General features: G+C 39.3%; 1 protein-coding gene and 1 long non-coding RNA gene across 7 annotated transcripts in view; both read right to left on the bottom strand.

Annotated features, from left to right (window-relative positions):
- Nucleotides 1–13,463, bottom strand: part of LOC130150430 (uncharacterized) — a 117,772-nt gene extending 104,309 nt beyond the window's left edge. Inside the window, exon 1 of the long non-coding RNA XR_008822230.1 lies at nucleotides 13,406–13,463. This is a non-coding gene — a long non-coding RNA (uncharacterized LOC130150430). The remainder of the gene's footprint in view (nucleotides 1–13,405) is intronic.
- A 63,361-nt stretch (nucleotides 13,464–76,824) lies between these two features.
- SEMA3D (semaphorin 3D) lies at nucleotides 76,825–224,545 on the bottom strand. 6 transcript variants are annotated; one of them, XM_056339936.1, is made up of 19 exons: nucleotides 224,472–224,490; nucleotides 223,911–224,033; nucleotides 179,402–179,593; nucleotides 161,425–161,585; nucleotides 148,462–148,524; nucleotides 146,621–146,740; nucleotides 141,678–141,771; nucleotides 138,138–138,266; nucleotides 131,839–131,981; nucleotides 117,978–118,092; nucleotides 117,438–117,507; nucleotides 115,967–116,111; nucleotides 103,291–103,513; nucleotides 100,216–100,304; nucleotides 98,666–98,707; nucleotides 97,263–97,420; nucleotides 95,096–95,160; nucleotides 92,699–92,838; nucleotides 76,825–81,529 (listed from the first exon to the last, which is right to left on the bottom strand). In XM_056339936.1, the coding sequence occupies exons 3-19, from the start codon at nucleotides 179,514–179,516 to the stop codon at nucleotides 81,116–81,118; spliced, it is 2,286 nt and encodes a 761-aa protein (XP_056195911.1). In that variant the 5' UTR covers nucleotides 179,517–179,593; nucleotides 223,911–224,033; nucleotides 224,472–224,490; the 3' UTR covers nucleotides 76,825–81,115. The 6 variants fall into 6 exon arrangements, with proteins under 6 accessions (XP_056195911.1, XP_056195914.1, XP_056195917.1 ...); XM_056339939.1 differs by lacking the exon at nucleotides 223,911–224,033 and having other exon boundaries at nucleotides 224,472–224,545; XM_056339942.1 differs by lacking the exons at nucleotides 223,911–224,033; nucleotides 224,472–224,490 and adding an exon at nucleotides 223,430–223,447.
- Nucleotides 224,546–288,358: the final 63,813 nt, after the last annotated feature.

Here is a 288,358-nt window from a genome sequence, read left to right as displayed (position 1 = left end):
TACTGACATTGTGAATCAAATATACTTTAGCAATTAGGAGTTGCTGTGGTAATAAATAAAGCACTACATGTGGAGCTGCAGATTACCAAATCGCACTAGACAACAGGATGATCAACCTTTTAAAGAGCAATATACCATGCACAGGCGGAAAAAGATGCGTTATTGTCAGGGGTTTTGGTTCTTACTGACATGCGTTAGAAGTCACATACAGAGAATGCATCTTTCAAAACTTTCAGGATTTACAGGATTATAGAACATAATCTGAAATAAAAATGTAATGTCTAATATAGAGGAACTACAGGCTTTTGTCTCCGTGTATAACGAACCATTGATCTCAGAGCAAAAATTAACTGGTACAGTACAAGAAATAATGAGTCAATTACGTCTGAGAGTGCAGAGCAAAGTCCCAGCCTCCAACATATTTACAGTTCATTTAAATTTTATAGGCTAGCTTCATGAAGTTGATAACAATTATGAGAAAATTCTACTGGGAGAAAGTAATTAAATATGACTGATAATTGGGAATTCCTTAACTGCCAAAAATGTCAAAATTTCTGCTGAGGACGAAAGCTATGCTAGCTAGAGCAGACATAGAAGGAAACTGAAAGCATCAGTTAATTAACTTATAATTATGATAGAAAAGAGGAGGAGCTGATAGTTGTAAATATATAGAAAAAGATAGGAAATAGAAAAGATTTATAAGGGAAGCAAAGAGAAATCTACAGTCTGTATATCTACATGATTGACAGTTTTTAAAATATGTTTTTCAAACTATTATACATATTTGGAGTATATCAAGTGGTTGGATGATAAGCTTCATATTTTCAGTGTAGGTAACTTAGACTTCCACATCTTGAAAATTGATAAGTAGTATTACAGACTTGAAAGCTTAAAACATGCTAAATATATTTTCAAAAAATTAAAAATTACTGTAATAAGGTAGTGCTTCTCATGTTGGCCCATATATTTTATTTCTTGAATAGATGCTATTTAACCTTTTTAATCAATCACTTGAGGAAAGACAATGTAAACATATTATTATAAAACTTACTATTGATATAAAGATCAAGAGAATCAGTAGTAGCAAAAAGACTGTGTCACAGATGCAGGATGAACTCAGTTTCTCGGTAAACATACTGTGGGAAAATTGTGTGTGTTTCAACATTGCCAAGTAGAAAGAACATAATTATGAACAAGGAATGTAAGTCATTCTTCAGGACTGGGAATTCTAAGGAATGAGAGAAATATTGAGTGACTTAGAGGTCAGCATGGCTAATTACTTGAACATGAGTTTTAATTGCGGAATACAAAAGTCCTTGAAAGTTTTAGTAAGAAAATGCAAAGTATGAGTGAAAAGTTTATATTACATGTGTACTGGCACTGAAGCCATCAGTGCTAGATCATTGTATCTAATTATGTGTTCAAAGAAAGAGGATGGAAAATAATAAAAGGATTGGAAAAGTCCAGGAAAATGATTAAGGGACCGGAGAACATCTCTTACAGGGGAAAAAAAGAAGAAAAAAAGAAAGAAAAAAAAAAAGAAAAAGAAAAAGAAAAATTGAAGGTTAAGAAATGACATGATCAGTGATTAAACATTCTTTCCTGATGAAATCTAATAACAGAGAACTTCTCAACCAGAAAACATAAGGACAATAATCCCTTGTTATTACTCTTCCCAAACATTACCAGCATTTCTGTGGGATGATTCTGATTCCCATGGATACCCATTTTAATTCCTCAAAATCCTTTCCTGAAGGTAATTTCTGATCTCCATATGATTCTAATTCTGTTTCAGAATAAGAAATAGCTGGGCAATTTATGCCGTAATTATCTGTTGAAAACTTCATCCTGGGGTCTGATAATGAAAATTTTGAGTAGTTAAAATCAGCCTGCCTTCTAAGCATCTAAGAATGCCTCATGCACAATCCTGACCTGAGGTGTCACCTTCCAAACTACTTACAAACTTTCTGTACTTTTAATACACGTGACCTCACAGAGTTTCTCAAAAATGGAGGAGTGCTTTAATCTTCATTTTATAACTCAGCACGAGAAAAATTGGGCCTTTGTGGTCTATCCAGAGTCACAAATAAAACAGTGGTTAGTAGTTAGAATACAAAACAGATCTTTTGACTTCTAACTTGTGTTCAAGCTACCATTAGACTTCCCTGCTAATAATGTATATTGATTAACAGTTACTTCATTATATCCACATTATAGTATCTACAGACTCTGACTTCCTATTCAGAACTCTGGTCTTCAACTTGCAATTTATTTAGTCAAATAAACCAGAAATAATTAAAATGAAATTAACATGTAAACACTGTGGGCTATTCAGACATTAAGCTTTAGGCAACATGAGAACCTCAGCATAAAATAACCAGTTCTCCTCTAAAATGTAGAGGAGAGATAGGTGATATCTGAGTGGGATTTTGATGTTCCTGGTCCCAAGCTTAGAGACAACCCTCTAGGCACTAGGCATACAGTGCATATGGAAAAGTTTCCATGTGCTGCAGTTTATGTCCTAATCTAAACAGTACAATATAAACTAGGGCATGCGTTATTTCACGGATGACACAGTTTTCAAGTTACGACAGTTTAGTAGCATCCCAGGCTCTTGGTTCCCACACATTCCTCTACTTTTTCATTTTCCAGAGCTGTCATCAAAAGCAGCTTCAGACTGCTGGAGGACACCGAGAGAAAAGAAAAAGAAAAAAAAAAAAAAAAAAAAAAGATATGTAATAATTTAGATAATAAATTGTGATGGATCCGTGTTATGACACTATCTGTTACTATGATGATAGGTCAGGGTTGTAGTCAGGCAGTTTAGAGCAGTTAATTTAAGAAAACAAAATAGTTCCCAGCAGATTGCTAAAGGCCATTACAAGCAATAGAGAAAATCTTTCCTCATCCTCTCCAGTGCTCAGTCTCTGCCTTCTGCCATGATGAATCATAATGATATACATTTTTTTCAAATTAATTTCTCCAAACCCAGAATATTTCCTTGAGAACAATCTATCTACCTACCCTGATGAAAATTAAATTGATGTCAAGGTCCCCTTGTTTTAGAATTGTTTGGTCCTTTGGTTGCTGTCTTTGAATTGGTTTGATCTAGTCAGCAAAATGTATTTTCAATAAGTCACATTTGCTGAGCAAATGAACATATGCTTTACCACCTCCTGCTTAACTGAAATAATTTAAGATCCATGCTTCAAGCCTGGACACTTGATTTTCCTCTTTTCCTATATGCTGAATTGTCGTTAGTCCTTTTATGAATTATTAACTATTGCATGCAGTAGCGAACTTTTATTTTTTATTTAGCATTTTTCTGCATTACCATTGAAGAGTTTCATTTAGTGTGAAATATGCATATGTGATTTTGTTTTCCTTCCAGAACTGCAATTATCAGTATGGATGGGAACAGAAGGAAAAGTACACTACAGCAAAATGGAAACAAGGTGCTAAAACACTAATTCAGAGATGTGCTTTTCACACAAAGCCTTTTCATAGCTCATTTGTTGTCAAATTCACCAAGAAAAAATACTTGAAAGTTACAGATGCTTTGAAGAAACATGTGGAAATAAATTTACAACTGATTTAAAAAAATAAAAAGCAGATTCTGCTCTAGGCTGAATCTGTTAATGTCATACCAGTTCCAAACTGAGAAAGACTTGGTGATACAACCTTTACTGCTGAAAACCTAGTTACATACCAAGGGGCGCACACAGATTTGTTTGCTACATGCTGCATCTGTGCTTATACATATTAGTTTCTGGACTGAATTTAGTTCATCTTCCAGTGACAAAATGACATCAGCCTGTATTTAGAAAATATCACTGTGTTAATTCAGATTATTCAGGTATGTACTTTTAATTAGGGGAAAAAAACCCATAAAAGTACATAGGGAATACAATCCATTCTAGGTCAGGATTATTATAAATAGTTCAATATACATGAAAAGTGTGTTCTCTTCCTGGTCCAGGTCAATAAAAAAAAAAAAAAAATCACCTATCTCTTAATCCAGAACTCTGATGGGTTAATCTATGGTTATGCTACATGTCACCATGCATTGTTATGTTTGTTAAAATATTACTGACACCCTCTGCAGTTCAGAAAATTTGGATTCCTTTAAACTGTCATCTGTAGATAGATTTATTCTTAAGTTTATCTTCTGTAACTTAAATTTAACAGATTTTCTGTTCCAGCCATCAACATCCAAGACTTCACTGTGTTCTTTCTTGGTTTTGCAGAGATTAAAAGGATTTTAGTGGTAAATTGAGAAAGATAATGTCTCTTTCTACCCTGTACTATGCACTTTTAAAGATGTTTTTTTCTTGTTGCCACAAAAATCTGTTCAAAGTACAGCATCTTGTTTCAAAGAACATAAATAACTCGAAGCAAGTTAATGGTCCCTCACTTTGATCAGGCATATCCCCTCCTGTACAAGTAGCACAATGAAACCAGTCAAATAATGCATGTAAGTAACAGGCCTTTTGTGTTATTAAAAGATAGATCAGCTTTGTGCCTACACTCTTTTGTAATAATGAGGAGACAAACACTGCTGCATCTGAACCCAGTTTTCATTTTATTTCTGTAGGAGGAATGATGCTAGAAAAAAAAATACTGTATAATTATCCTCGCTAATGTCTGCAGCACAAAGCAGACCATGCTTCTGATTATAAGATATACCAAGGAAGGGGTTTATTTGCCTTTTTTGCAGGAATGACTATACACTGGACCAGTCACCATTATGCCCACATCCTGGGCAAAATTCAGCTGGCTCCACCATTTGCAGTAGCAAACAACAGCATCCATAGTGACTGTCTGACAATTTTCACAATCTGGAGATTGTCCCAGATTTGCAGGATTTTACTTCATGTGATTAGTCCAAATGAATCAATCCAATTAATCAGATTTCCTCAGCTGAATCCTATTCAAGACATCGAGTGAAATCTATGTTTTATAAACTATAAAATATTTCTGTAGTCTTATATAAAATTCAAAAAAATTATTTGTGGCATACTTTTTCTGTAAATAACATGAAAGTTGCTATTTAATCTGAATACAATTACTCACTGAGGTGCTGCATTGCAGGTGAGGGAAGACCGAATAAACAAAATCTATATTTTTATGGGTCTAACTGCTTCACAGGTTTTTATTAATGCTAATAAGTATTACCAAATCTAAAGAAATAGAAATGACAAAAATATTATTAAATATATTGCTGTGTGATGGGACTCCAAACTGAGAGATAGAGTTGCTCCCCCTTTCCCTGAAGAACAAATACAAAGGCATACCCTCCAATCTCTTAAGAGTTAACTTGTTTACAATGATTGCATAGGAGCAAAGTAGCTTGGTAATTAGGGAAAAATAAACTGTGCAGGAGGAGTTTGCCAAAACAAAGACACTCATTCATTTCTGGCAGGATGCAATTTCTGCTTTGCTTCTTCCAGTCCAGCCACATTCAGTGATTTGTGGGTTGGCCAAACCATCAAATCCCATTCTTCCCGCAGGGTCACAAGGAAATTCCTCCTTTCCATCACCACTGAAGCTTGACTATGCAGCTCTTCCCTTCTGCATGCATGACTCTGCTCAAGACCCTCTTTCCTCTGCCCTCCACTTGCAAGCTCTTCATTTTCTGGTTCATGCCTTCACCTGCCTTGTGCCCTCCGACTTTGACAGTATGTACAGGACTTTCCTGCAGGGCTCAGGAAGGTTTCTATGCTGATCTTGGATGATGTTTGAGGATAATAAACAATTTTTTTCTCCTTCCAGGGCACTCCCAGAGGGCAACACTTGAGACCAAAGGTAACTGTCCTTCCTACTTTCTACTAATAAGATTTTCAAAGGATCACACACCAAACAGCATTTACACAACCAAATGAAAAGAGATATATTAAGTAACTTGGCTTGTCACGCCATTGGAAGTCAAATTTGAAAGGAGATTATTTTTGTGCAGCTGTAAATTACATTTCCCTCCTTAATGTTCTGAATGTTCAGTTGGTTACAAGGTCGATCTTACTTTTCTTTTTTTCCCTAAACTCTTACTAATTTCCAAAGCCAGAGAGAGTTCGAAATGTAATTCAATCTGTACAACACAGGCTATAGTTTCTAAAAGATTGCAAAACCAGAGCGAACACAACAACATTTATGGCTATTTGGGAAATAATCTATAGTAAACATCTTCTTATATTAATCACCCATATAAATTACTACAACAAAATTAACTCGGAAAATAACAGCATCAGAAACCAGGATTCAGATGCTCAGAATTTAGTCACCTGCCACTATAATTCTTCAAAATGTTCATGGTTGGCCTTACAATGGTGATAAGGTCAGCATATAGAAGTGCTGCTATTTCCTTGTGAAGTGACTGGGAGTAAACAACACACTGGGCAATGGTGAGGTGGAGATAGAAACTTTCTTATTTTATCATAAATCCAATTTTGTTAATAGTGAAGATAGATTTGCAAAGAGTAAATCTCATCTCTACCACTGCTTCTCCTTTTCCTACTTCAGAAACTGAGCATTATATACAGGTGTTCTGTTTTGTTCTTTGTCAAGTGACTTATTCTATTACTCCTGTGCTTCCATAGCTGCCTAGTATCTGAGAAAAACACTATTTTCAATGTTTTCACAACACTTTCCCCATAGCAGAAATATACAGCCAGGTTTCCTTCAGCTGGGGCAACCAGAAGGGTTAGCACATCCAAAGTGTTAGGGAAGTTCCAACCCAGGGAAGTCATCTTCTTGGTTACGGTGCCTCCCTTGCCAGGTGAGTAAAAGCAGTGTTCCTGCTGTGGCCAGCTTGCACTTAAACCAAGCACTTCAGTGTCCATCAGCGTTAGTCTACAAACTTCTATGAACTCCGTGAGAGCTAAACTAACCTGCAGTTGAAGCCAACATAAGATTCAGGGAGAATATTCCCATTGCTTGTGCCAGCTTTGTTTTCTGGTAGAGTGACATCTGCCTTTGGGCAGGTCAGCCTATGAATATAATTCACATAATCTTTTAAAACAAAACAACTCCCCTCAACAAACAAAACAAAACAAAAACAACAGAAAAAACCCAACAAAAAATATGTATAATAAAAAGCATTTCCACAAGCTATGTGGTAACAGCTTTCTCCTGACAAAGCTTTTCACCAGACAGAATATCGTCTACTGAAACCACAGAATCATTAAACTACTAAGTTTGTCATGATTTTTTGAGTTATATTTACAGTAGTTGTTCTTCCATCTCCCCCTCACAGCCTTTAAATCAACTAAGAACTGTTTTCTGTTCAAAGCAGTAGAGAGGTCATGAAAGCTGAAGATGTTACTTGTGGTGGAAAGAATCAGTTCATGAATTTAAAAGGCAAATACATGACAAGCTAAAACAAAAAAATAAGTTCACTATTTTACTTCATGGCACACTATCTCAGCTCCTCTCTGCCATAAACTATGACCAGTGTAAATAATGAACATTAATGAGAATACGGCCAAGTACGGACTAAGAAACTTTGTGTTCTGGCTCCATTACTGACCATAAGAGGGTCCCAAGGTGCTATCAGAAGATAAATTTTAAATTGCTAAAATAAGTTGAGACTCCCACTGCACACAAAAAGAAGCTCTGTTCATATATAATTATAGGATTACGACCTATTTTCCTACTCAAGATCTGATCTGTAGGTTTGCTAAGCAGCCTCAGCTTATATGCAGTTCCTGAGAGGGCTTATTCTCATTCTAAATAATTTCTTTATATAAGTATATTTTTAAAAAAGCATTGCATTAAAATCAGGAATTATTACTATTCCACTATTTACTGTCTTTTCAAGTAATCCAGTTTGCATCATAAAATATCCTTTCAATGGCCAGTGCTTGAATAAATATAAACATCCTAAAATTCCATCATTCTGTTTTGTTATATTTTTATTACCTGTTTGACATTTGCAACATCACTTTTTTTGCAACTGCCCGTGATTATTCTATTTCAACTGTTCCAATCTGCTATTTTACACAGTTTGCAATTTACATAATTTTTGGATTTTATATTTTACACCTATCAACCTCAGTCCCTAAAACTATGTAATTTATAGAAGAAATTTTTAACACATTCTTTGGGATCAATGTTTTCATAACCTCTTTGTACATAACAATTCCTTTTACAAACACCTGAAAGCCATCTGTGTTATTATTTGCCAGGTAAGATGATCTTCTTTTTCTTTTTTCACATCACTTTGTTTTGGTGAGGAGGGTTTTTTTTGTTTGTTTGTTTTCTTGACTTTTGGCCTTTTAAAATCTTTTTTGTTTTGCTTTGTTATTTATAGATTCTTTTGCAGACAGTAAGCATAGTGTCTTTTTCAGACTAGTCAAACAAGGAGTCATTAACCTAAACCCATATTCAAAAATATGAAAATTATATTGTGGTGAGAAAGGATGAAGAAATACTAAAATAGTACAAGAACATAGCTTTAAAATAGTACAAGAACATAGCTTTAAAATATTTTCACATGTAATCATGTACCTGCTGATGTTATAATAAATAAGAATAGACCCCTAGTGATAACTACAAATTAATTTCAAAGAAATTATAGAATCAATTAAATATGCTGCTTTCTCCACACTTGGAAGATAAATCACTTAAAATATGTGATACGAAGACAGAATGAACTGACATACATGAAAAAATTAATTCAGCTGTCTTCATCTTGATTTCCCTTTCAGTTTTTCCTTATTTTCCCATTTGTTTTCCCTGTGGTATTCATTCTTGTATTGGTGGCAAATATTACCAGCTGCCTATCATCAAAATTACTAAACTCATTATCTTCTGAGCGTATTCTTTTGTGCCAACATAGCAATAGGGCAGATAATCCTACATACTATCCTTGTAACTATATATGGCTTGAATGAACTCTAATTACTCTGCAAGTAGAAATGAAAAAAATTCTACATTTGTTAGTTATTACTGCTTGGTTTCCCCAAATACTTTCTATTAATAAAAGTAAGCTACTAGTGACTGAGATAATGAAAAATACTAGTAGATGGCAAGTCTTCAGATGTAAACCTTTATTTGTTTTTTCAGTGTCATTTACTGAGTGAAAGTACACATTAACATTAAATTTTACTAATTTAAACCACTATAAAACACTGCACATTAAAATCTGTTACATAATGAAATTCTGTGATGAGTTATAGCATTCAAAAGGCTAATTTCTTGTCTTTTACCAGCTTTTCCATTGCATGCCTGACCAGAAGGAGATGTTAGAAGAATATTTAAAACGAAATGAAAACAAAACAAAAAACACCAAAAACCCACAAAAAAGATAAACCACAAAAATAAAAAGTAGATCACAGAAGTCAGAAAAGGAAAACAAACTATTTCAAACGTAGCTTTCTTCTTGTGAACCCTTGCTTAGCCCTAGATGCGGTTAAGGGAGAGTTTGCCTGTATTAATACTACTATGCCTGTTCCTAAAGATGGTGTCTCCATGGACATTAGCAACTTTGATGGACTGTTGATTTGTCATACTTAACCCAGGGAAACCAGAGAGAACAAAACACAATGCAGGAGATCTCTGCTCTGCTTTCTGCTCATGAACCACATAAAAATTTTTGCTTGTGCCCATAAAAGGCAGAACATCCTCCAAATGTGGGCTCCTCCAAATGTGGGCTCCTCCAGCAGAAGCTGTTTCCCTGCAGAATGTAGGTCACTGTGTATACATTGGGGTAGAAGATAATTGTGGGGAACTGCAGCAGGATTGGACTTTACTAGAATCTCCTACACATTCAGAATGTACAACTGAAGCCAAAGCCTATAAACTGTTAGACATTTTGTGTGTGATTAACCACCACTTTGTTTATGCTAGCTGTAATTAGACCACATAACAAGACATCATCACACAAGCAGGCTGTATTGTAACTAAACATTACTTTTTAGGAGTTTTGCAAACCCATGGTAATTTTGGAGTGACTCTACCAGAATATATTGAAGAAATACTGAGAGTATGTGTATATTTTGTTTATTGGTATTCTCCTGCAGAGTTATTTCCATATGATTTTCCTTTTGTGCAATAAACAAAATTGCTTCATCCCTGAAATAGCTCTGTTATGGAAGTGTAAGTGTCAAATGTCTTTCTATTTCTCAGGTCAATGTTAAAATATTTGCCATTACAGCCAAGCTTTAGTTTGCACAAAACCAGCAAACTAAACCTTTCATTCCTTAAGTGCTTTTCTTTATCTGTGAAAAACTAAAAAATGTCCTTTTAACTGGCACTGGTGGCCTTGGGGAGTGTTTTACAGTACATTTTTACAAATGCTTAGTTCAGGTTTATTGGCCTCACAGCAGAGATTACAGAAGACCACACAATTGGAATGATCATTTCTCCTAGCATTAGCAGAATACATTTTGAATGGCAGCAGCAAATCTTAGGGGAACCTGGACTAATGAATGATGCTTCATGGAAAATGTTTCAAGATTTAAGAGGGAGCATTGAGGGGAATCTTCAAAATCCAGAAGTCACAGTGAAAGCGAGTCAAATTGGGTTTCTAATTCCCTGTGTTTTGATGTTGGTGGGGGTTTTTCTTCCATTTAGGCCCCTATCTCCCAGTCTTCAATAGTTTATAAGCACATTTTATAGAGTAAAACCAAAAAGCATGATCTAAAGCTCATGGGTAGAAAATTACTCATGTAGATGCAGCAGAACAGACGTTTCTGCATGAGAGAGACTTTCCTTGCCATAGCAGTCTGGCATGTCATACTGTTTGGGAAAATGTGTTTCAGCAAAGGACACATCCACAACAAATAAGTTTTATGGAATCCTAAAAGCTCCTTTGGCATTACAGAGAAGGTTGTTGTCTTCTCTTGAATTGACATGTATATATGAAGTGATTTGATCCCTCCTTCTTTATTCTATGAAAGATAAATATGAATAACTGCTATTCCTCGGGTTTGAAAGCTCATCTTTTTTTATTTATCTTTTGGCTGCTCGCTTCATAATCACATCATAAAGAATCATCAAACTAGACTTAGAAAAATTATTATATCATCTCTTCAATCCTCTTTCAAAGTTAGCATATTTTACAATTCTCCCACAGAGGCTAGCACAGACAACTGTCTTTTGCAGAAATTATGTGAAAATATAGGAACATGGGTCAATCTCATCCATATTCATTGACTTTCTAGGGACATCTTTCACAAGGAATGAATTTGGAGGCATAAACAGTAGTTAAAAATAAATGCTTAAAAGCTAGCCCCTTATACTGTTTTCATTACATGTCTGAATAATGCAAAAATGGGGAATGAAAATGCAAAACATATTGCCATGATCTCTAAGTAGCACTGTTTATTAATAAAGTAGTTAAAACAGTTTTCAAATAAACTGTCAGCCAGCCAAAGACAACTTCTGTGAAATATAAAAAATTATACCATATTTTAAGTAAACAAAAAATTACTTTATGAGTGTGTTCTGCATAATATCACACAAGCAGATTTAATGAAAATCAAAAGCTAAATAAGTGAAATCACTGAATTATGTGAGCTTGTCACTCTGGAAGTCTTAGGCACAAAAAAAAAAAAGTAAATTAAGTCTGGAAACCAAAGACTTTATCAACCCAACATTCAACACCACAGAGACTGGATAAATTCCTGCTTCTTGTGTCCTGAAGATTCAGAAAAACCTCTGAAAAAACTGGATATTTGGTGAATTAAAGAGCTTTTTCAATATTTAGAATAAACTAACATTAGTATAAACACAGCTCTTTAACTAGTAGATCACAAACTTTCCTACTGTAATCATCTACAAATAGCCTATAGTCTCTGAATAATATCACTAGCTTGCACAAGTCAGTTTAGCCAGTTTGAAGATTTGGGGTAAAGACATATTATACACTAAATAGTGTATGAAATTGTTCTTCCAGCCACTTCACATTGCAGTAATTAATTTTTTGTATAAAAGTAATTTCATGATGATTGCAATTTGAACACACTGAACTCTCAGAATCCCTTTTCAAATAAGAACACATAATCTTTACAGAAGAAAATGTAACCAGTTTTTATGTCAAATTGTTTCTTGCTCTTGGCTGAGACTGGGGAGATGATACGAGGTTGTATTTTAATTTAGCTTGTATTTACTTCCTTTTGAGGATTAGGAATTGGGATTATGACAGTCATATAGTCTGGATGATAACTTTGAGTATTGAGAGTTATTGATTAAAATATAAAACCAGAAACCTATGAGTTCAACGTCAGTGACTTTATCAATCCTCTTAGTCATAAGAATTTAGGAACCATTTTAAAACCACAGGACATGATTCTTATAAACTTAAAAAAACCCAATTGTACATTTTGTATAGAAAAATAAACTCAGTGTGTGACTTTAGAATGATATGAAAACTCCATTTCTGTTTTAGAAAATGTAGAGGTTTTTATTTCCTTAAAATACTAATGTCATGCAATATTCATCCAGGTTTTATATTGATATTTGATAATAGATCCAGCTGGCAAAGAAATACTTGCAGGAAAAAATAATAATAATAAAAAAAACCCCAAAACCTCAAAAAATGCTGACAGCTGAAATGAAAATATATCTATTTTTTGATGCTGGTCGTGTCCTAAAATATAACATCACAAGAATTAATATGACACAGTAAGATTTAATTATATGTTTCATATAATTGGCAGCAGTTGAAGAAATAAGAGTTTGCAAACTTCTTTGATTTAGTGTATGGTTGGGTCTGATCAGCTTTAGTTTATCAGAAAAATATGGCCAAATGACAGCTAGTGTAATTCCCTTAACTTTAGGACTAATGAGTCATTAATGAATTTGAAAGACAGAACAGGAAAAAAAAAAAATGTTTTCCAATCTAGGACTTTCCTTTTACTTTAAAAACTTGATTTACGAAACAAATAAATACGGAATTATTTTGGTTCCCGGTTACACAGAGCTAATAAGCTTTCTGTTTATAAACCAAACCACCCATGAAAAAAAAATATTCATATTTTTCTAAACAAACAGTGAAATTCTTCATTTCAAAAATGTAGGTTTTCCCTAGCATTGGAAGGCATAGGTAAGCAAAGTTCTGGAGTGCTTCCCTTAAACTCAGGAATTATAGCCTGATCTTTTTCCCCATGCAAAATATTAACCTTTGCCAAGTACATAAGTCAATAATTAAAACCAGGTCTAAATCCTTTATCAATCAAGATTTCAAAGATGTTGTAACAGACAGATGCTATTTCAAGCTAAGATGAAAGAAAGCTTTACATTAGTATGATGACAATTTATGAAGTATATGGCTCTACAACCATAGTTAAACAGAGGGAAGATTTAAAAATTGTGCTTTGTTTGAAAAAGGAGAACTAGCTCCCTGCTTGCAATTAGTAGGTGAAAAGCCAGGAGAAGAATTTCACTGATAGATACTTTGAAAAAGTACCTTACATATGTAGCTGATAGGTTGAAAGTGAATCAAAGCATCTCCAGAGAGAATGAGCAGGGGCTGTACTTGAAAAATGATCATGAGACCTCAAGGGAATGAATCTCTTCCAAGTGCTATTTCAAACGAAGCTGGCCAATAGGCAACAGAAGCCAGAAATATAGGGGGTGTGTGTGTGGTTTTTTTGTTGTGTTTTTTGGTTGTTTTTTTTTTTACCGTGGGCTGTATGACCTTCTAATTTAAACCACAAATAAGATGAAGAGTGCCCTTCAGCTCCAGAAAGCAGTATAAATAAACTATAGTGAACATAGCTCAGCAGGTCATTTTATGTTCTTTGAAGTGAATAAATGCCTCTTTTTTAATTCTTATTACTTATGCATATAAATACTAACACTATAGTCAAAGTCAATCCAGCCAAGCCATGGTCATTTAGTTATTGTATCCTCTGATACTTGAACTGGGGTTCTTATTGCTCTCCAGTTTCTGTGCTGATGTATTGCACACTTAACATATAGTTTAAATAAAATATGTCTGTAAAAGCAGATTTCAAAATGGTAATGCAAATTTGTTAAACTGCCATTATAATTTACCTTTCAAAAGGAGAAATTAGAGTCTCATTTTTAATTCATTCATTTGCTTAAAAAAAAGTGTGGTTTATTTCAAATTACGAGATAACAATGACTTTGACCAAGTTTTCTGAAAAATTCTTGAGCAATGTTTAAAAGTACTGTCCTAAACTGTCCTTTCCTGATGATACCATAAACAAATCATTGTATGTTTCTCTTCTTTCTGCCAACTTCTCTGTTAATGATTGATGATGATGATTATTATTCAGTCGTTTAGTTTTTAAGCATAGACAAAATATTTATTAAGATTTTTTAAATTATTTTATACATTTTTAATTCCAGAAAGATTTTATATAAACATGATTACTACATATGATTTTTTCTGAGTATTCAACCCTAATGAATAGTGTTTTGTAGGGAGTGGGAACATTTTTAATATTTACATTCCTAGAGGAACTTTCCTTTTCACCTAAATATGATAACAATTTGCATGTATATCAAAGCTGTTATATACAGGTTGACATTGTTCGGCACTCAGATAAAGTAAGCTATTTATCACATTGTTGAGCTCTTCAGTCAGTCACTCAGCAAATTTCTTTGGCTTGCTTTTCCCAGGACAATTATTCTAGATATATTGCTTTCATGGGAGATGTTAACCAAAAGCACTGCGTTCTTTGAGCCTTTCCCTAAAAGTCTCTCGGCAAATAAGAAATATGAAACACATTATTTAGATTTCACCAAACCTAAACCAGCACAAGAAGGGGCAACTTGAGCATTCACTAGAAAGTTAAGTTAAGAAAAGGTAAACCACCCAGGAGGGAAGATTTTGTAAGATCTTTTATGATAATAAATAAGAAACTACTCGCCCATCAAAGGCAATCCATTCCCCTTGCCGATGTAATAAAGGATAAGCATAATATAGTTGGCACATAAAAACTCATAAATTTTTAGGGTTGCTGAATTAAAGCTTTCTAATCCTCTCTAGAGCTGCTGTCTACTTGCCCATGAACCTGTTATTGAAAGGAGATCCAGAGGGACCACCCATCCAGAACCCATATCACCAAGCAGGGAAGTGCCAAGTTTAATCCTATGGGGAGCTTTTTACCCCCACTGCATATCCAATGCTTCCACCAGGCTACAGGGTTGAGTGACAAGAGATTTAATGCTTTGTAATGAGAGGCTAATTTTTCAGGAATTATACTTGGGGGCAATGGGTCTCTGTAGCGAGCTGTGTCAATGAAAATGCCACAATGGTGATATCACATCCAGGTTGCTAAGATTACCACCTACTGATGTCCCAACGGTGGAGACTAAAGAATGAACTTCATAGATTTAGCTATGAGTTCATGTTACAGAATGCAACCATATGTTGGCACTTAGGTCGTAGAAGCAAAATTCCCGGCAGTGGAAGGAATTGATAAGACAGTGTGGGAGAGAGACAGTCACATACATATATAACAATATCATTCCTACATTTACATAAAAATCAGAAGGTAAGATTTGTTGGATTTTTCAGAGCAAAATAACTTTTCACTTAAATATGTTGAAAAATATTAGCTAAAGTAACAGATATTTATTATTAATTTATTATTCCATAAAATAATTTAATAAGGGTAAGCAGAGGCTGGAGAATAAATGGTAATTGACTTTAATTTTTTTAGCACATTAGATTAGTTTGTTTAGATGAAACTCATAGAAAACTTTTTGTGATTAAAAATGTGTTGATGGTAAGTTAAATGCATGAGTACTCTGATTGCCTCGGGGTGGGAAGAATGACTCTATTCTCACACACAAAAATACTTGACCCAGGGAATACATTCAAAAATTGGGGTCAAATGTGCACCAGCTGAGTTAATTTATAAAAGCCTCGTTTGTCACAAAAAAGAAAAAGAAAAAAAAAAAAAAACCAAACCAAAAACCAAGAAAATGATGGGAAAAAAACCCCAAACTGATGAGATCCTAGATTTTTACAATAGCTTCAGGTGTAAACAATAGCTGCTAAAGCGAGACGTTCTACTATATCTAAGTAACACAACTCAGAAAATGGATAATAAAAATGTACTTTAAATCTCCTCAAGTTCAGTTGAATACTCCAATCTGAAATTCATTACTGAAAACATTTTCAAGCTTTTGTTTCAGTCAACTCTCCCATAAGTTTTCTATGAACAGTTCTCTTACTTGGTGCTTAAGTTTAGAAAAGTGATCTAAAAAAGGTTGATAAAGGTTAATTAACAGAATGATGTTGGCAACAGGGCAAATACATTGAAGAAAAAGAATGAATTAGTTTAGAACGTATCTTTGAAAGGCTTTTATTTTTTAAAGAAAGAAAAAACAGAGCAGAAATGATCACAGAATACTGAAAAGGAGGAGAGAATGGATAGTCACAGTGGTCTTTTCTGTTCTGTAAGGTTAGTGAGTCCTAATTCAAAATGGAAATAGCAGTCATTATTACCTTTACTTTATGTAAAAATTATTAATTATGACTCACTTTGGTTTGTTTACATATGTGCTTTAAGACATGCTTCATGGAGGGGATTGAGAGTCTGTTTTTACACCTGACTACATTTTATGTATCTTTTATTTCCCCTTCTGGGCCTGATGGATGAAGAAATGGCTGGCTTAATATAAATAAATAAAAGTGCTGATATTATGAGATGTGAGTTCATAACCTGCCATAATGGTTAAGGGAATAATATCTTTCAAAGATTACATGGATACTGAGAATCCAGCATCTTCCGGTGACTATTGCATGCTTTGGTAGTGGAAGTTATGCTAAATATTTAGCTAAATTCTTTGTTGGTCTACTTTGTAACTTTTTCCCAACAATGTAATGGAGTCTACCCAGACAGTAATACCTCCATATCTTTCCCCATGCCATGCCACCTACAGCGAAGGAAATTTTAATTAAAACAAGACAAATATCTTCATTGCTCCTAAATAATGTGATAAAATCTTACAAGCATTAATAAGACCTTTTTCTTGTGGAAAGAGAGTGGGAACAGAATCTGATTCTTTCTTCTATATTTTCTTACCTGGTACATAATCCAGCTGGGGAGGAGCATCCTAATAATGTAACTGAGAAGCACAAAATCAGGGCATCTAACACATCTGAGACACCTTTAATCTAGCAAATCCACGTAAAAAATCTCATTCAGCAGTATAGGGTTCAGCACACAAGTAAATTCATGCAGTAGATTTATGATTTGGGTCTGGCCATATGGTAAACTGCATTTTTACAGCAGTAGTACAGGAGTTACTGACATGTTACAGCTAGATTATAGTTATGCTGAAAACAACTATAAATGTTTCAATCTTTTATCTAAATTTTAAGATGGATATAGGCTATTACTTTGAATTTCAATATACTTTTCTCATTTCTTGACCCCAATTAAGTTTAACTTTTTCCCTATTGGTGGGTGAAAATAGCAATGACTGAAACACAAGAAAATGCATTTCAAATTAGATGTGGATAGTGTTGCTTTCACACTGACATAATAGAAGAAAATATACTCAATAGGACTTGAATTTTATGAAGACACTTGTCCTCTAACTCATGTCTGCTCCATATTTGACACATTTCTCCTCTTTCTCAAGATATTTATGATTTACAATGCAGAACAGCTCCCTTTGGATTAGTATTCTTCCAGGTCCATCAAGCACGAGAAGCCAAATTTAATGCGTTACTTCCAGACAAAATCTATTCAACATTTACGTGGTATGAAGGATAAGAGGAAAGGAAACATCATCACTGTCATTGTACTAGCAATTGACTTGATAACCTAGACAGCAGAGGCGAATGATACTGAGCTTCATCAAGCTATTGAATCACACCAGTGTCAGTATTCTGATCAGCAAAAATTAAACATCAGCAGCAAAAATGTGTAAGTTTTGGGACACTGAAGGCAACAATTACAATTGTAACAGAACATTAAATTAAAAAAAAAATATCACCATCTTCACGCTGCATTCTGAATACCAGAAACAGGAATAATTATTCTGTGCATATGATTGTGATAAAACTTCATCACAGATATGTTGGAAGAATAGATCTTTATGGAAGAAGTCCATTAAAACCCAGGGAGAATGCAGAGGTCATTGACATCATTACTTACTTTGCTATGAATTATGATATTAAGAACTTGGTAAGAACACTAATCTTTTAACTTTACTCTGGAATGTCTCTCTACTAAATGTTCCAAAAGAAGTTAGAAGGTTACTAATACTTTTGAATGTGTCCACGTTGTGCTTGCTGACCCTGTTAGACTAGTCTACTCTCTACTCTGTTTGGAAAGGTTTCTCAGAGTTCATGGAAGTCTTGGTTCCTCAGGGTCCTCTCCAAGGATATCCAAAGTCATTGAGCTAAAGGGGAATGCAAGAATATGTGCAGCAACGCTTCTATCATTACCATTACCAAGGTATTTTTCACCCATGAATATAGTGTGAAACTGAAACACAATTTATTTTCTTATGAAGTACTATTTTGATTTACTATATGTTTAGATTTAATATATGTTGACATGAGACTTTATTTGTATCTGTTCTGAATTTAAGTTATTGGCAATGCCAGTTTACTGCAAAATGTAAAAAAGCAGTGACAATAAAATGATGAATAATTCAGCTTTGTAAAGTCAGGATGAAGAAATGTGACTTTGGAGTTAGAAATTAAATTTTAATTGTTTTAGAATAGCTCATAAGACACACCAGATTTATTCTTCCTTGCGCTTTCATAAAAAAGCAAGCTTACATCCAGTTCTACAAACCTTTTTTGTATATTAATTTAGTATTATCCTCTGAAAGAAACACAGAACTGAAGAGAAAAATCTGTGAACCTTATTGCTTGTATATAAAAAGCTCCCTTTTTAGAAAGTAATACAGATGATTGTTGCATCTGAATAACACTTGTATTAATTTATTAAGCTATCAAATCTTGTAGAGACCTACTGCTGCAGTGAAGTCTGACTTTTTTTAAAAAAATTTAACATCAGTAACTTCACTGTTGATGTTCTCTTATGTAAAATTACGTTGTGTTTAAGCAAGCAAGGTACCCCTTAAATCTTTCCTTGCAACAAAAGTGAAGAGAAGCAGAATAAGACAAACAATTATCAGAACTTATTTTAAGGTTAGAAGGTAGCTTTTTGAAGTCTGGTGAGATATAGAGTAAAGCCCAGTCTTACTGAGAACTTTTGTATTTGGTTTCAGACAGGGAAGAATTTAATACCATATCTTTCACAGATGTCTATAGGTGTCACAAATAATGAGAAGAGAGAATAAAAACACTGCATAAAATATTAATTAAAAATTCATATTTTGTGAAAGAAACACCAAAAGGTTGTTGGTTAAATTCCTTTGAAGTGTTCATATCTGAGCTCTGGAGGAGTGCCTAAAAAAATATTATTTTGATCTATAAATGCATATCATGTGAAATTCATGTCCTTGTTTTTTACATAAAGCAGAAAATATGCAAACTGGTATGAAATCTAAACACCCTCTTCTTCCGTGATAGGATAAAGTATCAAACAAAACAGGTCTGATTTATAATCTGCAAGAAAATAATTTGGAATTCTAGATCTGAGGCAAACACGGAAGAAACCATTCAGATTTGACTAAACCTAACTTTGAGATTTTACATTCAAATATGAAAACTGGAAAATTAAGATGGCATTTCAAAAATTTGGAGGAAAAGCAAAGAAAACCATTTCAAACCCTGTAAGAACCATGAGATGTCTTACAGATCTATAGCCAAGCCATTGATTATAAGTAGAACAAAAGTACTATATGTAGTTAAGATATATTTCATCAAAAATGAAGGAACTTGAGCTTTGGAAAACCTCCAGGGAATTAACTAAATAACAAGTTTACAAACTTTTATGATACGTGGACCCATGAACGTTTTTCAAAGAGAAGTGTAAGCGCCTTTCTTTTAGGAGTTTCATGTACATAGACTGCTGTACAATGTTTAAGAATTTGTTTTCCCTAATCTCCTTTTGCAGAACCCTGAAATGCAGTCCACTTATTCTAAGGCTAAAATTACATTGATCAATTAAATGGTACTAAGAAACTTTTCCAGGCACTAGGAAGCTTCACCATTCATACTGTTAAATTTTCACAGCCTCTGTCATGGACTAACTAGCACTTTCCCAAATATTTCCTGGGCATAGCTCAGAAGATAAAAAAATAATGCATTGCTTCTAATTGGCAATTTATAGTCAAGTACCTTGAGATAATGAGATATTTTCGTAGTATGGCTGGAAGTCATTCCATGCAGTCTGGACTCAGGACCAGAGAATATTTTCACATTTAATATGCTGATATAAAGACATCTTCAGGGTCTTAAGATTAATAGCTTCAACTGTAAAAGTGATATCATCACAAACAACTAATGCAAAAGTTAAACTATCGGACTGCTCCACATTTGTGGAACTATTTTCAAAAATTAAAAACAAATATACAGAACAGTATTGAATGAGAGAATGAAGTTGCATACAACATGGAATCACAACATAAAAATTCGATTCTTCTAGTTCTTAATAAATTCTAAAGGAATATATTTTGGAGAAACATATTTTCCATGCAATAAATTTTATGCAGGCTTAATATAAAAACATTTTTTCCTATGCTCCAAATTTTATTATGGATCTATTAATAAACTTTGTGTTTACAGTCACTCTTAAGAACTTGAATGGGTCTAAGTAGTTTGCAAGAACTTGCGTACAATAAGAATTTCTAAGCAGACTGAGAAATTCCATGTGGATGCTTTTAAAAATCAAAGAATTCATACCTGACATTCGGGATCCAATAAAAACTGAAAAAGATACTGGGTAGAAGGATAGTCCCCAAAAATATTACTATCAATTAAAAACATTGAGAAAGTTAAAACCAGTTAAGAGTTCTGATCAGTGACTGAAGGGTCATCCTATGTCCATCAAAATACCACAGAAAGTTCATAGAAAATATGGAAACTATTGAATGACCCTTCCCTTTTTAGTCTCCCAGCTTGTGGTCATCAGAAATTTAGATTATTGTTCACAGGGTTAAGTTCTGATTATAATTATATTAGTTGAGACTGCTTCTGACAAGACAGAGGCCTGCAGTTAACTGGCAGCTGTAGTATCTCCTGGGTTTGTAGAGGCAGCTAATGCCTGCTCTGACAGGAATTCGTGTCCACTGCCTGGGGCTGGCAGCTTTTAGAAAGCTGCAGAGAGTTGTAGGCATAACAACTTGATTATATTATTTTTATTTTTTAATTTGGTTTGGTTTGTTTTTTATTTTTATTTAGAAATATCTGGGTGAATGAGTATGGTTATGTGTGCAAGCCTGTAAAGAACAAAACATACAAAAAACTATCTTACTATACAGTCATCTGCATTTCTTGCTACGAGAAAATAGGCTGAATTTCCCACTTTTACTTTCTGCACTCTAGATCATTAATATCAATTTGAAGAATTTGAAGAAGGAGCTTCCTACAGTCCTTTCATACAAAGTCTCTACTTTAGGAGGAATATTTTCACATTAGAATATTTAATAAAATGTATGACATTACCAGCTAATGATCTATAACTTTTACTGTAGTGCAAATGCCAGGAGGCACCATGTCTAAATACAAATAAGAATAAAATCTTGACTTTTATTCTGCAGTGAAATAATAAAATGAAACTTCCAATGATTACAAATTCAAATTAACCAGGCATTAGCACAGGTGGCTTCCACAGGTCTATTTACAGTTTAAAATTTACAATGAGAGTTTATCATGCTTGTATATGGTTGGACCCAATGATGACAGTTGGACTTGATGATCTTAAAGGTCCTTTCCAACCTAAATGGTTCTATGATTCTACACCTCGATTCTTCAATCCTAAATTTAAATTATTTGCATGTTTGAATGAAACAACACTGTGACCCCTCATAGTGAGATCAGGCCACACACTGGGTTTGTTTTTTAGTGGAAACTATTCTCTCAGATGCAATGATCTGGAATAGGGAAAAGCAGCAAGGTAAGGTTTCTGATTATCATAAGAATGTGATTGTGTTCTTTAACACTGAGCAGTTGGTATGATGTCATTAATCTAGATTCATCATCATTAATTGACTGTGGGCAATTCATAATGTGTTATATAAATAAGAACCATTAATGACTTGAACACAGATCCTTAAAAACACTTAAGCAAGTTAAATCCCTCAGGTTGTAGAGGGTGTTAATATTGCTTTTTATAGTGTTGCATAAGTAACTGTAAAGTTTGGATTATAAATAGCAACCCAAATTTAATTTGCTTTTACTACAAAGGCACAGCTTCCATTCACTCAATTAGAGCTGTCCATATGTAGCAGTATCAGTGGCTTGTATCTGCAACAGCAAATCAATTATCTGTTTTGATGAACCTTGGATTGTTCCATCCTTAGATAAATGGCAGGCATGGAGCTAGTATCTGTGAATCAAAATTGGTGTAATCTCTGAAAAAAACAGAATTACAGCAGTGGAGTCCACATAGGCTTTGTGGGAGGTATGGGGGAATGAACAAGAGTTCAGAATCATACAACCAGAAATTAAACTGAGGCCTTTCATTCTTGTGAAATGATACTATAGTACTTCCTCAACAGGAATGAAACAAATTGATTTCCAAATACAGCAAAGTGGTTGTACATGAATGCATGCTCTGTACTACAATAGTGCACATTTGCCAGCTAATCAGAACTGCGTCTTTGATCTTGATATTCTCTCTCTAATGCGGAAAATAATGAATCTGTCATACAAACCTGAGCAGACCAGTTAAGCCTCAAGCTTATTCCATATGTTTGTTGCATATACCAGGGGGAGTTGTGATAAGTAGCTTTTCAGCATTACAGCCAGATTCCATTTCACCTCAGCTAGGTTTCTTTTGTGTTAAAATGAGAAAATCCACATCTATTTGCCCCAGTTGTCTCTAATTTTATCCAAATCTGTTTTACTCTCATCAGCTCTCTTCAATCAGTGCTCCCAAAGGCCAGTGCATATCAACACCGTAAGAGCAGTGTCTTGCAAGGTCTACAATTATCCAATGACTTGATACGGCAGGCTAATCGCATTAAATTGTGGCTGTATCCTTTCAACTGGATTCCCCAGCTCCAAATAATCAACATCAGAGAGTAAGGTTCTCAGTTTTAATTCTCTCTGGACAGTCAGATGCAGGCAGAGTCCTGTGTCATTCTCACAGCACAGCATTTAGCATAAATCAATGTTTGAAAACCATCATATTTTTAAACCAATTATTTTGGTTCTTGGGCTCCTCACCAAAACAATACACTTCTTTCAGCCTTAAATTGTAAGCTAATTACCATGATGATTTGCCTAGGACATAAAATGTCCATTAGAAAAAGGCTACATTAGCCAGAGCTAAGTTTGCCAGCAAATCCTTAAGGGATGCAAAAGAGAAACAGGATTCATTCAGCACCTGAGAAGCTGTTTCCAATTATTACATATCCATCCCTAATTGATATTTTATTCCCTAAAACAGTTTTTAGTGTCTACTATTGTTAACCTTTCAAAAGTTCCAATTACTATATAAAAGGAGGTAGCGAAAGGAAGTAGAATGAAAATATCCCAAGTACTGCAAGTGTATAACTTAGATGTTTTTCATACAAAATTGAATCACAAGAAATTTGAAAATTTCACCAGAAAAGTCTGGGAACTTTGATATCCAATTTAAAGCACACATTTTTTTTTCCAGAAAACATGAAACAAATACATGGTAGATTAAGTTTCTTTCCATTTCTTTAGTAGTCCCAAGCCATCTGCTTCTGAAAATCATGCCTCATATTCAGAACAGTCTCTAAGTGTATGGGGTTAGTATTACTAATATTATGGATAAATGAGTTAAAGTATGTATAAAAACAGAAAGTTTAACTTCATTTAGTCAGACTCTAATGTACTAGAAATTCTACAGCATTATACAGTAGCAGCATGGTCATCATTTTTAAATAAAAATTTTAAGAAATAAAAGATGAACTCTAGAACTAAGGTGGTGATGGTTGTGACATTAAATTAGATTTCTAAAACACTGCCACATGTGCAAAAAAACTTTTCAGAGTCCTGTCATAGAAAGCTCCCAGTGCCACACTACAGCAGATTGGGGATACTCAGAATGATTAGCCAAATATCATCAGTAAGAAGTTTAATGCTGTCATTTCAGTGTTCACCAGACTCCTGAGAAGAGTGGACATAGCTTATGCCTTCCAAGGTGTAAGTTATCTTCAGAAAATAATATATTTAAATCATTTAAGAAAAAGACCTCTTTCTTTCCCCAAACCAACTTCAGTTACTTAAAAGCACTGTAATAGGACTGAAAATTCTGTGGAACTGCTCAGATACCTGAGCTCACCTATGCATTTCCCAAGCAGTTCAAACAAATCACTGTGCACAAAGTAAACCCATTCTGTGTCAAGAGCATCGAGCTCAAAACAAAGTACAGCAGCAATGTCATTTCTCTCAATTAGACATGGACTAAAAGGTCATGATAGTTTTGTTTCCCTTGCAAAGCGAGGCTCAATCACTTCTGTAGAAAATGGGCATACTCAGCTTCCTTTAGGCTGAATCTACCTCTGATGGAGGAATTTACTTTCCTTTTACGATAACGGTGCTCTGCAGGCTTATAGGTTTAGTTGTCTGGGTATATTAGCTGGGTACCTCTACTTAATGATTAATCATTATATTAAAAAAAAAAGAGGAAAAAAAATAGAAGGCAGAAGGTGAAGGGAAATAAGCCTTAAACAGGGCCTGGAAGAAAACAAAGGAAAAAGAACGGATCTTATAATATCTTTATTCTCTTCAGAGGACAACCGTCTTGATGTGGTGTTTTTTATACAAGTGTTGGTGATTTTTTAACCTTTTTTAAATACATAAGAAATCACTAGAACTTAGATTGGAACAGTAGAGTATATATACTGAAAAAAGTCTCAGTGGAATGAGAAATAAAGCGGTAGTACGAATCACTTGGCATTCTTTAGCAGCACCTTAGTTTGTATCAGAGTAGAAAGGCCCTGTACAGTTTAGTTTAAAGTGGAGGTGATTCACTGTAGCAAAAGACACTTTCACATCACCGAAGCACATATACGTCTCCTAGAACAATAATGTCTTGATGTCAGCTGAGGCAGTTGAATGGTATGATGACATTAAATAATGAGGTAATACATTTAAAATATTTGTCATTCCCTTTTAGTAACTACATTTCTACCCGGAAAACCTTGCTCACTAAGTAGCTCTGTCATTAATCTTACTGTGAAAATGGAGATAAGGAAAATAAAAAACACACACCTGCATTCTGGAATTAAGCTGTCTTTAAAAAAAAGAAGGGGAAGGCAGACAGCAGCTATAGAGCAGGAGGCCTTCCCTTCAATTACTTAATAAATTCAAGGGAAATGCCAAGAGGATGGCAGGCCTCACAACTGAGGAGGGAGAGATAAAACAAGAACACCAAGAAATAAAGACATTAGGTGACCATCCAGGTAGAGGTATGTTAACATTTTGAGAGGAGGAAGGAAGCATTAAGAATCATTCCACCCACGAGCATTTTATCCTGAAATTGCAGGTTTGGTGTTAAAGGAATTTAAAACATCCATTATCCTTTCACAGGAAGAATAGGTCATGAATCATAACTGCTAGGGAAGCAGTGGAAGAAAAAACAATTCTAGCATATTTTTAAAGCTCGTTTTAAGATTTATGTTACAGTTTAGATCATACAGTATCTTTGCATGTTGCAAATGAAATTAAGACTAGATTCTTCTTATTCAGGTTGATTAATAACTCCTTGTTGAAATCTATAGTGCTATTAAGAATTTTCATTTATGCTTTGAGAGTCAGGCCCATGGAGGTGTTATAAACAATAAGTAAATTTGCTGTGTTAACTCAAGAGGTGACCACAGAAACAGTCCTTACTATACAATTTCTTTTAACATAGCAACGTTGGGAAAGTATACATAAAATTCACTATTAAAGGAAACTTTTCAAAGTATTTGTTCTTTAAAAGGGAAAATAAGTCTCTAATGGCTCACTGCAATGAAAAAATAGGCACAAAAATAAATGGTTGACCAAATTCTTCCATCTGCCACACTGAGCCCACACAACTGGTTCTAGTGGGGGGTTTGTGCTGCAAGAGGCAGTGTTTAATGCATTACATTAATGAATGATAAAAATTTCCTTCCTTTTTCCCTCTTACTCTGCTCTTGCATTACTAGGTTTTCTAGTTGTGCCTTTTCAATTAATTTTTCAGTCTTTGCAAATGCTAATGTTAGCTGAGAAAGCAAGCTCTGCACCACCCCCACTACACTGTGCACAAAGAACATAGATTTGTAACATCTCAGCAAATAAGGATTCAGTATTTGGCTCAAGCTACAGAGCATATTTTGTTTCTAGTTCTCAACGTGCTGAATTTGCTACCTTGACTAGTGAACATCAAACACATGGGGATTAAGCACTGTGAATCAGGCACAGAGGGGAGCGAGGGCTACCAGCCAGTGGATTATATGAACAGAGCTGTAGCTGCCCTAAAGTCTTCAAAAGAGATTTTAAATTCAACCCCAGTCATGTGTTATCCCAGTACAGAAGAGTGAATTTCACCCTCAGGGATCTTATACTAGTTCATATAGTAGTCTTATTGTGGAAAATTCACTTCAGCCTCAATTTACAGTATTCCCCCTCTCTCTTCTTCTCTCCACTTCCTATCCTCAGGCCAACAAAAGGAAATCTGGTTTATATTTCTCAGCACAGCATTTTTTTTCACCTCTGACACACACCGAACAATCTCTATAACCAAGCGCTGTGTTACCACCAGCGCCACGCTTCTCACCTACCAGTCTAATCACTCATGGTCCGTAGGGCCTTCTGCCCAGCTCACAGTCCAGTCAGTGACACCTCACTTGACAAATGCTTAGCAAGGCATTTTATTCAGGGAAAGGAGAAAACGCACAAAATCTTATTCCTGACTTAACTGGAAGCGTATCTTCCCAAAATTATAAGGAACACTTCCCTAACATGGATGATTCCTATTATACATCTGTGGATAGCCAAGTGTCAGAAATCAAAGACAGAACAATTTTCCTGTAAATGTGTTTCAGAATCATCCTTGTTTCAGCAGCAAAACCTTTTGAGTATAACAGCAGAGTTAAACATACGCAAATGGAAAATAACTTTGAGCTATGTTTCTATGACTAATCAGTGACTGGATATGAAAGAAAACTAAAAAACTGTGATAAACCCTACACAAACGCCATTCTCAAAGATGTCTTAGTCTGCAGAGATGTCTTATTTGAGAAGTCTTGTGTTTGGATCCTAATGGAAATTACCTTTTCATATTGAAAGCGGTGCTCAACAGCCCCTTGCTATGTGTTTGGATACCACAAAAAGCAAAAACACATTCAAAAAACTCCACATGATTCTGTAGAACCACAAACATGTGACTTAATAGACATTCATATGACTAGCAATTCAAGATAGACCTGATTTTTTTTCATTCATTATAAAAACCACTTCCATCCTTGGTTTAACACAGACCCAACTCCCGGCTAACCTCAGTACAACCATTCCCAATTTTGCTTATTTTATATTACATTTTCAGGCACGCGGAGGCTCAAGTCCCATAAACATTTGTGCTCATGCTTAGCATTCTGCAAATGGATTTGCAAATGGCCTCTCTGCGACCATTCCTATAGTTAAAAACTGTGCATGGTAATACAGTTGGATTAAATATCATTGTTCTAAACACTATATACAGACAACTCCTCCTCAAGGGCATGTAAGCTAAATAGACTAAACAGACAAAGTCTTGCAGGGGAAGCAGAGGCATAGCAGCCTGTATTTAACTTATTGCTACACTTCCATATATGAAACCTTGACTTGTTTTTGTAAGCATTTTTAAGCACTGGTCTAAAGCAATCTGACTACTGTCAGCAAAGTCTGTTTGAAAGAAGAATCAAGCAATTTGCCCAGGTTACTAATGCAGCTTCCTGGTACAGCTGGGAATAGGACTGAACTCTCTGGAGCTCTATTTATTATTGTGATTCAGACTTTGACTAATTTCTGTTCAGGTGATAAGTACTGAGATCTTAAGTAAATGTGTTCTCGTAAAAGCAAAGTCTTTTTTTAAATCTGGATCTGGGATCTTCTGTTCTTAATGATATTAATCTTGCCGCAGTCCCTCCAAGTCCAGAGCATCTTTCTGTAATATCAGACTGCCATTTTCATCTCTCAGATGCTGACTACACATATAGGTGAACCATCACTTTTTCTGTATGTGGTAGGTTAGCTTTGGCTAACAGTCAAACTACCACCCAGCTGCTCACTCACTTTTCCCCCCTCAGCAGAAGCGGGGAGAAAATCTGAAGAATGGGGAAAAGAAAGCACATGGGTTAAGGTAAAGACAGGGAGATCACTTACCAGTTACTACCATGAGCAAAACAGGCTTTATTTGGAGAAAATTAATTTTATTGTCCATTAAAATAGACTTTGATAAGACAATTACTAAACCAACACCTTTCTTTCCCCCTTTCCCACGCTTCCTTCACTCTTGCCTCCTCTACCTTCCTCTGAACAGCACCAGGTAATAGAGAACAGGGCATTATGGTCAGTGCATAATGGTTTCCTCTCTGCTGCTCCTTCCTCCTCGCACATTTCCTCTGCTTCTCCACGGGTTTCAGGAAACATCTAGCTGCTGTAGCATGGTCTTCTTCATGGGCCACAGTGTGTCACAGCACTCTCCAAACTATCAAGCTGCAACAAGGTCTTTCACCATCTCATACCAGCATACTTTTCACACAGTCCCTCCACTGCCTTCTCCTCACCTCATCCAGAGCCCACTCTCTCCTCTCTTGCTTCCTCCTCTCTCCGCTTCTTCCTCGGCTGCTCTCTCTTCATTGGCTCTCAACCACTTAACCAGCCACACCTGCACCTTATCTAATCAGCCAACCCACCGCTCCTGAAGCTAACCCACAGCTGTATATTATCAATGATAATTAACTCAGCTTCATTCCCCTACAACATTGGACACCTGCAGTGGTGTCACCTGCCTTCTCTGACCTTGGTTCCTTCTCCTGTTTCTCACTATTTTTCCTTCTTTCTCCTCTGCCTGGGTGGCATTTTTCACCCTTTCTTAAGTACATTTTCCCCAGGGTGCCATCTACTCAGCCAAGGGGCCCAGCCGTGCCCTGCAGGGGGTTGGCTGCGGCCAGTGGGAGCCGACTGAGTCCAGCCCAGGGCACTGACTGCTCCTCGCAGGAACCACACCTCCAACCCTGTTTATGTTATCTTTGGGACACCTTGAATTTACTACAAATTAATAGAACAGTAAAAATAAATGTTTTCTTCCAGGTAACTGACCATTTGTTTATGCTGCACAGTCAACAAATTATGCTGAGATTGATCAGATAGGTTGAGAAATCAATATTTGATAGCCACGTTTGCATTCTAATCTTCATTTTATAAATGCATTCAGAAGAACTCCCCCTCCCCCCAAAAACATAACTACAACCCACAACCAACCCAAAAAAAAGAAACACAAAACCACAAACCAAAACCAGCTTCAAATGAGTGGAAATGTTGAGGACTTTCCCCTATCTAAATAGATATTTCCATACTCTCTAACCGAAAACTTGCTGGTAATGTTTTCAGCAACTAGAAGTTGCTGTTGTACATTAGATGAAGACTGACCAGATGTAGTTTATAAATTATTTTAAGAAGCTAAGATGGGAATGATAAAGAGTATCTTTCAATGATTGAATGTGATTTAGTTTTCTTTCAAATGTATTTAAAATTGTTAACAATGCAGTCTTAAAATGAGAGCAATCTGATCTTACATGTGCTGAACTTAATGAGATAATGAGTTCAATAAATACAAGTTGCAATAATGAATTGTTGACAAATGATCAGATCATAAATTTGATGCAACTGAAAAAACATCATGACAAAGCTGAAAACAGATAAAAAGTTTCATTTAATTGTATACGTCAATTCACAGATAGTTGAATTCATATTTCACTCAGTAAATGAGCTTGATCTGGTTTGATTTCATACTTCATGTAAGAAATGTGTTGATTTTTCAGAACAATTCAAATACTATCAAACAACTTCACCAAAACTAGATACAGTTTATTTGTATGAATAACAGTGTGACTTGATTCAGGGGTTATTTGCATGCATCTTCTGGGATATGTATTAGGAAAGGAGCTGATGTACTTTCTTCAAACCCTAGCTCGCTCTTCAGGGTTATTTTTGTTCTCATTTGTTTTGGTTTGGTTGTTTTTTTTATAATGGTGGTATTTATGTGTCCTGAGATATAGCAGTGGAAAGAATGTTTACCTTTATAGGTAGACTTGAATAGATCACAGAAAATTCCCGAGTATTCAATCTGCTAGGCTAGAGTCTAGATTAGAGTTATGTCAGTTGTATATTTAAAGTTATCAAAAATAAAGAAGCACTGAAATTAATTGAAATGTACTATAAATGCTACCTTAAACAGTGCCCTGAACACTGTTCATGTCAGGGAAGCAGAATTATGCCTATAAGAAAAATGTGGTAAATTATGTATTTTCCCAAAGCGTTCCCTGAAATAAAACTTTATTCCTTGGTTTTCATGAATAAGTATCTCCAAAAAGAGAATTTCAATGTTTATCCATTGGATCCAGCACTCAGACCCAGAAATACCATGCTTTTTAATTAATTATTGCTGGGATTTTATATTACACAGTTAGCAGGGAGTTGGAAGGGGAAGGAAAAGAGCAGAGATAAATCTGTGGGCAGAGGCAGGTGTACAGGACTGCTTTTTCCCATGTCAGTGACCTCTTAGCTGTTCTTCTGACATCACAAATCCCGTAGCCTTTCCTGCGGACTACTCCACCCAGAACGGGCTCCTGCAGAACATCCCCATTCAGAACAGCCTTTAAACGTCAGCACATTTTCCAAGGCTTTGGTCAGGAGGCCATCGACTCACTGCCTTGGCGCTGGATAAGTACGCTAACCACCAGGCTGTTACAGGGTAAAGTGGCGGGTTGATAATGTGTTTTAAAATAAACATCCTGGCCTGCACTTTTCAAAACTTAATTGCAATTCCCTTCCCTCAAGAGAAATTAATCTACTCCCATTTCCTATATCCTATTGGGCTGCATGACCAAGGGGGAAGGAATCCAAGCACATGCACTGTGTCGCCGTGGTTGCTTCTGAGGCTGGATTGCTGCTGATGTTTCTCTTCCCAAATGGTCTTCAAAAAGCAGCTCTGCAAAGACTGCACAGCCAGGTGGCACATCTCTGTGAATCTGAGACTCAGCTGCTGCAGCTAACGGTGTTTGTTTGGCCCAAATCCCCAAGGGTGCTTGACCTAAAAAAGCAACTGTTTTAAATGACAATAGCAGGATGAGTCCTTCTGTGGATTTAGGACCCCAGTTTTTCAAAGCGTTTCAGCTTACTAAACACTGATACATGACAGCTGAAACTTTTTTCGATTCTAGTCTTAATATCTTACTAACAGGATTAACTTTTGTCAATATGTATTGATTTTACTTTCAATTAAAGTGTAAATTATGTGGTAAATAACACTTTCATTTGGGGACCACAGAAACATGGTAAATACTGTCATCACTCTAACAGTACTTTCAGTAGGTTTCTAACATCTTTTATATAGCAAAAATTTATTTTCTCAATAACTAGTGTTATTTTTAGACAGCAGAGCACCTGTAAGTCCATGCAGGCTCCAACTTTTCACTTTTTTCATTCTGCAGTATTAAAGGAGACATCTTTCAGCATGTCTTATGTACTCAGGAAGAAAGTAGGGCTAGTTCTCCAACAGAGGGAAAGAACTGGCAAATAACCACAGCCATGTCAGCAGATTCACGCCCTGACTTTCCAGGCTGCTACAACAACTAAAAATAACATATCCATTTCACCCATGCTCTATCATGAAGGTTCAGAAGGTGAGAGGAAAATCTTGCTATGTATAAACAGTCATCTACAGTATATTTGACAAAGAAATTTTATTGTCTTAAAATGGCTTGGCTTCTACCACCCACAGTGTAGAAATACAACATTGGAGCTTGTAAACCAGCTTCTATCCTGTTCTAATGATAGTTTAACAACCAGAAGAACTATAATGTTTAAATATAGAATTATTTCTGTTTACACATGTAACTACCCCTGGTGTTACAGGGACTTTGGCAGTTTACATAATATCCTCTGAACAATAGATATGTGCAGCCTGCACTGGGTGAAATGATACAGCCATCCTTTAAAGGATTAAAAGTTGTAGCTTTTTTGTTGATTTTTTTTTTATATTGCAGCTAAGCCTGTCTTTGATATGCAATGCCTGTGTTGGCAGCCTCTTGATGCTGACAGCATCTAGATTCAGTTCAGGAGCTCCAGCTTAAATTTGCCACTCTGTCCAGACTCATAGGCACCAAACACTACGCTGATGTCCCTGCCAGTAAATAAAACAGGGTACAATGGGCAGCCTGCTGAGCATCGGGATATTTAAATAAGAAATGTTAAGGTGACTCATGCATATGAAATCCTTTCTGCCTCTTGCAAATTTAAGTCCTAAATGCAAATGCATCTATATGATACAAGTACTCAGAGGTGGGAATCCCTTCTGGCCTTTAGGTACCTCGTGTTTGAAATGAGTTAGCTCCTTTAAATGCAACTGGCTAATAACACTCACATTTGGCTAATACTTAGCAACTTTCCTTAAAAATGAGAAGTGGGGTTTTTTTAATTTGCATTGCACATAAAACTTAAAGACTGAGATTTGAATTCACTCATTTTCCCCAACATTCAAAGCTGAATTTGGGGGTTAGTTTGAACCTTTCAAGCAGGCTCATCAAACAGTTGATCCAAGAATGTTTTTCAAGTAAAATTGTGCTCAGCAATTTGACCTTCATAGAATTATCTTCTACTGTATTTACAGCACTGACTGTATATTAACCATATTGTCCTCAGCTCACAGTAGGGTTTTTAGTTTGTATTTTTGCTGGTTTATAATCCCCATACTTTATATTAATGCAGATCCTTCACAGATGTATCCAGAAAGTACAACCAGACTATCCCATTGCTAAACTGTGATAAAAAAAACAACAACCAAAACCAAAACCACAAAAAATCTGCCTTTTATCACTTTCTAACTTTTGAGAAAACCTGTATTAGATGAGTCAATTTCATGATTTCCTTGTACAAGGATGAACTGCTATGCTTGAAATTTGGTCCAAGGTCATGTGAAGCCCAGCCAAATCTCACTGCCTGGAAGGTCAGAGGGCAGGTACATCCTGCTCAACAGAGACCTCAAGACTTCTGGTTATCATTCGTGCTAGAACTAAAAATTTGACACCTTTTTTGACTCAGACCCCAGTGACTACAGTAGAAGTACAGGGAAGTAAAGCCTTTGAGTGTCAGCTGTGCTCTCTGTAATCACATTTTCTAAAACCCTTATGATTTTTCCTTGCAACAACATGGGGACACAGGGTACAAGTTGAAAACCACTATGCTAAAATGCATCTTTCAGGCAAAAGGAAACAAACCAAAACACCAAGAAAACAACCTAAAAAATCTGCTTTCATTTTACAGTTATTAAAAAAAACTGAAATCCAGATGATATTGCCTGACTTCATATTTCATAAGAACTGCTTCATAGAGATTAAAAAGAAAAAAAAAAATCCTTTTTCTCTCAATGATTTGTGTTTTCTTTGGATTGCTAAAAAAAGTCAATTTACTGCCACTGCTATCAAATCAAAGGTGACAAAATTGTCTTTAGAAATGAATCAATCTTCCAAAGTTGGAGGCCTGATCAGGAGCTATGCTGTTACTAGGTAGCACAGATAAAATGTATTTGGCCTATGTGTGCTCTTGGTTTATATCAGCACATATATCCTCCAGCCCTAAACACAGCTGTGAAAGAGTGAGTGAAGGAAGCAGACTCTGTGGTAGTGGGAGCCTTTCTCCATTTTATAACCTGAAGCACATGTTTGCATTGAACAATGCTAACAGGCACCCACAACTCCATCAGCCACTTCTTTTTCCCCACTCTTGTTAACGTTTTTAGGGGTAGTGTGAGAGACACTGCTACTAAAGAAGCAACAAAGAAAAAAAAAAAGAAGAAAAAACAATGAAAAACTTTTCAGAAACTCATTAAGAAAACAAAGGCTAGATTTACATCTGTTATGCCCTAGTAAAGATTATTACCACAGGCCAAATGTGGAGACACTTTAAATTGTGATTTTGAAGGGTGGTGACAATTTTGTATCTCTTTGTTTATCACTCATACATCTGGTTTATATCTGGGCATGGTTATAATTTGTTAGCATCTTGAAGTATTTTTCTTTTCTTTATTATACTTGAGTACACGGTGTCTAGATAGATGTCCTAGCAGTTAATTGACGTAACGGAAAGGATTGCAAATATTAACATAAGACAAAACAATATATAAACTAATCTGAAGAATGTAAGAAAGTTGTCAAAGATTGTTAAAATACAGGGTGAATACAGTGACAAACAGACTATAAGACATACAAAATCCTTTCAAAAAAATTGATATAAGAATAACTTGATACAGAAACTATATAATTAATCTATACAGAAATTATGTAATTAATAACTAAAGAGCTCAACTGAACTGCAGCAATGGAGGTACATCTATAACTTTTTTCTTGTAAAGAATACTTTATAGATACACAGCATGGCTGCTCAAGAATGGCAAACAATGTGTTACAGTAAAGACTAATTTAGGGGGTACACTAAAGAAATGAAAACTAAATCTAGTGATCTATGAACGTAATGCAAACTGGTATGACAATAGAAACTCAACAATGAAAATAGTGTTGTGGTACATAGTAGATGTGATGTGATCTAGTAATTAAGATCTTGAAACTAAGAAATCAGCAAAAAACAGTCATTGAGTTTGCAACTATGAGGTGTGATGTCTAAACCTTTGGCTAAAAACTTTGGGGTGTAGAATATCTCTTAGTGTGCCTATTGCACCTCTTAGCACCCCAGTTAGAACCAGCAATACCTTTCAGCCTTTTTAAGGTAAAAAAAGGTTTTAAGCTTTTTTTCTGCAATCCAAAAGCTCAGAAAAATACATGTACTTTTTTTTTTATCCTTATATGCATTCAACATTTCTGCTGTTAAGACCACCCAGGAACGAGTATTGTTTATGATGGTATCTCATGGGCTTTAAATCCAATGGATCTAAAACACCAAACTTGGGGGGAGGGAGTGAAATTTAGTATTGATAAACCAGATAATATCCAGATTTTAAATTATTTTAAAAGTAGGGAAAATATGTTATAACAACTGCATAGCAAAGCCAAATCTGAGTAAGCCTTTTTTTCTTTTTGCTAGAACAAAATCTTGTGTAACTAAATATATTTTGTTATAGATAGTTCATATCTATTTATTCCATGCAAATTAATTTATCAAGCATAATAACCAAAATGATTTAATAAAAGTTTGTCCTGATTTGGGGAGAATATAGTGATTATAATGAACTAATTTTTGAGTAAATATGTCCTCCCATGTTGTCATGCAAGTTAGAACAAGGTCATACAGCTGGTCAAAAGAGAGACATAATAGATTCCTTTCTTTTCTTTTCTTTTCTTTTCTTTTTTCTTTTTTTTTTTTTAATTTTAAGTAACCATGCAAGGATTTAAAGTAAAAGTTGGAAATCTTTAGCTTTCTGTTAAGTAAGAAAATATATCCAAGCCCACTGGCTTCTCATTAATCTGCCCTAAATTCCTCTTTCTCCCACACTTAGAAACTTGAATGTATTTTCAAATAATGCCCTCTGAAGAATTTATTGCTGTTTTGTCTATTCTTATTTCTAGACTGGTATATAACACACACAATCTTAAAACACAGTAAATTTTGGAAAGAGTATAGAACTCTTTCCCTTTATCAGAAAGCTGTCTGCATGTTGGTGGCTTTTTCTTTTCCTCCCTTTCACTCACTGATACCATATTGCCAGAAATGATGTCATGCTATTCATATCATATCTCACAATAACACTTTTCTAGAGTAACCCTTAATCTCCTAAATCCAGTGTACAGTGGCTGTCCAAACAGAATAGATCTCTCTCTGTTTTTTTAATAAAAGCCAGGTGATAAATTAAGTGCTTCTGATAAATGAGAGCACCACAGTTCTGTGGATCTAATCCTCCCATAGAGAGAAATATTTGACCAAGCATAATGTGTTTCTTATGAGGAAGGTATCTTTCACAAAGGAAACAAATCATGGAATTTCTGTAACATTCCTTGCATAAATATTCTTATAAATATATTGCACATGGAAATAATAATAAAAAGCCAGCTACTTTCATCACTCTTTTTGGCCCAGGAAACAATAAATAGGTAGGAATCCTAGCCAAAGTTTTCAAAGCTCGATGTCTAAATGTAGTCCTATAAATTGTATCTATGTGAATGCAATTTTTAGAGGTACTGAGAACCCACAGTTCTCACTGATTCCCACGTGGATATAGGTACTTATTTCTAGACACTCAACTTTGAAAAATTTTTGGCATGTAATTTAGCTATATAAACTCAGGATTTGCCCCAATAAAAACATGAACGAGATTTACCATTGCTTCTCCTGATATTTACTGTCTTTATCTAGCTACTTATATGGTCCCATCAGCATAGGTTTTGAGCACCTCCCAAGATTTAAAAATTAAAACCAATAAATCTCTCTCTCTTATTTCCTGTCTTTCCAGTCTACAGAACACAGTTTGATTAATCTATTTGACTTTGATTTTTTTTTTTTTCTGAGCTTGAGTAAAGGCTCAGGAAAAAAAAAATAAAAAAATAAAAGGATGCTTTTTTCTGAAGAATAATTTAGAGATACCCGAAGTAGGTTTTAAACAAGTGAGGCTGGGATGTGGTCAGGTTGTAATGCACCTCTGAGAAGCAAAGCTCATACCTTCGCGTTGCAGCCTGCTGTGGCCATGCTGTCTCATGCACGAATTGGCTCCTTTACAGCTACCTTGGGCTAATCCCACTCTCCAGTGTGGCCTGTAGAATAGACATGCCATAAATTAAACAGGGGAATTTCACTGGTTTGTTACAAATGTGATGAGGCCTGCAGCCATGCTTTCTCAGGGGATGAGCTGCACACACATATCTTCTCCCCCAGACTGCTCATGCCTGGGCCAGCTCCACTCAGCTGGTGAGTCACGTCCACCCACTCCTGGCTGGCCAGCTCCACTTCCCACCTCACCTTGCCAGCAGTGCTGTGCTGGAATAGCTAGAAATTATTCCTGTGCTGGAATAGCTAGAAATTATTCCAGAGGGATGAAGGACACAAGCCCCAAAGAAGTGGTGTAGAGCTAAGCAGAATGCTTTGATGTAAAGCAGCACCTCTTGCCACAGCATGTCCCCTCCTTCATCAGGGAGGTTTTGTGCATCCCTCTGGACACTCCCCCAGTCTCTTCTTGCCCCTGTTCCTCAAGAGATTATAGTCTCTAATTTGGAGTAAGACTAAAAATAGTCTTAGGTACAAATTTATTATTATAACAAAATTACCATTATAATTATTATTGCAATGATAATATTTTTATATAATATATAATATAATATAAATAATATATTTATCATAATGAATGCATTGCCTATGAAAATCATAATAAATAGGAAAAAAACCCAATTATTAATTTACACATCTACACCAAAAACATCATGAGGGAGTCCCTAAATACCCTCCTGTGCTCAGCATGGTCAGAGAAGAAAAGCACGGCGGCGTGTTCAGGATGGCACATTGCTAAGCAGGGCCCTGCTGTTCTGCTTCAAACAAATAGTGGCTTTGTTGGTTTATGAAACATCATTCCTTCATTCCTGGGAATGGAGAATTGCATTAGTCAAGTCTGGGAGGGAAGGATTTCTGCATCAACGGAGGCAGGTGTGTGATCTGGTAGAAAAGACAGTACTCTGGCCCACGCAGATGGAAACTGCCTTTTTCGGGTATTCGGTAGCACTACCAGGAAGGATCCACATTAATGAATCCAGTTAATAAATTCATCATGAGGCAGCTTTCCTGATTTCTCCCAAGTGCTCTTTTGCTCTTTTCTCCCTTGACCAGCTGTCCAGCCTGCCTTCATTCCTTCCTTTTCCTCCCTCTTTTAAAAAACACTTTATTGCTTCATTGGGCTTCAAGGAAGGAAAAGAAGGTGCAGTTTCTGTCTGACACATTGCTGAGTGAATTGTGGATCGCTAGGGACACTGGCTGTTGGTATGTTGGTCCATATTGCATCACAAGGTTTGTAGAGATGTTGAACAGTGCACAGAACGTTAATGATTTCTCCAGGAAAGAGAAAATCTGCAGGGGAGATTGAAGGTGGAGAAATGTTGGCCATGGAACACATCAGGCACTGCCAAAGGGAAAACAAACCAGGTCAAGTTTTGGCCATTCAGTTTGCTCATCTCTGACTGTCAGGCAGAAATTACTGGAGTGCTTAAGGGAAAGAAAAATTATGTTTCTCTGTGTGAATGCACTGGAACCTGGCTATGCTCAAAATAACAAACCTACACTCCTTAGACATTGATACAAAACAATAATAAAAAGGATGCATAACTTAAAATTTAATAGCACATACCTATTTATGTAGCTATGGTTTGCAAAATTTTCTCCAATCGTTCAGCAGATACCTTTTATACTGTTTTTCACTAGTCATAATATGAAGACAATCTACTATATTTAACTTGTCCTTGAACTTATTTTACACCAACTTTTAGTAACACGGATAATTTTAGCTGCAATATTTAAGTAAGAAAGGTACCAAAAGGGACTTTGCAATGTATCACGGACGTGTACTCTGTCTTTCTAGCAAAGCTAAAGCAAAATATAAACAGGGGGTAGAAAAAAAAAAAAAAAGAAGAGGACGGGACATTTTATTTTAACGTTGAAAAACTGTATCTGGAGACTGCATCACCACAGCCATTAAGCATGGACATGCCACTGTATTCACTTTCTCTTCTGTGAGAGTACCAGGACAGGAGAGCTTGCCTGGACCTCAGCAGCCAGCCGGTGCTCCCACACCAGGCTGCTGAGTCTGATACTGGGGCGGGTGTTTGTGCAGCCACCAACATGGGCAAGAATGAGCTGTTAAAAGAAATACAGCAAAAACAGTAATATTTTCCTAATTTTCCTAATATTGCACATGAAGCATGAGACAGAGTCAATAATTTGTATCTCAGTCAATCCATCTATTTTTCTAGGTGTATTTTCCCACTCCCCACCCCCCCTTAAAATTCAATAATCTTCTAAAATATGCTTTTTACAGGAAAATCAACATGTTTTCAATGGATCACATAGACTACTATGTCAGGTAAGTATTTGATAGATACTATATAATGTAATGCTTTGTGTTCCGTATTTTGTTGGTTTAAGCTGTTTACATATTGCCTTCTGTAGGCACTAGGACTTATTTCACATAGCTTCCCACAAACTATTTCTCTCTTTTCCTATATTTATTTATTTAGCAGGCCTAGAAATGTAAAATATTTTCCTATCCATGAGACTGAGGCTAGGGCTGGGCAATATTTCATCACAATAGCAGATCATGAAAAATAATGGTTGTGGCAATGTTTGGAAATGGCAGATATGAAAGTCAAATCGTTATTTACAGGATCAGAGAGGTGCCCATAGACAATGATCACAGATCTAGAATGTAAATTAAATAGATATGAAGTGAGTTTCTCAGGTACAATGCCCTAAAGTTAGGAAAGAAGAAAACCAGGCTTTTGCCTTCACATTGAAATACTTTCAAATATAATTGTGGGCGGTCGAGATACCAGTTTAAAATATTTCTCCATTTTATATGTAGTCAGACACTTCCTTGAACCATACATTATGCCAGAGCATGCTTTTGAAAATCTTGATGATCTAACTGGCAGAGGATCCACAGTACATTATTTCTGTATCTTCAAACACCTATACTATTTCAACAAGCTAGAGGAGACAATTAGAATAAATATTTTACTAAAAATGTTCTAAACTAAGTAGCTGCCTCTGCACTAGTCTATTTATGGCTTGCTAATGAACATTAACATTGTGCTGAAGATATTCAACAGATGGGTCACAAGGAAGTTCTGTGCATAATTTACATTAGCATTCTTAAGTTGTTCACAGCAAAGCAGGGATTTCAGAAAATTCAAGGTTTTTGTAGTTTCTTTGTCACACAGGGGGAAATAGTCTTGCCAGTTCTCATGATTTTACTTCATTTCTCATGGTAATTGTTAGTCGTGAAAATAGCTGCTCCTAAAACTGAGAGGTGTGCAAGAATCTCATTTTGCAATTATAAGGAAATGGAGGAAGAGGAGTAAAAGGCAATTTTCTCTCCTTACTAATCAGAAGCAAACATCAAAGGCTCAAAAACTAGACAACATAATTATCAATACCTTGAAAATTTACTTTAAAAGTCTTTATTGCTAAAAGGATGTACAGATGCTGAAAACCTAAGAACATGTCATGCTTACAGTGAGGACAATGAAGATTTTAGAGGTCTGCAGTATTCGAAATAGCAGCCTCATGTCTTTAGGAAGCCTGAGCACATGGCAAGCATAGAAGACCACACGAAGTCTGTAATTATTGTCTTGTCTGGCAACTCTGACTAATTTTTTTTAATGGCCAGCTATCAGACATTGCTGGGGAAATATCCAGCACATGGGTATTTTGTGGATCTGACTGGAAAGAACAAAAAACCATGAAAGCAGAAAAATAATAAACCAACCACAACCTTAAGTCAAGAAGCCTCTAATTGGAACAGTGACTCACTGCAATTAGCAGCCTTTTCCTTAGATGCATTCATGGCCTACAGGCAAGAAGGCTGATTCCCTGTTTGCTGAATTTCCACACAGCATATACAGTATAAGGTTAAAGAAAAAACTTTCTCTAGATACCCACTACATTCCCTAAGCGTAGACAACCCTGATTTCTTCTTAAAATAGATTTCTGAAATAAATCAGATTAATTAGTCCCCAAAAGTGTGTGTTTCTCTCCTCTCACATCACCGTGACCCCAAGACAGGTGTCTGAGGAGGAAATGTAGTCACCAGCAGTAGACGAGACCATTCCTGCCCTGGGCATCAGGGGTCCGTTTACTGAAACATCCCTGTGCAGGCTACGGTACCCTGTTCCTTGGTGGTAAGGCTGCTTCTGGCACTTGAGTTAGCGCTGTTAAAGCCAGCATTCCTAACTATTTGTCCCGCCTTGATCTACACTGTCTGCATCATGGATTCTCTTGATCATTCCCTTCAGTAACAAAGTAGACAAAGAGCCTTGACCCGTCAGGAGCTGGTGTAATTCCGAAGCAGGATACAGCATCTAAATTCTAAAGGAATCAGGGACTGAGTGGTTTCTCATGCAGCTCTACACCTTGGAAAGTCAGGTCATTTTTAATGAGATTTCAGTGTTTTCAAATAGCTGATTCATATCAAACACATATCATTTCCATGTTTGTATTAGTCCTTTCAAAGACAATTGTGGAATAGGGCTGGAGGATAAGTTTCTTGCCATCTAAAATGGCTGTTGACACAGAATAACTCAAGAACATACTTTTGGCCTCTATTTTATAGCTTAAATCTGTGATTCATTTTGACAGTCCAAGTAATCTTTTTATGATCTTATTTTTTTTTTTTCCTTTATGTGACTGATCATCTTCTCACTTGTTTTTATCAAAAGTCCAAAAAGTATGTTCTTTCTTTGGTTTTGGCAGTTTGGCCACCTTCTCCAGTTGCCTGAGAAAAAAAGAAGAAAAAGCCTAACAGTACAAGGAACTGACAGATGGTTACAGTTTCCTGACAAATTATTTATTTGAATTCTCAAACACTCAGCTCTTACTTATGACTTTTTCACTTAAGTTTTAAGAGTCCATTTATCAACAAGAATGATCACATATTGACCATACCAGTACTCAAAAGCAAATGCATTCATTTGTTCACTACACAGCAATGAGTTAGTGACAAGTGAATTGGTTCAGACAAAACACCCAGATCAAGGCTTCAGTCCAGCATTTGAACTATTATAAAAAGCTTGTTTACATATTTTCTTTCTGCCTTTTTCTCAACCTTGCTTGTGGGCCCCCACTCAGTATCACATGCCCTCATGTGGATCTCTGATTTCTCCCTTTCAGAAAATTGATCTTAAAAAATCTTTGAAAATACGAAGTTGCTGTCCTTTATATTTACACATACCAAGAAAGATCAACTTTTATCAAACATATATAGATGATCAGAAATGATCAAGAGAGCGGAGCCCCTCTCCTGTGAGGCCAGGCTGGGAGAGTTGAGGTGGTTCAGCCTGGAGCAGAGAAGGCTCCAGGGAGACCTTGGAGCAGCTCCCAGTACCTAAAGTGGCCGACAAGAAAGCTGGGGAGGGACGTTTTACAGGGGCCTGCAGCGACAGGACAAGGGGGAATGGCTTTAACCTGAAAGAGAGGAGATTTGGATTGGATACTGGGAAGAAATTCTTTACTGTGAGGGCGGTGAGGCGCTGGCAGAGGCTGCCCGGAGCAGCTGTGGGTGCCCCATCCCTGGGGGTTCTCAAGGCCAGGCTGGACGGGGCTTGGAGCAACCTGAGCTGGTGAGGAGTGTCCCTGCCCATGGCAGGGTGGTGGAACTAGGTGATCTTTAAGGTCCCTTCCCACCCAAGCCATTCTATGATTGTATGAGATACGGTATTCTCAATAGGAAACTCTTTTGGAATGAAATTATTTTCCATTTATTGAGAAATTTTGCTACTTAGATTTGAGAAAAAAAAAGCTCTTGAATACTGGCTGAAAAGTTTGCAAACTTTTTTTTTTTTTTACAAAAAGAATTGGCTTTTCATACAAAAAGTAAGTTTTTACTCTTTAAAACAGTTTGAAATTTTCTGCTGCCTCCCATATCTCTCTGTTAAGTGGCATCTCTTCAGTACGCATAACAAGCAGTCCTAGCTGTCCCCCTCCTGGCCCTGGTACCCATAGTGAGTCAATATCTCAATCAATAGCTAAATGTTTTGATTAAAAATGGTAAAAGCTGAACCCTAAAGTAGCTACAGAGTAGTTTTTTCTTGTTGCTGATGCTGCAATTTAATGTAATCAAACCTCTCAGCTTCTTGGTGTGAATATTTCTTTTAGAAGTAAAATTGTATCATTACATGTCATCCCTCTCAAAAGGGACCATTTCTCTGTGTAATGCAATTTATGGGATATATAGTATGCATATATATGTACATATATATGTATATGCACATTTATCTGCACTGGTCTCTTAATTTTAAGTGAAATATAGTTTACCAGTAAAAATCCACTTTAAAAACATCACATAACAGAAGCACAGATTTGCCTGACTTCCATTACACTGAAGTTTTGCTTCTTCTTTTACATGTATTTCAGTGTATAATGTGAAAGTATATCCAAACTTATTCAGACTTTTAGCTTGTGTTTTATCTCATTAGACAGTGATTACACATACATAAAATTCTTATGCTACAAAAGTGAAAACTTTACCATCTTTCAATGGCAACATTTGGGACTCCGAGATGGAAGCAATCTCTTCTAAATGTGATACCAAATTAGTGAATTTGTGTGCATGTGTGTGAAGGAAAGAAAGATCTTCACTGACTCCACGACAGGCACTGTGGAATGGAGGCAACCTGGTGTGTAGACCATGTCACTGCATACTATTTGATTAATTCACAAAGCATGTTATTTGAAGCAGGCATGTGGGAAGTTCCAAGTTTCTTATTTGCTTGTCCTAGGCTACTGTCTCCCCTAGGATGTGAGCTATGGTCTTTTTTTCCCCTGAAGCCTCCGTGAAATCTGCAGTAGCATGAAACAGATGAAAGAGATCTTAGACTGAGGGGCAAAAAAAAGTGTTTCTCACTCAACTCTGAACACAGTATGCTCATTCTGAGTGTGAAGGTATACTAAAAATTAGGTTCTTCATAAGAAAATTTATCTCACACAATTATGGCCTTAGCAGTGAAAATGAAAGGCTTGTTACCAACACCCAGATCCTCTCAGCCTAGTAACAAGAATATCCTCTATTGATTCGAGTAACCGGCATTTCAGTGACACCGCACTCTGGTTGCAGAATCAATATTTAGAACATGATGAATGGGTGCAAAACTAAGAAAACACACCAATCAGCCCTGCATCTGAAGGCCTTCTCTAATGGAAAAAATAACTAAGTGATGTAAACAGAAAGGGCAAACCAAGTGACAACCTGCAAGACCACCCATCTGGGCTCAGCAGCTTGTGTCAGGGTTATCTGACTGCTTCCTTTGTGCCGGTTCACACAGTGACTATTGCTCTAAGTTTTGTTGACAGTGACTACAGATTAATTAGATCAGTGCTTTTTTAAAATGTAAACATTCCCAAGTTAGAAGACTTAGTTCTCAGTGAGTTTTCTAGAAAAAAAAAAAAACACGTGTCTTCATAAATTGCTTAACTGTTGCGTTTCTACAACACAACTTTCCTTTGGAGTTTTCAGTAGTAGAATACGTGTGAGAGCTTCTGAAGTTGTGCAATGACAGCTATTTACACTATATTTCCATAGTACACTTTTAGAAAATTACTTTTAAAGGAGTTTTACAGCTTTTTTCTGAGAATTGCAAAAGATGTCCAATGACAATTCAAAAAAGAAAATGAAGCATGTTACATGTAGCCACTGTAGAAGAGGAACATTACACAACAAGAGAAAATAAACATGTTAAAATATTGAATTGAACATGAAAAAATGTTAGTAATGCTCTTTATAATATATTGGGCTTTGAAATAGTATGATCAGAAGATTTTGATCATTTCTTTTTATTGTAAGCCATCAAAAATTCAACCATATGAGTCAGACTCTTCTTCACAATAAATGGTACTACACTCCACTAATAGCCCTCATGATTTCAATGGCCTACTTTTTGCAGAAAAAAAGGACTCTGCATGCATCACAAGCCCTAAATAATGCAAAGAGCGCTTGCATCTCCTGCTTTTAGATATTTGTTCTCTTCCCTAATTTCAAGTGCTGGTTGCCAGTTACTAATGCACACCTGAGCTTTCTATAGCAGATCTATCTGTTCCCAGCTAAACGCCTTGTTCCTCCCTTGAAACTGTTGAATTATTACCCTGACTTCTCTCCTCTGGAGTGCAAGCAAAGTGCTAGGGGAAAGTGACTGAAAGCTCCAACAACCTATTTAATTATTAAAAACCAGAATAATAGGGGGCTTGGGCCAGATAACTGCCCTTCTTTTTTCCACTTTGGGAAACTTTTTCCTGGTTTTACAAGCTCCCAGACTGTACTGTTACTGAGTATAGAGTGATGACCAATAAATAGTTTTACTGATCACTGGTTGAGGACTAAGCTGTACAATTATTCCTGCCTCTCCTGAGACAGCCACACAAGGGAAGGATCAGCAATACACTAGGAGCCAAAGTAACGCCCTTCTCCTTTTGAGAATGATATCCATCTCCGACAGCAAATATAAAAGCAGTTGAAACAAGATTTCATGGGCCTCAATTCCCACAGCTTTTTCTGGGCATCAGATTTGATCACCATTGTAAAACATTCTATGTGAGTAGCTTGGACATTGTAAAAAAAAAAGAAAAAAGAAAAAAAAAAAGAGAGAGAGAAAAAAAACATCCCAAACCCTTCAAACCCTTTAGTTCTGTGTAATTTAGAAAGTAGAATGAATCAGTTCTGTGGAAGACATTTTGATGTGAACCAGACAGCTTTTAAATCAGTTTTCCACTAAATAAAGAAAGGATCCTATTCCTCTTTGTTGAGCTATTGTACAAATCTTTTACCCTCATCTACCTATTGTGACTCCATTTTTTCTATTACTGGAAAAGAATAGTGGCTGCTATTTGAACCTGGTTTAAAACCTGAAATCATTGTAGGGCTACAGGAAGAAGAGAGCTGCTATATTACAAATTAGTTTCTGGTAATATGACACTGAAACAATTAAAATACTATTAAAATTTTTTTTCAAATCCAATATTTCTGTTTGGGTTTTTTCCCTTAATAGAAATTATGCTCTCCCAAAGCAATTTTGGAAGGGGAAAAAAGGCTGGAGATTCTTCACTGATCTTTGAATTGTTCTTTCTTTTCAGAGTACATAACACCACTGAAGTTTAAGCCCACAAACTCCATATGTGCTTTTATTCCTGGGCCAAACACACAGATAATTTTTTATTATTAACAACATGTATGCACAATGGATGGCTACCAGATAGTCAAGACTGATGTCACTGACAGATGTTTGCATAAAAATTCAACTAAGGTAACCTCACCAAATTAAACAAAATGTTAAAGTTTACAAGGCATCACAAGCCATAGGCATTTCAGAACATATTCCTGTTGTATGTATCTAAAGCTCACACATAACTCTGAGCATGTTCCCTGGTGCTGAATTGCATGCATTTAGTATCTCTGGAAACGGAGAATGTTCTGGAAAAGAAGCGGGAGGGAATAGAGGCTTTCATAGGACAGGCATAAGCAATTACAGAACAATTTCATTTAATTTGCTGCTGAACAAAGAACTTACAGATACTCCAGGCAAATGGGCTCAGCTCAAACAGCTCAGCTGTGTTTAATACTTTCCCAAGTGTTATGTAGGGTTTCTATCATGATGATACCAACCATTATCTTCCACTAACTATGTATTTTTTACATCAAGGTTATCTTTCACCTGGGCTAAGATTTGGATTTACTGAAACAGTAAACAAGAGGTTAAAGATAAAAGCTTTCCAGTCCTTAAATTAGTACTATTACCACTTCACATCCACTCGGGCATCAGAGATTTCTCTCTAAAGCTGCCAGTGTTATTCTGTTCTGCTGACCCTTAAGTAGCTGAAATTTGGGCTTACTCCAGTGTGTGGTTTAGGGGTTCCCCTCTCACTTGCAGAGCTTGCATGTCGTATTTTTTTGCTGTAGAACTCCCTTAGCAACCCACACTTCTCTCTTTGCCAGGCTTTCTCTTGTGGATTGTGGGGGTTTGAAAACGCATGATGTCCAAAAGCTTGGGGGTCAGAGCTGGCAAACTGTAGCTTATTGTTGGGAATTACTTTTTTCTGGAGCTCCAAAAGGAGAGAAGTTTGCCTTTTAAATTCCAGAAGTTCTGCTGAGTCTTGTAGGGAGAAGTGTAATATCTCTATATTTTGGAAAATATAAACATTTCTTTTCCTTTTCTCTTCATGTAAGCCAAGCGTTATTATCTGACAAGGTCTTTTAGGAAATGTCTTGAGGCAAAAGGAACGTTTTGCTGCTTTGAGCATTTTGCGAGGTACTATTATTATATGATTCTACCAGACAATTTAAATTCTGTCCTTAGTTAAAATAATATTTAGGCTACCTCTAGACACTTTGCAGGACTTTGAGAGTCCTACAAATATTCTTGCTAAGATGTCATCCTTCAAGTGCAGTGAACCAACATTATAGTTGCCATAGAAAGAACTGACTGTCTAGGATGTTCCTAATGCTTGGCAGTATCTGTTTTTACACACTTGAATACATACCTAAATCTACACAACAAGGTCTTTTCATATTCTCTATCTTACTAGATACCCATGTGTTTCCAAGTTCTCCTGAAACTCTGGAGAAAGAGTAACAGACAGTTCTCTTGAGAAGTGATTAGCAGTCATCAGTATACCAGTAGCTAAGGTGATCTCTCAGCAAAAGCTTGAGTTTTATTAAAAAAGAAAACAAACTCTGACACAAAAGTCTGTGTCTATACTCCAAAACAACTTTTTAGAGTGCACAAAGGGTTTTACTGGCCCATTCCTCTGCGTAAACACAAAATAGAGCAGAAAAAATGGTGTACTCTAACTGGTATGGAGCTGGGATGCAGCTGGCACACAGCTAGGCATAGGAACTGGGAACTGCTCCAGCATCTGGTGATATTAAGCAGAATATAATCATGTCTGCTCTGCATTTTTACTGCTTAAGGAAATATAAAAATGGGTTTAAGGCTGTTACAGTTTTGAGATTATCAAGACCAAAAAAATTCTTTAAATTTATCACACTCCTGTATAACAGCAAAACATTTTTTCTCTACTTGTGTGTATCTAATGGCTCAGTAGCCGACATTCAGTGAAACAATATGCTATATACATCCATGCATCTCTAAATAGCTGAAGTCCCCGTGTGAGAACCATAGCAACCAACATCTGCAAAAGTGATCATACTTAGAAATGTTATAACTTAATACAGGCGATGTGGTCAAGAGGTTATTTAAGCCTTCCTTGCTATTCAGAGTTCTATTATTGTCTTTTGTAAGCAGTTCATAATAAGGAAGCCTGGTTTTCTGAAAGCCATCAAACAGTGACTTTTTAACCTGTTCTATGAATACTAGGACACAAAAAACAATAAAAGCTTCCTCCAAATATGAGCTAAACCATTCAGGTTAAATCCTGGCACAACTGAAGCCAGTAGCAAAATTCCTGCTGACTTCTGTGTATATAGATCATACGCAAACCTCCATTTTTGAACATTTCTCAATATTCCTTGTATTTAGCCTTACAGCCTCCTGGTGAGGCAGCAAACTGTTGCAAATTTATAGATGGCAAAGCCAGTCATGAAGGTTAGGATTCATTTAACCAGTTCCACTTATTGAAAGTTAGGCATTTAGTCTAAATTGATCACTTAAGCTCCTCTAGTCAACAGAAAGAGATTTTTCCTTCTAGGGGAAATCTTGAATTAAAAAAAAAAAAAAAAAGAAGTGGGTGGAATCCTCAATCAAAACCCCACAAACAAAAAGAAAAAGTCTAGTTTAAGTAGGAAGAACCCACAAACAAAAAGAAAAAGTCTAGTTTAAGTAGGAAGAATATCCTGAAGGAAGCTCCTCTAGGATAGCACAGCTACCTTGGGAGGAGGTCACTTTCTTCCTGGAGTTGCCTGGTAATGAGAAGAGATCCAAATGACCAGTTTTCAGAAATTAAAGTCAGTTTTAAAATCTGAATCTGCAAAGCAACTTAGGGATCATTACAGGTACTGGGGCAAGGCTTAACTTCAGCTGACTCCATCTGCCAGCACAATGCTTCACTTCTGTTTGCCAACAGTGCGGCCTGTGGTTATGGCTTTGGTTAGAGGGCTGAGCTCTGTGCACAGCGCTCCTCAAGGTGGAGTGCAGAAGCCACCTGAGATCACCAACCAAGACATAAGAGATATTTAGAAAGAGACCTCCGGATCCCTACTCCTTCTAAGGAGGTTTATATTCTATGTTCCTGGTAAAGTTCATGATAACATTCAGCTAGAGGTCACAGTTTGGATTTGCCTCCTGGGGCTGGACTCCCAAGCTGTCAGTTCCTGAAAGCACAATGTAAGCACTTCTACACACTATCTCCCTCTCCAGAGCCCTCAGGGAGGAATCAGGAAACATGGGTTCAAAGCTCATCTCCTCATAAAAAGGATTCATTTCAAATCCACACCTCTCGCTCCCCCAGGGGAGAACTGGCTGTGAGCCGTTTCAGGTGGAAATGTTTACTTTGTTCCACTTAGAAAACGATTCATGATCCAGTGAGCAAGAGTGATCAGGACATTCACTGGGTAAAGTGGAGACAGGGACTTTGGTCCCTGCTCCCTGACTTATAGGTAGCCCAGCTCCAGAAGCAGAAATGAGAAAGAGAGTTTCCCCATCTCAGATACTAGCTTACTAAACTTTCCCTACAATACTGTTCCACATCTAAGGTACTGTTAGAGTTTCTGGAGTGGACCACAGCTCTGAGAGACACAAAATAAACAACTATATACCTTAGAAAATACCCTGAAATATGAAAAATATAATTTGCTTCCTTATAAAGTGTTTTCATGGAAAAATAATTTGCTGAATCTCTCTCCTCTGCCCATAAACCCTTCCAACAGTGTTAACACAATTTGGATGCTCCAACACAGACAGTAACAACTGTTTCTTCCTGGATTACGTGTGCTTGCTAACCACTGGCTGCAGGCAGATGTCTTCACCCCATCAACAAATCAGTGAAAATTAGCCTGGAGGTTTATTTTCCGAGGTGATTGATAACCACAAACACCTGTATTTAAACCAATTGACACCTTAGGAATTATGTGAGGTAATGAAGAGGCAACAAATCTCATCCTTGCTGCTGAGCTCCTTGACAATTTAATTCTGTTTGACTGTGTGATATTTAAGCACAAGAGTAGGGTGATCATGTGAAGAAGAGGGTCACCTTGTGTCAGTTTTTTTGTCTGTGAGGGATACACACCAAAGTTATGGCTTTCTTTTCACCTGTACAGGTATGGTAGCTTCCTAATATTACATTTCACTTGAAAAATAAGAAGGGAAAATCTAAACAATCACACATAACAGGTTATGTAGTCTTCTGTAAAAGTATACAGTGGCCAGGTGCAATTCATGGATGTGAATTCAGGGACATTTTTTTAATGGGGGCATATGGCATTTCAACTATTGATACAAATCTTAGAATGAGTGACCTATTACTCATGTCACATCTTTCAGTGAGTCATAAATTAGATTCCTATCTTCCTTTTTTTCTATCATATATACATGTTAGATATACAAAAGATAATGTAAAACATTTTTTTAAAAATATGACAATATTGACAGCCAGCTGACTTTGTTGTATTTCTGTTGTTTAATAGCAGGGAAAACGTAGCAGATAAACAATCTCTAACATAAAAGTATCTAACTCTTGCTTACAGGACAGTTTTGAAATGATGAAGCTTCTTTCAGTACAATTTAGTACTGAAACAGCATTAGGAATGCAAGGCCTATCAAATTTAATAATTGGAAAACCTATGTGTTATTATGATCCATGATTATCAGTGCAAAAGACAAATACATGACCATCATAATACAAAGACTAGGCACTAGGATACAGTACAAACAATAAGGTTATTTGTCACTGGAATAATTTTCCTAGGATTATGGTGAAGTTACCAGGACTTCAGATATAAGGTATGAAAAGCACAAAATATGTGCTTGGGTTGAACATAGTGAGCTTTTCAGGAGAATTAGTAGCTAAAATGATGTAGCATGTGCCACATGAAGTGTAGAAACACATGATCATAGCTCCTCTTTCTGCTCATAGATCCAGGAGCCACTGGACAACCATCCTTGACTTCTCTGAGATGCTGCTGCTGCCTTCACTATTTGGTGCAAATGGGTACATATTCTCTACTCTTTTTATTATTATAATTTGATGGGGTTTCTAATTTGATACCTTAATATGAAGAACTGGCCAGGGATTTTACCAAATTCATTGCCACGCAAACATTTAAGTAGACACTAAAGTAAGAAATAAAAAATCCACTGCCTGTTGCTACTGATTTGGTTTAGAGTTGACTCAATCACCCTTTGTATAATTCATTAAGTACATTAGAATACTAAGTCACTGTAATACTCTCCTGATTAGGATATTTTTTCAGTCTCTCCCTCCTTTATGTTTACAGTGTCTGGTATTCCAATCAGTGACATTTAAACATGACTAATTTCAACTTAGAGGTGCAATCAGTGATTTTGCACAAGCAATCACCCCAGTATGTTAAAGAGGCTGACTCTCTTTCAGGAAATCATTTTCTTCTCCAGCGTTTTCTGGGAAGCAATCTGGTTTGAAGGTAAGCAGTATTTTGAACAAGACCCAGTAGTCTTGGCCTCTGGTATTTAACTGGAGTGTTATAAAAACAGGTGCTAATATCAAGCACATTATGTACTCACTCCCCAGCAGTTGTTAAGGTGATAGATAAAGTGGCTGAAAGCACCTCTTGGCAGATGAAATTTCCTGAAATGTCCTTGTATTCCACACCAGCTGTGTAAAAGCAAGGTCAACAGCCATGCCCTGTGGGCTGAGAGGAGCGATTCAGTTATGAATTTTCTCAGCTACAAAGCTTGGAGGCCAAAGCAGGAATGTGAGGTAGCGGGTGAAATCCTAGCCCTGGCATAGTCCAAGGGAATGCTGCTAATAGCTTTAGGAAAGATCAGGCTTTCATTCAGTGTGTTTTAGTAGTTAAAGTCAGGTAAGGGATTCCCGAACAGATAGGAGCTAAGTGAACTGTTTTGTTGGTTATAGGGCAGAAGCATTTCCACTAAGAACCATTTGAAGCCTCACTGCTGGAAAACTGCTGTTTGCCTTTCTTCACAAGCTTATATATTTTCTAAACCACAAAAACGCATCAACCAAACCATGATTCCACTAAAAATTATCCTGATTTCACCCACAAGACAATAATGACTTCAAAATTTCTGCATGGTCCAATTTTAGCATTGGGCTTTGCTTTCTGCAGCTTGTGGGGGTGGGCAAGGGAGGGATCATGCTGAGAGCAAAGAGCACCCAGCAGCTCATGGGAGGATCATGGAGCAAACAAGCGCTCAGATTGCAAGGCCAGTGCCAGGCTGCCTCCCATTCCAGATGAAGGGTGATACAAGGTCACGCCTCTGACTCCAGGCTGTTGCTCCTGGTGCAGGCTGCACCGCGAGTAGGGAGCACCACACTGGTCCCTGCCCTCAGCCACTGGCTGCTCAGGGATGTGCAAAGGTGGCTAGATCAGTCCGGCTTTGTCCTACTGCAAATGTTAGCACAGAGTTGTCTCACCAGTTACACCATTATAAACCATGGCTGGAGCAGGGGTCTTGCATTTTTGTCAAACACAGCCCCCGCTGGTGGAGCTTGTTCAGCAGTGCAGCTTTTCTGCCCCTCCTTCTAGCTTTTGATCGATACTTGTGTCTAAAAAATGGAGCATGTACTTCAGAAGAGTTCCTCATATTCATAACATCAATTCAACTTACGTATATAAGAACCATAATGCTGTTTCAAGGGACACCTATGCTAAGCAAACTAATAAATGAAAGTGCAGCAGACTGGTCCTTTCCAGCACATGGTTGCCAAGGAGCTATTTCCTACAGCTGCCTCCTAGCCAGAGTATTCATTCAACATCTGAGCCATGACTGAAATTCTTTAACTATCTGAAGAATGAGAGGTGGGACAGAGACATTCAAAGCTAGAAGGTATTAACTTACAGGACTGGGGGATTGCTAGAATATTCAGGACACCAAAGCTATCTCACACGAGCTCTAAATAAGAGAGCTCACTGGAACTTTTACAGAGTCTATTTTTACTGAGCGGAAAGCTACAGTACTGCTCCATGGAAGAACAGAGATTCAAGCTGAGTGTTCAGGGCCCTGACCCTGTGGCTTGCTATCGTCAGAGGCTCTTCCATTACATGATCACATAACAAATCCGCACCCTTATTCCTGTTAAATAATTTGCAACTGTTTGAGAGCTGCTCCCCTCTGCAGCCGAGCCCCAGGGCAGCAGACCACAGGTGTGCACCCTCTGAGCAGCTGGAGCCAGTGCTGCACTGCTGGCTGCACCACCAGGGCACGCTCCTCAGTGCTGGGCAGCACGGGTCCTGCCTATGTAGTTGGACGCCTTGGTTTGAGGATGTTTAGGCAGGGGGTGTTATTATGGCCTGTGAAGCAGATGTGCATCTGAGACTAACAGATGATCAAATGGAGAAGTTAAGAAAGGGGTAAGAGATGAAACACTTGCAATATCGCTGGTGTTGATGTGGGCTCAGCGGGAGTCCCAGGTGTAACCGTTGTTTAAAGGACATTATGTGATTTGTGAGGGTCATCAAGAAAAACTATGTCTCAGTCTTTCTCTGTAGTTGCTTCTCACCTTTGCTGTTGTCTTTCCCTGCACTACCCCTGTATTTACAAAAGAATTTTGTAAATATCCTAGTCAGTTATAACATCTCTTTTCCACAGGGTTTTAAAGCATAAAGCCACTTAGTTTGTACGTTTATTTCTAAATAATCTAATAGAAAGTCTGAATAGCCACTGTAACATTTTTGGTGCACTCTCCCTCTTTTTCTTCCTTTTCCTCCTTTTTAACTTATTTCATAAATGAAAAGACAGAGCAGCCCATACTGAACCCTCATTCAGATTGAATAAATAACCAAAGAAACAAATAGGTGAATAGGTGAACAGGTAAATAGACAAAATCAAACTACCTGATAAACACCTCAGGAAAGCAAATGAGTTAAAATACCACTTCATTACACTAAACCTGAGTTTCAGAAGTCCTTTTCTGATGTTAATTTAAGGTCAATCAGTGCTTAATAGAGAGCTAACAGCAATAGTAGTAGTAGCAATGCATAACAAGAGCAAATTAGAAAGGAAGAAAAATATGACTTTGGTGTGGGGCCAATGGAAGAAAACTGGGCACTATAAGTAGATTGTCAGATTTTTCAGGTGGTATAAACTCTCCTGATTTCATGGGGTTTGGCTCCAACATTTTATTATCCCTGCTTTTGCCTTTGATTTACAACTGGATCTGCAGTAAACTTCATCTTATTTTTTCTCTGCCTCTGGTCCCTGAATATATCTAGCTGCTGAAACACAGCTAGTCCAGACAGAAGGTGTGTATACTTAAAACTTTACAATGCACAGAAAATTTCGAAAAGCAATTGCCTACAATAATGTTTTATAATATTTATAAGAGTCAATACCTCATGTTAAACATCAAACATCTTCTCCAGAAGTGACTGAGCTTTATTTTGGGGTGATTGGGGTTTTTTTTAATTTCTTTTTCTCTCTTTTTTTTTTTTTGATTAAACCTACTATATGATTAGAGTAGACATATCGTATCAAGGTATATTACAGGAAGAGTATTTAAAAAATACTTAAGTTGTAGGTCTGAGCACTCAGCCTCATACTGGGTAGCCTATCTTAAAGGACTGAGACTGAGACAGAAAAATGAATAAATGTGATTCCTTTTAATTTAAAGCTACCACCTTGCAAACTTAGAATCACAGGGTAACAATAGACTCTTAACTGAATTAATTTAAAAGACACATTTAAATATCTAACTTTGAGACTCAAACCAGGAACTTTCTTTTAGCTGAGTCAGCAGATTCAGCAGTAAACTATTCTCAGTTGGAAGTCAGCATCTGAAGACCTTACAGACCCATTAATCCACACCTACTAATTCACCAGACTGAAGAATATAATTCAGTAACTTCCAACTGACTCAGCAGTCCCCAGCAACTTGTGAGCTATTTGATTTTCATCCTTCATGAAGAAAGGAAAAAAAAAAAAAAGAAAAAAAAATGAAAGAAAGAAAAAGAAAGAAAAAATTATAAAACCATGAAGACATTTAGCTACAATGTCTGATTTCAAAGATGGCCACAATATCTAGGCTCTCTGCTTTCTCTCCTGGACTGTATTTAATTTAATAGAGCTGACATGTTTGAAGTATCAAGTGTACCCTGCACAAAATTTAATATCTAATTACAGAAAGTGACTGAAAGCCATAGTGAAGATGACACCAGCTGACAGTCATTGCAGCTTCTTGGATTTGACAAAACATTTTTTCATTGTTCAAGTACTAAATATACATCCAGAAAACCTGATGCTTCCTTCCCCTTTGGACTGGGCCGTAAATTAGTCTTGTCCTCCAATAGCTGTGCTTATGCAGTGTTTTGCAATTAATGTGTGTAAATAATAAGGTGTAAAAAAGCATCTCAGACATAAATCAAACATGTGCCACATGTGCCCTCTGGATCATGTGAGATTTTGCCCAGACTTGAAGAATCAGGAATGCCTCTTGCCAAACAATCTGCATTTTCAAGATAAGACCAACTACAAATGGCATAACTGGGTGCCACGGAGAGTATGATTTACCTTCACACGGGAATACTCTAGTATGTAACACATAATCTGTAACTTAGTCCCATTCAAGAAAATGCACAGCCATTTCAGAAGTCTTGTTGTAAATTACTGTTAGAATGTAAAGACAAATTCTGAGTCAGTAGAATATGGAGACATTCAGACCAAGTCTTTCAATTTTGACACTTGGCTATGAGGAAAGGACATGGGAAATTATGGCCAAACCTGCCTCTTTTGCCTTAGCAGTTGCGTTAGCCTCGTGCTGATTGCTCCTGAAAATCTTGTCTCCTTTAACATGCAGCTTTGTGGTAATTCCTTTTCATGGCATGGGACCATATACACATTTTACATGTCAATTAAAACCCAATTGTAGAGCTTGAGGGCAAATCTATCATCTTTTCACACTTTCCTTATTTCTAGTGATGGCATGGGGTGTTGTACATGGGTTGAAAAAAAATGGATTACAACATATAGGGTGGAAGTTTTAAACAACTATATTTTCACATGCCACTCGAAGAACAATAGTCGGGGGTGGGGGGTGGGCGGGGGGAGGGAACCAACAAAACCAAACCCACACAGAAAAACCTGCAATTAACTGAAAGGCTTTACACTTTGGCATTGTTTCTTCATCAGTGGAATTTGAACTAATACTTCAGCAGCTCAGAAAAATGCAGAATACTTTTAGCTTCAAACCCCACTGGATATCAGCAACATTGGTACTTTATGAAACAGCTAAGCAAGGAGAATCAAGTCCTGCTTGTGTTACCAGGAATGACTATTCAGATTTATGATTGATTAGTCAAGTATCAAGGGATCTGTATTTTAATAAGAACATCCATTGCAATAGCAATATAAATTCATACTTTTTCCCCATAGCTTAACTGTCCAAGAATGCAATGATCAGTCACAGAAGACCTAGGCATTATTTTTTTTTGAAAGGAGCAGTTTTCCAGCAAAAACATTTCTGAAAAGAGCTTAAAAATTTCAGAGGAACATGACATTTTTATAAACAATTGTTTTTGAGGAAGTCATCAGAATGCTTGCTTTATCTTGGTAAATAACCTTTAACATACAATCTGCCTTAAAATATTTTAATAAGTACAAAACAGAAATATTTCGGAACATTTTATTTGACATAAAGTTTCAAAGAGTTTGATATTCTGTAGCAATTCAGAATGAAAACAAATGTCAAAATGTCAGAATTTACCATGGGTTGGAAAATTGTTTGAAAGCCCACTCTTCGGACAAGTATTACAGTAAATTGTAACAATGAAAACTGACGTGCAGTTTGGGAATGCATCCTTCCACATAAACGAATGAGCAGCCTTTCAAAAGATGGGTTAGGACTTGGGAACCACTTAATAACGGAATTGAATGGAACAAGATTTCAATCATCCTTCCACTCCTTTGAAAAATCTTAACCACAAAGAACAAAGGAAGGAAGACTTTTGAGCAGGTTGCACCCTTAACTGTAACAGATTGCTGAATTTTTGGCCCTAGAATGATGAGAAAAAATTAACATTGTACGTCCTGATTCCACCTGATAAGTTGAACATCTTCAGTGACATTTAACCTTTATTCTTCTTTTAAGTAGTGGAAACATGCATTAGTAAACTTTGCAGTGTCACAGTGTTAGTCAGAAGAACATTATTCAGAGTTTCAGCTCAAAATCTTTGGACATGAATCCTGGCATTGGTACTCAGACAAAAAGGTGTTTTAGAGCAGCTGTAATTTTTTTTAAATATAAGTGAAAAACGAAAAACTTAGATTATAAGGGCTTTTTCCTCCATGCTCTTAATTTCTTCTTTTTGGCTCTTTTGGCTGGTTGGTTGGTTTGGTTTGGTTTTGTTCTTTGCCTACTTGTATTTTGACTTTGGTTAATTATTTTTTTTTTTAATCAAAATAGTATAGGGAGTTTGCTTAAAACTACAGACTTGCTCTGTCTGGCAGTCAGATGTAGCAGCATTTAGATAAATACGTTTTCTGGATCTTGAATATTGAAGTCTTGAATAGTTACAATGTGAATTCAATCCATAAGCCTCGGGATATAAATTGATCACCAGATGGGGTAAGGAAGAAATATCCCCTATGGTATAATACCACGTGCACTGAGTGGGTTTAACGCCTTCCTCTAAAGTATCCAGAATTGAGACAAGATGCTGGATGAGATGGATTATTGATCTATTCTGTTAAAACAGCTCCTTTGCTAGTATATTCCACCCTTAACCTGATGACTCCTTCCATGCAATGGGTTCCAGCCGCTCCAGCTTGGGTGTCTTACACAACACAACGAGCCACGAAAAGGAATCAGGGGGCTTCCCTGCTTAGTTCATGGCAAAGGGGAAGCTGTTCTTTTATACCAGTAGGAACTTTATTTGCAAAGCACCTAAGTCCTCCTACTAGTGTAACAGAAGCAGCAAGTGTTCAAGTCCTTCTGCAAATGCTTCCCTTGGTTTACAGTGTGCGTTAAATACGCTGTAAAGTTGGCAGGGGGATGGGGGATGGGGGGCGGGGTGTAAAGCAAAAATACAGGACAAAGTTAAAGAAAAAGCAGAAACAGAAAACTTTCAAATACTCAAGGATGAGCTCCAAATGGGTGTCATATGGACATCTAAGAAATCAGAAAGGAGATTTTCTCAAGCATCTAAAAATTCAAATCCCAAATTACAATTGTTAAAAAGTATGAGGACAAGGTTGATGGCATGGCCAATATTCCTTGTGGTAGTCTCGCTATTTAACTTTCCAACTGCTGTCTCTATACTCACATTTTCTCCCCTCTTAATCCCCTGGCATTCAATGCATTAGATACTGAATTATCCTAAGCATGTATTTTGCTCCCATTGCATTTAAAGGGAATTTTTTATTTTGCCTCCAATGGGATTACAGTTTGGAGGGACAATGAATTTGTGACTTTCTCCAGAGGATGGCAAAAGATTCAACTTCTGAAATCTCCAGCTGATTACACGGGTTGCCTATACATGTACACATACACATGCCTATGTGTTGTAAGGTTGGGGAAGGGAATCAGAGTAACTGAAGATATAATCAACCACATGAGGAAAGCTTTCTTACTCCAGCCTCAAAAATTTATCCTGTCCTGCAGAAGCAGTCTGAGATTACTCAGATCCCTCCCCTCTCTCCTAAGAACTCTGTGAAATGGGGGATAATTTCGTAAGTCTTATGTAAAATTTCATCATTGAACAAGAGCGGATCAGTATCAGACTTGAAGCTTAGTACTCTTATCAGTTTTAACCTGGGCTAGATTTGCTATTTCATTACCCCTAACCCTCAAGCAATGGCACACCTTTTTGACTATTTTCTTTGAATGCAAAGTCATCATGAAGACTGGTATCAGACACAGGTAAATTGTACTGCATGAACTGAGTTCATTGCCTCCTTTCTGTTTGATTTCTCCCAGTAGTCCCGACAGACAAATATGTTAGCATCTGCTGAGGAATGTGTGATAGCAGTTTTTCGCATTAAGTAGATGTAGCAAGCTCGCATCTTTTGTGGGTATCAAAGGAATGTGGATATTTAGAAGACTTACAAGAGATGACTATTTGATCAGATTGTCAAATTGACAACTGAGATTCTGAGGTTTGTCAGGAGCCAGCATCCTAAGCACGGATCTGTAAACCTAGGGACTTCATCCAAGCTTCTGATTGACTTGGCACTAATGGGTCCACTGATAAGAAGCAGGACTGCACCAATAGACACCTTATGTCAGGTGGATAGCAATCCAGCCCAAAGATACGCTGGAGCTCTGCAGCTGAGCATCCTTTACAACAGGAGGCATCGGGTGTCACGTTTTGCTGTTCTGTGCTGGAACAGTAACTAAGACATTGCTTCTGCTCTGACAGGTTGGTGCTTGAGCAATTTTGCATTTCCTGTTCACCAGCACATCCAGTTTTCAATGAACTAGGACATTGCTCTTTATTTCACTACAAATCTTATTAGCTGAGGAGAGGAAAAGTAAGAAAGAGAAGTCTACCCACCAATTTCCAATGAATTTGTTCAAGTAACAGTTGTGGGAAAGGTTTTCCAGATAAGACAGCTCCCCTAGTTTTTCAAGGAGACCTCATATTCCTATTCACATCATTTTTCGCTCTGAATCCCTAAACACAACAAATAATCATGCTTTAGTAAGCACCTTCTTGGCTTATTTGAAGAATCCTTCTGTGACGGCATTAAATCCTGACCTTTGACTTTTCCTGTCTGATGCCAAAATGATTATTTCTGCTGATTCTCAGTTTGACATCAGGGAGCAATTGGTTAAGCCTCTGATCCTTCACCTTGTTATCTGTCATTCTTATATATCTCTGTCATGTTTCTGTACTTCAGATTTATAAAGAAAGATTTCATATTCTAATAACTATAGAAAAACATGACTGAATTTCAACTAATGTTAGCTCACCCACAAAGTAAAAAACCCAACCAAACAATATTTGTGGGGTTTTTTTCTTGCTTTTTCTTTTCCCATGTGCCCACAGAAACTCTGATGAATGACAAGCAGACAGCTCAGTCCATAGAAACCAAACAGGCAGCTGCAGACAAATTTGAACCCTGCAGAGTTCAGGTCACCTCTGCAGAACAAATTCTGTTAATTATGATTATGCTATTGCTGATCACATCTAGATTCAGATAGAAAAAAAAACTGAACAAAGAAATTTTTTTGGATTAAAGCATGTTGCAGATTTATGCTGTCGCAGATAACAAAAAAAGAAAGGACATTAACAATTAAAACATTTTTTTAAATTAAAGCATTGGTTTCAAAGGAAAACTTTTGTTTTTCAAGTCAATAAGATATTTGATTTCAGATACATATATATTAATAAAAGTGAGGTGAATGTATATGTTAGGTGTACCTTGGAAATGAAACATTATTTTTGAAACAATTACTTTTACTTTGAAGGCAACATATCTTTTTCAATCTTCAGTACTTAAAATGCTGACAAACTTTCTTCTAAAACAAAGTTAAAAAACCCCAAAACAACCCAACGCACACTCAAAAACTCTAAGCTTCCTACAAGGGAAAAAAAGGTTTTGTACTTGATAAGTTTTAGACTTTCAGTGTTAGAGTTACCATTACTAGCAGCACGAGTAACATTACAAACAACTGGTAATTTTGGCTGCTAAAAAAAATGCAGATCGGTAGGAACATGGTTCCTATGTGGGCAAAATTCTGTGCTAGCCCCCACCCAAACAAAGAGGAGACCTAGATCAAGGACTCTGGCCCCCATAGCGGAGCAAATACAGTTTCTGCGGTCATGCTGCTAGACCTAATCAGCTTCTGTTCTCCTGATGCACCATTTGGGTCATCACGGAGCTCCACCAGCTCTAGCAACCCTATTACATGCTCCAGTGATGGGTGATCCATGCTCCAGTGATCTTACATACCAGTGAGATGGAAATCTCACATGAAAAGCTGATGTTAGGAATGCTTTGGCATTTGTGTGCAATGGAAGTTAATAAGCTGAAGAGCTCAAACACACATCAAAGTCAAGAAGCTAATGCCTAGCATCAGCGATAACAATGGCAGTGTTCTGGGTGGTTTGCATTTGTGGCGCTGTGTTCTAAGGCAGATCCATTGTGACAATTTCCTAAAGCATTCATTCAGAAGAGCATAGATTGTCGGGAATGTGATGTCTTAATTTAAACTGTTGGCTCAAATCACATTAGATGTCATCTGTTATTTAGTCGGAGCACTGAGTTAGTTTATGTCATTGCTTATTTCCTCCAAGTGCAGGTCACATCATTAGCTGAGATCAGTGCTGGAGCTCCATTTTACATTATCACTTTGTCTTCTTCAGAAAATGGATTAATTCCTTTGGTTTCATATCAGTGTTTTCTCCAGCATTACAGATGCTTCCAGAACCTGCCTTGCTCTATCTATTCTTTCAGGTAGGCAGACATTTTATTCCAAATTTGTATATGGTTACTGTGGTTAGTCCTACAGGCTACAAGAGTAACAATTTCCCTACCATCATGCCCATACTAACAGATATAAGTAGAATGTATTGTTTTTAATATTCCATCCAACCTGCCCTCCACAGGGCTGCCCAAGCACCATATTGCCATTAGCAGCAGCCAGGACATCTCTGCTGTGCCACTTGACTGGTCAGAGACCAAACCCCTTCTCTTACAAGTAGATGCTGGTGCTGGTTTCCCTATTTCTCTAGTCCATCTTTTATTACCTTATCTTCTTCAGCTGCCTGCTGCCCTTGACTTTCTCCATTCTGGACTGTACGTTGCCCTTTCTCATTTGGTTTAGCCATTTGTGGCTGGCCCTGGCCCTGGTGTTCTCTGGCACACAAACTGAATTTTGTTTCCAATGTACCAGTTCAGCACTTTGCGGATCCTACTTGCACGGTAGCTTCTGGCCAAAGTCTGTTCCCACTGAGGTCAGCTGGCAGCTAGCCACAGGCTTCAGTGGGAAGAGTATCAAACTGTTATTTTAAGTGCAAATTCAGTCCCAAATCTGCAATTTGAAGGATGACATTATTTCTCAGCCTCGCTCAGTTTGATCTGTTGATATTTTAGCCAGTTTAACATCTTAGATCATGTTCTTGGCATGTTGCTCTGAAGCTGCACACTCCCCCATCTTTTGTTACCATCACGATTATATTCTCCATGGGTTCTTACAGTGCTCTCATCACTGTTGTATCTGAGGCCCTTCCAATTATTCATTAAGTGACTAACATCTGTCACGTGTAATTCATTCCTGGTCTCCCAGGAGGAGCTCAGTGGAGACTTTTGCCATGGCTTCCTCTTCACCACATCAAACACAAGCCCTACCCATCAACTAAAAATTAGAGCTGGTAAGAACATTCTGTCTAAAAAATCCCTCTCCAGCCATAATGAATGTTTCCAAGGTCAAGACATTGCACTGTTCCCTGTGTAGGGGTATGTTTTTGCTCTGGGATGTATTCAGCTACAGATGTCTGGGCTACCTAACTCTGCAGGAGGGCATCTACATTCCAGATGTGGATCCTCATTCACATCATACCTACATTCACACCCGCATTAAGTGCCAAGATCATTTCACAAATGTAGCTTGAGGGGGTGTAGCGTAAAATACTCAAACAGACGTGCTGCAGGTACGGCTTGCCACACACTGTCAGGCAACATCCTAGTCCTCCCAAGTCCATGCACAGAAGTTTCTGTCCCCTCATGGTCTCCATACACCCCTCACTTCTGCCTATTGACACAGCACAGAGCTGGCTCTGCAAAGTGGAGGAGTCGCTTGTCCATGCAATGCCTCAAGTTGTATATTGCCCAAAGACTGGGAAGTGAAAGAAAGAAGTGAGAAATACCATGGTTTAAAACAGCAAACAATACAAAAAATCAGGGTACTAGTTAAATTAAGGAAAAATTGTAGCAAACTACACTAGCATGTTCTTACCTATCAGGAAAATATTCATTCACTAAAATTTACCTTAGACTCACTGAATACCCCAAAATACAATTGATTCCAATGGGGTGGGAAATATTCATGGTTAGGGCTACATGGTGGATTGGAATTGCTTCTCATGATACTGTTCACAACTTTTTATTCCTCAGAAGAAAAAAACCCAAAACTTCACAAAGGCTGGAAAACTTAAAATTGTATTAAAATAGCATTTTGGAAATGAAATCTCCAGGATCTTGTCTCAGAGGATGATTTCAAGCATTAGTCTGGACTGAGTGTGCATATGGTGCATTAATGTAGGATATGAAATATTCAGATATCCAAATTGTCTTTCCAGCTTTGTAGATATGCAAAATTAGCCTCTCACAAGCAATTTAAACCTAGGTCTCACCCCCACTTAGTGTCATTATCCATTAATGCATAAGACCACTACTCACAAAGAAAAAAGACTTAAACAGCTTCTTTCATTTCTCTTTCCACCCAAAATCACACTTTGTGAAACTAAAACTGAAATAGTTTGAAACTGAGTAACAGAGCTTTTCTGTCCTAATGAAACATCACAATTTAACAACAAAAAACTAACAAAAAGTGTTATCCATCTTTTTGGGAACAATTGGCACAACGACCTAACAGTTGGGGTTTTTTGGGGGGGTTGTGTGTGTGTGTTTGCATTTTTTTACCACCATATAAAAAGCGAAGACATGTGAAAGTAAAAACTATTCTTTCCAAACAGTTCTTCGTTTAACATGTGAATCCTGACTGTGGCAAATAAAATAATTTTGAATAATTTAGTCTGTGCAAGAGAACAGCAGACAGTGCATGATGCCATTTGTCCTGCTGGCACTCAGAGGTGCTATATTCGTCTAAAAGGAGATGGATAACAGTGCTAATGTAAAATATTCTGATCCCAGACAGTCACCAGGATTGATTTACCAGTAATAAGATTCTTTAAAAAAAAAACAACCCACAAACCAAACAAAAATCACTTGAAGTTGGAGCAGTGGTTTTGCAGGCCTCTCTTTTAGAAACTACGAGCTGAAATTCTCACCGATTCACTAAACAACATGTCATTAAGAAAACATCTGATTTTTGGAATGCCACAGGAAAATCTTGTCAACAACACTGGCAAGTGAAGTGGAATAGCTATGTTGGAAGTAAAATAGTCCGTTTTGTTTAGTATAAACCATACTGGACCCTCTGAAGGAAAACATTCTTTTCTTTAGAAGTCTTTATGTAAAATCTGGACAAGTTTAGGAGTGATATTTATATAAAACTTTCATATGTTTCTTTTCATTAAAACAGTTGTAACCTTTATCTGTCCCCACTGTTTATGCTTTTAATGGGTCCCCTGAATAAAGCACTCAGATATTATAAATAATCACTTCTGCAATTAGCCTTCCAACTTTCAGAGAAGTTATTGGATGAATCAGGAATGCAATATGACCAGTTAGGTTATTATGGAATTGTTAATGGGCAAATAAATTCTGAGGCAACATGGGAATGAAAGCCTCTCCTCTTTCAGAAATGGGCTTTATTTTTACTTTTTGCTAAAGTAAATTGTTTTAATGATTCATACCACAATAGTCAAATGTCTGCAGGAAAGTATTGCCTTTGAGGGTTATCTAAATAGTTATTCAACTTAGTATAAGTTCACAGTGGAAGATGGAATCTACATTAATAACATGAAATATGGAAACAAACCTATAAAAAAATTGTGAGTGAGATTAATTATCCTCAAATAAGAAGCTTTCCCTTGTTAGAAAAATCAGCCTGAAAAGCCATACACATATCAGTAAAGGAAAGATTTAGCTGTTTATAATGGCACTTCAATATAATGAACATTAAATTTGACTCCTTTTGGAAAGCAGAATTTTCCATTTCTCCTCTACTACCTTTCTGAATCTTGTTCTAGTATATCTAGTATATCCAGTAAATCCAGGGCACCTATGCATGTAAAACCCACCTTAATTAAAAATTATTTTTGTTGTTCTTCTAGTTCCTTTTTTTTTCTCGGTCTGTTTCTTAATATTTTCTTTTGCATTGTCAGTATAGCCACAGTGCTGACTTTTGGTAAAGATGCCAACAGAGAGGAAGATATTAAAAAAAAAAAAAAAAAAAGCCATTTTAAGCTTTATTTTTTAAATTTTTTTTATATTTAACTCGAAGGAGATTTTTTATTTTCATAGGAATTGCCATGCTAGAACAGATTAGCCACTCATCCTGACGTAACACTTTGTCTCCAGAAGTTGTGGTGCCTAAAGGAAATCAACAGAAATGCACTTCATTCTTCCATGCTGTCCTATAGGAAACAAACAACAAAAAGAACAAAAATCAGCATCTTTCCTTCAAGAGTAGTAGGAGTTAGTAAAATTGTTCTATATATTGGATAAATATGGGCCTAAATACTAAATTACTCAGTGTTACTGATGGGCATTTGAAGAGAGTGCATACTAAAGTCTTGTCTTTTTCTATTTATAATATATGTTGATACATGCTCATTCCAGACTTCCAGCTATATAAGCTGAGAAAATTGTACTGTTGACAGTCACATCTTTTACCAAGTAAGAACAGAAATTCTATGCCACAAATCCATATTCAAGGGTTATACACACCTAAATCTCTCTGTACCATATGCTTAGACTGAAATCTTGATCTAAGACAGTGACAGTTGGATATATCTTTGTTGGTCTTACCTTTGCAGAGGTTAAATGCACAAATGAAACCAGTCTGTGTGGATTTAACTAGATTTTTTAAATGATATGAACAGGGTGGCAAAATGCACTCACAGAAAATACAAGCATCTTTCCTCTGGTGACCCGGGTTTGATGTGATTCAGCACAGAAGCATAGAAAATGTTAAAGGTCTAGGTTATGTTTTTGAAAGAAGACTCCATAGAAAATATGCACACAAATTACTATAATGAAGCACAGTTGGCAAAAATGATAAGAATGATAAGAAAAAAAGAGTGAGCATATTTTAGTCTGAAATAGTCTTTCACTATCACATACCATCTGTTTCTACAAAGCATTGGAATGATGCTTAGCAGTGTTTTCCTAGCTGGAAATAAGAAAAAGGAAAGTATTTCTGTCAATTCCTCATGATCATGCTAGCAATTGTTTAATGCCATGGTTCTGAAAATTTTTCTTTGAAGTCAGACTCTTTGGAATTGCAGTTATTAATTTATCTCAAATAAACTGAATTCACAGTTTATGGCAAGATCTTAATGTAAATCAACAAATAATTCCATGGGATTCTTATTCTTCCACTCCAAAGCAAATGGAAATAAATATTCCATGTTCAATACTAATTCATTGCTTCTAGAAAAAAAAACCAGACACACACACACATGAAAAAGGTATTTCAGAGCAAGTTTCACTTTGATGGGCAAAGAACAGTTTGGGTTTTGTTTGCTTTTCATAATTTTCTTCCCCAACTCATCCCAGCCAACACAGAGGTTGTTTGATATTTAGACTTGATATTTAAAAACACTGAAACAATGAGACATGCCATGTTTAAAAAGTCTTCTGTAGAAGAAGTTGCAAAATTAAATGAGTGATTTAGCTACACTTTTTAAATGCTTGGTAGATAATACAGTTAACTGTAGGTTTAAGTTTAGCTGAAACTTGCCCTAGATATTTCAAATGCTGCTATAGAACAGCAGCTGCTTCATTTTAATCAATTATTTTCCGACGCAGAAGCTGCTTAGTGAGGAATAATGTCGTACGATGACTTACACCCCATTTCTTCAGTGCTGCTTACATCACCTCCTAACTAATCATGGAGAGGTCAGCAGATTTCAACAAGACAACTTGCTTAATAGAGTCCTACTGAGCACAGGTCAGACAGCAAACTGGGGTTCTAAAATTATGCAGTGAAAGTGTGTCTTCGGTCAAGTCACATGGAATAGATGTGCAGCTCCGGGGCTTTTTTTTTTTTTTTTCCCATTTTCAAACCAAATGAATTTATGACCATGCCTGCGTAGTGCATTATGTGTTAAATGAACGCATGAAGCAGCAATCTTTCGGCAGCACAAATAATTTTGTACTTTGCTGACACATACTGCGTGGAGGTTGAAGAGTGCTCTCTTTGCCAAGGCAAGGAGACAGGGACTGCAAGTCTATTATATCTCACTAGCTCTCTTAATCACTTCAAACAATTTGGAAGGAATTTTGAATAATAAAAGGACATGTCTCCAGCCCTTTATCCTCAACACACAGTTTAGGCAATTTTGGTTTGGAGTTTGGGAGATCACAAGTTGTGTAGGCTTATTAGGGAACCACAGGTAGCAGCGCTTGGCCGTTCTCAGCAGATCTGTGCCGCTTGTGAATGAATAATATTCACTGGCACCTCATGAGTGTGTTCAGCAGGAGAAAGTTGTCAAGTGACTAAACTTTCAATAGTATTTTGGCCAGGCAGAGTGCATAAATTTATACTGATAGCAGCCAATAGAATTAAAGCTGGAGATCGGCTTATCGAAGACTCCCCAGGGTGCCCAAACACCTTATTAAAATTTGGGAGTTTAGGTTATTTACAAGGTTGGAAAACTGGTTGAGAAGAGGGACAGAGGGCTAATGGTTGTGGAAGGAGATCCATTTATGGGGCTAACTTTCAGATAACTTATGAATCGCCACATGATCAGGAAACTTTCCCGCTTGCAGTTTGAGTGCTGGCTGTTTATTATATCACCTATACCCACAAGAGTGCAAAAGACTAGGTTTTTGGTGGTGACTTCATATTCTTGTCAGAGTCTTCAAATAACATTTTCTTTTCCAGATCATGTTATATACAGGCCTCTTGGAATTTGAAAATAGACCAACCTGCCTACAGAGAAATAACTTACCCTTTTTAGGGACATTCAAATTCGTTTAGCCTGTGACCAGCTTCCATGTAGTTGCCAAGTCATGGATTTAGCCTTTAGTGTGCCAGATTTCATAACTGTGATTCTTAAAACTCTGCGATACGCTCATTTCAAGGTTTAGCAAAGCTGTCTCTACCACACAGCTGTGATCTGAAGCACATGGGTCAGACCAATGCAGCACTGAAATGGGGCACAAATTCAAATAAGCTCTTAGGAAAATAAATAAAGGAGGATGTGAGTTTTGTGCATACCTTGGAAATTTCAAATAGATTAGACTGAGTTCACTGAAGCTAGAATTTAGTCAGTCTTCTAGAGGCATATCAGCCTGGCCTAAATTAACTACAAATGATTTAAGGGAATGACCAAGGGTTGGGATTGCACTCCATCACATTTCTGGTACTTTCAGATATATCATTTATGGTAAGCAAGTGGGAATGATGGCTGTTATCCTGCAATCAGTGAGCAGATGGATCCCATATTTCAATAGGAAGTAAAGCTACAAATGGCACAGGCAGATAATGATGGCTTTTGCCAATAGCCTTTGATAGATTATCTTTTCTAATAAAATAAGATCCTTGTGTATGGTCTATAAAACACCATTTCAGAAAATACTTTGAAAGTTTTTTTTATTTATTTTTTCTTTAAATGTTGTGCTCCTGCAACATTATCTACAAAGACATAGGGACAAATATGCAACATCTGTGTATCTTATTTCTTTTTTCCAATAGACACTCAGCACGTTCACAGATGTATTTTTCCCAAAATAATACAAACCAGAAAAGACATTACCATTTCCATTAGTTCATTATCAAGAGAAGAGAAAAATCGCTATTACTTTCACTTCAACATAAGATTTTTTATGCATTCTGCCATCTCTGAAACAAAGATGGTTAAGACACCCACTACAATATAGTCCCAGTCACTCAGATAGTTTAGAACTCACCTTGTCCTAATATGTTTTAGGATATGTCATTAAAAGTTATGCATACATCTCTCATTGTTCCAAAAGAGCTATGATCAAGCTTCCATATTTTGGATTTGTCTCTCCTATAGGGATCATATATCAAATCACTGGCAAAGGTGGCGTGGATGCTAAAATGTTGGTGACTTCTTCTAGACTAAGATTTCCTTAAATCTTCTCAACTTTCTAAAGACATGTATTGGTGTTAAAATGTTTCTTGAAGAGTTCCTGTTATTGTTATTATTTATATATATGCCTCAGCCAAAGTTCAGATTTGTGATTAAACGTGTGTATTATGCAAACAAAAAAGATTCATCTTTGAAAAAACACGGTGTATGACAAAACGTAATATAGTAGAAGACACACAGCAGTCTTCCACCTATACTTTCCAGGTCTTTGAGTTCCTGTCATTTCATTTAGCCAACTGGTTGCACATTGCATAAAACAAGCTTCCCATATTATGCCTGAAATTTTGGCAGTTTCTTGGTATTATGTTTTCCTCTTTCAAATAACTTTTATGCATAAATGTAATCCTACATTCTGTTATTAATAAAAAAGGTCTCCTTATAGTCTAAACAAAAGCAGAACATATAATGCAAACAACAAAAGCTGGAAAATAAAACCCAGAAGATTTAGTATCATGTATGGAGAAAAAGGACAAGAGCACTCACGATGAAAAAGGTTCTTTTAATAGGAACAGAATGGAATTGCATCAGTGCGTAAAATAGCATGTGCTTCCTACCACTTATATTCCAGAACGTTTTCATTTATCATAGAGGACTTTCATATGCTGCTTTAGTGACATCGAAAAGGACCAGCGAGAGAAGCTGAAGTATGCAGCAAGTGAATTGTGAATTCCTGAGATAAAGGCACCTCTACCAAATGGAGTTTAGATTGTATTAAGTGAAACAAAGTATTGTTACCCTCTTCACCATGTTTTAAATCCTATAGTCAGGAATGCGCTTTGAAGCATGCTTCACGTGAGAATATGCCATCCCCTCAGGAATGAGAAAGAAAAAATATAGCAGGAGATAAAAATACTTACCAGCTGGAAGGGAAAGAGACAAAGGAAACAACATACAGATTCAGAAGGGTTGATTGGTGCCTATTCATGTTCTTCTACAGTTAAAGGTGCAACATTCCTGTTTTGTGCAGCATACTTTACTCATAGTCCATTCTATCCAAAATGAGAATATAATTATGATTTTCTGACCTAGCAGCATAGTCCATTCTATCCAAAATGAGAATATAATTATGATTTTCTGACCTAGCAGCATATTCTCATTCTCTACTGCTGTTGTCTTCTGTGTAGGCAAGAGGTATGTCAGCAGAGACTCAGACTCTCTCCTTCTGAAACTGCCTTAACGCTGGGTAAAAAGATTCTCATGCGTTTGGTTTCTGTCCATAACTCCATCCAGGCAGAAAAATCTGAACATTCTGAAAACTGGAAAATGCTGTAATTTCTTCCCTGTTTAAAACCTCGGGTTTCAATCTAAATGAAGCAATCCTCTTTATCTTTATTTAGTGGCATCCTGCAGATGACACTGCAACATTCAACTGAAGTTTAAATACATTCAGAATTTTTCTTTGCAGTAAATGACAGATACAAGCAGAAAAAGGTGAATTCCGTAGCTAGGTTGCTAGCCACATTTAGAGTTCACTTATTTTTCTGCACTACAAATTTTAAATTTGTGATTTAAGGCTAAATCCTTAATAAGACCCACTGCTGCTCTGCATCACAGCTCCTGAGCTTTAGCTGCTTAGTCTCCAGAATTACAGGTTTTGGTTTGGATTTTATGACTGGACTGCCAAAACAAAGAAAAAGGTGTTGGAAAAGTGGAGGTGGGGGTGGGGGGGGTAGGGGGGCTGGGGGAATGGACCAGGGAGGGACACAGCTGATGGTTAGATTACCAGCAATGACTGGCAATTCTACTTGTTGCCTAGAAAAGCAGCTGGTAAGTTTTCTTGCACCATGCCATGTTGAGTTTGCTCTCAGTGCCCCACTGACTCACAGATCCACAAATGCTCATGTATGCTGCAGTCTCACAGCCTGTTTGGGTCACTTCCACCACCGCTGTTTCAGGCCCAGCAGATTTTCTGAGCACACGTCTCTAATACATGAGAGTCGCTGCCTTACACAGGTACACACAGGGAGAATCAGAACGATGGGCACAGAATGTGCAATTTTACGTTATCAAGGCCAGATCGGTCTCCCATGTAACTGGGAGCAGTGGTACCTTTTTCATATAATAGCCAGTAATAGATACACCTTCCTCTTTGGCATTAGCTGAAGTAGCTCTCACACAGCACAGCCCATGCATACCCTAGGTATACCATGCACACCCTACCTTCCCTACACTAAAAATGTGTTGGAAGACATAAATCAGAACACACTCTGAACATTGACTTGTATCCAATTAGGAGATGGGGAATTACAGTCTTTCATCCACTGAAGGAGAATTATCAGTGTTTCCTGGAACTTTCTTATTACTTATCTGGATACTTGCTGTTCAAAAAGCTTTGGCCCACTGCTGTCCTTTGGGAACAGAGCAAAGCTTACCTTAGCGGCTGACATCCAAGGGCTTTCCCTTAAGGGGAACAACAATTTTAGACTGGGACCTGAATTTACAGGTCTTCCCTGTAATGCAGCATTACCCAAAATGTATATTACTTCAATTCCATAACAAAGTTCTGTGTTCCCTTGAATAGTAAACCTTAATGACACTGACTCTCATGTGAGTATATTTCAAAAGCCTCCTAGGTGCCCAAGCTGTCAACTTCCAAAGCTAAAACAACAGTTTCAGTGCTGCACATGCCAACACCTGGGCTTGACTTGAAATCACTTAAAGTAATCCTAGCCACGGAGAGAAGCAAGTCTAGTACGTGTTAGCAGAGACAGTCCAAACACTGAGTGTCTGTGGATGTTTTCTTTGAAAGGGAAAAAAAACAACATCCAAGTTTTCCTGGGAGAAAGTCATGGAGCCCACCTACCTGTAAGAGAGAAGCAGAAAAGGAGCAGCTTGCTCTTTTACTGCTGACTTTCATTCCTACCCATGGAAATGTATCTAACACTGGCAGACATAACTGTAACGTAATGTAATTGTGACACTGGAAGACATAAAAAATGATAGCCGTTAGCACTTTTATTGTAAGGCAAAGAATCAAAGTTTGGCCCAAGATATCAACATGTGTAATTTCCTGTCTTAACAACACTTCACTTTCATCTAGCAATTCTTAAAAATGCCTGCTACCTTTTTTCTGTTATATATTCAGTTGCAAATTGTTATAAAGTATTTGAAGCAAAAGCAGGGAGGCAGCTAATGTGTATTAGCATTTCATAAATTGTCCTGTTTAAGCTGGTGTATATTTTTGCCTGATATTTGATAAACATTCCTGCAGAAATGTGCTTGGGAACTGCAGGCCCTGTCATTCTGCACCAGTATCTGGTTATTACTCTACATGGTAACTGCATGGCTGCAGAGGTGCTACATATACAAACCCCTACATATCCTCTACGCTGTGTTTTACTTTGCAGAAATATAAATTATTATGAACAGGCTGTTAGCTCCCAGTTGCTTGTTTTCACAGTACATGTGGACTCTGTGTGTGAACACATCCCAGAACACTTCCCACCATTTGAATCATGAAGGGCCGGATTTTACCTCATACCTCTTACTTTAAGCACAGACTTCCTCAGCTAACAGCCCTCCTGGATTCCAAGGGCCTGGAAAGAGGCACCACACACAGAAAAGAGCGGAGCAGAGGTTGCTCAGGTGGCCAATCAATTCTGGAAATGTTTCTGAGCAACTGCAGATGAGCTTGTGTGCTTCTTCCCTAGACTCATCACTAATTGTCTTGAAGTTTGACCCTGTTTAAATTCTAACAGAAAAAAATGACAGATTTCAACTTAATTAGCTTTTGTTTCTCTGAGTACACAGGAAACAGTGCTGCATTTAAGCTCTTACTGAGTAAGCAGTGGCAGGAAGAAACTGAAGGATTTTTCTTTTTCTTTTTCTTTCTTTCTTTCTTTCTTTCTTTCTTTCTTTCTTTCTTTCTTTCTTCCTTTCTTCCTTTCCTTTCTTTCTTCCTTTCCTTTCTTTCTTTCTTTCTGTCTCTCTCTCTGTCTCTGACACCCATCTCTGCTAATGAACCTGGATAACCAGCCAGCCTGTGCAGATCACCTCTTCTGCAAGAGCTGAAAGCTCTTTACCAGCTGGATGCAGGACCAGTTCTGGAACACGCTGGCAGAAATCCCACTTACTTCAATGGGACCAAGATTGATCCTACATGAGACATTATCAAATGCAGCCACCTGTGGGGAGGGAGTGGGGGAACACAGCAGCTGTTTAGCAGTGCATGGTAACACAGAAACAAGAGTTCAGGCTCGGAAATGAAGAATACCATATCCAATTGCAACTGCAGGTGGAATGTAGGTGAGCAGAAAGCAATTGCCGCAGTTGGGATTTGGCGTCAGCTTTCTGGCCGGCAGTATCCTGGGATCTTTCCCAGCAAAGGGTCAGAAGCATCATGGTCTAATGGACACAGCATGGGACTGGGAATCAAGAATCCTTGAGTGCACCAGTGCGGATGTCCTTGGAAATAGCATGCTGACCATTTGTTAACAAAATAGCCTCCTTGACCTTTAATAAATCCCCTGCAACACAGAGTTCTGAGCTGAAGGCTAGAGGAGGAGGTAAACCAGTCAGCCTATTTATTTTCCTGCTTAAAGATTTTTATTTGTTTCAATATTTTTTTCCAGAAATTTCCCTCTCCTCATAACTGTGGACAGAAGCAACAATACCTGATTTTAAAAAAAAATAAAATGAGCAACCCTTCCTTCTCCTCCGATTTCATCCTGAAAACACTCTGAAGGGCGGGAGACATCTGCAGTCCCTTAGAGCCAAAGGTGCTCCTGAAGCAGTCCAGGATGGATGGGCCATTAATTTGGCTTGAGGGTAATTGTAAAACACAATGTCAGTGCAGTCTTTAAGGACAATGGTAGTTGCTAATCATCTAGAAATGCACGCATTAAAAAGCTATCATTGAATTTAAATGAATAAGCATAGAGCTGCCTATTGTGTATTGCTTTGCATGTATTAATCTAAATCACTGTGAGGCCCGTGGCTTCTCTAAGCTGTGACTGTAAACTCACTCTGTTGGTGTTAGGCACGTCCTCAGTGGAGGGGTGAAGCTCAGATAGTCCTTACTCAGCTAAGACTTCCGAAATAAGACACTTTAGATTACTGAACCTTGCATTAATATCCCTGCCATTTTGGTAACGTGCTGCAGCCTTGGTTTCTCTGAAACCTCATATTTTATTCTGTAGTTGGACATGGTTTTAAAAAAGAAGCATAACCTCAGAATTTTCTGTATATTATAATACAAATTAAATATGCATTTGTTTGTTACCTTTGCATATAAGATCAAAATATTGCTGTAAACCAGCAGGCATGGCAAATGCATAGCTTATACTTCAGTTATATCAGTTCAAAGAGCTGCACCATTTACAAATAGATACTCTTCTCAAAATGTTTCAGCCTTATTACTCTATAAATATTTATACTACAGACTGAAAAATCAACCTCACTTGCAAAGTTGACCCAAGTACCACTCATGCCTTGCAACTTAAAAAAGAAGGTATACGGCATGCAGTTCCTGTACTGAGCTCCTGAAGGAGTGATGAATTTCATCTTAGGACAAAATGTAGTCTTTACTGCTCAAATGTGAGGTATTAATCATAATCCTTGCAGTCATTCTGTTTAGTGTGACTTTTCAGTTTGGAATTTGGAATTTTGAAATTATAGGCTCCTGTATATCCTGAGACATCCCGAGATAGTCACTGGGGGAGAGGAGGATTGAGATGCATGCATCACCAAAAATCAAAAAGTTACGTAAATGTTTAGAGATAATCTATTTTCATTTGTATATTTTAGATTCATATGCTTTGCATCCAGCTTTTACAGCCAAGATATGTTCGCAAGCAGTCTTAAAATGTGATTATTACAATACATTTCTACAGAAAACATCCTTGAATGAAGTCACATAAAGTCTCCAAAAGAGGACATGAACAACCTCCAATGCTGCTTTTTCTTTGTCTTTTTTGAAAACACATGGGAATATAAAGTATTTTCCACTGCCACTTACAGCTTTCCCATTTTTTCTGATATTTTTGCAAAGAGAGATCTAAAAGTGCAGATTTTAAAAGTATTTAAGAAAATAACATTTTCTTAGCAAAAAACATTTTTAATAAACATATTTTAAAATTAAAATTACAGCATTTTTAAAAATAAAGCATTTCAAAATATAGAAATAAATTTAGATAGTGGAAACCTGTGGAATTCTGTTCACATATTTTTATTTCCGTATTTCTGGCAAGCATAGATATCAGACCTAATAACAGATTAGATTTTCTGGATCTGTTTATATTGACAGTATTTCAGAAATTTAAAAATATACCTTCTGTAAATCTACCCTCAACTTTAGCCTGGGCCAGAGAAATGGCACCAAGCCTTTATACTCTCAGCACAGTCATTTAAGCCACAAGACTTTGCCCCTTATAAATGTACTGTGTTGTTTCCATACCAAAATATCTGCCCAAGCCTTCTGTTCCTCTTTCTGCTTCATCATATGTTGCACCACTAGAAAGCATCTGGCTTTGGGCATGGTTCCTTGTAGCAGGAGAAATAACGCAAAAAAAACCTAAGTAGAACACAAAAAGCAAACCACACACATGAAACAAGAAAAAAATAAAAAACCAAACAAAAACAAAACATCAAAACAACACCACCACCCCCAAAAAACACCCAAGCCAAAACCAAAAATAATTCCACTCCACCCCAAAAACAAAACCAAAACCAGAAACCCGGCCAAAGCACTTACACACTGAAAGACAAAGGGAACAGAATATGCAACATCACCAAAGCTGAGATGTGTCTGGGCTCCTTACAAGTATCGCAACCATCTATGGCTGGGCAGATGATTGCATTGGTTTGTACTGTTTGAAACTATTAACCAGCAGTCTATATCAATCAAAAAAATCACCTGGAAATGGTCTTCTGGTGGTTGGGGTTTTTTTAACATCACATGGAAAATCTTATGCTTTAAAGCACAAAAGACTGATTTTAAATTTGAGAACTATCCACAGCAACCACATAAGCAAAAAAAAGAAAGGAGAGCTCTGAGTAACGGTCCCAAAATTTCCTTTCTAAATGAAAACCCCATCTAGTGTCCAATTTATCTCACAGTGTTTGGTTTGCACCTGCAACTGAATGCAAAAGCTAATGCATAGAAAAGTCATCATCTGACGGCAGACTGTGATACTATGACTTTGTAGGGAAGTTTATATGTTGAGGAAACACCAAATCCTGAGTGTTCCTCCATATAAAAGTGGGGTTACCTGGCAGACCAGAGCGTCTCAAAGGCAGGAGACAAGGGGCTTAACCGGTGGAAGAAAAGAACAAGCAAGTAAAACCCTAGTCTTGCTACAGCTGTCAGACCAGATGTTTCAGCCACACATTGGCAAGTGATAAACTTAAGAGCGCAATTTGTTATGTATCGTTACCAGACCAAAGAAGGAAAACAAGTACTGATGTTTCTGACAGATTTCAGGATAACGGCTATTTTGATACACAGAAATAAAATCTGCCTTGTAGAACTTATAATTAAACTCTTTTCCCCTGCCTTCTTTTTTGTTACTGTAATGAACTTACTTTACAAACCTCCGAATCTTGATTACAACTGCAAAGAATGTCACACTTCAGCTAATGACAGAAGCCTAGTTCAGGGTAATCATAGCAACGCCATAGTAAAATATTACAATAGAGACCATTTAAAGTTTATAAAATGTAACAGAATATATTAGAGAGACATGTGGGCTTAATTTTCCATTCATGCAGATGTAATTCTTTAGACCTCCGCGTATCATCTACAACTATGTGCAAGAAGAACCAGGCCAATACTCTCTACAGAACAACACATAACTTTGGGTGTTTGACTACCAGCCTATAAATAGACTATTGTCTCCTTAGGCCACAATTGAGTTGCAGAAGGATTTTAATCTCTGCTGTCAGTGGAAGCTGAGCTGCACCTTCATTCTTGAAATCACATTCGTTTTTTGCAAATTAACCTGTTACAAAATGAAGAGAAAATAAGACATTTGTATGTGCAATCCTATACACATATGCTCATATGACAAAACATTAGTAAACTCATTTTCCATTAGTCGTTATTAAATCTTGAGACAGACATTATTATGAGACATGGGCTTATTACATGAATAATGAGTAATAATAACAAATAATTATTCATTATCTGAATTGTTAAATGCAGATCAATATCCATAAAGGTTAGACTAAAAGGTTCACAGCACTTGAACTGTAGGGATCTTCTGATTTCAAAAGCACATGAACCAGAGGAAATCTGTTGCATTCAGCCTAATTACTTTGTTATGAGTGACATAAGAACCAGGTCCAAAATCTATGCATGAACTAGAAGGTATTCAGGCTCTTAGATACCTCAAGCAATGTAAGTTTAATGGCTTGGAGAGGAGAGTATTTGCTTATGGCTTGAACACGCATTCACACCTGTTGTTGGAACAGTTTCCAGTAATGGAACTAGTTTATCAGAATAAGTGTTAATACTTTATTCCTTTTTCTGCTAATCCCATTTTCTGTTTTATTTTAACTGACTGCAAGATCGCTACAAAATTTAGGGCTCTGTTGGGTTTTAAAGCTTATGTCAGTTTTCAGCATTTTTATAACTACAGCTCACATTGTGCTGGTGATTCTAAGAATCTGTTTGAAGCCACTTCAGCACAGCCCAACACTGACCTTTTGTTGAAGCAGGGTCAATGGAAAGGTTTTGTTGAATGAAAAGATAATGTATTAATAATTGGACTCCTGGTTGAATGCATATGTAAATAAATATCTATGTTGTATCATATGCGCTAAGGGATCTGTTAAAAACCTACAGTTATTAAGGCGGAGGCAGCTTTTTTCCACTCTGGACAAACCTTTGTTCAACTTCACTTTTATGGAGCTCTTGAAGGAGGCAAGGCTCAGTTTCATTTTAACTATGGGCCTGTTGTGGCTCATAGTACAGATCACAGCAGCCCAGCTGACCCCCAAATCATTGATTTGAAATCTAAGCAGTCCTAAGAGTTGAGCCTTTAAATTATACAGAAGATGAAATATTCTGAAAAGAGGGGGATCCCCTCCTGTTAAGATTTCTGGGCTAGCTCATCCCCTGAAGCCTCTCTGGGACTGCAGGTTGCAAAGAGAGACCCACCGCTCCTCCTGCACCTCCTCCTGGGTCTGCACTGTTGAGTCCTGCCTAACAAAACCCTATCTTACCTCCTGGAGTGATCCCTGATCTGTCTCTCTCATTCCATGATCTCCAAGGTCCTCCAGGCTCTGGTTTGCATGTGGATCTGCTGTGCATGAGCAGCTGTGCCAGCCCTGCCACCTACAGCGTACATCTTACCCAGTGTACCAAAACATTGACTTTTATCTATGCAACACCATTAAATATGCTCCCTGGGGTGGCATGAACCCAATACAGCACACTGGTTTGGGGCATATTGAATTTATTTCCCGTGATGGAAGAGGCCTTATATCTCACTTGGGGGTTTACACTACCACTGTACCCCAGACTGATGAGGTCATTTCTTTAAGAAGAATCTCATTGCAGCAACATTTGAAATAAAAGAAATGAAAGTTGTTTTAAGAGTAATAACATTTTAATTCAACCATTTAAATCTAATGCTCCCAGCACTGAGACCCTTAGTCATCCCAGACTTCTACTAAAGTCAGTTGGGGGGGTTCATTTGTAGAATGCATAACCCCAATTATATCTAAGCATAAATCAGATTATTTCATTTTCATGGAAGAGAAAAACCATGGGTTTGCTTTTTTATGAATTAGGCAAACATGTGATGAGAGTCATCTGAAATGCAATAATTAAAATACTGCGTCACCACTGGGTAGAAGAGTAGGTCCTTTGTCAGTGTATGCGAATGCAGACCACTGTTATTCCATAGACTTGGTGTCGTTCCACTCATTTACTTATGTCCAAGTCCGAGAAATGGGACTTTGTGGACTGATAAAATTCCAATAAGGAATAATTGGGCAGGTTCTGTATGGTGACAGCACAACCTTCCAGCCAAGAATATTGAGTATCCCTGTCTTAGGGTGCTTTATATGTAGTAGTTTATTACCCCCCCATTCCTCCTTTAAGTAGTCTTAATTGGCCTTAAAATCAGGGTACCCAACATGACGAGCCTCTTGTGAAATGCCTGGCCAATGTTATTTTGCAGCAAAAATGGCAAAAAGTTCTCTGTGTGTTCTCAAAGTACTGTATGACTGGTTAGTATCTTCAGCGTCAGTCTCTCTGCTGATTAAAGGTCCTGTGCTGAGAAATTCCCTCCTCCCCACAGCCATATTTTATAATATTTAGCACTCAGTGCTTTACACTATCAAAGCATTGTAGGCATGCTATCTAACATCTCCTAATTAACTCATACATCTCCTATTAAAAAAGCACCTAAAATTAATGACATATGGCATCGCTGGCTTTTATACAACACATGCAACAACTCAGCCTTGGGGTTTTACAAGAAACGTGGGTAAGCTGAGATTCCTTGCTGAAATCTGACAAACACTTCACTATATCTGACTTTCAGCAGAGAGGAAATGAACAACGATGCAAATTGGATCTACACAACTATAGATCAGGAACTGAATGCGCACACAAACACCAGCATGGGCAAGGGCGAATCTGCAACTTTCAGAGCCAATGTTTTCGGTTCCTTAATGAGGTGCACACCAATTACATGGGTTTCCCACAGACTTTGCTCTCAAGATCTGTAGAATGCATGAGAAACAAGCAAAGTCTGTCGTTTTGGTATCCGTCAAAGCTCTCTTCCATGTGAGGAAGTGGCTAATTTGTCATTTCACACTCAAAAAGGCGTGAAAGGCAAAACGGAGGGAGGTTAGCTGGAAGAGAGGAAAGGGGGGGCGGTGACTCATGAGAAGAGACAGTAGGCCTGATTTTGAGCCTGTGTTTGTTGCTGCATATCAGGAATAAAATCAACGAAATCACATGCATGTAAAATAGACAGGAGTGAAGTCAGTGTTTCTTGCTTATATGGAAAAATTTACACTATTAAAACACAATATGAACCAAGGAACACTTTACAAATGAAAATTATGGTATATAGCAAATTTCAAACTTAAAAGTTTTATTTACACATGGACATCTTTTGTTTTATTTAATTATAATAAAAGTATTAATTCCAACGATGCAAATTTTCAACTTAAAAATACATAAGACCTTTGGGAGAAAATCCCAAAGAATACACACATCTGAGGAATGTCAGCTCTGTGTCAAGAGCACTGGTCTCAGCCACTAAATATTTTCCCTCATCGTCTTTTTTTTTTTTAGCTTTATTATTGTCTTTTATCTTTCTTTTCCTCTGCATAAAGCTAGCAAAGAGCCAGAGAAACAGTCAGAGTCAAACCTTCGGAGAGTCAGGAGAGGTGCAGGCAGGAATCCCATTATTTGTTAATAGGATTTGTGCACATACCTCCCACTGACCACTTAGGAAATTTACTTCCAAGCATCTCGGTGGCAGTTTCAATTAGAGTCAACATTTCATTTCAGCAGATGGACTGCAAACTGGTGGCTAGTCAAACTCTAATGAGTAACGCTCGATAATTCCCCTCTTTTTTTTTTTTTTATAGGGAGAATGAATGCTGTTGCTAAGCCAATATTTAATTTGATTTTTTGCTGTGCCTGTCTGTGCTAGCAAACCCCACCCACGTGCCTGTATACAAGCCCAATGGGTAAATTAGCGGGTATTCTTGCAGATCTGTCACACATTTCTACCATGCTTCTTTTCAGAAAGATGCCAAAGAACTAGAAATACATCTGCCCTCCCCTGAAATGTAGCCACCTCTGGGGTGGAATGTGGCAGCAAATATTAACATGGGAACACGGACACCAAATCCTATGTGAAAATTATGCAGGAAGCACAGAACACAGCCCACGTAGCCTCAGGCTAGCCAGAAATTAGCTAAAAGTGTACGTTTTCTTTTTAATGAATTCATTTAAAATTATTGCCTGGTGTGTGGTACTCCAATAAGGAACATCTCATTTGGTATGGAATCCGCTTGTACAGTCTCATACAGATTATTAGTGATGGTGAGTTATCTGATCTCAATAAGAAGCAGTACTAATTCATAGGCAAGTTGCACAAAACTAGAACACAGTATTATTTTCTTTTTCTTTTTTCATGGAAAATGTCCTTTCTTTAAATAGCATTTGCAAACTATGTAGATAGTGGCCCGGCTGGCTCATGGTGCCTTCGGTTTCGCTTTTTTTTCATCTCCTGCACATGCTTCCATTTGGCACCACCTTTGTTCCGCTGCCGCCTCTTCTCCCGGTGCCACATCTGTTCACAGTATTCATCCAGGCTAAAGCTGGGGCTGCTGACGAGCTGGATATAGTCCTTGTACCTCAGCCGGGACTCCGTCAGCAAATCTCTCACCCGACCCTCATCATCCTCAGTTTTCTGAGTGCTTTCCATTTGTCCATTCTCAATGATGTTCAAATTCAGTTTCACAATGGTATGGACAAAAGTGTGCTCCTGGGCTTTGCAGAAATAGGCTCCCGCATCCCTTCTTTGCAAGCTGCGGATCAGCAGCCCATGCTCTGTTTTGATGACCCTTTCGTCAGCCTTCAGCTGTGGGGTTGGACAAAAAAGAACGCTATAGGTGAATTTCATCAGCAAAACCAGAATGCATGTCAGTCTACACTGAGGTGGAGAAAAGCCTCGGCTGGCACACGGCACGTCCCTTGTCCCCGGGTGCCAGCACACGGTGGGGCATGAGCAGCTGGGACCGATACCGGGAGATCCTTTCAGTGGCTGAGTTCTGCTCCTAACTATAGCATCTGCATCACTTACCATTCAGCATACAGCTGTAAAAGACACATGCTGTACAGCTGAAAGGACAGACAGTAACACTCGTCACACCCCGGTGCAATGAGTCAGACCGCATTCCCCAAGGAAGGGTAGCTACTCAGTGCCACAGATCCCACTCGTTTAACTGCTTTTCTTGAGGTATCGCTAATGCACCCGATATACCAGTATGCTTACACATATGTGGAGAGCTGAGGCCCTACTATTACACTTGAAAATAAATACTACTACTGATTTTTAAAGTGAAGTGCTGTGATTCTGATCTTTTTGACCGGGTTTTACAAAAGGAAGTTGATCCTGGCTTTGACTCTCTGAGAGGTGATTAAAAACACCCAATGCGGTTAGACAAATGCAACAAAGTACAATTCTTTTATTGCTAAGATCTGTGAAAAAGGATGTAGAGGGAAAAAAAAAACCATTAAAAAAAAAAAGCAAAGAAAAGAATGAGATTGCAAGTGAGAGCTGAAGTGTGTCAGCGTGGAACTGCAATTTCGTTTATGAATGGAAATATTTCAAAAAATACAGCACGATCTCACATGTTAAAAATAAGGTGCACCTTAGAGTAATAACACTGTCAGGTAAGTTACATATCTGGTGATCTGAAAATGATTTCCAAAATAACCCAAGAAAAAAAAAAAAAAAAAAAAAGCATAAAAGCATAAGCCCACCACTGGGAAGAAAATAAAAGAAAAGAAAAGAAAAGAAAAAAGAAAACCACAACAGGATGGGGTACTGGGCACCTAAGTATTTTTGCAGCTGGGAAGCATAGAAGGTAAGTGATTTGCCAAAGACCATATAAAGATTAGTAGCAGAGGTGGAAGCAGAAAGCAGAGCCCTAGGTCCCAGTGTCCAACACCAGCATTTCCTTTGAAAATGATCCTGGTCCAGCCCAAAGCTGTCACCTCCCAGGTGTGCTATGTTCTGCTGTCATGCAGAGGCTGTGGCACACCACGGCACAAGGGACCTGGAGCGCTGCTCACGCAGCCCCCAGCAAAGCCAGGGCCCTCAGCACAGCCTCAGCGCTGCTGGTGGCATTGCGATAACGTAGAAACACTTAAGCACAAGGCTGAGTAGTGGGTTTAAGAAGGGGGGGGAGTGGGGGCAGAAAGAACCAACACAGAATGTGGAAAATTTCCCAGAGTGCACATCTGACCCTCCAGCAAACTTCAGAGGATGAAGATCAGGGAGGCATAAAGATGACTAAATTAGATTTATTCACAGTGGGTAAGCTACACACTGTTTCTTTATGTAAAAAATCTGCACATGATTCCCTTTTCTACTCCATGGGAAAAAGTGTATACATACGTATGATTCTCCATCTGTTATGATTCTAACTCACTAGTACTTTATCATAATAGGGTCGCCTGGAGCAAAGAGATGGATGAGATGACCTCCCAGGGCTTTTAGCTTTACCCTTTCTAAGTTTCTATGATAATGACTTTGGAAGGGTTAAAAAATTTGAAAGACTATTTTGAGATCACCAGAAAAAGCAATACACATATATATAAATTACATGCAGAGAGAGAGATAGATGGCTTAATACTGTATCAGCTGTAGCAGCCTTCAGTGACACACAGATTGGATAGGTAGGTAGGTAGGTAAGTAGGTGGGTAGGTAGATGGATATATAGATGTGTGCGTGGATGGATATAAGCCTGTGTACTGCTATTCATCTGACTGCAGCAAAGACAAGAAAACAACCGCTACAAAAGCCTGGTCAGAACGTGCCTGGTTCTGCAGCCAAATATTTTTTTGGCTCCTCCCACTATTTGACGGTGTTGGGTCAACCCTGAGCTTTAGTTTCCTTGTTTGCAAACTGTATATAAGCATGCCTACTTGGCACCAGCAGGGTGAAATCATACTAATTTCAAGAAATTCCTGGAAAATTGATTGTCCTGACAACAGGTGCTACATAAGCACAAGCTACTTTTGATTTACTACACTGTGTTTAAACCAAAGAAATCATAGTCAAGCCACAAGCACATACACAGAAGATAGGAGGGAGACAGACTAGCAAAGACCACCTTTCCACCTCCAGACCTACAGCATAGGGCAGGAGTCCTCAATTTATCAGCTAGTGACACTTCATTCCAAGTAAATGTACCTTTCTTAGGCTAAAAAAAGGAGCATGAAATGCATATAGGAATCCACAAAGAGGTAGCTGTAGGCAGAAATATGTCTAGGGCAGATGTTTCCTTGTGCTGATGTACCCCAGAGAGAGAAGCAGGAGCAGGGGCCAGGTGGAAGCGCTGGGAGGCTTGGCTGTTGCAATATGGCAAGGAACCCCCCCCTTTCTTCTGCCCAGGCTTCATGTCAATGTGAAGACCCAAGTTTGAGCAAATTAGGGAAAAGAGTGGGAAGAAGCAGCTCATTGCCAGACATTTGGGTTTCATAAGGCACTATGCAAAGACCAAGTTCCCACATTGTCTGAGTGAAAACAGGATGGATCTCTTTGAGCTCAGGGCTTGATGCAATTGCAGCAGTAGCATCTGCCTATCGGTGGCCCTGCCAGTATTGTAGTCTAGAGCGTCTTGACAGCTGTGTACCTCCTACACTTGGAAGATCTCCAGCTGGCTGTTTCAGCTGGCTGGGCACCAGTCCAAAGAGCCCTCAGTAGTGCTTTGCCTATTTTCAGTGAAAGGAAGGCAGAATAATGGCAGATCTAGACTTGAAAAGATCACTGGACCCCCAAGTCCAGCACCCTGCTACTCATAACTATTTACCATTTGTTTAGCAGCCATCACTTTCTAGTCGTAAACGTGTTAACTGATGGAGTTGCCTCCCCATCTGCCTTGGGATACTGCAGAGAAAGCTAACAGCGTCTAAATTGGACACGTCCCTTAATCCCAGCCCATCATGATTCCTATTTTTAATGAAGCAGTGTTCTTACCGAATGTCCTGTGTTAACCTTGGGTATTGATTTACAGTGACTGTCACCTCCTCCTCCTCTGTGCCTTCATTGTTCATTCCTGTCTTATCCTCTGGCAGGATGAAATTATGGCTCTGATTTCACAAGTACTGAGCAGCACTTCATTACTGTCCCCCCCCCTCCCCTTCTCTGTTTGGTATCCTGTTTATGTTGTTTTACCCATAGGTTCAGAACTCTTCCTGTCTTTCCCCTCTACTTTTCCCCTCACAGGGCTCTGGAGTTTCATAAACACCTGGCATTTCATTACTTGGTAGTAGATCTTTAACCTTTCGCTTGAATGCTTAATGTGCTCTTTGGTTCCTGACCTATAGATGTAAAACATATTTTATTAAAATTTGAGGAGAGTGAAAGGACTAGTTAGATAAAAGACATAATTTTGTTTTGGACAACTGTGGATTCATTGTCATCGTCCGTCCCCCTCCTCCCCCATGTCATAATCAATAACTCTCCTAAAATATTTGTAAATAGTATTTGACAATTCAGAAGCACAAAGGCTTCATTCATAAAAGCTTGCTGACATGTGCTTAAATTTGAGCATACAATAAAACTTAAACATGAGAGACATAGTTTTGTTCAATAGGGAACAAATCATAAGCCACAAAAACAAAGCAATTGATTACTATTAACTTTCTTTTCCTAGTGGAGTGGGAGCAGATTTTTTACAATATTTTATCAACAGATTGTATCTTTTATCCTTCATGAGAAGCCCATAAGTTTGCCTACAGTTACATTACCTGAATTTTGCCACATGCCAGAGATACTGGTAATATTTGACAAAGGGAAAAAAGATCTCCATGCAAATCAAACACTCTGTTTTCACAACCTGAATTTAACAATGGAGGAAAAAATAGGCATTGCCAATAACGATGGCAAACATTTAAACAATCAGTAAGTTGGAAAGCAACCAAGGATTTGGAAGTGCTGTGACACCAGGTTAGGTCAATGCCTTTTGTCCTTTGCTAACGATGTGTTTAGATAGCTCCCTCTGTACAAATAATTCACATGTCAACTCTTTCACAGTTAAAACACTGCACCTGTCTGGGAGAAGAAAGTGGCTTCAAAGCCTGCCTTCCCTCATTAATCAACATGTGAAAAAAATGTTAGTGGTAAGCTGGTTAGGGTGCAACCCCTGAACAAATTGAGAAGGGGAGAAAAGAAAATGAGGAACATTTGCTGAGAATTCATCTTTCTCTATTGTTTTCTTCTTCATCCTCATCATTCGACTGGAAATAAAGATCACTCTGGGGTTTTTTGGCATTATTGTTACACATTACTTTGTTTCTCTTGTACTGTGAAAATAATCATTTAACTTCAACGCAGCTGTAGAATTAATTTCTCTCTCCCTTTTTTCTTTTATTTTTTTTTAAACATGTTTTTTTATTTATCAAGAAGCCACAGGAAAAATGAAGAACATGTTGCTGGTGCAATGTCATTATGGGAATGTATGATTCCTGTTATTTTCAAGGTGAAGCTAACTTCTTATTCTGAGACTAAATTTTAAACTCTCCCTCTCCCCTCCACCCCTCCCCCAGTATATCCAAATCAAAGGAGAAATGTCATGTGCTATATCTCAGTTCAGAGTTATTTCTTCTTTTTCCCCAGGAAACTGTCAAAAATATTAGTCTTATTTAAGAATCTTGAGGTATTGGGGGGGAGACCAATGGGTCATATAAAATAAAAGAGTGAAAGCATGAAAGCTATAAGTAGTCCCTAGCCTGCAGAATGAACCTCTTCTTATTTTTCCCACTCTCTTGATCTCTTTCTCATTGACCAAAGGATTCAAGCACTGAACTACTCTCACAGAAGGTACTGCTGGAAACTCAGTTCTTGGTGCATGTCCTCCCCCTTACTCAGCTCCCACCCAGCTCTTAGCTTTTGGGGCTGGCACTGAATCTGTGACCATTTTTTCACAAGATGCTGCTGACTAGATGTTTGTAACAAAGAAACTGGCCATGATGACACAACAATCCGCAGCCACAAAAAAAGAGAAGCTTATGTCTTGGATAAACTGAAAAACGTCTTTTCAGTCTGGCTAAAATGTGGAATGGAAACAAGACCTATTTGCTGTGGTGGGGGAGCTAGGTCACAGTCTTGTGCCTGGCAAGATGTCCTGTCCAAACTCGTGTACCTACCAAACCACCAGATGGTCATCAAGCTGGGTCTGTCAGAAAAACACAGCCCAGGGCTGTGGGCAGGAATATGGAAAGGGTGAGAACCACTGAAGAAAAAACTGAAATGTCCTCCTGCCTTTTAGTGGATTCATTTTCACCCCCAGGTCTGAACAGAGCAGGAAGGAGAGAGTTAAGAGTGATCTGCACCTATTCTGCCACTTCAGGTTGGTTCTGTCCCTGCAGGGGAGGTGGCAGTTTGGCAGACCTGGAGCCCCAGCAGACTGGGAGCAAAGTCAGCCTAAAGCAGGGGGGGGTAATACTTTTCAGAGGCACAGGGCACCAAAATTAATGGCATTGTGGGGAGCTATGCATTTGCTTCTGGCAGTCCTGGTGCCTATTATATACACAATATAATACATACGATTTTTTTTGAGAAATACATAAATATCTGTTTTAAGCTTCAGAAAACTTCAGCAGTTTAAGACATTATGAACGTATGACATCCCTGCTCTTCTTTCATGAACTGCAGCCACTGAAATGTTCTCCCTCATCTCAGTGACTAATCCTGTGTGAACAGGAACAAACATAATCAATTGCATGAGCAACACTAAACACAAAAGCACTAGATATTTGACTCCTGACCTTCAAACAGCCCCAAACTACAGGGAAACATACTCCCACTGGCAGCAAAATGACCTGGTGACAGCTCCTGTACCGCAGGAGATCCTGTCCCTCCCCACAGGTTGCTCTGCCTGGAAGTCACATTCTGAACCATGACCCTAAGGGTGAAATGTTAGGGATATCCTGCTGGGCCAAATGCTTCCCATCTAGTCTGGATTTCACCTTTTCCTTCCCTCTGGAAGCTGTAGTGCATGTCCAGGACAGTGCAAAGCCATCTATTTGTAAAACCAGGTTTAAAGACTTGCTGAGACATTGCAGTTCCAGCCCTGGAACTAAAAGTCTGTAACCTAAGTTCCAGGTGCATTGAGTCATTTGCAAAGCATGGTATCGTCATCACAATACGTTATACCGCTACGGCACCCACTAAAATCATGTACAATGTTATTTGAGAAACCTGCTGCAGGAAAGGAGAGAGAGCCAGCAGAAAATACAATTGTAATGGGAAAAGTTATGATAAGGCATTGGCTGAGCAAAGATCAGGTTATACATTAAATATGACCACACTGTCATATTCTGTCTCATATGGTAATTTTGTCAAACTGAAGTACTTTGAAAAGAAAGTCAATCATTCTGCCAATCTTTGGATTTTCTGGGAAGGCCTCCAATTAGGCTCTAATACTGATTAATTCATTTTCACTGATAAGTCAAATTAGAAAACGTTAAAATCTCGATTTCTGAATCCCCAAATTAACAAGGGATTAACATCTTAACCTGCAAATACCCTTATCCTATCTAATAAGAGGAGTGATTTTTCAACACCTCTACAGGCCCACTGATTTATTTAGGCAGCCATATATGAAATTAGGAATTTAACTTTAGGTACATGCACTTGAAACCATGACATTACTAGATTAATAACTTTATCTTAAAAATAACAAAAGAACCCCAAACTTTTTTTTCTTTTTCTTCTAAAACTTATGTCTCCTGATATGATGATTGGAGATCTGCAAGATGAGTTTGCTCAGAAGGAGTTCAAGTTCTTAGGATCCTGGAACCAACTTGGGCCAAAACACTAGAAATTCTGTTACTATAAGAATTTTCTGGCAGAAACCAAACAGAATTAATAGCTGTATCCTGTCTTTAAGTGATCTAATCCTGTAACCTTCAATGCATGCATATGCATTTATACAGGCATTTATATATTTATCTTCAAAGGCTGAAAAAAAAATACATAAACTAACAAAACCACCCTGAGGAGTTGTGGAACATGTGCTCCAACTTCTATTTTATCAAAGCTAGATCACAGAAACACTGCTATGGCTTTAGGGACGATATGTGGTAAAAAGCTATTTGCCTACTGTTAGCATTCATAATGCAGAAAATCTGTCTGCAGATTTCTCCTTCAAATTTTCTTCTAAATTTGCCTCAAAGGTTAATCTAGCCTTTTAGCAAAGCTTTGCTTTTCTCCTACAAACAGATGTCAGACTGTTTACACAGAGCAAGCCCAGTAAACATTTCTGTGGAAGGCTGCTAATGTGCAAAGATGTATGCTGTGTGCTTGCTGGAGCTTTAAATGCCATCACACATATGCACGCATTCCCTTACTCTCTCTTCTTGTGCACATCCTTGGCACGCTGGGCCATCCTGCAGTACTAGCCACCACCATGCCTGGGCACCTGGCATTTGGCCCGGAACAAGCAGCAGGGGCCAGGTCACTGCTACAAGGAACCTTTTGGAAATACAAAGCATGGCAAAAAAATAATATAGCTTTAACTTGGGCTATGTTAACTGCCCTAACTTTGTTCAAAAGTTGATTTGACCTGCAGTTTGTTCTATGATCAAGTAAGCTTGAGTTTGGCTTCCTGACTTTCAGCGGCCTATCTGAACCTGTGATTCATAAGAAAATCAACTGATTTTTTTATTTTTTTTTTTGGCCCACTAAATTGACACAGATAAAGCTCAATTTCAAAATTTCGATTTCAGCAGCCCTTCAAAAGAGGCTTTCACATCCTGGAAGTGTGACTTTTTATGATAAAGCAATTTTACATTCTTCACAGGAAGTGTGACTTTTTATGATAAAGCAATTTTACATTCTTCACAGGGAACTAGCTGCTTTAAGCAAAGTTTGTAGCTCTTTTTGAGATGCTCAGGCACATGCTATTTTTGCAATACATTATTTTTTTAAATGATTGAGTCTCCTCAAAACTTTCCATAACTTCCTCTTCAGAAAAAAAGAAGAAAAAACACCAAAAAAACTCCAACCCTAAAAACAATAAACCCCAAAACCTGTTAACTATCTGCTTAAATTTACTTTGAAATTAGTCTTAAACAAATGGTTAGAATTAAGCAAATACTTTACTTGTTTCCCTGATCAAATATGGACGTGCATTTACAAACTGCTGCCTTAGGGAAGTAAAGCCCTCTTCTCTACAGGGCAGTTAAAGGTAAATCAACTAAAGCACAAACAATGAATGCCTGTGTGTTAATTAGCAGCTCATCCTGGAGGTCATGTCTAAGCATGTGGAGGAAAAGAGGGTTATCAGGAGTAGTCAGCATGGATTCACCAAAGGGAAATCACGCCTGGTGATACTGTAACACCCTTATAGGTAAGCTCAGGCAGTGTGACTGAGATGAGTGGACTGTGAAATGGGTTGGAACCGGATGAGTGGCAATGCTCAGAGGGGTTGTGATCAAAAGCACAGAGTTTAGCTGGAGGCCTGTAGCTCGTGGAGTTCTCTCAGGGCCCAGTCCTGATCAATTTATCTATCACCGACCTGGATGAAGGGACAGTGTGCCCTCAGCAAGGTTGCTGATGACACCAGGCCCGGAGGAGCAGCTGATTCACCAGAGGCTGTGCTGCCCTTCAGCCAGACCTGGGCAGGTAGGAAAGTTGGGCGGAGAGGAACCTCATGAAGTTCAACCAAGGCAAGTGTAGGGTCCTGTCCCTGAGGACAAACTGCCCCACACACCAGCACAGGCTGGGGCTGAGCTGCTGGGGGGGCAGCTCTGTGGAGACAGACCTGGCAGTGCTGGTGGGCAGCAAGCTGCCCATGGGCCAGCAGTGTGTCCTCATGGCCAAGGGGCCAAAGGGACCCTGGGGTGCATTAGGAGGACTGTGGCCAGCAGGTCAAGGGAGAGGATCCTCCCCCTCTGCTCTGCCCTGGTGAGGCCCCATCTGGAGTGCTGGGCCCAGTGCTGGGCTCCCCAGTTCAGGAGAGACAAGGAGCTGCTGGAGAGGGGCCAGTGGAGGGCTACAAAGATGATGAGGGGGCTGGAGCATCTCCCTGGTGGGGAAAGGCTGAGAGAGCTGGGGCTGTTCAGCCTGGGGAAGAGAAGGATGGGAGGGGATCTTGTCAATCCATACGAATATCTTAAGGGCAAGTGCCAAGAAGACGGGGCCAGGCTCTTGCCAGTGGTGCCCAGTGACAGGACAAGGGGCAACGGGCACAAACTGCAACACAGGAAGGTCCATCTGAATATGAGGAAGAGCTTTTTTACCTTGAGAGTGGCAGAGCACTGGGACAGGCTGCCGAGAGAGGCTGTGGGGTCTCCTTCCCTGGAGATATTCAAAACCCACTTAACACAATCCTGTGCAACCTGCTCTGAGAGACACTGCTTTAGCTGGGGGTTGGACTAGATGATCTCCAGAGGTGCCTTCCAGCCCTGGCCATCCTGTGAATGCCTCTTTAAAGGCTGATAGACTTCTAGCTGGGTTTTTCACTTCATCCACCTGTGGCTTTTTCCTCAAGTATGGGCTCTAATGGAGGTTAGAGGCAGTAGGCATTTCAAACCATTAATCTCTTTCTTTTGGTGTTTACTGCACATTGTGGGAAGCACCATGTCTATAAATTAATCAGGTTTTTATTCCAAGCAGAGGAAAGAAGTTTTGCCAGTCCAAAGCATGAGAGAGAGAAGGGGAGTACAAGTACTGCAGTGTTGTAGTCAATATACAGCCGTGTGGTGTTTTTTGTCTTATCTGGTGGAAAATCAGAAGTGCATTGAACCCCTTTATTCTGGCTTCCCAGGCCAAGACACAACTGGGGTAGTAACTTTGGTACTACTGCCATGAGTCACATTGCTCACCCAGACGTGAGGTTCTCATGGGCACCTGCCCTGACCAGCCTTTAGAAAGAACCTGCACATATTCTGCACTCAGAAAGTCTCATAGGATGAATTACCATTGAGAGTGGAAGACTGGTTGGGTGTTTGATAATTCCTGTCATTTAAACTAATTTTTGTCTTGGATGAACATTTAACAAAAAAGCATATCTGACACCTGGGACCAGCTCCTTTGAAAGGGCAGGTCTTTTCCCGGCTCCTTCCCTGACGCCATGGTTGCCATCACAGCAGGACGTGGCCTCAGACACAAAATCAGCCATGTAAGGAAAAACTGTGAAAACTCCTGAGGTTTGAATCTCACTCAAACCCAGCCCTAATCAGTCCCAGTGCATTGACCATCTTGGCAAGTCGGAGGGTCCTTTTGCCACCACCTCACAGAGGAACCAACAGAAAATTGTGTAGGGGGTACGTGCGGACCCTGAGGCTTTGCCAGGGCTTCTCCACCAGTGAAGACCCTAAACCTGCCTTCTGCAAGAATGAAGGGCTATCACAAGTCTCACTGCTTCCTACTTCAGATGCAAGGTGCAGTTCTTTAACATGTCATCTCTACATCAGCACAGAGTGCCTTTTAAGAAAAATTCTCAGACTCCACTAACAAGAACAAAAAAAGCACACACAGAAAAACCCTCAAAAAATAAAAATCTTTTTTTACTGCACAGAGCATTCCTTCTCTGGGGAGAGATGGAGAGAAGCAGCAAGCCATACATGCAATTCTTAGCTACACTGCTTAACATGATAAGGGAATGCAATCAGACACTAAATGGAACAAAGATTTTATTAAAACAAAGGGGTTTGAAAATACTTTTACCTATAGGATAGTTGTTGTGTTAATTATTGGACAAAAGGGTGCTTTTTTGTTTAGTACTTTGATTTTTTACCATTAATTAAACCTTATTTACCTTTTCTTCTGGGTTTGTTTTTTTTTAATATGAAGGCATGTAAGTCAGAATAAATATTGAAACCTGCTTATGACACAGTGCAAATGGTTTCTCTCTTCCGCACTGCATGCCCCAAATGGTGATAGCAGAATGCTATGTGATACCTAAGGTGAGGCAAGAAAAAGTAGAACATTGACTAATCCAAATAACTCCTGCTTTTTAATGCTCAGGTGAATTCTCTATAAAGGAAACTTGACTTGATGACTATAACTTACCTCTTCTCGATGTTCTTCTCCAGAGCGCTGAATATACCACCTAATAGAGGCTTGCTGGGACTTAGGAATACATTCCAGAAAAGTCGAATTAAATTCAATGCCAAAAATCACCTTTTCATCAGCAGTTTCATGACTAATGCCTGGAAAGCAAACATGGTACAGGAGATTAACCCTGACCTGGTTTTTAAAGCAATGGGAAAATAGCCTGATTCAGAACAGATGCTGTAAGAGTGGGTGAATTATAAAAAAGCAAAAGGAAACTTAACTTTTAGCTTAAACTATAACTATGAGGATTTAGAGGCGGCTGCTAACCTTCCGTCAGTGCAACCGGTTTTTTAGGAGGTCAATAAAATCTATATCATGAGCTTGCTCCATTTTAAAGTTGAGGCTTTCACCTTTGAGGAATTTAAAATCTGATCTGTATTTTTCCTTTAAGTAATGCAACTGTAAACCTGAGCTAAAGTTGCTAAAGGTAGATTGTACCATCTGGTCTGTTCATCCCAAAAACTTTAAAGGAGTCACAGGACTAAAGTAAACTGAAGTTTACCTTCCTTCAGTATAATTTCAAATGCTCTGTGTACGTTTCAGACCAAATACTGAAGGAGCCATGAGCAGATGTGGGCTCCTTTCTTGGCCTTCTGTAAACCTGAGCAAGTAATTTACTAGCCTCTGCATCTCTGTTTCTCTTTCTAGTCTATCTTACCCGTCTCTTATCTGCCTTACTATGGCACTAAAGCTCTTTCTTATGCCCTGCCAATAACAGAAAGGAAGGTGAAAGCAGTGGTGTCTCCTAAATCAAAAGTTAGCTCAACAACAAAATTAATGCAATTTTTGATTGTTTTTTCAATATAATAAGTACCTATATGAGATCTATAGAAATTCAAGCTCTCCACATTAAATGCTTTTCTTTTATTTCACTGTGCCACTGAGATTTCAGCAGAGCCAAACAACTTCACGCAGCCAATGAAGTCTCTGGGAGGGAATCTCACACAGTGGAGCACTGAATTTAAATAGGTTTTCGGGCCATAATGTTATTAATTATCTCAAATGGTATAAATAAGCCAAGAGCCTGGAGTGGCACAGGTCAGCTTCATGGTTTTATGGCACAGTCATCTGGCACAGAAGTCAGGCCCAGCTGGATGAAATTTCTACTGGTGGTGCTACAACGGGGCAAAGGATTAATACCCATTTCTGTGCTAAGTCTTTTTACATTTATCTAGCAAAGCTAACTCTTCCAGTATCTCTTTCATTCTTCCAGAAAAATGTGACATTGTCAGCCTTTCTGCTAGGGTTCCTATAACCTTGAGCTTTGCACAGTCTCAGACACCCCTATTTGGAGAGCCACACTAAGCAGCAAGCAAGTAAATTCTGTCCCTTGGGAACGAACAGGAGTTTTGTCATTGACCTTAATGGAAACGAGATTTTACCCTGACTTTTTAACTATGTCTGCAAGCACACATGTACAGTGAGAGCCCTCTGTACTGTGCAACAGACTGAAGGCTTTGATCCTGTGGCAAGCAGCTCTGATTTCTGCACTGACTCATGCCGAGATCTGCAGCAGGCACCCAACACTGTCATGGCAAAAAAATAACCAGAGATCAATGGAAAGTGGTGGCTCATCCTGAATCAGACGTTCAGTGCAGCGATACAATCGACACTGTTTTGACTGGGCTGTTCGCTTTAATAAGCAGCTAGAAGAGCCCCAGACAAACCCAAGCATGGTTCTGAATGCTTTTCATTTATTTTACGCTGCCGCAGAGATTGCCGCGTAACCGCAGGATTTCATACTGACAGTGCTCGCTGGAAGAGAAGTGCTGCAGTTGCCAAAGGAGCGAGCCAGACCCTTTGGCATCTGAAAAGGGGGTGTGGGAAAGGACGGGGGGAGCCCACAGGGAGAGGGGGTAGGCTCTTGTTAATAACAGGAGTATTTAAGTAGCTGCAGGGAGGGGAAGGGGCTGGTTTGGCAGCTGGAGCTTGGGACTTGTGTCAAGTGTATGCAGTGGAAGGGGAGAAGATGGCATGTTCCCCGTTCACCCCTGCAGGTTTCTTTGCGGGACTATCTCCTCTGTTTCTGTATGAAACATCACACACATCCCATTAGCTACTTGTAGGGAAATGTGTGAGGTTTTTGCATCGGGGCACATCTCCCTCCCCTGGGTGAGTGCTGGGGAGGGGCACCCATAAGGGATGTGAGGGTGCTGGCCCATGCCGGCCATCCCTTAGCAGCCCCAGCTCTGCAACTTCAACTGCAGGAGGGGTAATGTATATGAAGTGTAGGAAAGGCAACTGCTTTAACAGTGCTATTCTGTCGAGCTCAGCAAGTTTTTTTCAGGCAGAGAACCTCACAGTAAACTGTTGTCCAAAGTAACAAGAGTAAGAAAGATGCAAAATACTCACTGTCTTCCACATCCCAGCACTGTGCAACAGGGTCTCCATATTTGACATCTTGCCTTCTGGCTCGCCTATAGGAAGAGCATGCAAACTTGTAACACTTTGGGCCTAATTGCTGGAATTCAACAACAAAATACAGAGGAGCTCAGCAGATGTGGACCCGCGTTGCTCCCACACTACTGCTGACAATTACGGTCTTAACTAAAACCAGCCTCACCCTCAAAGCAGCATGTGGCTGAGAGAGATTTGTACAATTGACATCAAGAGAAGGGCCTGTGATTTGGGAAAACCACTGGGAGGGAAAGAGAAAATTCAAGAGAAAAAAGATCTGCCCAAAATAAAAAGTGCGTAATATAGTGACAGAAAGGACGTCTAAACCTGCTTCAGGAGCATGAGGCACAGGCCTCCGGGTGGGGTGTACTGTCTTGGAAATACCTAAAAACATCCTTAATGTAGTAGGTCATAAAAAAAGATCTTGGGTTCAACAGAGATATTCAAAATTGAGCTCTGGATCAGCCCAAGGTAATACTGACTGGTAAACCCATCATCAAAATGAAGAGAGAAAAACATATGGTTTAGTTTAGTAACAAACAATTGAGAAATGTGATTATCTTTCATCTTTATGTACAGAAAAAATGCTTGAGACAATGGTCTGTGATGGTCTGCTCCCTTCCACAACTAACTTGCCTGCTAATTGCTGGGTATGTTACTTAAACTCACTGTGATTTATGTAATTTCGGTGTAATAGCATTAAAAAAAAAAGCAAATTCTTCCTCTGTGGGTGATTGCATTTATCTCCCAAGAGCTAATAAAAAAGAGTTTGTATTTTAGGTTTTTAATAGAAGGATTGGAGAGCCAGGGAGGAACGGTTTCCTCCCTCACAGCCACGCTGAAGGCAACAGGAGTGGGACTTGCTACGTGCAGAGCAATGCCGCAGCTGGGGGGGTCCCGAAGACGAGCTGTCTGTTGCTATATAAAAGCTGTAGACATGCTGGAAGCTCAGGCTGCTACGTAAAAGAAAAATATTAAAGTAACTGATCTACTGGAGGATTCCCGTGGCCAGTCACTCATCCTTTGTTTTGGAGCCACAGACTTTTGGCCTTCCCACCAAACTACGCATCTGTTAAAAAAACATGGACCATCAATCTCCCTGTCCCAGCCCACCTCAGGCTTCAGCAAGCCTCATGTGTCACTAACTTTGCAGTGAGCCTGAACACTTGCTTTTCTCCTTTCATTTATGCTTCTCTGAATTTAGTTTGCTTTGGCTTTGAGGAGAAATGCATAAAGTTCCTTGACACCATGACACGATATCCTATGAGTCATTAACTTCAATGGTTTGTCTAATTGCTCGGGTCCCAGCCCTGCAGCCCTAAGGTAGAAAGTCTTGTTTCACAGCCTGAGCTCAGACTGAAGCCTCACTGCAAGAATTACTGTCAGGAAGACCTCGTCCAAAGGGGAACAAAGAGGCTGTGAAAGACTCTGGGTCAAGGAGCGAGCTCAGAGCTCTGGCTAAATCAGCGAAGAACTCCGAGAGCTTAGGCACATTGCTGCTAGAGCCTGCAGCATGCTCTCCCTCCGTGCGTTTGTGCTGCTGTCCTAGCTGATGGGTACAGAAAGTTCAGATAAAGCTTCTTTTGCTGGTGGAAAAACGCTCCCGATGTGGTCAAAACAGAGTACTTCAATCTCTGTCTCCCTCTCATGGCCAGACCACAAATACAATTATTCATTTAGATCAAGGAATTAAAACTATTTTATTATTGACCACTCTGGGATACGAAGTTAAACTTCATTTTATAACTACAGTGGTGCCCTGTGCAAAAGTCAGAAGCTTGAGAGAGGCTCTTGCATCTCAAGGCAGAGTTAGCTACAACCTGGACCTCCATCTGAGCATCCCATGCCTTAATGCACTTGGCATAAAAAAGGAAAGTGCCGGACTTATGATGTTAGCTGCGGTAGCCGAGTTACTGTCACACGCACTTAAACAAAGCTATGTTGTCTTCACAGCCCTTCAAGCACAAATGTGAAACATGGCCAGAATATGATCAAATTTTAAGGCAAATGGCATGCCAAGTAAAAAGGCAACACATTCTGATTAGGAACCTCTAAAATTCTTGCAAGCAGCAAGATCTTTTACAGCACGCTGTGGTTTTTGTTTTTTTTTTTTTCTTCTTACCTTTTAGAAGTAGGGGTATATCTGGAACATGAGTTTCCATCCCAGGCACAGTATGGGTCTCTGGCAAGGCAGCAATCTGCACAAGCCTTCCCATACGTGTGACATCTGTGCAGAGAGAGCTGAACCAATCCATCCCTGGAACCAATGTACAATTGTTGCTGCAAATCAGGCAAAGCGAATTAATTAGGAGCGTTCTCCCAGTAGCCCATTTTAAAAGTTCCCTTCTCCAATGCCACACTTGCAGATTATCAGCCTTGTCCCAGATTCTACAAAATGAGGGAGAATTCCTCCCTTATGATAAAGTGTTTCTCAGGGCTTGGTGTAAACTGGCCAGTCCCCGTCCATCCCTGACAAAGCAGCGGAGAGGAAAGGGGATAGTCTTGGAAAGACACCAGCACTCAACACCCTTACACCTTTAGATCTATGCTGCAATAAAATATCAGAAGCAAACCATGGAAAGAATGGATGGATAAACACATTTAAAAACAAGGGTCTGGGATAGCCACGACATGAAGAATCTGGGAACTAAGGACGACCTTTTGCAAATAAAACTTCATCTTCTGCTTCTGATCCTTAGGTAGGATGTGATAATATTACTCCCCTCTCCCCAACATATGAGCAGATTGCCTGTTGAGACAAGGGTGGTCCAAATGCTTGCTGTTGAGCCGGAGCTGGCTCATGCAATGCTTCCAGCTGGCCTGCCACCTTTTTTCAGGGGAGATGGGACCCAGCTGTGCTGTGCGTGCCTGAACAGCAAAATACCTCCTCCTGCGTGAGGGAGGCACGTTGTGCCGGAGCTGCTCCGGCCACTTCTGCAGGGCAGGGAGGGATGGCTCCGCTGTCACACTGCCTCCCAAACAAGCATGTAGCCATCAGAGAGCTCGGAGCTGCCATAAAACAGTTTCCCATCAGGAGGTTCCCAACTGGGACTGGTCCCCGTGCTGCCAGGTTTGGACCACCCAGCTTTAGACTGCAATTTTAGAGGAGGGGGACTGGTTTTCAGTCTGTGTACACACAACTTTTAGCACAATGAGGCCCTGATGTCTCCTGGCTACTAATAAAAATCACAACAATAATAGTAATAATAACTTATTACTAGATTGTAAAGAGACAAGTATTTCTAGTGTCCGGAAAATAAATGTGCATTGACTTCATTCACAAATCCCATGACCATACAACTAAAGATTTGTTTCAATGAAGAATTACCAGCTTGGGTACACAAATTACTCTTTGTAAACCAATGTGAATTAGGCAGGCAAAAAGTTCAAACATATCTCCTCCTTCCAGATACATTTTAAGTCATCCCTAGAAACCTTGGCCAGTAACAGGCGTCACCTGAAAATAACAAGCTACGCGTTCAGCATACCATATAACCTGCAGTAAGTAAAGGAGCTTGTGATTACCTGCTTCTGAGAAATCTCCATGGTTGAGATAAATGAAGGATGCTGAAAAATGAATTAGTAAGGTGCATTAGTTTACATATTCCCTGTTCTTAATTAAAAATAGAACATACAAAAAGTAAATAAAATTACAGATTCATTTGCTTGGTTTAAACAAATATGAAATAGGAAAAGAAAAAAAACAACCAGAAAATCACTAAATTCATGCTTTCAAAAACAAAACAAAACAAACCAAACCTCGCATCAATTTTTGCTACTGCTTATGAGGCACTGGCTTTAATTGTCTGAGTTTGCTATTTACCCCATCCTGGGGACTGCCAATGAGCCCTCACATCAACTTCAGTTCTTATTAAGCACTATTTGAAAGGCTTAGATGGCATTTAAGGGATACACAGGCAGATCCTCTGCACCAGGATATATTTCACTGCTGTGAGAGACAGTGAAATTTTTGCCAGTGGCTGATGTTAGAACAGGACAAAGCTCAGCGTATTATCTATTGCCTAATAGAATATGTTTAATCTAAGCCTATTGTTTAATGTTAATGCAGTTTGAGGAAATAAGGGACATTTTTTCAGCCCTTCACCCTCTTCAGTTTTCTGGATGCAAAAACACAGTTCCTGTCCTTAAACTTGGAAAATACTGTCCCAGATTCATGTATGTAGTATGGACAAAAGTTCCGGCTAAGACCCTGTATAGCACACAGGAGAGAGGATGTGTGAGAAAGTAATCAAAATCCCAGGGATGCAGATTAACTGTGACAAAAACCAAGGTGACAACTGAAGAACAGCTACACAGCATGAAAAGAAAGCAAAATGAGAATGCAAAGAATTAAGAGGAAATTACTAAATGGAAAATAAAATCAGTAGGGAAGGCACAGGTCTCCATTTTCCTTCTGTAACAGTACGTCGGCGTCAGCACCCTCATCAGCAACGAGGTTAAGAAATTGTGCCTGTGCAACAGAAAGGTGGTTGGGCTTTTTGCGAGCTCAATTTATGAATAAATCATTGGTGTTAGCAGGGCTCCAGTTACTTTTCTTCTTTATCACTCAGCCAGAATCAGCAATACATTGACTCAGCCTTCACCAATAAATTAAAACACATTGATAATCAAACCTAACTTTGCTTTCTTTTCTTTGTTTTCAGTTCCTGAAGTTGTTATTTAAGAATTTTTCTGCATCTGTGGAATTTTGTTTGTTGGTTTGTTTTTTAAAAAATATATATAATTGTACTAAGAACAGTCCCAAAGCTGAGACAATAGGAAAAATTACATTAAAAATAAAATACTACTAAAAAAAATTTTGGGCTCATAATAAAATTTCAGACTGGAACAAGGCAGGATAAATGGGGCTTTGAAAAGGATAAATGAGTTTTGGTTTGGAACTTTTTTCAACTGACTTACCCAAAGAGTACCAAGGCATTTAAAAATTTACGTAGTGTCACTCTGGAAACTTGAACTAGTTCCAGTAAACAAACAGCCAGACAGACCAGAAGCCAGTTTGGGCCTTGAAGTCCCCTGAATAATATTTAATTGATGTTGTGGCTGTTAATGCTTACCTTGAATATCTGCAGCTCTTCCAAGACCACCTCCTCCTTAATCCACTTCTCCTTTGTGATACTCACAACTTTCAGGACTGTGCCTATGTCTGAAACAAATTGTTCATCATGTAAAACCCACAGTTGTGTTTCAGTACATATGCCACTCCATTTCACGCCCTGAAGATAAAGCTAGTGCATCAAGGATGTAGCCTTCAAACAACATCTATTCCTATCCGCATATATTGATATCTATATAGCTCTATACAATACATCTGTGGTTTTGATGTATGGCTGAGCCAAAGCAATTGTAGGCTAGAAGTGCCTACAGTGCCGCCAGCTAGGAGTTTCTGCACATTCCCTCGACCAAGAACTGGGGCCTATTTGACTCCAAAAAGATCCAGTTTAGGAGACTAAATTGGCAGAAAATTATTTCCCCTTTTTTAGAGAGTTAATTTTTATCCAGTATAGAAACTTAATTAGATCTCATTTTAACACGGAGATTTATGCAGTGCACTTTTTCCATTTGTGGTTTGCTTTTGTTGTTTTAGGGAAATGTTTGAATAAAAACTCCGTTCAACATCAAAATCCTTATTTAATCATTATAGAAATTACCTCTTTGGAGTTATCTAGATTTTATTTTTTTTTAAGTTAAATCCATTCAGCAGTTTTAACCTGAACTCCTGCTTAGTGAAAAAAACAGCTGCTCATTTCATCTCAGAACATTGGACATTACTGAATCTTGAATGGCCTTAAAAAGAACCCTTAAAGGCTGCTCGGGGAAAGTGGGTTGAGTGCCGAGACGTGCGGTGTGGAAATGACACAGCACAGATTAGTCCTAAGCACTACACATAGTATTGAAATGATGAAAAATAATACATTATAATGGAAAGAATGAGATTTCCATTCTTGTTTTCCCAAAGTACTGAAGATCATATTACCAATCAAAGCCAAAAGTATTTCAGTTTGTCTTATGTATTAGAGCTTTCTTTTGTTTGTGTGTTTGACATAATTGCTAAAGCCTGCATAAGTACAAGCTCGTTGCAGATACTCAAACATATAATAAGCTTCTGATCTGCTGCTGCTCCAAATCTCCTGGGTTATTTGGTATATCTGTATTCAGCCTTTCTAGATAATATTTGAAATTTTATCTTCAGAGTTTTGTTTGGTTTGTTTTTTTTCCATAGGACAAGTTTAGAGGATAAAATAGAACAAAAACATGTGCTTCCCGAAAAGAAAACTCACTTTTAAGGAGGGCACTGCAGATAAATAAAGGTCTGCATATTATGGAGTGCCATCTAGTGACTGCATGGAACATGCTGGTCTTGGCATGTCTAAACCAGACGATTTACTCTGAAAGAATTAACACCGGTGCTGAGTAGTAACAGTTAACTTGGGAGTATTCGAGTTGCTTGTCTCTCAATATAATTTTATTCCCATTACAAATTTTGCAGGGAGGTTAGTAAACAGCTGAAAGCAGCCTCTATAGCCACTGAAAGACTGTGCTGTACATTTTAACTAGTAAACTCATCTTTTCAGACAGCTAAGTTTTAAATTATTTTTTCTCACTATTCTCAGAAGAAAAGTTTTAGTGACTACTCCCAAATCCTAGGCATCTCACAGCTTGGGAATGTGTGTCCTTTCCTTCTCTGTTGACTGTATTACAGATTGCATTCAGAAAGCAACACAGATTTTCCATCATCATATCTAAAGCTCATTCCCAGCCTCCTCAGGCAGCAGGGGAGCAAACAGCACTTTCATGTTCTTTTTTACGAAACTGCTTTTCTCTCTGACACCACTGTACTCGGCTTGTGGGCATCATAGAGGGACTCTCACGCTACCTTGTTTTAGAAGACAAGACTTGTGAGAGAGATTGAGCTGAAAGACATCAACGGCCCAAGAAAGAGGCTGTCTCTGGACTCACATGTGTGATAACACAGCTGGGAAGCTCTTGAAGGCTGAGACAACCCACACTTTATAAGAGTTGATGCTCTGTGACAATTCACTCCTTTCCCCAAACCACTTCAGAATATCCATACCTATCAAACTCCACTATATGACACCAAATTTGCTTATACTCCAGATAAAATGCTAGGGCAGGATTTAAACAGAAATCGTAATTTCCCTGCAGCTCATGGCAGTAGCTGATCCACTGCCCTTGGATAAATCTTAGTTTCACCTGCTGTGAGATGGGGATAATGGCAATGACCTTCTTATCAAAGTATTCAGATCTAACAGTGAGAAGTGCTTTGTAGAACGTCAAATTGTCGGTTAAGAGCAAGAAATTCCAGTGGATTAAGACATTAGATTATTTCTTCAGAAATGTTATGAATATTTCCTAGCATACCATGCTGCTGGGTGATTCATCCAGTGTTTCTAAATTTAATTACTATGGTAAAACTAGACTTTTTCCTTAAGGCGTGTAACTGTTATTAAAATGTAAATAGATGGATAATTATCCATACAAAAATGGCAAAGCAGGTTTCTTCAGTTTTACTAACGGAGTAATTTAACCTCTCTCTGTTCAGTCCTGGTTCTTTTGTTTGGAGCTATTCATGTTGCTAAGTTATATCTTTAAAAGTATTTAAGAGGAATTGTTGCCTTAGGCTCAATTTTAAATCTTTCTTAGCTGTTCAGTGTCACATGAAATTTAATGCTGAAGAACCACATCACTACCCATAACAGAAAGTAATCCTTGAAGTTATTAAGGTGTTGGTGGTTTTTCTTTTGTTTTTTTTTTTTTTTTTTCTTTTAATTGGTTATTGATGTGCTGCCAGACTACCATGTAACGTAAAGAGAGGTACTGAATGGTACCTGGCAGGTAAGAAGTCCAGGTACTCTGACCCTTCACTGGTTTGTCACCTAGGGACCAGAAGTCATTAAAATACCAATGGAAGTGATCTCTTGAGCTGAAAAAAATAATCTAATCTTAACATTTGCATGAAGACCTGGCACAGAATCAGAAGCACCTAAATGCTTCCCAAAGCTGCATGTGTGGGAAAAAGCTTACCAACAGGTTTATTCAAGACCTGCTGTAGTAAAAGTTCTTAAATTATGTGTTTTGTGTAGAATCATCATGGAAGTTCTCTCTCATACCTGTTCCTAGGAAAATAACATCATATTGCCCATCCTCTGCCATGACGTGATCCACCACAATCTGAGTCAGACGATAGTCCACATTGATTTGAGTGAATACTGGTCCTCCCGTCACTGGGTAAATGGATTTGTACATCAGTGGATGGCGTTTAATAAAGCTAATGACTTCATCAGGAAAGTCTCTGGTAGACTTTATGAGTGGATCATAGGTTTTGCTTGGACACTGGATGAAAGAGAGAATATAAAGATGAGAAGAATATTAGGAAAGAAGTACAAGTGATCTGCAGGTGTCTTTGTGTAGTAGGAAAGCTGCCTGGGCCAGATCAGCTGTATTGGTTTGTAAGGCACATTTGCCAGTGGCTGGTGATTTGATTTACAATTGAGAAAGCTCAGTGTTGATCTAAAAGCATGGCAGCATGCTGGCTGTGTGTGCTCCTCTGGTGCTTCAAAGTGTCGTTCTCTCCCTCATTTCTCCACTCTCCTCTTTTTCATTTTTACCTCTCTTCAAAAGCTCTTCCCCTTCATCTTCCTTTATCCTGTTCCCACCTATTCTCTTTCATCTTTTAAAACCACCCAAAACTTGTTAATTTTTTTCATCTCAATCATTTGTACTAGCACTCATAATTATAACTGCTCCGTTCCTGTTTGTTCCACATCTGCAACTACCTATATATGCAAGCTTTCAGGAAAAATTCTTACAGGCTTTTCTTCTTTCTTAGACATTTTGATAACCTAAATTAAAACTTAGAGGGGAGATGAACTTCCTTAGCTTCTCTAAGACACTCAGGGAAGAAGACAGCAGCAGAAAAAAGAAGTTGTCTGTCTGACATTGGATAAAATGTGAATTAATTCATATTTATTGCATTAACATATCTGTAAACAGAATTTACTAAAGGCTACAATTCTTTTTTTTTGTTTGTTTTATCACCAAATGGTCTTTAAGGCCATAACCAAGATCTTTTATGTTTCTTTGTCTAGTAGCGTTCCTGAAGAAAGTATGAGACAAGCCTTAACATTCATACTGCTATCATCAATAATGAAAATACATTATTGTTGTTGTTGTTGTTATCATTAGCATTATTATTACAACAACAACATTCAGGCAGTATATTCAGTACTGTGCTCCTCTTTAAACTTTTCTTTTTAATCATATATTGAAGTCAGCAAAATTTAGCCATAAACAATCTGACAATATAGGAAAGTATCTAATTTTTCTTTAGATATTTAGAAGCCACTTGTATATAATACCATAACAGATGTCACCAGTGTAAGCCACTTTGCAAATTTGGCCTTATGAATAAGTCACAAATTCAGCCCATATTCAAGTAATCAAATTTTCTGTGACAACACTTGTGAAGCCAGTAAGAAATCAGTGGTTTTTCTCATCCCAAAGCAGCACTTGATCACCATTACTTGCTTTAAAAACTAATTACTTGGTTGCATTAAAACCAGAGAAATTCTCATGATGGGCTCAGTACACCTGCAACGAAGTTCACCGCCCCACTCCCTGCCCCACTGATGGGCTCCTTATCACGTTGGATAATTTAAGTAGACAAGGAAATCCAGCCTGGGGTGAAGGAGAGCTGCCAAAGCCGGCGAGCGCTCCTCTCCAGGCGCAGGTCCCGCAGGAGTCGCTGGCGCAGGCACCGTGTGAGGGGCTTCCAACAGCGAGGCTGGGGTGCCCTCCGGTGGCTACCATGGCATAAGCGCAACTCGTTTAGAGTGCAGAATCTTCTCACACACCACAGTTTTTCTGCCTTTTGTATTTCTTGCTCTTATCGAGGCTGAGTTTCTGCCCTTTTGATGCACTCAACCAGAAGGAGGCATGACCCACCAGCATGTCCCCATATTAAACTGATGGCCCCCAGTGAATGCTTTAACCACGTTCACTTTTCCAGACCAAAACACCCCCATCGATCTTCTCCCTGTATGTGGCCAGCAGAGGCCATAACTTTTCAGTGAACTGCACCTCCTACGCCTCCCGTTTATTTTTTTCTCTAAAAAAGGCAGATTCTCCAGATGCCAGATGATCTCTGTAGTTCATTATTTCTCAGAAGTGACTTTCCTTACGCATCCACATGGCCAAAACTCTTGCCCAGGCCCCTGGCTCAGCTGCTGCAGCATCCTTTTCTCTGGCTTTGAACAGCACACTCTCATCTGCTTCTGCCCCAGACAACTGCTACAGCCATCACTCCCGCAGACACTTCCCCATTGTCACTCATTTATTGCAGGTGTTGGCTCCCACCTCTGTCAGACCCATACTAACTAATGAATTCAGCCCTTGCTTTAGCTTACATAAAGCTGGTTCTCACACGTCTTGCTTGAAGACCACCCACAATCCCACCTCTTCAACCTCCTTCAAGTTATTCCTTTTTGCACCTTTCGGCGTGAGCCCAGGAACGTATTTGCAAGGTCAGTCATGCTGGTGACCCACCACCTCTCATGCTCACCTACCTCTGCTTTCCTTCCCATGGCTGTTTGTATCTCTTTTCTGTCTGTTGTTTCACACCTAGTCTCTAACCTGAGTCTGAGAAAGCTCCTCCTTTGAATCTGGAGGCATCTAGATGGGGCACTACAAATCCTGTATAATAAGATGAACTGGAAATATTATTCCTGTTGGTGACACCCTTTTACATATAAACTGTTGATTGCTTCTTTTTTAACACTATTTTTAACTGACTAATCCCTGTTTTTCCTGCCAGGTGGAGCCATAACACAGTCTATGAAGAAAGAAACACGATTAAATAATGCCTTCATAGTCTGCCAGAAGAAAAGATTTGTGGTGAAGTTGCTCTACAGTCCACCTTCATGGCTAATTTTGACAGAGGAGACTTTAGTTCACATTCCCAAATCTTCAGTTTTATGTATTCAATCTATGGTGCCAGTTAAGGGCTTGCTGTTAGGATCTGTTCCACTATGTAAGGTTTGGCATTATCTAAAACATTTGCATTAGGAATGACATACACAGCACCAAGGGTTGAGCATGTCCCTCCTCCCTTGCTGGCAAACCCCCTTCTCACGGCTACACAACATCAGCCACTAGCAGCGAATCCATCCCAGCAGGCTCAGGACCAGCCTGGACTCTTTACTCCCTTGGGTTTCTACTGCCTGCTCTCTTCCTGGGCTGTGGGATGAACGCAGCACCCCCGTGACAGTGCTTGCTAAAAAGGGAACATAGCCTCTGCTCAGCGCACACAAGGTATTGTGGACACGTGCCTAAGGATGAATTCTTCATGCAGTAAATAGAGATAATACCATGCAGAATTATTCCCGTCATACACAGCTCTACATGAACACACACCTGTATAAATACCCTAAATGCAAAGACGATAGCTTCTAGTTAAACAAAAATTTCTGACTGAGGATAATATTCTCAAAAGTGTTAGAACTACCTGAAATTCGGAAACAAAACAGGCCAGTGAAGCACAGACCAGCTGACATTCTACATCCACATCTACGGCCACACCTGAAATGCCTGTCATGAGCTCGTGAGCAGTTCCTGATCCACCTTAGACCCCAAACATCGTCACAGCACTGCCACAGGGAGAGTGCCATTTGCACATGCCTAAACAATGGCAAAGCCCACCCTAGGATTAAAAAGTACAGTGACTGTGGGTCCGCACTTGGACCTTACCCATGGTTTTATTTAACAGAGTTGTAGCCTGAGTGATTTAAGAGTCTACAACCCATTTCATTCCTTCCTTGGACTGCTTTTTATGTCTGTCTAGAGACCTAACAGAGTACGTGCAAGTGCCCACTTGATTAGCATTATTTCAATCCATAAGACTTAAGCCTGTGCATCTCATCGTCATAAAAACTCTGAAACTGTTTATTGAAAATAGGTCTTAGGCTCCTGAATTATCCAATAGATTTTGAAAATTTCTGTGAACACTAGACCTGTGCTGATTTGAATTAAGACATATTCCATTGCATATTTGGTCATTTTCTTTCACTATACAATTTAATGTACAGCTGTGAAAGAACTAACAAGAAAAAGAAAAAAAAAGATAGGTTTGTACTGCTGTCCTGTGGCAACTGCACAAAGGCCATCCCTTAAAAATACAGCTTTAATACAAGTCAAAAAGAAAAGTCCTAAATGAAAAATAATAGTTTGACTAGAAACATATATTGCAGTGAGTTATCCCTTGGGGTTTTATGCTAGCACTTCTGAAGAAATTCTCCCTCTGTCTTGCTGGGTGTGATCTCCCACATTCTGTTTTCTGCTGTGCTTTCACAAATTAAAGTGTTTGCAAGGTTACACCCTTGAGGTGGGCTGTAGTCAGCTTGGTTTTTGAAGAAAATATCAGTTAAATAATCTCACAAAGAAATACATGTTTTTATATTATATAGCAAAAAAGACAATAGAAAGCCTGTAACAAAAAAAAATAATTAGATTTTAGACTCTGAGATAAAGAAATAAAGCAAACCATGATACAGGGTAAATTAAAAAATAAACATAATGATAAGTACATAGAAACCAAATAATGTGCACACTTGCTACATGAACAGGAGTTCAGGAATGAAAATTTCTGCTTACCCTCAGAACCACCAAGGTCTGAGCCTTTGCCACTTATACCAGAATCAGACCTCAAAAACCCTACTGATTTCAAAAGCATGTTTATCTTTGCAGGGGCTGAACCAAAGTTTGTTGGAATCAATAAAACACATGGGCTCTAGCTGGCTTTAGATCAAAATTTTGCATCAATTTCTTCTCTATAAGATGAGAAACAAATTCACCTCTTCGCTTCCCCCTCACTGTGTACTAGAGGCTGGTTTTCCCTTATATATGCATTTTTTTGTGGTTCATGTTCTCATTTACTGCTCCAAGTCACAGTCCACATCTTCTGGAAATTTGCTGATCCCTCACCTATTTACAGCTCAACTCCAGAAGCCCATTTCTATGTGAAAAACGGGAGTAGCCTCACGGGTCTTAAAGATGTCCTAGATTTTTGCCAGAAATAACGTCAACAGAGGAAGATGAGAGCGATGACATCACTTACTGAAAAACACTCGGATAAAATATCTACCAATATGGAACTATGAAGCTGATAGCAGTAATCCCAAAGGCCCAAACCCTGCTATGCATGATATAGGGAAAACTATGCCAGCTTGTACAGCTAATTTAGTAGAAACAAGGACTAAGAGTCTGATTCAAAGATCCACTTGAGTCAACAGGGCCTTTTCCAATTATTTCAGTGGGCTTTGGATCCCATCCTAAGACAGCATGACCACCAAGAACAGCTGGGCAGGTGTGACCCTGTTATGCTTGGCTGAGGGAGCTATTTCCAGAAGCGTCACTCACTGTGGCATGATGGATGAACCAGGAGAATGAAAAATCCATTTTGGCCACCCTTTGGCAAAGTTCTCAGGCAGCTGTTTAAAGCTGCGGCCACCCATCACTGCAGAACAATTCCTGTGGGCTTGTGCTTCCTTTCATAGCAATCAATAGGATGTAGGATGGCAAAGGCTGTGTGGCCGAATGGGTGAGCGAAGCAGCCTTTCACCTCTGAAAATGTGAGTTCACATCCTGTTGCAGGTCTCATGATAATGATATCGGTGTTCTCTGCCCAGTTCACAGAGCACATTTATTCACATCCTCAGCACCAGATGCTGTCCTAGATATGTGACATCTCCCACCGGAGACAGTAAGAGATTTGCATTTATATTGAATGTCACAGAAGTCAGTTGGCAGGATTGTTTCATGTGGACTGCAAGAGAATCTGGCTTCATAAAAGTTCTTATAACACCATCACTCTGCCTTCTCAGCATCTTCTGCTTTTACAACAGGGCGGGATTCATCTCACCTGACCTAGATTCTTATCTTGGTTGTGTGTGAACCTTACTGAGGAGGTGCCTATCTCTTTCTTTCTGATCAAGAAGTCTAAGCAGCTGGCTCAGATTTGATGTTTCTCTTCTAGATAGCTGACATCAAGAAAAATGAATCACATTTAATTACTAAAATTAGTACTGCTAAGTAAGAATCCTGCAAGAAACTTATTTACCTTCTCATTTATTCGGCTGAGGTTGCTTAGTCCTCCAGTGCTGTGAATGATAACTTGATACAAACATACAAGTTAGGAAATGAAAAGTAACCAGAAAAGAGAAAAAAAAAAAAAAGAAAAAGAAAAAAAAGGAAGAAAAACCCTAACAGAAACAGAGTTAGAAGTACTAAGGGCATCACTATTCAACTGTATAAACTCTGTGGCACAAAACTTTTAAGGACTTAATTCAATAGTTTCCTGAAGTTTTTCTAGTGCCTTCTGTGTGAGCTCAGTCTGACAATAATCACCCTCGACTACGCCCCAATCCCAGATGATCTACAAAGATGTCTTTTATTTCTTCACCTTTTATTTGTATCCAAATGTAATCAGGAGGTGGTAAATTAAGGCTAATCTTTCTCAAATAAAAGCAAATACACCCTAACTCAGCCACACTGCACAGACATAAGCTTGTCTCTTTTTTTCATTTGTCTTATTAAATTTGCAGCTTAGCAGAGTGCTGGATGTGTAGATCTCACACAATACTGAGACATACGGTGTGACTGTGTTAACGTTTTGTGGGAACCCTGGCCAAGATTTTCAAAAGCTGGTGCCAGAAGTTAGGCTTCTAGCTAAACCTCCAAATTGCCAAAATGCACAGTGCTTCACATCACCCAGTGCAGTCAGTAAGAGCTGCTGGATCTGACACCTATTAAAATTGTGACAATTATTTGGGAACCTAGCTATAAGGTATGTAACAAAAATACCCTTTGCATTTAATGGTGTACCTCTAGTTCAGCAGTGCTGCTGTCTACTGACAATTCTGAAATAAAATGCTGCTCTCTGTGAGCTCCAAAAGGGTTTCTATTTCAAGTGTGTTGAAAATCCCAGTTTAAAAGTAACTTGTCACATTGAGCCTTAGATCTACCTAACAATGAGACACCAACACCCATAGGCTAGATACACAACAGGACTTGATAATATTGGGTGCAGTAGGCATCTGCTTGGACATTTGGAATGTCCAGGCTGGGAATTTTTAGGCAATTAGGCACAAGGAGAATTAAGCAGCACACCAGCAAGTCACTCGCTTGGGAGCATCTGAAGTAGCCAGCGTGAAACATTAAGGAGTGAAGTATTTCTTAAATCTCTCCCGTATCGGGCAATGAGATGTCTCAGTCTGGGATTCCCTCCTAGGGGAGGTGTACCTCCATTCCAGGCATGTGGGCCAGTGCCATCCTGGGAGCTCCTTGCTCCTTCCTGTTGAAGGTGTTTCACTTTTCATGAAATATTACCTCTCATCTTAGCCAAAAGTAGTAAGAATTTTGTTCAGATATTAACCAGGAAGGAAGGAGATCTGTTTTTTCTCTGAAAAGCTCTCTATTTTATGTTAAGTGCAGTAGGAACTTGAACACCGGACTTTCTCACAGAGGGAACGAATTAACCACACAGTTCTTTTCTCCCAGTCTCTCAGTGAATGAATATTTTTCTAGCAAGGAGATGTGACCTTGTAATCAGCATTCCCTTACAATGTAATGTAAAGTCTTCCAAGCTCTAAATAAGGTCCCTTATCACTGATCCATCAAGCAGCAGAGAAACAGAAGGACTACCTTCAACTAGTCACTTTTCTCTTAAATGAAGACCTCCCACACACCCAGCACATTGAACTTTACTAGTAGTTCATCAAGAAATCTGAAGTCTGAGTCCTGAGGGGTTAAGATTTAACACTGAGGACCAGTATGAGCTTCCAAGATGCCCAGAAGTACTTTAAAAATTGGGGTACTTCTAGGTTTATGACCTTCTGTGGTTTAGATGACAGCGGAGAGATGGCTGTCAGGGCATAGACACTTCTGGGCCATTAGAGATTCAGCCATAAACCATTCTGAAGATGAAACTTGGGCTCCTGAGTGGCCTAAATACTGTGTAGCTTCTTCCCTGTAGTCTGATCAGAGCTGCACAACACATTTCAAATTTGGACATGCTTGCAAAAAGCCTTAGTGCTTCTCTACAGGATGGATGGGTTGTGCCAGAAGGACCCAGCACTCAGCAGGGAGACTTTCGTGCTAACCTTGTGGCTACTCAGAGCAAGCCTGCAAGAGGACAGGGGAGAGGGGAATGAGTCAGGTTCTGCAGAAGACAAACAAACAGCAAAAATTTTAAATGGAATCGACGTCATTCCACCCCCACCACAAAAAGCATGAACAAAACTAACAAAAAAAAATCTCTACCAATAAACTGAAGCCTCTTTTTTATATTTTTTTTAATTTGAGATGGAGTTTGAATCCTAATGGATGTGCGAGATTTACCCTAACCTGTTCTGGTGTTTGCCCTCAGCCCATTGTATTGCTTTTCCATTTATCACACCTGTGTTTTGATAGAAAAGGCTGACATAAGGGAGCATTAATCTGAGGCTAACAGGGCTGAGACTAGCTAGGGGAGTGAACTTGACTTTGCAGGTGGACTTTGCAATTCTCTGCTGGCCTCTGCCAGCAAGAAAGGTGACTGGGTTCGCAGCGTTTTGAAAGGCTGCTGTGATTGAAAGGTGATTCATGTTGGGGAAAACAGGTTGATAAGTAAGAGGAGGTGGGGGAGACTTTCTCAGGAAAATAAACCCTTAAAGTGAAACATTTCCCTTAATTAGGCAGCCTCATTTACAGTGGGGAGATCAAAGGAGAGAGGAATTGAAGAAACAAAGAATGCAGCCTATCCCATAAATATCAGGTGAAAGAGGAAGATAAGCCTACAAATAACAAGAGAAACCTGTGCAACCCTCAGTGTTTTATGAACACACTTATTAAAGCAGCAAAACTAACCAGATGGGAGGACAAAGGGAGGCTTTTTGAAAGACAGTGTTCCTCTGTGGCTCAGCCAAGTCCCAATGGGATGGACACCACATCTTGACAGACTGTGTGTATTAGATCAGCAGAAGAAATAAAAGAAGGGGATTCATTGAAGAAAGGGAGAAAAAGTGATATATAGAGAAAAGGGTGGAAAAGATCACAGGAGAAAGTGACAGCTTGTAAGGGAACTTGTTTTTGAAAAAAAAATACACAGAGAATTCAGGAGCTCGGGGCCATATTCAGATCTGAATCGGAGAGAGATGAGACATAAAACTCTTCACATGGACAAAAGCAACATGCTGGGCTCTTCCTTCTTGTAGCTAAGAAGTGACTCAGACTGCAGGAATCTTTGCTGGTTCAAAGCCTGATTTTGAACATTTAGCAAATCAGTTAGTAAAATATCTAGAGCTATCAAAAACATTTGGTGCTTCCTTGGATAGTAGTTAAAGGCCTGTGTTCTACAATAGATGAGACTAAGAGTTAATCTGCCTCCTTAAACACTGGCATGCCTCAAAAAATCTGAGCTCATCACATTTACTCACCATCAATGAAATGAGAATGACTCCTGTGTATCCCATCAAAATTTCCAAACAGGTACTATGAGTTGCTCTGATACCGCAATGGTTACAGCTAAATAAACAAGCTAGAAATGTTTTTTTCCTCCTAATTCACTGAAAATCTTGTTAAAATGCCTCTGTGATTGCTGGGAGGGTGTTACGAAAACTCTGTTTCAGAATACAGAAGAGATTTTAAAGAAAGTCCTAGATGTTTTCTTTATCAGTGGGTTGTTTCCTGGGTGAAACCCTAAGAGACTGGAAGAAAACTGGACTCATTATCTGGGGACAACTGCAGATACACAAACCCAATTTTCAAATGGCTAAAGAAGATAGAGCCAAAGCTCCCTCAGTTTTCACATCACTCTTTGTGTCGGGGCTGCCTGCTACAGTTTTTTTCTGTCTCTTCTTCATCTTCCCAGTTGAAATAGATTTGAAGCCTTGCCTCTGTTTAATTCCCATTATTTCTACTTGCTCTTTAATACCATTGGGAGAAAATCAGAGTAAAGGAGCTGTACGTTTTGCAGCATCGGCGGTATGGAGTGCCGGAGATGCCCAACACGTGCTCAGGGGTCTCCCAAGGACGGCAGAGGGCAGGCAGACCCCGCCGCAGCTGCGGGTCCCCGGGCAGGCACGGGCTCGGCATTGCGAAGGCATGATATCATGGTCATGTTGGGAGTTTATCTCCTAAACAAATTGCCACAGGAAGCATTTTGTCAAAATTTCAATATCAAAGTGGTCACAGCCTCTATAACGAACAGCTTTATTTACTTAGGAGATAAAGGCGGCTGAGCAGAAAGTTAAATTAGGGTAAGCAGCCTCCTGCTTCTGTATAAATGCTGAAAGGATGTCGATGCCTCTCGCAAAGCCAAACATCAAAGGAAATGCATTCGCTAGTATAGCCATTTTTAGACTCCACCAGTAACTTAAAATACAAGAAATATAAAATCAGGGCAGTGCTCACTACACTAACTGTAGGCGACACTTCAGTAGAGCTTAAACCTAAAACATGTTTTAGGAACTTAAAGAAGGATACGTTACCCCTCTTTGGTTTTGTCCTGAGCATTCCTGAACCACCTCATAGCTGGCAAGAAATGATGAATTTAATCTTCAGGAGTATTTCAGCATTCACACTGCAGAGTTCTGCAGGGGTGTAGCATGCTGCTTCTTTTCCTTGCCTTTGAGCACTGCATTGGTTTTTCAGATCCCAGTCTAAACCTGTTCATATCCAGAGGTTTGGCATAGCCCATTATAAGATGAGAATATGGCATGAAGCTACTTATTTGGATACCGTATATTAAATGACTGAGCCTGAAGTACGTTGCAGTCCAGCTCACTCAGACAAAAGACAAATAACTATGTAGCAGTACATTCACCTTATCTACATAGCAAATAATACAGATATCTTTCTTCTGAGAGCTTTCTTCAATAATATCCACTTCTCTTCTCAGTCCTTGGTCAGACAAACTCCTACAGATATCCACTGAGTACGGAGGTCCTAAGGATTTTTATGAGACCATTTTCTCACAGCTGTTATCAGGTGCTTAGAGGAAGTAGCTGGAGAGTTAAGGGGCAGCTTATGGAAAATATCTGTTTATCTTTAAACTTTCCAACTTTTAAAATACTTGCAAGCACGGGTATTCAAATCAGTGATAAAGATCAGTACTGACATGCTTTAGCATGACATGTTTCCTTCCTTGCGAATCCCAGCTCAACCATGTGATGGCTAATACACTCAAAAATGCAATGAGCTTATGACCCGTCTATCTGTGCAGAGTGTTCATCCTTATGGGGCACTCTGAGGTTTTCAAGAGAGTTATTTTAATCTCTTTAGATGCCATGGGACCAGCTATTGTTCTCACTGGCACCATTTTTGTACTTAAAACTAAATGCATCTGCACTTCTTAACCAGTAATGGAGTTGCACATGCTCAAAAAATAAATAAATAAAAATGTAAACTTCTTTTCTGGGGGCACTATATATTCTGTGTGAGAGAGAGATGCGTAAGCCGGCAGTGCCTAAATTGTCTAAATTAGGAGTGTGTTTGCTCTAACAGTGCAGATCCTAGGCAGGCCAAATCACTCTCTGGAGCTGCCTTAGTCTTTGTAGAGAAAGCTGCCCTCCATGACTCGCCTGCAGTTGAGAGGAGGCAATCATTGCTGGGGGCCTGACCCACTGAAGCCAGGGACCACCCAATGCAGCAGACAGCATGAGCTTGGACCATGCAATTGGGTCCTTTGGAAGGATGGTGAGGAAAACACAGACACGCAAGAAAATGTGTGAAAAGAAGAGCTAAATAAGCTAGATAACATGGCTTGAAGCAAAGGTTACGCCAGTGCTGATGTTAGAGAAATAGCATGGAGACACCCAGGTGGCTTCTAGGCAAGGTACCAGCAGCAGCCAAACCTCAGTAGCACAGTGCTTGGCTGGATTTATGCAGCTGCCTAGTACTAGTTCACTGAATACCTGACGAAGACAACATAAAGCTATCCTGGATAATACCTCTCCTACTGTTAAATCATTGCTCTTTTACATTTTACATACAAAGAGTTGTTCAAAGTTGCAATGACTTTTTAAAAGTAGATGAATTTTTTGGAAATGCCATTTTCTTCCTCAGTTATAATGTAGGTCCATGCTCTTCCAAATTGAACGCCAAGAAAGAAGTAGGGAAAGAATTCTTTATACAGCTCTTCTGAAATTTTCCTCTTTCATTTGGCCCAATTGTTACATCAGAAGTCTAAGAGATTGGGATTTCAAAATGTTTCCACGTATTAAACTTCTTTTTTCTTGCTATTGCTTATCCTTCATCCCATAAAATCTCCAGCAACTCCTTATTTTACTTCAAAACACAACAGATGTACAAACACACAGAATAGAATAAATGACCACATCTCAAGGAACAGGATTTTAACAGACACAAAGATAAAAGAAATACAAGCCTACAAATAAAATACCTCGTCATAACTCAATACTCCATAAAGAAATACCTTTGGCTTTTCCTGAAGTGTTGGTGCCTTAGAGGTGATCCCAACAGACAGAAATTCAGCTGTACAGTAGGAGACCACAACATGAGAGACAACCAGGAAATAGACAGTCTGGACACAATGTTATCTCAGAGACATGGAAAAATGTATATTTATATACCTACAGGATAGGTAGAAGTCTGAGCTGTCAACAGAAGCGTAAGGGTTCAGAGCATAATTTGAAATAACCCGAGTGGAAAATATAAATTACCAATGCAGGGAGGGGTGTGAAGTATGATTCCTCTGGAGTAAAAATAGAAGTATGTAATTAAGAGGACACTTACTGTACCAGGTCTGGGATATGGGATGCGACCTTCATATTGTACCCACCGATGATCCACGCTCTCTTTGTGAGCGTAAGGGCCATTGAAAACCGCTCTGATATCTGCCATGCTGTACACACAAACTGCAGAGCCCTTGAAGACGGAGCTGAAAAAGAAGGATTGATGAGCATACTGTAAACACCTCGTCAGTGCATGCTTCATCCAGTGAATTAACTAATTCCAGAGTCCATTGGGGTTTGGATCAATCCTACACCTGAGAGTTAATATAAGTGGTGGCAAATAACAGACATCTACAGGTCTAATAACTGTGGGTACTTAATGTCAATACAGTTTAAAGCTTTGCTTGGTTGAAACCTGGATTTAGCCTTTGGGACCACTTGATAGACTGCTTTTTTTTTCTAGTGGCTGACAGTTTCCAGCTATCATTAGTTATTTTGATTTGAAACTTCTGCAAATGAAGGACATTCCTTTACATTGTTTTCACATCTGGAAGTCCATATATTAGTGATATTACAGGTGATGTGCCTGAAAATTACAAGTTGCATTGAACAGACAATAAAAAGAGATAGAAATAAACATTTATTTCTTTTTCTATGTCTTTTTCTTTTTTCTTTTTTCTTTTTCTTTTTTTTTACATATTTTTCTAAAGAAAACCCCAGACAGTACAGTTTTCCAAAGAACACCATGCCAGGTTGTTGAGTGGCATGTACTTTAGTTACTTCATACACCATTTCATTCATTGTGCAACATTTCATTCAATCTTGAACATTTTGTGTGGTTATGTATTCTGTGGAGCCACCGTGGTGGCTGCTTCTGAGTTAAGGTGTGCCTTGGCAATTCTTCAACATCTGACTGGTCATTATCTACACTCAATTCAAAGGTTCAGGAGACAACGAAAGAATTATTTATTTCCTTTCTGACATTTCTATATAGAGCACCTCAGTATGGCAGCTGAGAGATCCATTAATTAATTAACCTATCCCCTTGAGATAAGGGTGGGGTTTTCTTCCATCAACTCCTGTCCATGAAAACACTGAATTATCACTTTAGAGCATAGTGTGGTTTGATTCTAAGAAACAGCTGATGTCAAGTTGTTGGTTACAGAATTAATGCTTCGTGGCAGTGATGTGTTTTAAACAGTAACTCTCGGTTGCTCAAAATAGCATGACAAATTTATAATTCAACTACATAAGGCTGAAATAAACTAGTGTGCTTTTGACTGTTTAAATATTCATTACTTTTTACAATCACTCTCAAAAGTCAGGCACACAAATGTTTAGGGACATAATTTATTATTTCCATTTCTGAAATAATTCTCCTTACTGACTACAGCCCCAATATTGCAAGTTTTAGACAAGCAGTCTCTCACTGCTCACAGGAATCAGGATCTAGTAATAGAAGGGTTTAGTAAAAGGCCTGAGTAAGGTCTTCAGCATTTGTTTCCAGAGGCACACGTGATCTTGATACATACCTTGTTGTAGTGAAGACTCCATACACAAGTGGGTTTCTCTCATCTCTTGTAGAAAGTAAAAATATATCTTCTGCAATGGAGAAAATGTTTGTTTGGTTTTGTTGTCTTTTTTTTTAATTAAATATCCACTGAATGTTTCTGCATTTACTAATTTGGATATTTGTTAATATATAAAAAAACTCTATTTTTGTCTAAAATTTAATTTCTGCCCTGTGATTTTGTGCTGATATTCTGAAGTTTTCCATTTTTATATAGTCCATTCTTTATACAGAATGAAATTTTCACTTTCCAGCTTTTGGAGTGAAAAGTAAACCCACCATATTTCTGATTAGACTAATTCCAGTTATAATCAGGACTTCTGACAAAAGACAGAGATATTACTAGCACTGTCTGGAAGAAGAGTAAAATCAGAACAAGACAGTGCTTCTACAAACAACAACCAAAAAAAAAAAACCCAACCAACCAAAAAAACCCACAAAACAACCAAAAAATCAAGCGATATGGAGGTCAAAATAGTCCATCAGAGATAAATCAACTTACGCAGCTCATCAAAATGTGTGTCTGCTCCTTCAGGACCAGGTATTGAACACACAAGCCTGGCTTTCAGAAAAGTAGTCCACTTGTTTATTAGGCTCCTTTGACCTCCCATATCATTCTAATAAAAATAAAATTAAAAGACATAAATATTAAACAAATAAGAAGAGCTGTAACATATGATGGTAGATGGTAGCACAGTATTGGCCGTGCTTCTTCAGTCTGATTCCACGGCCTGATCTTACTACAACAACAAAGTCTTTTTTTCAGGTTGTGGTTTGGTTTTGAGTTTTTTTCAAAAATAGAGTAGGACATCCTTTTTATAAGTAGCTCCAGTAGTCACTTCTCAGCTCAGGGACTGAGCAACTCAAATTTCCTAATTATACCCAAATTGGTTTGCAAAGTTCTCCCACCAGGTCTACAGCTGGAATGCTGTGAAAACATATGTCTCTATAATGTGATTTCTTGTTCCCTGTCATGCTATTTTTTGCCATCAGTTGTTCTTCAAGAATTCTTTACAAACCCAGTAATAATAGAGAACATTATGGATAGATTTCTCAAAAAAGAAAAACTACACTCATAAGCAGATCTTGCAATGTAAATACTGCACTGCTTGCTTTGTGTACGGAGCAGAGCTACATGTGTTCCAGGGAAAACCAGTCATATTATTTTAATAATCATTTTAATAATCATTTTTATGGAAATATCAGTCTATCCTCCACAAAAGGAATTTCTTTTTTTTTATTTTTTTTTCATTTTTTTTTACTATGGCTTCCAAGATACGAGCATACTTGCCTAGATTTCCTTTAGTGACTGAAGAAAGAAATAATCTCTAAAAGGTCACTTGAAATTTGAATTATCCTTATGAAAGGTAGGTGTCCTTCTACTGACTTGGATCAGTAGAGGGGTGTGGGGGAAGTAGATCTTAGAAGAAAGTTTTCAATTTTAAGAAGCCAGAACTAGGAGTTTGCTTAGCTTACCTCCTTCCATTGAGTACATGAAAAAGCTAATGTATAACATTTATCTGTCTCCTTTGGTCCCAAATAACAGATCTGTTTAGGTTCTGCAATGCTATTTCGATCCAAATTATTTGCATACTGAAAACTGTAAGGGCAACGATATCCCAGCAGGAACCAAGAATTCAAACACTTATGAGAAATATTAGCACCAACAGTAGTCTCCCAGGTTCTGAATTCTATAGGTTCTGAATTAGCCCATAAAGGTGCCTATTTCTTTTCATTTATAAACAGAAGCTTAGGGGATCTGTACTGTAAGGTTAAGCACCACAAATTTGATCATAAATATTCATTGCCTCCTTAGGAGAGATCCCTTTTTTGTTAACCGGCTTTGCAACTTTGAAGGTATAGAACGAGCCAGTAGGAAACACTGGGTGGTGGAAATTATGTGCTGTTTCCATAGATTGTATTTGGCCCTTCAGGGTTGTATCATAAATAGTATAGGCATTCAGAAAGATGGTTTTAAGTCCTGAAATTCATTTCAGAAGGAGTAACACTTCTCTGGTAATGCATTCTTAACTGTTTTCCCTTTTCAAGTACTTGCTACTTTTAAATAGGTTAGCTCAGTTGGAAACGATTCCTGTTAATCTATCGCCTTTGGAACTCTTGCTCTTACAAGAATTGCTACCTATTCTCTCAGTTTCCTGAGATCCTGCCAAGCCTGAAGCTTTGCATCTAGCCAACAGATTTATTATAAAGGTGTCAAAAGTAGCAGCCCAAAGCCAATAGGAAAAAGAAGCTTTGCGTGTGTGTGTTCCGTTCAAAGGCACAGCAGATAAACTTTGCACTTTAATTAAAATCAAACAATTACAAAGATGCAACAAAGAATCTTAAAAGGCAAGAAGCATTAAGCTTTTCCTTCCCCTGGCAATTGAGATTTGTTAAGCAATTCTCATGTTGCAGGGCTTCCACTTTGATTTCTGGTGGATGCAGTGCAGCATCACAAGAGATGTGCCTGGCTGGGATCGGAAAGTGGGGAGGAAGCAAGATGTGATTGGACTGGAAAGGAAAAATCACCCTTGTCTAGCTTGTGCTCCTGTCATCACAGGCGTTCAGCTTCTGCAAGAGGTGGGAAAATACCTACTTGTGTTTTACCACCCTTAAGTCATGATCCAACACGGGATTTTCACAAATGCTTCTTTTAAATATATCAGGAGTTCCACTAGAGCAGTGTGAACCATATACTGTGCTCAAAAGAAGCAGTCTTAGCAAGTGCTATGTGCTTTAAGTATAAGATTCCACTGGATTTAAGATGTATCCATATTTCCTCACCCTCAAGCCAGGACATGATGTTAACCATGTTACTTGAATTTAAAAGACATTAGAACAGACATTCACTGGGTGTGCCTTACATAGGCAAAAGTTGCCAATAACACTGCACAGTTTGTAAAGCAGGAAGGGGAATCAGTGACCAGCCAGCACTCCACCATCTAGAGTCCTTCTGAAGCCAGAGCACAACAAATTTACAGTGCAGAAATGGAGACTGGAAAGACCTTTCACTGATTTAGACAGTTGCACATACAATACACACCGGATCCTCCAACATGCTTCTTCCTGTTGCCATGGCTGAATGAAACAAAATGTACGTTTTATTAGGAGGATGTTTTTGCTTGTTCTTTTTGGGGTGTTGTTATTATTATTATTATTTGTTTGTTTGTTTGATTGATTGATTGATTGTTTATTTATTTATTTCTTTACTTATTAGCAGCCATATAGTACTCCTCTATTCTTTATGTCATCTCTGAATAACACAGTGTCTTTGCTTTCCTAATACATACCCAGGATGCACTGACTGAGAAAGTGCAAGAATTTACAAAGACTGTGGTAATTTTATCTACAGGTAGAATTAGCTAAGCTCAGCCCAAGGAGGTTCAAAAACTGTTCATAGCAGAGACAGATCTTTACTTCTGGACTCTCTCAAGTAGTAGTTATCTTATTAAGCTCTGGAAATCTCAATTTTTTGGAAGAAAATGCACCTATTCCTTCCTAACACCATGTTTTGGTGCATATCAGGTCAGTCTTTGACACGTCGTGAGGCTTCAGGTGCTGGTAAGCATGTGATTACTCTCCTTTCCTTCAGACCATGTTGGCACAAACTCATTAGCTTTGCATCACAGATGCCTACTCTGCCACAGACTCCTTGAATGGACCAGCATTGTTCACAATTATTGGCTGGGCAATAATTGTTGGGGGGCCAAAAATGAGTGGGCCAAAATCTTTTTGGGGCTGAGTTGCTACAGAAGGAAGACAGTCTCTTCTCTGGAAAAGATTATTTAATAATACGTCTGCAATGAGTCACCGATGTGCTCAGATGCTGTGAGCTGGATTTAGAGCATGACATTAACAGAATAAGATGTACAGGGTGGGTAGTCAGTGGGATAGAAAAAACAGATGGAAAAGAGAATATCACCAAAGCAAAGGCTAGCCAATGCATAGGTGAACAGAAATAAGGATTCAACACAAAGCTGGAGAATCCCAAGACTAGTGGACTGATTTACACCAAGCAAGGATTTGCCTCAACCCTGCTGGAAGCGTGTGGTAAGCTGGATGTACTGAAATGATTTTGGACAGGAGAGACTGTTACTGAAGACAAAGAACGCTAAATATTTCAGGGAGATGAGACAAGAAGACAAGATAAATCTAAGCAGTGAGAGAAGGGGAAGGTAGCGTGAGCAAGCCTTTCATTCCAAAAATACAGCTAATCTACTTGTAACAGATGAGCAGCTATGAGTATTTGAAATCTTATCTCCCAAAATATCACTTCTAAGCACACTGGATTAACAGTGTTTACTATAAACTTCATTACAGCATAGATGAAGGCACTCAGGACTGCACATTTCTTTTTGAATGTAAATAAATGTTTTAGTTAGCACTTACTGCTTCGTAATCTCCCAAACTGTAACAGATACCAATGCTTCCGCCTGAAATACCTTCTTTTTAACAGAAAGAAGCGCCTGTAAAATCTTGGTTACTTGTGTTTGCCTGAGTTAGGGATTTAGGTAATTGCCAGCTAGAAGGTGGGCAGTTCAATCTGTCACCTGTTGAGGAAATGTTACCATTAAACATCACACAGATTTAAACACAGAAAATGTTTAATGTGGAAATAGTTAAGAATTCAGATATCTGGTGTACCATTTCAATGAGCAAAGGTAAGTGTATGGCATTCTGAAGTCCAAGAAGAATGCTGTTCAAATGCTACAATGTAAAATTTGTGAAGTAAATGAAGGTCATATCATAATCTTTCTTGGGAGACTTCCACAGAAATCTCAGTTTTCTGATCTGAAATTTACATATAACTGACCAAAAAAGCAAGTTTTTCAATCACTCTAGTTAAAAATAAGTTTATCATGGAAACAAAAACCATCAGAAAAAATACTGCTTTATGAACAAGTGATTTAAAAATCAGCTTATATTAAAGACTTTCTGTCTATTATCTGTTCTATTGCATTTTATATATAACTGTAGCTTCATGAAAATGCACAAATGTTTGTCTTGGAACCCAGCAGGCAGGAAAACAGATGGCAACAAAGCTAAAGAACATCTGCATCTTTGGGGTTTAAAATCTTTTATTTGTTTGTAAGTAACAGTGACAAATTGAACATTAGGACAAAAAGTGTGATTTTTCTGAAAATCAACCAACATCAAAGATGTCAAGCACTGTGATTCATAAAACTTTAAAGACAGTAATTATCCTGAACAGCCTCTTAAGGAAAAAAAAAAGAAAGAAAAAAAAAGAGAAGAGACAATGAGTGGAATTTCTAGAAGCAGGTTATTAATTACAGCCAGTGGCAAGATGTGCAAAAAGACCATCCAAAGGGAATTCCTGGCCTGAATAATAGGAAATGCTAGAGAACAGAGGGAAAAAGTGCTGAAACTGCAAAAGACCCTGGAGCCCTTCTCTTGTGTGAAGCTTAGCTAGTACAAAGCCATCAGAAACAAATGGCATCTCCTGCAGCAAAGACTTACATTATGGAAAAAACCCACCCTTCTAGCAGACTTTATAAATGGAGAAACAGCCAACAATATTCTCTGTACTTCTGCCTTCAAATTCATAGTTCTTTTTTATTTGTTTCATTTTACTTTGCATTTTCTGGCTCTACTGAACTCTGTTAGGTATTGACCTAACAGGGGAAAGTAAGATTTCCTCCTTCAGGAACTCAGGTTCAAAATTTCTTGTCGAAATCATATTGATGTGAGATGAAAGATTCCTCCCATGATTTTGGCAAGCTGTGGGTCAGAGCCAAAACCATCAAGCAACACATGAAGTGTGACTTGAGAAAGAATAAAAATACATTTGCAATATAAACAAAAGAAAGGAGGCACATATGATTTTAGATGTTTGACTGCTCTACTATGACTACTCAGAGTAAACTTGGGAAAGTCAGTTCACCCTGTGTCTGCTGTCCCCATCTGATAACAAGAGTGATGACTCTGTGTAGTAATTCTGCTGTTTCTATGAGGCTACAGAATCTTTCATGGGGAAAGCTTCTCATTATAGGATTGAATATTTCTTCATATAAGATAGCACCGACCTCTCTGGGCACTGCAGTTATCGCCAACATGTAAAACTTCACCTGCCTGAACCAAGATGAGTTATTGAGAGGAACAGCATCATATACTACATGCTTACCCACAGCGATGTCCCTTATCAAGTCTAGCCTGGCAGAACAGTGCAATTCTTCAGCCTGCAGACTGTGCCTTGCAAGGTGTCTACCACTGGGGTGGCTTTTGCACCTAATTAGACAGCAGAGCTAAAGGTGCAAACACCCACAGACCCCTGATAGGAACTGTGCGGTTGCACATCACCTCAACAAGAAAGCTTGGAATAAACTCAGCCCTCCTTGATTGCCACAGTGATGCATCAGCCTGGTATCTCTACAGCTCTCCTCAGACCATCAGGGTGCAGTCTACGTGCTCTTTGCCTCCTCCAAAAGGATAATCAGAAGTTCCTCTAGATTTGTGTGGCTTGAACATCAAGCTTTCTCCTATTTTCAGAGAATCCTTCTCCAATCATTTTTCACATCTTTCTTGAGACCCCAATACCATCACAACTTGAGACAGAAAACTCATGGTCTGGAGTACAGACATGCAAAACCCTGGACTACTCTTTGGTCCCTGGGACTTGCCATTTCTGAACACCTTTCTCAAATCATCGTCCGTCACAGTCCAGAACCGAATGCACAGCTTGTCCTGGCTCCCTGCTTATTTTCCCCATCCTGAGACAGTGCCATTGTGTCAGGCACTACGACTAAAGGGTCCTCATTGTTGGTGTGGTATATTTACTGATCTCACCACCTGTCACTGCTCTGTACCGGCTGGCTTCATTCCCTTAGCGTAAACCACACTGCTTGTTGCAAAAGGCATGGCATGGTCTCTCCTACAGATTAAGATTATGGGCTGTAGATCAAATCATTCATCAAGCTCTGTGCACGTCTAAAGCTGATTGCATAACCATGGCCAAATATAGATGCCAAAACCAAAATCAACAGAAAAGCTAAACATTTGTCTCAGGCTGTGTCCGTGCCTATCTAGCCAGCAAGATTCAGCAAGACAGGCACACATATCTATAGTCATCAGCATGCAGCAGTGCTGCAGCTAGTGTCCAGCCTGCTTTTGGCTTCCTCAGCCGAAATGAGCAAGTGCCCAGCAGGACCAAACCAGGGAAGCTTTTGGCATGAAACCAGAATGAAGCTCAAGTAGCTGAATATATGGCAAGATGACCCAGTGTTGTTTGAAAGCTGACATGAGACCTATGGGTACAGCTGCTGCTCTGGGCATTCACAGATTTCTAGGCATGAAGACAATGGGAAAAAGGGTCTTTATTGTGACTGTAGCAAAAACTACAGGACTGCAGACCACATCCACTGTGGAAAAGCCCTGGTCTGAACTTTAAGTGAGAGAAACAGTGTCTCTTAGCTTTGAGTTCCTGCTCCGTAAGCAGTTTTGTTGTTATTTCATTCAGAATGGCAATGTACTCATATTAAACGCACGTAACTGTTTGGTTCACTAATGAAAATGTTGATTTTTACTTCGGAAAGTATTTAAACATCAGACCCAGAGGTTTCTATTGAATTATCTTTGGATGGGATCCGAATTGGAAAATATGATAACACAACAAAGAAAAATCCTGGACTGTTAGTAAGCATACCTTGCAAAAAAACCCCACCAAAAGCCAGAAACTAACAAGCTCAGGTAAAGACAGGGATATGACAACAGCAAGTTTGAACATGGTTTGGAACAAATGAAATAATAAAATTAAGCACCGTTTTACCACAAGGCCATTCAGCAATCCTGCTCAGATTACCTCCAACAGGTTTGCTAGTGTTAAGAACATTCCCCAAAACTGTTCAAAGCCTACCACAAAGCAGATGTAGTCTACTGTATCCATCTTAGGATGTTCAACTTCAATGGAAATTTGAAGTCAGCAAAGGGTGATGGCTGAACTAATGAAATATGTAAGGGAATTATCAGGGAAATCTACCTTAAATTTTGGGTATAACTTTTCATGGTTTATTCCAGTGTGTGACTTGCCATTACCTGTCGCTCACCTAAACTTTCATATATATTTAATATAAATTATATGATATAAATATATTAAAAGGATATGAAAAGACAGGAGGAAGAAAAAAAAAAGAACAAAACCTTCATGTTATGAAATGTACCAATCTTGATCACAAAACTACAGGCAATTCAAGTGACTAGGTGGATCATGCAATTAATGTCACGAAGGAGTCAGCATTTATATGGTTTGAAAGTATTGAGACAATTGTGAAAGTGAAGCAGTGTGGGATATGGCACTGGGATAGGATGGTTTATTTCTGAACAAACAGGTCTGAATTTACCATTTCCCATCTTAAATAAGAATCCTTTGAATTTCACGTTCTAGTGACTCCAGCAGGGCAAACCTCCCTTTATAATCAGTGGAAAATATGTCCTTCAAAGAGTGATTTGAGTTGAAGATGGAAGGAATCTTCCTCTAAAAAACAGTCATTTGCCTTTACTGACTGAAGTGAATCAGTGATAATTGCTTTCCTCGCTTGGGTACATAAAAGTGCCTGAAGTCACTAGCGTGGGGCAGTGTGCCCACAGTATTGACAACCACAGGTTGAGAGCTGGAAAAGCATGAGACCAAAACACAAAGGTAGGTCAACATCTGAAGGAGTCCTTTAGAAATTCACATCCTGAAATGTCTACATTTACAACTATGTACTCAACCAACAGCAGCAAAGCCTGAACTGTAAACCGTGGCACATTTTCATATTAAATGTACTGGTAGAAACAAAATGCAGGAAGGTAATTTTACCACATCAGAAAATTTTCAAAATCATAAAGTCATTATTTGCTACTCTTATAGATATTTGAACATCTGATTCAAAGCACTCTGAAGTCAGGACTTTGGATTAGGCACAGGAACTCAGCTCGAACTAACTCTGAAGGCTTGCCACTTCCAAACCAGTGGGTCACTGACAGTGTCTTCTGCAATGAGTATCTGGAAACCAGGATGATTTCCAGAGTTTGCTTCAGAGGTTGTGCAGCTGCATTTCCGTAATCCAGTTTTTAAAGCTCTATCTTGACACTGCAATTTCTTTTTCATTTTCCCTGAGGCTCAGTAAAATTCAGTCACACCTCTTTATATATAAGCATAACTTACATATTTTTGCTTCATCTGCAAATCATGATTTTTCCCCTCAAAAACCCCACCAATTACATAGCTGAAACACACCCATGAGGGACAAAAATATACAAAACTTCCTATGCTTACACCTGTATCCTTGCCAATACGGAAAGCTGGACCAAAAGACCTGACAAAGCCTGATGTTATATCTCTTAATTCATCACAGTTAGAAGCTTATACTATATGGAACTAGCCTGTCTCCAACACATCGAACCTTAAAATTAAGTCATCTTGATGAGAATCTGCTTTTCTACATATTTTGAAAACTTTCAAATTGCATATAATATCCAAATTTGGAAGTCCAAGAGGAGCTGGCTGCTGAAAGACCCATTGCTGTGAAGATGCTCAATGGGCAAATAAGGGTCAAGGTTTTTCTAGACATATTCAAAGTGGTTTTAATCACTATCATTAAGAAATTTAAAAAAAAAAAAGAAAAAGAAAAAAAAGCCAACAAAAAATATGATCCATGGCTAGTATTATGGCTAGGCAATATTACGGTGACAAAGAAAGCATGTAAGCATGTAATACGCGGTAACTTAAATCTCATCTGGAATGACTTGCCTCCAGAACTGGAAGCAGGAGAGTTGCACGAGCATGGCTCTAAGCCCAGACTAATTAGCCTTCCTGAGAACATGTTAACATGGCTATTTTGCTTCCGGGACCCAAGCTAATAGGGCTGAACGGTAAAGGATTATGCTGTGCGGACAACTCAAATGGTTTTGGAGATAGATCAATTATCTACACAGTGATGCATTACACAATATAGAAATACAAAGGATGTTAATGACCCAGTTATTCCTAGTCACAGTAAAGGCATGGCTAGACTATTTCCAGGAGAAGAAAAACACCTTCTAAATTTTACACACAAGCAGCCCCCATGGCAGAGCCCAGCAGAGAGCCTGGGCTTGGAGTTACAGAGGAATAGCTCCCTCCCGCCATTCCGGGAATACAAATTGCCTTAAAGCACCAGACGGGAGGCAAGGTCGTAGCCTTGAACTCTGCTCATGTTCATGGCTCTGAAAATAAATCACATTACCCAAAGGTGGAATGCAGGGTGTGTCCTAGGCTCTTGACTCAGGAGCTCTTAAAATGATTACATTCCAGTCTGTTTAGAAAGTACAGTTTAACCAGGAGGGCTGTGCCTAATTGCTATACTCTTGTCCCCAGGTACAGTGTGGTATATGTGAGGGTGGAATGGCATGCCAGTAAAAAAAAAAAAAATAAATAAATAAAAAAAAATACAAAGAGCTCACTTGTTCCCACTAGAACAAAGGCCACTTCTGGATATTAAACACTTTGGGAAATAGGGGAAAGCATCAGGGGCCGAAGTCTGATTTCTTGCCAGTTGAGGTCTTGGAAATCAGTCTCTAAGACTGCATGCCGTAACTTTTGCAATACATCACTGAAACTGTTAAAGAGAAGCTTGTAACACAGCGAATGCAAACCATTGTAATAACAAACAGGATTTTCCTACTGCAGCAGAGAAACTACTGCTTTTGGCTAATGTCCACTCCATTCCAACAGAATGAGGTTGTAACTATGAAAAAATGTGTTTCTATATAGAAAACAAACAAACAAAAATCCCAACAACCTTCCTCCCTCTCCCAAACCTTTCTGTGGACTCCTTTAGGTTAGGATTTTCATTTCTCACTTTATGTGAGTGGGGAAAATAAGAGAGAAAACTAGGTCTTTCCTGGGGCTATATTTGTGCTTATGTGATGTTGTCCTTAAACAGATTTACAATTATGTCATCATTTAGTGCTGGATACGTATACAAAAATGTGGCTGGCTTGTTAGTTGACTGCAGACGGCACAGTGGATGGATGCTGCAAATTTTTTTATTTTTGTATTTTTTTCCAAACTCTGGCTCTGTGTAACGACTGTTGTGTCTGTAGCCGATGTAAACTGGTTCAGCAGTGTGGGCTTGAAGACAATGTAACAGCTTATGCCTGTGTTTCTAGATATAGAAATACATGGGTTCATGCTCTTAAGAAATTATAGTTTGTATGATCATTTAATATACATATGTGTATCTGTATGTGTTCTAGAAAATGAATAAACATTGCTGGCTAGTCTTTAATAGTATTTTTTTCTTTTTACTTATGACCTTACTTGAAAAGAAAGAGAATAACCCAACAAATTACACTTCAGGAACATACCATAAGTGGTATCAGGTATTACAGACAGGCCAATGGTACTTCTTCTGCCTCCCTCAAACCAAAAATAGGAAATGCCTTTTGCCATGATAAATTATACAACTGGTTCTGAAAGTGACTGTTGAAAGCACTTCCTCCCAATTCATACTGATATCCCCCAGTGACATACAGAACACAGATGACGTACATCTGAATCAGTGCTCTTTAGTGTGGCAGGGGCTGCGTTATGGCAGCACAGGCTGCAAGACGGTAAGTACGGTCTTATGAACAGGACAAGTGACAGCTGTTTGACTCTGGGCAAAGAGCTGCCAGCAAGAGCATTGTAATCTTCTGGGTCTGAAAGTAGCTGGGAAAAGGGAATGCTTTCCACAGAAGATTTTCCCTAAGGGGAAGGATCACTGAGAGACCATATTGTTGAGCCATTGAAAATTAGCCAAAGAACAGGCTGCATTGACTAACCTCCTTATTATAAACAAAGCCTATTCTAACTTCAGCATGTGTCTCTGGCATTAATGTACAGGAGCCCTAAGGCATAGTGAGGTAGAGAGCAACTGAGTTCCAGCAGAACAAAACTGGGTTTACACCAAGCAAATCATTTCAAAAGTTGCTGGTTTCCTCCCATCTGCTGTCACTCTCTGCTTGCTAGGGAAAGAAGGCAAAGGCTTAACTTCCCGCAGTACAGGTCACCTTAATGAGACAGTGCAAGTAGAAATTGTTATGTTATCAACCATTCCAACCAAAGACACTGATCTCATATCAGTGAGAATTAAGTATAGCAGATGTTTCATGTCAGAGCACAGATCCAGAGGATCTTAGTCCATAAACAGGAGCCTGTTTGCATATTTTATTTATATTAAGTACACATAATAATTCTATTTTCTTTATAATAATTTGCATTACAATTTTTTTTATTTGCAAGTAATTAAGACAAATCTACAAAAGATCAGGAGCCTGAATGTTCAAGAGAATTCTGTATCCATTGGGAAGTGCTCAGTAAATAAAGACAATAGTGTAAAACTAACAATAATCATCACCTTACTTATCAGTTTCCATTGTTTTGTTTTGACTATTAAAAATAAAATTCAAGACATTTTTTTCCTGTTAACATGATTACTCTACAAATTCAGTAATTCAGTCTCATTTGAGGTACAGTTACGCATGGTCATCAGAATTTCCTTGCAATATATTTGCTTTTATTACGATATCTTATCTCCTTTTTCCTCTAGGTAAAGGATGCTTGAGATCTGTAGCTAATATATCTTAGTTTACTATAATCTCTTATGTGCCTGGGCTTGAAAATGTTGTCTACCAATTTCTCCTAATGCATTAAGTGCTTTCTCATAATCAGCAAATGCCATGTCTAGCAGCAAATCATATATGTTTGCATTTCCACTCTGCCATTAATCACCCTGCTGTGTAATACCCAACTAAAGATTACCCATTCTTTCGTCTGGCTAAAAACCTGATTTATGAATGAGTTTTTTTGTATTCTTAACATGTTAGGTCAAGGACAGAAGTGTGAAATGGCTGTGGTCACTGAGATCTCAACTGGAGTTATAAGTTTGCTGTACAGCAGGGCAGTTGTAGATTTATATACTCATACATGTGCCCACTGTTTTTCAGTGTGTGTCCATTAGCTGAATGGGTGCTCTTCTCCTAGACACTTCTTACTGCCAATCACAAGCTCTTTTGGTTGTTTAATAATTTTCAAGCTTCTTAAGAAAATAATTCCACGACCATCAGAATCACTTTGCTCAGAAAATGCGAGTAAATGAAAGCTGCTGAATCCATTATCACAGAAACATACTTGTGTGATTGTTGTGATGGTGTTGCTGATAGCTACTTCAGCATGAGACACACAATGCTCAAAGCTTATATTTCCTAATATGAAGGCAGCTTTAAAATCCCATTTTCCTGACTTTTACCACTGATTCCTGGGTACGTGGATTTGCTGAGGACCTGGCGACAGGACAGGAGCACTTGTACTGACTGCTTCTGCTCCTACGGTATCACGGAACAAAAGAGTGGATAGAGAGTATGCCTGACACGGGTGTCAATGGACTCTTCTGCTGTAGTGGGAAGGAAGACCACAGCCAAACCAGAGTTAAACAGCAAACCCTACACTGACTGCTGTCTTCATGTACCGGTATTGGTTTATTTTCTCATTACCATTTGAAGAGGCTTCTGCCCTTGACAGAGATGCTTCTTCAAAAAGAGTACAGCTCATGAAAATCTGAGTCCGCATTATGAATACCAACAGGAGCAGAAATCTTTCATAAGAGGAAAAACCAAGCATATTGAAAGAGAAAGTGAAGGGAGTAATCATTTAAAGGAAGTCAGGAAACAACAAAATGAAGCTTTTTACACTGCAGCAGACCCAGGGCCTGGTTCTCCTGGTCAACAGGTCAAGGACTGCATCTCTTCCCAGGGGAGGAAACCTCTGGGCAGATGTGGGTGTAGCTCAGAAACTATATACATTTTTAGCCTCCTCCTCACCCCAACTGATTATCAGGAATGTGCAGAAACAAATGACTGACCCCGGCTCTCAGCAATGCCCAGGAATGATGTGCTGAGCGAGGCTGAAGGGATGGGTTTGTATATCCCCTCCATTCAGTGGGCACTTTCAACAAAAACTCTAATACCTTGCCATTGTGTGCACTTCGATAAATAAATCCTTGCTGAAAGCTTATGAAATAAAGCAGGTCACTTGCATATCTGAAGGTCAGTGCATTATCGTTTAGACACAGGAGTATAATTTATAGGCATAATAGCTTTTAAAAAAAGAGGTACACAGTCAATATCAGGTCTGTTTTCCAGCCAAACAAATTTCAGAGTGCATCAGCACTCTACATTCAGAAAAATTAGTGTGGTGGCTCATTAGGTAACAACACTATTTCCTTCTCATCTGAAGGGGAAAACAGATTTCCCACAGAAACAAACCAAACAGGTGGGTTTTTTTTTTCCTTTAAATAAAATAAAATAAAATAAAATAAAATAAAACAAAAACATAGAGTCCTTACCTTACAAACTCTCCCAACTCGGGAAAGGATTGTCTTGTCAGATGTGCCACTATCTTGTGATATTTCTCGGAAAAAGAAGTAGATTTTGTCATCATCTGGGTTATAGGTGTCCGGGATGGGAAAAGTTCCAATGAATTTCGCTCCTAGAAGATCCCAAAAAAAGTTTAAAAAATGTGAAGTCTTAATACTTGCTACTAAATTTCTGCTTTATTATGTGCTTTTTAATGTTGCATCTTCCAGGGAAATAAAAATATCACTATTTATACATGTAATGGCGAGTTTCTTACTAACTTACTAGTGAAAACCACCATAGATCCTGAAGTATTTACTCTTAGCGTGATGGTTTTGTGTATATATCTTACTACCACTTGCATAAATGTGCAGCACTGGCTATCATTCTCTGTGTGAAAATAGAAGTCGTCTCAGTCCAAAATATTGCCTACAAAAACCTTCCTTACTGCTCTTGCCACCAATATCAAGCTAAGCAGATTTTCTGAAACCACACGGTAGAATTTATATCAATGTAATTATATATTGCAGCAGTCATGGCTACAGAAATACACTACTGTTTTCTAGAGACAGCTTACAAAAGAATGGAAGAACCTTTATTGATCCATGCGATTAAAATTCAATATAAATGACAGCTTTCCTAAGTTAAAAATTTCCTACACATCTGTGCTATAACGATCTTACTGCCTTTATCTACCAAATCCAATACAGTGCTGTCCTGGGATTCCTATGTTAGCACACCAAATTCCACAACTGACTAATCGGTCTTAAGGACACAGTTCCTTGTTGAACATGAAAACAGTTTAGCTATATCAATGTAATGGTTTCTTTGGGTTATTTTAAACCTGCTTTTTGCAAGAAATTCTATAGCACCTTGTCTTGATAAGCTGAGCCATTATATTACTTCTAGTCTCTTCTAAAGCAAGCTTGGATGTCTCCGCCTGCATCTTACAGGCATGTTTATTGGGCCATGTATTTAATACATGTCCTTCAGTGTCTTCCTCAGCCCCCTCACCCAATCTCCAGTCCTCTACCTGTTCACCATCTATGTTTTTTGTTGGGTTTTTTTTTTTCCCCTGGGGTTTCTTTTGCAGTCTTTTCTTTAAATTTTGCACTAAAATCAGATATTAAACTAATTCCAAGAGCCCCTGAGTGCAGCAGAGCAGGCAACAACACTGTCTTGCACAAGTAAACCAGATACTTGGGGAAGTAATTTTCAAGACATTCCCCAATGTGCTACAACAGACGAGCTCTTCTGAGGGCACTTGGATCAATAATGTTTTTCTTTAAACAGAAGCTGCTATACAAATACGGTTGCAAAGAGACCCTTGACTCTAAAATACATTCTTTCAGCAATAAAATACACAGTCTTTGTCCCCCATAAGCAGGCAGGCTGCAGCAGAAAGCAGCAAGGAGGGCGGTGTAAGGCTGTAGAGCAAACAGAGCACACTGGTGATACGTGGGGAACGCTATTATCAGCTTTTAATATATCTTCATGCCTTTGTCCTTTTTAGAACGATTGTTACTTTATGTTAGCCCTGAGGAATTTTCACCACAAACTCTACAGTACAAACAGGACAAAAAGAGGGTCTCTGTTGCAAAAGTTCACAGATGAAAGCTTGAGACAAAATGGGATGTGTTTAAGTGTTGAATGTGCACCTTCATGACAGAGGAGTAAATTTATGGGTCAAAATAGCCACAGTGCTGCTTCTATTTTAAACCTTTCTGACACTAGAGAATGGCGTCAGCAGAAAAATGAAATGATGCAGGCATCAAGCTCTATAAATTTAAGTTAGGATTTCAGAATGAGCCTAAAGAAAATATTCAATTACCCCTCAGGGCCTGTAAGGCTACTTTGAAGATTAGATCTCTAAGAGTGAATAAATACATAAATAAGCTTCCAGTATGGTTTCTTAAATATGTGGTTAGCTAAGTAGCCATTTAATAGGAAAACCTGTGAAATACTTCTATGGCATGCTCTGCAATTTCACATAGTTGGGTTTTTTTTGTTGGGGTTTTTTTTTTTTTAAATCCATGGTTCCAGAACAAAACTCTGAATATATGTTTCTTCTAAATTAAATTTCATTGCTTTACTTGGCAAGCCAAATGCAAAAACAAATGTCTCAATACCAATTCCTGGAACACATTTAGAAGAATCTCTAACAAATTAAAGGAACACAAATATTTAATGATTTTAAATCACAATTGAAAACACTGAAGTTGAAAGTTAAATCCAAACAAAAATACAGTGTAAAAGATATGAAGACAAAGAGACTGAAAAAAAAATAATGAAAGAGATCATGATCTTAAAAGCACATCATATTCTGCAAGTGAGATCTTTGTCTCATCTTTTGTAATCCATCCATGCAATAGAGAAAAGTGCATTTGAACCAGCTGTGAACCAGGTTTTGGATTCTTTGCATGGGAAACAAAATATATGAAGATGATTTTGAACCACTGTTTGTTTTCCCATACACACAGTTGTCCCTTCCTAATTACTTCAGTAGAAGGTTTTACTACAAATTAATTTCATGGCTAGATTGTGTGCAACCAAACAGGAGGCTGAAGGCATCATGAGCTCCGACAATAGATGGTACCATAAATTCAGGTGTTGCTCATGCTTTTTTAAACATGTTTTTGTGACAGAGTGGGAGGAGTGGTTGCACCTAGTCCTGCGTTGCTGGGTTGGCTGGAGAGGTCACGTTTGCTTTTGGTTACCAGCCGGCAACCACACACTTGTAATGCCAGCAGTAGTTCTAGGCAGTGCAAACGTGCATGCCTTAGTAGGACCTCCTGAGAAGTGAGGCTCAGTAGGCTCAGAAAAAGAAGAACAGACAACAAGTAGCAAATCCTGGAACATGAAAAAATGCAAAAGCGACCTAAAACAGTGGAAGGCAGCAGTTCTTTGTAGCTGGTATGCCAAAAATATGTGGCATGATGAAACGCAGAGGATAGCGCTCACCTCATTTACCTTCAACTATCTAGAAGTCAAGCTCCTACTCTGTGCTCATCCAGGTCCTCTCTCAGAGAGGGATATAAGGAAGCAAGTGACAATGAATAATCCTATTTTATGACAGATTCCTACAAAAGGTGGAGAGAGTCACCCTCTGGAAGTATCACCTCTCTCTAAATTACAGACAGAGACAAGTGAAACAACTGAGCTCAGACAGGATGCTAACTCTTTCCTTTTAGAGCTAAGTGAGCTGAATCCCATCCAAAGTTCACAGGATATAAAGAAGTCATTGCCTGCAAGTCTTTGCTCTGGCAAAGACGAGGGGAGGGGGTAAAAAAAGAAAGAAAGAAAAAAAAAAAGACTAATGCAGTTCAGGGAAGCACTCATTACAGCCACAGCTTTAGCTTTCTATAAAGGAGAGAGGAATGTGCAGCTGTTCAGTGCATGCCTGTACATAGGGCTCGGGTATCCCACCACGGGATGCTCTCCCCTGCCCGCTGGGCTGGGACAGGGCAGACTCGGTTCCAGTTGGCGGCTTTGCCATCCGGAGCGGGGCCACCAGCCCCACGTGCCTTGTCCCTGGCCAGTGCCACGGGTGAGGCAGCTCTGGGCAGCGGCTGTGGGAGCGCCGGATTCCTCAGCTCTGCGGGAGAAGGGCTGATGTCTGAGCAGCGGCAGCATCCCCTCTGTCTCCAGTGCCACTGCGTGCAGGAGTACAAGCCTGTGTGAATGTGAGTCATGGGAAAGATTAGCCGCCTTCCTCCTTTTCTCCTTTGTGGAGCTGCTATTCAGTCATTGAGATTAAGACATGTCTTAATTAGTCAAGATAGAGGTGCCCTGCAAGGAACTGGAAGGTATCCTACGCATTTTTCCCTTATGCTTTGTCTTTCCCTCCCTTCCCTCAGGAAAGTATAATCCTGTTTCCAGAAACAGAATAAGACTAAACTTTAAGAATATTAAGGTGCATTACAGAAAAACTTCCTCAGCCCTCTAGAAAAAAAACAAGTTACACATTTAATGCTAATGATCCTAAGTAAAACACAAGTCACGCCTGGAAATAATTTATTTCTAATTGTACAATTACTCAAGTATGTACAACTTTTCCTGGAGGTCTAACACATGCTTGGTAAATGGGTGGTAGGCTTAGGAAAGAGGTGATTTAGATGAGATGGGAGTTTTAAACCTGAAATCAAGTAAATATTTTCTTTATACCAATATTGGCTAAAAGCACAAATGTATGTAATTGGTAATGTTACACAGTAAACTAGAAATATATTGGCTACTCTATGGCTTGTTACAGAAATGATCCTGTCATTTAGAGTTGCACTCAAAATTTTCTCCAACCTTAAAAGGACTGTTTCAAAATATTAAAAGCACCTAGTTTATATCTATGCCTCTTAGTATAACACTGCATGGATTGTGTATGTGAAGTCTTAGACAGAGCATGACTGTAGTTTTTTATATGGCTGGAAACAAGGTAAACCTGAAGAATATATGGGGTCTTCAGTGTTTATATAGTGTGGGGTAATTTTCACGTCGCAGTCTAGCACACTAAAGCTGTTTTTCAAACCCAGACATACTAATATATTATTCTCCTTAGAAAACTTTCACAAATACAGACGCTTTAAGTGAAAACAGAATAAAACATGAATCAATCTCAAAGAAAGAAGAAAGGCAGACACCCCCCATCCAGCTTCCAAACTGAAAAATATAACAGTTCTCAAACCTTTAGTTTATTCTGTGTTCTTGTACTGTTCTCTTGCCTCAGACTGCTCATGGAGAAACATTAATAGCATAATGAAATGTTTGGAACTGGATATTCAAGCTGTAAGTTCTTTTGGGCTGAGAACTGAACCCTGTAATGCTCATCAAGGTGGATCTAAACTAACGATAACACCAGATGCTCCTCAGGACCAAACAGCAGTAAATCTTTCTTTTGAGGATATTATAGCATCCCTTAGGAAAGCAGCTACCCCAACCATCTTTCCATGCTGAGCATCAGCAGGCCACCAGTGATAAAACTGGGTATTCAGTTGCACGGTTAATTACAGTTAGAGAACTGCCTGCCGGGAGGACCCACCCCAGTCTGTATCATATCATTACAGCCCATTTCTGGTCTACGCAGCATGAGGAAGTGTAGAAATGAGGAGACAGGAGAGGTGGGATAAGAAAGGTTTTGAGCACAGGAAATGAAAGTGCGATAGGTCAGCAGAGTCAGACGTGAGATTTTTCTATCTGTCCAAAGGACCGCTTCTATTTGGAAAGGTAAAATGACTTTTAAGTGGCTTTTCCTTTCCTCCTTGTCTCACAGCAGAAACCCTGAGGTTATGGAGTTACATCTAGACAGAAACATACGACAGCAGCTTAAATTAAAAGAGAGAAGCAGTAGGGGGGTAAAACAAGAAAATTTAAAAAAAAAAACAAAAAAAAAAGGAGAGAGAACATTTCCTCTTGTCAAGGTCTCCAAGAATTAAGAGGCAAAATTACCACTTTCAGAAGTTGTCTGCTGGGAAGACAACTTAACCCTGTGGTCAGCAGGCCTTTGGCTTTACAATACACCCATAATAGTTACACAGGCATCCTGAACCAGGGCCAGTGTTGCCACATCTTTAAAGACAGTTGATGGCTAAAAGGGGGATGCTTTAATTGAGCAGTGCTAGCTTGTGAGTGAAGTTTTCCATGTTACTCTGTGTGTGGTTTGAGACTGGCTGGGTGTAAACGCAGCCAGTTTTTTAGAGGGTTTACTAGCTCAGAATGTTTCTTAACGGTCAAGAAAAAGCAGTGTTTTGCTTGGGAAGCTATTTTAGGGTGCCCTTAGTGGTTTTAAAATGATCCTCACAGCAACAAAGGGTATTTTTCCCTCTCAAAGAAGGAAAAGAAAAAGAAAAAAAAAGAAAAGAAATAAAAAGACCTCCTACCTAAAATGTGGACTTTCTAGTCTGTCATTTCAATGTGCTATAAGGAACAGCTTCTAACAAGTGATCGGAAAAAAAGGGTTTAAAAAAATAATATATTCCAACAAGACTAGAACTAGAAGCATTTAAGTCATGACATTATTCCAATTACGGGACTATATGCAGATGTATAGATCAAAGATTAAAAGAATGATTAGGTCTTACTCTCTTACTCTTAATTAGCATTATCACCTCTGTGGCTTCTCTCAAGTGCATTTTTGCTCCACTGAGCTTTTTTTAAAAAAGCCTACGTAATCCAAAGATACCATGATACAATATCTATATTTATAGTAACTGGACATATATTTATATAAGAAAGGGGCTATTAACTTCAGAGAGGCAGGGACAATGCAAATGACAACAGCATATGTTTAGGATCTTACCAGTAAGCCAGTAATGTTCGGAAATGTCAGTTCTGATGTAATGGTGGTCGTGAGAAGGGCCCAGAGAACGTGTTAGAGCCGTGTCTTTGCCAAGGAAATCAGAAGCTGTTCCAGCATAAAGATACTCATCTGCAAATGAAAAAGAAATAGGGTTTCTACAGCTGTGGGGTAAACAAAATTAAAACTGTTTGTATTTTGTTGGGTGAACAACACCTGTGTTTAATTGGCCTATGAGCTAGGTTAATGTTTTAAAATATTATTGGCTTATATTTTAATGGGATTTGGGGGTCTGTGAAGTCACTTACATTTAAATCTGGGTAATATTTGTAATTATATGCCTGAGAAATGAAGAAGTCCAAGTCTAACTTTCAGATCTTTTAGGCACACAGAAAAGTAAATCCCCCAGCTTTAGTGGGTGCGGGGCTCTTGAGGGTATAAAAGTGTGTTCAGTCTGAGCATCCTGCCCCATGGACACTGACCATGTACCTGTGGGCTGCCCAAGGATGTAGCCATCATTCCACTCAAGCTAGCTCTTGTGCCCCAGGCTTGCCACAGCCCTGATGGCTTTGGTGCTCCTGGGCTTGAGCTAGTAAACATGATGGATGCTTCACTACAGAACTTTGCAGCTTGGCCCTTTCCTGGTGTAGGGATCGCTATCCAACACTTCATACATGCAGAGGAATTTAAGCACTACGAGAATTCTCCTCAACTGTGTAATGTGTTAATGGTAGGAATATGGCTACAGACCCAAATCATGATCATTTTAACATAGCAAGTGGTCACACTAAAATAAATGAGACATGTTGCTTGAATCAGGCAGCCAGGGTTTGTCCCACAAGGAAAGCACATCTATGATACAGTACAGTGCGCTTGCTGCAATTGCAGTTATATTTAGTCTTGTGCCAGCTTTGTGGGCAATGTAAAACTTCACAACCTTAATAATCGCACAATATTTTCTGTTTTCCTTCAGATGTCAGTACTTTCCTAAACAGAAGGAAAGAAACAGTATCTCTGTGAGTGATTTTTTACCGCATAATGCGTTTTACATTCTCTTTTTTTTTTTTTTTTCCCTGAAAAATAACAAGATAGCTTTATTGGTTGGAAGAGTTTAGTTTTTGTTTAATGACTTGCAACAGTAAGTCCCTGGAGTTCATAAAAAGAAAAAATATTTATATTCATAAAAAATAAACATATAAAAAGCTATATGATACATAAAAATCCTCTTCCAGGAGCTCCTTCTTCAGGTTTCCTGATACTCTGGCTGGAAACATTTCATAAGATCTTTTAGAGAGAAGTCCTTTGTTGAGAGTGAATGCAGAACAAATACCGTTCAACACAGACATTTGTGTTTGCATTTGCAAAAGAGATAAATGCACTTAAAAAAATAAGATCAAGGGGGAAAAAAAAAACCTACAAAAAATAAACCAAACAAAACCAAACCCAAAACCACAACCCATGACCCACAAGCACTTTATTTGGCAAAAAAAAAATCTATCAGCTTTCTTTTTACCTCATTATTGTTGTTACTTACGTATTATTTCCATGACAGTATTGGAAAGCACATATTTCAGACAGCATGTCGCCTTTGTAAAGAAACAATAGGGCTTTCTGAAAGGTATTTGTCATAATGAGGAATGGGCAGGGTAATTGGTGTTTGCTAACTGACAGGCACTCAGTGATCAATAAATCTGAAGGGCTAACAGAAATTCTTCATCCTTGCTTAGGCTCTGCTGACAAGGCATTTTCAGTACTTCTCTCAGCTTTTGGTATCTCATTTTAAGTTCCAGTTATGTCCAGAACCATTTCGGTGAGTGGTAATTTGTAATAGAAGACAGATAGTGAGCAGGTGACTTTTCAGTCAAAAAGGTTAGCTTTTCTAATTTATCTGTGGAATCTACTTGGGGAAAAATGCTGTGTAGAATTCAAAGAGAGATTATGTAGTTCTACAAAGAATGAAAATTACTCAATTGTTTTATATTATATATATAATATGTATTATAACAGTGTTAACCTACACACATGATTGAAAATATAATGAAATATTATTTAGCTCATATATGTAGAAATGATTAGAAAGTGCTTTCTGAAGGATATAAGCAATCTTTATCATCATTTTGCAGATAAATAGAAGTGACATGCCAAAGGTTACTCCTCTCATCAGGGGCAGAGATGGGAACTCAACTCCCCTGAGCTGCAGGGCAGTATCTTATCCCTGACCATATTGTTCTCCCAGTAGTTTTGAGAATAAAGTAATCACCAAAAAGATAGGCCAAGAACGCATTCTCTGGTCAGGCTTGTAACTCTTTACAGTGCTCCTTGCATGTTGATGCAAAGCACTCGACACCAGGCACAGTCAGAGAAGGGATACTAGAATACTCTGACCATCAATTTTATCTAGCTCAAAAATTCTTATATACCAAAGTTCATGTTTTAGTTATCTAAAAGACAGCAGCTTCTTCATTTCACAAGATTTAACAGAGCATTCAAAGCACTGGAGTGCTACTGAAATTAGCCAACGTTATAATAAATCATGAAGTTCTATTGCATCTAAACAAAAAAAAAAAGTTTTTTTTTAAAAAAAAGGTTAAGTTTTTTAAGTTTTTAGAATCCCATTTTAAAAATAGACTTCATGGTCATTAAACAGTACTAGGGGTCCCTGAGAAGAATAAGCACTGGCTTTAATCTATTGTTTTTAATGAAGGAAGTCCTGCCCCATCTGTTGGGTCAGAATCACAAATCATCTATCTTATTATCTGAGAATAAAGACTGAACATTAGTCATATGCTTTTTATAACACAGAGTGACCGATACTTCAAAGCATTGTCACCACTGCTCTTTGGCTGTAAATGAAAACGTCATGGTGCTTCACCCTTATCTTGTATTCATACGCTTGATGGACAAGTTAAATGAAAATTGTCCAAAGCTATGAACCAAACCATGACAAAAGTAGCTCTTATAGTGATTTGAGATCCGGAGGTCAAGCTGACATTCCTCGGCACCAAATGTCAGACCACACAGCGCTGCGACACACGCAGCCGGCAGATTGCATTATCTTGTTCCTGGGCTGGAAGCTTCAGAAGTGGCTACTCGAGCAAATAGAAACCTCAAAAATGTATTTATGGAAGTAGTGGATGTCAGCAGACTTCAAAGAGCAGAACATATTGATAATTGCAGAAAGAGGCCCAGAAGCGCTTCAAACATCGTCTGTCCATGTGGGGGTTTTTGTTGTTGTTGTTGGATTGGTTGTTTTTTTGCTGTTGTTCTCTTCTTAAAGGAGAAATGACTGGGAGAGGGTGAAACTGTCTTCCTGCCCAGCTGGCAGAGGCTTCACAGCCACTCAAATGCCCTTGTTTGTGTTGCTGCATTTCCAGCTCTTTGGTGTCTGCAGACCGGAGGCTCCGTCAGCTCTGAGAGCACAGCCCAGCATTGGAAACCACAGCAAGGCCAGAGGAGCTCTGGTGAGGACATCGTGCTGAGCCTCCCACCCCCGGCTCACCTACAAAGCCATGAGAGGATCACCTGGCTCTGAGGGTTTCTCACCTGCCATCACCGAAGCAAACGGCTGCTGAGGATCGAAAGGGCATTTCAACCTGCCAGACTCCAAGTTCTGAGTATCCAGCCGGAATAATGTTTCCTGAGAATAAACACATATTCATTACCCTGGTGTGACCGCAGAGAAAAACTTGCTTAGGCAAACTGTTCTGCTAACATACAAAGTGAAGGTGTGTTAGACCATGCAGCTCTCATCCCAGCAGTGATGTTTACAGTCCATGTCCCTGGTTTATATCTGGATTTTTTTTCACTCACTGGTTTAATGTACCCTGTTCACTCTATAGCAAAACACAGATCTTAAAAAAATATGATTATTTTCGGGGGCGGGGGAAGGGGGAAGATACATTGTTCATTTCTACTCAAATTAAAAGCTGGATTGTACTTAAAAGGCACTGGCTTCTATTTGGGAAAGTGCTGATAGACTCTGTTGCAACAGGAGACCCAGAAGGGGTTCTGGCTGACTCTTAGATTTCTCCAGGGACTGCTGTATAATGTTTGCATCAGACACAGTCCAGCCCCTTTTAAGTGAAAGCAGCATATGCTCTCTCTTGTTAGTTTTTAACAGGACTAATGATACAAGAGGTATCAGAATAGATCCTTCATTGGCATTCCCAAATGCAGGGTGGTTAATTCCTGGGTCACAGAACAAGGGCGTAAAGGAAGATAAAGAAAAAAAATTATTTTAAAACTATTGCTGATGCTTTCAGTGGGCATTAAACTCAATTGTCATAAGCATCAGTTGGAAGTTTTATTATAGTTTTGAACTGCCAGCAAGGATGTTTTCACCCGTTCCTTTAATTTCCTAAAAGCACGCTTAACCTGAAACCCACAGTGAGCCCTTCTGAAGGCAAACTGATTGCTCCAAGGAGTAAAGTGAAGTCTTTGCAGGTATTAAGACTTGATTTTCAGAATTCAGCTGCTGTTAAGAGAGGAGGGATTGCCTACAGAAGTACTGTGAACATACTCTCCTACCTACAGTGATATTTAAAATCCCACTAGTGTTCAGGAATCAAGTAACTGTGGGTTTAATGTCTGTTGCAGAGAAATAATTTCTGAAGCTAATGAAAAAATAAAAGAAGACCACACCTCTGTGATTTAAACAATTACTTAAAAAAGGATGAAGTTGTTTTAATTATTTTCTTCTATACCTCTTTCTTGCAAGAGGACTGAAGAGTACAAATGGATGGTTAAATATGCCCAAAGATGGCCACAGAGGATCAGACTTCACAACACGTTAATTCAATTCATCCTTAATGCACATCAGATTATAAATGACCAAACCTTTCTACTTCATTGAGGTGACTCCTATACTCTCTAGGCTCAGAAGACAAAGGCCCAGGATATTGAATAATTAAGCTCCTTAAAAGAACAGAAAAATCAATTCCAATTTGTGAACATAAATTCCATTTCCTCCAGCAATCCTAGCTGACGCAAAGCAGGATTTAATCATAAAAAAAACAACCCCCCATTATCTTTCCGGACCTGTGGGTTAGTGCCCTGGTTTCTGCTGGGATAGAGTTAGTTTTCTTCTTAGTAGTTAGTACAGTGCTGTGTTTTGGCTCTGATGTGAGAACGATGCTGAGAGCTCACTGATGTTTTTAGCTGTTGCTGGGTGATGTTTATACTAAATCAAGGACTTTTCAGTTCCTTGGGCCCTGCCAGCCAGAGGGCTGGAGGAGCACAGGACATTGGGAGGGGACACAGCCAGGACAGGTGACCCAAGCTAGCCGAAGAGGCATTCCATACCATATGGCATCAGGCTGAGTATATAAGCTGGGGGAAGAAGAAGGAAGGTAGGGACATCTGGCATTATGGTGTTTGTCTTCCTGAAGTAACAGTTACGCGTGATGGAGCCCCGCTGTCCTGGGGGGGGCTGAACACCTGCCTGCCCATGGGAAATGGGGAATGAATTCCTTGCTTTGCTTTGCTTGTGTGCGCAGCTTTTGCTTTACCCCTTTTCCCCACCTTTCCATTTTGTTATTATTATTATTATTGTTATTGTTCTTATTGTTGTTCTTACCTCTTTATTCTGTTTAAATTATTAAATTTGTTCTTATCTCAACCCTTGACTTTTACATTCCTTTCCGATTCTCCTCCCCATCCCTCTGAGTGAGGACAAGTGAGCAACTGGCTGTATGGTGCTTGGTTTCCAGATGGGCTTAAACCACGACAGTTAGCAGGCAAACCAAACTCTCAGGCTACTAAAGTGGATCACAGGAGAAAACTCAAATAAAAATTAAGCTTTTGTTTTGGTGTGTTTTTTTTCTGACGATGTTATTTCAGTGTCCCATTCTCCTTTCTCTGAGATGTGTGACCCTGAGCTGCCGGGAGGACCCTGTGCCGTGCAACATGCAAGGAGGCTGCCTGCAAGTCCAGCAGGACTCGAGGGACTGGGGGCTTTACAGATCAGCATCAAATATTCCGGACTTCACCAGGACAAACTAACCAACACTACCAGGCACTCACACACAATTAACCTCCTGCTTTCCCTTTGGACAAAGCTTTCAAAGAAAAGAGCATCCCTTGGAGAGCTGTGGCTAACTGCACCAACCGGGCCAAACCTCTTCTTCACCGGCCAAGAGAAGTTTTGGCAGTGACTTCAGCAATAGCAAGATCAGGACTTTAATCCCCTTTAATTGTGTCATCCCTTAGGGGATTTGTACTGCTTCAAAAGCAATGTCTGCTGTGGTTTTCAGTCACCTGACCCACACTGTTTCCACAGCCCTGGCACTGGCTGGCAGACCACTGGGCAGAGCCGCCAAGCAGCTCCCAAAGGTCAGCAGAGCCCTGCCTGGTCTCACAGCCCCCATGAGGCTATCTCAGGCCCTGGCTTTCCCAAGCATCCCACAGCTTCCTGTAGAGGCTCTAATTACCGAACATCTATTATCCATTCTTATAACCCAGAGATAAAAAAAAAAAAAAAAAAAGGGGTGGGGGAAGGGAGAAAAGAAATACTAAAAGAAGAGATGTGCAATAACGTGCTTTGCATTACTATGTAGGGCTCCTGGCTCCAGTTCCTACAAGGAGACATTTTCAGCTGCCTGTCAAATTCATGTCAATGGGTCTGTCCTCAGCACCCTCCTGCCTTATCACATCTACCCGGAAAGGCAGCACAAGACCAGTGGCTGTAGGGTGCTTGTGGTCCAAGAAGGAAAAGGAAAATACGCCTGATGCTATTCAAAGCTGTTAATTCAGTAGGAGGCTTAGAAGCGATGCACCAGCAGAAGAAGCGTGAGCGGTGCTGCACACTGTCCGACCGACCACTGCAGCTGAGCAACCAGGAGGAATGCAGCAGAGGCAGGCCTGGGAGACACTGAAGGAGTTAGGAAACACAATACCAGGATTCTTCTTTCATTTCCTCTCATAAGGTAATTGGTCACGTCTAATTGAGACAGACCCCTCGTCTAGACTGGCTCCTGGACTGAACAATCAGACCAAATCCATAATTTCATAACGTCTGATGAAAACAACCTTCACAAATGAAGTAAAGGTGCAATGGTAGAGTGAATAAGGCATCTTACTAATGACCCAGAGGTAAACCACAGCCGCCTTATACTCTTGCTGGGAGCTGTTCTGTTCAATTCAGCGAGGTATTTGATCATTCAGGCTAAGGAATCAGCATGATATGAGGTATCTGAAACTTCAGTTGCTCCCACTGTAGTATTTAAAGTAGCAAAGCAAAGAAGCCAACAAAATTATTTCATTGCAAGCCCAATTATACAGCATATACCAGACAATAGCAAAAGCATTAATGGCTTATTAGGGAAAGAACACCACCGTGCAGATTTCAAGCAGCTTCAGTTTTCTGTAACACAGGCAGTCCCTCTGGGCTGGTCAAACAACCCACAGATTGTGTTGAATATAATGATGGGTCTCAACCTGGGCAAGCACTAATAACTTTTTTCTTTCTTTCTTTTCTTTTTTCTGCAAGCATCTGCCCTTGATTCCACATGTCAGAATACCTTTAACGTGTACATATTTTAGGTTATCACATTTAATAACATATCACTAGACCCCACTTCTTTTATCCCAGAATTTCAACAAGACACCAAGAGAAAGCTATTTCTATAGTTATTTCTATAGCTATAGCTATTTCTACAGCCTGCACCGCAGGCAAGTAGCCAGACAAGTCACATCTCGACACTGAGAACAGAGCCAGCATTATAAATATAGCCAAGGTGTTATACATATAGGAGTTAAAAAGAGACTTGTGTACTAAGTGGCTGCTGACACAACACCAAAATTCTCCTGTTGTGGGGGTTAGGTCTCAAACATTTACCACTTAGGACAGAGATTTCTTTGTCACCAGCAACTGCAGACCAGTCAGCTGCTGACTTCAGTTCAGGAATATACCACTAGCGATGGAGGATACACAACATCTACTTAGTGACAGGGCTGCAAACTGTCTGCAAGGTCCTAAGATGCCTCCCTTGGACTCCAGCTCAGAAAACATTTACGAGCTGTGTATGACTCTCACGCACAAGGAATAGGAAACCATCTCTCTGGACCAAGGGTATACGGACATGAAAAGCTAGACCTACGAGTCTCATCTTGAACTCTGCGTGTGTGTGTGTGTGTGTGTGTGTGTATGTACGCAGAAAGTACATGCGGAAATGACTTACTAGAAAAGCAGACGCCTGGGTTAAATGTTCTCTTCACTTAGTTAATCATGTGAAAGTGTCATTCTGAAGAAGTTTGTGTATTGAGCCTTACTGCGGAAAGTGCTTTGTTCAAAAGAGATAGCACATACCGAATGTGAGAACAAGAGTTCCCGTCTGACCTGCAAAATCCACCATTTACTCTGTTATTTACGCAAGCTGCTGTCAGTTCATTTTTTAAACACTCACATAGTATTTTCCAATCTATGATGAATGCTAAACAAAATGAAGGTTATTCCTTGGCGTGTCAGAGTAGTGAGGAAATTAAATTACCTCTTTGTGAGTTCCGAGTTCAATGTATCCACAGAGAGGGTGAAACGCTCCTGTGCCACAGACATAAACATGGGTTCGGTTGTAGGGCTGAAGAACCCTGATAAAATTGGCACATTCTGTCTATTGGGAAAAGAACGAGAAAAGTTAATCTCCACATTTATTCTTTCATGTTATACATTGTACTAAGTTATAGGCATAGTGTTGGTGTATTTAAACTCAAAATCACTGTAGCAGAGACTGTTTACTAAATAGATGGAAGCTGCAACAGCTACACTTGCGCAGTGGCTATCTACTAGGCAGTTCATCAATCAGACTTGCAAGACTAATTCTGCTATAATGCTTGCAGCCACGAGAAGGTACATGTGTAGTGCATTTGGAGGGTATCTGCTCAGCCTGTGTTGTAGCAAACAACTTCTGTCAACAACTGGGCAGAGGTCGAAGGGCTACTGGGTTAGTCTGGCTACCAATTCTCCCACCTTTGCTCCCAAACCAGGGTTCTGTGCAAGCTTTAGCACCAAGGTTGACATGATGGAAGTCATTGTGGTGGGCTGAAGGGCTTCAGCATAGTTCCAAGGGTATGTTTTGTATATGAGTGCACTTTCTTTGCACCAGCCACATTCTTCTGGTCACTTTTATTTGAGCATTTCTGAGTCCTACGGGATGCTTGGGTCAGTCCCGGCTTTAGCTGGACTCAGTCCTTGCTGGTGAGTAGCGCAGGCAGCTGCTGCATGCTGCAAGGGTTTCTCCGTGGGGTGGTAGGAAAGGCTTGCCACAGCCTTCCCCAAAATTAAATATATACATACACATATAACAAGGTACTTAGGAAGGAATACACAAGACCTGTTCATAGGTCCAAGCTACCACCCTACACCTAAGTGAGAGGCCAGCTACACAGACCAATTAAGAAGCAAAAAGAAGATATTTATGATCTATGTCAAAATAAATATCCCCCTCTCCAGTCCCTTTCCTTTTGTCTTGGTGTAGAAATAGATCAGCACAAATCCTCCATATAGAACAGTATTAGAATTTTCCCAGTACTCAGCAGAGGTGTTGTTTAGTTTTTCTCTGCTGTAAAGATAAGGGTAGCAATAAGTTAGGATAAAAAGTGGAAATTCCTCAGGCAGAGAGCTGAGAGAGTGTTTTGAGCTGGCACCCACCTTGGTAACAGACAAGCTGGATAGAAACTACAAGATTTGTGGAGGGAAAAGGAAGAAATTTTATTATACAGCAGGGAAATGTTTACATTTATAGTTGGCTCTAGGCACATGATGCAATCTGTACTATGCAAAAGAGATATGAAAGTTTTATTGTATGTACTAATGCACCTTAAATACGCTTCCTAAAGAGACTTTCTAAAGACTAGTGGTTCCAGGGGAAAGCTAATGAGTCTGAGAGTTTGTTTTAACCTTAACTGCAGCTGTCTACAAATTAAGTTAATTTGTACTCTGCTGTGCTACTGTTTCATTAATGAATTATAATGAAGTTACATTCAGGATATTCCCAAGAAAAAAGAAGCAGTTTGATGGGAAAGAACAGATTTCAGGGGAGTATCACCTGGGATACGGTTTGGAGGAAAGTCCATTCATCTCTCAACTGCATTTATTACACACAAAGATGGCTTAGCATGATTGCTGTTTGCAATACTGAATATTATTTTTTTCTGGAAGCATTAACATCTAAAGGAAAAAGTAGAAGTGTAACATTTTTTTAAATTAAGAAAAAGACAGTTCATTAGCTCAGGAAAAAAGTGTAACAACAGCTGACTAACCCATTTTGTGCATTTAGAAACAAACATGCAGATATATGATATCCTCAGCAATAATAATATATAACATACTTACATGGGCATCTTTCCCAGCTAATTTGCATAATTCTACCTTTTCTTTTGCTGCAGGCCAGTAAATCTGTAACATAGTTAAAATAAGACAGAGATTATGAATATTATAAATTGTCCTGTGACCGTGGTTTATTTCCTTGAATGAACAGTTAAAACACATCTATGCATTTCGAAGGAATTTGCATGTCAATTAAAATGAACATGACTTCAAATGCTACATGGGGTGGTAGGAGAGGCTTGTTGCAGCCTTCCCCAAAATTAAATACATATATATACATATAACCATTACCAGGTTCCATTACAAAAAGTGAAGAGGCTTTAAATCAAAAACCCTGTCTGTTTATCGCTTCATTGTCTATATGTACTTTTAAAAAATACTAAGTTGATCTGGCTGGCACACCTTGTCACCATTAGGAACTACATGGTTTCTCAAAGATATGATGAGCCAAATCATCTTGAAACTACGCTGACTGCAAAACAAGGCAAATGACATTTGTGATTAATTTGGTCCAGTGAACTTGGCAAAGCCATTAGAAAAAAATACTTAGCTGTTACTGCCAATTTTCAAATGAAAAGAAGTTTTGTTCAAAAACCCTAAAAGTAGCTTAAGGGAAATTTGTAGAACAAAAAGTACATTTGACAGAAATCAGTAGCACACGGTTTAAAAATGTCACCCATCAACACTAGCTGAGTTTGCTGAGAAAATGACATAGACGTTTAGAGGAGAATCAGTACTTTAGATAATTGGTAGCATGCATTATCACTGTTTCTCTTTGCTCTTTCATCTCCACTCCAGAATTCTATAAACTAGGTTTTGGTGTAGATGGAGCCAGAAGACAAACTACTATCAGTTACCGTAATCCCAGTTATGTTAGTGAAGAAATGCCAACGAACGACAGCTCAGGTTCTGGCTTACTGATTTCAATGGAACAGTCAAAACTGGATATGACTGAGTACACGTTTGATTCTATTAAATTAAAAATAGAAGCTAAATAAAAACTCTCCCAGAATCACCTTGCTAAACATGGATCTTTTTTCCTTCTCATTTTGCAATGAGAATGCATAATGTTTGTCATGACTGGTAAAAACAACAACAAAAAATCACACTAATTTTTGAGAAAATATTAGTTAGGAAATTGCCTCAAGTCCCAGGAACCAGTATACAGATTATTAGTAGTCTTGGGTGCTCTAGAGGAGTGTTGAGTCTCAAATCACACTTATAAAATCTTAAATCATGAAATATATAGGAATAAAGGATTATCATAATGTGCATTAGGAAAAAATCATCATCAACGAAGGATGCACAACTCAACCACATGCCAGAGGAGCTAACTGTTGTAATATTCTCCTTCTCTCACCCAGCTGTTGGCACCCTGTAGGATGTGGCTTGCCATATACACAGGCTCAGTCCCACACCGGTAAGGAAAGTGAAAGAGTGCCCTGTGTCAAATAGGTTTATCACTGTCAGAAACCTACAGCCAGCATGCCTCTCAATCTGAAAAGTCTTTTTTTTTTTTTCACTTCCCTTTCTCTTCGCAATGAAAATGGATGGATTGGCTTTCTGCAAGGAAATTAATTTCCTCTGAACTGAATTTACAGTTACCTTTCTGATGAGAAGCTCTTGGTAAAGATAACGCATTTTAAGTTACTGAAACCTTAACCCTTTACAGCAATATTTACTTAAAGTCGAGATAAGGCAGTATAACAACATCTCAGCACAAATCTACTTTCTCAGAGCATTTTCTCAGATTGATGTCATGATAGCATTCAGGTATGAAAGTGCAATCTGAAATCAGCCGTGCCACTGGATTACACAGTGCACAATGCCAGAAAGTACTAAGAACAGCACTGGGAACATTGCAAAGCCATCGGGAGGAGCCAAAGGCAGCACCAGTCAACCCATCTGGTCTCCGCCTGGGCAGAGTGGGATGAGTCTGGCTTGTAGTGCTGGTCTGGTTAAAGAGGAGAGCTAAGGCTTAAGAAGTGCTCGTGAAGAAAAGCTGAGGAAAGGGACCAGCTGGAGAAGTAGAAGATCACAGATCTCCAAATACATTTGGCCAAGGAGACGTAAGCTGAGACCTGATCTTCTTGTACATAAACTTTATGCCCAGTTCTGGCCAAGATCCCTATATCGGTAACAGAGAAGGCTAGCAGTCTTTGGGGGTTGCTGGATATTTCTGGACAAAGTTTAGGTATCCGGTTAGGCAGACAAGATGCCCCTCTGCATGCTTTTGAAAATGCTCAGCTCTCCTTGCCAACTACACAGAACTGGACCTCTGCTTTGGGAGACCCAGTTACATTCGAGGACATCTGCTTGAAGGCATGACATGTATTAATGGACTCGACTCTACCCTCAATTATCCTACAGATTCCTTCATGGGAAATAGTGGGTTTTGTACAAGGCTGAGATATACACCCCCCTTTTCTATGATAATTTACCATAGTCAATTATAGAAAATTAAAATAAAAAAATCAATTGTTTTACTTTCTGGCTACTCAACAGCCTTAGCATTTAGCGTCATACAAGGCCACATTAGACAATGAAAAGCGAAGCTAAGCCATCCAACTTTAAAATCAATTTGCAGTTATATATGGGGGAGTTAAAGTGTAACTCATTTGCTTTCCACATGAGAAATGAGAGGTTCCCAGAAACTGTCAGTTCCAAATTGTAATAGGTCAAGCAAAATGCATAATAAATAATAGCCAATGTGCTGAGCAAGAAAGCATAAACTTGATTTTTCATTACATCACATGCTATGTAACAGTACCATAGATCTGGTTCCCTCACACACTGACACACAAGTAACTTTACACCTAATAAAATGGTCTCACTAAATTTTCACATGCATAAGCTTATTTACATGCATCTGTATTGACTTTTTGTAGGGGGTGAAATTAAGTCATAGTATTATATTTTATTCAGACTAATTACTTAGTTTCATAATATGTAAAAATAAGACTAGATGCTCCAGTAGTTTCTTCTATATTTAAAATCTTTGAGCTTGTAGATGGCCTGATGCTTTGAAATTGTTTGAGGTTTTTTTCACAATTGCTTTCAGTTTACAGGCTGAATTCACAGTGGTAACATTTTATTTAACAAAGTCTTCTTCCTAAATTCCTCAAAAAGTAAAACCTCAAAGAAAGAAAATAATCCCAAATAACCAAACAATAAATAATAATAGTGACAACAAGACTGACATGTAAAATTATAATCATTTCATGTTACATACAATAAAAATTATATATTTATATAAAATATTCTGTGGTTGCATCTGTATCTGAAATGTCTGGAGAAATCTTAGAATAGCTAGATGGGGTTACTGAGTTTAAGGCAAGAATGCAACCAGTTGAAATACATGAACCATACACTTAAATAGGATTATTTTCTTCTCTTAATCTTCAGTTTATTTTCCTTGCAAAATATCTGTCTCAATATTCCAAGGGTTGGCTACTGTCATGATTTCCTGATTTTATCTTCTATAGCCCAATTAAAAAAAAAAAAAAAAAACCACAAACCAAAAAAAACACACAGCCAAAAAAACCCATTACCATTAGTTTGAAATCATTCTACAAATATTTTCTTAAATTTAGCAACAGGAAAGGAATTAAAATCTCCTAATAAACGCAAGCTAATAAGTTCTCCACTAGCAGAGTGAAAGAAAACTTCCCAGGAGTACAAAATTAAGTAATACATAAGTGTAGGACAGATAAGGTATCACTTTAAAGGGTAGCTGGAAATTGATTTCTCATTAGAACAAAACATTAAAAACCACAAAGGTCCTTTTCAGATCAGGAACAGAGTAATTTCTAAAAGTAACATTTTCCCTTCCTCCAAATATGTATTTTTTCTATGAGAAGAAAGGAATGAAAAGGGGAAAGTGAAAAACAAACAGACAAAAAGATTATTTGCATACATAAATTGATATGTGGATGCTGAATATATCATTATAAGTATATACAAATAATAGCTGGACTCACTTCTAAGAGTTTCATTTCAGCTGCCATCTGTCATGAATTAGCAATACTGGTTACAAGCAAGATTTTCCTCATCTTTCTGTACATATCTTCGTCCAGGTTTTTTCCTAGGCTAACAGACTATAAATCCTTAGGAGAAGTGATGCCTCAAACACACAACAGTGAACTCCAATTCCAAATAAACTGTTGTACGAAAGTCCAGCTTTTCCAAGAGTTGTTTCTAATGAAGTTACTAAATTTAGGTTGATGCAGGATTTTACCAAAAGACTGGGAAATACGGTATATCATGACAAAATAAAAGAGGAGGAACACAACTTATCTAAGCAAATTACAGGCCTGTTGGTCTTATTTCATCTGTTTGTAAGGCTTCAAAACTAATTTTCAGTTAGGGAAGGAATAGCTTAAGTTTCCAGTGAAAATGAAGTATGGTGCAGAAGACAATATAACTTGGTAAAGAGCTATTATTCTACTCCAGTATTGTACTTTTCTTTAATAACATAGCTGAATTGAAAACTATATTAATGCAGTAGAGCACGTCTCCACCAGTGCTCCAGTTAAGTATTTATTAAGCTGCCACATGGAAATTGATTAGCTTATCTGGCAAAAATAGACATTATTATAAGGAAAAATGGCCTGATAAGTAAAGAACTTGTGGCAGAAAGTTACTCATCAGGTTGCCCAAGAAATAGTATCAGAGCTCACCCTATTCCATATACCCTTCAGCAGCCCTGGCCAAAAACCCAGCACTCTGCAAGAACACGTGCAGATGACACAAAGCTGGGAAGCATCACTAATGCAAATAGACTGGTAATGTTACGCAGGAAGAATCAAAGGGCTCTGAAGACCAATTACAAACAGTCTGAGGGAACAGGTATAAACTGGTCATAAATAAATATAGAGTGTGGATTTTAACAAAAATAAATCTGAAGCATCAGTGTTAATGAGGTTCTGGTCTATAGCAACAACGTTGCTGAAGAAGTTGCATGAAGCATCCCACAAGGTCCCTTGCAGCAGCTTTGGACCAGGTTACGAAAGGAGTAACTGCTACACCTGGTAGCTGCTGATGATAGCAGGGAGCGAGACCAATTGACCAATGTGACTCCTTCCAGTTTCACAGTCATGCCAGCAGCAAGCACTTGAGTGTCCCACTGAGGTCGATGGCTTTCAGCAGCCCTGGGGGTTGTACCAGGACCTCTCACGTGCTTGACGCCGCACATGTGCTTCAGCACTCTGTCAGCACAGTCTCGGGCAACAAAAACCCCAAGGTGTTTTATTAGCGGTACATGTAGCACCAGCAGGATGTGTCCATTTCTGGAGTGAAGGACATGGGCTGATCAGCATGTCTCGTAACACTCACTCGCTGCATCCGTGTCCTGTGAAGGAAAGGCTTGCTTCTTTCCTATTCCAAAGGAATAAGTGGTGGTAGGAAGCACTTAGAGGAAAACACATTGATTTTAAACAGCTGCTTGATGCAGCAAGGGAAAGCCTCCTTTCTTCCCTTGTTTTATTCTATGTACTAGATATTTGTTATATTGACTTATTTTGGCTTAAGGGAAGGCAAGCAAAAAAAAAAATAATTACACTTTCCTGGACATCAAAATCTCTTTTTAAGGCCTTGTGAATCACGTAGAACATAATTCAGAAGCTTAAGCTCATTGGTATGACCGGATTCCCCATATGACAGTCCCAACTGCAGCTCCCAAAGAACAAAGCCAGACTGAGCTGTAAAGCCGTTGTCGCGCTGGCATGTGCAATAGGCTCCCCCTGAGAAACTCTCCGCCAAAACGCCCCTCCATGAGAAACTACTCCGCTGCATGGAGAGGGAACAAAAAAAAAAAGGGGGTGGGGGTGGGATTCATGACTTAGCCCAATGTAACCATAAAATGGGTACAGTAAAGAGTGCAACATGATCCAAAACCACTAAAGTAAACCAGGAGACAGTCTAATCCCAGTTCTGCTATTGCCCTCCTATACGTGACAGTCAGATCTCAGTTTTCCCACCAGTAAAATGACAATAATGTGACTTGCTGCTTTTTTTTCCCCACCACCCCTGAAGAATTTGTCAATTCATAGCTGAAAAATGAAAAGCAAAGAAAAACAGATCAAGGAGCCCTGAGAAAAGATCTGGCTGTGATCCAATAAGGCTGTCACACTGTTGCATAAGACAGTATCATAAATGTCACATCCCAGTGCCACCCGAGTGGGTGCTCATGGATTGCTTCCTGAGAACTAGGACATTTGTCACTTCTGCATACTGATCCTGGGTCACTTCACTGAAAACTACTGCAAGCACTAGAAATCTATTGAATTTCCCAACAAACCCTGGATGGGATTTAACGCTTTTTTAGCAGTATTTTGCTGAAAACAGAGAGTATTTTAATTAACAGGAAAACGAGCTGATTTTAGCATAGCATGCATGTACACCAGTTGCTCTCTAAATACCGCACATCTGTTGCATTCATGTGTGTGGTATGGGAAGTCCACAGCCTGGGGAACTGGACAGATTGTTCTCATATACAAATCCTAAGAGGAAGGCTACGCTGAGCAGTTCTTGTATCTGGAGGTCAATATTTGGAAGTCATCAGCAAACAAAGGAAGCCAATACATCTGAGTTCCTTATCTGAATTACTCCCTGTGTTTGAAACCTAACCAGGCTGTCTTTAGAATGAGATTTCATTCACCTACTTTTCTTTTTACTGGTTTTATCAAGGTTTAGACTCTCAGGAACACTTAGAGATCCCTAGAAGCCAGAAACATATTCTTAAATCTCTTTAACATCTGCCAGAGATATTCCAGCAGGTATTCCTACACCTGATGCACTAATTCCATTCCCAAAATATACATCCAGGGAGTTACCTGCTCAGAATTTCCAGCTCCAATTATAAAATTGAATCTCTGAAAGATATAATTTGATATGGCATGAGGAGGGGGAAAAGAGGATATGAGGATCGTTTCAGAGTGATTTACAACACCACGGGAAGTGCCAGCGTCAGTGTATGGCATTCTTTATTTTCACGCTGCTGTCAAATGGAGTAAAATGCCCTGGAAGTCAGAGGGAAATAACAGTTGTGTATTTGGATGCCACATTCACAGACTGTTGGTAGCTTAAACTTGGCAGGTGGCTGTTAGAGTGAAACCTCTTATTAGAACCAAATGGGCTTTTAATGTTGCATCTGTCTGAGACAAAGCAAGATTTCCACGTGCCACAGTTCTCTTCAACTGTGACCCACACTCCAACATGACTGAAGAATTCATTACTTAGGGGTTTTCTGAAAAGTGCGTTTTCATGTGTACGTTAGGAGCACATGTGAAAGCTTAAAGAAAACTGACCAGATGCTGATTTCATTTACACTGGATTAAATCTTGAAAGTCTTTAGTGCTTTTACACTTCATTTTCCGCAGTGTAACTACAGTAGACTTCTGACTACCTTCTGTTTCTCCTAAAAGGAAACTGTACACCAGGATTTTTAGGGCGAATGCATTGCTCCTGGCATGTTTTGGCATTGCTCCTGATACGTTTATTGCTTCAGAATGAAGATAAATCCTACCTTTGAAAAAGTCAAAGCCCAATACAAGCAAATATTTTCAGAGAGCAGGATACTGGCAATTCTTTATAGCTAAACACACGGGTAAAATATAAAAATTACAACGGATGTTTATAGAAACATAATTTATAGCAACAATGCAAAAGGAAATAACAGAGACACCCTCTTCCACCTCAGGCTGCTGTCATTCTGGTTACATACCGCTTTCTTCATATCTCTTCCATGTCTGTTGTTTTGTGTCTGTAAACACCGGTGAAAAGCTTCCGCCTTTTCTACACAGGTGCCTGAATTTATCTGTCAAACAATTTCATGGACTCCGAAAGCTTTTCAGCCATTCAAAACAAGAGTGACGTAGCTCAATGGTAAGAGCTCGCCAAGGGGTGGCAAGCACAGGGTTATCACCTCTACCTCTGGACGTCCCTAACCTGAAGCACCGTTACAGCTTCTCTTCATGCTCTTCTTCCAGTGCCCACTGTTGACCACCTATGGGGACAGGACACTAAAATATATGGACACCCCAGCAAAACCAGCCTTGTTTTATTGTAAATGATAGATAAGATGGTTTCTATTTCTATTAAATTTGGAAGGAAGGGAAATACTCTAAAACAGGTGGAAATGAGTGTCCTATGAACTACAACACCCAGAAAAGTTCCCTTCATTTCAAAACCAGGGCCATTTACTCCTGGGAACTCATTCCCCACGTATGGAGGGTCAAACCATGCCCCTGTCAAATCTCAACCTCACCTCAACAACTGTCTTAGAACTTTTTCTAGTCACAGAGACTAAGAACAAACCAACATGGTCCCAGATGGACTCATGACCATCCTCCACCTGTTCCACTGAGTTTGTTCTAGACTAACCCAGTCCTCATGCCCTATCTCCAGTAGTTTCCCCATGACTCTTTGGGCTTCACTGATGTTTCCTGGCAGCCTTTTTTCTTTGACAGGTTAAGGCTTCACCCACAGTCTACAGCTTTTGTTGGCAGGCAGAAAGCTAAGTTCCTTTGAGTTATAGAATAAGCAGCACATATTTGTTCAGAAAGGACCAGTCTCGGTATTCATATATATCTGTGTTTCAGGGCTGCAATAAACATCTCTGACTCTGTATTCCAGAGGCTCTGGCTTGATGGCAGGAACCAACGCTTCAGTACTGGCTGAATTCCCAGCTGGGTTCATTCCTAATTGAAAGCAGGCTTACAAAGACTGACAGCAGGTTTCCCAGAGCAATGAAGGTAAAATTCAGCTCCTTATCTTCAGGGTGCTGTTATACATAAGTATGCATATGTAGTCAAATACATGTTCCCCTTCCTGTAGAGGTGGGTGGGTTACAATGCAGATAATGCAGAATGATCGTAGTGCTGACATATAACCCCCCTTGGACTGCTGCTAAGCACTGGGGTTATAGAAAGGTGCAGAATTTATTTGTGGGTATTTCATAAGCACTCACCCAGCTGATACATGTGTATGTCTATATATTCTATATATGTGTATATATATGCATATGTGGTTTTTGCTGTGAAATACAGATAAAAATCAATACAAGAGGACATTAAAGGATAAGTCACAGGGCAGCTGCAAGTGGTAAAGCCAAAAATTTAGTAGCAACAGTATGAACTAAGGATGCTCTAAGTAACAATAACTTGTGACCCCGTGCCAGTACCCACTGGGGCAGGTGAAAACAACTTGTTCCAAAGCTGCTGTTGGGGATCTGACATGTTTATCTATTTGGCCCACATGTGGCTATGTCTTCTAGCACTGACAGCTCCTGCAGGTTGGCAGCTTTTCAAAAGCTTGTCAGCCCTTGATAGCATTCCTATTCCTGCAGAGATGGGCAGGTTGCGCTGCGGATTACACGGTGATAATAGCGCTGACATGTAATGCCGCTTCCACTGTTAGCGAGCACAGGACTTGCAGAAAGGTGCACCACTTCTTTGCAGCTATTTCATAAGTGTTTACCCAGCTGGCAACATTTTGTATTTAGTATTTGTTTAGTTTAAGGAGTAAAATAAGAAAGGCTTTAGGCAAACTCACAAGAAAATTCTATGTACCAAAGTAATCCTTTCAGCAGGATCTCAGACTCCAGGATTCCTATAAAATTTCTTTACCAGCTTTTCCACCTCTCATGACATTAAACACGTTTCTTTGTACATTGTACTTCTGCTGGTCATGACAGATTCACCTTATGCCCTGATAAATGGAGGTTGCTGCTCTTTTCTGCTTTCTTTAGCTGAACATCTTTATTTTTTTCATAAGAAGTAACTGCAAATCTTCCAGTTCACAAATAGCTTGCAACACCTGTCAGGCATATAAGGATCTTTCAAGAAAAGACTGTGGCACTTGGTAACATTATTCCTGCAATAGGAGCTAGAGGCTTCTATTCAGAACAGCTTTGCAGAAATTATATCCCTGATACAGAAAAATGATTATCCTCTGCTAAGCTTTAGCTATTTGTAGAGTGCAACCATTTTAGATTTCCACATTTGTCTTTCATTCTGGAGGAGTTTTCTATTATACTATGGTACATCCTGTTGTTTTATAATGAGGTTTGCAAGCACTGGAAACTGGATGGATTTTTTCAGGCTGCCAGCTAAGGAAGTTTTCAACCAATTACACAATAAATTGAATAAAAACTACAATGATTTAAAAAAATTGGAACTCCAAAAGAACTATTGATTTATTTCCTCAGGAAAAATATGCCAGGAAATAAAGCCATAACTTAATATATGTAAGTTAAATTAACTAATTTAGGTAAATAATTAGGTTGTAAAAAGGAAGTTATTAAATGATACGTATATGTATACATTAGAGAAGGGAGCAGGAGACAGTGCTCTGGATGTTTCTTTGAATACTATTCCAGAAATGTCTTAATATACAGCATCAGGCTCTATAATATAATCTTGCCAAGTAATTATATCCACAGATAAGAATTTTCTGAGAGTAAATTGTTGGGGACCATGACTTGGCTTTTTGAGGTATCAGTAGTTCCTAATATAACAAATATCTGAAATTGAGAGCTTTTTCTCAAGTAATCTGAACCTACCCAGCATAGAGCATTCTACAGTTCATGTTCAGTTTTGTGGTTTTTTTTAAAGAAAAGAACCCCCATACTACGCACAGTCTTACATTCTCATTTCAAAGCTCTTACACCTCTCTTACCCCCCTGCAACCTGCTGTCTTTCAACCCTTCTTTCTCAGAGTCATTAATAAACACATCACTTAGAGGCAGAAACTTAATATTCTAATCAATTACTTCTCATTTTAGCCGCTGTATATAAGAATTATTTTTTTTTCCAGATGACTCTTACTCCAGAATAGTACAAAGGACACACTTCAGACCCTTGTAGTCCCAACATGTGTGGTTTCCTCTCACCAGGAAAGCCTGGAAGCAAGCCGTCTGGCCCAGCGCCAACCCAAACCACTGTCAGTCTAAACACAGCGCCCACAAACGCTACTTTCTGACACTTCCCTGCTGCTGGAGAGCATCCTTTAGCATTGAAACCTTGTCAGTGACTGAGACTTATATACAGCCTCTTGCACAACATCCTTCATCTCATGTCTTCCCCCCCCAAAAGAGTTTCTACCAGGACAGAGGAACCAAAGAGAAACACTTATGTGATATTGTCTCATGTTACCTGTGAATTTAACTAAGAGGATAAGTTCATAAAGTTGCTGAATGGCCACAGGGATCTCAGAAATCAGCACACCAGGATGCTCTGCAGAGGTTTTCAGTCAGTTTTAGCTTTTTTAATATACTTTTCTTCAGTGTTTTGTCTGAAAAGTTAAAGATTACCTGAATGGTTAAACTAAGTAGAAGTATCTGAACCTGCAGACACTGATTTTTTTAGTCCACATGTGCAAGTTGTTATGAATTTTATTCCCTTCTTTCATATTACCACAGATATGTAGGCGTACTTTCTCTGTTCAGCTTACCAAATACACATTTTCATTCCGATACAAAGTGAGCCTCTGCTCTACAAAGTCTGTGTTGAGAGGCATCATCTGATTGTAAGCTAATTCTCCTGGCTCTGTCTGTGTTCTGCTCTTCTTGGAAAGCACAATAATCATTACGATCAGTAGTGGTTTGGCTAAAGGGAAAATTGTACCAGCTTGGATGGAAGGGCAGATCACGCAGGGTGCTACCACCTCCAGCAAGCTCTGAGCTAATCAAGCCCTGCCGAACATAACAGGAGGTGACAGCACTCAGCATCTCTCAGGAGGCAAGCAGCATCCTACAGAAATAGAAATCTGCTTTTCACACAGACAAAATTTGTCTTCTACAGAATGTCTATGTCAGAAATCAATCTGTAGTCTGAAAAATCTGCAATATGAAATATCAATGCAGTATTCTAACGAGGTGCTGTTTTTTGAGTAACCTACCGAGATGGCAGATGCAAGTTAAGTGTTCGATAAAGCATCCCAGGGAAGGAATTTCCCGAAATGCTCAGAATCTGAGTTCTAAAGAAACTGGCATTTGGAGCAATGCAGAAGCCAAAAGAAGAAATCAGATATTCAGTACTGGAACTCTTCTATACAACAACAGCAAGTGTTGCACTAAAACATGTCAGGCAAAACAGTTTTGTTACACCTGTTAAGCCCCTGTGCTGCAGTTGTATTAACTCAGGGTCAGTTACCTCTTTGGAGCTGATGGCAGAACACAGTAATTTAAAACCCCCTTCTGGTGCTTAAAGAAAATATCAAACACAGCTGAGAATTTAAATTTTCTTCAGTAAGTAGCATATCTGGAACAAGCAGGCAAGCAGTTTTCACGTGTGTTCCTGCACAAGCATCTGTTTTTTACATGTAGCAGTCAGTTGTGCTTACAAAAGCTCCAGTTCATAATTTCTGCTATAAATACTGAAGCCAAAATTACCATCCTATTATCTGGAGCTAATACATTGTCACAGGGTATGGGCAAGGTAGTGCAGGAGATTCCAGTGGAAGCTCCTCCTATCACTAGTAATTCTAGATATTAATACAAATGTTAATATTGAAATCACCACTAACATCTTTTACTGTAATTTAAACCATCTGCTCTGTTTAATATCACAGTAATCCCAATGATGCCAGGAAGCAAAGAAAGAGCTGTCTTCGGTTCCCTTCTTTCAAATGCTTTTATTTGAGGAGGGTGATCATGATCAGAGAAATTAAGAAGCACACACTCTGAGCTGCATTTTTGCCTATTTGCTGGTATTTTGATGCTACTTTCATGCACTGCAAGGCTCCTCCAGGTAGCTGACCTCTTGTAGGACATCAGTCTCACAGGACATCACATAGCATGAGAAATTTAATTGACTAAGATAATCTGTATAATTCTGGGAGGTGAGATTATCAAATCCTGGTATACAGCACTGCACAACAAACCTGCCAGTTGCCCAGTGAAGGGGGGTGGGGGTAGAAAAAGGAACAAAACTGCACTTATGAGATGAACTCTGTGTAAAACAAACTGACCTTTTTCACATTTTTGTTTAAATCAACCAAGTTGAGCAGGAAGATGTGGTCTTTAGCCCCGATTAGCAGCCGGCCCCTCTCCTCATCTAGCAGCAGGGTTCGAAAATCAAGCCCCTCTGTTGAGCCCAGGAATGGGATGCAGCTGTTTGAAAGCAGCAAGTCTGTGGGAAAACGAAGAAAATCTTTATAATCAAAATGTTTACATATGACTCATTGGTGTCTTTTATAAATATATGCAACCAGCATGGAGTATGCCGGTGAGATAACTGCAGTCTTAGAGATGTCTTTCCAGGGTCATAATACAGTTCCTATTAAACTTGGGGATCTTTGAGTTTTTTATACTTCCAAATTGGGTAATATTTCCTTTCACAATACATTCTTCTGTATGAAATTTTCATAATAAATTAACTTTATGACAATAATTCAGAAAATCAGCAAATATTAGGAAAAAAAGAAAGATCATTGCAAAATACATGTTATATCTTTCCTTTGTTGTAAGAAAATGAATGTATGTTTGTATCATCATACTATTAGATACACACGATCAAGGATTAATATCTCACCATATTTGGTGCTCTACATATAAAGCAGCAACGAAGGTCAATGCCAGCAAAGAATATTTAGGAGTAGGAAACAGTGGTTACATGTGGCAGGCATTGTAGACCCATAAAATGGTTTGAGTTGGAAGGGATGTTTGACAACCCAGTCCATCCCCCTGCCATGGGCAGGGACACCTCCCACCAGCCCAGGTTGCTCCAAGCCCCGTCCAACCTGGCCTTGAGCACCCCCAGGGATGGGGCACCCACAGCTGCTCTGGGCAGCCTGTGCCAGTGCCTTATCACCCTCATCATAGAAAAATTCTTTACATCCAATTTCAATCTACCATCATCCAGTTTATCCTGTCACTACAGACCCTGGTAAAAAGTATTTCTCCTTCTTTCCTATAAGCTCCCTTTAAGCACTGAAAGGCTGCAATAAAAGGTCTCCCTGAAGATTTCTCTTCTCCAGGCTGAACAACCCCAACTCTCCCAGCCTTTCCTCACAGGAGCGGTGCTCCAGCCCTCTGACCATTTTTATGGCCTCCTCTGGACCAAATAGAAGGGGAGAATCTACTGGCCATGCTTCTTTTGATACAGCCCAGGATACGGTTGGTTTCCTGGGTTGCAAGCACACATTGCTGGCTCACATCCCACTTTTCATCCAGCAGCATCCCCAAGTCCTTCTCTGCAGTGCAGCTCTCAAGCCGTTCATCACCCAGCCTGTTGTTGATATTGAGGACTGCTACAACCCAGGTGCAGGACCTTGCACATGGTTCACATGGGCCTCCTCCTCCAGGCTGTCAATGGACCTTCAAAGATCATTTAGTCCAACTAAATGAGTATAGTATCCCTTCCCTCAAGTGTATCAACTGCACCATTCAGCTTGGTGACAGAGCACTCAATCCCACTATGTCATTGATGAAGATATTAATTAATATTGATCCCAGTACAGACCTTCAAAGGATACCACTCAAATGATTTCCACTGGGATGATAAGCCACGTATGAAGTTGAGAAGAACTGGAAGGAGGTAACAACCATAAGGTGTATAGAAAATTTATTACAAGGTTCAGTTTACCCATTGTCTAATATTAAGTTCTGGTGGCAGTATAGATAATTGCTACAACTAATTTTTCAATTACTGTCAGCTCAATTGAGAATTGAGATCTGAATCAACAGTCATTAGCAGAAGTAAATCTCTAGAGCATAGGATTCAATGAAAGCAATACAGAGGCACGTGAAGGGGAGCATCCAGTAGCAGCACCTCTAAAACCCTGATGTCTTTATTTGCCTTACAGACGTGGCAATAGGTGGCTGTTCCTGCATCCTTGCCCCCTCTGCAGAGAAAGTTTTCCCTATAAAAAGCACAAATTTCACACTTTTTACTGTGTTTTAATAGTGGCTTCCAATCTCTTTCAAAAGGTAACAAAGAAAAACATATTTCTCTATGAAATTAATGAAAGAATCTATGCTTCTCTTATAAAAAAAGCTAAAAGACTGTAAAGTAGAAAGTCTGTAACCTTTTTCTTAATGAATACTCTGTGGATGTAATTCTGGATGAGGACACAAACAACATATAGAAGAGAGCACACAGGGAGTTTAGTCTTGTTGGGTAGCCATTAATTTGGGGACAACGAAAATAAATGTGAATCAATTCTTCCACGAGCAAACTTTCCAAGCTAAACTATTCAGAAATCTTCAGACAGAAAGGCAAATCCTGTATTTAATTGAACATAAAATTGAGGGTATTTCCACATTCCTGGCACTGGATGGACAGCGTAGCCTTCCTGCTAGAGAAGCCAGACATAAAGCACAAGTTATTTACACTGCCTAAGCATGATGAAAATCAGGGCCGGTGTTTTGCAGAGTAACTCCTGAGCAAAATAAAGAGAAAGAAAAAAAACCAAACCAACTTTTTTCTCCAAGGTGTCTCATAAAACATGTAACAGGCAAAACAAAGATTAAGTCCTGTTGTTGGCTAATAAACAGCACTGTGGGAAAAAAAATATTATTAATCTGACTACCTGGTATATAATTATGACAATTATTTTTTGGCTCAGACACTTCTACTTAAGCTCATGTGGTTTCGTCTGGCTCACTGCTGAATGTTGTTATGGTACAGTCTGAAAACAAATTGTCTTGTATTGCAGCTACTATTCCCCTAGGTGAGATTTATTTGGCAGTGTTTTGAAAAAAAAAAATCTTACTTCACATTGAAAAAATAAATCCAACATTAAGCACTACACTGCTTTACACCAGTACTGTCCTTTCTCACAAATCTTTTGTGAAGACAAAGATGTCACGCTTGGGTTGGTTTGTTTGGTTTTTTCCCCCAATTTAGTGATAATTTAAAAGATCTGGTTATTAACTGACAGCAAGATCACTTAGGAACAACTGGTTAGCATGGTACGTTACAAAAACCCATAGCCCGATCCAGACTGCTTACACTGGAGCTGGCTGATGAATAGCCAAGCCAGTTTGAAAAATTTTACAAAGGAAAAAGAAAAGCCTTCTAAACACAGGATTTCTGAAGCTTAGCTCCCTCCACTAGTATGTTTTCACCCCACAAAAAATAAAGATGTACTCCTGACACTCGTTACTGGGTTCTGTGTTACAGGACAGTCACTTCTAGCAGAATTCTGTTATTTCTGTGTGATGTCCATGTGTCGTCACCAAACGTCATACTCTGAACAGACCTCCTCCCTTGTTTTTTTCTGACTGGAAATTCTAGGTACTGGATATGATGGAGCTGTTTATTGGGAAAGAGTTCTCTGGTGCTGATCACAGCGGGAGGTTTTAGCTCCCTTGAGTTACTCAAATTCTTCTGGGCTGATCTCTGTAATACTGTTTATCAGCCAAGCATTGCTGGAGTACATCGTTCTCTTCTCCACCCATGACATAAGACCTGGCTGCATTACTAGATTATCTGATCCACTGTACATAAAAAATGCTTTATAATTACTGTGGTCTAGATTAAATCTCTAACAGTTCCGTATCCCAATTAATACAGAAGATGGAAGGAGGAAGAGGAATAGAGGATCACAATATCTAGTAATTAATCATGCACAGGCATTAACAGGAGAGATTAATGAATCTCACAGGCTACTGTATTTCAGCAATCCATATCACCCTCCGTGCTTTTTAAATCTCTTCTGATGACAAGCTCTCAGTCGTATCACAGCGCTGTAGGACATGAGTAACTCAGATGCAGAATATGAGGGGAAATTCCTTCTTGTCTCAATGCCATCAGAATTTGATCTGAGTGAGGTTAAATGATAACGTTTGTGCAAATGCTCTAAAGCACTTTCATTGCCCAGTCATGCAGCCCATGGGCCTTTGCAAGGATGTCACTTGCCAAAATACGTAAACCCAATTCTCCACATACCTGAAAGGAGATGACTGAGACTGGTCCCACTTCCCATTTCATTCTTATTTGGAAGGAATGCGCTCTGTAGGACCATCCCCAAGGGACATACGTCATCTTTCTCTTAACACCTCTTCTATTTCTCAGTAAAGAACCACATAGGACAGCTACAACAGGGAGGGGAAAAGCTGTCTCAGGGCTGAGACACCCAAGTAGGAATGAGCCCTGCCTGGTGCCTTGTACAGTCATTTGTTTCACTGCATCATAAGGAAAACATCTGTAAAACATTCCAGATGGAAATGACAGCATTGCACACTGGTTTGTTACTGACACAAACGACAACACAAGCTGTAAAGTGGTGAAGAATCATGTTCGGCCAGTTATTTACTAACTATTGAAAAGAGCTTGGAAATAAGACTCTGAATGCGGCCACTGATATGATTAAAATTGAAACATGACCTAATAAAATTTGTCAAGTAAACACTAACAGAGAACTGATTAAATTACAGCCAAATTAATCATTGTTCTCACTCCATAAAAGCAAAACAATCCAATCTTATGGGTTGAAATTGCCTTTCACAGCAAGATATATTTAATATCACAAAGGCTATTACACTGCGAAAATTTATTATGAAAAGCACATTTGCCCAATGGTTTTCAAACTTAGAGCTTATAGAAAGCCATTGATTTGAATCACTGCATCTCTGTAGCCACGTTAATATAGAAACAACATTCTCATAATGGACAGACACGAAGTTAATTGCAGGGATGGTCTTTCATGAGTACATGCGCAGCACTCCATTTATAGTATTTGCTGTTTTACTGAAAATTAAGTACTTGTTTCCAGTCTGTAAATTAAATGAATATTCAGCAACTCCCTTTCTGGGTTAATATTTCACTGTTGAGTGATAGAAGCTGGAATAATGACTTTTTTACTCATTTACAAAAGTATCTCAGTGGACTTGGCTCACAACAGCGTGATCATTGCTTACTTAAATAATCTCCAGCAGCAGAGACATAGCATAAAAGCTTTGAATGAAAAGATGCCATTCTGTTCTAATAATATGTATTTAAATTTATACAGTGTATTTCGACTTTTTAACCCGAAGTCACATATGTGCTGACTGTGCTGCCATTCCTCAACTCCAGCATGGTATAAGCTTACTGCAATCTGGAACCACTTGGTCAAGACCCAGAACTGCCTTTGTGGCCAGTTACAAACATTTTCCCGATGACAGGCCACGCCTAAATTGGCAGAAAGGGAAGTCCTCAACCTGCTTCAAAACAGCTACATCTAATGACACCTTTGAAGGACTCCAAATTTAAAGGCTGTATATTTATGTAATTTTCATATACAGTAAAAATAAGACATCACATAGTTTTTCTCACATGCTGAAAAATACCCGTGACAATTTACACAGGTGTTGTGTGAATCCTCAACTGCGATTTTGAGATAAGGAATTGTCAATATAGCATGAATACAGCAATTTACTTAATTCCTAGAGTATTCTGAGTTTAAAAGATTCAAGATTGACCCCACACATATTTGTATGAAGGCAAAGAGAATAGGTCCAGTCTATCACCAATCTCTACTACATATTACAAGAAGCAAGTTATATTCCATTTAGCTGCATCTCACCATGGACAACGATGATTTGTTGTGCATGCCATGTGGCTCTCATTGCTACACAACTAATTTTATTTGGCCCAGAGGAAAACCTCAAATTCAAGGCACAGAAGGGCCTTTCCAAAAGGATATGGATTATTGGGAACAGAGAAACATGATTTCTTCTTGTCACAATATTGTGTAAAAATCTTGGTTCTCTTCCTGAGTAGTTCCCCAAACCACCTTGTACTCTACCACATATTTTGGGGTTAGGTACTTCTGTTCCTTTTTTAGGATTTAATTGTTCTCCAGAAGGGTGTTACAGCCTAGGAAGGTGACAACTTTTTTTCTAAAGATTGATCCAAATTTCAGAAACAGTCTACTGCTGGATTTCAGGAACTTTCTGGGTGTCTTCGCTTTTTGTTCCAGGGACTTTTATGGGCCTGCTCAGCCATCAACCAACTTCCCATTTCCCACATCTCTGTTTGCAACTACTTACTGATGGATGTCAAATCTATCAACATATACAACACAGAAAATCATGTTAATAAAGTAGTTCTATTATGCATTGCACTATGCTTCTCAAACCATCATTGCAGACAAAGGTAACTGAGCAACAACTCTCTCTGCAGAACTGTGAAGCTTTTTTTTTAAAAAAAAAACCACCACCACCTCTCATCAGGAGAGTACAGATCATTTTATCTTCAGATAACCTTCACAATGACTACTTCACCCATAATGAGAAGAAAAAAAAATATGCTGTGGGACCTGATTCTCTTTCATATCAGTAAAGCTCACTTGAAATAAGTGCTTCTGCAAGATGAGAACTGAGACTACTGCAGATTATTTAGTTCATCTGTTTCAGAGCTAGGGGTTATAATCAATCTATGGTCCCATCTTTGTCTGACTCAGTGTTTTTTAAATCCTCAAAAAGGGTAATACTGTAAAACAAAACAGGTAGCTGCTTACCACCCAAAGCACATCCAGTTAAAGCATGAACTAAAAAATGCACACTTATGTTTATGGAAGTATGTTTTAGTTGTGTTTTAACTGCAAATACATTTGACTGGCGAAACAGCTGCACAAATAACTTGTAAAGTGTTATTATTGCAGAGATGATTAAAAGCTGCTTTGTGACTACATGTTATCAGTGAAAAAATGCAAAAGCCCAATTCACAAACTTCACAGAGCCAAACCAAATAATTAACTTTAGACAGCACAACTCAAAACGTATCTGAGTGAAACATTTGTTTATCTGAAGAAGACCTAAGACTGCACAGGTTCCCTTTTCCTAAGTAGTTTATCTTTCTTGCAAAACTGCCAAAGTAAGCAAACTCACTGTTGTTTCCAAAGCAAAATTAAACCACCTTTTTTTTAAAAAAAGTGATACTGTGGATATTTAAACAATATGCAGTACAACTGTAACTCAGTATAAATGATTGGCAAAAGTATGATCTTTGGTAATACGTAGACAATTGTTGGTATCTCAACACACATACCTGTCAGGCATCCCTGCCTGGCACAATGATAGACTTAAATAGTACCAAATGTCCTCTTTAAATTAGAGGCAGAACATGCAAACAAGCGACCCATCACCTCTCTTTCATAATTTTCAATTGTCAGGGCCAAACTTACTTACCTTCCATCCCTTCACCTCTCACAGACCCTCAGCCTGTGTAATCAGTAAATAATCTGAGTCATTTTACTGAAATCTGCTTTCTTACACTTCAGCTTTAATTTAAATTCTCTTCAAAGTATGTATTCTCCCAATAGCAAGAGGATATTAAGAGCATAAAACTTCTTCCTTATATCTCGCAAAGCAAAACTTTAGTCCATTATTGAAATCAGAAGCCAGTTTTCTTCACAACTATATAGACAAGGAACTGTCAACTTAACCAGAGACCACCTTCTAACCCCACCTTTTAAAATTATCTTCCATCAACCTCAGCATCAAAACTTGAGATAAATCCTCTGCCCTGTTCTGAGGAAGATGGCTTATAAACTCACCTATTCCTAAAGCCATTCTGAACATCCACATTACTAGAGCTGTAATAGCAAATAAACCTATAAATTTACCAACCCTAGGAAAAAACAGCTTTAAATAAATTCTACCATTCCCACTCTCCTGAGTTAGGATTTCAATTTTTAGATATCTTAGAGCAACTCAAAAGAAAGCAATTTCAATCATGCCCTGGTTAAATATTTCCCAAACTCTTGTCCCTCCCAATTTATCAGCCAATCAATTACAGGGAAAACAAGAGAGTGATGATAGGCTTCAGGTGGAAATAATGGCAAAATCCTCTTTAACTGGCTAGCTTGAAAAAGATGAGTTAAACTCACTGATTGTCAGTCAGTTTTACTGCTCTAACCAGCCTACTACCTCATCCCATAAACGTTCCATTTACCTCAAGGTGCATACCCATATGACCTGCCATCAGAAAGACACGAATGTTATGATAGACATAACCACGGGGAATGAAGTGTGGAGATCAGTCCACACTCTGAGGAACAGGCAACCTAAGCAAAATGCCCTGGTGATAGGCTGTGCCTAGAGACGCGCAGCATCAAACCCATCTCAGGGATTGGAGGCTTGCGGTAACTTGCATGAATGAACATGCGCTGCTCTGCAGGGGTAGACTCATCCTTTCCTGCCTGGAAAAAGTGTGTTGTACTCTGTAAGTACGTTCAGGTGTTAAAAATGTAACATGGTGATTGTATTTGGCACTGTAAGGTACACAGTTCTTCCTTTGTCGAAGTATGGTTTGTAAAATTATATGCAGTGCTATCCCTCCTTTCTAAATAAATTACTGTCATTATCTTGCACTTGCCTTCAAAATAGTACAAACCCTTCATTTCAGACTTTCTTCAGAATGATGCAAAAATGGCTGGAGTATTTTCAAGCATCTGTACCTGCAATTTTCAGCTGAATACATCTTCTGAGAAACTTCTGAGAACCTGATATTCTCTGGGGATGCACCCAGCACCCTGAGGACAGACAGAGGAGCTGTTTGCTGCATCTCACAGCCCACGTATCTGTGGCCTGATAAAACAGCAGGCTGTGCCATTGCTTCTGCCCGTACTATCTGGTAGCAGCTGTACAGAACATGACCTATTTTTAAATCCTTACTCAGCTTTTACTTTGCCGATGACATTACAGCCTTAGGAAGTCAGATAAGTGGACTTTGTTTCACACTTGGAGCAAATGAGAATTTTACTGTGGATTTCAGTGTCCAGGATTTAAAGTGCACAGAGTTTTCTCAAGTAAATCCGGGCTAGAACAGGCTATAGGAACCTGGATTTGGGCTCAGTAGCAGGTCTGACACTACCAATGGCTGTTGACAGATCTCTCTGGCAGCCTGACTCACTTTATTTAAACCTGCTTTCTCAGACTATGCATGTGACTTCAGGAATTGCTCCATTGCGCCTACAGCCATCCTATATGAAAGAAACTGCTTTCAAAATGGTCAGATATCTTAATAATACTTGTGCTTTAACATTTTTCTCACCAGATTCAAATGTATTTGCCAGCTTCCTCATGAGTGTCCTGTTCATAACAAAGTAGACAAGGCTTTTGTGCTAAAAGATGAGAGACCTTGAACTGCAGTGGCATGAAGAATTCTGTTTAATAACAGTGTCAGATGGCATGGGCCTGGAAAACAGATTAATATTGATACTAATAGGCTTAGGAGAGATACAGAGCAGTACGAGCTATTCCTGAAGAAGGTGAGTTGTCAGTGCAAAGGACAGCTAATGCCAAACAAACATTTACTTGCTCTGTTGTTTTATTAGTACCTCTGTTTTCAAGACTTAAAAGAACAGCTTAAAAGAAATCCAGCTTTGTTGACTATCATTGCTATTATTGAAAACTGTCTGTGATTTCCATACTAGTGTAATTACGTACTACATACCAGTTGTAACCAGTGTCTGTGAGCAACACAGATTTTTATGGAAGCATTCACTAGCTGTACATGCCAGCCTTCCCCTCCTTCTTCAAGCTCTACAGACACACAGACACACACCCTACTTGCACTTGCACCAAGTCCCAGAGCCAGACCCTCGGTTTAGCCACTGGAACCTGCAATAATTTTATCAGTTGAGGTTCTAGCCCTGAGTGTATAGCAAGAAGCCATGGGGGCCATTCGTCTCTCCGACTCCAAGCATTGGACCAGAGCCCACACAAGCTGTATGGTCAGGCTGTAAAGCTAAATAAAATTCAGACACAAAGTCCTAACTACTAACAGCATATGTCCTTGCCAAAGGGGCTGATGAGAGCTGGAGCTGGTGCAAGAGAAAGGCCCAGTCAGTGCATCTGGGAGCAGCTGATGGAGGAAAGAAGTACATATGTGTGTTTGGGGGGAAGGGAGCAGCAAGGGAGATGTCCTCCTTCCAGAAGCAGCACATTATGTTGGCTCAGCAGCCATGAAACCACTGTCTGAGAGCCTGTAATATCTCTTAAGTCCTGATTATCCTTCAACAGACCTTCCCACAGTTTCTCTGAGGGCAAGGAAATCTCCTCGTAACTGGCCTTGAGAAGCTCTTCTGGTTTCTTGACTCAACCAAGACAGGCCCAGATGGTTGGGGAGGCAGAGCAGGTACAGTAAAGGAGGTGAAACCTGTTCTGGGAAACAATAACCAGCTCCCCAGTCTGACTTGCTGCCCAGGGCGCAAAGGCAGCATTTGGCAGGGCTGAAGGGGCTGCAGCAGGAGGAGTGCCTGCACAGGAAAGGAGGCAACGGGCCGGGACCTCTACAAGCAGATTTACCTGCCAGTGGAACAGATATTTCCGCTGCTGGCAGCAAACCTGCTTTAGGAGGTTCCTGCTTGCTTTCCCCACACATAACTGCTTGTTCCTGTCCCCACAGGGGGGTTCCCTTTCTGGCATGGGCCAGATAATCTTTCTTTCCCATGCTCTGAGTGAGGAAGGAGAACCTATATAATGACAGTGGCATTAATATTGTAGGTGTTTCTTCAATCGTGACTGCTGGTTGAGTTCACAAGGCAAAACTAATAGCCCTGCTCTAAATTGCTACAGAAGTGCAGTATGAAGATGCAATTGCTATAGGAAAGCACCGGTTAAGTCAGTCATCATCTGGGGTAGCTGCACAGGACAGATTTTTTTAAGAAGCTGTGAGTTGAATGCAGATAATGATTGTTTTCACAAAACTTCAAAGATTTTTCTCCTTTTATTCTTTTTCCAATTTTCTGGATATATTTCACTTGATTAAAAAGCAAGCAAGCGTAGCAAAGTAACTCGATTAGCTAATGTGAACGTAGGTTTTCAAAATAGTTTTGCACTGGCAATAGCAAAGGACCCCTTCCAGTAATGAAAATAAACCCAACTGATGTTATAATAGCTTGGACTAGCATAATATTCTCCTATGGTAAAGTGAAATCCCATTATCAGTTACACTTTCTGCTATTGACAGGAGTTTTCTTATGAAGCCATTGAAACAAGAGGTCATCAAATGTTTGTAGTGATTCCCTTTGATGTTAGTTGTGTAGGAGTTGTGCCTAGCAACTTCCATCAGATTCAGTCCCATGTGCAGCTGTGCAGGTGGACCCAGTATCTGCCTTGTAGACTTAGGCAATAGGACCGTACTAACTAAAAGTTACAGGGCAAAGAATATCAGAGATGTGCATCTGCACACACCGTATTACCATCTTATGTGCACCACCATACTACCTCCTGTCAATTATTAGTATATAGGCATAAGGTATTACTTAATATTGGGGGGTGATATTTTTTATTATTGATATTTATATTTATTTATCCATTGGGGGGCACCAGTGGGTGTCATATAGGGTGCTGTTGTGATACATATCTAGTGAGAAATACTTTTCAAAGAAATCCAGGGTGCATGGGTGATGCAGTTTTAAAGTTATCCCAAAGCTGTCAGATAAACTGAATATATAATTTCAGTGTCTTCAGTAACCTCAGCCATCAAACTCTAAGGTACAGAACGGTTTACTTCTCTGGGACAGGCAGAGTTTGGATCACAAAGGAGAGCACCTGTTTTCCCAAATTAGTGGGAAAAAAGGTACCTTTGTCACTCCCCCTCCCTTGTCTAAACACCCCTATCAACCACAGCTAGCCAACCCCTCTGATTTCCCTCATAGTCCTCTGGCATGATAAATAAAATTTTGTCTCTGTCTCTTTCTGCTGTCTCTGTGTATTTATCTCCAAAGGACTTTGACTACAGAACAGACCTCCCCTGCACCCCTTGGCCCTTCTCTGAGGAACTCATCTATAAATGGAACAGCAGAAATGGGGAGGGAGGAAAGGGAAATAGGATGTGACTCAAGGACCTGCGCCGCAACCACAGATGTCCACTGCTAGGCACACGCTGACGTCAAGAGGATCGTGCACTCAAATTAGTGCATAGACAGAGAATGAGGTTGGGATCTTTGAAACTACTTCGAATTGGGTTTGCTTTGCAAATGTATTTAGTAAAAGTGCAATTTGAGAAATATTTTTGAAAGTACCCTCTTCGAAGCTGATGCTACTGATCATGTATCTTTCCCACATTCTTCTCCTAAGGAGACAGTTTTCCGTGTTGTCTCATTCTCCTTTTCACAAGGGACCAATCATTCTTCCCAAAGCCTTACATTTTTATTTTTCCTTTCTCATCTTCTGGGATTTAATCAGGTGAACATTCAGCAGAATAGTTTGGTGTTTTGTGAACACAATCCTTTCTATCTCCAATTGAGGCCCTTTTGTGATCTCAAAAAAAGAAAACTGTTGTGAGCTACAGGCTGTTTACGCTGTTAAGAGGTTGATACAGGTCAGTTCTCTAAGGTTATTCTTAGTTCAACTGCTATGTAAACTGCTGATGTCACTGACTGGAGGCTGCTCTCCAGGACATTATATATATGGTAATTATATGACAGAAAATGCAACATATAGTTGGATCTGACCTCCAAGTTCACTAGTTTAAAAAAGGAAAATAATGTTTGTAAGAAAGTTGCTGGTTTTCATGTTACTAAAATGTAATAAATGCCTTCAAGTTTATACTTAGTCTACAGCATATACAAGAGTCTTTCCTCACATGGACAGCAATGCTCATCCATCTTCAACCCAGGGTACATTTTAAGTCTCAATGTGCACTGCCTGCAGAAAGCACTTTTGAGACAAAACAGGCAAAAATCTATTTTATAACTAGAAAATCACCTGAAACTAGGACCTTAACTCTCACATAAACCTTTTATGTTACTCTACAGAGGAACCTGAGAGAGATTTTTCTGAGAAATCGCAGATCAGAAAAAAAAACCCACATCAAATGAGACAAGGTGTTCAAGAAAAGCCGTGCTTCCTCACTCAGCACATCTTCCTTGATCTTCATGGACATTCAGAATTACAGCTGCTGATATTACCACAAAAGCATGCTTTTACTGATCTTTCTTCTTCTTCCTGCAGAGCAAGCACAGCTGCTGAGCTGCAAGCTCATTTCTAGGCTTTTTCATCCATCACCAATTTACCATATTCCAACCATTCATAGTTGTGCAACACCCCCAATGTGGTACTGGGATGACCACAATGTCACGGACAGTTTAAATGAGACTCATGGAGCTATGCAATTGTAACTATATTTTACATGCACCATTAAACAATGCATGACATGGAAATAAGACAGCTTTACTGAAACAGAACAAACTAACTGCTCTGATGCAACAGTTAAGCATCTCTTCAGTTACAAAATGAAAGAGGTTTAAAGCAGAAAGTATTTAGAAAGAAGGATGCTTGAGGTTGCAAAGTAGCATGTTCAAAGGATAATGTTTAGGGCACTAAGGAAATGTACTAATCCAGTCAAGTTTTCAAAAGAATTCCTGACACCAAAATGTTATCCTCTGTTCGTTTTTTTACCATGTTGTAAGAATGGATCACTTAGAGTGAAGGAAATCATTTATGGAAAACGCTGCATGAAGCTAAACAATGCACAAACGTGGCTAATTTCCATGTGAAGCTGATGATTTAGCATTGTCACCCTTCAACAGAGGAGACAGAATTGCTTGTCTTTAGTTTACTTACTTAAGATGAAAAAAGCGAGGAGTGGAAACATGATCCTACTTCAATTTACTTCAGTGGCAAAACTCTTGCCGTGACTTTAGTGGGAGTGAGGCTGCATCTTAATTCATTCAATATGAAGAAGAAAAAAATCAGCTGAGAATAATGTTCTTGTTTATTAGATTTAGGTGGCTGCCATAGCTGTTTTTAACAGTGTTAAGTAAATCCTGTTTTAAAAGCCAAAGGTTGCCTTCAGTCTTGCCTTTTCCTGTGTGCTGTATCACAATGCAGGAACCTGGTCCTCTGACCGAATCAGCACTGGTCACAGCCAGAGCGATGCTTTTGGGGCATGGCTGCATCCCTGCATGGGAATGATACGTGTCTGTGGATGTCAACATGGATATGTCACAAGTGACAATGTCCAGATCTGGGCTGGGACATATACCCGCAGCCAAGAAAGCAGGGTACACACTTTTGTAATATAAATGTATTCTTTTGAGTGCACAGACTACCAAGATTTCCATGGAAAGCAACAAAGTAAAGGAAATCAATAGGCTTATATTTTCATTTAGGAGTTTGTATTTCTAATGGAAAATTTTAGGATAGCCACAAATTGAAAAAGGTTGAAATTTATTTTGGTTTTGGGTTTTTTTTTCCCTAGATGGCAATCGACCTTCTGGTCTGGTTATTCTCTGCATCTGCCTATAATGCAAAACCTAGAAATGCTTACCAAAAAAACTGTATAAAGATACCTGTCAATAAATTGGCAAAGACTACTACCCAAAAGATAGAAGACTCTCTACCCTGTATGAATTATACACACACAGGCCCTTCCATTCTTCAGTAACAGAACTGCTGCTGCCTCATAAGTGACATCATAGGATGAGACTGGTAGACAAAAACCTTCTGCATTTGCTGCAGAGGTTTGAGTGAGGATGCTAAATGAGGTAGCAGACAATGAGGATGTGCTGCTTGGGGAAGATGAATGTCACTTCCCTGCTTGAGAAGTTCTGCAGTTTGGATGATGGTCACTGGGTATCTCCAGCCACACAAAAATGAATAAATACACACTGTTGCTCCGAGACTGAATGTAGTGATGTACAAAGACTATTAAAATAGGGAGTATTACTCAAAATTCAGGCCCTAGTTTTCTAAAGATGGTAATCTTCTACTAGAAGACAGTTTGTTTACCTTTTCCTAATATTAAACCTATAACATAATAATAAAAACACCTCATAAACTTGCAGAAGTATCCTAGAGATATAGACTAATTCAGGTCTATGTAGTGGCAGCACCCTAGAAACACATGAGAGCAGTGACAGTTTCTGGCATATGAATGACATGCACCAATATCTAAAAGCTAAAGTCTAAGTGAAGAAGACAAAATGTTAAGAATTATTCAATTAATAAATCAGGGAAAATATGGGAATATAGGATGAGGTATGTAATTAAACATCATAGTGTATTATATCAACACAGGTGGAGTATACATGACTTTATATTAAAAAAATATATTTCAATTCACTTGTGTGCAATTGTGGTTTTATGTGTGTGTGATTTTTTTGAACATATTTTTAGAACAGGGGCAAAAAGTAATGGAAGTCCATCATATGACATCATGTTGATATGCACATCATTCACTGAAATAGCTGTATCTTAACATTTCCAGCACAGATTTCCACCCCATAAGCTACCTCACAGAAAATGAAAACCTATAAAATCCATGCATACAAGCTCTAAAATTTTAATTGCTGTCGAAACACAGAGGACCTGTGATGCACTATGGTTTATTGAAGCACTCTTATGGTTATAGACACATCTTCTAGCTTCCCCACCCTGCTCCTTCTCCCTCTTCCTCTATCCACCCCTGATTTCTTTCTTCTCTCTCTGTTTCCTCCTTCTCTGTGTTCCTTTAATACCATTCCCTCTTCCTCTTTCTCTCTTCTTGTCCCCTATGCTTCTCTGTTCTCAGCATTCGCCTCTTGATATTCCCTTTCTTGTCCTTACTGTCAGGGCATGGGAAGAAGCAGTTTTGAAGCCCTCAGCTGAGTTGCACTGGGCAATGGTGTTGCAGCTGGGCGATGAAGTAACGGCAGGGGAAAGTCCTCCTTGCTTCCAGCTCTCTTGCCCAAGCAAATGCTCAGCTCTTCTGGGAAGATGGAGCTATGCCATCCCATAAACACATTGCACTTGGAAGAGGATGAAACCTTCCCTTCAAAGACAGCGTCTTTAGCAGCCAAATGAACACACACGTGTGACCAGGTTTTCAGGGCTGCCTGATGTGGCCAATTTTGGTCAGTTTTCCATAAAGAAGGAAAAGAGCCCCGTATGATCATCCTCATGATATTTCAATTCTTAATTCCCAAGAATGGAGATGCCAGGAGTTGTCAATGACATGACTGTAACAGTTTTATGAGAACTGGCAAGACAGTTAATTTCTCCTGCATCTTTTTCTCAGAAACCTTGGAATTATTTTGGCTGGAATACTTGAGGTTGGGAAGAGAAGGTAATCTTAATTCTGACAACTGTATCAAATAGTCAGGACATCTGCCATGCTGTTGTTATCAACAACAAAAATATGACTTCACAATGACAAGGACTACTTGCGCCATTTACAATGTAAAGGTGTGAAAACCAAGCAGTAACTTTTTTCTTGTTCCCTGTTAAAAAAGAAAAATACTGCACACCCTCACCCACCCACCTACCCCCCAAAAAAAAAGGCAAGAGAAGGTGCAATGAAGTCTGATAATTCTCTTTTCCTTTGGCTTTTCAGTTCCATCAAGCTCTCCAAATTAAGATTTATGTGCCATTTTGTATCTGTTGTTGATTTTTTCCCCCTACAGGGATATAGGTGGATAAGTTTGGATAGGAAACCGTATCCCTGAAGCCAAACTGAAAGGTTTATAAAGTTGCTAATAAAAGTTTGGGTCAGGGCCTAGATATCAATCATCCGTTCATTGTCCTTTTAAACGAGCTCAGGCTTTTTCCCAACCACTCCCAGCAGGTCTCTGCCACTATTTTAAACTAAGATTTCAGCGACTTCTTTTTTTCCTGTGTTGACCTCAATAATTTTTCTCTCTCCCCCTCCTTACCTGCCAAACGCATCCATCAGGATTTTGCCAAAGGCTATCTGCTTTTGAAGTTAAGAGGAATTCACTAATCGTGAGTGTCAAATCTGTAATAAATGCCATCACCATATGGTATATGCTGCTATTGGGAATTATCTCAAAAGACCTAGCTGTGAAAAGTCTGGCTCTGTGTTAGGAGGGTTTTATTGCTAGCTTTCATAACTCATGTCAGGTCTTTCAGTTTCTGTATTCATTGGCTTCAGTGAGTGCAAATGTTTCCTGAATTTATAAAAATGTTGTCAAGATCCCTTGATCTCTCTTCCTCTGTCTTCCTCGCACAAACGTATGTATATATACATGGCGGAACAGCATACACAGTGGCATGCGAATCTAGCAGAAGGGAAGATTGTAAATAAATAGTGTGTCGTTGTGCTTACTCAATAAATTCCTGTGTGTGTTAAACTCATGATAAACGTATCATAACTGCTGATGAAGGCTTTAAAGCCTCCCGTCCCATCGCACCACCCTGAGTGCAATCCTGCAGTGTATAGGAAGACTTAAGTTTGAAACACTGCGAGCAGAATTCGCTCCCACGAGGGCAGGGTGCTGACATAACAGAAAAATAGCTAACTGGAGAGCTTTAACTAAAGAAGACAATATCAGCGGTGTATCTCTGCACTATGTAAAAACTGTGGAAGCGTGTTGTATGTTCAAAGCTGCAAGAAAACTGCCTTCTATCAAAATTTCTCCATCAATACATAAATGTGTCTGTGTTTAAACCTCTCAGCCTTTACCATTATCAACAAGAAGTACACACAAGGTTAAGAAATTCCTCAGAACAGCCCACTTTCATGATCCAAAGAGGTAAGAAGAAAGAAAACAACATTTCAAGAGTTTCACATACCAACTTAGTGATAGAGAAAAAAAGTAATTAAAAAAGAAAATGTCAGTGCCATCTGACGCACTCGGGGCAAGTCTCTCGACTTTCCTTGATGCTCTAGAAAGGTGTGGGTGTCCTCAACATCCCACATCATCCTCACCAGCCACATGGAAATGTCTCCAACAGGCTTCACGGTGTTTCAAGTAGCACTAGAAACCTATGTTTAGGCAATGACTCCCCCTTAATTTATGTATAGTATATTAATATCCTCTTGGAGCAAACTGAAACAATAGTTTAAAAACCCAGTTATATTTGAGAAGCATGTTCCACTCCACCCAAAAAAAGATAATTTAATACTGTCCCTAGGCAGAGTTCATTTATCTTCAAGGTTTCTATCACGTGTTTCTGGGAACTGTAGGGACAGCATTTCGCTTTCCTAGTTACTAATACAAATGAACTGCTGGCAATATCACATCAAAACAAAAGTCACAGAATCAGAAAAACTACAGAGAAGTTTACCTTTATAGGAAAGCTTAAGTCTTGGGATATTTTGTTTTGACATTCCAGTGACCGGAAGGAACAGCATCGCTAAAGATAGCAGGCTGCAGGCATGTGGTACTTGGGAAGCTCTCATTCTGGTCTCTTCTTTCTGTATCTTCTTTTGCACTACGGTGAAGTATCTCCCCACTTTTCAAACAATCCAAATTTAATCTGGAAGAAAAGCAAGACATCAGTAGATTTTTTTTGCATTATTATATAAACAATAAATCTGAAAGCAAGCCAAGCCTGTCTTTAAAGAGTAGTTCATTTAAGACACTTGTTACAAAAGTATGTTTTCCTCTAGTAAAAATCAAAATGTTGTAAATCTGTTTCTTTACTACTAAACTTACACACTCTGAGGTTGCAAAAATACGTCAGGTTTTCAAGCACGAATGTACAGCACAGCCAAAGTTTAAGCAAAATTAAATTAATGCAGTATCCATAAAAAACACATTTGCCATTCAAAAATTACGATGCAACTTGTCGGTTCATACTGCTCCATTAGACTTCTCAATATTGTATAGCTCTCTCTTTATCTCAGTACAAGAGCTATTGTATGTTTACACTATGACTAGAATAAACTATAATATCTCAGATACCATGGGCATACAAGCTGAGTTAACATTGAGTACATACCCATCATAAACTTTCATAAATAAACTCCGAAAATTGGATAGACCAAGCAGTTGTGTTTAGTTTTAATAGAGAAAAAAAGTCAATGCAGCTGATGGATTTAAATGTGCTTTCAGTATGATATTTCCAGCAGAATAACTGCCTCAGTTCACCCACCAAAATGTCCTATAAACTTTAATGAGCGGTTCATGCTGAGGTCAATAGGCTGATATGGGACTGTGTTAGCACAGTGTGCAACTAAGCCAGCTTTGCAACACTTTTCACTTAGTAACAGTCATTCATATTCCATAAATCTAAAAGTGTTTTACAAATGAAAGTAATTATCACTGTCCTTATTTTCCCCATGCAAAAACAGAATCATAAAACTGCAGTGAACTTAATTCCTCAAAGTCACACAGGCACCACAGTAGCTGAACAGAAAGCAGCAACAGCAGTCCTGGTGTCCTGGTTGTACCCAGTTCTAAGGGATACCTTTTGCCCAATAACTCCACTTTTGCATAGGAAATTATTTGAAATGGAATCCTGAGTTCTGAAGGCAAAATTTTGATGGTTAATAAATCACAGAGAAGAGTATGAAAATATTTGTGAGACCAGATCCTTCCCCCTACAAGTGCATGACACCAGAGGTCAAGGGAGATAGTTGGTGAAATGACCAATGTCGGTCTTTGAGTAAAGCTGTAAATCAAGGAGTAAGGAAATGTTATGTTTAGTGGAGAGATTAATGGCTCATGACTTGCCATGAAAATTCTTTTCTGAAAGGTACCAAAACTGCCCAATTAAAAGTGTAATCCTAGTGTCTGTATCGGCCAGTGCTTGCATGGACATCATGGGAAAGGCTCCAGGTAAGCCCCTGAGAGATGCAGCACAGCTCGCAGCCCATCAGCCTCGCCACCAGTCTGGCACTCAAGCTGCCTGCAGCGCCAGTGCCAAAGCACCTCTGTCAGCTACAGAGGTGTCCAGAATCAATTTAGCACCTCATGATGCTGGCAGTACATCCTTCCCGGCATGAAGAGACTGGAAAGAGGACCCCCTCAGTTCTTTCTACCAGAGGAAACCTCTCTCAGAGGAAGCTGGGGCTTTCCAAGCTTCCAGACATTCCGTCAATAGCAAAAGACAAGGGATCCTGCGCGAAGCGCATGATGGGGAAAGAGAGGGAGGCAAACGATTTGCAAAATGCCCAAAGCATCGTTCCTACTGCAGAACATTGAGCTTCTTTCTTCTCAGTCCCTTCCTCAACCCACACATTCAGTGTCTGACTGCATGACTTCTGCCCAAGTGCCACTACGTATTCGTGAGATGGCATGGAAAGAAAAGAAAACAAACATAAAATGCCTTTGGTTCTCCTTTCCCTTCTCTTTATTAGTATATAGGATCCTAGAAAAGGCCCTTACTTCTTCCATGCCAGTACATGTATTTGTGGTCAGACTATGAGGCACTGTTGTTGACTAGGCTATCATAGGGTTATATCACCTTAAAGAAGTTTAATTTTGGAGGGAGGGAGGAGGGGGAGGACTATATTAAGACAAGAGACACCAGTTCATCTTCAGTGGGATGATGAAGACAAACCACACTTCAAAAAGAAGCGATTAAGAGCCATCTAACTGCAAATAGCTGTGAAGACATGGCTTGAGGGTCTGGACCTTAGCCAATAGGGATCTCACCAGAAGATTTGGGGCTCTTTTTCTCCAGGCAAAGTACAGTGAAGAATCAGGACTAAATCTGCCACTTATAGGAAAAAAATGATGTCTGAACACATGTCATTTGCTTGTTTGAGAGGACCAGAAACAAACTTGGACCTTTGGCCACATCTCACAACCTGATGTTTTCAGATGAGATTCTTTTGGTAATAGGAACTTTCCTTTGTCCCCGCGCCACCATCCCCCCCCTCCCCAAAACTTCTTTCCTCTTCTGCTTGAATAATGTCTGTGAAAAACCGTGTGCTTTAATTTCTGACACAAGGCAGTTAGTTTACATTGGAGGCAGTTTCTCTGTGAGCTCAAGCCAACCCTGTCTTGCCCTAGTTTCATTGCAATCTAGCCAGATTGTCAAATATATTTTTATTTTATGATGATCTTCTAACATAATTCCAACTTCCGCAAAGAGTCCTTCCAGCAGTCTAATGACTAACTCAGGTTAATGAACTTCAGACCAACTAACTGGCCATTAATCTTCAGGAAATATCCTTCCTTTTTGTAACATATGCAATGTCAATCAGTGTCCTGTGCTGAAAAGAGCCATAGTCACGCTGCTCAGAAGTAACTGGACCCAGGAACAGAAATAAAATATAAAACCTAAAAGAAAATGTAATTCCCCTGTCCTTTTCTCCCCTCAAAAGTAAGAAGAATGTTGTGAGAAGAGGAAAAAGTGTTGTTTCCGTTAGTTTTTCAATACTTCTGCTAAGCACCAACACACTCTGCAACTCCCTCATTACGAGCAGACCCAAAATAAATGAGGAAAAAGAGTTTGAAAAGAAAAATGCCAAGACTAAAGCAGCCTTCCCACCTTGGCTTCAGCAAGGAAATATCTGCACTGTGTTAATTATCACCTCCGAGACCAACTGGAGAAGGAAGCTATGCATCCACCTCGCTGAAATAGGGGTAATTCCAGTGGAATAAAGGAGCTTTTCTTTGCCCCATATGGGGGTGGGGGGCGCGATGCTGAAGACAGGCTGAGGAGCCTGGCTCCATCCTCCTAGGACCTCCCCTTGGGGCTCCTAAATTTGTAGCAGGCTGTAGCTTAAAACTGCCAAAAGACAAGATGTCAATCTGCTGGTGTCCTGCCATCTTGCCAGAGAGGCAGCTGGAAGTAACTGGCACATGCGCGATGCCACGTCCTTGAAATGAGTTGTCACCTCCCTCAACCAGTCCGATTTAGTGGAGCCTATAAAACAGATTGCTACGAAGCTACTGTCTGAAACAAGAAAACCTGGAGCCAATTTACTAAACATAATTTATTCCAGGCCTTTTGTTGCAATAAACAGGGCTCTTCAGCCTTCTCAGACACACAGACAGTAGGGAGCTCTGTGCTTATGGGAGTCTTTTCAGATCACTCAGCTCAAACCTATCTAAATGCAAAATCTCACATTCACAAATACTGTGTAGGTTTCCCACTTCTCCTGGCGTCATGAAGTCCAGGAGCTGGAAGGACTGTGACCCATCTTAAAGCGCACACATTTTTAACAGTAGTTCATGTAACTCTCTGTTTAATCCCATAACAAAAACCTACACAGAATTGGAGGATAATTTCAAGCCTGTCTCCAGCACTAGTTTTCTGAAACCATTTTAAAATTTGGAATTTTGTACTCCGATAAAGACGACAATGGAAACAGCCTGCAGCAAATACAGGAAAAGTGACTACCCAAACGGTACGGCTCAGTTGTACTGAATAAAATAACAATGTTACAAATTGCAAGTACTGAAAATCTAGAGAAGAGACCAAAAGATGCCCCTTGCAACATCAACCACATAGCATGAGTGGCCTGTTAGACAAACATATTGGTTTAAAAGATTTAAAACTAATTAGCTGCAAAAAGAAATAAAAAGAACTACACCTACAGTTAGAATTTATTGAAAGGTACATTATCTCTTTACTCATATGATACATGTATTTACTTTATATATATATATATATGCATACAAATTTGAGGCACGTTACTTTAACTACAAATATACAGATATGCATTTACCTGTAGATGTCTAACCTATAATTTATCATACATATTCAAAAAGAAAAATTACTATGGTTATCTAGTGTGTGGTTCAAAGCTGTACAATAACCTTGAACTGGATGTTGAATATTCTGTGTTAGTAAGGGGGAAAACTAAAAGCAGACGTGAGTCAGATTAATAGCTTATAAAATAAAATAGACTAAAAATAAATTTACATCTCCAGACTTACTTAACATTCTTAATTTACTTCTTAAATAACAAAGATGACATTCATCCAGGGTACAATGAAACTATGTTCTTGTACCCCTTAGATAGACAGTCTGTTGATACATAATTTGGCAGAAGAGGCTTTTCTCTTCATTGTGAAATCTTAGTTTAAAGCTAACTCCATCCAAGAACTGGTAAACACTATTATTCACCACTATTCTGCCATTTATTAATCAGCTTTTGTGCTGTTTATAGTGCAGCAAATGTTCGCTTCCAGGATTCAGAAAAATACTTCTTTTTACAAAAAACCCAGATCAGTATTACATCACTTCCCAATGACAGCAGGAATTACTGAATAAAAAGACAATGCCACAATCAGAAAAATTGTGTGAGCCTACAGAAGGTGATTTTTTGTTTTGTTTTGTTTTGCTTTGCTTTGCTTAAATCATTGGGTTTAGTATATCTGGTTTAAGATAACGTTTTGCCCTAAAGCAGGCTTTGCTATTGATAAATACCCAGGTGAATAGTAAAGACTCATATGAAGTATAACCTAGCATACAATGAGTTTTACAAAGCTTTACAGGTTTTACCTTTACTGAGCTACTCGCAGCATTAATACTCTATCCATTCAACCCGGTATTTAGAAAACGAGAAAAACCTCTGCTCTGCTCCCACTTGAGAAGAACCAAATAGAGCAAAGAAAAATGAAGGGACTGAGTGGCAAGGAGGATGCAACAGAGGGAACAAAGGGTCAGCAAAAAAACACCCTGTTTTTATTACAGAGGACCATCTGATAATAAATAAAGCTCTCCAATGGATAGAAAATATGTTTGAGGATTACACTGGATTTTTTGTTCATAAAAATAAACTCAAGCTTAAATAAAAATGGTGACTAAGAAAGTGAAACATGAGAGATGAAGAATGAACTCACTCACTTATTTGGTTTATTTTTTATAGTTGTTTGCATCTTTCTGAAGCTAGTCTACTGATGGAAGCATTTATAAAAGGCAGGCAGTACATTTTGAGATAAACACTGGTAAGAATGGGTAACCTTTATGGAGTGGTCAGTGTCACACTGCTGTGAAGAGCTTATCTGACCATGAAATTTACTATCAGGGACCTAAAATTATACACATAGGAAATGAGCGCTTTATCCTCAAAAGATAGCAGGATATTTTTCAGGTCAGTGGCAGTGGGGTCAGGATTACACCCAAAGATTTCACATAGACATAGAAATAATCCTTTCAGAAAGTGACAAATAGATAGCCGGGCACACAGGCATGTTATATATCACTAGAAAGAGTGATTCTGAGCAGTTTTATCTGTGGCATTGTATCTTTTGGACATGCATAAATCCAAGACTGAAGATAAAACAAGGGCTACTCTCTAACCCTGGTTCTTTGTATGTTGTGTCTCCTAAAAAAAAAAAAAAAAAAAATCAGACCTGCAGTTTTACATTCTATAGGCTGTTCCCCAAGCACAATGTCTATTGTCCAAGAAAAAGGATGGGATGGAAAGCAACTTGTCATCTGATAATGATATTGCAAAGAAGAGATAGGGAGATGAATAAAAGGTCCCACCAGTCAGATGTGCAACTGGTATCTTCCACATATAAATATCTATATGCTTTTTTACTCTAAAGGTAGATGCATACGCATCTCAGATGGTGGGTTTTTTTCCTTCATTCTTTTGGTGGAAGTAACTGTGACTTCAGATACTACATCTGTAATCATAACTTTCCATAGGCTCTTTATTTAGACTGACATGAGAACACCCTACATGCCTGATCATTAAAAAGAACCAAACCAAATGAAACAAACAAGCAAAAAACCAAAAGCAAAAAGAAACCCCACAAGCCAAAGCAGAAAGCAGTGTATGGCACGATTTAGCAACACATAAGAATCAAAAGGAACCCTAAGCCAAACCTCAGTGTTACATTATTTTAAGTACAACATGTTTCCCCAGCAGACCAAAAAAGCTTCTCAAGCTATGAAAAGTGATTCTAAGGCAGCTTGTGTAACTTTGGTATCCAAGAAAAGAAAAAGGCAGTAGGATGGAAATTCCTAAAGACATTAATGAAAAGGTAGACTAGATGAAAACTGCTTCGTGCCAAGGACCGTGACATCTGAAGGTTTTTGAAGAGAGCCAGAGAATTTTCCTCTGAAATGTCTGTCACCACCTGCAGCACTTGGGGTGGCTTGGCTTAGCTCTGAATAAAGTAGACAGGGAGAGAATGCTTGCAGGAGGCTTTGCCTGTGGAACAGCCTTGGCCTGCTCTTGAGAAAATACTGAAAAGCCAGAAAAGTGTCATGACAGCTGTCAGAGAAAAGAAATGCTCATTTTGAGGAGACCTGCCTGAACATTTAAACACTAACAGATTGTATTTGTCCTGCTAAAGCCTGCATTAACCCCAGGCAGCACTGTCAGGCCAGCTAAACCACTGACCCTGCAACTACCATTCTTTTGCTGGAAAAAACACATACATACCTACAATGGCCAACTCAAAGGAAAGATTACAGTTTCTTTTTCACCTCCAGGGATTCTTGCCAGTTTTTTGCTATGGAAAAACTGTTCTCTGTACCTCCTTTCATAGGAGACCTTCCACTATCTTCAGGGGTGGAGTATGAGTCCTCTAGCAGTTCTATTACCAGAGGTCTGGACTGGCTGGTATTTCTGGGGCCACCAGTAACTGGTGTCAATGGGGTATTTTACAGACGACTGTGAACAGATTTACAGATTAGGTGAACCAAGACTTGCTCTGCCATGTGTTTTTCATGGTTGTGAAAAACCCAGCTTGATAGGAAGATAGTGTGGCACTGCTGAAATTTGTCATGAATCAAGTCCAGGCTTCCTTCTAGGCACAATACAGCAGCAAGGTAAATGGTAGTACATATTCAAAGCATATAGCCAGTGAGCTGTCTGCATGGATATATTTATAGATCTAACTAGGTCTTGCATCTTCTTGGACCAAGAATCTTCTTGGAACAAGATCTTCTGTCCTTGATCCAAACAATCCAGAGCTAAGGCAGTTCCTACTGTTGTTTGACTCCATTCATTGCATCGTATACAACAATACATTACACATTACAGCTATACATGCATCAGAGACACTACCAGCCAGCCAACTCTGTGTACAGACAGAAATAGCTTGGTTCTGCTTTCAGCTACCCAACCCGTCCATACAATCATAACCCAGCAGATCCTACAAACAAACCAACCAACCAACCAAAAAAAAAAAAATCAGAAAAAAACCAAAACAAACCTTCCCCAAAATTAAAAGAAAAAAAAAAGAAACGAGGATTTATATTTACAAATATATATATAATGGTAATTTAATTTCTCAAGAAATACTTTATTGTGCTAAAATTTGTAGCTAGATGTATCAGATGTAAATGGAAATGTATTACCAACTAGATTCAGATTTTTTTTAAAATGCTTGTAGGTACTCACAGATTTTCCAGCTGTTATCTAAAAGCTGCCTACGGGACTCAGAGAAAACTAGAATGTTACAAATATTAAAGACAGGCAACTGCATGTTGTACTTGTCATCTTAATATAATTAACAATTTTTTGGAATTATTTCTATTGCACTAATCCTAATAGGATGTTTCATTCACTGCCAGTATTACTTAGTTCATTGTCAGCTGTGTAGAAGTCTGATCTGATAGTTTTCAGAAGAATTCAGGCTAATACAGTTTAGTGATGGTTAAAAAACGTGCACTTCATATGGTGGCTGGGCTCTGATCAAATATGTTTTTGCTATATGCATTGGCATATTTTCATAGCATTCTTTTCATCGATGTATGGGCTCATTATTTGATGCACTGTCAGTGAATTCTGCAGGGCATATTTGGCAGGGCTTTACTAGATATACTACAGTATGGGGGTAGACATGCCTGATTTTAATTTACACTTCCAACAAATTTTGATTTAATAATTCATGACTATAGACTTAAACTCTGTTGGAGAAGGGGGATTTATTTATCCATTGTCCGACTAATTTTGGATCAACATTTTGTGCAGGCAATATGTAAGAAGATATACATATGAACATGTACACTGCTGTGCAGTGATCTGTGTTGGCACATTAACCCAGTTATGTTGTTAGGCTGAATGCATTTGCTTTCTTCCTAGTTTTTTTAAATGCTGTATTTCATTTGCATTTGGAGGATGTGTGACAGGGAATCGGGACTATAACACATCCCATTTTTAAGCTTACGCTGAGCACTTTAAAACCTTTAATGCCTCTATTGTCTATCCTCTATCCTTGTCATTATGAGTTAAGTGATTTGTTTTTAATGTTACCATAGGAGATGACATCACTCATGTAAGGTCACACCGGTAGTTAGGACCACTACCCACATCCCCTCCATGTCCAGGCAATGCCTTAGTCACCCAGCCACCCTTCTCACCAGGGACTACAGACTGCTGGCTGTGATTTCTGTGGTGAGATCTGTGACTCACATACCACTTCTTCCAGTGTTTTACTCTTGATTTAAGCCCTGGTGCAAACTGCAGAAAATTACAAGCAGTCACAGTTTCATTTTCCATAAACAAGAACTTCACAGAGCTGCATCAGGAGTAAAGTGCGGCCAGTGTGAGTCCAGATGGCAGGTTATCAAAGCTTTAATGGTCCTGTGGTCACTGAGCACCAACTTTACCATTTTCAAGGGTTAAAACATGCTGCTATCAGACCATAAGAGAACTTTCTGCTTGTGTTGCAGCAGAAATCAATTTGTATTTGGTGCAAGAGAGTTGTTTTGCTGGTCTATTTTTAAGCTGCTTTGTGAAGGGTGCTAGCATGACAGTTCCTGGAATCTGAAATAGCCGTACTGAAAAAGAAAACAAGAATTCAGGCATCACCACCTCCATTCAATGCAGAACTATTTCCACTTTGGTTTAAAACCACAATAACTTTCCTTTGTCTCGTGAGGACAAAGTGAGGACACAGAGTGCACAGATGAATCAATACTTCACTGAAAAATAGCAAAGCTTTTTAGATGATTAACCAGTTAGTTGCTGGGGAGTTGCCATAACCAGAAGATTAACACAAAAAAGGTAGGATGTAAAACACCACCTCTACTTTCCTTTTCCCTAGTAAACACTTGCCTCCTAAGACAATGAGGCAGTCTCGATCTTGAGGGAGTCCTGAGGCTTCATGCCCTACAAAGATGGTCAATGCTGGAACAGGGGCTCAGAGAAGCTTGGATTCTCCATATTTGCAGACATCTGAAACTCTACTGGGTATAGCTCTGAGCAATCTGATCCAAAGTTGAAGTTATCCCTCCTTTGAGCTGCAGATGGGACCACATGACTTCCTGATATCCCTTCCAACCTAAATTTTTCTATTAGTTTTTTTAACATCTAATGAATAGAGGAATAGCTGAACTGGATCACACACTGAAGCTCTTCAGCAACTCCAACACCTTTCCACTGACCAACTTAAGGGTCTGGCAGCCATCAAATGGCTTTTCCTAATCTCCAGTGATCACCCCTGTCTTTCCAAGGACTCATCCGATGAGGGCAACACCCACCTGATCTGCTCACAAATCAAGTCCTTTACTACTGAAATCTGACTGAAATCAGGAATGTTTTTCTTTTATAAAACTGACCAAAAGCTGTGGTAATTCAACAGCTGATTCACAAGCCGATCATAAATGCCTGTACCAAGAATACCAAGTGTGCTCAGGACAAGGGAAGTACACACAGAACAGGTACAGACGCTGCATTAGATACAGGACTTAATCCAATATCTCAAGGCTGCTACATAATGTTCACCCACACCATCCTGGTTTGCCCATCCTGTGAGAACTAAACACAGAACCAAGTGTCAAAATTATTGGCACTGTATTCGAAATAATGCTTTTGTCTGCACTGATGAGACTAGAAGGGGATTTCTTTCAGGATTCCCCTATTGGACCTAGAAGAGGAAGCTATGTGAGAAATACTGCTGGATGGACAGCTGACACCCAAACCAAGCCACACAGAGTTCTGCTTACCCAGAAAACAACATATCAGCTGTATGTTCCAGCCTGACCTCTCTTTTCTGCCCAAATTAGCAATTCTTTCCTGCCAGTCTATTATCTCCCAGTTGGATCAAGTGGAAGCCATTGTAGTTACTGCATTAAATGCTTCTCAAGGTTGTGGGGAAAGAAACAACTAGAAAGGATTTGGCCTCCACACCGGCTTAGCTCGAGAAGGGATGTGGTGGAGAAGGATTAAGTTGTGTTTCCATAGCCACAGCTGAGCAGGTGGCAAACATCCACCACAGGTGCTTGTTCTATAGAGGATCCCAATCCCTGGTAAAACATGCACCCCCCAAAGAAACCAGGGCTTGAAGATAGCCAGGACTCTTCATGTCAGATGAACCCTATGTAAGTTTATGAAACCCCATGGGATCATCATGATTAACTATCTTCTTTAAGCTATTCCCCACCAGGCTTTAGTGCTTTTATGCCATTGACCCCTCGAATTAAAGAGGTAGATTTCTCTTTTCACAGCTGTGACTCAACACAGAGAGGAATTCAGAGACATCTGAAAACAAAGCCAGGCAGAATTTAAAACAAAATCCTTCAATGACAGATTTAGAGAGTGATGGCTGCAGCTGGAGCTTACAAATATAACAACTAACTAAATGAGCAAGCGTTATACAAAAGCCCTACATGGACAGACCCTGTGAAGGGCAGTTTATTCACAAGGAACCAGCAAAACAGAACTACTAGGAAAATATCATGAGAAAAACTAGATATCGGCTGTTCAAAAGGAACTGTGGTCCTAGGGTCCTTCAGCAAACTAAACAGTAACCACCTCTGTGATGAGTAGTTACATAATAACCTGTTGCACAAATTAATTCTTGGGGGTTTTATATATATATATTTTTTTTTAATCTGCAACACAAAACTCAAATTCCTGTGCCTGGAGGGGAATAAAATACTAGTAAGATTTTTGGGTTTAAAACTTACAAAATATCTTCCATGTGTTCAATTTAAAATACACAGCAAGCAGTACATACATCATTGGGTCTTTGCAAAGGAAAAGTATTTCTACTATTCCAGTGTCACAGCTGAGGAAGCTGATGCTAAATGTACTCAGTAGCCATCCTAGGAGAACTTGAAGAGAATAAGGAGGAGAATCAGAGTATATAAATTAATAGTTATCAACGCCATGACCTTAAACATGAGATGCTTCTTCCTACCCAGCCAAATGGGCTACCTGACACAGTATATCAGTTCTAAATAAACAAGCACAAAAGTAAAGATGAACTTTATAAAATGCAACAAATGCTTTGAAGATACTCAAGCATGGAACACAGTTACAGAGGAATAAGCCTACTGACCATCTCCACACAGTACTGCAAAAGCAACAACGACTACTGGAAACTCTGCTTCCCATGTCTGCTTGGCTGGGGTATATGACTTGCATTAGTGGCACAGGGAATAACGTACTTGCACTCAGACACAGGACTGACTGATGTCAAATGAAGTTCAACCATTCGTATTCATGGGGATCAGCATTTGTCTGGGGGAATGGAAGTCTCTTGGACCTTAGGGTCATGAATTGACAAGCTATCAAACATTTTCTCTGTTGTTCTGACGATCCTCCGCCCTCAATGAAATCAGCTGTCTAGACCCTTAGTCCCACTACAGCTGCTTTGCGCTCCTCCTGAGGCACGGAAAGAGCTCAGCGCGCTAATTCTTACTGTGCAACATGCAATATAAAATGAGGTCTCACAACTCCCTTTCTAGGATACACAGAACAGTCACATTTCTCTGGAACCCAGGAAAAACATAGACACATACATGTAAACTTAAGTTCTGTTATTCTGGAGATCTGTGATTGACTAAGACGTATTGTGACAGAAGCACCATTAATGGGGAGAAAATAAAAAAGAAAAATAAAGGCCCACTGAAAGCATCACCTAAAAAGAGCAAAGAGTAATAATTACCAAGTAATAAATACCAAGAACATTATTACTAAACCACTATCATCTCAACCATTAACAAAATGGGAGAGGGCAAAAAGCAGTTGCTCTTTCAGATTGATTTTCTGGAAAAACACCTTATTGCAGCATTTTTTCTTGACAGGTTCCAGAGTATCTATAAGCTCATGGGTTGTAATCACTCTAATGATCAGCAAGCAGTTATTTCAGACGGCTGATAGAAGTCTGTGGCTGATAGAATCTGCCAAAACATTAAAATATGCAAAGAAAAACACTGCAGCAGAATTTTGTTCTTCTTAATATTAAGTAGATCAATTTGGGGAGTAAGGACAGCTATAATTTTCACCATCATCATAGATACTCATCATATTTAAAACAGCAATAATGATACCTATAAAAATAACTTTTTAAAAAAACTGCTTTTTTTACAACAATGATTCTGCCAGACAAATGATGATAAAAAGTAGGCTGTTTCCAGTGATATTTACAAGTCATAACCCAGCTCAGTCAGGACATGCAGAGTGAGTCAATTCAAAAAGCCCACTCAAACCTTGGCATCTCCAGTCCTTCAGAGGCACCTCAGCCACATTCTTGTTTTTCAGAAGAGCTTGTATAAACATTAAAAAGCACGAAGCAATAAAAAGATAAGAATCCAGCATGCAAGGCCAATCCTAACAAAGGATGAGACAAATAAAAAAAAACAAGATTAAAATAAATGCCTTATGTGCATAATACATTTCAATATGATGTGTCACTGAATTGACTCATGAACTGTGAATTGACCATGCCCCTTTTAATTGTTCCACATAACAATCTCCCTTCTGAAAAAGAGGAGCATCTTTAGGAGACATAGTTGCTAAAGCTGATTGTTTTTTTGTTTATCAATAGTACGTGTCCTGTAGTGCAAGTTAGGGTACTTAAGTTTGGCTACAGGTTTAGAAAGCAACGCATAGGACATAGGAGATGTGCAGCTAGATTAGCAAACGCCCTCTGTATGTGCTTGGAGAATTACCAGGAGAAATCACGAAGAAAACAATGGAAATCTGTTTCTCGCAATAATATTAGTGAGATGGAAAAGCTAAAAAAGCAAGAGTGAAGACCTATGCAGTCAGTAACTGAGAACATAATCACATTTGAGCCCCTTTCAACATTAAAGTTGCCTTTCAATTTGCTTTCGTTAGCAATACGTATCACAAAACACACCACTGATTTTCTACATTTAAGCAGTTCTGGGCTTTCTCCACCTTCAACATTCATTTCCTGTTCCAGAGAAACCCTCTCACACAACTCCTTACTTAAATACAAATATAAAAATGTTTGTAATGGCAAGACTGAAGGCTCATCCAGTCTAGTAGTCTGTTTTCAGCAGTAAGTGTGAGGAAGAATAAGAATAGAACATTTATATATGATATTTCCCCACCCTTAGTGCTCCCCTTTCTCTCCATCTATTTTGAGCTCAGGAGATTTCCTGAGCCAATTGTGGCCTGTCTATTTTGTAACCTCCAAGTAGATATCGCTTTCAAGTACTTGTCCAGTCTCCCTTTGAGCCTGTGTAAAATTCTTGCATCTGCAACACCATCTGGCAAACAATTTAGTATGTCTGCTACCCTAAGTGTGAAGAACCACTTCCAATACAGACAATGCAATGTGACAACATATTGATTTCCACCACCTTCATAATATTAGTCATAAAGTAGATCCCACTGGACAATAAAAATCAGAAGATTCTGATTTAGTTGTGATGATCATCCCAGTGTTTTAACGTTAGAGGTATGATGTGTGCTACCTCGTTATTTTACTTTGCATGATAGATTCAAAGAGTGGCTGGGAAATTAAGAGAAAATTGGTCAGAGGAAATTAAGAAAGTGATAGTAGTGGCCAGCTCCAACGAGTGTTTGCTGACGAAGAAAAATACCTTGCTCTGGTCACTGCACAAGATGAGACGTAGCATTTCAGAACTAAATCTTGGGTCAGAATCCAGGAACAGCTTTGAACATTGAACCAAAGAAGGTTTTGCCAAGGTGGGCAAATACATGGGTGGGGCAAAAACAGAGCTTAGATCAGTGAAAGAGGAGCCCTCCAGGTTTCACAGCTAACAGTGGCTCAACAACAGTAGCAGAAGGGCTCCCACTCATCGTTCTTGGTGAATACCTCCAGGCAGTAGGATGTAAAAAGCATCCCAGTACCCAATAGTTGGGCAGCTCTGTCACCTTTCTCCCTAGCAAGGCACTCTACCTCTCTCTCATTGCAGCAAAATTAAATTTTGCTGCACTGAAATAGTCAGGTTTTCCCACATCCAGAACATTTACTGCCATTACAAATGAAATAAAGGGGGTAGGGGGCAGGTTTTACTTTTGTATAAGTCAATAATATATCTTTAAATATCTTCTGTTCTCAAAATTGTTAGGATAAATAATTTAAGAAATGTACTTTAAGATTTACACTATAAACTGACTGTGGAAATAGAGTTATAAGCTCTATCAATCTTCATGTTTCAAGGTATAAGTGCTGTAAAAAGCAGCATCTTGTAATATAGAACTGTAAAATTGTGGAGATTTATGCCTTCCATTGAAACATCTCGTCTTACCCGCTCTTGGTGCCAGAATGGCAGACTGGATGAGCTACTTGTTTATTCCAGGCAGGAGTTTCCTCAGCTCCTGGACTTTATGTTAAGACATGATGAATATCTTACTCCCACCAGAGAATTCATACTCTCATGAAGTCAATAGGTCAGAACTTGAAACTCACAGCTCCTGAAAAGGATTCCTTATTTGAGTTTGTCATATTCTAGTGGATTAGTAGACAAATATAAACACTAAAAAAACCCTGTACTTTATATACCTCATAACTATACATCATACATGCATAGTCATTAATTTAAGGGCCTGTCAGAATTGAACTTCTTTAGCAATATCCCACATAGGGAATTGTGAGGAGTGGCAAATGTTCAGATGGGTTACATCTCATAGCAATACTACAGTGAGCCCTATAGAAATACATTCCTTCCCTTTTACAACAACAAATTTTTAAATCAGTATCATAAGGTGTAACTATTCCAAAGGATCATATTAGTTATATTTGCTTATTTAGAATTATAAATTATTTAGTTCTTTGGATTCTATCTATCAAAAGTCAAGTTTCAATTTAGTATCTGCAGTGGATCATGGTAATGTAATGACACTTCTGTGATTGCCTGGTGAGTTTCAGAGCTGTTTCAAAAGAACACACAGATTCAAAAGTTCCATGACTTTTTTTATCAAGAACTAACACTAAAATGATGATGGAAAACATTACACTTTCTGGAAAAAAAAAATCCTCATTAAGTTTTAAAACAGAAAAGTTACACACCTCCTTTTTCAATTACAAGCTTCTTTTAAGATTTTCCAAAGGTAGCTACAATTTGGCTTTGATCTTGCTATTGCAAAGTGCCAGAAATACCTAATTATAGCAGGGAAAATGTAGTATACACACATATGTATGTGTTTGTCTACAGTCTGCATGAGCAACTGAAAAGTATCCAACATATACACACAGCAAACCACATAATTAAAATTACTTTTATGCAGAGTAAATTTGTCTTTAAAGTAGAAGATAATGGAAGGATAGCAGAGACTTCTCAGTACTGAAACATAATGCTTTATTTAATGAGTAATCCCTGGAGCACACGGATGTTTACCTCACTCCGGGCAAGCTCAAGTGCAGGGACAGACAACTATAGTACTTAGCTTTCAAAACAGCTGTAATGCAATGACATTCTTTTATGGACTTACAGGCTGCATTTCTGTGTTTTCCTCCATGCCAATATGACTTTTGACTCCCTTAAGTGGCTAAAAAATACCAGTATGTTCAAAGTTAGAATGCCTGAATCTGGATCCACAAAGCACTAGAGACTGGTAAAAACTGAAACCTATGTCTGAAGTCTCTCCAAGTTTGGCAGGTACTCGTCTGAATCCACTCTGCCTTCAGAAAAATAAAATAATAATTTAAAAAGAAAAGACAGACAAGATTTTGCAATACAAAAACCAGAATACAGTTAGGTTGCATTGTTTCTTAGATGACTAATGGCTGGATAGCAGACATTAACGTGACCTATTGGTTGAATATGATTCAGGAAAAAAAAATGTAGACATAGGCTGTAGATTAATAGTAAATGTTGGCAAGTGGCTTCAGAGAGTCTCCAAGTTTTGCTTTTGGAGAACAGCAAAAGGAGCGGGAATATTTCTAAAGCTTCACTTTCCACCACTTTTCCACCACTGCCTCTTGTCAAAGTGTAGGGCGCAAAGTACTGAGACTGATGTTTGGCAAAAGCACAGCTTAAATTATGAAGAAAAAAGAAAATCTAATGCATGAATCGGGAGGTACAATTGACATGGAACCTCTCAATATAACATTAGCTTTCTTTCAGCTATGTTTTAATGTTTCATCATGTACACAGGACATAGATTTCATTGCTTTGGTCAGTCCTGCAGAGGCTATTGAGCACCTTCTTCAGTGTGGTGACTGCACTTCTTCACGAAATCTGTGAAAGCTGAAGGCAGTACTTCAAACTGTTCAAACTATTTTCCAGGCTTTTAGACCCTGTATAAAGCTTTTCTGTAAGTTCACATTACTAGGTAAGGAAAGTTTAGTATAAACAGAGACTATACACTGTACTGCTTTGTAATGTGTGAACTCTATAATCTCAGCAATGCTCACTTTTCTGTATTTCTTTCAGTGTATTTGATCTAAACTTTTGGTTGCTGATGTAAAAGTGGTTTTAAAGTGATCTGCATTGTTGTTATATCCATAATAGTCTAAGGATATCAGTGATGTAATATTCACATAAAAGTAACTTGTGCATACTTAGATATAGGTATACAAGGTATGTATATGTGCCCTGTTCCGTAGGGATTTATTGTGATTCACAGCACCTGAGCATGAGTTTCCAGCTTATCATGATAGTATTTCTTAAATAATAAAAATCAAGTAGATTTGAGAGGCTTTAAAAAAAAAAAATAAGTAGAATGTACCAATCAGTGGTCATCTATATTTTTGTTGGCATAGTTCTGTATTTCACACAAGATACCTTTGATATCAAAGCATGGCTGAAATAGTAAAATTTTTTCAAATACTTATCTCTCTTAATGATAACTACAGCTGTACTCAAAACCCGCTGCCTTTGGTATTACTTCCGTTCCCACAGGAATATAAATCTCTGAGAGGCAAGGGCTGAAAAAGGTATTCTTCTCAGGCACTGGAGAAACACACAGCTTTGTTCTTTTGATGCTGCATAACAGAATTATTGGGGTAACATGCTGAAATATAGGTTCTTTTTATTATTTTTTTCCCCTGAAGCTTATCTACTGTCACACTATTAATCTGAAAACAGGCCAAAGGAAAATCAGGAAGAGAAAACCAACACATTCAGGATTCAAATGCTGTCATTTGGGCCACTGAACTTCTTCAGTGAAAGCCATTTAATCCAAGGCATGGGAATATTGAAAAAGGAACATTATGAAGAGTCACTACTGAAAGCTGGTTGCTATCTGTTTGAGATCACAGAGGATCAAATCAAATACGAGATTGTCTTGTAGATGAGGTAATAATATACCTAGTGATCTTGAAATGTGTTCTTTAAATATTCATATTTCTACATTTTGTTTTAAAAGGTGTGCATTTAAATCCCATAGGTAATTGAACGTTTAATTAATATTATAAAATTATAATATGAAATATAATATTATAAAATAATAAAAATAAATTTTAAAATGAGATCTAGTCCACCCTTGAACTAAAATTATTTCTTTCATCATGGTAATGCCACGGTTTTTTTAAAACCTAGTGTCTATATTTGTTTAATTTAATTCATAAATCCCTGGTTATCACTGCAATTTTACTCATACATATGTTATCTAATGTGTGTTGCCACAGCCGTTTGATGTGTATTTCCAAAACCAGAAAAAAGCTAAGCCCTAGAGATGCATCACCACCTCTTGCAGAAATGTCACTCATTCTATGAATAAAGCATAAGCTTAGAGAAACATCATCACCCAACAAACAAATAGCATTTGCTGAACCAAATACATGTGTCTGGAATTGTGCTCCCAACCTAATTGGAATCAGGCTCTGGTGCAGGACGCCGCAGTTGAGAAATCCTTCAAACTGGTCATGCAGAGTTCAGCGCCCTGTGCCACGGCAATTGCTTAACTCTGGGGGCAGGAGGCATCTGCCACAGCTCAGAAACCAGGCTGGGAAACAATGCCATCATTTGTCATGGACAACCTCGGCAGCTCGAGGAAGCCAGCGAGGACAGGGACCTGAGCAATGCTGCCTGTAAAGCAGTTACGTGCCATTGCAAAGGGCGAGCACTAGTCTGTAGGATAGCGGGGGATGTTGTGCAGTGGAAGAGCACTGCGGGAGATGAAGGGTAAATAAGACCAAGAAAGGATGAGGCCTCCTGAGCCAGCTCGAGGCCAGCACCTCTTCCCATAAGTGCTGCCCCAAACCACCACTGCATCTGCATTTGGCTGTGCCAAGCTGGACTGGTGCAAGCCTACACCTGGGAGACCATGGTGCTTGGTACGGGAGGTATTATTGCCTCTTGTTAGTCTTCCTTTCAAAATTGGAGGAACATCTAGATGAAACAGGAATTATTCATTATCCACATAGTAAAAGTGGAATGGGAGCATGCATACCCACAGCTGGTGGATTGTCTTATCCAAGGAGACACTCACAGGACACCCAAGCCCTCTATGCTCGTGTTTAGAGCCCAATTCTAAACTGATGGTTTAATCTAGAGAACTACTGCTACAAGACAGTAAGCTATGGCTCCTTGGTATATCCAAAGACAGAAAAACAAAACAAAACAAAAAACCAACTAAACAAAAACCCACAACTGATGGAGCTTAGTCACTCTCAAAAAGCCTATTTTAATTTTTAAAATCCAGTAGGTGCAAGTAATGAACTACAGGATGCATTGATGGGGTCTGGCCCAGCCTGATATCCAAGCTGGTGGACAGAAAATTTCAGAACTTTGCAACAACCCCTCTCCTTCTTTCCTGCGTGTCAGACTTAACCCCGACCCTGAGTGTATCTTCTAGTTCAGCCTTGTCCAACAAGTGGTTCCAGACAGGATGTTGCCTGTAAAACCCTTATGCCTTAATTCCACTAATTGGAGCATTCAAAATAAAAGCAGAGCTTCCAGAAGGGGGCCGTTGGCCTTTCCGACAGTAACATGCCCTCTGCCACAGCCAAGGCTGGGAACTCATGCGTCAGCGAGGTATTGAGCTAACACGTCTTCACAAAAATCATTCAAGCCCATCAGCCAAACCGTGGACCTTGTTTTATACTTCTGACAGCCCTGTTCAGCCCTGTTGGGCTGGACTTTACTCAGTGCCACTGCCGGGAAGCTGCAGACCATCTCTGTGAAGAGCACTTGCAGAAGGATGGGGAGGAAGGAGCACTTCAGGCTTGGTGAAGTAGGTTTAATGGAATTGCAGGTGGAAAAGGGCTGAGCTGATTGCCCTGTGTGAGTTGACTATAGGAGCAATACCCAAGCAAAAGACAATCTAACGCACACAACTATCACAACAAAGCCAGCTCCAAATGACATCTGACAAGGCAACATCCTTTTTAAAAATCCTCAGGATATTAAATGCATATTTGTGTGTTGTATTAAGAAGACTAACGTCATGACAACAGTTCAAATTAGCACAAACAATAGGCCAATAAATACAATTCTAGTGCTTTAAAATTATTAAATGACCATTTGTTCTTGCATTTATGTTGCTTCCAAATACTGGCAGAATTCCTTCAAATAAACAAACAGCTCATTTTTTTATTATTTTTTAAAGATTACATGTTGGCAGTAATTTAGGCAAATCTGGACATTTGTTCCAATCATCTGAGGTGAAAAAAACAAAGGCACATCTATCACATTGCGTTTTCACTTTTAGAAAGCCAAAACAAGGGGCCTCCAGGGAACAAGAAGTTTAATTATAAACTATCACTGCAAAACAAGATAGATTCTGGGACGTAGCTCTGGGAAGACGTTCAATACACTATGCCAATATAATCTGAAATGTAATTTTTATATATTTTTTAATTTTAATGTGGGGCCATGGTTCTTTTTTGGTGTAAAAGGAAAAAGTCAGCACAATAGTGACCAATTACAGAGGCACAAAGTTTGTTGCAAAATAATGTCCATAATATACCTAGTGGCTCTTCAGAAGCACTCACAAGGATAGAAAATCACAAGTGGTGTCATTGATTAGCAGTTCACTTGTGTTTTTTTAAACTGTGCACTAAATTTGTGCTGTGCAATACTGAGAAGAGTCATAGTGTAAAACTTAGCCTTCTCTGCAGTTTTCAGTTTCAGTTCCTATAGAGCTTTTTATAATTGTTATATCGTCACAGCAGAAGCATCTTAATTAAAAACAGAATTAGACTCATATTTTTTTTTCCTTTTCACCCTCCTCACCAAGAAAAAGCAGGAAATATATTCCAGAATCTTTTGTTTGAAATATTTCTTAATCGCACATGATGCATCAAATAGTTGGTTCATTTCTGTCCACAGAAAATTCCCCTAATAGGAAAATGTGTTTGTTAATAAAAAAAAATTAAATTAAAAAAAAAAAAAAGAAAGAAGTTGTAACCCTCCTACAATGCAACAAGACTATTTAATAAGGGTGCATTTTAGATTTCCATCATGTAACAGAGGAAAATGAGTTATGTCAATAACACTGTCAACAAGGTCAAGCCCCATGGGAATCCCTATGAATTCCTTCTAAAATCCTGTGTAGATCTGTAAACTATGTCATGATCTTACCCACCACATCGGTAAAGCATGGAGCTTATTTTAAACAACTGCACACTGACAGACTAATTCTGTTTTCACAGAGATGAACTGGATCTCTGGAAAGGCATAGAGGTGTCTCATAACATGAGGGGCATCCATCAGGCAAATTGATTCTCCTGAGCAAATGAGTTGCAGGAGTGAACGTAAAAGCTTTGTACTGAATCTAATGTAGAGAAATAAAAACTGAAGATTCCAGGTGCCAAAATCTACATACATTACAGATGAATGCTAACTTACCTTTTCTAAGAAGATACATTTCTACTTAGATCAAATGTATAAATTGGTAAGGATACTATTACCTATGGGAATACTATTGCCAATGTTCAATATCTTTGAAGATTTTCAACCTTCTTGAGATCATACAATTTCTAAGCATGATAATGTGAAAATGCAATTTTTTTTCCCTAAATGGTGATGATCAATACTTTAGAAAAGCTTACAGTTGCATGTATTGATTATCTGGTAAATCATTCTCATTTTCCTTCTTCATTCTTTTCCCAACAATTAACTTCCTTGTATTTTACTGAATGTCTTCACATTTTTAGTGAAAGTAGCAGAGATCTATAATAAAGATTTATTACAAAGTCTCCACTGTGGAGCTGTATCAGAGTAATGCAGAGAGTAATCAGTATATTGGTATATTGGCACTGGAGTTGCACTAATTAGGTAGAAAAGGATCATGACCATCATGACCCTGTAATACTGGTGATACTTACGTTCACTAGTACAAAAATATTACATTTATTGTCTTAGTTCCAGTTTGGAATTGTCTTGACAGAATTATTAGTGAGCACATTCATTCAGATAATTTGAACAAAAGAAAAGCCTGTCTTTAAAAAATTTAGTGTAAAAATAATTGACAATATCTCTAAGGTTCAGACTCACCTCCATTCCATTTAGGTACCTGAAAAATAGAAGCCGGGTCCCTTGAAGCTACTTGAACAACCAACAGAGAAAAACAGCAAGCACCAGAAAGTGAAACTACCAACCTGAGCCGCTAAGCCCCTTCTGCTGACTGTGGTTAAGTATCAGATCCTATATGAGAGGAATAAATGTAGATCTGTGTGATCACTTCTTTATCTGTTTGGCTATACCCAGACCAAACAAATGCTTCCAAAACCAACAAAAAACATTACTAGCACAAGCACTTTTGTTTCTCCAGTTCCAGGTCTATGCATAGTCACTCCCTACATAACGCCCTTCACCGTGTATCATTTGCTGAACCATCATAAAACCCCGACATGTCTGAGCACGGTCCCCTGACATAGGAGGTAAAGGAATGAGTCCCTCCGGTGGCTGGGTTATCCTCCTGCTACTGAAAGGGGAAAGTACTTTAGCAATGCTAGGTGTACATGTCCTTATTGCGATGGTATTCTCACTTGAGAGGAAACGAAAGAAAATGTCATGCTACGCAAAAGGGATTCCACGATAAAAAGAAACAAGGCCAAGAACTGAAAAGTTACAAATGGCAGTGCTACAGCTGGAATGTGATGGCAGGCAACGGGAGCCTGCCTCTCACAGCAAGCCTGCGAAGCAGAGGGAAAATATAGGCAATGTTTTACTAAACTCGTATAAAAATATCAAGACCACATTTCTACTTCCTTGATGTCTTTTTCATTCAGTGTCCACCGTCTGCAAGAATGACCCAGCGGTCCTGAGGAGCACATGCTTTCTGATTGCATAGCTAAAACATGCAGCCTAGTGCATGTTCATCCAAGTGGGAAGGAATGAAAGTGCAGGCAGCCATCCTTTGGGATGCTGGTAATGAAAGCACTTGTAAGTTACTTCTCAGTGTTTCCAATGGAGGGGAGCACGGCTGCAAATCACTGAAAACTGACACATCGACATGTCTGCTAGTGCTTTATTATTGTTATTAATGAAAATGAAAACATTATTTTCTTCTGTTTTCTATACAGATATACTCTCTGTATTTGAGTAGTTAAAGAGAGGCCTGATTAGTCCTGTATGCTATGAAGGGTTATATGCCTGCCTCGCCTTGTCTTCCAAAGCACTGAAGCGTTCCCATCAGTGGCTGCGGAAGAACCAGACTAGATGATAGAATTGCCATGTCAGGTTCCAGAAATCTTCTGAAAATGTGACAGAATATTGCTGTCCTGGAGATACAAGAAATGGGAGAGGGAAATTGTCACAGTCATAGACTAGAAATGAAAGGTATTAAAAATGAAAAACCTGTTTCCTCTCTCCCAAGGTTTTTTATTTACAAAACTTGTAATTCTTTTCATTTGACATATATATATATATATTTGCAAATGTAACTGAAGTAAACTGAATTTTTTTAAAAAAATTGAAAACCTATTGCTACCTTTTCATAAGACCCCATATTAGTTAAACCATCCGTGTCTAGCTTCTGATGCTACTTCTGTCGCTAGTGTCTGGGTAAAGAGCAGAGCAACTTTCTTCTGGAAAGTCCCAGGACATTTCACTTCATCTTCCACCTCCCGCTCTGGGTCTCACTCACATATTTCAGTTTCTCTCCCTGTGTGGCCATACTGGGAGCGCTCACAAGCTAAACCCACAGGAAAGAAACAGAGAGGAACAGGAACCGCACAAGAGCCTGCCCGGACAGATTGAATAATGCTCCCAATTTGTTAAGCACTAAAAGACGACCGAACTTCCCCAGTGTTACTTTTCTATCGTTCTTTTGAAATCATAACTTAATGCTTTTATTCTTTATGAACTAGTGCACTGAACATAGTAACTGAATAGTGACGCATTAGAAAAAAGTTAACATAAATATATAACAATAATAATGTAAATGTACTGACATATGCTTATAATTATTGTTACAAATGCCTTTTGGGAAGGCCATATCAAATCTTTAAAAATCCATCTTTAACCGTGGCCCAAAATTCAGGGTTCTGTTAAATACATTCAGCGTGAATCTTTCTGAGTCTCCATTTGAAGAAAGTATAGGCTTTCAAAACAGACCGAGTCTGGCCATAACACACCAGGATCAGAGACATACTTCTGCAGCAAGGGAAAGCACTTCAAACATCAGGGTGCCAGTCTGTCAGCACTTATCACTCAGTGGGTTATACTATCTCTCCTGCAGATTCTCCTTCAAAACTTATACTTCATCACACTCCTGACCTTGCTGCATGTGGTCCCTTCAGCAAAGTTCAAGTCTGTATCATGTAAGAATGGAGAGTTTATTCACCGCTTCTCATTATCATCTCAGAGCTTTGTTCATTGTAAGCCAAAAGTATTTACTCTACAGTTTTGGGGGGGTGCGTGGAGGAGGAAGGGGTGAAGGAAAGCCTAACCAAGAAAATGTTATGCTGCAAAGAAAATGAGCAAACATCCACCCGTCCATGAACAAATGGTTGTTGCTTCTGCGCCTGTTTGGAGTGCAACTTTCCATCCAAAAATGGGATGGAAACTGAGTTGGCCAGGCCATATTGCACTCCAGCTAATAAAGTGTTTCAGATCAAGAAAAACAGGCAGGACTGCATCACCCTGGCCTACATTGTACGGAGACTTTTTTTTTCCCCTTTGAAACATTCTATTTGCTGTTCAAGCCAAGACAAGAAAAGAAACATGTTTAACCTTAAGGGTCTGACTTAAGCCTACAAAATTAAATAGCCAGGGCTGAAGTGAGGCAGGTTTTACGTTTCTTAAGTAGCTACCCTTTGTTCCTTCCTAAACGGTACAGTTATGGTCAGGGAAAGCATTGCAAGCTGCAAACAAACAGGCAAGAGCAGATTCAACTGCCTTTCTTTGCACTGAAATCTATGCAGGTCATGGCCACATGGTACTAAATACTCTACAAATAAAGAGCAAGTGTCAATACCTTCCCTGATGAGCTTACATCTAAGAGAACAAAACAAACAAAGGATAGGTGGAGGGAAAGCCTGTGTAATTACAGGAATATGGTACAGTCACCCCCAGCGCAGCTCTGACTTGAGCTTCCAGACCCCAAGCCTAAGTCTGCAACAATACATAACATCTGCCAGGCACTACCTGCAGATCCTGAGGCAGAATAGCGCAGCGCAGCTTCTGTCCATACAGCTGAAACCTCATTCCCTTCAAAACAAAGTGGTCTCATCGATACTGACTCCTGGGAGGCCTCCGCATCCCCCCAGCTCATGGTAAGGCAGTCTGGAAACACACTAGTAGACAAGAGTGAAAACCAGCACAGTGAACATGGCTCATCATGGGCTATTCCAGGCCAATGCTGTCTTTTGGCCTTGTTCAACTTGCAAATACAGATGTGACTCACCTGTCTCCCCTGCGGTCTGCTGGAGGGTCCCAGCACCCATAAGGGAAATGTGCCACTATTGCCACCAGCCAAGCAAGACAGGTAGTCAGTGACACAGCCAGCAAAGCATCCCATCAGGTTTTGGCACTTAAAAAATACTGTCCTTCATTGTGCAATTTCTGTGGAAAATACGAGACGTGGCAAAACCATGCCAAATATTCCAACAGTGTGAATACAGATGTCCAAGTCAGGCTAACAGCACCATCAGAAATTAAAAAGGGAAGGAGGTTCTAGGTTTTGTGAGGGTATAGGCAGATAATTTACAGGTGAAATCTTTGAAATTTAGCTCTGGTTTTTTAAAAGGTGGTGCTAGGCTAAGACATCAGCTGGATTTTCATGATCACTGAAAATCTCTTTTCAGAAAAGCTCTGATGAACTTGGAAAAAAACAGCAAAGAGCCACTATCCACTGCAGTGCACACAAGTGTCCTCCTACAAGACCCTTCTCAGTGGCATGTTTTTAGAGCAGAAGTTCACTGACATCTCCACGGATGTTCTTAGTTCACCTTCCATGAGACACAGACCTCAAAAAAGAGAGGCAATAAAAGCCACGCAGGCAGCACTGTGACAGGGAGGCACTGCTGACCTCTGCTACTTGTCATGGTCCTCGTGCCACATGTCACCGCCTCTTCCCTTCTGCCAGAGCACCCGTTCATGGAGTCATTCTCAGCTGCAGTCAGCGTGGGCCAGTTGACTTTAAACACCTTAAGTTCAGTGTTGCTGTATTTGCTGGAAATGGCTCTGCAAGACTGAGGACAGAAGGCTCATGATGAAATGAGAGGGGAAATGGGAAATAAAACTTTTAGGATGGTAGGGTTGCAGACAAAGAAGGATATGTGATGAAGCCCTTGCTCTCTTCCACCAAATGCTCAGCAGAATGGATGAATAACTGATTGCACTTAAGAAACTAGCAAATTATTGCTAGCATCCTCTCACCATATTCAGAAGATGAGATGCCTAATTATTTTTTTTTAAAATGAAATCAATTCATGAGAAAGAAAAACTAAAACAAATAAATAATCAGCATGGATCTTGGAAGAAAGAGTTTCAGGAAACATTTTATGGCAAAGAACAACCCTTCTGCCATCCAGCTGTTTGTTTTGTTTTAACAATTCATGAGAGTTGAGCTTCTGCAGCTTCTTTTGTTCTTCCTATTCCAAAAGCCTTGGGGATGTTTCTCTTTTAATTTTGAGCCCACTCTTGAGATGGGAATTCCTTTCCCAACATGTAAGTGTGAATAATATGAATGGAGATTGTGGAACTGCTTACCTCTTCTCTTGCTGCTCAAGTTATTTGCCTAACTCTTCCTGAGAACTATGAAAGAAACCTTTTTCTTTTCAAGGGTTTATTTGGGTCTGTGGAAACCAAGCACTCTTACTCTCCCTACATGCATTTATAAGTCTTCTGCAGAACTGAAGGACTTTGTTCAGTATAAACTCGAAAATCAGGAGCCACCAGTTAGTCTGATACAGAAAGAATCAGGGGTCTGACTTGCACTGTTCTCAGCACCTGCACCTGCAGGGGTACTGGACCTCCAAAAAGCTAACAAAAATAAATTGTACAATGCCACTGAGAAGACTCCCTCTTCCAGTCTGGGCAGGACAGCAGGAAAATGACCATCACAGCTCCAGCTAAAAAACAGAAGACTAACATCCTACAGAAAGCAGATAAATAAGGTTTGCCTTTGTTTTCCTGTATGCATACATTGTGCCTACAGACACAAATTTAGATTTAATAGGCCAAATCCAACTCTTTGAAGTTAAGGGAAATGCCTCAGTCTCTTCAGTCACATTCTCTTTGGTGTACTTGCTCATGTCATTTATGATGTGACATAAAAGCACCCAGCAAGCTGTTATACTCCCTTCAACAAACAGCCACCCAGATGCTCAACAGCCGTGACAGTGATGATCCCAAATCAAATCCTATGTTGTTTTCCTATACTAAACACCATACATTCCTGCAGCCCCATTAGTGAACAACGAGAGTAATTGGCTCCAGCAGCCACCAGCATGGAACCCCATCCTGGTCCATCATCATAGAAGCCGGTTCAGCAGCAGAGACTGGAGATGCCACCTCTGCTCCAAGTTTGCAACAGCATGTTTTTCCGAAGGCAAAGGGGAAGGGAAAACAAGAAGAAAGAAGGAAAAAAAAAAAGTGAACTAAATATTTTGGACCAGGGTTTGCTGTCAGAGATGCTGCTTTCCAAGGGTTTGCTGTCATCAATAGCCCAATGTCTGCAAAAGCAGTTAAAATGACTTAAGGAAATACTGCAGTTTCTTCATCCTAAATTTCATCATCTGAAAACGAGGTGTCAGTTCATCTAGTTCCCGTTGTCAGTCATTGGAGAGAAGCAGGCACTTCAGGGACTGATTACTCCCAGCCATTACAGACTTCTTGGATGGGAAGCCTAGTTATCTCCATCTCTGCTGATTAGACAGAGAAACTATATGACCATTTTAGTTAAAACACTTAGATCTTGCCCTTCGGAGCTCTCGACTGGGGTTACCAAACAGACATGGAGCTCCAACAGGTGGAGTCAAGGGTCAAATAGAAAAGTACTTGCATAAAGGGAGGTGGATCAGGGGTCTGAAAACAATAACTGCAACCAATTTCTCTTGAAAAGCATCTGAGGATTGGTGCTGCAGGTCCAATGCTTTGCTGTCACAAGAAACAAATCCTCAGTGACCATGGACTTGTCCATTTCCACAGTCCAAAGCTGTGTCCACAGTCAGCAATCCCATTAAATCAATTGCAAGGAACAATTATCTACAACTACGCAAGAGCAAATCACCACACCTTCGTGACTCCAAGCTGAATGAGAATAGTAAGACCTCACTTCTGAGGTACATCTTTGTTTTCTATTGTATTTCTTAACTTTCTTCTGAAGAGTTTTAACTCCTGCTCTTTGCACAGAGTGTGTACTCTAGCGAGGCTCTGAGTGCAGGAGAACTTTACAACAAAGGCTATAATACAGGTGATAACAATATCCATTTCTGTTGTGTGTTGCCCTTGCACACCTCAAAAGCTGTCAGTATCGCTCAGTTAAATTGTTTTGCTTAACGTGATCCTACCTGGTGTAACAGGAACAATTGGTGCTGTGTCAAGAGAGAGGAAGCTGCTGCAAACCCCTGGGTTATTGCAACTGCTGCTGCAGCTGAAATTCAGTCTGATTGCTCCACTTCAAAATGTTTGACTGGGTTTTTTCTATAAATCTTGGAAAGCTTCCAAAATAAACCTGATAAAGTCCTGAACATCACAAAAGATGCATTCTTCCCTGTACTTGTAAATCATCTTTGGCACACTTCCCAATTTTCGTAATTACAGATTTCTCCCAAGCTCCCTGAACATTGCCCAGAGATACAAGGCTTTGTATGATCTGTCTTCTAATTCAGAAAACTGCAGCAAGCTATTGCATGAACCCCACATTAGACAGTAAAGCAATTCAATACTAAAACACTTTTTAGGTCTCTGTATGGTTTTCTTGACAGATGTTACGCTGCTGATCTATTTTTATATATCTTTTATACTGGGATAGTGTCTAGAGGCCCCAGTCAGGGGCAGGACCCCATAGCACTGCACATACTATGAAGGAGGATACAGAGCCTGTCCTTCTTGCAGCTTATAGTCTAACGATGTAATGAATGATGCTTGATGGATAATACAGTCAGAGGGAGCAAAAAGTGAGATACTTGTTAATGATAACAGCAGCAGACAGAGCACAACAGCTACTTTGCTGTATATAGGCAGTGTGGTGCTCCTGTCACTGTTGTCTGCTTTCTCCGTGTCCTTTGTGTTTTGCAACCTGCAGTGACCTGTGGACAAGCACTCGTACAGAGTCATTCTCTGTGTCTGAAGCACTGGGCACTTGGAAGCATCTTTCGCTACCCACATCAGGCATGTGGCTCAGATACAGAGGACGTAAACCAGAGGAAAGAGGTGGCCACTTACAGAGAACAACTCAAAGCCCCTGCATTAGGGTGTAAAGCAGATGATGTGAATTCACAGATTTGTAGTCACTCATGGGAAGGGTTAAGACTTTGGGGTGTTGAGTGAGCCCAGCAAGAAGCTGGTCTCAGTGCAATTCATATAATCTCTGTCTTTATTCCCTTACACGTAACAGTGCAGGCTGTGCTTATATATTTGTGTTTCTGCAGCAGGAGAGTCCTTACAGTGCTCAGGAACAGAGCGCCTAGTTCAAGTTCAAGCCCCAGCTCTCTGGGGAACCAGCAATAAGTGCATCTCCCACCTATCTCACCAAGTCTCACTCAGGTTTAAAATGGGTATTTTAGCCCTGTGGCCCAAAAGACCTCTCCAGCTCACGAATTCTTATTTCATGTCCTGATCTGAGTCAGGATTGCTCCACACCCAGATAAAAGCTCCACCACGTTTAGATCCTCTGTGCGAACCCTAAATCCCTCACTAAGTTCTTAGGACAGATCAGCTTTGATTTCCCAAAGCAACAGGTGTTAGGTCTGAAAGGTCAAGAAAAAGCAATAAGCATAAACTCCCACAAGTATATTTTGCTCTTCTGAATCCACCAGATTTTGGACATTCCCAAGCATAAGTCTAGCCCAGTATGATATGTAGCCACCGGCTCTGTAACCAGGTCCCTGTCCCTGAAGTGACTGATTGCTTACTCATCCCTGCCTCGTCATCAGTAGGTGAGCCAGAAGATGGGGCTGAGCGGCAAAGGGACTCTCCCCTTCCCTGCGGAGCTGGTGCTGTAGGTCAGTGACAAGCATGTGGAGGGAAACCGGAGTCTGGCTGCGTGAAGATGAACTCTGGCGAGGCTGGCGGTGGGAACTACCAAAACAAGAGGGACCAAGCCTGAAAGCAGGCTTTTTCTTTGAAGGGTGCAAACCAGAAAAAAAGAGTAAACTAGTTGCAAAAAGATGTTGCTGTCCCACTGGGTAGAAAATTAAATAGTACAAGGGAGGACTATATCACTGAGTCACGCCTGTATCAGGATAAACTAATTAAGCTCATCTTTCTTTGAAATGCAAACTTGTGCAATTGCATGGGTCAGCAGGGACCTCAGATGACAGGTCATCTCAGTCCCCCTTGTCAGTCTGTAGTTCTCAAACTCTCCTCAGATCCCCATTATCCTACAGCAGCTTTGCAGATGGACCTCTAGCAGCTCTAATAGAAGTTTTCAGAATTTTTCTAGCTGTCCATCGAATAACTTTCATTTCCATGCCTTTTTTTTTTTTTCTTTAAACTCACAGGGCCCATAATCATATTTTCTCTGAGGATCAGTCATTTTCAAGGGTGTAGCTACCACCTAGAGGTAACACAGCATTTGTGACTAGCATAGGGCAGTCTTATTAAAGAGCATTAGGAGTAGATTCCCAAAAAAGTTCAGCTCCCATTTAGTTATGAAGGGCTAGATTTCCAACCATAGTGTTGGGTAACTGGGGGCGTGTGGGCCTTACTGGAGACAACATCCATCCGTAGTACATGCACCACAGCGCTTTGGGGGTGCTGGCAGTCTGCACAAGGACTGCTTCACAGAAACAGGAGTGGGAGGTCTATCATGTAGTTAGCTTTTAATAAAAGACTTCCTGAGTGCGAGATATAACAGGAGGAAACGCAAGTCCTTTGAGGTGGTTTCTGTAAATCTTTTAAAAGGACGTTTCAGCAAATACACTCATTCAAGAGATTTTTCCCCCCCTTAAAATCAAGCTGAGTCGATTTTATTTGATCCTTTCATTCTTAAGATAACATTCATCTTGCCTAATTTCAGCCATCTAAAATTCAGGCGTTGTCTTGGCTCCCTCCAGAGAGGGTGGGGACAGGCACTGCCGGGGGTGAATTCAGCCCCTGTCTGGGATACTGCTGCGGAATAGGGCACATTGCCCTTGGGAGCACCTCCATCTCTGTCCTGAAAGCAGGGGAAGATTAGGTGGCCACCTTACACTATAGACAAGTGAAATAAATCCTGTCTTAATTAGTTTTTCTACTCAGTATACTTGTGTGGCTCCCGATGTAACGTCTGAACACCCACACTTTACAAATACTCGAGCTCTGTGATGACAAAGGGCAGTTTTTACCCACTTACAGACACATATAGCTGAGGCAGGTATAGACCAAGACCCAGACCTACAGAGGTATTTAGCAAGTTAATTGTCTAAATTAGGTGGTTTTCAGTCTCAGCTGACTAACACTCACTGGTGTAGACAAAGAAGTGGCAGTTGGGTGCCTTTAGGAATTTGCAGGGATCTAAGCAGAAATGACTTGCCTAAGGACATATGTCATGGAATTAACCCCAGGTCTCCTGAGCTGCTGTCCTAACCTTTGGAATGTCCTTAACACTAAGCAAATCCTCTGCTGTTTTTGGAATTAAACTTCTGAAGTATTTACAGTCATGTCATCGTCTTTGTCAAACTCAAACAAGCTATGCACACTCAAATGCTTTAATTTTTCCTCATAAATCAAATCTGACTCAAAGCCTCCCTTCCCGTTTTTACTGCTCTTATCTAAGCTCTCCTTAGATATTAACTTACCAGTAACAGAACAATGAGGCCAACATTCCAGACTGGATTTTTAGGTGTTGCTGTGATACACATGAACACCAGCATAAAATTGGATCTTTACTAAAATCAGTGAAAATATTATATTCACTTCAAGAAGCACAGTTCTACCCTGGTGTGCAGCATCCAAGCCCTCCGTATCACACTACACGGTGTCCACTGCACTGATCCTGCCTGTTGCACTTACAGAAACAATTGTCCAAGACCTTAAAATTGAAATAGCTAGGGCTTGTCAATGTGAGAGTCCAGACACAGTAAGATGTGAATTAACAGCATACTGACTGCTCTGCAATCACATCACACACAAGTGTATATTGGAAGACTTTTTAATTAGAAAGCAGCTTGCTTCACTTCAAAAGCAGCCTTAGGACATATACCCTGTGACTGGGACTGGTCATGCAGAGAGTTAGCATGAAGAAGATACCGTGCCCTGTTATTCTAGTTTAACAGCACACTGACTTCCACATGTAGACAAACCTTATCAGACCAGAGCAGGCTTCAGTACTGGGTGATACGTGTTTCCTAGAATAATCTTGGGGAGAACTGCTGAACGCTAGGCATGTCCTCATGAACCCCCCTGGGACTTGCACCTGGGTCACAATAAGGGTCAATTTATAAAATAGGCTCTATTCATTTCATCTTGTGATGATATTTTTGGGGGAAATTAACTCAGTAAGGTGAAACAGAAAAAAAGAAGTTTCTGTAGGGAGAGAGAGGTGACAGTTTCACACTATTCAAACAAATGACAAGATAAAATTCTCCTTCTGGTACTACACAAGTGCAATTCTCCCCATCTAGGACAGCAGCCTTGATCTAATCAAAAAAATACTATATCAACTTTGAATTATCACCAAAGCTTATTAATGTTTTGTTGTCAGAAACTATAAGCACAAAGTATAGAGAGCTTGTGGGAAACAAAATACCATTCATCCTTCAAGGAAGATGTTTAAATATTGTAAAAAGTTTTCCAGACTTCAGATTATTAGAGGGATATTTGATCGACTCTTGTGTTTAACAGACCACAGAAACCTTACACGGTTGCCCTTATAGTGAATCCAGTAGCTTGTTTATGTTCTAGTGTTTATTGTCCAAATAGGATTCAGTTTCTGTGGAGGTTAGGAAAACGAGATTCTGCAACATACTTTCCATTGAATTCCTTGCCCATCTTCTGAAATTGAAAAAGGTAAACCTCCTGCACCAAAATGAGAAACTTTTGCCTGAACATCCAGCTTCGGATCAAGGAAACATTTTTTTTCTGTGTCAGGGTTTCCAACCTACATCTTGTGAACCGCAAGAGGAAAACGTTACTTCAAAGTTTTGCACAAACCACAGAAACACACGCAACACCTTATCTCTGTGGGGAATGAAGAATAAGTACATAGGCAGCAAACACTGCCAAAAACTCAAATGCTTATTCTGGGACTTTCTCCCAGCTTAACAGAAAAGCAGGAGGTGGAAATGACAGCTACACAAGAAAAGACACTCATGGGACTGAGCTCACATCTTCAACTCGAGCATGTCTAAAAAGAGCTCTGAGCAATTGCTGTTGCCTCCACAGTATGGCTGGGTTTCCCTTCGGGAGTGGTGGCACACACAGGCTACGCTGAGGAAGCTTTCTGTAACATATATATTTGTAGCTCACCTCATATCCCATAAGGGGGATCTAATAAAACTAGTTGGAAAAAAGCTACTGATCTTCTAGGAGAAAACGCTGGAGACACTGACAGAGGATCCTGGATCCATCCGAACGTAATGCCCATACAGTCACAGCAGCTCTACAGAGCAAACTGTTTCCATAGCATCGGTTATTAATTCCTCCATCCTCCACCAGCACCTTTTCAACTTTAACTGCTTGTGCTCATACCTCTTCTCCCATGTGGCTCAAAGAAGAATGAAGAAAGACAGAACAATTTACAAAGGGTCGTGCTTTCCAAGCATCAAAATAGTATCTTGTTGAGAAAAGAATGCAAACAAATAGTACTGTCCTTACTGCAAGTCCTTGTGAGAATCACAACAGACCGTTGTAATCTCTGCTGATGCCTCCACCAAAGATAACACTACTTATATTCAAAGCTACTGTGCCCCAAGTTTTCTGGCCTTACATACAATTTCACTTATAAAGATGAGTGTAGCACTTTAAAGATAGCCTAATAGTTTATCTCAGAGGTGTCAGATCCCACTTTCCGTTGTGTCATGTGAATTCCTGGACGGAAAACAAAACACAATGAATCCAAACACATTCCAAAATGCTCTTCTCACATCACTTTAGTGGCATTTACCTTGTTTGCAGCAAAAGGAAGGAAGGAAAAGACAGAAAGGATGGAAAGTACTTTTTTTTTTTTTTTAATGCCATGCATTAGAGCAGATATTATCCTTAAAACAGGGTGATGTGATAACCAAGGATAAAAATAGAAGTAAAGCCTGTCTTTACTAAGAGAATTACTATCCATATTTCAGCACTGACCAACTGCAGAACAGCTGTGCCTGTGGTGTCGGTGGCATAAATGCTATCATAAACAAAGGCATTTTTACCATTGTCATGGAAACCTGACACAAGACCTGAAATCTGTCTGAATTATCTCCCTTTAACAGCTTAACACTCCACAGGCAAGATTGCTACTGAGTAGGGTATCCCTAGGGAGTGAGGTTTTTTCATCAGGTGGGACTGTTTCTGGGAACTGACAGGATACAGGATAACAGTGCCTGAAGTCTTTACAAAAGTACAGGAGAGAGTTAAACTGTAGGAAGGAGATGAAATTTCAGAGGAGAGAAGAGCTGGGAAGCCTGTGCCTCAAAACCACCTGGAGAACTGCTGCAGCAAAGAGGTGAGAACAGGCAATTCCAGCTAGGAGAGACCTAACCCTTGTGCCATAGGACATGCTGGCAGCCAGCACAGGCCCAGCACAATGGAAAAAACAGGGATAAACCATGCAGAATCTCACCTTGGATGTTAAACCGAATATGACAATTTCATTCTGCTTTGAGGTGTTTTTCTCTTGCTTTGAAACCAGATGTTTGGGATTAAGAGAGGCAAACTCCCTGCACTGTGTGCTGCACGTACCTCTTGCTCTGCTGTCAGGCTGTGAAAAGGTACAGAAATTGGCACTGGAGCTTTCAGCACTGTTTTAGTCTAGTCTAGTCTAGTCTAGTCTATTTTATTCATCCTTATGCATCAATGTACAACAGCAAAAAATTGAGAAGAAAAAAACCCAACTATTCCATCACTATAAAAGATAAAGCACAATAATTCATCTGTCACCAAGTAGCCAGGATTTGATTTTAAGCACAGTCGAAGAAATCAAAGTCTGTGCTGTGAATCTCATAATAGTGCCTGTGTTGCCATTTAGGAAAGCAATGAGCTGTACCAAAGTAACAGAAAGCAAAGGACGCAGGACCTTCAGGCTCGTGCAGACAGCATAATAATTTATCTGCATTTAAAAGTGTAAATCTCTTTAGAAAAATAAAACAGAACAGTGACAAAAAAAAACCACCCAAGATACATGAGTTTTCAGAGGGATACTGTACGAATATCAGTCTACCAATTCCCCTCTCATATATTTTATTTTACTCAATCTTCAGCCTAAGCTGGTCTATCTATAATGATTTTATCTAAAGGTGAAAATCTTCCCACGTGAAACCCCCTTAATTTCACTGAAAGGTGCATGGGTTGTCAGGGTGTTATTTTGTGAAAGATATTTTCCATAGATTCATTTGTTACTTTTTTCAAGCTGAGGCAGCTTTATGAGATAATATATGTCTGCTTTTTGTAGATGTCACTAGAGGACTATAAACACCGAGTTGTAACTCCAGAACAAATCTGTACACCGCAAACAGTATTACCCAGGACACTCATCTTAAATAGACAGACAGCACAGAGCAGCAGAGGTAAATGTCCCTTTTCTTCTAGAAAGGGGACCTAAAAGTCCCTTAAGCCTGAGCAATGTTAGTAACTCTCTTAAAGGCATCAGTTGTCTCACATTTTCCTCAATTGGATGGGACTGACATTCCAAAAATTGCATCCGGCCAGCTTCTCCTTAAAGCATTTAAAACTCTGAGTTCAGTGTACAAAATAATAAATTGAGTCTTAAAACAAACACCTTGGATTTCATCAGGTCTGAGGAAACCTCAGTCCTGACAGCATTATACATTGTAGAAGACATCAGATCAACAGGCCACAATGATTCAGGCAGTAGTTACATAAAGCATCCCTGTCTACTAAAATTGTTTTAGCCAAAAAGATTAACAGACTTATGACCCTAACTGCCTCCTCAACCAATCAGGTTCAGCATTAGAGACCAGTGTAAAACCTGTCTTCTGCTGCTACCTGGCTTTGCATGTAGCCAAACCCACCTAACCACACACCCCCCGCGGCACCTGGGCCATTGGGTGCACACACAGCAAAGTCACAACTATCCCAAACTGCTGAGTGCCTGTGGGGTTCCAAACCAGGCATTGCTCTGCCCACCTCTGCCCACAGCCAGAGTGAGCTCCAAGCATGCCCATTTCTCCCACAGACCCAAATCAGCAGATCCAACTCTCCCAAAACCTTTCATCCAGGAGCCCCAAGGTTGGCGCACTCCTTCAGGAACAGGTAGGACTGGACTCCTGACGATCAGTTCAATAGCATAGTTCCATATCAAATAAGAAATATTAACACCAATACCAAAACCCCCAGCCAGAGCAATCTTGTCCCTGAGGGTGATGCCCTGACCACACCAAGTCACAGCCCCTTTCTGTGGGGCCTGGGGCAGCAGAGCCCTGGCAGCAGAGTGGGACGATGCTGGCTGAGGAAGCCATGCTCCTGAGCACCAGCCACTCCACCGCCCAGGCACGCGTTGGAAAAGCTGCCCTTCCATGTCACCAGCAAAAGCAGGCACCTGAACCCCTGAAATATAGGCTAGAGATATTTTTTTTTTCTAATTTATTTTAATTTTTGTTTTATTTTAAATTTTGACACAAGGAAAAGACTGACCCTGCAGAGATGCCTGTCTGCTGGGAGGGCTCATGGCTTGAGGGTCCCAAATTAATTTAGGTGCTTAAATCTGCAGCTCAGAGCCTCAGCTGTAGAGTACTCCTCCTAACTTTCTGTCAGCTGGTTTACACAGCCTTTCCTCATGACCTGGGGCTTTTGGCCATCCCACCACAACCACCCTGTCAGCCCAGAAGAAGTGATAGCACTTGCTCAGTACTTCAGCCTCTAACTTCTCTCTACAACTCTTCTCCCCAAATGCTTTCAGTGCATACTGCTAGCTTAAATCTCTGCTTTCCTTTTTCTAGAGACACTCATTTCTTCTGAAGATGTAGGACTATCCTTAGCTGTTACAAATCACTTCGCTAATTTCAGTTACGTGTCTCTAATTTACCCAAACCAACCACACACCTTGTTATACTGTGATATTTTTTGGATCAACTGGTGTGTGCTACCGTCATTGCCACGGGGGCTGTCCACTTGCTCAGTGCAGCAGTGTCACCTACAAGCTGAAGCACAAGTTTGCCTCTCAGCCCGAGTCCATCACGTTAACGGGGCATGTACAGCGGCTTGTCCTAAAGTAAAACCCACCCATCTGTGGATGGTTTTGCTGTTGTTAAAATGATCAGTATAAAAACCCTCACCCAGGACTACTTTTGGAAAATCTCAGTCAGGAAGTGTGCTTTATTAACTTAGAACTCTGAAGCAAAGACAAGCAGATTTAAAGATCTGTAGACAAAAAAACTCCTTACAAAAAAAAAAAAAAAAGGGGGGTGTGTGTTACATTTTGGCTTTAAGAAAAGGATAGTGGTAATAAAGATATCTGCTTTTATTAACTCACTCTTTATGCTTGGATTTCTGGTCATTTCAAATGACCTGTTTCTACAAATTAATGACTTACAATATTTTGCTCTTAAATAGCAAACTGGATGACACCATCTGTCTCAATATTAATGTGCTGAGACACACGAAGATCGGGCAAAACTAGGTATGCCTGCTCCCTAAATGAATAAGACCTGAATTATGTCTTCTCTTTCTTGGTAAGTTTGTGTTTCTGCATACTATTTCTAGCAGATTTTTTTTCTTTCTTTTGGAGATGGGAGTTCTGCTCCAGTTGAAACACAAAGGCTTAGTCTCTGACTCAAAGTATTACATGGCTGAACGGATCCAAGAATTCCAGATTTGTTCATGTGGAGACTTTGTGCCTCTAGAAAATCCTCTAACTTCCTTATAAAATACCTCCCCAGAATAAAGTGGATTCTTTGAAGATGCATTTTTCAGAAAGTAATCTGTTAAACTAAGGAGGTCACAGGAACCAAAAGTCAGGTTAATTCAATGTAATTAATTTATTGAGGCATTAGGCCAAATTTGCTATTTATCTTTCACAATAGGGGATCCCATAATGCCACTACAAATTCAACTTTGCCCTGATGCTTATGTCATTCAACAACAGAAAAAACAGGCTGAGACCTCTGTTTATTCTAAGAAATAAAGCTGGGTTTGTTACTTGTCTTCCTGAGGAAGCCACATCTCTCAGTCATCTGTGCTTGCTGACTCTTGCCTGATGCTATGGTTGAAAGTGGATTTTAGCTTTTTGTTTAATCAGATACATCACAAATGTCAACACAAGAGGACCTTCATTTCTGACTGGGACCTCCCGATGCTACTGCAGTATAGTTGGTAAATTAATAAGAACTTATCTGAATGAGAAAAGGTCCACTGCCTGTAACTATAGAAACAGAAGCAATAAATCATGACTATCCATATCTTATGCATTCTTCCTACTAGAAACAAAGATTTTAAGAAATATGGAAGACAGTCACAAATAGATTTGCACCTGTGTCTCCTCTGATTTCTATTAAGCAGCAGCAGACCTTTGGAGATGTAATATTGATCACCCTGTTAGTAGGACATACTGTAGTAGCTCTGAAGATTTATTTATGTCCTTAATAAAGGTTTTCAGGCACTTGCTTAAAAAAGAGAATAAATTGTGAAATTATGTAAATGATAGGTACTTTACATGCCAATAGAACGTATCTTTCAGAGGTCAGAGAATGGATATAGGAATGTTACATCTTGCAAAGGTACAGATTGTGAAGAAAGTCAGAAAAGTAGCACAGAGAACCTTACAGTCAAGGCTGGTTCTTTTTGTGATTCTTGGAGAAAAGTTTCTTGGAGAAAAGAGACTTGCAACAGTCTATCACTCCTTGTCATCGCCCTTCATTTTATTTCCCTCTCTCAAAGTGTAGCTGTTTAGCTCTTTTGATACTAAGGTTGTTCTGAACAGTTTTCCTTTATTACACTGTTCTAAAGCCTTTTAGTATAAGTCTTCATAAAACCTCACATATGTGCATTATAAAATTACAGGGAATAAGTTCCATATGAAAAATACATCATATTTTTTCTTACTATTTTTTAGCAGAGATTGTGACATTAAGCATGAGAGCAACAGACATTGTTTCAATTCTTCATTGTGGAAGTGGGGGGGGGGGGGTGGGGAGATCAACTTTTTTCTTTTGGTTGAGAAAGAATTTTTTACATACTCCCTCTTTGCAGGCTCTCCCTTGCAAAACCAAAAAAGGATTTTAGGCGGACAAAAAATAACCACAATTATATGGAGTGTGTCATTGATAAATTCCAGGGGAATATAACAAGCTAGGTAGGCACATACCATTAGACCTAGCTGTTCAAAATGTTAAAATTCTAGCCAAGATTGAACTGGAATATTTGGCCACATCAGCCCTCAGGACTGCACTTAACTTTTAACAGACTTAATCTCACTCTACATTTAGACTTTAGGAAAGTACTTCTTTCACGAGAGCATTTCACACAGCAGTCTACCTTTAAACATGGGCTTAAGTCCCTTGAAGTCACTAAGTACAGGCAGCCTGAGAACAGGCGCAACTCTTTCATTTCACGACAGCCTTAAGTTTGTATAATTTTCAGTTAATCCTAGGTTTTCTCTTTCCAGTGCATTTAGTCCTGAGCTATGCTGACACAAGATGAGCTCATACTCAGGGCTGCAGCATCTTCAGGATTTTTAGAAGGCGACATTCCAGGAAAACCGGTAACTTCTCTCCTCCCCATCCCCTTGGAAAAAAATAAACAGGAAAGTAACAACAACCCAGCATGTTGCTGGAGTATGCTCAGATGTTACAGAAATTTTAGCCTCTCCTCTTCTGCATGGCATCAGCTTCCTGCAAGTCTCCTGATTCACTGACCAAGTAGATTGGCAAAAGTTTAATTATGGCTATTTATTTTACTTTTATACTGACCACATTAACAGCAAAAGCTGACACGACTCTTCTTTCTGTTTATCATAACCCAGAAAGAAAAATATGCAAAGACGTATAGAAAGGATGCATGTTACTGAAAGCTGAGTACTACATACAGTGTGAAATTCATGCAGTGCAGAAGGTCCTCACTAGTTACAGGTCTCCATGTGCATATAAGTTCTAGAGCATTAATTTTTCTTTAGCCATATATATCTTGAACCCGTTAGGATTCATCCTGCAAATTAAGGTTGCAAATAGATGTCTCTAACATACTGTGCTTAGTCCAGCCAGTGAAGTTATTAGGTAAACTGTTAGGTACCAGCAGAGCTCTGAACCTTAATCACATTTTCCAGTTATGTTGTGGGGAAGTGCGATGATTTAGTTAAGGCCGGTATAATATTCTAGGCTTAAATACCACACTCATCACTCTGATAGTCAAATTGAGTCAATGATTCAACCCAGATGGGAATCCAGGTTCTTCTTGGCTTACTGTTATCTGTTCTGCCCATTAGTCTATAGGGCTTCCATAAATTATTTTGCAGTTCCTGTTAAAAGAAAATAAATCCACATGATGCTGAATACTGCCTCCCAGCTGTAATGCAAACTGGAATTTTGGACCACAGCACTGCTCCCTGACTCATCCTGGATCCCCTCCATGTGACGCTGGATCCATCTAAGCTGGGGAGAGTGGAATAAAAGGGCTGCTCTTTTTTTTAATCCCCTCCCTCCCTTTTTTTTTATCACCCACTGTCAAATAACATGTGGTTGTTCATGCAGCATGTCTCTAGGATGTGAAAAATAACAATACCAGAGTGGGGCCTTTCTGAATACACAAGGGTAGGAAGGAGAAGATAAAAGGACTAAAGATTTATACAGGGATAATTTAAGCGCTGACTCATTGCCACTGCTAAGTTTATAAAATACATAAAACCCAGACAGAAACATTGGGGCGGGGGGGGGGGGGGGGGGGGGGCGGGGGGAGATTGTGTTAAGAAGTACAACAGAGGTGCAGCATTATAAAAAAGATAAAAATAGCACACCCATGGAGCCACAATTTGCTTCACACATCATTTAAACATAGCCACTATGCTTCAGATCTCATGGGCATGGCTTTACTACGAGATCCTCTGTCGCTTGTTTGCAGTTGGAGAAAATCCAGCAAGCAAGGAAAACAAACACATCACACGTTCACTGCGCCTATTTGATTTAGCGACACTTAGCATGCACCTTTGGCATTTGCCATGGGTTAAAAAGACAATGGGCCAAATATAGCTCCGGCTATCCCGCAGGCTGCCTTGCCAGGAAAGCGTGGTGGGAAAGCCTGCTTAACCAGCACTGAAGGATTCCCTCATCTAGGAAACCTCAAAGAGTGTAGAGGTGGCTCAGTGGCCAATTCCAGCACCAGGGGTTTTAGCCAAAGAAATGCGGGCATGTGCTGGGAATTCAGCTGATTCCCAGCTGATGAATCAGCCTCCCCGGAGCCACAGGTAACTGGTACGTCTACATTGCAGTGGTGCATAGCGAAGAGACACCTGAGATTACAGCTTCTGCATTTTTAACTGCAAAAGGAGTGAGAGAAAAAGCAGAACAGGGATTCAAAAAGACTCCAGGAATGCCTCATTATTTTGACCACCCTAAGCTGACAGCATGCTCACAGAATGGCTCTGAATGATTAGGACCTTCTGCAAATTAACACTGTAAAGATCCTGATTGTGTGGGACATTTGCACATACACTTGTTCCATGATATACATGGAAAGAGTTGCTGAGTATATCACTTCTGCTAGGACCAAAGTAGGGACAGGTTTTGTTGGGAGTATTTCATTCTTTGGCTTCACTTTTTAATATCGTGGTGTTAATACCTTGATTTACTTAATTATCATTATTTAATCTCTGAGCAATAGTGATGCAGTATACTCAAACACTTTAAAAGGCTCTTTCCCAATGAACAACACCTATTTCCATTTAATAATCTAGCTTAATTAAAAGTTGGTTTTTTTCTTCCTACGGCCTTGTTTCATTTAATTCCATTGCAAAATCCCAGTAGAATTTCAAGGGTGCAGTATAATTTGCATAACGAACGCAGTGGTATCTACAGTGAAAACATTACCTCTCAGAATAACAAAAAAACCCAAAGAAAAGCAAAACAAACAGTAACAACAACAAAAAAAAGTAGAGTGAGATCAGAGCTATTACAGTGTTTTGGAAGGCTGGCTGATGGCATAACCTGCAGCTGGAGAGAAGCAGGTGGAGGCTGGTACTTAGGAGTGGGGTCCAAAAGAGGTCTCACTCCTCAGGGGGGGTGTCTGACAGCAGCTACCCACCAAGCCAAAGCTAAGGGCAGAAATACAAATGGAAATTAGATCTTTCTGAGCTTTAGTCACCTTACTCAGCACTACTGGAAGGCAATTGTCTCTTCCTGGTATTATTGTCCTGAAAGCATCTTATACCAGCTCTTGTAACTGCAGCCATTCCTGTGTTCTGAGGCTCGGCAGAGGTTACGGGTGAAGCTGCTATTTCCATTTCTGGTTAAAGTACTCCATGGGCAGAGCCCACATACTGGCTGTGGGAGACTTTGGCTCAAAATGCTTCTGCCTGGTTTGGAGCACATCTCACTGTGCTTCAGCACTGCACCTAACGGGGAGTCTGCTCTGTTGCCAGTACCCTGAGAAACCCTGTTGGATTGATCCAGTGGTAAGAAGAGGGAAAGCAAATTTAGTTCCTGGATCTCAGGCTAGTCTGGATGTCCAAGCCAAAATAAAGTTCAAACAAAAGTGAAGCCAGGCTGCTCAGCCTGATCAAGGCTAAAATGCTTCTATTTATGAAGCATCCCAGAGCAAGACTTGCCTTGGAAACTAAGAAAAAGGGGTGTGACACCTGTAGAATTTGGGCACCTCTGTTTGACAGTAGGTTTACAATTATGGATTAAAATACCCCAATTCCTCTTTAGAAAGCTATCTAGACACCCAGCTTTTACAGATTTCATAAAGACCTCAGCCCTTACATACCTTGCAGGAGATGATAAGCAGTGCTTTTCAGGATCAGGCCCTTAATAAGCTAAACGAACTGATTAAAAGGCAAAAGTGAAAACCACATCAACTATACTAATGAGGGTTGGATAAACAGTACTAAAAATTGTGCTATATAGCATTGAAGAGAGACTTGTTCCTTAGGTTTGCAGCTAAGTAGTGAAAAAGAAGTGACACGCTAGAATTCTTGCAGAAGTTCTTGCTGCATCTTCCTGGCCTCTGTCAAGTTTGGCTGCTGCTTTCCCAGCAAAATGCCCCCACTTACGGCCAGGCTGCCCCATTGATCTCTATTGTTCTTGGACAAGGTTTCCCACTCAATATCAAAGCGAAGCTTGTCCTGAGGGATCATAGGTGGCTGCGGAGCCCCGTCAGCGCAGTCACCGGTTACCTAACGCACTCAGGAATGCTTCCCTTCCAGAAGCAACTTTCAGTTTGCCTGTTCCCTGCCAGGCGAGGAGCTTCGCCACCCTCTGTGTCACAGCACAAGGCAAAGCAGAGGCTGTCAGTGCGACCGGTCGAGTAAGCCCATTGCAGCGAGCACCCCAGGCCAGCCGGCTGCTCCGCAGCTCCCGGTGACGGGCACGCTCAGCAGAGCCGTGCCCGGGGCCGTGCTGGGGGGCTGTGGCAGGGAAGGGATTTGCCTACCGCTCCGGGTGCAGTCCCGCTGATGAGCAGGGCTGGTGGTGCCCACGCCGCCCTTGCCATCGCCCTGAGCCACCCTCTCCAAGCAGAAGCCGGGGTTGAGAAAACGAACCCCCCTCCCCTCCGCTCCCACCTCCGCAGCCTTTAACCCTCCTCTTCCCAAAATTGCCACCCGCCCCCGCTCCGACCCCCCGACCCCCCCCGTCCGCCGCGCTCCCGGGGTACAGCCCAGGGCTCTTCCCCCGGCACCGCGGTTTGCCACCTCCCCGGTGCCAGCGAGGCAGGTGGCCCGGGGACCTCTGCCAGGTGCCACCCGCCCCGCGGTAGCCCCGGCGGCCGGCGGGACAGGGGGGAGCGGAGGCTCCGGGATAAGCAGAGGGGACCGCATGCACTTTTCCATCCACATCCCCCAACCCCCCGCTCCTTCCATCCCTTCTCCGCGGAAAAAAAAGCGCTCCAGCGCCCGGCGGGAGCTGGCTGGTACCTGCCGGGGGCCGGAGCGGCGGCGGGGGTGCGGGCTGGGGTCACTGCGGGGCCGGGGGCTGGGTTCTTGGAGGCGTTGCGAGCGAAGCCGGCTCCTCCCCAGCGGCGGAGGGTCTCGGTCCTTCTGTGCGGAGTGTCAGACTTTCCCCTGGTTTCCCTTCCTCCATCCCCGCCACCCCTTTCCACTCCCTCGCACGCAGATGCACACCCCCTCCAGCAAATGGGCTGCTTCGCGGTGCGTGTGCGTGTGCGGCAGCCAGCTCCGGCACACCCCCCCTGCGCGCCCCCGGGGCGCTCACGGCCCCGCCGAGCACCAGCTGCCCGAAAAGCAGCGCAGGGCACGCACAGACAGGCGGTGGCAGCCAGGTGCCCTCCGTGCTGCCACCAGGCACCGAAGGACCCCCCGGGCTTGTGGGTTTCCCACTGGAGCGCAGCCCTTCCCCGCGCCGCCGCGCCACACGCCCAGGAGCTCGCACCGGGGCATCCCCACCTAATATTGCCATCACCCCACGCAGGTGCCGGCCCAGATCATAAGATCTAAAGCAGCCTCAGGTCCACTCACATTTTTCCAGCGATGCATTCCCACTGGAGTGGAACTGCAAGTCACTGGCTGGTAGACTGGGAGTGAAAAAAAACCAACACACACACACCCCTCAAAAAAAAAAACAAACCACCAAACACCAAGCCAGCTCCCCACGCTTACTGATAAGGTCAAAACAGCTGGGCAGTGACTGAGAGCCAGGGCTTGGTGCGCATTCAAGGGTAGCCCACGTGCAAAATTGTAGCTACCAGGGATATATCTGCCTTTGCATTTATTTGTTTTGCCTGTGGAATGTGCTACCTCGGTGGTTCTCCAGCTTTCGCATGCTGCAGACCACTTCCTAAGAGAGAATTTCTTTCCTGGACCAACCCACTCCCACACCAAACCCTTCTCTCCAACATATTTCCTTCTGTGGCTGCCCAAGGAAGAGCCTTTCTGCCCACAGGCTGAGAGCCATTGAACGCATGGCACAGATAATATCAGGCACTTCCAGACAAGACACACTGGGGTTCTTTCAAATGCTGTGTTTCCCTAGTGAAGGGTTCAGATTGAAAGTCTTCAGCTGGCAACTCAGTTGCAGAACAGACCCCGACTGTTGCTGCCGTGAAATAACAGCAGAACCAAAGAAGCCCAGAGAAATATATTGGAGTTTCCACCATGTTCATCCTCACCAACCACTCACACAGAAGTCGGATGGGTGGTCTGGTCGTACAGGACAGGATTTAAGTATGGGCGGGTTTTTTTTAAGATCACCAGAAGGCAGCTTTACACTTTTTAACTGGGTTTTTAAAACAGTTTCTTACTACGGTACCACCACTAACATTGTATTTATAAACTCTGCACACACAGATATGTAGACTGTACTCGTCTACATTCCCCCCAAAATAAATGGAGGACTTTGAAGACAGGCTGTTTCACAGTTGCCATTGACTTCTTCTGTTAAAGATTTTCAAAAAGGGATTTTATACCTGGTTTTCCACATTCATTACATTATCATTAACAAAACTTCCCATTGCCTTAATCCCTGGATGGCACTGTTCCATAACAATATCATTGTGATTCGTAGGATAGAGATTAGAGCCCAGTTTGTGTTTTATAAATTCCTGTGGAGTGTCTCTTGCACTTTACCTTATTCTCAGGTACTGAACATCACATGCACTCTGCCTTCTGCACCAGAAGATCAGCAAAGAGAAAATGTGGAGCAGGTTGTTGGAAGAAAAGTCCCTGTTGAGTTTTTAAGCATTCATTAGCACTACAGAATTAGGCTTTGAGGTACTCTGAAAACATGCAACCTGCTAAAAAGTAAACATGCTGAAAAGCCCTGCTTGCTTCATGTACTGGAGATATTTCAGACTCCTAAGAAAAAGAAATCAGCACGAATGTCCCCTTTTCTCATCTGTGGAACCAGTCTGCAGTCTCTGTTAAATGTAAAAGGAATAGTTTTGGAAATGGTTATATTTTAGTAGCCACTTTTTCTTCTTGCAAATCATGCGAACATATTTTTTTTGTGTGTGTGTGGAATAAATAGCAGAAGACTCATCCGCGAAGAATTATAAAAAGGAATTTGTGAAATAATTATGCCCATCATTTATTGACGTGGAAGAAACCAAGAAAAAAGACGCCCTCTTGTGGCTCTTTGCTGAATGAAAACTGCTGAAGTTCATCAAATTTCTGTGCAGACAGCCCAGAACGAGCATGCCTTTTCATTCCTTGTTACTAAGGCTGTAAAACAAGGTTGCACAAGGTCATACCATGGACACAGGCTGAGGAGAAATTCTCCATCTGCATAGTATCATTTCAAATGATCCATTGATGCATTCTTTGGCACTGTATTTTAAACTACTGTTCAGAAAATCTCAGAGCAGGTAAATACATCTTTACTGGGAAAGTAATTTTACCTTTCTCAGTGTCTGCATTAATGCTACCTCTTTGAGTGACCTTTTTAGCCAGGACTGCATTTGCCTCTTATGGGGTGTTCAAAATGTTATAGGAATTTCTTCCAAATTTCCAGATATTGTTTAAAGCTTTAATAGGAAGAGAAAGGTTCCTTTCAATACTATGAAGATATGATAATTGTAGTGATGGTGATGATGATATTATTTTTCCTGCAGAAAGGACACTGACTATTGGGTGGAAGAATTATTCAACAGGTTCTTATAAACATGAATTCGAAAAGTTGGGTGGTTTCTCCCTTTTTTTTCTTTTATAGCTAATCTGAGGCTCCCCTAAGACCAAATTCCACACCCAGTGCCCTGGGCAACTGTTCACATTTCCTGAAAGGCTGAGTGGTTCATAAAAGAGAAAAAACAACATTAGATATCTGCATTTTTCTTTTCTCATCAAACAATAATACAAGCATGAATTAAATTACGTAATAGATCTTTAGCAAATTCTTAAAATTAGGCAGAGGGGTGAGCTGGTTTTGTTACTTTCTATTTTCTGCTTGCTCATAACTCTGAACGCTGTCCGGATACTATAATGCCAAGCTGGCATATTTCAGGCAAAACTGTTCTCATCTGAAGTAAATTGTCAAAGCAGATTGATGGCATCTTTAGCAAAGGCTGCAGGAGAAACATGAAACGTCAGCATGCTGCCATGCTGTAGGCATTTATCTTTATGATAAGCACTATTATTCCTTCTAGAAGTAGTGGCAGAAGCACCTGCAGCACTATACAGTGCAATGGTGTGGCTTAAATCTCTGAAGGAGAAAGACTGTTTTCCAAACATAAGGCTAAGTTGTGCCTGGAGAATCCCTTCCAATGGAATGGCTTTGAATTTGGTGTCTTTGAGGTCCTTCATGAGAAGATCCTCTAACTCATGTCCAACTCTGAAAATTCACAGAGGAACATCCCACTCTCTATTGACAAGACCAAGAAATTGGGTATTGACTTACAAGCCTGGATGGCCTGGCAGTGCTTATTCCCAGCCACTAATTGCTCCCCTTGCTTCCAGCAACAGACATGAAAGTGTCAAATGTGGAGCAACTTCTGCACCTAGCACGTTCAATAAAGCCACTGAAGCAGAGGACTGATGTACCTTCATCTGCTGGATTGCCAGTGCAGGCACTGCTGCTTGTGCAGTTCAGTTCCTCATCCAAAAGTAGGGAAGCCTTCGTAAGGGTGGGGAGGGAGTGATCAGCCGGGGGCAGAAATCATCTCAACCAGTCAACCTCAAGTGCCTGTATTCGTGACTCAGCCACAAAATTTGCCTTTTGGGGGAGGCTTGGGTCACTGAGTCCCTTCAGTTACTGTGCAGGCGTATTGGCAGGTTGGGTCCCACACTGGCAGTATAGTCAAATTCAGGCACTAACACTGTCCAAGAACCTGGATCAATATTCTCTGAATACAGCAGGTGTATTTCCACTGACAATAACAGGTCCTGCACTGATGGATGGGCGACTATATAAAGGACAGAAGAACGTATACAGATACATATATGTCACAGAGCTACTAAAAGTCAGTCCAGCAGTAGGTAAAGGTTCTTTTTCTGGACTCTCCATGCAGCTCAGGTTTTTACCATGTCTGAAGGGGAATAACCAGCGATTGCCCATCACCCTGTGCTGATGCAGGTAGGCTGACCTTTGGGGGTCTCCAGAGCAAGACGAGGGACTCTGCTCATCCCTTTTATCACCAGTTTGGGAAGAGGAGAATCTCTTTTACTCCAGTGTTGGTAATACTGGTTGGTGCGCACCATAGTGCACACTGATTTCATGTCTTCTCCCACCCCAGCAAACCTTAAGGCAGGGTCAGGTTCTGCTGCTTTCTTTATGATATAGCTTGGGCAGAGTCTTGACATTGCAGCTGTAATCTGATTTATTCATAAGAGTATTTCTCAAATAGCTTTTTAGTTTGTGTTGGGTTGGGTTTTTTGTTTGGGTTTTTTCTTTACAATAAATACATGCAGGTCATCAGAGAGAACCAGGCATCTGTATAGCATCCTTATTCCCACTGCACCCTGTGCTTGAGGAACATAAAGTTGCAAACACAAAGATTGCAAACCCTTACTAACAGTTCCTGTAAGCCCTTTAGTTTTATTTTTTTACCTGAACATCCCAGGTTCTACCTGATCTAAAGCATTGAGAACAAGCAGCAAGCAGAGCAGCAAGAGAAGGTCAAGGCTCCTTCAGTCTACCCATTCGTGAAGAAGCTCAGTGTGTGTGCACTGAAGGTTGCATTAGGAGAAATCCTACTGGGAGTTAGAGTGCATGGAGGAAAGCATTTCTAGCCCCTGAGGCTCACAAATAAGGGCAGATTTCACTTCATTCATTGCTAAAAGATGGAAAACATAAGCTATTTCCACTGAGTTGATGTTCCAGAAAAAAATAAAAAAAATACAAAGGGAAACCTTTATGAAACGTGCAGAGAAAAGCCTAAAATATTGCTTAAAAGGGGATGAAACCTTCCTTAGAAGTATTAGGTGAAAGTAAAATATCCATCTTTGTCTTGCTGCCAAATTCCTGGCAAATTATCAAAACTTAATCATAAAGGATCTGATCCTGAATTACTGAACATGTTTAAACTCCATTGGAGTTCACAGTGTTTGCCTTTCTTCAGCACATCACAGGGTTAGGTGCAGATTATGCAGCGTCACATCCTGGGCACCTTCTTGTCACCACTGAGTCCCCGTCATCTCAAGACTTGCACCTACAATTTCCACCGACTTTAGTTCAAGCTTTGGTGCACAGTGGGGGTGGGATCTGGCCCAAATATCTTGTGAATTATAAACATTTTTGTCTACAGGCCATTGTTGGGACATGAATTCAGTCTCTACTAAATAAGCAGTGTGACAAGGAAAAATTTGTTGAATTTCCACGTATGTTCTGGATAAGAAAAGAAAGCAATCTTTGAGAGCCCACAGTTCTATGTATTTTCTGAGTCAAACAGGGAATTAATTTCCATGAAAAATTATCTGAGGCTCATTTTCCTGCTTTGTAAAAATTACAGTTCTATATTTCTAAGGAAGGGCATTTCTGCCTCCTGTTTCTACTTCCAGTGAAACCAGTGGTTGAACTAATTGGTTTAAGGCGTTATCCTGCTCCCACTGAATGGCAATGACTGCTGCCATTTGTTAGCTTCAGCAGCAAGCTGGGGAGGGGGAGAATAAAATCAGCTCTGAGCTGTACCCAAAGAACTCCGGTTCCTCTCAGCAGTCGCTGTAGCAATAATAAACCCCCCCTCATTTTAATAAAACATGAGTGCTATTACAAGAAAAGGTTTCATGTATTTTGTTATCTAGGAACACAGGATATCTAGTTCTGTTTATCCTTAGCATAACAAATCTTTGTGAATGCCTGAAAGTCACTTTTTTCTAGTGAAAATATGTACTTGTGGTTAACAGAAGACAAACATCCAAGCAATGGTTCTATAGATAGAAATGTTCTTTCTGGCTCTAAAACATAGCTTTGTCCAAAACACACCCTATTTATTATTTATTCTTGGATATTTTTGTTTCCTACCCAGCTTAGGGCAAACCTTAACTCTAGGTGATCACTTTGCAAGCAAAATAGTGTTAAATGGAACCACATGCCTCAATGATTTACAGCATACATTATGTGGGCTCGTGTTCACTGTCCTCAATAAATAGGTATTTTGATTGTATTAAAAGATTGTCTCCCTTAAACTGTAAATATTACATTTGTTACAGAGTCATCAGTGGGAACAGATTCTTGTTAGTAGCTTAAGATAATATACTACCAGCCAAGTCAGTATAACATGTGTCTGGAAAGTAGGAGTTACCAGCACCGTTGAAAGGTTGAACACAGTAACCTGGTATAGTAGGTTTGTGTACACCCTGCCTCTGTTCCGTGTAATACTTCTCTGTTTAAATCCTTTCACGAAATACCTGAGGAACAGGTTTGAAGGAAATGGACTCTTAACTTGAAGGCCACCCCATCAATTGTAATGCAGACAGGCAGATTTTCATGGAAGCTGTGGATTTTGGGAGCTCTGCAGGGGAAACTTCAAAGGTTTAAGTCTGGATTTCTCTGTACAAGAAACCTAACCTAGCCAAAAGAGGTTAGTGAGGCATCTAAATCCCAGTGAATGGTAGCCAAATCCCAAAAGCTTAGCAAACTCCCTGCATCATCATTTTTTAGTACCTTGACAATCCACAGCGAGCTACGTTTTTAATTAGAAGTGTATTTTGCAGGGAGCTGTTGGGAAAACACCAGTACCATTTTCTTGTCTTTTTTTGCTTCATAATTCAATGACACTTTTTACAGGAGCACAACACACTCTCACCCACATGGTCAGGTGTAGATCTATAACAGATCTAGCAGATATTTATGACTGGTTTCTGTGGGAACTGTAGCCCACTCACCCCATTAGCGTTGCTCTGGCACATATGAAGTAAGTCCTTCTTGCATACTGCTTTCATTTACACCAGAACTGCATCCAGGTTGGGTTGTACCATAGCATCTCTGTGACCTTCAAACTACTACCTTTCTAGCCAAAGGATGCATCAGTCATTGCTAATATATGCTTTACACTAAATAGTGATGAATATTGCACTGATTAGTTCTCTCCACAACTAGCTCAGTTGACTGGTCTATGGATCCCAGGTTTTGCTCGTCAAAAATGTGTACACTCAAATCTGCAAATGAACTTATTTCCTAAAACCTAGGTTGCTAATCACAGAGGCTCCTTATGCAGTCAGTAGAGACTGATGCCAATCTCCCTCTACGATGATGCATCCCATAATTTAAAAACCCATTAACAAACACTTCAGACAAGGAACACAACTTTTTCCTTAGTGCTTTCCATATCTCTCCATTGACTGCAGAGGGAGCCTACATGTCTACTTCTAAACACCTAATGTTTAAGTGAGTGAAACCCACCCTGAAGTAGTAGGGCTGAGGCCAAGATAATTACATACAAAGTGTTTTCAGGATCAAGTCCAGAGGTTATTGAGGACTCTGCTATGAAAGGTGCTATTCATCTCTGCAGTATAACGTGGAAACAGAGTGACCGCATGTTGGTGTTTGTTGTTGAACAAAATTACCTTCAGAGCTGGACAGAAAGATATTTTATTCAAACTGAACAAACAGATTTTTTAATTAATTTTGTTTGTTTCTCCTTTCTTTACAAATCATTTATTCAATTTTATACTAGATTTAATTCAGTTTACATCAGCAACATTTCTAGATGTGGCTAAGCCTGGCTGCCATTCAGTCTTCAGGGCTATGGCTTAAAAATTTAAAAAAACAAACAAACAAAAAACCCCAAACTAATACATGTAGCATCATTGAAACCATGTGCATCTGTATAAAATGCTTGTATATTCAGTGGCTGTATCAGCTGAGAAGGCTGTAACTTGAACTCAAATGTGCAGGATTCCCCTGCGTTCAAGAGCCAGCGTTTGATACTGTGGTTTGAGTAGATACCTTCTGTCCTAGCTAACTGCAGACATGAAATGCAGCATATAGATAGGTTTGGTTAGCTAGCTTTTAATATTTCCTCTTTCAGACTTTCTCCTTTCAGTAAATGAGGGCTTTTGTCATTGATTGCAATGAGCAGAACCTGAAGCAGTGGAAAAGAAGCTGCAGTGAGTGTATGTTTCTGAAAACAGACGTGCACACCAGGTACATTTATAGGTGGAAAGCTGCTGTTCCTACCAAGTCAATGCATAGCTCCAGGCGCTTTCAGTTTGCAAAGAAACAGAAGTGAAAGTAATAGAAAAGAAAAACAGTGCTTTAGATTAAAAAGGAAGACTGCAATTTTTGCAAATCAGCTACTTTTCAACAGCTTTGTTCAGCATAGAAAAAAAAAATCTCAGTTTAACTTTTCCTTAGTTAAATATTCATTAGATTGGCACTAAAAAGAAAAAAAAAGAAGAAATTAAGCTTAAATAATACCATCTCTCACTGATACTAATAAACATATTTCCATCATTTATTGTTGTTTATTAATTATTGTAGTCTAAGCTACTTAACACTACACATTAGTGTCAGTCAGACAAGACGATTTAGTTTACATAGAGAAAGACTTCAAGGCCAAAACTACAATTTGATCACTTACCTCTGATCTGACTTGGGAACTTCAGCGGATGATGTCTCAGCTCAACTTCCAACCTCAGGCTGAGCTAGAATAGATAAATAAGAAAAAATGCCTGTCCTGAGCTAAGTAACTAGAAGGAAGAGAAATCCCTGGAGAAATTGTTCCAATGGCTAATAACCATGATCATTATCAAGATGACTGATTTTTCAAGTGGTGTTAGAGCAAACCCCGTTGTAGCAGTATGGTTCATCATCCTGATTTTTGGAAGGTAAAGGTACAACAGCAAACTGTTTTGGCATGTTAAGGTCTCTGAATACATGACACCCTGTACACCATTTACCAGACATTATTGTGTTGCTGGCAAAATCAAAAAACCAGAGGAGATCCAGAGGTGTGTTAGGGAACTCCGGGTTATGCCTAAGCAGTACTAAAAATATATGGTAACTTCTGAGTTTACCTGGGAGTAAACTATCCTACATTCAGATGCCAAAAAGGTTCAAACAATCACACTGTGCTATTTGTGAAGCTATTAGTTGAGAAAGACAAAAAACTCTCATGATTTAAAATCTGGGTTTCAATAGAAAGTAATAAAACACAAATAAAAAATAATTAAGGAAACAAATGAAGTGATTGTTCACTTGATCTTGCATCTGCAAGGTCATAAAGAGCTCAAATATATATCCAAGCTGTTAACTTATGTGACTGAGGGACAGAGACCGATCCAGCTGCCTACATTCCTCCAAGATGTATATTGTAACAGTGAGGCCTACTGCCAGAATCACTCTGTATAAAAGCAACCCTTTTCTAGAGATCAAAAAATAAAATACGGGTGGAATATTCTCATTAAATAAGGCATTTTTAAAAAATACTGTGAATGTACACTTTTGCTTCCTCACTTCCTATTATTCAGTTTGTGACCCCTTTTCTTCTACTCCTCTCTTTGGGATACTCCTTGGCATCCCAAGGTTGACCATGGTCATGGTCAACCATGCAAGTATGAGCCAAAAGTGAGGCACTCATGATCCAGTCACCTAAGGCTGCCAATTAGTCCAAGAAGGGAAACAGGCACCTCCAAAGAATACACAACCCTCTTCTAGAGAGGTCAGATGACGGCTTCTTTGGAGGATTCCCACAAAGGCAACCTATGGTGACTAGTTCATTGTCAGAACTTTAATTTTCAGAGCTCTGAAATCAGGTGAGATAACTCTTACCCATAACTAACCCATAGATGACCTTTCCAGGTGTACTGCCATTCTTCATACCATTTTTGATGGTCACTTGCTAGTTTCTGATTAAAATCAGGTGTAGCCTAGGAGAAGAATGCATTTTCCTCTCTATTTGTATAACATCTGATAAACAGGTCTAACTCTTTCCGAAGTCTTTAGTTATGGCATCAATATTTATGTTTTACGTACATATAAGTAAAAGCAGATTGAACTGGGCAACTGCTTTGAAGCACAGAGAAGAAACTTTCATTTGCATATTTTACTGCCGTGAGAAGGTCTAAAAGCAGTGTATGCCTTTGCTGATTAATGTTGGGTTCAATACTTTCATTTACATAAATTAGGGGATGCATATTTTTTATTTAAGTTGTGCACTGATATAACGCTAGAGATCACTAAGGAATTACATTAATGCTGTTGAATTATTAGATGTTAACTCAAGCATAATTTTTTTTTGCATATGTTTGTATAATTTAAATTGTGAAGACTGTTATCAAAGTCTTTCTTTTGGTTTTAATCTGAATGAAATCCTAGTCTTCTACCGTCAATAGTAAAAGGCTCCTCCCAAATTCAAAAGCCAGGATTCAAGAGCACAGTTCTTAATACTATCTCTAACCAATAAAGATACCCATTCAACATAAAACTTCCATAAACCACAGGCACATACCTTTATTGCCGATGAACAGACCCAGTGTAGCGACACACTTCAAAAATCTTAGGAAATTTGACTGCAAAATGAAGGATCATTCTGCCTCAGGAACATTCACAAGGCTTTAGCTTCTGGAGCAGGACTAAATGCTCAGGTTGGTCCCAATGCTATTTGCTTTTATTTTCTATGGGGTGAATTTTAATACAGTTCTCTTGGCCTGCAGAGCCTGTTTGGAACTTCAGATCTTTGATATTTTTATTCATCCCTTACACATAACATCATTCGTCTGCCTGGTTTTAAAAGATGTTGGCTGTCTGAAAGCACAAAAGCTGTTTCTTTTGGCAACATTGTTCGGGAGCAGGATTTCAAAAGGGGACCATAGCTAAGGAATACACACTTTGTGTACATATAATGTATTTTACTTTTCTAAAAATCCAGGAAATATACATTGCAGGTGCAAGTTGTCAAAACTTGTGGTTCTTTCAATTCAGCCCAGAGACATAACTGTATCCATATTTTTATGAAACACCAGTTACATGTTCTAATTGTAAAATACGTGGCCTCTGTTCTTTTGATGGCCTTTTCTTTGTGTTTATTGAATCTAGAATTAAACTATAAAGGAAAACAGTCTTGGCAAGGATCTAGGTGGTTTTTGGAGTGATCTGAAGCAACTTACTCCTGGGTTTTGTGGTGCTTGCGGCAGAAAAGGGGTTTGTGCTCATGGCTTTATGGAGTATCTTTGATGCCTACACAGACATACATTCTTCCTTGTCCAAAACATTTAGCCTGGAGTTCAGTGAAAAAAGTTCTAAGTCTGGTTTTGTGATACCACACCACTGACAAGGCAAAATACAAATGATGTACCAAACTAGTATTTTTGTGATTGACAGTGCCCATTCCTTTCATATGTGGCCATCAGAATCAAGTCCTGTACATCAAGAGAAGCAGCTCGTGCACGTCAGGCTTATTTTGGGGATAGAACAATTAGAGGTTTTGCAAACCCTGAACCAAAAAAGAATTAGCAGAAGCCATCATAATCAGTTTTCAATGCAAAAACGAACACACACAAAAACAACCAAGGAAGATCCCTCTGGGAAGAGAATTTTATGTTTTATTCTCATCTAGAGGCAATCAAGAGAGCCAGATTTTCATCTTAATCCACCAGAAACATCAGAAAAACAGAACAATTACAGAAATTTAGTCTTTATCACTCTGTAGTTTTTTGGTCTGGTTCATGTAGTTTCCTTAATCTCGTTTCTTAATGACCTACCTCACACCAGGGGCTCCAATGGGTAAGATGGTAAATAGTACTGAAGGTGAGCAAGAACGATGTGGGGAACAACACACCATTGCACAATGGAGGTCAGCTGGAAATGCACTAACACCTAAGGCAAATCTAGAAGGACTAACTGAAAGGCATGTTTGTGGGAAGGAGCATCTGTACCATGCAGCTGGACAGAGATGAAGGTGGGAATTTCTGCCTTGCAGTCCCTGCGCTATGAGCACCACAGGTGCTGCTGCAACAAAGGGGTAAGGACCCTCATTATTATTTTCTTTTCAAGCAGGGGGCACGACAGCCCCAGAATGTCACTGCTATTCCTGCGCAGTCGGAAGGGGAACATAGGCAGGTTAGCAGTCTGCAAAGTAATTAGAGCAAGATAGAAACCTCCAGGGAAAATACCCAGAACCAGCCAAATTTTACTACTCCCTTGCGAAACAAGGGAGGTGAAGACTTGTGGTGGGCTGAATCTGAGATCCCGTGAGTCACAGGATGGATTTGTCAACTGTTAATCTCAGCTGTTAGGGCATGACTCTAAAATCTTGAGTGGTCACATCTTCAGGTTAGTGGAAACAGCAGACGATTACTTTCTTAGGCTCAGCCACTTAATTAAATATAGAAAATCCACTCAGTTACAGCCAACCAGACTCACTGACCTCAAATTTTTAGTCTCACAGTATTTCTTTAAAGTGCAGCATCCTGTCCATGAACACTCAAGAAGAAAAATGTGATAGAATTTACAACTGTCATATTACATATGTTCTCCAAAAAGCAGATAATCTTTTGGCAGACATGAACTCACCAACTTGTGAAGGAAACCTTAGTATAAAAACCTCACATATTTTTACTTAACTGATACCTCACAATGGCACTAACATTTTTCATTCATGGTCTGATATTTGTTTTGAAAGATGATGTGTGAAAGTAGGCTTAAGGTTCAGTTCTATCGTTTTTCAGTGAGGGCACCATTCAAAAATGACATACATTATTTCTAAGCAGAGCTTCCCTTCTAGCAGACTTTTTTGCTTGTGTCCTTTAGAGGAATTCTTGCACCTTCCTTTGAAACTTGAAAAAAGTGGCATCTGCTGGAGCCAGGATGAGGAAGAGATTTGCTATTGCTTTGAACACTTGTGTTCTTTTTACATTACTGGAACCAGAAAGAGGGATTTTACTTAGGTAGAACTTTAGATCCTTAGATTTGATTAAAGCAAACATTATTTTTTTATTTAAAAGACAGAAGGACAATATTTTTAATTTTTCTTTTTTTTTTGATGTCAAAACCTTCTGCTGACATAAATAAAAGACTTCTGGAAGGTTTTTGATTGTGTTTTTGGTCTCTCAGATAGCTCCGCTGATATCTCTTTTTCTGTGTTTTGTCGTGTCACTTTGCCTCTACCATGACCCTTAAGCTATGTTATTTTCTGTATCTGGTATGTAGGGGTAAAATACCCCAAAACAAATACCTAGTATGGCTTAGTGAAGAGTCATTGAAATCAGCAGTAACTGTAAAATTTGTTGGTAGCAGGAGTTTTTCTGACTAGGGACTCAAGCCTTTGTTCTTACTGTTTCATTATGAATAGGGCATTTTTTTGTCTCTGTATGTTCCACACTAAATTTGCAGCTCCGTTTAATAGCAGATCCTCGGCTGATGTAATTTGTTGCAGAAGCACTGACCTCGGTGAAGCTATGCTGAAACATTGCAACGGACTGAAAGTATGAACGCTGTTGTGTATTGCACAATATGCTACCACATACACCAAGGAATACACTGTGTTTTCTCCAAAACATAAAGTGGTGAAATGATTTATTAAAAAAAAATATAAATTTCTCATTTTCCATTGCAAGAGTGGGTTGTACATGTTAGTCTTCTATGTTACTAACCGTAACTTAAGAGAGATCAGTTCCTATACAGAATGGTTAATTTGTGTTAGCTGTAGGCAGACCCTGCTTGACATATGAAGTGAAAGCCACAAAATGCTTAAAATTGTCAACATTTTGCAGTGAGAGGAGTTTTGGTGAGGGTTGTTTTAGGGGGTTACTCAGAACAAATGAAAATATGGACTTCAGAAGCATTTTTACCTTGACAAACTTTAACTTCCTCAGGATGATTTTAGCCTTTGTCTTTGCATCCTCATTAATGAATTGGAATTTGAAGCATCTTCATTCTACACAGATGCCCTTCAAACTGAGAGCAAAGAGAAACAATTGTGAAATATCAGCTGTGTTTACAATGCATTTCTTGTTCATATAAAAACATTTCTTAAGTGTTCATGGCCATAATGGGCTTTTTCTTCCTTACCAGTTTGACCCTATCTTTGCTTTATTTTGCTTCTGTTTGTCAGGCAAAATCAAACTGTCATCTCTGTTTTTTTCTTTTGTCATTTTATTTTTCTATGACCACACACTCACATGTGTACAAGACTTAGAATGTGTACAAGACACTGGAACATGAAAAGATACCACTAATGAGAATAAAACTCTAACACACAATAGTTTTCTTATGTAAATACTTCATGACACTTAACCTTCTATCCTGATTGACAATAACATAGCATATATAAAAATTAAAGCCAGAACAAATCTTAAATTAAATCTAGCCTGAGGATTCTCATTTTATTTTGATCATGAAAAAATACCAAACCTGTCAGAGTCTGAAAAATTAATTTTGAATGAGGTATCCATTGGTTGAACCCAGAGCTTAGTTCCAGCCATGGATAGCAGCAGCCATGAGAGGGAAAGACATACAAACACAGTGTATGTTATTGTCATCACAGCCAGGTGTTAGCAGTTGCCACTCTGCTATGACAGTGACCTGCTTGACTACAAGAATTGTGCCAAGCATTATTCATAGATGTGTATTTTTCCAGTCTGCTGTCAGTCTCTGTTATTTAAAGTGTGAAAGAAACTCTGCATATATTTATCCTGCTGGGCTCTACCAAAATGCAGAAATTCAAATAAAGTAATCACTTACTGAGAAGCCCTGCAAAGTTGTGTCTTTTATTCCAAATAAAATAACGTGTAAAACTGTACAAAGCAAATTAAATTATGTATGGATGGTTTGTCATTTTTCAGCCAGTGGGAGACTTTCTCTTTATACCAAGAGATGGAGTTAAAAAGGTTTCTTGAATATCTCAACATATACATTTTGAAATGTTCTAAATAGCCTTCCCCTGTGCCTCACTAATTTTAAGATTGTCTTACCCTTTAAGTGACCTGATCGCAGTCACTTACACAGCCAACTAATTCCCTGACTTGTTCATTAAGATTATTATTGAAAACCTGAAAAATTCATTATGTGTGAGCACAATGAAAACAGGACAAGTTTTTGGCTCACTGCTAATAAGAGATAAGTTTATTTTTTACCTTGAAAGGGAAAAAAGAAAAGACGCTATATTTCTCAATCTAAGCCTATCAGAAATATAATTCTTGAATATCTTACATGTATGCACATAAAAGACCGTTAATTCTTCCATATGGAAAGAAATCTGTGAAGCAATTTTGCTCTGGGGCAGAAGCTATTGAGTATATCAACTAAATACAAAAAAAAAAAAAAACACCATAGGAAAATTATGGGATAAAACACAAAGCAAGCTTTTCAAACTTTAGGAAATTGAGCAATTGAAGGCAGGAAGTTTTGTATATACAAAATCATAAAAGATAGAGTTTAAATCACTATAAATACAGAAGTTTATGCCCTGTGGGCTAAACCTCTGGAGAAGGTTTGCTTTCAGGACCTAAACCTGATCAAAGATAAATTCAGTTTATGTTTTTAAGTTTCAAGAAAGAGCTCTAAGAGGTGCAAGATCAGTGGTGAGAAGCCTTGTCTACCATTATAAGGGTAGCTATATATCTACCTGTATATAGGTATAGTTATGAGGGTAATTATGCACCAAGTGTGTTACAGGGCGTTGCTGGACCCGAACGGAACTTTGAAAGGCCACGAGTTCTTTTTCCAGATTATTTTTCATTTTTGTAATTACTTTTTACGTGATTACATATGTGCTAGTTACAAAATTCTGTGAAATGCCATGCCAAAACTAACATGCAAGATGAAAAGTCATCGCAGTTTACCGAGGACATTTTTTAATGTAGCGATAAGTGAAATGTTCGTTTCTCCAGATCAAAGCATCTCCTGTTGCAAACAACGTAACGTGTTGTATTTAAATGTATCACTGCTGCTAAAAGAGCCTTTTCAGATGAAAATGTGCTGACAATGTTTTTATGATCATTTCTAGATATGATGAACAGCTCTTATGTGCAAGGCATCTCTGCCATTGTCTTCTGCCAAGGTGGAGAGTGAAATGCCCTGTGCAATGTTTTACTGGGTGATTTCTTGATTGGTTTCACTTGTTCTGTTTGTTAAATATGTAAGTAAATCTTTTTCATTTTCAAAGCAAGCAAGGTTTGTGGTGTCCCTGACTTCTTGGGAGCCTATCCCGAATGCTGCTAAGTTCTTTTATCATCAGGTTTGCACTTGATAACACCAGAGGCTGAGTTTTTCCTGGATAAGTATATTTGAACACAGGAGAGAAAAGGACCCAGAGAACAGAGAAGTCATCAGTTCACATCTACACATCTCACAGTGTATTAACAGGTCTGGTTCATCAAACAGCATGTTTGGTCCACTAAATCTTTATTTATCACTAAAAAGACCCTAGGTTTTGTTAAAATTAACTTTGGAAAAATTTTCTCACCATTTCCAGCTTGCAGGGGGGGTTGAAAATAAATCTTTGAGTTTGATTTAGACAGATAATAGATTTTCTTTAAGAAAAGCCTTGAATACACACCTCCCCATGATTTAATTAACCTTACAGCTACTTCGAACAAAACCACAAAATTGCACAGAAAATGACATTCCACTTGCAGCTCAAATGAATAGTCAGTTATCTCACACAAAATGAGTTTTAATATCAGGCAGAAGAAGGAAATCTGCAACCTAGAATATATTGAGTGAAGGCACTAATGTTGCATTTATTGGTCTGTTTTGGAGCTAGACATGTTGTAAGCAGGTCTGCTGTCTCAGGTCACACAGGTGGGCTAGGCAAGACAAGAGGATGAAGTCATGCAGGAGGGTGAAGGCGTGAGTTTAGCACCTTGCTCCTGGACATCCTCAAAATAGACATTTCCTGCCACAGAACTGCAAATGTCCTGGGGCTGCTCCTAAACTGACCTGTATCTCTGCACCACAGAAAACCCTGCAGTGTTTCAAAAGAAAGACCCCTTAAAATTTCACCATAGATGACAGTCAGCCTACGCCTCAGTTATCTTTTCCCAGTAAACAAGATTTGGAATATGTCTGGGGTGTGCTTAAATCTCACTTTCATGTGGAGTTAGGACAGGCTAAGATTTACACGCAGATAGGGAACCTTCTTCTGCTCTGGAATTTCTCAATTTAGATGTCACACTGGAAATTATGTGGAATAATCACAAACAATAATGTGAGGGAGACTAATGTCCACTGTTCCCTTTTTATTCCCTGCTGAGAAAGATGGTTTGTGCTGCAGGGCATTCAGAGCAGAATCCTAATGCAGCCACTTGAAACCAGCCTGTAGGAGCTGCTTTCTGTCCATTAAGAACAGAAAAATTATCACAATGCTACAATTCTGTGGCTAACGCCTTAATCTGTTAAATTAGGCACTTAAGGTATCTACAGGATTAGGTGGGAATTTGATGAATGATAGTGGCACCTAAATGATGGCTTTGGGGACCCTTGATACAGCATGCAGATCACCTGTCATCTCTTTGTAGCTGTGAATTCCAAATTCTGTTGTATTGTGAAAAAAATTTACTGTGAATTGCAACTTCAGGCAAATTCTTTGTTTCACGTAGCATAGGGACTTTCCTGACACACAGTTTTTCAGTCTGAGTATGTGCTGCCTTATAACCATTTAATGATAAAATGACCTGCTGTCAGAAATTTGGTATAAAGTTTTGAAGATATAATGTTTCCTATAGATGGTTAAAAACAAGGCTTGGGAAAAAAATAGAGGGGAAATATTTAACATCTGAAGTCATATTTATTGCATAGAAAACTTCCTATGCATTTGGATAAGGACAAAGCTGGGACAGTTGTACTCAAGTTTAAGAAGTTTGTACAAGTATGTGCTCTCTTTTTCACAAGAGACCAGTTTGAAGCTTTACAAATGTGCTTTACTTCAGAAGCGTTACATGTGGTTACTTCATAGCTCCACACTCTCAAGACACTTTCTTTTGTTCTTGCCTTCTAAGCCAAATGCACGATTCTGGCACTGAGATTTAAACACCAGATGAGGTGGTTCATGTTGGAGTGCTGAAGCCATGAGTTATTATAGTTAAGTGGTCAGAGCATGCTATTTGTTCCAGGGATGCAAAAATGGGACTTTTCAGAAGGCCTACTCCCTTCGACTCCAAATATGCTAGCAAGCTTGGGAAGAAGGGCAGGAGGAAACTTTCCTAAATGGCCAGCTTCCTCCATTGGCATCGGTGCATAGTGGCCATCTGTTCAGGCTGGTTCCCAAGGGCATATCTGGCCTACCAAACAGGCTAGTTTTGTTTTACTTAATTCACAGGTTGGGTTAAACTAACATATAAACTACCAGGGAGTCAGAATTTCAAGTCTACCTTTGACTTTTTCCCTACTTGAGTTCCACCCTTCACACCTTATCTGAGCAGGAAGGCCTCCTATGATTTGATATATTGAACACCATGTATACTTAAAAGAAATAATCTTCCCAGAACCTACAAACAACAGTCCTGGCACAGAACAAAGGCCCATCTGTATCAGTATCTGGTCTCCAACAGTGGGTAGTCACAGGAAAATAGGTAAGCAGGTGGTACTTTTATGCAAGAATACTCTTGAAGAACCTATGCCAAAGCCCTCATTTGCAGCTAAAATGGCCTCCTTAAGTTTGGCATAGTGTATTCATGTGAGAAAACCTCCCATGGTCCATTCCTTTCATGAACTGGTCAGTTGTGCTTTTTGAACTGATTGTCCACAACAGTTCATGAGTACACTGTTTAATCATATGTTAATAATCACCTCCCTTCTATTGTTTGAACATGCATCTTGCTAAAGTGATTGATGCCCCAAAGTTCATGTACCACGATAACTTGTTAGCAGTTACCTCCTCTCACCTTTTCCCAAAACTGCTGGGTTTGCAGTACTTGGTGATAATCTTCCCTTCAGTGTTTTATTTTTCATGACAAATAGGCTTCATCCGTTCAGATACTTCTCATGCAGAAATCAGTTCTGTATGAGATCGTCAGCTGCCCCTGGCTCTACTTTTTCTAGTACAACTGTAGCTTTTTTGACAATACATTCAATATGTCCTATACCTTTGGAGTGCATTCAGAGCATAGCTTTTAAGTAACTGCACGAGTGGTAACTATGTCTCAGGAAGAAAACTGATTTTTATGGTAACACCTTACAGATATTAAGCATTTTTGCAGCCATTTTCAAGCCAATGGTATATCAGAGGCTATGAACAAGTCAGCAGAGATCATGGAACAGGAATATAAATAAAGCAGGTTTTTTGCAGGCTGTTCAGATTTAGAAGTGGTACTAGACTGTGCACTTTGCAAATGGATTTAAAACAGATACTTTAAAACATTCAAAAAGTCTCTTTTGGTTCATAATAAAGTAACACATAAAATTTAGATAGATTCAGCTGTCTAAACCCAAGCCTCACTCTTCTCCAATGAATAAAATTATTCAGTGATGCTCATTTCTCTTAAAGTCAATTAAATGTTGACCAGATTGCTAACAACACTCTCTTTTGGTATAGAATTTTAAAAACACATTTTTCTCAGATCAAAACTCAGGCAGTGGTTGTTGTTCTCAGTATCAATTTTTAAGTCCTATATATTTAATCCAGCAAGTGTACACCAAGTCCATGATTTCTCTGTATTTAATTCACACCTCGCTTATGCTTCTCTTGTGAGACCCCCCTGCAGCGCTGCAACCAGCTCTGGGGTCCTCAGTACAAGACAGACACAGACCTGTTGGAGTGGGTGCAGAAGAGGCCACAAAAATGCTCAGAGGGCTGCAGCCCCTCTGCTCGGAGGCCAGGCTGGGAGAGCTGGGGTGGTTCAGTTTGGAGAAAAGCCAGCTCCAGGGAGACCTTACTGCAGCCTTTCAGTACTTACAGGGGGCTTATAGGAAAGAAGGAGAAAAACTTTTTACCAGGGTCTGTAGTGACAGGACAAATGGTTTTAAACTGGAAGAGAATAGGTTGAAATCGGATGTAAGGAAGAAATTTTTTTATTATGAGAGTGGGGAGAGCGGCACAGGCTACCCAGAGCAGCTGTGGGTGGCCCATCCCTGGGGGGTTCCCAAGGCCAGGTTGGACGGGGCTTGGAGCAACCTGGGCTGGTGGGAGGTATCCCTGCCCATGGCAGGGGGATGGAACTAGGTGAACTTTAAGGTCCCTTCCAACCCAAACCATCCTGTGATTCTATAACTCTGAAGTCTCTGTTTCCTCCAGTGAAGAGACAACTGCAAGGAAGTGCTGAGTGATGGCCTGCTTTGCACTTATTCTTGTGGATCTTGACAAGAATGATTGGAAGAGTTTAAACAATTATTTTTGTGTTTTAAAGGGTATGGATAGTTACTCCTCTTTCTGACTTACCTATAAATACCTCCAGTCTTGTTCTAATCATCCAAATAACCTAGTCAAGCAAATGACAGTTTTACATAGCAGTTCAAGGTCAGAGTTTTATCCTCAGCAAAGAGTTTATTTTAAGAGTCCCACAGAAAAGCTGATTTGCTTTCTTTCTAGCACCGATTGTGCAAAAGTATTTTGCATAAGGAAGCAGAATTGGCCTGGAAATATAGGAGTCTTTGAGAAACAGCAACTACTCACTATATTATACTCCACTGCACCCTGTGAAAAACTGTTTTTCCTTCACACAACATGTTCTTGTAAAACACACTTCATATATGCAGCTTCCATGCATATGTCTATTAAACCTTTGTAAAACAGATTGGCTTATGGAGCACTTTTGCATCATTGTTTACCTTTAAAGCTTGTCAGCCTCTGTTCTAGCACAGCCTTAGCCTGAGGAGTAAAGGAATTAGCTCTAATTAAGTCAAAACAAGTCCCTATTAATCTTGTCAAGAACTAATTAACAGCTTTGTTATTATGTAAAAAATGTCTGCTTGAATCAGATAAAGGGAGAATGCAGATAAAGCTGCTCAGTGCTGAAGTCTGGGAGCTGCTTCGAGGGGACCACACCAGGTGCAAAGCCGACTGTAGCACCAAGCAACCACCACTCAGTTCTGCTGCAGCAGTTCCGAAAGCAGCATCTTCAGTCCAAGGGCCCAGGGTGTGCTAACCCAGGAAGATCTGACTTACTTACCTGAAGTGCCTTTTGTGCTCATCTGCTTCAGCCTAGGAGCCCTCCTGCAGCCTACATCTAAATCGTACCGGTGAGGAATTGCTGAACATGCAGGGGTTTTTTCCAAGTTCTGGCCCCATATAATGCCAAAATCATTTTAGACGTTTCTTATTTAGAAATGTCTTATCTAAGTCAGTGAGGATGTTTACTACAGCCTGAAAGGCTTCATGCGGAAGATTACGTGTCCAGATCCCGCTGCCTTTCCAGTATCACACGTCTACAAACAACATACTCTGCTGTGCAAAGGTACTTTTTGTGAAAGTAATGTGTCTTAGTTAACTTTTTTCACTCAAAATGTTTGAAGTCTAAAAAACCCCCATGTTATCTGGCAGTACTATAAAATAAACTACCAAAGCAGAAATTAGAGAGCATGTTTTGATTTACTCAACCCAGTGCTTTTAGTCAATGTTCTTAAAATGTCCTAAGAGTTGCTATGTCCCAGTGCAACATCGTGTTGGCACACTTGCATTTTCAGAAGCTAAAAGAAGTATCAAAATAATAGGACACAATGCCCGTTTTCTAACATGTTCTTTTAAACTGTGTTGCCATCCTGCAAGCAAGCTATAATTGTTGGGTTTTTTTTCATGCTTCCTTATAACCTTACCAATCTTTCTCATTTGAACCAGCAAGTTTCACAGTTATTAGTATTTTAAAATTAAATATTGGCCTCTGTTCTAGAATAATCTGAAATGTTTTGGGTTTTTTTTTTACTCTGGACTCGAGACAGTTGCTTAAATGTAGGAATTTAGTGCCATCTGAGTGCCCTGGTACAAACCTGCGTGTGCAGGTACAGTGCCAATCTCAACACATAGTTTCACAAGTAGGCACCTACATGTAGATGTCTAAATTTAGGTTTAGTCCATGAGCTGAATCATTCTGAGAGACTAAATAATTAGCTTTGCCTAGATTTTATCCAATGTTTTCCAGTTTGGAATGTACCTGCAATTTAGATACTAATTATCTTAACTTGTTAAGTGTAGGACATTAAGTAAGGATACTGAATAAACATCCTAGCAGTTTAAGTAGCAAGCAAGCATCAGTAAGCAGTCACATTTTTCATTTATCACAAAGGATGGACACTGAATCCTTTGGTCCAGAAGGAGAGGGTTTAATTTGTACTGGAAGGAACCATGTGGAGTTCTCAGCAATGGGAAACAAGAAGCATACATGATAGATTACTAGTCAAATTGGCTAGAATGCCAACCTAAAACATTTTGTAACCATTCTCATGGCAAACTGGCATCTTTAAAAGTTTCACAATGTTGTGATGTTTTGCTATCAGAAACACGACTGTTTTCAAAGTATTCTGAGCAACAGATTAATAACCAGATTGGAAAATGTGTGAAGAAAAATTGATCTTATTAACAGATACAGATTGAACGTTTCCAGGGAAAGGCAGCGCTGCCGTTTACACATTGCAGCATCTGTACAGATCTGTCACAAGCGACCCATGAGAGACCCTCAGAGCAGAGCTGCTATCAGCCACACAGAACTCCCAGGACTCTCCCTCCTGGCTGTGGCCTTCTGCACTGACAGTGACAAGTGGCATGATCCCAGCAGGGATGAGAATGGCAGGGGAGGTGTTTGCTATGAATGAACACTACTCAGTATCGCTGAGTGCTTATGCTTTGCCAGATGGACAATCTGGAAATGATTCTGAGTGTATGTTCATAGAAGTTAGTGATGTGCCTGCCATGCTGACCCAGCAGGCCTGGGTCTTTCTGAGCCTAGTCCACACCCCTGACAAAATGCAGATGCCGCACACCTCAAGATCATGAGTTCTATAGAACTGTCACCTCCTTTTCAGCATGCAGAAGATCCAAGGATTCCAGCTCTTCAGGCCATAGTGTCACAGACCCTTTCAGAGTGGTGATGCTGGAGAAGAACAGACTTTTTCTGACAAGTAAATGTACTTACAGAGTAAAGGAATATGGAAGTGGAGGTCATGAACAATGCCTCAAGATCTCAAATAGCTTGAAAAAACAGTATTCCTGGGTGAGGTTGTTGACATAAAGGTAAGCTGTGAGGTTCTCAGTGTTCTTTGCTGGTTACTTTTGAAGCTAGCAGTCATCCTTTAGGTTCTTTACATCTGCACATCATACAGTTCAGCTGCGCTACTCTTGGTCACAGTATGTTGGAAATGATTATTTGTTCTTTCTCGTGATGTAAGATACAGTAAACGTCAAAAAAATTACCCAATGGCAGATCCCAACTGCCAGGGAAGCACCTGCTCATGCAGTGCAGACTTAAACTCTGACCTATACTGTAGCAGGCTGTAGTAGATGTCAAAAGCCCACAGAAATGAAAATAGGGATTAGACAAAAGGTGGGAAAAAATCATTAAAATCATCCTTATATGAGAAAGTCCCTATGTCGCAGGCAATGCTGTAGACAGATTTATAGTTGCACACAATACTCACACTGCAGTGAGGGCACTTCCCTGATTTATTCTGCAGTCTACTTCCATAAGGCTGAGAAATAAGAACAAATATTTTACTGAAAGAATGATTGAGATGAGGATACAGGTTTGTCAATGGGATCCCAGTGCTCACTTGGGGTTTTTCTGTATCAATACAAACAAAAAATATAAAGCTCAAATTCAAATCCACCCTCTCAAGGCTCTTCTTCTACCAGAAGCTCCAATACATAACAGACTTTTACTGAAATATTTAGTGTCTATCCTGTTTTAGCTAAAAAATCCAAGTCTGAACTGTTCAGTCCCAAGAGAATGATTTTTGCGATGATGAAATTTCCCCATGTGCCTACTAACAAATTCAGTAACTTGCATGTTTCCTTTCATGGTTCCCAAAAGTGACAATGCAACAAACTGCTGTGTTAATGCTGTTACAAATTAAAATCATGTTTGGCAATCCAAGACATAGTTGCTAAGAATGATTAAAGCAAACCACTATGTAAAAACCCAGTGGCAGCTTTAGTTTTCAAAGAATGCAGTCCTCTTCAGACTTAAGAGTTCACTCTTTGGCAGTTTTCTTACTCAAACACTGGAGAACAAGATTCATTCTTTTTGTAAAGATGTTTATATTAAGCAATTTTATGTGAAAGTACAGAACTGTATTCATTGCTCATAATGCATATCGGCAGTTTCCCTTTTTTTGGTATATGTGTAAATCCAAAAGGTGTTTGAGTTAGAATAAAAAGTACAAAATTATTTAAGCTATGATGTTAATACTGAAATTTTGCATTTTTCAGTACGTTTTTTGACAGCTGCATAAAAACTAGTAGCTACATTACCATGAGGACTGTCATCACCTTTGATTGTTTTAACCTTTTTCCACTAGTTCTAGTGATGTTTTCATATACAAAGAAGTAGCAAACGAGTGCTGGGAAACATTAAATAAAACAATAGTTTAAAATATTTATTTCTTTTCTCTGCTTGAATTGAGAAAATTGTGAAAGACTACTTCTACAATGGTGGGCTGCATAAAGTATTTGAATGTGCAAAATGTCATCGCAGGAACATCAGCTAAAATTATCAAAGTTAGATGCAGAAACCTGGGAGCTCACATCAGATTTCAAGCTGGCTCATTTGGAAATTTGAGTCTAATGACTAGGGGTTATAATGCACTTTTAAACATTTTTCACTATTCACAGAGGACTGGTTCTCTGCAAACTTTTTTTTCTCCCACTTAATAATGGAGTTAGCAGAACCACTCACATGTGCAAGTGTTCAGAGCAAACATTTAATCAATGACATATTGTGAAGGAAAACAAAACAAGAGAAAAAATATTCCTGCTCCCCATCTTATAGTCAGGTGTGAAAAAATTCAGAGAACATCAAGTGTAGGTGTAAGGGAGGAAGGAGCTACTCAAGCAAGGAAACTTTTTTATAGTAGAAAGATTTATTTTAAAAGATAACTTCTGCATGGAATTTCCTCTTCTAAGTTGTGGAGGCCACCGGAAAGAAATTGCAATTGCAAGGAAAGCTAAGTTGTGTAAGCAGAATGGGGGGAAAAGAGGTGTAAGGAATTAACTGTCAGCTCTCATAAATCTGTTCAGTTCCACTCAGCTCAACTGAACCATGTCACTGTGTGCCAGCCAAGGAAATTAGCCTGTGGTTATAAAAAGATTTAGTGAAGACATAATGGAAGGCAATGTATTTGGGTGTCTAAGCCTCTCTGTTACTCTTCAAAAATCCATCCACTGCCTTTGCTTGATGTCTTAGTATAGTGTCTCGTGTATTCTGCATGGCTAATTGGTTAGCTCTAATCTAACATCGATTGCCCTGAAATAGATTCATATCATTCTTTTATTTTTACTGCAGCACTGAATTTTTTTTTTTTAATCATTCTTCTCTTTGGCTCCTATGATACGTAATAGCGTTATATATTCTACCCAGGTGGCCTCATACCTGGCATCACATACATGTTGCTAGGGCAATGAAGATGGGTGATGTCCTCAAATCCTTTCTGTTTTTCACCAAAATGGGCTATTTTATCTTATTCTGTATGAACTGTAACATTGAGAATCAGAAACGAAGGATGGGATTCATCTCACCTAGCTCTGGGTTCCAAACGATTTATCAGGAGTTAAAACAGCCAAGGGTTTCTTACCGCTCCTGATTCCCCTGATGCGAGAAGACATGCACTCTGCTCTCTATAGCAGATCAACAGATGAATCATCATCTGGATAAAACCAAAGTGGATAAATCAAAGTTACTATTGTGGTGGCTTGGAAAGTGCCTGCCTGATCTATGGATTTATTTGTATCTGGATTCAAGGCACTGAGTGGGCTAGAGGAACTGAATCAGAAATTTTCTAAGAAGATAAGGATACTTCAATGAAAAAATGTCTATTCACTGATACTGAATCTCTCTAAACCTGTTTCAATACTGTTTTTGTAAGGAGGGCGAAGTATCTAATCAGAAGCATGCAATCTATCACAGTTAGGGCATTCATGAGAGGTGATGGTCTAAAGGAATTCTGTAGTTAAATCAGTAGAGCTCCCTCTGTGTAAGCCAAAGTAAAAAGATCACAGGTAGGCTTTATGTTGTGTATTGTAAAAAGAAGAGTATCTACTGTCTTCTGAATGTAACATTATACTTATTTTGCATTTTCACCAAAGCCCAGATCCAATTTATGCCAACTTTTGCATCATTGCTGACAGTGACCTAATAACCTTTTTTGTGTTACAGCTGAGTACACAACCTCCAGTTTCCCATGACTGGAAATCCTTCGTCTTCAAACTCACTAACTATAGTGGTTTGTTTTTGCCAAGTTATAATATCATTTTTGTCTTACTGATACCAGATAAAGATGGGAAATTCATGGATGCCCTATGACAACAATATATACACGAGGCTTATGGAGGCTGAGATTCGAGTCATAAAAAGAGTTTGTTTGGCATCAGGTTTGGCTTAAAAATTTATTAAATTTATTTCTTCTTAAAACAAATGAGTTAGCTGGAACTCCTGTCATTCTCTTCTGTTAACCAGAAGCAGAGCTCAAGGCTTCCAGCTGAGTGTCCTCCCTCAGAGAACTGCTGACACAAGTCTGGTTGTATTCGTGTTGCAGTTATTTACCCTAAAATAGTAGTCCAGAACAGAAGTCATATGAAATACAGATAAATATATGCCCTGAAGTGGTCAGGCAGTTGGACTAGATGATCATTGTAGGTCCCTTCCAACTGAAACTATTCTATTCTATTCTATTCTACTTTACTCTACTCTATACTCTATACTCTACTCTATACTCTATATACTCTACTCTATACTCTATACTCTATACTCTATTCTATTCTATTCTACTCTACTCTAAATAATTACATAATTTCTAATACTGCACATGTATGAGATTAATTTTCTGTACAGATTGGAAAACAGTTATTGGTGTTACTGGTATGTTTCAGTTGTTCCATTGATCAGATGTTTTTAAGAATAGACACTAAGCAAGAAAGAAATGACTGCAGTTTTAAAAAGTGGCAGGGTCATTGCCAAAGATGTTAGAGACATTACAGAAGAAAATTCAGCATCAGGTATTTTGACCTGAAGGAAAAGTAAACAGAGAAAAAATAACACAACTTCAAGATTTGTGGAAAACCAACGAAACAAACAAAATGCTGATAAAATGACAGCTCTGATATGAAGGAGTTCTAATGCATTTGCCAATTTGGAGTGTTATCTTATGATGGGGAAACTAGAAAACCTAGTAGTTGTATATTAAAAGGTTAAAAAAGAGATGAGGCAATTATATGCTTAATGGCATTACTCAAGACTTAAAGTTTTGGAAAAAAAGGAAAAATAAAGTCAAAACAAAATTTAAATCAAAAAAGTCAATTGAAAATATGACAAAAACACAGATTGTCCAAAATGTCTTTTATTAAAGATTCTCAATCTTCTTTTGATAAAACAATTTCTCATGAGGGAAATGCAGTAAATATGGGCACATATCTGGACTTCAGTAAAGTATTTGAGAGTAGGTCACAGGGGAAACTTCTCGCCCTGGAGAAAATCAATACAAGAACTGGAATTTGGCTAAAGAATTGCTTAAACAGGAGATGACAAGCTGTATCAAAACGGGAAGCTTTGGATCACATGGACGTTGCAGTGAAATTTCTCAAGGATCGAATTTGGACTAACTTTGTGTAATGTTTTCATTATGACCTTGGCACAGAAACCCAGAAGTGATATAATAAAACATGACATCCAACAGAGTTGGAAGTCATTGTCACTGTGGTGAAAGATGGGGGTGCCATAGAGAAAGAACTGAATGGCCTTTTGTTAGAGAGACAGAAATGGCAGAAAATTCAGTACTATGAAAAGTGAGAACTTTTATTCATGCGGTTCATTTAGGCAGTACCAAAACTTTCTGCTGGAGGGGCTGGATGCTGAGGACTTGAAGGTAACAAAGATAAGAAGAAGACTGCATTCTAGAGGCTCACAGCATGACTATGAGCTGCTAGTCTTGTAGAGCTGTGTAAAGGCATACGTAATCCAAAAAGAATGAGGGGAAAAATGCCTGTGTACAAGGCAAATGGTTGGACCTCCTCTGGTGCAGTGTACACAGTCTGATACTCGAAGAGTAGAAAGATGGATTAAAATGGGAATGAAATGTCAGGCAGCACCATAATATGGAAGTAATTTGAGAATTTCCAAGTACTGGTTATGGTTTGTTTCTTATTGTGAAAGGCAATCTAGTCAGTCCGCTTGTGACAGTGATGACTCTTGTACTCCAGCCTTTCTGCCTCTGCAGAACCATGGCCAGATGAGAGCACGTCCAATAGCACAGTGAGCCTAAGGAAGCTCTGATCATTAGCATTTCTTCAGGTACCACATGGTGCTGAAGAATAAGCAGGGAAGGCTGAAAAAGAATGTTCATCTCTGAATAGTTTTCACTAGCAAATTTTCTGTACAAGCTATTTCACAACCTCGTTGTATCTATGTGTTTTCCATATCTGACAGTGTGATCTGGTATGATCTGACTCCATTTAAAAAAAAAAAAAAAGCTAATTAATGTGACAGCAGTTCACTCCAATCTTGCCTGAAATCCCGAAAAAAAAAAAAAAAAAAGCCTCTGAAAGCTCAACCATCTCTATGCTCCAATTAGATTTGCTTCTAGTTCATTCGAAAGTTAGACAGACTAATGCATCTTACTTATCCTGTGGATGGAAAATACTGGGGTCCACCTTGCCCATCTTAGTTACAAGGATTATAAAAGTTTTCCATTCAAAATGTTCTGATCTTCTATAAAATAAGAAGTGAAGAACTTCAGCTTCATCAGCTAGTACACTGTCTGCACAATCCATAAAATTCTAGTCTCTGGATAAGGAAGCTAAAGCAGCCTAGTATTAAATAATAGTAATAGTAATAGTAATAATCTGAAGCTGTAGTATAAAACTTAAGTGTCTGGAAGAAGCCAGTGAAGCAGGACTTTAGCATGCAGGTATTTCTTATATCCTTCTTTTCAACAAAAGATACAAAGTCCTTATCCTGATTATTACATTAGGCTATTATGAGGAACTGATCAGTCTTCTGAAGTCTATATTCCTTATATTTCTATTCATCTTGGAGTAGCATATTTGTTAGCTTCTTTTCAGCGTTTTCTTTGAGAACATTCTTTATTATATTTGCTTCCAAAATGACTTTCCAGTGCTGGATGACGCTTTTCAGTAATATTTTTTTTCTATAGTTGCTTAAAAATAAATTAAAAAACAAAAACAAACAAACAAACAAAAAACCAAAACACAACCAAACTTCAGGATTACTGAAGTATGAAACAGAATCTGAAAAGTTGTTTCCACTAAAACAAAGAACTGGGGGGGGCACCACATCAATTTATCTTTTTGAGGTTTAAGCAAATATGTTTCTAATTCCAGTTTGAAATTATACTCTACATTTCAAGAGCTGAATTAAATTTGAAGAAAAAACCCAGGTTTTGAAAAGGGTTCAAGAGCTAAACTAAACCTTCCTGGGTGCCCCGTAGTAGAGGGTTTTGATTTGGGTATTTTTCCCATTTAATCTAAAATTCAGATCCTGAACAGACTTTTTTTTCCTTTTTTACATTTGGCTGCTAACCCGGAGACCCCAGGGTTAGTTTGGCTCCGGTGACTGGGAGCCTCTGTGGATGGAAAATACTGGGGTCCACCTTGCCCATCTTAGTTACAAGGATTATAAAAGTTTTCCATTCAAAATGTTCTGATCTTCTATAAAATATGAAGTGAAGAACTTCAGCTTCATCAGCTAATACACTGTCTGTGCAATCCCTAAAATTCTAGTCCCTGGATAAGGAAGCTAAAGCAGCCTAGTATTAAATAATAGTAATAGTAATAGTAATAGTAATAATCTGAAGCTGTAGTTTGGCTGCTAACCCGGAGACCCCAGGGTTAGTTTGGCTCCAGTGACTGGGAGCCTCTTCAGCTGTGAGCAGTGAGAATCAGCAAATACCTGGGAGTATTCCAGCCAGGAGGATTACAGCCGTGCCAGTGTTTCCCAGAACAGCTGCTGCGAGAAGCTTGCTTAATACCTGCTGCCTGTCAGAAGAATTACGCAGTAAATGAGGGCTTGCCACGGACCTGTGTCCAGGTTTCCTGAGCATGCCTGGAGAAGCCAGACTGCAGGCATTTTGCTTTCTTCAAGGATATCTACGTGCCCCTTAGCTGGGGTTAGCTGCGGCTGTGAAAGTAACTGATTGAGGGTTTAGAAGAGGCAAGGAGAAGAAAACCTGCTCGTGCCACCGGTGTTGCTGTAACCTGCTCCTGAACTTTCAAATTAAGTATCTTTGTTTATAAGGCTCAGTTATCTGGCATAGAACAGCTTCATTGCTCATGCCAAAAAACCCCCGTGTGGTTTGGAAAAAGCAGTCAGTCCCCTCAACTCCTCTCAGCAGCCCTTAAACACACTAATCCAAGAAATAAATATATAAATGCATTGTAAATACTTGTATTACCCAAAATTTGTTTTTAAAGGTCTGATTGCTGAATAGTAAGGCTTGAGGGTCTTTTTCATCAAACTGTTTTGGAGGGATAAAAGAAAAACAGGTTTTATGTGTAGAAAGCAAACACCAAGCAGGGGTGTTTCAAGAAAAGCTAAGTAGCTTGGTTTTAATAAAATCATTTTGTGTTTGTCTTCAACTTAGAAATCACAGCAGGTCAGTTTAAAAAGTCAGGCTACTTTCCTGATAGAAATAAAAGGCAGATTAAACTCCTGGTACAACCTTTGTGTCTTTGAGAGGAAGTAGAAGTGCAGTCTGAATTGAAGGCGTAATTATAAGGAGCTCTATTTTTGTGAGATGGCAACAAACAGTGAGTTCCTCCTGGCTGGGTGAGGAGGAAGCGTGCGGTCTGGTGATGGTTCAGGTTCTGCTCTTCTGGTGATTTGCCCGAGGTAATCTAATCTGTCTCCTGCCTCCCAGTTTACAGGAAGGTTTAATGCCGATTTCATGAAAATTGTAGCGAAGATAAACACATGCAGACTGTGATATGGAAGGCATCACATAATTACTGTAGATCCCCAGTTCTTATAGACTAATGAAGGAAGTGCAATGCATTTTATAGATGAGCTTTTTGAGCACCAATCTTGCAGTACTGTGCTGTAGTACCTCACACATTCTGGGGTTTATTTCTTCTCTTAGAGAGAGACTGCAAGTAATGCTATTAGCTTACCTCAACACAGCACTATATACCATGGTTTCTGCTGTCTCACTCAGCCAGAGCCCACTGAACAACCATGGGTGAGACTGCAGTAAGAGAGCCCACTTAAGGCAGAAGAGCACAGGTCCAATGAAAAGATCCCAAGGGATGATTTCTTGGGCCCTGCCAAACTGTTTTGGTCTTCTTTTTTGAGGAAGCCTTTTGTGGAACAACTCGGGTTTTGCAATAACGCACTGGGGTCCTTTAGGAGGAGAACCTCTCAAGCTGTCTGAATCACAGAAGCAAAATGCCATAATGCTTCCCACTAGCAAATGTCAGCTGGATGGATCAATTATTCACCTGGTCAAAGAAAGAGGTCTGGGCTTCTTTTTTAAGAGAGTTGATTTACCAAGAGCTTAAGCCATTCTCAACATCTCACCAGCCTGGAAAACCCATTAAAACACTGCACGGAAAAGCCCTGTACTTTTTGAAAGGCCTTTTCATGCAGTCTTACTGATCTTACAGTGCGGTGTGTCACACAGTAAATTTTGAATATTAACTGGGTGACTTCTTACCTGCCTTTCTGACATGGAGTCTCATCATGTTATCTCAAGTCATAAAATAGTTGAAGGATTTCTGAAAATTCAGCTTCAGGCTTTCTGTTTGTATGAGATCAGTTTCCATTAAAAGTATATAAAAAAAAGATAAAACATCAGCTTTCAGCCCGTGATGGAGCAAAGCTTGCATATTCAAACCATAGCAACTTAATAAATAAATAAACCATATCTGAAGACCATGCTTGGAAAACATTGTGTATTTTGAGTCTCTCATGTAAGACGACTGATTTTTCATGTGTTTGGGAATGGTAACAATTAATTTTGCCTATAGAATTCCTGTTAATATTACTCATTCCATGTTCCTTTGAAACTCCTGGAGGGTACCTTCTCATCCTTGGAATTTGTTCCTGTTCATTAAAAAATTTCTTCATTCTTTCTAAGCCTTGACCAAGCAAAGCCCACATGAAACGAAGACCGTATGAATAAAGCTTTACACAGATGAGATTGCAACATCAGTGAAATGAAATTCAAATCAAAAACAATTGGAGATACAGGAATATTTAGGCAAATTCAGCAAGTAGATGGCAGGGTGGTTCATCTTCATTCCTCATACAGGTGCCTCTGACATTTTTTCTTTATTTATTCTAGCAGGGTCTTTCAAATGGTTCCTTAAATTCACATTCAAAAACTAGAATGGTTGTTTAATCTTGGCTTCTACTTAAAAAGTATGTCCCAGAGTAAAATCAGCCAGAAAGACTTCACTTGTGACTTCAGAGTAGCAAAACTGGGTGGTGGCTGCTAATCAACCTGAAATCAGTTGTCATGGATATCTTAACACGAAGAACGAGAAACCATTGCATGCAAGCACTTAGGTAATCAAACCTTTTCTAGGGGTGGAGCAACCAGCTCATTTGGTAGTGGAATCTGCACACAGATTATATAAATCCTGGTAACACTGCCTACATTTAGAGGTAAAGCTCCTGCCTGTTTCACTTCAAGGATGAACAGAGAAATCTAAGCCAAAGGCTGGTCTTGGAATGAGCATCATTTGCTAGCACATGTGGTTTCCAGGCACCACACTGCCTCGTTTCTCTTCATTTAGTACTTCTGACTGAATTGTTTGTTAAATCAATCCTTCTCCTCATGACTGATATTTTTTTCTTCAAAATACAGTCTCTAATTCAATTTGTGGATAGTAAAAAAAGATTTCTAAGACTAGTAGACTTTGCAGACACATAAAGATTCCACATTTTCTAAAATGAGGAGTTACATTTCTTTAGTATGATACTTGAGCTAGGTAGTCATATGATCCAGAAACAGTTTTATTAAGAAAAGAAATAAAATCTACATCTGTATGTGACAACTATAGACAGATGCAAATTCATATCTGTCAGATATATTGTTATAAAAAATAATGTTAAATCCTAAAGCCTGGACTTGTTTAGGTTATGCTCGTGCTGCATTTGAATGATTAATTTTTGACTTATAAAGTGTCCTATTAAGCTTCTCAGATTTGCAGAATAATGGCATTTTGGAGTGGGTATCTGATCCAGGCTTGTTCATTTAACTTTCCACACATTTTTATTGTTATACAGCAATGCATAGTGAAAGGCATACATCAGTTCTCTTGCCATATGAAGTTCCAAAACTGGAGTGTGGTCTGCATTTTAAACATTTATTGGCTTTACGGGGACTTTACCGTGCTTAAAACTCAGTGTACTGAGCAACAAGTGAAGAGCTGGAGTTTAAATCAGGTATACTGCAGGAACTGATCAAGGATGTCATAGAAGAGGGGAGAATAAGGGTTAAACATTAGTTTCAACATTTGGATTGAAAAGACTTTAAGAAAGTGAGGGTTTTTTTAAAAAAGCAAGTACTTTCAGTCTGAGCAGGTCCTTTTTCAGCTGCAAAGATTTATATGGTTTTAAAGTGATTTTCTAATATTAAATATTGTCTTACTTAGCATGACGAGGTAAATAAAAGCTGTCAGATGTGCTCAGGAAGAACTTAATCCAGCTGGACTGAACAAGATATAAACACAATTAATATCTATTTTTACCAGGAAATATACTGTATTTTACAGGGTCTTTTTTTCAGAAATTATTTAAATAAGACATGCAGACCAGTATGTAGTCTAGGAGACCGGATTTCTTTTAGCTGTTAGGAATTCTCTGGGCAATGCATTTTGCATTTTGTAGGCTCAGCTGTTAAAACTAACTGCAGATTTTTGGTGCCACTTCTTAGATATCCGTATTGGTAATTGATTTTCCATGTCAGTGTTCAGAACTCCTTCAAATTACTGCTCCATTAAAATCACACAAACTGGAATCAAAACCTACTTTTTTGGGGGGATTTTGATCTTATGATTACCAGCTCTCTGCACCAAGACAGCTCCTCTAAAGATAGCAAGGATGCTGCTGGCCTTCCTTTTACACTGTTTTGCAAAGAACCCAAGAACTGGTATGATTTCCAGCTCTATGGAAAAGCCAAAAGGTTCATGAATAGAAGAATACTGCCTACCCTGTCTCTGTGGCCTCTGGAATGCATAGTTTTTTCTGTCTGGCCTTGTTCTGTTGTGGGAACAAGGTTTAAGTACAGTGAAGGTCTTGAGAAGGTTAATGCTGAGAAAGAACAAACAAGGAAAGATGGTCTCTACTCTGAAGCTTTTAGTATCTTCTGCTTCTTTCAAAGGTCTAGGTGAGACCTTACCTTTGCAAAGCTGAAAGGCTATAAAAGGGCAAAGGTCACTTTATATTTGTACTGTTTCTTTCTGTGTGTTTTTTTCATCGTGTGCATCAAGCCATAGTCACTGGATGAGAGTAAGGAAAGGCTAGATGGATGTTTTTACCAATCTGCAATGGTAACCTTCACATCCTGATGTCTCAGGTTCAGTACACTGCGTTGTCAGATATCTGTGGAGAAGGAGGGTCATTTTTGCCAGTCAGCAGTGAATGCTTTTTTTTTGCTTTTTTTTTTTTTTTGTTAAATACTTTTTTTGACAGTGTGTCATATGTTCAGCAGACATCAACAACATAGCTCCAGAAACAAATGAAATGATATAATTACAGAAATTTATATCAGCCCAAGACTCAGGCATATTTCTTTCTCCAGGATTTTTCCAGGAGGTGTCTATTCATGTGGCCACAAAACTAAGAGCCAGGGACTTGTAAGTACTACTTTTCACTCTTTTCCTCTGTAGCTTTGGATATTTTGAAGGAAGCAAGCCTCTAAATTCAGCAGCAAGTTTCAGATGTTATTACTCAGGCATAGAATATCAAAACGTGGGTTGTAATTCCCATGCTTTTTAGTTGAGCAAGCATACAAAGGAAAACTATGTTATACAAAACATTATACCTTCCAGCCTCAATATAATATTCATAAACTACAGATTACAACTATACGTGAGAAAAAATGCATATCCACACATCGTATATTGTATTCTATACACTTTCCATTTTGTCTGCCACTTGAGATAGGGTTTCAAAGTCATGCAAAACCCTTCATTCACAGGGCTTATGGAAGCATTGATGGATGAAGCTCTTATGCACTATGTGTATGGGAAAAGGCACTTTATGTAATCCTTATAAATCCTGTAGTGATGTGAGTGCTGTTTCAGCTGAGACAGTCCAGGGAAAAACGAAAGATCAGATTCCAACTGCATGTGTTAATTAGATAATATTGCTTTTTGTACTATTGTTATCTCATGGGACTTTTATAAGAATAGACAAATGTGTAGTCAATTGGGATATTAACTGATCGTCTCTGGAGGCCTAAGTTAAAGTCCTACCAAGTCTCGCATATGTTTAGTTATCCCTCTTAATTGTCCATTAGACAAAACCATGGCTTAATGTGGTAAAACTGGTTCTTTTTCTTCAAGGAGAGGCCAGGGGCTGTACTGACAGAGATACTGTAGTCCAGGCCTGAGATGTGCTAGACAGTTTAGAAGGAGAAATCCAGCAGAGCTTCTTCTCATACCATGCCCTGCTTAAGCAAATGCATCTCCATGGGGTAGTGAGGAGGAAAGCTGGAAGAGCACCAGGAGCTATTTACACAACTGGAACCATTCCATCCTCAGTCAAGTGAAGCAAATAGCTATAAAAGCGTTCTCTATTTCAGCCATCCAAGAACAACACAACAAAGTGGACATCATGAGAAGTCAGTTGCCATGGGCACACAAGTGTCTAACTGGGAGAACACCCACGTACACTGAACTTTGGTTCAGCATATCCTAATTCCACTTCTTTTTAGTGCAAGGGTTGCTGTCACCCAGCTTTAAAAGAAGCCTAAGAGCTTCAGGGGAAACCTGTGGAGCCACTGGCTAGATCCATCTTTGAGATGAGACAGGAAAGAAGCAAATACAACATTGAGCTTAGACAGAGGTGGGATATCTTGTTTTCTCACCCGAGGCCCCACAGACACTGGTTCCACTTGACTAGCTCTTCAGGTCTGTGCATCTAAGCACAAGCTGCCCACTGTTCAGTCCTCAGGGACTCTAAATATAAATTCTGATAGGGATGGATAATTGTTGCAGTTAATTCTAGTACCAGCACTAAAAACTTGGGTGAAAAAGTCTTTGGAGGTACTCTGAGTTTTTAAAGTCTTACTCAGCCATGGCTGCTCAGTTTTGAACGTGGGTAACAGGTTTCTTCCCTACATGACTAACTATAAAACCCAAGGGCAAATGGGCAGAATTTGACTAAACTAAGCTGGACAGTAAAATCCTGCTTTTACACATTTTTTAAAGATGGACCAAATGGAAGAGGTAATTTTCTTTGTGGATGCTTCTGCATGTTCTTTTTATTTTGGAAACAACTTATTCAGTTGCGGGTGGGGTTTTTTTTTCATTTGAATGAGGCATGCACATAAATTCCTATAACGACACAGCCATTCAGTGCCAAATGCAATAAAACCTCATGACAACAACAAAAAAATATGATTATTCATAAGTTATAATTCAGCTCTGCTGCCGCCCTCCCTTCCAAGCAAGCTTCCTTCTATCTCTACAGTGCCTCCAGCCTTCCCTTCCACCCCTCATAAAAGAAGGGGCTGGAAAAGAGATTCTTAAGCCATAGCCAGTGCCTTTCCCCAGGCTTTTTTTTGGACTTGCAGCTTTCTGACAAACACAACCCCTTGCCAAACGCCAAAGCAGAGGTTTCATCTGTGAGTCCAGTGATCTAACCTGGGACACCCTCACCTGAAGAATGTCCTCCACAATAAACTTGCACAACAATTTTATGACCCAGCCAAGGCAGATCAAGACTGTTACTTTGTGGAAAACAGGATCTGATCTACAACTACATTACTTTAAGATGTGATCTCCAAAATAAGCAGTTCAAGTGTTTAATCTAGGAACACCTAGTTATTGTAGGTCGTTTTCCTAGTTCAGCTGGGCTTAAGCTTCTCTTTAGGAGAGCTCTACATACACATTGAGTTTTGGATTTAGGAAACATTATATCATAGGAGTTTTATTTCTTCAAATAAAGTATATCACAGAAGAAAGCAGTGCAGAACACAGTCTTACTGTGATATCACCAGGCAGTAAAAAATAATAGCCTCTACCCAAAGGGTACTTTGTCACTCTCTGATTGGTCTTCTTCATATTTCTCCCTTCTTGCATTCCCATAAAATCCTAATGTGGCTCCCATCAGGAATTATTGCCTCATGTATCAGGAAGCCCATACATCAAATACATAGCTGCAATATGAATCAGAAGATGCAGAGAGTTTTCAGAATAAATAAATGGCAAAATACTGATGTAAAATACTGATCTGAGACAACTGAGAAACTTGGATTATCTTAGGCTAGATTAAATCTAAGAACAGGATTTAAAGTGAAAGCTGGGGATTTTTTAATTTATTTTTTTCTTCTTTTTTGAGAAATGGTAGCTTTCTCGAGTTCTGTGTCCAGGTAATTTTATGAGGCTGGAAGGAAAAGAGCTAGTTTCTTTAATCTGCCTTAAAGAGAAACAAAAACAATGTCTCCCTTTTTACTCAGTATTCCAGAATTTTGAAAACACAGGATGAAATTTTGTTTCCGTCAACAAAAAGTAATGCAAGTCTTTCTCCTCCCACAGCAACCGGGGTAGGCTTTCAAGTGAATATAAAATGTCAGAAATTGTGGAGGTGTCCTCCAGTTTCTCCTTTGAGAACTTGAAGTTAAACATACATTCTCCCATATAAAAATAGTTGCACTAGTTATCCCACCCACTTTTTCTGAGACACTCACGGGGAAGCGATAACTATGCTCTACTCTTTTGAATGTTTATTTACAGAAACTGGAAGAGCTCAGCCATGATGGTGCCATGAAGCTGCATTTGTGACATTCTTCTAGGGAGGCTGAAATAGGTTCAAATGGTCTCAGGCAGAGTGATGCATTGAACCTGAACCTGACCCTGAACCCAAAACACCCTTGAATCATGCCCAAGGGTTTGATAGCCTGTACTGAAAGGTTATTGGATCAGAAGGAGGGTCAAGCTGGTTTTCAGTGGTAGCTTTTTTCAGAAGAACTCTATCTCTTTTTTTTTTTTTTTTTTTTTTTTTTAGGTTGGGTTGTTAGACAAAAGAACAGGTTTTCAGGTTTTTTGCCTTTCCAGATCTGAACTGATTTTCCTCCTGTACCTAGCTACATACCATCTTCTTCTCTCACTCTCCTTTTGATTCAGTTGTGGAAATAAACTAAACAAATTACAGCTCCATTATTTTCACAGCCCCCTCACAACCCATGCCAGCTGTCTAATCATTCTCAAGTCTTTTGAGGGCCTCACAGCTGAAGGACTGCAGCAAAAGTGAGAGGAACGTGAGGGCAAAGACTAGTTGTGTCCATCAATGCACGAGTGGCGCAGAGCATCGCCTCAGGCTATGTCACTGGGGACTGGAAGTGATGGGCAACAGAAACCCAACCTGAACAGGGATAAAGCTGATGCTCTGACAGCAGGAAAGAGATAACGGACACGGGATGACCTGTCTGTGCTCAGCCTTGGTAAGATGAAAGGAGGCTCCTCCACGGATGTCAAAGACCTGACTCCCAGTAGTCAAGTCAGCCTCAAGATAGGGGGTATAGTTTTCTTGTCAGTCACATGTAAAACAGAACTTCAGAGAAGCAGCATAGTACCTCTGAAGAGGCTGCACTGTTCAAGAATAATATGTGATATGTTTTACTGGTTTGGATGCTTTGGGGTACTTCTGTAATTTAATTCCTCTCCTGTTTTTATGTAACATTTACTGGCTGTTTTCCCTTTCCCAACACCAGAACGATTCATATGAGCAAGTCAGCCAATTTTTCTCTATTAAAAAAGAATCAGGATTGTAGGAACCATAAAATTATGTAAAATATTCAGCAAAAATGTCTCTCAGTGATCGGTTAAAAATTGCCACTCATTAAGAAAAACCCTTCATATGCCACCTAGTACTGTGCCTTCAAGAGATGCAGAAGTGCTAAATTAGACTGTCTTGTGATATTAACATAATGTTCACATTAGGCCTTTCTGCTGCGGTAATTCCCACGAGCTGGCCTTTAAATTGTCTCAGCTACTGTAGCAGAACAGAGTAGTGCAGAAACAATGAAGGATTTTCACATACTATGGTTCCAATGACTGTGGCAGTGGTCTCGTTACAGTAAACACAGCAAGGGTTACAGCCGCGGTCTGAACAAATTTCCAAGTTAATACCATTGCAACTACTATCTCTGTCAGAGAAGACTGAATGGCTATTAATTTCATTTTATTTACTTTATTATTTTATTTTATTTGGAAGTTACTGGGAAGACTGTGACAAGCCCTATCCCATTGTTACACTGTCATTAAGTCACATTAATTCCCTGGGGAATTTTTAAGGCTTTGCTGATTCTGCATGCCCAACTGTGTGAACAGAGCTTAAGAACTTGGGTTTCATGTGGAAAAAAAAAAAAAAAAAAACCACCACGCTTTTCTCCCATAGCTTTGTAGTAATTGACTTCGGGAAAAAGAGGACTTCAGCTCTGCAAATTTTGTCATTTAAGAAAGCCGTAATATATATATTGAGTAAAATTATCTGCTCCTCCTAGCTGCAGTCTTGGCATGTTGTTAAAATACCACAGCCTGAGTAACCATGCTGGTCATGAATTGAAGCTATGTTGAATCTGCAAGCTATGTTAATATCTTAATTGTTATTACATTTTTAATGGCTAAAAAGTCAATATTCACATTGTATATATTCAAGACCTAATGAAACATGCTGCACTTAGCCCGCTTCATTGCAAAAGTCTCAAGACAGAGTAAAAAAAAAAAAAAAAAAAAAATTAAAATATTCAGTGTACTATTTTTTTTCTTGGGAAAAAGTATCTCTAGGGGAGGCCATATTGTATTGTCTTAAGGCCCAGCTTTAATGAGTGGAAGTTCAGGATGTTTGGGGCCCACTGGGACTGTGTTTGTTTGTGATCTTACCCAGGCTGGCTGGTTTGGAGCAGCAGGAGATGGTGGCTGCAGAAAGATCTGGCATTCATGTTAAAGTTCACTTCTTCACCAGAAGGACTTGGGGAAAAAAAAGAAAGAAAAAGGGAAATAAAGGAAACTTACTTCAGGTTCATGTTAAAAAGAAAAAAGCAGACAGGATAAACCTTATGAGTCCACGTATACTTTTTTGGGTCACAAGCTTCTAATTTGTTTTCCATGTAGAATACTTATGGTGGGACAGTTTTGATCTCTTTGCAGAAGAACAATGCAATATTAATATCAGAAAGAAAGTGACTTTGTTGGAGATAAATTTATTTTTCATTTTCTTATTGCAGGGGTCTGACCATTCTCCTTAATGGCTTTGTCATTCAAGTTATTACTCTGCAAAGACCACTGGTCCAAATTCAAGTGACGTATTTGACTCACTTTTTTTTACACTTTTTTGCTGGTTTTCTTCCTTTCATGGATTTTTTTTTCGCAAGTACACCAAGTACAACTTGCTTATTCATATTTTCAAACTCTCATGAGTATATTTCTAAAGTTTCTCATATCCCAAAGGAGATCTCAGTCTCCACCATAAGGCTGTTATAAGGTAACCAATTCACCAGTAGTCAACTTTGCAAATTACCTTTCTGGCATTGTTTTAAGTTTTTCCCAACACATGGCACAAAAATCAACATAATAGAGAGTATTGAACATTTTATGGGGTGTGTGTGAATGAGTGTCTGGGAAAGGTCAGGCTTCCATAAGGCAGATCAGCCACCAGTGGAGCAGGAGAAATGTGCTCTGCTCCATTCTTATCCCACCTCATCACTCTTTTTTTTTTTTTTTTTTTTTTTTTTTTTTTTTTGTATAAGAGCTGAATTAACTTTTTGAGTGTCTGGTCTCCAACAGAAAAAGTGAAAGCCACCACTATGGGCAGTGGATAGTAATAATATGGCCAATGGTTTTTTCTCTATAATTTTTCAAAGTAATGTATATTTCTACCAAAAAAGCAAAACCTAACATTCCTGCCCTGTTACCTATTCTCAGTATTTAAACCAGGCTTCATTGTTTCTTCCATCTTGACCATCATGTTCTTGAAAAGCTCCTTTTTAATACTGTCAAGGCTATGCCAATATAGACAACTTTTCTCCAGGTAGTGCACTGCAATTTTTTCTTCCTGTGGGCTGATGCTCCACTGCCTTCCTCTGTTGCCACTTTTCTCGTGCTTCAGCTGCAGCCTCTCTGGCTGCGCCTGTGTTACGAACAATGGACAAAGACCATTCTGTGCTCCTGACCTCCGATGACATGGTATGTCCTGCCTTCACACACTTCATCTAGCTTCTCTGTGAACAAAACCAGGATGAAAATGCCCAAACTACCCATGGGAAACAGACAGTGTCTCCTGAATTGTGCCCAGGTATTGTCTGGACAACACTAAATGGCACAAGGCAAAACACTGGCAGGGAGCATGGCAACTGTTAAATAACATAGATATTCGTGTGCTTATGCTCTGACTTGCTCCCTGGCCGTGGCTTTTCAGACTAATATAGGCATAATCTCTGGGACTGGGACCAGCTTTTGTTTTTGTTGGTGAAACAGTGTTAGCCCAACAGGTTCTTTATCACTGATGAAAGCCCTCTGGAATGATGGAAATAGTATCCTGTTACTATATTGCACTTCTGATTTTTCTGGGAAACTTAGCTTGTGAAACTAGAGTAAGATGAAATGGAGATTGTGGTCATTTAAAAAAATTATTTTATTTTTCTTTCTGTAACCCAAAAGAAGGACTTGGAGTATTCTGAGTGAAACTACTAAAAATGTCCATAATACCATCTGTTCTACTGGAAAACAGAGAATCATTTTTCTTTCTGAGCACCATCGAAAGTGTGGCTGTCCACACAGCCCCTGTCAAGAAATAATATGGATGATCTAAGAGAAAGAAAAGCAAATCAGGAAACTGCCTGCAGAGATAAGAGGGAGGAGGATTTAAAAGGATAGTGTTTCCATAAATCAAGGCAACCGGTGACAGCTTTAAAGTAAGGGTCAAAAACATTGCGAGAGGTGTCACTTGGATAAGAAGTTAATCCAAGTTTCCATCTCTCTGCCTTTAGTGCTTGTTCAAGTGGAAGTTAAAGATCCCATGGCATTATTTCAGGATCATGAGAGATTGATATCCTGCCCAAATTCTCTCTTTCAGGATCATCAGAGACTTCTGCACCGGTATCAATACACACAGATTTATGCGATTGCTATAAACAAAGGAACACATTTGTCTTCATACCTTTGCTACAACTTGTTTGCGTAGCAGCAGAGAATGTTAAATTGGCAGAAGAATGCTGGGTAGTGTACCAGTTGCAAAACATGTCAGGCTGGGTTTGCAATGAGAAAAGAGAAAAAAAAAAAAAAGAGAAAAAAAAAAGAAAAACAACCCATAATAGAACTCTCTATCACAGAGGATTCCAATCAACCATGAAAACTGAGCATCATATCATCCCAATACCTACTGACCCAAATAACAGGTTTCGCATACATTTCTAGAAAAGTCCCTGAGATGAACTGTGCCTGGAATTATGTCGCCACATACTAATAGAAATCATTTCCACCTCTAAAAGAAAATGACATTTACACCATTCTCTTAGGAGTCTGAAACTGAAAAGCTGAAATGCCAATGTTATAGATTTTGCATTAGAGATTATTACATTACATTATATTATAGATTTTGCATTACCTTACACAAAATAACCTTTACTCACAGGGACATTAATGTAGGATTATTCTCTTTCAAATAAATTCAGTTGGTAGGTTTTGAAAAGGAAAGTATATGAGGTAACTGGCCTGAGGAGAGAAATAGTGCTTGTGTTTCACTGAAGCAGAAGTCAAAACACCTGTGCTACACACACAACAGATCACCAACAGCACAGATAGGAACTTTGATGTAAAAATGTAAAAGAAAAAAACCTCTTTAAGCTCATCTATAGAAAGCAAACCTCTAGTTTAGCTATGACCCAATCCTGATTCATCCTGCCTTAATTTTCCTGCAAATCAGTTGAGTTGCTAGAGAGCTTTCATGAGTACGAAATCTATCAAGTAAGCTAATTTGGAAGTAGGTAAAACTGATTCCATAATACTTTGTTTAAAAAAAAGAAAAAGAAAAAGAAAAAAGAAAAGGGGATTCTGTGTTAATATTATTTACATAAATAATTTTAGCAGATATATACAAACCAGATAGTGAAGCATGGTTCTCAGGAATGGGAAACCAAAGGCAGTACTAATAGGATTTCATTTCTATAATGTTGCCATGAGTCCTACCCTTCTATTTTCATTATCCAAATGGAAAAGGGGGGAAAAAAGGTCAGGGAAGTGACATTTTTCAGTATTAATAGCAAAAAGGAAATTAACTTGAAGGCACTTTAACAGCTGGAAAAATTGAAAATTCTGAGTCTGATTTTCCACTGACACCAGTTTTACACCAGTAGAACTAACTCCATGGGATCAGGCTGTTGGACAGGTCTCAGGGCATGCTTCCCAGAATGATGATGAAGTGGAAAGGAGTTTCTTTAGGTGGCTGAGTTCCTGTTTAAATGACTCTTTGAATGCTAAAGGGATTTTGCTCTAATTGTACTGTAGATAATCTGCAATCTTGCATAAAAACCTTTACTATTCAAATCTACATATAATAAATCTTTTTGGAAGATGCCTTTGGCCTCGATTAATTCTGACATATCCCAAAGGAGTGAAAGCAGTTCTTTCTAAAGGGAATAATATTGCAGGTGTAAGGAGGAATCTAAGTGGCTGCTCTAAGGGAACACACAAGCTGGAGAGGTTAGAATGGGGGAAAAATCATGTATGCCAATTCATATAATCCCTAGGGTGGCAACAAGAAGATTTGCATCTGTGTGAGATGATTTCAGTTTTAAAATGAAACACATGTGCTAGGGAGTCTGAAGCAAACTGACAATATCGTTTGAATAGACTGGAAATTATGAGCAGCAGAAATGGCATGACCCTACAGAACACTAGTGTATAATCTATTTATCGAGATAACAATCAAGGAAGAATCAATAACATAAAAACAGCAGGGTTTCTTCCTAGGTAGCAAGTAAATAAAGGGCGGGGAAAGGCTTCCTGATTGATGCTTCAGTGATTCCCCAGATTATGGTAAGCATTTTTGCTTTGATAGCTAGTTTCTGGAGGACACTGAGAGGTTGCTTTTCTGACAAGGTCTCGAGGTAGCAGAAAGGCTTATACATTTGAAAAGTGTTCAGCTGCAGTCGTGACAACAAAATGCAGATTCAGTACTCCAACAAACTCATCTATGATTTCTTACAGTGATGAAGCTGTCAGGATTAATTCAGCAAGGTAGCAGAAAACAGGGTCATTACTGAGGCACTGGATGTCTGGAGTCATGTGAAAGGTAAATTAAATGTATAATGACATTTCAAAATATGCAAAACCAAACCCTTACCACTAATAATATTTCTGCATTGTAATGGAAGATTATTAGTTTAGCGGGGGAATCTTTACATTTCATGCAGATTCTAACAGTTTGCTTTTACACGAATATGGTCAACAGTCTTTAAAATGGTCATGGGCAGCACATCTGGAGACAGCAGGCATCACAGCTGTCTGGGAATTTGTTTAAGCTCTTATATTTGCAATGGGTACCAGAGCAGCTATTGCTGCTCACTGATGAATCATTTACATTTACATCAGTGTAAATAAATCACCTCTAATTTCTTAAGTGTTATTCTGTGTTATCCAGGAATAGAGGGAAGCAAGAGTGTCAAAATGCCAGTGAGAGTCAAGAAAGAAAATATCACCTGTCCTTTCTAAAGAAATAAATTACTTTCTATAGAAATATCTATTAAGGAGTGATTCTTCAGGTAAATTACATTTATTTTAAAACCTTCATTGAATGTTGATGAGCTGGAAAAGACTTAATGTTACATGTGTTTGAATAAATGAAAATATATAATGATCTCCCCCAAAAAAATAATTTTATTTGGGATAGAGCCAGAAAATGACTTGCTGATCTGAGAAAAAATACTTCATTTTGAAATGGGAGAAAGAGCTCTTTTGAGCAGTGAGCAGAGAAATCCATCATTCACAGTTAGCTGCAGATCTCAGAGCAATTTAAGCAAGAACCGTAGTTCCCGTATTGCAGGTAAGGCAGCAAATTGACTTCATTGCAACTGCTCTGCGAGTCCAGGATCAGCGTGGGACCAGAGCTGGGACATGTTTGGTCTCCCCAAGGAGCATGAGGCCAAGCTGGCTTAACGAAGCTACTTTCAGTACATGGTGCTGCCTGTTTTTGATGGCAGAGAGCTCTGTGGGTTGTCATCCACCCGTGATGAGACCACTCACCGTTCAGAGAACACCCCATTGCACAGTGCAGATAACAGCGTAGACTTCAGTTTCACATTTGGGACTTCGGCTTCAAATCACAGCCCGCTGCTCTGTCAGTCTTCCCACACTGCTACTTTTGTGGTGGTTTGGGCAACCCGGGGTTCTTGGTCATGAAGCAGTTACCTCTTCAGCTTTACACTTCAGTTTCTGCTTCCAAGCCTCTGTGTGCTTCTGTCTCACATTTGGTGGGTGCAGATCACTCCTGCTGTGTAGGAGGACACAGGAAGGTGTCCCTCATGGGGCTGCTTGCATTTTTGGAAGCTGTGCAGGCTTTGTGATGAGGGAAGGTCGCAGTTTGCCTCCCTCTTCATCAGGTGGGCTGGGAACAAATGGCAGGCACCTTTCATCTCCAATAGCCAGCACTAAGCAGAAAGTAATCAATGCCTGTATGAGTGCTGGTATCATGCTTTCAGGGAAAATGTGGACCAGAGTTTGATTCCTGCTCTGCCCTGGAAGCAGGGATGCACTGTAAGCACTGCAGCTTGCTCAGATTCACGTTAGCTTTGCAGTTGAACTCAGTTCAAACTGCTTTTTTTGCTTTTTTGCTTTTTATTTTAATTAACATCTTTTGTAAAACTCTTTTCTATTCCTCCAGTTCCTATTTTCCAGGACAATTTAAGTATGCTGGCTGCATTACTGAAGCCAGGCTTTCATCGGCTGACTTTTATGTCCCTGGGGTGATGGCTGGGTTACTCTTCTAGAGCTTGTGCTGCTATACTGTGGGGGCTGGAAAGTGCCAGAACAAATGCAGGAAGATGTGCCAGATCTTGGTACATGCTGAAGAAACCCGAAGCAAGGACAACATTTGGCAGAAATAGAAACATTGTTAATACGGCAAGCCACTAAAATCTATGTTTAACTGTAAAAGCACCATGTCCCCACACTTGCAAGAGAATTTTAAAATGAGAAGGGAAACAAAAAGGCAAATTAAAGTGTCACACAGGGTAGGAGCAAAGTATGTGCTTAAAGATTTAACTCCTTAGAGCAGAACTTCTCCTCTTAAGCCAGTTTTGTTTTACAAGTGGGGCAAAGATTATTCCTGGATGTATGTGTGTTTATTATAATATGTATGAAATGACCATATTTCAGTTAAATCCCCAGACACTCACTAGACAACACTTGTGTTGAAGAATGAAAAAAAAAAAAAGTGGAGGTAGAAAAGACCTATTAATGTTACTTTTGCTGGTTGCCAGCACATAATTCTGTCCTACAGACCATTATCTACTATTTTGGGTGGGATAGTTGAGTCACAGACAGGTCTAATGAAGATGTTCCCTTCTTTTTCTGTGAATAGAGGAATTTTCTTATCCACCCTAACTACTGCCCCAGATTCGTGTGTATTGGTCTATAAGTCTAATATGTAACTTCCTACCACACACCACTGAAAAGGAAGTTTCCTACTCAGAAATTGCTGCAATCACATAGCAATGCAAAATAGTCAGCAAGATATGACAGATACAAAGGGCATACTGGCTTGTTCTAATCTTCCCCCATTTCACAAGAGTATTTTTTGGGTTTGTTGTTTTGTTTTGCTTTATTCTTCCCAGGTTCAGTAAGTCAGTTGTTGATTTTAAGGTATGCAGAACATATGGCAACTGGAGATGTGAATGTGTCATTCCAAACAGAACTGTGAACCCTAGTTTTCCATCCCAGATCCACAACACTATGAACACAGCTCCTGAGAATACAGCCATGATCTTGGTTGGACATTTAATCACATACTTATCCAGGATGAATCAGTCTTGTTCGCTGAAGGTTGGTGAATTTACAGCAACTGAGGATGGAGACCCTCGTTTTAGTCATTGGCAGTACAATGATTATTTTCCACTGAAATGCAGTGGGCAGTTGTGAAATGTTTGCCAGGTAGACTTGAAAAGAGTATATAAAGTGCTATATATGTAATCCTTCAGCCAGGCAGTTATATAGGCCAGGTTAAGTTTTTAGGGATCATTAATAAAAACCAATTACAAATACATAGTGCATACAAACTATCTGGTTCATAACTATGAACTAAACTTCAGTCCTGCAATCAAGGAGACAAATAAACCATTTTATTAAGGAGGACTTAGAAATGAACAACAATTAAATAAATAGGATAATGTACGATAAGAAGTTGTTCTTTGCCCAAAGTTGTTCTCCTTTAATGAGTAGTTCTCCAAGGTTTCTCCTTTAATTTCTTGGGTAGACCACTGCTTGGGCAACTGCAGCTTCCCAGACACTCAATATTAATGCTCCATTCACAATCTGCAATTTCCAGGGCTTTGATAACTGTCCTGGACTGTAGTAAGGACACATCTAAGTTTCAGCTGACCCAGAAATGTGAGCTGCCATTCACTGTACTGAGCTGCTTTTGCTCCACTAATCATCTTTATTTTCCAGTGATTTCTACATTTTACTGAGAGTACATGTAGGATGAAGGACCACACACAGTTCTTCCTGCTAGAAGGAGACTTAACAGTCTCTTCAATGTTTCCTTATGGTTTGTGACTATTGCACCTCTAAGCCACAAAATGTTGCCCTAAATTAAGGTAACACCTCAGCCCAGGCATGCCTAAACATAATTAGTTTGTTCAGACTTTCACAGATTATTATTACAGCTATAATTTCTTCCAGGTTACAACAAGCTTTACTTAAGCAGAAACGTTCCCAAACATTTTAGAGCAGAAAAATGCAAACTGAACGTGATTCCAACTCTCTCCTTAGATCCTTTAATTTAGCTCCCGTCTTCACCCTTAGATTCCAACAGAGTTCATCCATGCTTAGGGTTCCTTTAGTCTGAATGTGTTCTGTTGCTAGTTGTTTTTTGGTTTGGTTTTACTTTTCAGGTTTCAAACACCAGAGGTACCTGCCTGGATCCATTAAGCACTATGGCAAGGTAGACAGAAAGAGACACACAGTAAATTTAAATCACATCAAAGATTCCCAGAAAACCCAATGTCAGACAGAAGATAAACATACCCTGCCAATAATTCCCAAATATGAGCTTTTAGTTCCTAAATATAACAAACTGAGGAGCGAGACAAACTCTTGGCTAAATTCTACCTTTTTTTCCAAGGATTCAGTGGCCTTGAGTGAAAGCTGAGCTTTTAGGGAATGGGGTGAAAAAAGGAGAGAATCTTGATCCTTATAAGCACCCAATGCAGCTGTAAAAATCAGACACCAAGGATAAACCTTGTTTTGTTACAAGAACAAGATTGTTCATTGGCTTCCCGGAGTTGCCCTGGTACCAAAAAAAAAATCTAACTCAGCCTTGATGTGAACAGTTGTCTCCCAAATACAGCCTTTGCTTTCCAAAAGCTGCATTGTGTACTTTCATATAATGTTAGCATTTCTCTTCAATTGGATAAATACACATGAATGGAAAAGGTTTCATGCAAATGAAACTAAGAACACATGTTGTATTAATGCATAAATTGTGCTGGCCCATTTTGTTGCCAAAGGGGTCTCTCCACACCTGCTATTACTTCCATCAAACTAAGACCAGCCTCCCACCAGGTGGCCTGGATGGAATTCCATTTGGAACTGCTGTCTAACCAAGCCATTAGGCAGCAAAATGCAACACTTTTGGACGAAGCTCACTCAGGAATGTTTTTGTCTGTGAAGCATAAAGCCAAAAACAAGATTCAGCTGGTCTCCAGGGTATTAGCATGGAGTGCTACCAGCTACTGTTGTCCATTGCTAGCTTACATCAATATACTAGTCACTTTTAGCTCTGCTTTCCTGAATCTGTGTATTTGAATGTGGTTAGGTGAAAAGACTGTACCTCTGCAGGGCTATTTAGTACTGTCAAAAGTCCGGCATAAATAAAAATTAATGACACTGCAGATTCATATTGTCTAAAATGTGTCTAAATGTAGGAATATACATGCAGAATTTTAAACATTCAGTAGGTGTCAAAGATCTCACAATAATCAACAGAGATTTCAATAATATGGTTGACAGCACCTGGAAAAGCTATTCATCTCCTTTCAGAGTAGACATCTATAGCACTATTCATTTACCTGATATACTCAACTAGTGCCATTCAGTACATGTTGGCATATCAGACAATGCAGAACAATAGGGAGATGTATGCTCATACAGAGTGACACCTGGAGCCCAGGTGAGATACTGTAAAGCATTTCAAATGGCAGTAGACCCCTGTTCAGGCAACCTGGCATTTGACCACCTGTGATCTCTAGCCTCTACTGGACTCAATTAATTCATCTAAATTTAGGTGTCTGACATCTGTTGAACTGCCCCAAGACTGGAAGATACATCGAAGTAGTTGCAGGACAGCCATGTCCTTCTCAATTGGCAGAGGGAGGCCAGGCAGCTGCCGTAAGGCATCTCAAATGCCACCAAACATTTATACGTGACTAAATCATGTCCTAGGTCTCCACTGACTGCCACAAGAAATCAAACAATGTCTCTTACTCACCTGGAGAGTCTTAAATCATAGGCACTTAAATTTAGGTGTCCAAATTCAGACCTGAGTCCTACAAATGACTAACTGCTTGTTGAAACATTGTTTGATTCATCACAACTTTTAAATTCAAAGTAAAAATTTGCCTTTTTATTTGAGTTTTTAAAACACAAGACTGTCCTAGTGTGGGTCATGGAAGTTACTGCAATGGCAAGGAAACTTCTGTGATTTCCATTCAGAAAATCTATCCATTAGTACCTTTTAAACTGAATTTCTGCTTACTCTGGTATATATTTTCCTCTCTAGTTTGTCTGCTTGATATTAGTAACACAATGATTTTTGAGATGCAAAATTAAAAAGAGAATATCAAGATAATGATTCAACATTCTAATTAAAAATGAATCATGGTGAAATGTGGCAGATGACAACTGTCAGATTGCCTATGAAAAGAAATGCAGACACAGTCACGATCACAGACTGTCTACAGCTAGATGGTGGACCTCATACACAGGGCTGTGAGTTAAACCTAACAGAAGAAAAAGATCTGGAAAGAAACGAAAGAGGAGGTTGTGCTGCTTGTCTCCAGCATGATGAAGAAGACGAATTTAATGCAGTTTCCTTGAATGGGTCATCACCAGTGGAAAGATAGATCCCAAAGCATGAACCTTTGCTCAGGATTTAGCAGTCTCAAGTTGCTACAAGTCAGAATGGTCTGAAATCACTTTGTCTAATTACAAGAGAACATGTGACTTAAGTTTAAATTATTCTAATATTAGCTATAAACCTACGATACAGCCAGATGTTTCCCATGAATATTCTTTGCTTTGCTGAAGCCCCATCACATACACCTTGTTCTCTGCTACAGTCTCGTTATGAAGCAAACTTTTCTGCTAAAGAACTATATCAATTTATTCTACTATATAATGCCTCTGAGTTCTTCTACTTGGACAAAGTGTTGCTTACTGCAACAAATTCAGCTTTACTGGAATATTTTTCTACGTGTTTTAGCAGCAACTGGGTTTACATTCATGATATAAAAAAGAACATGAAATTATAGATAGGAAGAGAAGAGAAGAAATTGTCAAAAGCTCTCAGCTCTTTAACTGAAATGTTGTTAGGCTTAGCAAGCCTGCTGATGCTGTGCATCCCATGCAACGCTTCTCCAGTTCCTATTTATTTGTTCCCATTTTACTGAGGTATTTTTTGTTTATCTTAGACTGGGTGGTATGGAGTTTTATCTGATACATGGATAAGCTTGACTGGACAGAAACCAGTTATCCAAACTCTAGTCATCACCACTGACTGAAAAAAGTCTCCAAGTGAAAAGAACAGAGTGGTTGTTTCAGGCAAATGTGACATAAAGCTGTTAGGTTGGCTTGCTCTGCTGGACTTCAGAGGAACATAGGAAACAACCTTAATTTAAGGAAAAACAAGCCCTAGTCAGAGGAATTTCTTATCCAGTGACTGATGTGGAGCACTGGTTGACTCTGGAGATGTATAGTAAGACGATGATGTGAGTTTCCATCGTAATGCTTAGGTCTCCAAGTCTTTCAGGTGTCAGTGTTCATTAATCATACTCAGTTCTCTGTGAGTTGAAAACATTTAATATTAAAGTAAATTAAGTGAAGTTTTCTAGAGCCTCCACACTCAGGGTAACTTCATGGATAATTTCTCTTCCTTTATATTTTAAAGGCCCAGCACTATTCAGGTTACAATAATGCTAATGAGTAGCAGTATAAACATACACACTACTCTCTGTAGTCTGGCATCTGCATTAGGAATAGTCAGCCTCAACTCACTTTATATTTAATGGATGGTACTCGGTGGACAATATTGTAATGGGGGACTTGAACCACCTTCTGGACATGTCACTGCACAGAGGGAGTCTAGACCGCAGTATCTATAGAATTCCACTATGTATGTGAGGTGATCGAGGTAAATCTTGCCACCTCCAGTCCGGAATTCAGGCTTTTTCAGCAATAAAGAAAACTCCTCACACTATTCTCTCAAAACACATTATTTTTTTCATTTGTGATATAGAATATTAAAATCCTGTTTTTACTGTGGGTGAGTCTTTGGGTAAAGATCCATCTTCAGGATTGTGCATGAAGGCAACAGTCTACTGTGGGTGACCAGGTGGCCAGTGCTTAATATTTTAAAATAGTAAACTAAATGTAGAGAAAAATACAGAATTGTAAAAGCCATGAGGACATGCCAAAAGTAAGTTGTTCTCTCTCTCTAAAAGAGAAACTGTATCAATGCTGTTGTGTAAAAGGTGGGTAATGACAGACTAATGCAGAAAATGAACAATCAAGCTGCTACAGTTAAATGGCTTACACATAGATTTAAATTAATGTGACCTTTATAAGGCTTAGTAGTTTGGCCTTTTCTCATTAACCTGTGTAACATTTTCTTCTTGCAAATGAGTATTCAAGCTGCTGAGTTACGGCAGTACCTGAAGAAGCATTACCGTTTTTATTCCAAACCTTTAAATAACATACGTAATAGGTCATATGTTAGATCGGTGCTCAGATATCAGGCCATTCCATGCTTTAGTTACAATGAGCAAGGATTTATTTTCCAAGCTTTTGTACATAGCAAAGGCCCAGTAAATCTTGTGACAAACACCGTCAGAGACACGGACTTTCCTAACTGCCCGTAACAAATATACTTGACAACATCATGTGGGGAAAAAAAAGGTATTTTGTTGCTCTTAGAATTGTGTTATTGGACTAAGGGTTTAGCTTTCAGTAAAAAAGGAAAGTATTTTGTCTCTTAGTACTTCTTCTGTTAAGAGAAATCAGCTGTTTAAGAACTAGATTTTTAATTTAAGCCTGGTTTTTTGTATTCTTGAAGAAGTGCCAAATGGACATCCCAGAGCCTGAAATACTCTGTTCATCTGCAATGCATACAAAAGCTCCACAGGCCTCCCCAGCCACATGCCTCAGCCTTGAGCCCCTCTCCCCTTTGGACGTGCCTATGCAGAAATGGAAATGTATGACTGTTTTCTGGACTTACTGGAAGCATTTTGGGTGTCAACAGCGGGATATCTGTGGTATCTTAACACCAGCTCCCTGGGGATTCACTCAGTGTGCTGTGTTAACTCATGTCACTTTGAAGCCAAGGTGGCTACACTCATCCTGTTTCTGGAACTATTTAATTTAGAGGGTGCATTGTTCTATCTGAATTGGTATTTCAGAGAAAAAAGTTCCATGACCCATTATAATGTCTGCCACAACAGTGTTTTCATTGTTTTTAGACAAAATAGAAACACAAATAATGTGAGATGTCAATGCTACTAAACTTAGAACCTGAAATATCCACTAGGTAGGTCATGATTACTTTCATAATTAGACAGCATAGGATAAATTACTTGAATCTGCTCAGTCTCAGAGGCCTTTTTACCAAATCCATTACTTTCTATATGCGGAACCAGGAAACTGTTACTAAAATCCCTGAGTAGCTAAAGGTTTTATTAACTCTGAAGATGAAACAGGCTAGCCACATTCCTGACTATTGCCCTAAGTTCTGCCCGTGTTCTAAAACCATTGTAGAAAAAACCTGTTCCATTGGCCAACCTGATGAAAGGAAAGGACTGTAAAACTCCTCTACGTGGATGCTGTGAAGAGATAGGAATATTTCTAAATGGTTCTATAAATATAAAGTATTATCAGTGACCTTAATGGTCACTTCTGTTCATTACATAAAAGCACACCCAGTTATATACATTAAGCAGAAAAAGAAAGTTTTTAGCCTGTAAGATAATATTGTTCAGTCACTGAACCTTTCCTCTGAGGTTTTTAAATTGCATGGCGCACTTCAAGACCCTTAACCTTTTCCACTGATGGCTATACGAGCATTGTCCTAAGTGATTAAGGCTCACAATGACGCAGGGAAACAGACAAATAGCATCTGACAGATCGGAAGAGAAAGAGTCTGGCTTGGAGGAAGTTTCTTATCATCCAGCTCACAGCCCTTGCCTGACACATACATTGCGTGCCAAGCACCATATTCTAGAAGAAGTCTGCTTTAGAGGAAGGATCCTAGTGAAGTAATGCATTGCGTTCTCCCCCCTGCCATTTCCAAGCAGTTATTATACACTTGATGCTCAGTCTAGCTTATGGAGGAAGACTGAGCAAGAGCATGTGAAGAAAGAAAGACATGTCCCTCATTTCATCCTGCTTTCAGACACAGGCAACCTGGCTGGGGCATTACCCTGCAGGCCAGATCTGCATTTGCAAGGAAATGCTGAGGAAACAGGTAGGATGTGCCTCTTATTTTATGCAAGGTACCTTCAATCCCACATTGTACTAGGCAACCTACTGAGCAGTGCATTGAATATTAAACATCATGGGCTTTCACAGCCTATTTCTCCTGTAGCATTCAAAATTATGCTCTATGCCACACCAATGTAAATAAGATCTTTGTCACAATTTATAGCAAGGTAACAAAGGACAAAATTGTTCATGTTGATTAGAAATTATGTTAGTAGCTAAATGAATATCTAGAAATAAAACCATGTTCAATTCAAAAGCAACACAGTTGTGGTAGGGTAGACACTCAAATGTATTACAACTAAAATCAAACTAGAGCACTGGCAAGGGGAAGGGAGCAGAGTTTAGAGCGCTCTTGTATTCCATTGTTGCAGCACTCTCAAAACTAGCCGGCTACAACAAGGTCTTTTACCATCGCATACCAAGTTAACTTCAACAAGTAGTTAGCACACCTTGCCCCAGCACAGCCACCGATCCCCCACAAGGTCTCAAAGGTCCATCTACTGTTCGTGCTGTTTCTTCATACTCTTCAAGCCAGTTCCTCTGCTGCCTTCTCCTTGTCTCCCTCAACCAGGGTGCTCTCTTTCTTTCCTTTGCTTCTTCCCAATCTCTCTTCATCAGCAGATCTCTTTTCATTGACTGCTCCTTTTCCATACCCCTATGAGCTATATAACTACCTCGCAGGAACCAGCCACAGCTGCACCTTATCCATATCGGCCAACCCACCGCCCCTGAAGCCAGCCCACAGCTGCATATTATCAATGTTAATTAACGTGCCTTCATTGCTCTACATTCTGTGTTAATATTTCCTACCAGAACTTCGTGAGAAAGCAGAACATGCAAACTGTGGATCATGAACATGCTTCAATGACAGAACAGGTTCTACTCAAGAAGTCTTTTGTGGGAAATATTTTAATACATTGGACTTTAAGCTTATTTAAATTGATGTGTGGAAATTTTTTTATTCTTTTAAGGGTAATAAAGATAGGTAGATGATGATTTCAGACCTGTATCAATCCAGGAATTCAAAGCCATTGTCTTCTGTGTAAATTACCTGAGAGAAGGAAATGACCACCAAGGCCAAGTTTTTAGGGCTAAACTGAGTAAGGTGGGGATCAAGCCCACTTCCCCCATCTATGAATCTTCGGGGCAATTTCAAAAATTGTAAGATGACTTAGAAAGTTTACCTGCAGGCCCATCTTAACATGAAATAGTATCAGTTCCCATGAATAAAACCCAATTATTTTAAATATCAGGCAAGTCAGTTCACATATGTGCTGTAGACCATATAGAAAATGTAGCAAGTATTAATGCTAGGTGAGCACAGACTAAATATTTGGCATCAACATGGGAAATAGTCACGTGTTTCATCTATGAGTTTACAATTAATTCATTGTACCAAAATTAAAGTTCAATTCATAAACAATGGAAATCGGTTCAAACTGAGTAATTAAGACTGTTGTTTAATCCTCTTCAACACTTAAAATTAGAAATTCTCATCTGTAGCATTTATGTTTCTGAGTGCATTTGTTGCCGTGGCTACACATCGCAGTATTCACACAGTTTCTGGGTCATCAAGCACCCATAACAGATTGCTTCAGCCCCACCACCTTGCATGGCCATCCCAGGCTGGGACTGGGATTCTCCTCCCTGATTTGGATCCTGACCCCCACACGCAGGCTGGTGTCCCAGACTGGCCCCATCCCAGTACAATTCCCAGTCCTCCAGGTGCCTGAAGCCCAGGGCTGGGGCTGCCTCAGATGCCCATTGGCCTGCCCTGCTCCTGGTTGAGGGGACTGACCCTGGCTGTGATGTTCTGCCCAGCCACCCTGAGGAGCCTCCTTGTCTTCTGTGCCCCATAGGAAGCAGCTGGTCCTCACTACTCCATGATACATCCCAGTTTCCTTGATAAAACTTTCCAGACCTTTGCAATCCTTTGTCCACTATATTTTTGCTGAATTGCCTTTCATGGAAATATTTGCAGATCTCTTTCTGAAGAGTTGTTCCCATCGTCCGTGAGCAGGTGATCTGAAGTCATTCTGATGCTGTTGCTACTGTCATAGCTCATCCAGACTGTAGTTTTGGAGTGAACATAACAGACTAGTTCACTGCTATAACACAGAGGGATTTTTACTGCTTCCTTAAATGAAGGTAATTGCAGGAATTTTATAAAACTGCATTGATGAGGCACTCTGATCCTCTGGAAATCTCCAAGTGCCTTGAATCCACCTTAGCAAAAAAATTGTTCCTGGATGCAAACCTGCATGGCAACAAATTACTTCTGCTCAGTTTGCACAGAAGTGAAGGGTTTACATCAATGATACCTGCCTGCAGTTGATAAACCTTTTCATCGTCATCTCTAGACTTTTCTTATTTATGGTATGTGCTCCACGTACCACCTTTTCACATGGCATTCATCTTCCACATGGCATACCCACATTCAAGCCATGCTCCAGCTTTTTGGTTCTCCAACCCCAGTTTCTCCATGCTCTGAGCTACTCCAGACCCTGCATGCATTTACACAGGATACACTTCACCTTGCTGAATTAAACTCCTGCACATCTTCACCTTCCTATTGCCATTTCCCCAGATCCAGATGTCTGCCTTTATTTCCATCTGAGTCTTCTAGATTCAGCACTTTTCAATACAGAGCAGTTCAAGTCTGATTTCCCTAAGACAGTGTAGTTCAAGGTCAAGATCGCCTCATACCATCTAGGAGCAATTCCTGTTTCTTTCAGACCCTTAATCAAGCAGTGGAATTCAGTAAGAAGCACACCATCTCTTTCGATCTCCTAATTCCTCTCAAAATATATTCCGTGCAATGAACTTACTTGTAACACTGATTTATTTGGATTTTTTGCTTGAACATGAGTTCTGTACTCCACCAGATTTATCTAATCATTCTGAATTCTGGACTGAATTCTGTCTGAATATGAAGACAAGTTGTATTCCAGCTAAGCAAAAGGGTAAAATTCTTAATTAAAGAATTGGAAACACCTGCAAAAGAAGTTGATAAAAATAAGGAAACAGTCTTAAAATGTGTCTTATCCCAGCTGTCACTTGGGAGGGTATTTCTCAACTGGTGAACTGAGAAGCTGCTGAATGCATTTATTCTACCAGAGTACAGTATTTCTGCCTTTCACTTACGTTTGAGGATTTTCTGCTGAATGTTGACCAAGTTTCAGCCCATGTCTTCAGAATCCTTCTATTTCTCTACTGTTTAAGAGCTCTGGGAATACCATGGCTTTTCTTCTAGCCACTTGCTGTCTATCAGAATGTAAAAGGAATGCTTGTAAGCTCATTTGAGAATAAATCTCTTTAGGTACAGACGAATCAAGGAGTGCTGATGTGTCTATCCTGTTTACTTTTTCTCTCAGGATATCAGCTGAATTGCAGCGGTAAAGATGAATTGCAGTAGTAAACCTACCATGTACCACTCTGTAAGCTACATATCATGAGATACAGTTTTGGCACAAGTGACCAGTTTATTTTTGGTTTACTGGCATATTATAGAGGCTGCATATAATGCACTAATACACTTTTGGGGCTGGGTCACTCTGTCACAGTCCTGTTCAGGGAAGCACTTAAGCATCTGTGTAATATGAATCATGTGCTTAGGTCCCACAGGTGCCAATGGAAATTAAGCAACTACTCCAGTGCTGTCCTGAACAGCAAATTATTCTTAAACCATGTTCCTAAAATAAAATATTCTCCTATACTCTAGTCTTAGGCATCCTAGGCTGGAATAAATGAAAATGAAACATTTTTCATGCAGGGGTTTGGTTGGGGGTTTTGTTGTTTGTCTGAGGGTTCGGGTTTGGGTTTTTTAATGATGCTTTTTTAGAATACCTCAAAGCTTCCTATTCATCAAATGTGTTTGTTTGCAGTTGTGCAAATGTTAAATCTACTTTAAGCTTCTGAGATAGATAACTGCAGCAATTTATACAGAGATGGATCTGATAAGCTTTCACTGAAATATTGCCCTTGCACAACCTCCTACCACTCCTTTTTGCTTTAAAAAAAACGGGGCTTTGTAGTTCACCCCTAGTCCATGCTGAAGCCTGTCTCCAAATTCATAAAAGCCTTCTCCACTGTAAAACTGACTTGCACCAGCAGCCACTCTGCTGTGAGAGGTTAGACCAGAGAGCATTGCTGCCTCTGCTTGCCTTTCCAAACTTTCTCCTTTCACAATGTACGCGATGCACTAGGTGCTGCAGGACACTAGCTCAGCAAAAGCAAAACCCTGGAAGCAGCAATCCAACAGTTGTGTAGTCTTCACTTGATAGTGTTCTGTTTTATGCTTCCTCTTTCTACTAATCTCTGCTTTTTGTCCCCTTCTTCTCCCCTCTCCACCCCTCCTCCAACCCCACCCCCCCTCTGCTCAGACTTACAGACCTTTTCCTACAAGGCCTCCATCAGGGAACCAGTTTTCTTGTTCTCAAGAAGTAAGCAGCACAAAGTTGGCATTCTCCTGTCACATCACCTCCCAGTTTTAATCAACAAACCTTTCATGGACATAAAAATTAAAGGGAAATGAATTGTGTTTCCAACCAGAAGCCAAAATTAATTCAAGATCTGTATTGGAGAAATAGGTGGTTCTTATTTCATTTCCAGGCTAACCAGGAGCCTGGGTCTCATTTCAGAGCTGGTAATTTCTAATGCTATTGGAAACAACAGACAGCCTGCTGTTCCCAGTCATCTTTATAATATTTTCCAGAACTGGAAATTGTTGACTAGCACGGCCTTTGAACAAAAACATTCACTATGCTAAATTTAGACTACAGTCTTGTAGAAAGTGTGTTTTAAAAGAGCAATTACTAGATCAGTACCAGTTTAACCACCAGCTGGATCAGAATAACTCGTCTCTAGTAGTCTTTCAGAAAGAGTTATTTTTTGAAAGGAAAGATACAGGCAACTTGTCTAGCTGGTACATTTTATCTATCCATGGGGTCAGTGGTTTAACTGGGAGGATATCTAGAAGAAGAATGAGAGCATCCACAGGAATATTTGCTCAACATATGACTCAGTTTCAGGAGCTCAGAGGTCCCGGTTCTGCACAGTCCATGTGGTGCGAGCATTGGGTGCCTTAGGAAAAATCACAGGTAATGGAGAACAGTCGAAAACACAGTTGTAGGCCCTAGTCTATGGGACTCAACCATAGACAGAGTGTTTTAGGATGACACGGTTCTGAGTAGTGTAGATATGTGCCTTGTCTTTCCACTTGGCCTTAGGGTCAGGCATTAATCACCAAACTGAATGGTTTTAGAAAGAGAGGTTGCCAGATTATGGACCATCAAATGAACAGATATGACTTCTGTACAACCCCAAGACGTTGTCTGTAGAAAAGAAGAACTTTGGATATACACCTGAACTGAGCTAATTTTTAATGAGATCCGGGTAGCTCATCACTCATACAAACTTTCCAAATTGTCTGCCAGAGATACTTTGGCTCACTCTTTTAATGACAGAAGAAATTTACATAATCTAGATTACCTTCTACATGCCAAATGTGGAATGCTTTTCAGACTAAAGATGCAGTTTTGATTTCCAGTGTCATTTGAAAGGGCCTCAAGTGTTGCTTTGGATGATCATCGGTAGTGTGTCATACCTGCTAGTTCTGTCTATCATACTCTCAAGTACCCCAAATGGCTTTAGATGCTTAAGTCTAGGATACTGAAGTTTATAAGTCTCTTTAAAGGTGAATTGAACTGCTCAGTAAATTCTATTGATGGTGTTGACTGTATTGTAACTAAATCAAAAAGGGAAAAGGAAATGAAATACCTATCTCACAGATAAGTGCCTTTCAGGTAAGTATATTAATCTTAACCTAAATGCCATGCCAAGCCTATTTTTTGCAACTGTCATGGTATCTACATTGTATGAAGAAAAGAGGCATATGGGATCTGGAACCCACACCATCAAAGGCTGAAAAATAAATTTGCAGGTGAAACAGATATACATAGGCAGCCAAGGGCTTTTAAGGAAATGAGATCATATTGGTCAATCTGGTTATTACTGATAGTGGTCAATGGTCTTAGTCTGATGTCAGCTTGTGCATTTGTAAGCAGCCCAGGGAACAATTTTAAGGAATGGTTTGAACATTAAAGAGATAACCTTGTGGATGTGGCATGAGAGGCAGCATGGAAAGGAATATGAATATGTTCTTTCTGAAGTTGGACAAGTGACCGCATTTTGACAGGTTGGGAAGGAAAGTATTTCTGTACTACCAAAGGTTGAGGTTGGAGTCAATTCCACTAAACAGAGCTGCAAAAAGACATCTTAAAAACATCATACAGTTTTCTAAAATGCACACATTCCAATCGGGCCTCTTCCATGGGATTTCTGGTATAGAACTAGTGATTATATTGGAATTTCAGAAACAACTTGTTGGGCTCCCAAAACACAGGGAGGAGTCCGTCCCAGGGCTGGAGTATTAAGTTGGCTGGAAGAGTTTTTGGCTTTAAAAAACATCCAGGACTATATTGTGATCATAATGAGACTTTCTTACATTTTTTAAAGATTTACATGAGAGCTCTGCAGGAATATGGGCCACTTATCAGATAACTCCCTGAAAAATATCTTGCTTAGTGTGACAGGCTTTCTCTGAGGCTGCCAGATACAGTCCATGAGCATATGCAGTCTCACTTTTAAAAATGCAGTTTCTGAAAATATCATTAGCAGCTGATAACTATGTAAAATGTCATTGCATTATGGAAAATATAGCCGTACATTTAATGGAATCATTTATTTCTACTCAGATCTGTGTTGAAAACACAAAGAATCAAGTTTCATTTAACACATTTGTTCAATGCGTTCATTGCATGCATTGAGCTCTATGGAAAGAATACGAAGTGAAACTAGTTCTGATAAGTCAGACTAAGAGAATTAATTCTATCTGCATTATTATATGCTATTCCAATTCAGTTAGCGGTTAGTATCCCTACCCTGCAGCCTCGGGGATGAATTTTAATATCATGATGAAACTTTGTGGGAGAAGACACTCCTTGACACTGAAGTTGTTTACAAGCTTTCAGGGTGTTAATGGTTCAGGTATGGACTCAACGCCTCCAGTTTTGAATTATGAAATAATCCCTGTAGATTACTGGAACCGGAACAGATTGCATCTTTTCACATGGACTCTTCTATAGGTTGCCAAGCAGGCACATGTTTACCTATAATTTATTTAAAGGAAAAAAACCAGCATGCTGGTAACTACATATAGGAAGTTAGCATGTTTCCTTCATAAAGCTCCATCTTTCATGTACCCACACCAACAAAGAATTTTCTTGAAAACAAATCATTTTTTTGCTGTCCATTTAGGGACAAGAGTGGTGTGTCGACACCAGAAGACTCTGCTTGGAGCTGATATGTCTGTTGGCTGTTGAACAATCAAAACCTGTTTTCGTTTCTCTTCCTAAATAGACCTTTGTGTGTACACTAAAACTGGTTAATTTATATTGGAAATAAATTTATAAATGTATTTTCCTTTCAGTCACTATAAGTTGAAAAGCCCAGAAACTGAAATATTTCCATTTTTTTCTTCAGAACTTGTTGGAAAATTTAATTATAACAGCATTAATTCAGGAGTGGTTTATTGAACTCAGATTGTTTTGAAGCAATTCCAGTTCAATGATGATTATGTTAACTCCAAGAAAAGGTTAAGTGGATTTTTCCCTAGGATCCCTCTCCCTGGCAAAATCAATGAATCCACAGTTTCCATGGTCTCGCTTGCAAACAGATTCATCTGGTAGGCTGTAATCCCTGAACTGGGGAAGTCTTAGACCTTTAGCTGGGCTAAACTCTGTACATGAGGATTTTGTGAACAAGGAGAAAAAACGAAACTCGTAAATGAACACCGCAGAATCTCTGATCCATGGAATACTTTGGAAATGTGTGATTTTGATCTGATTGGACTAATCCATTCTTGCTGGAAAATATAACTTCCCAAAATCTGAACTGTCTGCCTTTTGCTAGTGCTAGTTTTCTTTGTTACTGTCTTCAAGAACCATATTGATTTGGAATGGGAATGTTGTCCTAGCAAGCCAGTTTACAAAGTTGTTGCTGGAGGAAATAGACATTAATTTTTCCATATTCCTGAAAGAAGTACTCCATAGTCCTGAATGATTCTGACTGCACATACCTCTGTATCATATATATATCATATACATATGATGGCTCAATGACTTCAGTACACAGCCTAATTAAGGTCTAGGCAGGCTAAGATATTGCACATTCACAAAAATGTCTACACACTTGAGTTTATCCTCTAATTCAGACATGAGGCAATGCAAATCAGTTTACAGGTCTCATAACTAATTTATAACCTCACGACTGGGGGTAGGCTAATAATAACTGTCATTGTCCAGAAGAGAGTTTGACTTAGGTGGCAGACAGGGATTAGCTGAACTTTGATAATTCAATCTTGTATCTCACATCCAGATTCTATTATTTTGAATATTGGATAAACAACATATATTTATTTCCATTTTTTTCTTTCTTTTTCTTTCTTTCTCATGTAGTTAAATACATTTATTTTTTTCTTTAACCTGTGTAACACAACCTGAAAATGTGAAGTGTTCCAGGGGCAGTGGTCTAATTGTTACTGGATCTAATCTCCGTTCATCCATAGGCTCTGCTCAAAACAAGACGTCCTTAGTGCAGGTAAATTACGTCTCAGAATGATAGTGATTCTATTTTTTTAAGGCTTCTTTTTTTTCCCAGGTTTTCCAAGGCTTTGGAACATAGAAATTAAATTTTGCTGTCAAACACACCTTCTAAACTCAACTCTGCCTTATTTTCTTATCGCATTTGGAAATGAATCAGTTTTCCACACGTTCTTTCCTCCCTTCTTTACAGAAATGAACTTGTTATCACTTAAAAATACATATTGTCTTCATGAGGTGAGATAAGTAAGTGTTCCCAGATACATTCATGAAACTCCCTCCAAGCTATTGGAGTTATCTTTAGATCAAATATAGCAAAACTTTTGGTTTGAATCCAAGAACTGTCAGTTATCAGCAACTCTGAAAGACCCAGAAAGAACCACTTGGTCTTCTCTCACTTGTGATTTTCTCTCATTCATCCTACTGTTCTTCACTATAACAATTTGGTCCTTTTCCCTCCCTAACCAATACTCTCTTCAGCTAAACTGTTCTAATTATCATTTTCTTCTTTTAGTCCTTTAAGGCATCTGGTCCTCTTTGAGCCCTACTCTTGCTTTCTTTTTTTCCATGATTACATCTGGCAGAATTCTTGCCATCAATTAACGTTTCTTTTATTGCTGAGTCCAGCCTGTACTACTGACAAAATGTGAATTTCTTCCTCATTAACACTCATGCCAGGCTTTATTGCCTGCTCATCAAGTCTGCAATCAGCACACATAAGCCTGTGCCCCTGCATGTGCAACTGGAATCCCTAGTCAGGGAAAATAAAATTATCATTATAGCCCTAAACTGATTCTTTTAAAATTCCCATTGTGAACTAAATGTAGCTCTTCAATAACTGGACAGATTTGGAGTAGAGGCCTCAGAAATGTTTCATCAATCACTTTAATGCTATGTGCAAGTTCCTAATCACATCTGACAATAAAAGTATAAACACTTGTTCTAGGATTTCTGCAACAGACATCAATAGCTGAGTTTGCAAATGTCAATAGACAGAAATAAGCACTTCCAGGGTGTGATACACTTGACCTATTTTTGACATCTATTTTAAGATGTGATGAAATGTGCCTCTGCTAACTAACTCTGCTGTCTGCAACGAGAGTCTCAGGTCAGCAGCCACAGACTTTAATGTCTAGATTTTGTCAGTTGTATCACATACTTCCACTCTGCACGAATAATTTCCACCCTTAAACTCAAGGCATATAAAGGCAACATTAAATGAACTATGATTTTAAGTCATACCCAGAAGAGATCAAAGCATTAGAATTTATCAAAAAACAGATAGGTATCAATAATACTAATTAATGTAACTAGTGGTATGAGCCCAGTGTAAGATCCAGAGCTTGAACACAACGTCTCAGAATGGTCAGCTGTTATTCGAAAGTTGGTAGTTTTTTCAACTAGAACAGTATTTCCTGGATTTATTCAGAAGATCCATTGTATTAAACTCCTGAATAACATATAATAAACACAGCATCTTCTTTTATTACATCAAGGAAAAAAAAATCTTCCCTATAAGTCTGTTTTCATTTTACATATAGAAGATTCCTTTCAGAACTCTATTGGCTACTCTAATGGCAAAAAAAAG

This window comes from Falco biarmicus, chromosome 5 (assembly GCF_023638135.1).
Source record: "Falco biarmicus isolate bFalBia1 chromosome 5, bFalBia1.pri, whole genome shotgun sequence".
Classification (NCBI taxonomy): domain Eukaryota; kingdom Metazoa; phylum Chordata; class Aves; order Falconiformes; family Falconidae; genus Falco; species Falco biarmicus.
The sequence above is the reverse complement of the archived record's forward strand: the minus strand, read 5'-3'. Positions and strand labels throughout refer to the sequence as shown.

Bases quoted from the DNA above. Each gene is read 5' to 3' on its own strand.
- SEMA3D (XM_056339939.1), bottom strand. From the start codon at position 179,516: ATGAGAGCTTCCCAAGTACCACATGCCTGCAGCCTGCTATCTTTAGCG. The intron at 161,586-179,401 runs GTAAACTTCTCT...GTTTTCCCACAG, and splicing joins ACTTAAGCTTTCCTATAAAG to ACTTGCTGCTTTCAAACAGC. The intron at 118,093-131,838 runs GTAAGGACTCTA...TATTTTTATTAG, and splicing joins GAGTTGGGAGAGTTTGTAAG to AATGATATGGGAGGTCAAAG.